The 288,358-nt window shown below is 37.0% G+C and overlaps 4 protein-coding genes across 15 annotated transcripts; 1 reads left to right on the forward strand and 3 right to left on the reverse strand.

Moving 5' to 3' along the window:
- Window positions 1–254: 254 nt before the first annotated feature.
- On the reverse strand, window positions 255–29,797 carry PEX13 (peroxisomal biogenesis factor 13). The gene is made up of 4 exons (XM_081263926.1): window positions 29,573–29,797; window positions 10,517–11,211; window positions 4,441–4,566; window positions 255–2,414 (listed from the first exon to the last, which is right to left on the reverse strand). The coding sequence occupies exons 1-4, from the start codon at window positions 29,662–29,664 to the stop codon at window positions 2,116–2,118; spliced, it is 1,212 nt and encodes a 403-aa protein (XP_081120052.1). The 5' UTR covers window positions 29,665–29,797; the 3' UTR covers window positions 255–2,115.
- Window positions 29,798–30,049: 252 nt separating this feature from the next.
- Window positions 30,050–112,845, forward strand: PUS10 (pseudouridine synthase 10). Of its 10 annotated transcripts, XM_081263917.1 has the most exons (18): window positions 30,050–30,188; window positions 33,718–33,855; window positions 36,555–36,815; window positions 38,266–38,352; window positions 67,161–67,195; window positions 69,819–69,930; window positions 72,192–72,253; window positions 72,560–72,605; window positions 74,189–74,253; window positions 75,712–75,797; window positions 77,088–77,213; window positions 87,858–87,914; window positions 88,792–88,868; window positions 88,962–89,017; window positions 90,360–90,477; window positions 105,514–105,656; window positions 108,718–108,817; window positions 111,335–112,845. In XM_081263917.1, exons 2-18 carry the CDS (start codon window positions 33,730–33,732, stop codon window positions 111,371–111,373), a joined length of 1,596 nt encoding a protein of 531 aa, XP_081120043.1. In that variant the 5' UTR covers window positions 30,050–30,188; window positions 33,718–33,729; the 3' UTR covers window positions 111,374–112,845. The 10 variants fall into 10 exon arrangements, with proteins under 10 accessions (XP_081120043.1, XP_081120042.1, XP_081120047.1 ...); XM_081263916.1 differs by lacking the exon at window positions 38,266–38,352; XM_081263919.1 differs by lacking the exon at window positions 38,266–38,352 and having other exon boundaries at window positions 30,123–30,267.
- Window positions 112,846–118,002: 5,157 nt separating this feature from the next.
- On the reverse strand, window positions 118,003–147,923 carry REL (REL proto-oncogene, NF-kB subunit). 2 transcript variants are annotated; one of them, XM_081263915.1, is made up of 10 exons: window positions 147,488–147,923; window positions 138,752–138,894; window positions 135,390–135,538; window positions 129,978–130,069; window positions 124,477–124,617; window positions 122,302–122,406; window positions 121,982–122,194; window positions 121,158–121,226; window positions 120,962–121,030; window positions 118,003–119,422 (listed from the first exon to the last, which is right to left on the reverse strand). In XM_081263915.1, the coding sequence occupies exons 1-10, from the start codon at window positions 147,495–147,497 to the stop codon at window positions 118,644–118,646; spliced, it is 1,770 nt and encodes a 589-aa protein (XP_081120041.1). In that variant the 5' UTR covers window positions 147,498–147,923; the 3' UTR covers window positions 118,003–118,643. The 2 variants fall into 2 exon arrangements, with proteins under 2 accessions (XP_081120041.1, XP_081120040.1); XM_081263914.1 differs by having other exon boundaries at window positions 120,962–121,033.
- Window positions 147,924–235,456: 87,533 nt separating this feature from the next.
- On the reverse strand, window positions 235,457–272,989 carry PAPOLG (poly(A) polymerase gamma). 2 transcript variants are annotated; one of them, XM_081264648.1, is made up of 22 exons: window positions 272,759–272,989; window positions 269,036–269,197; window positions 267,599–267,665; window positions 263,924–264,005; window positions 262,867–262,976; window positions 262,048–262,101; window positions 259,752–259,863; window positions 257,456–257,545; window positions 253,652–253,790; window positions 252,090–252,162; window positions 251,043–251,163; window positions 250,646–250,730; window positions 250,177–250,230; window positions 248,067–248,186; window positions 246,900–247,009; window positions 245,053–245,174; window positions 244,633–244,808; window positions 244,008–244,096; window positions 243,709–243,929; window positions 243,148–243,213; window positions 242,764–242,820; window positions 235,457–239,520 (listed from the first exon to the last, which is right to left on the reverse strand). In XM_081264648.1, exons 1-22 carry the CDS (start codon window positions 272,773–272,775, stop codon window positions 239,422–239,424), a joined length of 2,226 nt encoding a protein of 741 aa, XP_081120774.1. In that variant the 5' UTR covers window positions 272,776–272,989; the 3' UTR covers window positions 235,457–239,421. The 2 variants fall into 2 exon arrangements, with proteins under 2 accessions (XP_081120774.1, XP_081120775.1); XM_081264649.1 differs by lacking the exon at window positions 243,148–243,213.
- Between the last annotated feature and the right edge of the window lie 15,369 nt (window positions 272,990–288,358).

The raw sequence follows: 288,358 nt of genomic DNA on the forward strand, positions 1-288,358 counted from the left end.
CAGCCTCCTGAACTGCTAGGATTACAGGCTTGGGCCACCGTACCCAGCTAGAGCTTATCTTTTAAAAAGTCAATCAAGCTTAATATATTTTTATTTCTCTAGTAAAAGTTCACAGTCTATAAAAATAAAGATTTAACTGCAATTTGCTCTTTTTTCCATTAAAGAAAGCATCAAATAAGGATAGCTCTCTTCAAGTTAATGTTTAATTACTACACTGACTAAATCAAATACCTAAATGTCATGAAAATTTATAGTCCTTGTTACTTTTTTCTTTCTCGAATAAATAAAATGTCATCAGATAAATTAGAAAATTGTTTCCTTACTATGACTTATGATTTATTTAACTTAAAATTTGGTTTCTATAAAGTAGCACTCTTCGAGAGTTTTAATAGAAAGAGAACTGTTAAACAAAGTTAGAAGTAAGATATCACCTGCTTTAATTTAGCATACTTAACCAAAGAAAGGTGAAATTGTTTTCTTTCATTTTGTACTATACTCCTTTCCTTATACATCTTTAATAGCTGTCACAAATATTATCTTAATGACTCAACTTTTCTAACCTAAATAACGCAACAAAACATTTATTTCTAGCATTCAATTTAGATGTCTCAAGACCAAATGTTAATAATTTGTTTTATTAAAAATGTGCTTCAAGAACAAAATTTCCATAAATTAGTCTCTAACAATTCAAAGAACCACCTTTAATTGTAAAACAAATGAAAAACAATAATATGAGAAACTTTTACCTTTTTAATTTGAGGGCTAATATGTATATATTAGAAAAATAGGTATAAGATAATAAATTTTACTACATGTACTTATTTTTTTCTGCACAGGGTAAAGATTTCCATTTTAAATAATATGTTTGTTACCACACTGTCATTTCAAAAAAGGGCTACCTAAGAAGCTGTTAGCAAAGTTGTATTCTGGGTATATATAGTTTAATCTGAACTATTCTTGAGTTACTTGTTTGAAAAACACAAATCTATAAGAAAGATAAAAATACTAAATCACAATTTTTATAAAAATTGTTCTTGACAATATTTATAAATGTATTCTTGCATACCTATATTCCTGATAGTATTAATCTGTAGTATGATCACAGCAAGTGTATGAATTTTCCAATTTTATGGGGAAATATTCAGTATACTAAAACTTGTTTAAGATCATTATTAAGCATAAAACAAACAAATAGTACTATTACATTCTAAATGGCAAATGAATATTTTATTTATAATTTCAGGAGTAAAAACTAAATCTAAAAGAAATGCATAGTCAATATGACACATTTTCAGTGTTAATGAACATCCAGAATATGAAATTTCTGCACTAGGTATAATCAGAGACTATATGAAAAGATTAAAAATCATTACTATTAGAACTGATCATATCATTAAGTACAAACTCAAAAGACTTGAGTCTTTGTTGGAGAAAAATGTAAATCTTTCATATATTCTGATCTATCTAGAATGAAAACTAGTTGTATTGCAAAGATAAGAATTATACTCTATCATAGAACCATTTCCTTCATTAAGCTTCTAATGACCTTTTCAAGTTGAATTTTTATAAATATAAGAAAAGATAACATCAACTGTGGGTAAAAACATACTACTACATAAAGTAAACCTAACACTGGATAAAACACAGATCAGAAAATTTTTATTATTCAGTTTACTAAGAGTATAAACCATTAGCCTTTTTGTCTGTTTTCATATTTGTTATCACCCAATTTCTAAAGATTTCAATTAATCTAGAACTTTTAAAAGCACTAATGATCCCTTATGTTGTAAACCATGCATTCTATAATTCATCAGTCTTATTTTTCAAATAAATTTAGGATTTAAATATGATGAAAATGACAAGTTTTCCATAATCTTAAAAGCCCACCTCATGGTCCAATAAATTGTAAAGTATAACCAGGTCACTCGACCAACTAGTGTAAAATACATAGAACTTTAATAATTCCCATTTAGAACTTTAATAATTTCTAGCAGCAAAACACCTGGAATAGATAATAACAAATATTTTCCTTCAATTGTAGACTAATTTTTTGTAAGAAATAATTTTAAAAAGAATTCCAAAGTATTGTTCAACTGCACTCAAATATGAAAGATATCAAAGATCTTGTTTATCTCCACTTTTCCCTGTGGAATCAGGTGCACTCGGAACCTTATTAGCTTCAACAAAAACAGATTCAAAGGCAGCTTCCTGTTCATCCAAAGAATCGGCAGCCGTGGCTCCTTTAATTAGTGTTGGGTTGGTAAAAGATTGTTGCTGCTTAGAAATTTTACTTGATTCCACCGTTTTTCTACCTCTTCTTTTACCAAGAATTTTGACATAATTCGCAGGTATAAGTCCTGTTGTTTGACCATCAAGACTAGCCAGAAGCCAACCACGCACTTTGGGTTGTTGTTCTGATGGAAAAAAGACAATTTTATAATTATACTTTGGATATCCAACAATATTAATGGTAAATATTAAGTAAAATCTATATTGCAATTTTATAAATAACATCTGAACAAACATTACATGAATGTATATTCAAAATCAAATGCTGAGTAGGCTTAACAGTTCAGGATTTTTTTTTTCTTCCCCAAACAGGGTCTCACTATGTTACCTAGGCTGGCCTCAAACTTCAGGCTCAAGCAATCCTCTTGCCTTAGGTTTCCAACTGGGCCTACAGGCACACATCACTATGCCTCACTTTAAATCCATTCCTATATTTTGTATTTTTTTGTTTTCTACTATTTCTTTTTGACTTGAAGAATAAAACAGTAAAAGTTAACCTCAGCAGGTCCACTTATAGTGTAAACAGATTCAGTTCTCTCAAAAATCTAAAAACATCAGTGTCTTTTTTATTAAATTTGAATCTAAGGAATATCTAATTCTTTTACTCATTTGGGTAAATTAGGGGCAAGATTAGAAAGTAAATGTATACTTTCTCTCTTTTAAAGAGATAGGATAGCACTATGTTGGCCAGGCTGGTCCTAAACTTCTAGTCTCAAGTGACCAAGTGACCCTCCTGCTTCAGTCTCCTGAGTAGCTAGTAATTCAGGGACATGCCAACAACACTGGTTTTTAAAGACATACAATTTTATGCAGTCAGTTTTCCGTATGTAACTTTTGGCCCAAATATAAACTCATTCCATGTGATTGTGATAACTAATCCTGAAGATAGTGAAAATTAATTTTAAAGATGGGAAAAATTTGAACATTGAAGGTATTTTTTTTTCCCATGTAAAGAGTGACTTAGTTTTAGTAAGTGGCAAAGAAAGTTTCCCTTAATATATACTCCCATGGAAAAGTTAGCCAGAGTGGTTAAAAGCATAGGCTCTGAAGTCCGACAAACTCAGACTCATAGTTCAGCTCTACCAAATTTTAGCTTTCTGTACTGGACAATTAACTCATTCTATGTTTCCTCACTTGTAAAATAGGGTTAGGATAACAAAAGGTGACTTTCTGTAATAATCGTGAAGTCCCCACAAACACATTTTTTTTTGAAAAAAAATTTTTAGTTGTAGTTGTACCCAATACCTTTATTTATTAATTTTTATGTTGTACTGAGGATCGAACACAGTGCCTCATATGTGCTAGGCGAGCGCTCTACTGCTGAGCCACAACCCCAGCCCCAAACACACACATTTTTAAGAAATAAATTCACGAAAATCCTGGTTGTTCTTCCTGAAGAAAAGTGAAGGAAAAGATCATTTTGTCTGAAGTCATTAAAACTATTAGTGACCTGGTCCAAAAATAAATCTGAGATATGTATGAATTTCTTGCTGAGGTTCTCAAATACTTTATAATGATAATTCTTAGGATACTCATGATAGTTTCTTTTTCCTTTTTTTGTGGTACTGGGGATTGATCCCAATGTCTTATACATTCTATGCAAGCACTCTACCACTAAACTAGAACCCCGCTCTTTTTATTAAAAAGTTTTGAGACAGGGTCTTGATAAGTTGTGCTGGTTGGCCTTGAATTTGTGATCCTTTGGCTTAGCCTCCCGAGTGGCTGAGATTGTAGGCATGCACCACCATGCCCAACTCATGATGGAGTTTCTGAATTAAACACTGTTCAAATAATGAAAGCCAAAGGACAGACAGAGACCTTTAAAAGATATTAAATAATTCCTTTGACTTACTGGATTTGCTACATTTAGTCCTTAATTCATGCTGTTGTGTGGGGATTAAAAGAATTTGTAATTCAAGTGTTTTGAGTTTATAAAAAAACATGTCAATGAAATATTATTGGAACAGAGTGGTGGGGCATTTCTCCTGACTTCTTCAGATTTGGAAGGTGAAAAAATGATACAAAAGAGAAATTCCAGTAGCTACCTCAAAATTAACTAACATGAACAAGATCCTTTGTTGCTGTTTCTAATACTATATTTATAAATACTAAAAATTCAGATGTGATTCCAATTCATTCATGATTTGTTACCTTTGAGAGCTAAGTTTAGCATATCACCAGCACGGAAAGAAATTTCTTCTTCGGATACAGCAGCAAAATCATATTCTGCTCTAGCAACTACATGGTCATCCTCACCATTTGCCCAGTTGATGTTGTCTATAAGCCAAATTAAGAATTTAAGTTAGTAAAACATGCAAAAGGAAAATGTAGATCTTTTACTGTCTATGGCTTTAATTGCATAAATATAAATTGCATAAATTCATTTACCAAGAAAAAAGTCTTTCATTCCCAAATAAATTTTATAGTGAATGCTATGTTAAGTAAACAGTGTATTCACTAGGCTATTTCTTATGAACTTTATCCTTTTTGTTAAGCTGAAAATTCTAGCCCCCTTGCTTTAAGCATTTTAGATTTTGCAGGCCAAAAGGAAATACAGAATGTTATGATGAAATCCAAAATTGTAATAATGAGTTTTCTTTCTTTTTGGAAGGGGGTAATATAATTCTACTACTAAGACAGATGGAATATTTTGGGGTGAGGGTAGTATTCTGCTTCATTTGGACTAGACTGCAATATTCATTTGTTAATGCTAAATTAAATTTTAGGCATTTCATCTTTGTCAGTGTCTTTTCACATAATAGGTACTGCCAAATCCTGAAACCAATTCATTCATGAGCATGTGGTTTTAATTAAACATATGTATTATTTGGGAGATTAATAGTCTAGAATATAATTCTGTCAAATTCTTCCCTTAATTTTGCCTTTTACCAAGTCATTACATTGCAGATTAATCACTTTTGAATAAAGACTAAGTGCAAGCTCCTCAATTACAGAGTTAAATGGATTCCTAAATATGGAATTTTTCTTTGCATTGGAAGTCTAAAAGTTACTTCTGGCATTATAGTTTGAGTTTGGAAAATCTATCTGCTGCAAATTTGTGTGGGAACTGAGATATCACTTCTTATTTTAATTTCTGACAGTCTGGGAGATGTATAAAGCAGTGACATTATTTGTAATTCAAATAATGTGAGCACTGTCAAAATAACTTTACTCCAGTGTAAGTTTTTACACACAGGTACTATTCTACTTTATGGTTTATGTTTAATTCATTAAGAATATTATAAGTTAATAGCAAAAGTTTATTGTTAAAGCCATTTATGTTTAATAATGGTGACTGAGGATGGGTTTGTTTAGGAAAATTTCAACCTTGGCCTCAATTAAAAAAATAAGTAAATAAAACAACCCCTGTTAAGCCCCTGAACTGCTGTATAGTAGGTAAAGTCAGAATCTTCAGTTTCTCCATATGAAAAATTTACATAACTAATAACAGTTATATCATAAAAGTAAATAAATTTTAACTTGATACTATTTATTCAATAATACCTGATAAGTTCAAATATTTTCTGCAATATCCCTGCTGTAAATTTTGTCCAACTAATTTGCTTTCTGCTCCACCTATATTTTCACACCATCAGGTGCAATACATCTTAGTAGATTCCACCTCAGTTGAATTAGTGTTTCAATTCAACTATTTTTGCCTGTAGTTACACCACATAATATTCACTGAGGCTAAGTCACTTCAAATTCATCCATATTCCTCAAAACAAACAAACAAACAAGAAAAATAACAAAAAACTCAGCACTATCAGCATCTATCCGGTCATTACAAGTTAAGGAAAAACATTCAAATAACTTGCACTTTCTTGTTTTCTAAGTGCTGGGGATTAGACCCAGGGCCTTGTACATGCTAAGCACATACTCTTACTACTGAGCTATAGCCTCAGTCCTTCATTTGCTTTAAGTTGGCTATGCTGTTCCAAATGCTATTAACTCTTCAAGAAGTTGTTCCTACTGAAAGCTAGTAAGTCTTTAACGTTAACTTTTTCTGGACATATTTCTTGGCAGTTGCAATCACCATCAGTAAACAGCTTTCCCTGATTGGCTAACAAATGAACTTTTCAGAAAGTTATTTTAATTGCAGCCTCATTTTCCTTTTCCTTTTTTGTGGGGGAGGGTAAGGAAATTTGCTATGATAACAGATTTCTATTTGTAAAGTTCCTACTGTTTCTGAGTGTTGATTTTGTGAATAGTGCTCAGTCTGGTAATGATGTACATTATATTTATTTTAAAAAGCTAGAGTGTCACTGCATAATAAATAGCGCTTTACCATCTAATTCAATAACAAAATAATCCATATATACATATGACATCAAAATCTACTTTTCTTATGTGTCAAGTAAGCACTTGTGAAAAAATTTTGTGTTGTAACAATACATGTGGCACTCTACATGCTATCAAGTTGTAACTAATTAGGAAGATCTGTAATATACAGAAAAGAATATGAAGCAATGAGAGTATCACAGATGGTCTCTGTGAAAACTACTCAACTCTGCTCATATAACTAGAAAATAACTAGATCAAAAAGTAAATACAAATGAATAAAAAGAATGTTAAGTTAACAAATCTAACACAAAAAGCAGCCATAACAATATATACAATGAGTATGGCTGTCAACGATAAAACTTTACTCAATATGTGCTAAGATTTGAATTTCAAATCATTGTCAAATCAGAAATTTTTCGATTTAAAAATATTTCTTTAAATTTCTTCCAATTATTGAAAAAATATAAAAAAATTCTTAACTTATGTGCTACACAAAAACAGGAGCAGGCAAGATTTGGCCCATAGGCCATAATTTGCAGACCCCTCTTCTAAGTAGGGAAAGTCACAGGACCCAAGTTTCCTCCATTTCATTTACAAAAATCTCTTTGTATCATGACCCATTTCCCCTTCTTTTGCCCCTGCTTTTTACCTATTTCCTTAGATCTAGATCATATTCTCTTCTACCTCCTATAAAAGGCTTTTTCATCCTCTGTCTCTTCCTGATCTCTAATCACTGCTTCTCTACTGACTTCTTTTACCCTAAAAACATACTTCAGATCTAACTTTAAATTCCTAAAAGACAAAACAAAAAGCTGAAAATAACTACATTGACAAACTATTCTTCTTCTCTTCTATTCACTGTTCATCTTTCCTTTTAAAATTTGAGTTTATTTATTTATTTATTTTGGGTACTGGGGATTGAACTCAGGGGCACTCATCCACTGAGCCACATCTCTAGTCCTATTTTGTATTTTAGAGACAGGGTCTTACTGAATTGCTTAGTGCCTCACTTTTGCTGAGTCTGGCTTTGAATTTATGATCCTCCTGTTTCAGCCTCCTGAGCCATCGGGATTACAGGTTTGGACCATCATGCCTGCTGAGTTTATTTGCCCCTTCTGCCCTTCAAAAGTTTCCATCTTGGGCCTAGCATGTTTGAGGCACTGAGTTCGATTCTCAGCATTGCATATAAATAAAATAAAGGTCCACTGACAACTAAAGAAAAAACCCTATCTATCTATACATATATATAAAATTTTAAAAAAGTTTCCATTTTTTACACTCTACCAAAACTACCTGCTGGAGCTTGATGTCCTCCAACTACCAAATCTAATGATCTTTTTTCAGTTCTCATTCTTATTATAGCACTTGATATCATTTATGATCTTTCTTCCTGATCTTAAAACTTCCTCCTTCCACTTTTGGTTTTATAATGCAGCAATAACATGGTTCTAATTTTGTTCTTGGTGATTTCCATCTTACCCTCAGTAATGGTTTAGGTATGAGGTGTCTCCCAAAAGCTCATATGTGAGAAAATGCAAAAGGATTAAAAGGTGAAATGTTTGGGTTATAAGAGCCTTAACTTAATCAATTCATTAATCCACTGATAAGGATTAACTGGGTGGTAACTGCAGGCGGGCAAGGGTATGGCTAGAGGAAGTAGGTCATTGGGGGCATGGCTTTAGAGTTTATGTTTTGTCCTGGTGAGGAAAGCTGTTTCCTGGTAACATATCCTGAGCTGCTTTTCTCCACCACACTCTTCTGCCATGATGTGTTGTCTCTTCTTTGGCCCAGAGCTATGGAGCTGACCATCTATGGACATGGGCACCAAATAAACTTTTCCTCCTCTAAAATTGTTCTTGTCAGGTATCTTGGTCACAATAGCAAAAAAGCTCACTAAAACATCCTCTCTTCTTTCCTATTTCTTTACCATTGTAATATAACCCACTTACTATTTCTTCTATCATTTCTTTTTTTTCAAATATTTATTTTTTAGTTGTACACAAAGATATTGTATCTTTATTTTTTAATTTATTTTTATGTGGTACTGAGGATGGAACCCAGGACCTCACATGTACTAGGTGAGCGCTCTACCACTGAGCCACAACTCCAGCCCCTTCTTCTATTACTTCTATGTACATGACTCATATATCTTATTTTTTACTTCTTTCCTAAGATCCTATCCTGCCTTTTAAACTGCTCTCTGAAACTTTCTCAAGTTCCACTTAAATGTTCCATTGACACATCAAACTCATTAAGTCCAACCCCTGTATTCTTCCCCCCTTGCCTCTTCTGACTCTCATTTTGTTGCCACTATGCTGACCTTACTGTTCACCTGATGCGCCAGGCACACTGTCACTTAAATACCTTTGCAATTTTGCTGCTCACTATGCCTCAAACACTTTTCTCTCAAATAGCTGTAGGACTTATTCCCTCGCCTCCTTCAGGGAACCCTCTTCTGACTATATGTAGCAATGTAACCCCTCTTCTTCCTCCTGATACTCCCCAATATTCTTGCCTGCTTTATAATTATTTTTTCCTATAGCACTTATACCTTCCAGTTTACTATAAATTTTATTTGTTTACTGTCTCCTATCATTAGATTGCCACAAGGGCAGGATTTTTCAAAAATTCATCTTTTATTTTTTAGTGGCACTGGGATTGAATCCAGAGCCTTGAAAATGCCAGGCAAGTGCTCTTCCACTAAACCACATCCCCAGCCCTTCTTTTATTTTGAGACAGGCCTTTACTATAAGTTGCTCAGTTTAGACTTCAACCAACAAAATAAAACAAAAAACAAAGAAACAAAAAACTACCAATAAACCCCAAATGAAGTAAGATCTTCCACTTTTAAGCTTCAACATAATTTCTCAACCTTATTTCTTAGCATCCTTCTATTCAAGGATGAATAGGACAGCTAATATACGACAGCTGCATAACAAATCTCTTATTTTCTGCCTATGTGCCTTTTACAAGCTGTTCCATCAGCTTGACAGTATTTTAACACCACCTATTTTGTGTGTGTGTGGTAATGGGGATTGAATCCAGGGCCTCATGCAAGCTAGGCATGCACTCTCTCACTGAGCTATATCTGCTGACCCCTATTCCCCCTTTCCTTACTAACGGATGAAATGTTATCTATCTTTCAAAAACCTAAGGCAAATGCCATTTCTTCCTAGATAGTAGGGCCAAAAATATTAGCTTCACTTTTCTAGCACTTTGTAACAGTTCATAGAACATGGACTTAATAGTCAAGCAGCTTGGGTTTTGTTTCTGGTTCTGCCTTATTAAAGATGTGACCTTGGACAGGTGATTTCTCTGAACCTCAGTTTTGCCACTTGTAAAATGAGAATAAGTCTTACTTTTGGATTTTTGAAATAATGAGATTATAATACAGAAAATACCTAACACAGTATGCTGCATATAAAAAGAGGCTCGAGAAACTTTGTTTCTCCTTAACTGTCCTAATCCCTACTACACTTTGTCTCATTATAATTACCTGTATATGTATCTTTTTTAAAAAAATTTTTAGTTGTATTTGAACACAATATCTCTATTTTATTTATTTATGTGGTACCGAGGATCGAACCCAGGGCCTGTTACGTGCGAGGCGAGCTCTACCACTGAGCCACAACCCCAGTTACTGTATATGTATCTTAATCACTTCCCTCCCAAAAAGTTTTAGAAAAATAGGGATTATGCCCTATGCATCTTTTGTATCCTCCACAGTACCAAGTTCAGTTCCTTGTAAATAGTATTTAGGAAATGTATGTTAAACTGAACTAATACTAAATCAGCAAATTTGTCTTTGTGACATTCCTTTTCTAATTTTGAAGTTCTTAATGGAAAATAACTAGATCAAAAAGTAAATACAAATGAATAAAAAGAATGTTAATTTAACAAATCTAAATTATATGGTTGTCTGAATCTGTTCCCTTATTCTTACCTGTTACTTCATCACTGTGGGTAGATAAAAGTTTCCAGATGAGATAAGGACCTCCGAGGATAACAGCAAAAAACAAAAATATTGGCCAAGATTTTGCTGAGTTAGCTGCTTGGTCCTCCGCACCAAGACAAGCCACAGTTCCTTCACTTTCTGCCCACAGGTCCTCATTCTCAGAGCTTCTTCTTAAACCCATCATCCACTGTAACCGTCTATAAAGATATCTTATAGTCCTAACTAATGCAAAAGCTGAAAAAACCTTTGTAAAGTGTATTTTTAATCGGGAGAAGTGATTTGCTACATCCAATACAGCCCTAAAACTGTTATAGACAGCTGAAAAAGTAGCATCCATCATCATACTGACAGAGGCAAAGGCATGTACAATACTTTCAATGGACTGAAATGCACCTCTGCTGCTTTCTTCAGCTTGCTGAACAAATCTACTGGGTGGAAGATCATCTACACGGAGGCGGTTATAGCCCAACCCATTATATCCATAACTATAAGGACTATAGCTTCCATAAAATGAATTTCCATAGGTGCCATATCCAGAAGAAAATGAACTGTATGCAGGTCTGAAAGTGTTCACACTGCTGCTTCCTGTCTGCTGTGATGGCCTTGGAAGAATAGGTGGGGGCACTCTGGTAAGTGTTGGTTGTCCAGGTCTTGTCAATAAAGCAGGACCCAAGTCAGCAGATCTAAAACCAAAAATTATTGAAAACAGTTACTTAAGCACACAATAAATTAGATTCAAAGTAACTATTAAACATATTCTATATATTTGTTTAATAAGCAGTGTTATGACAGATTCTACGTGAGGATGTTTTAGGGAGTAGTTACCCTTTATCTGTGATTTTGCTGTCTATAGTTTCAGTTATCAGCAGTCAATGGTGATCAGTATAGTACAATATTTTGAGAAACAAAGAAAGAGACCACATTCACATAAACTATATTGTTAAAATTCCTCTTCTAATTATTATTTATTGTTAAGCCCTTACTGTCCTTAATTTATAAATTTAACTTTATCATAGGTATGTATAGGATTTGGTACTATTTGTGGCTATAGGTTGTCGATTGATAGTCTTGGAATGTAAAGTAGGGGGACAAATTTAAGGATTAGTCTCTAATAGCCAGATGCTAAGAATCTCATTGCCAAAACAAATTTAAAAGAGGCTGACCAAACTTTATTTTCCTGTTCAGTTATTCTGACATTATTATCTTCAATCTGTGCCTTCTTAAGACTCTTACCCATTTCTTAAGATTAGTTACAAGCAAATATTTGTCCATCCTTGCACCAAAATGATACTATCTTAACTATTATAGTTTAATAATAGGTTTTAAAAAATATTTATTTTTTAGTTGTAGTTGGACACAATATCTTTATTATTTTTATGTGGTGCTGAGGATCGAACTCAGGTCCTCGCACGAGTGCTCTCCCGCTGAGCCATAATCCCAGCTCTTAATAATAGGTTTTAATATCCAATAAAAGAATGTCTCCCACATTGTTCATCTCCAGAATTGTTTTGGCCATCTGAGTCTTTGCACTTCCATATAAATTTTACAACCAGAGCTTCAAGTTCTACATCCCTCCCACCAAAGCCTATTGAGATGCTGTTTGAGATTATATGGAATCAACAGGTTAATCTGAGATGAATTCAACATCTTTATAATATTAAATGTTTCAACCACAAATATAATGAAAACTATATTACTGAAGTCTTTTAAAGATATTTCTCAATGTTTTAAAAATAACTTTAAGTCTCAATAATATTTTAGTGTTTGCTATGTAAAAGTTTTTAAAGATTTGTTTCTAAATATTTGCTTTTTTGATGCTGTTATAAATGGTATCTTTCTAAAATCATTTAGTTGCTGTTATATAGAAAAATGAATTTTCAAATATATGGTCCTTGTATCTAGCACCTTTGTTTTGGATCCTTTTATATTTTCTAGAATATCTGAAGTCACATCACATATGAATAATGATAGATTTATAATTTCCTTATTATATATAAATGTGTCTGCCTATCTATCTATCTATCTATCTATCTATTTATTTTTGTACTGGGGGCTGCCTGGCTTAGTGCATGACAGGCAAGTCTTTACCACAGAGCTACATGTACATCTCTAGGCTACTTTATTTTATTTTGAGACAGGGGCTTGGCTAGGTTACTCAGGTTGGCCTCAAACTTGCAATTTTCCTGTTTTAGCCTCCCAAGTAGCTTGGAGTTTAGGCATGCACCACTGTACCTGGCTTTCAATTTTACAGGTTTGACTTACATCCTTGTTTCATTCTGACTTCAAAGGGAGAGTTTTCAATGTTACCATAAATTATGATGTCTGCTGTAGTTTTTTTAAAAAGAAATTTAGTAGTTTTCTATTGCTATTTGTTTTTTTTACTATGAATGAACACTATTTTTTTTGCCATTATGCATGTACTCTTTTTTGTATTACAATTCTTAATACACATATATACCACAAATTTTCATATCTCTGTTTGTTTATAAGGTATGTTGGTCTCAAATTCAAATCTTCATACATGTATTTTGTATAAGGATGACCATAGTCATCTTGAGAGATGCTGGGAAATCATTTAACGATTTAATGAGATGATTTCCCAGCATCTCTCAAGATGACTATGTGATGTTTAGCTTTTATTCTCCTAACATGGTATATTACATTACTATACAAATGTAAAAGGCACCCTATGTTCCTGAAGTAAAACCAAATGGGCCACACTGTATTGCTGGACTTTGTTTGGACCTGGACAGACACAGAGGCTCGTTCCATAGTTTGGCTATTGTGAACTGTGTTGCTATACACTTGGATACACATGTATTGCTATAGTTTACTAATTCTTTAGAATAGTAGCTAGCAGGATTTTCTCCCATTTTGTAAGTTCTCTCTTCACATTCTTGTTTCCTTTGCTGTGCAGAAACTTTTAAATTTTATGCCAATCCACTTCATAACTCTTAAAATTATTTCCTCAGCTTTAGCGGTCTAAGAAAGTCATTGCCTGCCCTTATGTTAGGGTGTTGACACTATGTTTTCTCCAGCAGCTGCATGGTTATGGCCTAATTCTGAGGTCCCTGGTCCACTTTGAGTTAATAACTATTGTGCAGGGTGAGAGATAAGAATCAAGTCTCATTCTTCTACATAGGGATAACCAGTTTTCCTAGTGTTATTTGTTTAAAAGGCCTTTGGCACCTTTGTGAAAGATCAAATGCCTGTAGATATGTGCATTTGTCTATGTCTTTTATTCTGAACCAGTGTCTGTTTTTATGCCAGTGCCATGCAGTTTTTTTTTAGTATAGCTCTGTAGTGAAATTTGAAATCAGATATTGTGATGCTTCCAGCATTGTTTTATTGGCTGAGAACTGCTTTGGCTAGGATTCTTTTATTCTTCCAAATAAATGTTAGGACTTTTTCCAAGTTCTGTGAAGACTATCATTGGCATTTTGATGGAGACTGCATTTAATCTGTTTATTGTTTTTAGTAATGTGTCCATTTTAGCAATATTAATTCTGCCTGTTCATGAACAGAGGAAGACTTTCCATCTTCTTGTGTTGTCTTCAATTTCTTTCTTCAATGTTCTATAGTTTTCATTATAGAGATGTTTCACTTCGTTAAATTTATTTCTGGGTATTTTATTTATTTTTTGAGGCTACTGTAAATGGAATTATTTTCCTGATTTCTTTCTCAGCAGATTCCTTATTATTTAGGGAGGGTAACAAGTTTTGTATGTTAATTTTGTAATCTGCCACTTTGCTGATTTAACTCTAGCAGTCTTCTGATGGAACTTTTTAGTTCCTTTAAGTAGAGATTCATCTGCAAATAGTGATAATTTGACTTCCTCCTTTCCCATTTTTATTTGTTTCTTAAAATTTGCTTCTTTTGTCTAATTTGCTCTGGCTAGTATTTCTTATACTATATTGAATAGGAGTGGTGAGAGTGGACATCCTTATCTTGTTCCAAATTTTAAAGGAAATTCTTTCAGTTTTTTTCCCATTTAGTATTATATTCAATGTAGGTATGTTGTATCTAGCCTTTATGATGTTGAAATAAGTTACTTTCATCCCTAGTTTCTGATTTTTTAAATCATGAATGGGAATTGAATTTTGTCAAAGGCTTTCTCTGTACCATTAAGATGATGGTGATTCTATTTTTATGGTGAATTACATTTATTGATTTTTATATGTTAAACCATTCTTGCATCCTTGGGATAAAACTAACATGATTATGATGTACAATCATATTATTTGTTGAATACGATTTGCTAATTAATATTTATTAAGAATTCTTGCATCTAAGTTCATGAGGGATATTGTCGGTAGTTTTCTTTTATGTGTCCTTATATAGTTTGGTATAAGGGTAATACTGGAAGTATTCCATCCCTTTCTAGTTCATGGAATAATTCAAGAAAAATTGGAATTAATTCTTAGTTAAAATCTGTACAATTATACTGAGAATTCATCTGGTCCTGGGCTCTTGTATTTTGGCAGCTAATTATTACTATTTCTATCTCACTGCTAGTTATTGGTCTGTTTAGGCTTTCAATGTCCTCTTGATTCAATTTTGGCAAGGTTATACACGTCTAGAAATGTATCCATTTCTTGTAGGCTTTCCAATTAACTGGAGTGTAAGTTTTCAAACTAGTTCCTAATGATCCTCTGGATTTCTGTATGTCTGTGGTGATTTCTCCTTTTTCATTTCTAATTTTATTAATTTTGGTCTTTTTTCTTTTTGGCCAAGGGCTTATTAATTTTATTTATCTTTCCAAAGAACCAACTCTTTGTTTCACTGTTCCTTTGCATACTTTTTTTTTGATTCTATATATTTTTTATTTTCTTTACATTTTTTTTATTGGTTGTTCACAACATTACAAAGCTCTTGACATATCATATTTCATACATTAGATTGAAGTGGGTTATGAACCCCCAATTTTACCCCAAATGCAGATTGCAGAATCACGTCGGTTACACATCCACAATTTTACATAATGCCCTATTAGTAATTGTTGTATTCTGCTACCTTTCCTATCTCCTACTATCCCCCCTCCCCTTCCCTCCCATCTTCTCTCTCTACCCCATCTACTGTAATTCATTTCTCTCCTTGTTTATTTTCCCATTCCCCTCACAACCTCTTATATGTAATTTTGTATAGCAATGAGGGTCTCCCTTCATTTCCATGCAATTTCCTTTTTCTCTCTCTTTCCCTCCCATCTCATGTCTCTGTTTAAAGTTAATCTTTTCTTCCTGCTCTTCCTCCCTACTCTGTTCATAGTTGCTCTCATTATATCAAAGAAGACATTTGGTATTTGTTTTTTAGGGATTGGCTAGCTTCACTAAGCATAATCTGCTCTAGTGCCATCCATTTCCCTGCAAATTCCATGATTTTGTCATTTTTAAGTGCTGCGTAATATTCCATGGTGTATAAATGCCACATTTTTTTTTATCCATTCATCTATTGAAGGGCATCTGGGTTGGTTCCACAGTCTAGCAATTGTGAATTGTGCTGCTATGAACATCGATGTGGCAGTATCCCTGTAGCATGCTCTTTTAAGGTCTTCAGGGAATAGTCCGAGAAGGGCAATAGCAGGGTCAAATGGTGGTTCCATTCCCAGCTTTCCCAGGAATCTCCAAACTGCTTTCCAAATTGGCCGCACCAATTTGCAGTCCCACCAGCAATGTACAAGTGTACCCTTTTCCCCACATCCTCGCCAGCACTTGTTGTTGTTTGACTTCATAGTGGCTGCCAATCTTACTGGAATGAGATGGTATCTTAGGGTGGTTTTGATTTGCATTTCTCTGACTGCTAGAGATGGTGAGCATTTTTTCATGTACTTGTTGACTGATTGTATATCCTCCTCTGAGAAGTGTCTGTTCAGGTCCTTGGCCCATTTGTTGATTGGGTTATTTGTTATCTTATTGTCTAATTTTTTGAGTTCTTTGTATACTCTGGATATTAGGGCTCTATCTGAAGTGTGAGGAGTAAAAATTTGTTCCCAGGATGTAGGCTCCCTATTTACCTCTCTTATTGTTTCTCTTGCTGAGAAAAAACTTTTTAGTTTAAGTAAGTCCCATTTGTTGATTCTTGTTATTAACTCTTGTGCTATGGGTGTCCTATTAAGGAATTTGGAGCCCGACCCCACAATATGTAGATCGGAGCCAACTTTTTCTTCTATCAGACGCAAAGTCTCTGATTTGATATCAAGCTCCTTGATCCATTTTGAGTTAACTTTTGTGCATGGCGAGAGAAAGGGATTCAGTTTCATTTTGTTGCATATGGATTTCCAGTTTTCCCAACACCATTTGTTGAAGATGCTATCCTTCCTCCATTGCATGCTTTTAGCCCCTTTATCAAATATAAGATAGTTGTAACTTTGTGGATTAGTCTCTGTGTCCTCTATTCTATACCATTGGTCCACCCGCCTGTATTGGTACCAGTACCATGCTGTTTTTGTCACTACTGCTCTGTAATATAGTTTGAAATCTGGTATCGCTATACCGCCTGATTCACACTTCCTGCTTAGAACTGCTTTTGCTATTCTGGGTCTTTTATTTTTCCATATGAATTTCATGATTGCTTTATCTATTTCTACAAGAAATGCCGCTGGGATTTTGATTGGCATTGCATTAAACCTATAGAGAACTTTTGGTAATATCGCCATTTTGATAATGTTAGTTCTGCCTATCCATGAACAGGGTATATTTTTCCATCTTCTAAGATCTTCTTCTACTTCTCTCTTTAGGGTTCTGTAGTTTTCATTGTATAAATCTTTCACCTCTTTTGTTAGGTTGATTCCCAAGTATTTTATTTTTTTTGAGGATATTGTGAATGGAGTGTTTTTCCTCATTTCCGTTTCAGAAGTTTTGTCGCTGATATACAGAAATGCCTTTGATTTATGCGTGTTGATTTTATATCCTGCCACTTTGCTGAATTCATTTATTAGTTCTAGTAGTTTCTTTGTAGATCCTTTTGGGTCTTCTAGGTATAGAATCATGTCGTCCGCAAATAGTGATAATTTAAGTTTTTTTTTTCCTATTTTTATGCCTTTAATTTCTTTTGTCTGTCTAATTGCTCTGGCCAGTGTTTCGAGAACTATATTGAATAGAAGTGGTGATAGAGGGCATCCCTGTCTTGTTCTAGATTTTAGAGGGAATGCCTTCAACTTTTGTCCATTCAGAATGATGCTAGCCTGAGGCTTAGCATAGATAGCTTTTACAATGTCAAGGTAAGTTCCTGTTATCCCTAGTTTTTTTAATGTTTTGAACATAAAGGGATGCTGTACTTTGTTGAATGCTTTCTCTGCGTCTATCGAGATGATCATATGGTTCTTATCTTTAAGTCTATTGATGTGGTGAATAACATTTATTGATTTCCGTATATTGAACCATCCTTGCATCCCAGGGATGAATCCTACTTGATCATGGTGCACAATTTTTTTGATGTGTTTTTGTATTAGATTTGCCAGAATTTTATTGAGGAAATTTTTGCATCTAGGTTCATTAGAGATATTGGTCTGTAGTTTTCTTTCTTTGAGGTGTATTTGTCTGGTTTCGGAATGAGGGTGATGTTGGCCTCATAGAATGAATTTGGAAGAGCTCCTTCTTTTTCTATTTTCTGAAATAACTTGAAAAGTATTGGTATTAATTCTTCTTTAAAGGTTTTGTAAAACTCCGCTGTATACCCATCCGGTCCTGGGCTTTTCTTGGTTGGTAGTCTTTTGATTGCATACTTTTTTTTAATCCTCTATTTCATTGATTCATTCTCTGACCTTAGATATTTCCTTCCTTTAACTGGTTTTGCAATTGGTTTGTGCTTGTTTTTCAATGACCTTAAGATTTGTCATTAGGTTGTTTATTTGACATATTTCTAATTTTCTCATATATGCACTCATAGCTATAAATTTTCCTCTCAGAAGTGCCTTCATGAGTGCCAGGGATTCTGGTATGTTTTACCACTATTCTTCTTTGATGTGAAGAATTTATAATCTCTTCCCTGATTTCTTCTATCACCCATTCATCATTCATCCAAAAGGATACTGTTCAATCTCTGTTTTCAAGATTTCTGCACGTTTTTTCCTGGTATTTATTTCTAATTTCATTGCATTATGATCAGATAAGATGCAAGGGATTATAACATTTTAAAAATATTTTCTAAAACTTGCTTTGTGGCCTAAAATATGATCTATTTTGGAGAAAGTTCCACGAGCAGCTGAGAAGAAAGTATTTTCAGCTGTTATTAGATGAAATATTCTATAGATGTCTATTAAGTCAATTTGATTCACAGTAATTTTTAGGTCTTAATATCTAACTCTGTACTGAATAATATGTCTGCATGTTCTATTTATTGGTGAAAGGTGTGTTGAAATTACACAGTATTACTGCCCTGGGGGTCTATCTGGGTCTTTAATTCAAGTAGTGTCTTTTTTATGTGATTAGGTCCACCAACATTTGGGACATAAAGACTACTGTTATATCTTGTTGAATTGTTCTCTTTCTCAGTAGAGAGTAATCTTTTTTGTCTGTTCTGATTAATTTTGGCTTGAAGTCCAATATCCTATAATTTTCTTTTGTTGTAATGTTTTTGTACAATTTGGGTATTAGGGTTATACTGGCTTCTTAAAAAAAAAAAAGAGTTGGGTGCTGGTGTGTGGCTCAGTGGTAGAGTGCTTGCCTAGCACATGAGAGGCACTGGGTTCAAACCTCAGCACCAAATTAAAAAAATGAAATAAAGATATTGTGTCCACCTACAACTAAAAAATAAATATTAAAAAATAAAAAAGTTGGGGAGTTAAATATTTCCTTTTTTAATATTGCAGAAAAGTTTGTAAACTTCATCAGTGAAGTCTTCTAGATTTACAATTTTCTTTGTGGGAAAGATTTAAATCATGAATTCAATTCTTTTAGTACCATGCCATTCAAACTGTAGTCTGTAGACCAGTTTTAAGTTTGTGAACCAGTTGTGTGAATCTATAATGAGAAAAATATGGAAAATAAGATTGTTTAAATAATTTAACAGTACTTTTTTTGGGTGTGTGTCATAAAAGTAATGATTGGCAATCCATACACTGTGAGAAAAACTGCTTTAGTAGTTATAAAAATACTTTTATTTTTTCTAAATTATACCTTCACTAATACCCCAAATCTCTTTCCTTCCTTTCTATGTTTCCATTCTTTTGTCTCTTTGTGCTTCATTCTAGATATTCTCTTTCCAACTATACTCTAGTCCATTATTACTTCCAGGGTCAATCTTCAATAAGATAAAGAGTTTACAACAAAATGTAAATCAACAAATCCTTTTTTCATAGATAGTTTTGCTATTAAGAAAATGCTAGTTGAACTAAATAGAGGGCTTAATGTTAAAGCTACATTCTGAAACAAGTTTCATATCTTATTGTGAACTGCTAGTATGTCCTTTGGGAAACAGCAGCAAGTCCACAGACTCTCAGTAGCACAGAACACATATGAAGCAGCAGTAGCAGTGTTCGATGTTACTAATTTTCTCTATAGTAGTATCTAATCTGTTGTCAAACCCAGTAAGTTTAATTTTGAATTTTAATTTTGTTTATATTTTTTTGTTCTAGAATATCCTTTTCTGTTTAATAACTTCTAATTCTCTCCTAAGATCCTTTCTTTTCATTGTCTTTAATATATTAAACATATTTACTTTAAAGTCTGTATAGTAATCCCATTATTTAGAATCATTATTGCTAGGAGCCACAAGCAAATAATATGATGCATGGCACTTTCGGTGAATCTGGTTTTTCTTTCCATTTATGTAATCTAATATCTTTGTGTGTGAGGCTCTATTTTGCTTGTCTGTCAGATGTATGTGAAGTATTATGGCAATGATTTTAGGTTCTGGATGATGTTCTCTTCCTCCAAATGTGTTTCATTCTAAATATTGTATATTATCTGATTAGGATATAATAGACACTGACAAAAATTATGGTGGGTTTTCTCATTAGTAATACTTAATGCACAGATCACATAGACGATTGATATAGATTTTTTTCTCACATAGTCTTGTACTGTTTCATAATTTTCAATAAATATCTTATTTAAAAATAATAGGAAATTAAATTTAAACATTCAATAAGGAAAAAAAAAAGCTTTTCTCTTGCTTTTTCCTGGCTTTAATGTTCTTTTTATAGCATCATAAGTGCATTTAGTATTCATGGTACATTCTTGTTTTCTCTTATAACCAGCACAATAACACTAAGCAGGTTTATGACTTAGAAGAACAAATGATATGTTTTCAATGCCGAGTGTTCAAAGTCTTCTCCACTCAACTTCTTATTTAAGAATTTTAAAGAATACATACACACATTTTCTATGTAGTTCTATGATTTTGCCATATTTATTTCTCTCTCATTCTTGTCTTAAACAAATTCTGGAATCATTTGAAATTCGAGACTTGATACATTTCCCAATACCTCAACAAACATTTCCTAATAAAGAAAGACATTTTATACAAAATCATACTATTACCATTCTGTCATTGAAAATTAACCATAGTTTTATATCACACATATTAACAATAATTTTATGTCATCTATTATCCATTTACAGTCAAAATTTATCCATTTCTTCCAAATGTCTTTATTTATAATAAAGAGCTTTGAGATTAAATTCACTTATCATAAAATTCTAAAGCATAAAGTCCAATGGTTTTTAGTTGCACACCACTGTGAATATACTATCATATTTACTTCTGGAACATTTTCATTACATTAAAAAGAAATTCTGTGTTCATTAGCAGTCATTCCCCATTTCCTACCCCATCTCCTATCTTTGGTAATGACTAATCTACTGTCTGTCTATATTAACTTGTCTATTCTGGTTATTTCATATATAGTTGATTCTTGTTATTTAAGGTACTGACATCTATAAAGTTTGTCAGAATTAGTCAATATCAAATCACTACTTCTAGGAGAAACAAAAGTTTGGGGTTACAGAAAATTTCAGGTCACATTTTTATCAACCAATCAAAACATTCTGTTTAAAGGCATCTTAATGTATATTGTCAACTCATTAAGAACTCATAACCAATACCTGTAAACTCATGCCTGAATGAAGCTTTCTTAACACATGTAATTTCTTCATTAGCATATCACAGTATTCTTGTGCTTTGAACACTAAACAGCACTTTGCTTCTGGGGCACTTTAAACAATGAAATCACCATAAAAAATAAGAAAAACCCATACTAAACAGACTGTGAAATGGACACCTGTTTACACCATGAGGGTTGAAATAAGAACTGGAAAGATTCTTTGTTTCACTTCATTTGAGTGATAACTCCGGTCTTTTTCTGCTCTAAGCATGTTGACAAATGATTGTCAGAGTGTTGAGAGTATTAATGTGGGCTTTACAAATAAATTTCACTGATTAGGACAAGTTGCAAATATGGGATCTACAAATAATGAGGATCTATGGTAAATGGACTCACGTATCATGTAGTATTTTGTGAATGGCTTTTTTCACTTACCATGTTCCCAAGCTTCAATCACATTAAAGCCTATATCAGTTTCAAGTTGAGTATCCCTTACCAGAGGAGTTTGGAATATTTGCTACATGTAATGAGATTTCTTGGGGATGGGATTAAGGTCTGAACATGAAATTCACTTATGTTTCATATGCACTTTATACACCTTTCAAATGCACCTGCATTTTGACTGTGACCAATCATATGAGGAAGTGTGGAATTTTCTACTTGTGGCATCATGTCTGCACTCAAAAAGTTGGATTTTGCATTATTTTCAACTATAGATTTGGGATATTCAATCTGTACCTCATTATTTTTTATTTCCAAATTATATTCAATATGTACCTCATTATTCTTTATTTCCAAATTATAATTATCCATGAGTTAATGGACATTTGTACTGTCATGAATAATGACACTCTGTTCATTTATATATGAGATTTGTATGGACACATGTTCTCATACCACTTGGGTACATATACTTAGGAGTAAATTTCTGGGTCTTACAGTAAACACTGTGTTTAATCTTTGGAAGATCTGCCAGATTATGTTCCCAAGAAACTGCACTGTTTTATAGTATATGATGGTTCCATCTATCCTTGCCAAAACTTTTTATTATTATTATTTTTATTATTACTGCCATTCTAGTGGGTGAGAAATGGTATCTCACTGTGGTTTTGATTGCATTTCTCTGATAGCTAATGGTGCTGAGCACTTTTTCAGGGTTTATTGACTATTTTATTTTTTATTTATCAAGAAGGAGTCTCACCATGTTGCCAAGGCTAGCCTCAAACTCAAGATCCTCCCATCTTAACCTCCCAAGCAGTTGGGATTACAGGCATACACCACTGTGCTCAGCTGTTTACTGGCCATTTAAAAATCTTACTTGGAAAAATAATATCGAATAGTATCTACTCAGACACTTTGCCCAATTTTTCCCCCAATTTTAAATTAACCTTTTTATTTTTTATATTTGGTACTGAGGATTGAACCCAGGGGTGCTTACCCACTTGAGTACACCTCCAGCCCTTTTTATTTTGAGACAGGGTCTCACTAAGTTGTTTAGGGTCTACTAAATTGCTGAGGCTGGCTTTGGTCTTGAGATCCTCTTGCCTCAGCCTCCCAAGCCGCAGGTAACTGCCAGTGCACCTGGCCTAAATCAGCCTTTTTATTTTTGCCTTATTATTTTATTATTGAACTGCAAGAATTGAAATGTCTCTTACTATTTTTATGAACAAAAATTCAGTTAAAGTTTATGCACTGTATTTGGTTTTATCTTCTCATTCTCTTGTAAACTAGAATTTTTTTTTAGAATGTCCCTAACTTTTTTGAAGTCTACCCAGTTTTTTTCCTAGGATGTCCTACCATTCTAGATTTGTGTTTCCTCAAAAATGTTAACATGTACCTCTATCCTCTATAATTTCTATTAGACTAAGGTTGTACCCAAGGGTTTGATTACAACCAAGTTCAAAATTTTTGGCAAGAATAATTCATGGGTGACGTTTACTTCATATTATACCATATTAGGAGGCACATAATGCCAAATTGCCTCTTTATTTGTGAGACTAAGTTTGATTGTCTGCTTAAGGTGATAACTATCACCTTTTCCCATGAAAATACATTTTTTCCTTTTCTAATTAGTAAATTTGGTTCCACACAAATATCCTATTCCCCAACAACTGTTCATCTGATGGTTTAGCATCCACTCATGATTTTTGCCTAAGTAAATAATATATGTGTAACTCCAAAATGGTAATTTTCTAGTCCAGGCTAATGTATTAACAGCCTTGAATGATACTGTAAACAAACTAATAGAACTCTTAACTTTTTTTTCTTTTACTGAATCCAACATTTAAAAAATGGAGCAAAACTTAAAATAGATCAGTGGTCGCCAAACAGTATATTCAGACTTTAATTAACAGTTTTGCTCCAAACTAGAAGCCATAATAAAGAAAATAGAAAAACAGACATATCTAGATTTAATACAAGATAAATGTATCTATGAAACAGAAACACAACAGAAATGCATATAGGAAAAAGGATAAAGCAACAGTCCTACTCAGTTCTGGGTCTGGAATCAGTGACAGAATTCCAGTTACTAGGAAATAATAATAAAGAAAAACACTCCACTCAAATGGAACTAGTTTACTGTCTGAGGCTTGGGAGATAAGACATGTCACCTTCATTTCTAAAAAGAGGTCATAAAATTTGCTGCCAACCGTTTAAAATTTTTACAAAGTTATGGACCTAGGAAAGAGTGACTCTGATACATCCTCAAGTGAGAATATGAAACATGTTAACTACTATTAACTCTTAATCTAATCCACTGTTTTCAAACCTGAGATTTTTATGGGGGTGGGTGCTAATGGAACAGTTAGATGGAACAAGACATTTAGACAAGAGAGGGAAATGTGAAGAAAGAGAAAAAACAGAACTCTAAAATTCTACTCAAAATGAACTTATCAAAAATGCTACAGACATGAAGAGATTAAAAAAATCAAGAAATCAGGCCAACAAAAATCAACAATAATAAAAATTCATTCAAGGAAAAACTAAACGTTCAGCAAAGATTCTAGATATGTTTAAAAATATCACAGAGATAAACACTGCAAGCAATATCATCTGTGAAAAAACTCATATGAATTAAAAGCATCTTAATATTAGAAATATTAAAACATGATGCCCACAGCAACAGCAGCTATCTTGCAACTACGAAACAAGAAAATAGTTGCTATAGAAACAAAATTGTAAGGAATAGAGTAGAATTATAGAATTTGGGAATTTCACTTGAAGTAATGGTAGTCTAGGTAATTAGACTAACCCTACAACTGAAAAAAAAAAAAAAAGTAAAAAGCTAGGAAAAAGATAGAAAAATGTGTGTGTAAAGTGTTAGTGAACAGGCACTGAGGAGTTTTACAGTCAAGATCCACAAGGAAAAAAACAGAAAGAACAATATTTTGAGATGTTTCTCCAGGGACCAAGGCTAATTCAGGAAGATGGCTGATAGGATGAGAAACTGGGCAGTGTTAGATAGAATTCCTGGGTTAAGAGGATAAACTAGAGTTTAGAACTCTTAAAGAGGAGGGCTACAGTACTCTCACACTTCAGACTGGGACCTTAAAGGGCTATATGCTAGGAGTAAGGGTGAAAAAGCTAACAGAAAATAAACTAGCCTTGGTAAGAAAACCAATTTCAAATCAGCTCAATCCTAATTGGATTAAATTAAACCTAGATTGCTAGTGACTAGCCATTTTGGTCAAAAACAAAAATCTCTGAAGGAAGATACTATTACTAGTCCTCAAATGACTTAAAACCATCTATATGTGACATCCATCTCCCATTAAAAAATAATTGGGCCTACATTATGATAAAATTATGGTTTTTTTTAGAAGAGCAATATCAGATAATACAAAGAGCTCTATAGGGGATCTAGAAAATGGAGTTATTAGAGACTTTAAACAACTGTTTAATTAAAAAAATTGACAATATTGGGATTTTTCAGCATAGAAACCATAAAGCCAGATCAAATGGATCTAAAACTAAACACTATATATACATACACACACACAACACTCCTCAAAACCAAACCTAACTCAAACAAAAAACCCCTCTGAAACATGAACTCAGTGACTAGCTTAATAGCCTACAAGGTATATAAAGAAATACAGGGTATATATATGTAATTTGATTTAAAGGAGTAAAGAGAGAATAGACAGAAGCAATATTTGAAGGGACAATGGATGAAACTTTTCTCAAATTAATGAAAAATATCAAAGTCAGATTTAAGCATCCCTACGAATATCACTCAGAATAATACAAAGAAAAACCATACCGAAACCCAATAAAGTATAATTGAAAACCCAAAACAGAAAATCTTGAAAGCTGCTGGGGGTGGGGTGGGGGAGCTGGGTTCTTTTTAAAGAAGCAAGAAAAAGCAGACAGAAAAGAAGGAAGCCAGGAAAAGTTCAGTTCCCTTGGTGACAATGTTGAGACAGCAGATCTCTATGCTTCTTGCTAACCAAACAGTAAGTGTCTTTAATTGTTCAAAGCACAGTAAGATATTGTTACTTTTAGCAGAAACTATTTCTGATATAAGTGTCTAATGGGAGAATAAATGGGGGAAAAACTGTGCCCAAACAATATTTAAAGATATAACTTATGAGAATTTTCCTGAATTAAAGAAAAACATGAATAAGATTAAACACTGTAGAGAAGGAAAAAATATGTCTATATATTATTACCCAATACAGCACAATAATGTCAGAGTGAGCATATAAAATCTTAAAAGCTACAAAGGAGAAGATAATCTATCTATTAAAAAAAATGACAAATTAGGAATACATTTCTCAGGCTGTAAAATTCTGAAATGAAACCATAGTAGTACAAAGAAAGAATATTTCAATTTCACCTAGAAACATATATACAAAAGTCTTAAAATAACAGAATTCAGGATTGCATATAAAACAACAACTAATCAGAATTCATCCAAAAATGGAAGATAATTCAGTTTTAGAAAGTTAGTACAGTAAGCAATATTTTTATATTTTAAAAATGCATATAATCTTAACAGATACAGAAAACCATTCATAAAATTTAATACTCTTCATAATAAAAATCTGAGTGGGGCTGGAGTAATGGCTCAGCGGTAGAGCGCTCGCCTCGCATGTGCAAGGCCCTGGGTTTGATCCTCAGCACCACATAAAAATAAATAAGTTATTGTGTACAAACTACAAAAAAATAAATATTAAAAAAAATCTGAGTAAGGTAGTGAGAATTTTGACAGGGATCTATCAAAAGCAAAATGTAACCATTCCAATGGAAGTCAGTACCAATACAACAATGCTGGCTAACTCTTGGTTTAGCTGTAAATACCAGAATCATTTATATGGAATGAGACAATTTCAACCAAACCATTAAAACGAATTAAAGAGTTTTGACATTATTCATATTTATACTGAAAAAATATCAAGCTGGGCTTGGTGGTGCATGCCTGTAATCCCTGTGACTTGAGAGGTTGAGGCAGGAGTACTGCAAGCAGTTCAAGGCCAGCCTCAGCAACTTAGCAAGACCCTGTGTATATATTTATAAAATAAAAAATAAAAAGAAAAAGGGCTGGGGATGTAGCTTAGTGTAAAGTGCCCCTGGGTTCAATCCCCAATACCAAAAAAAAAAAAAGGAAAAAAAATTTAGTATTCTGACACACCAGTTAATAACCAAATGGAAAGTATGAAAGAAAAGATCACATTACAACAGCAATATATATATACACACATATAAAATCTAGGAATAAAATATAAGAGAAAGGGCATCATGGAGATCTTTATGACAATTAATGAAGGCAAAAAAAAAAGAACAAAATTCTCACCAACTGTACCTTACACACACAATAAAGGAGAGACTTATTTGATGTATAAATTCAAGAAAACTTCCAGTAAGTCTTTTCATGAAGATTAAGTGTAATTAAGGCAATTTTGAAGAACAGCAATGTGTGGAGCCTCTTGACATAAATACATATCAAAACTAGTTAGCTGCAGCAGGGCACACAGCTACTTGGAAGTCTGAGGAAGGAGAATGACTTAAGACCAGGAGCCTGGTGTGTATGTGCGTGTATGAAGCTCTAATTAGGACAGTGTAGTGCTAGCAAAAGAACAAATAGATCACTAGAACAAGTAAGATAGTTTCCCCCAAAGAACTACACAGTTAAGAAAACCTGGTATGAGACAGATGGCATTATAAACTAAGATGAAATATATCCAGTAAATAATGCTGGGGTGATTAGTTATGCACATAGGAAAAAAAAAAAAACCAGATTTCGTACTTTACACTGATTTCTGTACATCAAAGCCAGTTCTAGGTGGATTAAAAATCAGAATGTGAAAATCAGAATGTTTCAAAGAAAATATAGAGAAAAGTTTCCTAATCTAGGTAGAAGTGGTTTATCTATGACAAAACCACAAACAATATGACATTTTGGGCTATATTAAAATTAAAAATCTGTACAAAAGTAAGCACAAATATAAAGACAAGCCACAGACTGAAAGATTAGCAAAACACAATGATGTACTCACAAACTGATAAACAAAGACAACATAAAAAATAAAATGAAAAAATATTTTCATTAAAAAATATTTTAAAAAATATTACTGCTTAGTATGTTTTTAAGCTTTAGATGATAATATGTACACATATATATGAAGTAAAATGAACCTAAGTACTAAAGTTTAAAAACATTTTCCGATACACTAAACAAAATAGAGACAATAGTTACTATTGAAAAGAAGAATGGCATAGTTTATCTTTTATTTTTAAAAAATCTGGTAGGGCTGGGGTTGTGGCTGCGTGAAGCACCTCATAAAATAAACAAATAAAATAAAGGTATTGTGTCCATCTACAACTAAAAAAGTATTTTAAAAAATCTGGCAAATATTAACACTTCTCAAGGCTGGGTGGTGAATACACAAGCATTACCTTACACCTGACCAGTCTGTGTTTTTTAAAACATTTCATATTAAAGAAAAAGGGGAAATCATTAATTTTATATCAACAGAACCTTAACATGCAAAAATGAAACCTGTATCTTCCAACAAGCAGTCTAAATGAGAAAAAAGAATCACTCATTAAAAAGATGGCAAAAGTGTTGACCTTACTTAACAGAAATAATTAAAGCGATTACTTGTTATGCATCTATCATTAAGTAGTTATTGTATTCAAGCACTTCAGCGTGTAAATAAAAGATTACAAGATTTCAGAACACAGAATAAATACATTCCAATACATTAGGGATTTGTATGAGTTAGGACAACCTACAAGAGTATACAGGAATCACGCCACTCGAATTAAGATGTCCATTTATCCAGCAGAAAAAAAAATATGATCGTGAAACTTCTAATTCTGTATGTTTCAACCTTTTAAAAGTTGCAGACCGATTTGGTGTTGACTACAAACAAAACAAAAACCTATAGGCCCTAGAAAAATACCTTTCTGTACAGAAAGGCCACTCCCAGACCATCCCACAGATTTAGAATTCCTGCTTTAGAGTCTGTCTCCAAATCTCAGTTCGAAACATTAGCTGAGTTATGCTGGAAAAGAACGCCAAGTTGGATTCCAGTTGCGTAAAAGTGACCTTTTGGGCTTTCACCAAGTTCTCCTGAGGTTGTAAATAGCTTTTCACTAATGACTTTTGCTCTCTATCGATGCGGGGGCTGCGCAAACGCCGCTCTCAACTGCTACAGTACCAAAGTCTGACGCTTTAAAGGGGGTCAAGCAGTATTGCCCCCGTCCTGCAAAAACAAAAAGGCAGGAAGCCGCCCCCTTTTCTTACAAGCTACGGCACCCAGCGAGACGCCGAAGAGCTCTAGGGAAAACGTTGCCGTCGGATAGGAAACAGCTGTCAGACCTCGAAACCCTCTCCGGAGGCGCCCCGGTCCTAACTCTACCCCTCCACCCTCCCAAAGTAGGAGGCCGGGAGAAGGCGGGGGGAGGTATCTCCCCCTAATAACGGCCTCAACTGCCGCCAGCCCAATCCTCGCTCCGGCCCACCAAGCTCGATCCCGAAAGAGTCCCACACTCACTGGAAAGTGGGGCCGGGTCCCGGTCCCGGCCCAGCTCCTGGAATTCGGCGGGTCTCCCAGGGTTTCGGGGGAGGGGGAGGCTGAGACGCCATCTCTCCGCCTCCGCTCAGCTCCCGCTCCGCACCGGGACAGTGCAGGCCCTGATACACCAGCACCTCGAGCGTCAGGCATTATAGGCAGAAAGCCGAACTCTCCGCCCCGCCCACTCCTGCAAGTCAGAGCAGGCTCGTGGTACTTCGCCAGGTGCGACTAGAGGGCAGGCGGATACCACTAATTCATGGGAAGAAACGCCATCTTCTTGTTTACCCTAGAAAGAGTTTCTGTTCTAAAATTGAGGAGTAAGTGTTCATCGATATTTCTGGTAGCGGCTACACTGTTCTAGATGCAAAGTCCCACGAAAGCTTCTCTGGGACTGGACCTCTCCCGCAGGACGTGAAGTCCCACGCACTTTTGCAGTAGTGAGGGAGGCAGGGTGTGAGGCTGTAAGCCAGCAGTGTTGCAGATTTCCCTATAAACAAACGGGGGAGAAGTTCACTCATTCCTCTCCAGAGAGGCCTGGTACTTTCGTTCTAAAGCTCTGGTTTCCTCGGGGAACAGAATTGCTAAAGCGCAATAGGTGCGTTGTCTTTAGTCTTCCCGGTTCCCTCTGAGGGCCGGAAGGGGTTAAATATTAGGCTCCGGGATCTTGGGAGAAGGTAAGGCGGGGAGGTCTGAGGTGAGGGGCTGCGGACCCGGTGCTAGAGAGGTGTCCCTAGATAGGGCTCGTTTCCCTACCGCTGGAGTGGCTTTATTGGGAAGGGTGAATGCGAAGTTTCTTGGACCTGAGCGAAGAGGGTAAGGGCTTACTTGGCCAAAACAGACTCCAGGACCGTGGGGGTGAAATTTCCAGTATCCCAAGTTAGAGTCCATAGCTGAGTTTGTCTGCTGCTCACTGAAGTCTTCAGCACCTCCTCCCCTAGAAATCCGCATCCCCACACCACCGAGGAGTGACATTCGTGTGTATGGAAACTAATTTTAAAAGAGCTCGCGGTGTAAGACAGGTCTGATCATTTTAGTAGGTTTTCTCATATCCTGTTCCTTCCCTCCTGTTCGGTAAAAGGTTTTTGTAATCGTCCAAGAGATGAGAAGAAAGTCATTCCTCTTTATTAAATTAGAGACTGGTCTGGTTATGGTTGGCTGGTGGAGAAGGGATTCTGACACGTGGGAGGCGGTTCTGTTACAACTTGTTCCAGAGGGGGTTCCCCCCTTCCCTTTCCCTGTAAAACAAATAGGTAAACAAAAAGCAAGAATCCTAACAACTGCAACTAATACTGGAGAACTTTCAGCGTGAGACGCTTTCTTCCGGGCTTGTTTTCAAAGATAATCTAATACAGCACAACTGATTTCTTGTGAAATCCTATCATTTCATTATATTAAGAAGAAATAACCAAATTTAAGGCATATTTCCTTCTTTTAATGGGCTCCAGAAGTCGCTAGATATTGCTAGATGAGAATGGTGTTAAGAGGTTTGTAAATCATAGCTTAATTATTAACATATACTCGAGTTTTTTTCTTGAGCGTTTTTAGACTTCAAATTATTCAGGACAGGAGGTTTTGTAATTCTAAACAGGTTTGGGAACTTCTAGAGCCAGGTGATCGTAATGTGTCATTTGCTGACAGCATGATACCTTTATTCTAAGTGAACTTATTGGAGAAATAACATTCAGTCTTTAAGCCAAGAGGAGAGAGAAAAAATCTGAATGTAGCTATGTGAGTGCCCAAGAAAAGCTTCAGTAGGACGTGTCTTTATAAAGCACCTATTGAAGAAAGTGTATTTGTTTCTCTTTTTGAATTTATGATTTTAATGGAAAAGAGGAGAAAAAAAATAATGGGTTAGACAGAAACAGTTTCTCTGTGAGGGTAGCCGAGGGATGCACTTTAAATGTTTATATTCAGGCCCTCACAGAATCCCAGTCCCTTCTTAGCATCAAACAGACTCAGTGGGCTGGGGTAAGGAATTCTGATCCTTGTAAAGAATATTGATTTAACTACACAGTTTCTTTTTTTTAAATTTGATTTTTATTTTTAGGTGGATACAATATCTTTATTTTATTTGTTTTTATGTGGTGCTGAGGATTGAACCCAGTGCCTCCAACCCAGTGCCTCATACATGCCAGGCCAGTACTCTACCATTTGAGCCACAACCCCAACCCCCACAGTTTCATTTTTTTTAAGAGGCTGTTCTCCCCACATTTGAAGTACTTTCTTGAAAGTACCCTGGAGCTCAGATTTACTTAGGTAACCCTGAATAAGTATTTACCAGTCCTGATGTCTGAAAGTTTTCAATCATGTGTCCAGACAAGCTTGTCTTCTTCCTGATAACTCACATATTCATGAGTTAGAACCTATGCAGAAGCAATCTGTTTTTTGTAATGTGGCTGCTGAACTGCTTTTTATAGTGAAGAGAGCTTCAGAATTATATAACTGTTTCCCTTGTTATTTTATGTTAAGAATCAACTTCTCTTGATTAGTAGCCACAAACATTTAGAAACTTGTAAGTAAGTAGTGAGTTTTAAACGGTTGTAAAGCACACTAATTATAAGTCTTGTATCTCCATAGTATGCTGTTGGTAAGTACTTCATTCTCCTACATATTTTTATCAAGTTTATTTGACCTACAAAATTATACAAATCGAAAGGTACTGTGGTCTTATCTAAATGACCATAATTATACCATTTCACATTGCCATAAATTCATTATATCATAAAATATCACTAGTTCATGGGCTGGGAATATAGCGCAATGGTAGAGCACTTGCATGGTATGTACAAAGCCCTGCGTTCAATCCCCAATACTGTATGTGGATTGAATCCAGGGGTGCTTTACTACTGAGCTGCAATCTAGGTTCTTTTTTATTATTATTATTATTTTGAGACAGTCTTGCTAAATTGCTGAGGCTGGCTTCAAACTTGGGATCTTCCTACCTCAGCCTCCCAAATCCCTGAGATTACAGGTGTGTGTGACCATGCCCTGCTAACTAGTTCATAATTTTAAAAGTGATATAGTCTGATTCACTAATCATATTTATTTTTACAAACATACAGTGATTAGGTAATTTTGAATTTTTGGTACCCTGCCTTCCTTGCAACAAGAGGTTTATATTGGATTTTTTCCCCATTCTTTATGTAGTTTATGAGTTTATTCAGGTTGCAAAAATTGGCAACAGTTTAGGCAAATAATTACTTTCAAATATTTTTTGAGATTTATTTTTGTTGGAGGTTTTACTCATGGATGAAAGGAGGAATTTGTTTTCATTTTGCTGACCACTAGTTGACATTTAGCTGTTATAGCATCAAAATAAAGTTGATGTTTTTGGACATCCTGATCAATTTGTCTTAATACTTGATTGCTAAACTATCATTAAGGCTAGCCAAATATATATACAATGTAGACTGATCTGAATTTTTTCATAGCAAACTCATTTTTAATTTAAAAGTTTAATGAATTAGCTACTTTGTTCTCAAATAGTACTGAGTGGTACATGCCTGTAATCCCAGCGACTCAGGAGGCTGAGGCAAGAGGATCTAAAGTCAGAGGCTAGCCTTGGTAACTTGGTGATACCTTGTCTCAAAATAAAAAGAGTGGTGGTGGTGGGGCATGTAGCTCAGTGGTAGAGTGCTTGCCTAGCATGCACCAGGACCTGAGTTCAATCCCTAGAACCAGTAAAAAAAAAAAAAAAAAAAAAGGAAACAGTTATTCTTAGTTTTTTTTGATTGACTTGCTTATAATGACACACTTTATCATAATCCAGAATGCTAACCCAAATTTTTTGACAATTAGAAACATATTTTATCCTTTTTTTTTTTTTTTTTGCATGGGGTCTTGCTATATTTCCCAGGCTGGCCTTGAGGCCTTGAACTCACAAACTCAACGGATCCTCCTTTTTCAGCCTTTACAGTAGCTGGGACTAGGCAAGAGCCATCACATTGGGCTTCTTGCCATCTTACAAATTTCCTTCAAGTTAGTATTTTAGAATTTACATATAATGAAAAGGGAGAGCATAAAACACATAAAAAATAGTTTTAATTTCTAAGGGTGATAGCATACTTGTCTGTGACAGTAAAATACTGAAACTGCTCATTATTTTTTCTTTTCTTTCTTTCCAGTTATAATTCAGCATGTTTCCACTGACTGAGGAAAATAAGCATGTGGCTCAGTTGTTGTTCAGTACTGGCACCTGTCCAAGATGTATCTTCAGATTCTGTGGCGTGGATTTTCATGCACCATACAAACATTCGTATGAGGTATTTCCATTTTTTTTAAGATAAGAAAGATTTTCTGTATTTTAAAAGGAATGCTAATACCTTTGAGGGAAAGTATCCATAATTCTTCATTAAATAAAAATTTTCTAATAAAATAACGACTGATAATTATAATTTTGGACTTGTCATTACCTTAAAAATTAGTCTAGGATTTTTTTCTTAAGCAATTATAGGAATTTTTGTTCCCTAGGAATTGCTTCTTGAGTGATTATTTAACATTTAATGTAGAGGGATCTTTGTGGAGGAATACTCTGGTACACTGAGTGTTTATGTACACCTTTCCTAAAAGTTATCTCAATATAATATCACAAAATATTGCTTCTCACCAGGTATTAGTAAGATGTGACATGAAAGGATTGTAGTTCAGACTTCTCTTAAGTGGAAGCATTTTTTTTTTACCTTTTATCTATATTTCCAGTCATATTTCTAAATAGCTGAAATCTTATATTGCCTAACAAAGGGGATGCGTTTGAGAGATGTGACCTTAGGTGATTTTGTGCTTGTACAAATATTTAGAGTATGCTCTTACAAACTAAGGTGGCTATGATATCACTAGGCAACACAGTCTTCAGGGACAATCATTTGTATATGCAATCCTTTGTTGATGGAAACATTGTATGGTGTATGACTGTATTTGAACACTGTAGAAGTAAATGCTTGTTGTCATCATTATTCTATTAATTACAACAAAAGTAATGTGTAGAGATCTTTGACATTTATGGTAATAAGCAGAACTTTGTCATTTAATGGGATACTTTCACATAAAATATGTTTGTGAAATATGTTTGACGAATATATTTTGACATTCTTTTCAGAGATAGTAACAGTATGTGTGTAAATATACACACACACTCATATACATACATCCTCAGTTTCTTAAAATTTAAAAACCTGTCCAGCGATTAACAATCACCTCCATTTTTCTTCTATAATTTGTTGTTCCTATTATTTTAGAAAATATAATGCTCATTATTCACTTAGCATTACTATATATCAAGTTCTTACGTAATCCCAGTAATAACTTATTAGGTAAGTACATACTATGATTGTCTCTATTTTCAGATGAAGAAACTGAGGCACAGAGAGGTTAAACAACCTGTCCAAAGTTACACAGCTATTAAGTGAGCAAGCTAGGATTTGAACAGTCTGTCAGAGTCCAAAAGCCTAGGATTTGGAACTAGAAGAAATGGATTTGAATCCCAGTTCCACTGCTTTCCAGCTTCACTTTACTCTTCTGTAAATGGGAATGATGATAACATCTACCTCACAGGATATTAAGGGACAATATCTAATAAAGTATGTGAAAAAACTTTGAAAACTGAAAGTGGCACATATTCTGTGATGATCAATATATATATACATATATTCATTTATATACAAGGTGACTGGTTTTGGGTAACCTTCTGTCTACATTTTTTTCAGACACATTATATATGTCATAAGATTCACAATGTATATTATATGAAGATACTAAGTGTTGCCAACTTTTGCTCATATCATTTTATGTAAATAAATATACAAAACATTTAAAAACTATTTTTAAGTGTTTTTAAATTTTGATTTGTTACATTCATAGGTATATAGGCCTGTGTACATATACATGTACTGTGTTATGCTGACATTACAGATAGTAAGTAATAAACATTTTTGTGGGTCATAATATACTTATGTGTGCTGTATATATGAGTATTTCCATGTTGAAATAGAATAACTAATGTTGCAATGAAATTAATTAATTTGAAAGATTTTTCCCTTTAGAGTCAGTAGTGTAATCTGAATGAATTTCAGAAAGATATTTCTTCAACAACTAAATAATAAAACCTAATGAAGAAATAGTAAACATTCTCTGACTATTTACATGAGTAGACTATCTGAAGTATGAGAATATTTTAAAAGGAATGCTAGTTTTTACATTCTAATACACGAAATTAAGCAGACCAGAATATAGAGAGGGTTTCTTTCAATTAATATTTACATATGGTTTGAAATTATGGTGCCTAATTTCAGCACTGCCAGCATCTCTGTCCTTTGTTAGTAAATTGTCTCAAAATTGTTCTTTTTTTTTAATTAATAGACTTCTATGTCTAAATGATCAAATTTCATATTAAACAAATATTGTACTTTTCATGTTTGTGAGATTATGGAAGATGGAAACTCACTTTGTATTTTCTTCTTTTTATTTGAAGATGAAATGTTGGGATTCAAACCTAGGGCCTTCTACATGCTGAGGAGGTACTCTACCACTCAGCTACATCCCCAGCTCTGTTTGTATTTTTATATAATATTAATAATTAGAATTCAAGTTTGTTTTTACTGTGAATACTCTTACAAGAAAGAACTACTGACCAAATTAGTAAATTTGTTAATGGAGCCTTTTTGCCTAAGATTTAGGGTTTTAGGTTAACTCATATATGGGACTCTTGATATTTACCCATATAAATATATAAATTATATATAAGTTTCTCTTAAATTCCCTAGAAAGCCAATGCTGGTTAATAAAATGAGTGCTCTAGAATTGATGTAAATCAACAGTGTACAATCTATGTACACTGCTATAATTTGATCTATATAACTTGATCTGCTATAATTTTTACTTACATTTTCTTGCTTCATCTTATCCAGAACTCCTTAAGGACATCATAAAAGGGTCATTCCTTTATTTTATTTTATTTACTTTCCAGGAGTTGCTTAATAATATACAGAAATTTCTGAAAGCTGAAAAAGATGAATTAATTTTGGAAGTTCCAAACCCACCTCTCAAGAAAATTCGGCTTCAAGAACTGGAAGATGGGATTGATAATCTGAGTCAAAATGGGGAGAGCAAGATCTCTGTTATTGAAGATGGGAGCATTGCTTCCCCAAACTCAAATTTAAATGTAAATGTATGCAATGTTTGCCTAGGAATTCTTCAAGAATTCTGTGAGAAAGAGTTCATTAAAAAGGTAAATAATTTGTTTCTTATTATAGGGATAATTATGTAGATTTTCAATTTTAAGGCTTAGAATTCTTTTTTTTTTTTTTTTTTTTGTAGTTGGACACAATATCTTTATTTTATTTATTGTTATGTGGTGCTGAGGATTGAACCCAGTGCCTCGCATGTGCTAGGCGAGTGCTCTACCACTGAGCCACAACCCCAGCCCCTAAGCTTAGAATTCTTGTATGGAAAGGAATGGTGCTATTCATTTTAACTTGTTTCACATGAATGAACCAGTAAAATATTTAAAAAAAAATTTTTTTTGAAGAGCTACTATACTTGCTGGTGTAGGCCTGTAATCCCTTGTCTTTTGGGAGGCTGAGGCAGGAGAATTGCAAGTTCAACGCTAGCCTCAGCAACTTAGCCAAGCCCTAAGCTACTTAGTGAGACCCTATCTCAAAATAATAAAAAGAGCTGAGGATGTAGCTCAGTGGGTAAGCATCCTGGGTTCAATCCCTGGTATTAAAATAGAAAAAGAAAAGCCTGCTATTCTGACATTCCTTTGTATCAACATATTTGAAAATTAATGGAATTTATATCCTTATTTTTCAGTCATTAGTGATATTCAATTGAAGAAAAATATAGCATTTTGTTTTCCATTGCTTTTAACATCGTTCAGGAGTTGGAGAAAAGTTCTTTCTTAGTCATAGCTAACATTACCTAGAAAAAACAAGTGTTACAGCCTTGAAAATGATTAATTACTGGATGTGGGGTTACCTTTTGTTTCTTTCTTTTTTTTTAAAGAGAGAGAGAGAGAGAGAGAGGGAGAGAGAGAGATAATTTTTTTTTAAATATTTATTTTTTAGTTTTCGGCTGACACAACATCTTTGTATGTGGTGCTGAGGATCGAACCCGGGCCGCACGCATGCCAGGCGAGCGTGCTACCCCTTGAGCCACATCCCCAGCCCTGCCTTTTGTTTCTTGCTGTCAAGAGCACTATAGTTGGCTTTATTTCATTTGAAAATATTTTAAAATTATGAGATGACCTAACAGAAAACTATTTTGACATTCATCGGATTGTTCTGCAGGTGTCACTCCTGGCTGTTTTGGTACTTTATGACACTTATCTTCAGGGTGATAGCAAATATTTAATTTCAGAAGGTTTATAAGAGTTCCCCACTCTGTGTGTGTGTGTGTGAGAGAGAGAGAGAGAAAGAGAGAGAAAGAGAGAGAGAGAGAGAGAGAGAGAGAGAGAGAGAGAGAGAGAGAGATGTATGTTTTCTTTTGTGGTGCTAAGCATTTAACCAGGCCCTGGTGCATGCTAGGCAAGGTCCTCTACCACTCAGCCTAAATCCCCAGCCCCAAAGTGTGAGTTTTGAAGTTTTGCAGTGTCTTTTCCTGGACTAGAAATTCATGTTATGAAGTTCAAAATTTTTAGCCATTCTTGGGAATTTACGTAAATGTAATACTTTTTTTAGGTGTGTCAAAAGGTTGAGGCCTCTGGGTTTGAATTCACAAACTTGGTATTTTCAGTCTCCTTCCCACCACAGCTCTCTGTAAGAGAGGTAAGTTCTTTTTCATGCATAAAACTACACGTAAAATGCATGCTAGGAATTTCTTAAAATAGGAATGTGAAAATATTCCTTACCCTATTATGTTTAACAAATTTTGTGTACTTCTTGAATGATTAAAAGATTTTATACTTGTTGAGTAGGTAAATAAAAAAGAATTTATTGATTTAATTTAGTTTATTAATGCCAAGACTGCCTTTTTTTTTTTTTAAAGCTGAGGATGGAACCCAGGGCCTTATACATGCTAAGCACATGCTCTATCACAGAGCTACACCCACAGCCCCTGTGCTTTATATTTTTAAAGATCCTTATTTAATAATAAATAGTTATTGAGCATTAAGTTTGTGTGAGGCAAAATAGAGAAAGACATTTGACCCTGGACTCCATTCTTTAAGGTAGATATATGAATGTTATAATATTCTTAGGGTAAGGGTCATTTCAATTATGATGAATTTTCTTATTCTCTGGAGTCTAAAAATATAAAAAGGTAGCACCTCATATAATCATTGATAAAAAGGAGAAAAATAGCTTCATATATAAACTTTTTTCTTTGTTAGCAAAAAACCTGTCTTTGTTAATACTATTAAATATTGTGTAAAGATTTCTGTAATGAGTTTCTAAACATACCCATTTATATTTTTGAAGTGTCTTTCCCTAAGAATCCCAAAGTGTCACCAAAATATTACATCTTATACTATATCACTTTCTTTGAGCATGTTTGTTAGTCACAAAAAGGCCAAAGATTAAATTAAGACTTATTTAGGATGGATAGAATGATAAGAGCTGGGAAGTGAGAAAGAAGAGAATAATTTTAAGTAGTATATCTTGATGACAAGATAACTTAGCAAATGGAAGAACAAAGGGGTTGATGACCATTTCCTGAGGTTTATAAACAGAATTATTTTCTTGCCAGTCGTTAAAGTATTTCTCAGTGATAGATAACTCAAGTCCAATTTTGGTAGAGAGAAACAGACTCCCAAAAGCAAAGTGACTCACAAAAGTTGCAGTGTTTGCATAACAAAAATAGGAATATGAAGTATATTTTCCATATGTGGTTATGTATTTTAGTACAAAATATAAACTTCTTAAGGTTTATATTTCTACATTAAAATCATGGTTATCCATTTATCATTTGAACAATATTAATTTAATATTTATCAAATACTTGTGAGGTATTTATATTTCATATTAAAAATAGAAGATGATGCTGGGCTGGGGTTGTGGCTCAGCAGTAGAGTGCTTGCTTAGGGCATGAGTCGCCCTGGGTTCAATCCTCAGCACCATATTAAAATAAAGGTATTGTGTCCAACTACAATTAAAAAATAAATATTAAAAAAAAATAGAAGATGCTCTCCTTAAAAAACAGAATTATTCTGCTTACTTTTTGTAACTGATTTTAGCCAATAAACTGTTTAGCAGTTTCTCCATTTATTGGAGAATTAATATGTTTCTATAACTTTGTGTGAAGTGTTTTCATTTCTGTTACTAGGTAACATTTTATCTATTCGTTTAAGAATAACCATTATTTCGAAGTATAAGGCTTTAAATGCAGTGTACTCTTTTGTGTCTCATATTTCTTCAGAAAATTGTGTTTCATGGTTCATTTTGAATTTTCTTTTATTATTATATGTTGTTACTGGATTTTTTTGGTTGTATCAGGGATTAAACTCAGGGGCACTCAACCCCTGAGCTATATCCCTGGCCCTATTTTGTATTTTATTTAGAGACAGGGTCTCACTGGCTTTGAACTCTCGATCCTCCTGCCTTAGCCTCCTGAGCCGCTGGAATTATGGGCATGCACCACCTGGCCTGGCTGTTATTTTCTTTTCTTGCCATCTTTTATACTTCTTTGGAGTTCAGATATGCTGTGCAAGCCAGACTTAAAATAAATTACTCTTTAAAATATATATATATATATATATATATATATATATATATATATATATATATATATATTTTGAGTACTGGGAATTGAACTCAGGTGCACTCAGCCACTGAACCCCATCCCAGCCCTATTTTGTATTTTTATTTAGAGACAGGATCTCACTGAGCTGCTAAGCACCTTGCTTTTACTGAGACTGGCTTTGAACTTTCCATCTTCCTGTCCCAGTCTCCCGAGCTCCTGGCTTTTTAAACTATTTTTTACATATCCCAATTTAATTATTCATGTCCTCAGAATAGTCTTGCATTTTGAATATAAATTCTGTGACTTCTTTAGTGCTTTATTCTATATTATGGCTTGAGCTTAGATCTTTTAAATATTTTAACTTAGAACTTGCTTGTCTATATAGAATAAACATGTCAATATACATGAAATTGATTGGTGCGGTTATCTCATCATTCAGTGTGGAATATACAATTGAGTCAATTTAAAGATTTGATTTTTTCCATTTCTAAGAACTAAATTATGATCACTGATATATTGATTTGAAAGCAAATATTTTATCAATATGGTGGTATTTATTTTATTTCTGCTTACAGAAGGACCAAGGAAAGGAGTGACCTCAAGTAAAATATTTTTTTAAATTTTTTTTTAAAGAGAGTGAGAGAGAGTGAGAGAGAATTTTTTAATATTTATTTATTTTTTTTAGTTTTTGGTGGACGTAACATCTTTGTTTGTATGTGGTGCTGAGGATTGAACCTGGGCCGCACACATGCCAGGCGAGCGCGCCACCGCTTGAGCCACATCCCCAGCCCCAAGTAAAATATTTTTAAAATATAAAACTCTTAACAATCCTATTTCTGATTATAAGCCATAGTTTTTATTTATCTTCATTTAAACATTAATTTAAAAGTTTAAGGAAAAAGACAGCAGTTAGTGTAATTATCATTATTTTTTCACTGAGTTTGGAAGAATATGGAAGGAGATTTAGAGTACATCTCCTCAAAGTGTTTTCTCAGGAATAAGCGATGTGGTCAGGACAGCTTTAAACTGAAAACTGCTTAAGAGGAGAAAAATAAGCAAATTATTTGATGAAACACTATAAGACAGCAAGTAAGCCATGGTAAGCAAAATAAACAGAGGCAGTATTTAGAGGTCACAGAATACAACAGTGTGGAAAGTATCCGGACCTCATGCTTAGTGTCTCCAAAGTTTATAATGGCACACAAAATTTAAATGATAAAGTTGAAATTATAATGGAGAAAAGCAGATATCTCATGACTGTCATGGTAACTTTCTGGGTTTGAGCTAACCTTTTGAATGTGACAGTGGAAGGATAAGTCTTTATAAGGCCCATATTTGTGAGAAGGAAAGCTGTAATATATGATATGGCAAGAAGTTATATACCTACGTTAAGATGTATGATGAGAGTGAAATGTTGCTGAACATTATCAAATGGAGATTAAAAGGAGAGAGAAACAAGGATGAGTAGAGGAGTGGATTTCCTTAAAGTCCCTCTTTCCGCAATGTGCAAACCTGTAATCCTAGTGGTTCAGGAGGCTGAGGGAGGAGGATTGAGAGTTCAAAGCCAGCCTCAGCAAAAGCAAAGCATTTAACAACTTGGTGAGACCCTGTCTCTAAAGAAAATACAAAATAGGGCTAGAGATGTGGCTCAGTTGTTGAGTGCCATTGAGATCAATTCCCAGCACCCCTTCCCCCAATAAGTTCTCTCTTTCCTTGTTGGGATAGAATTGAGAAGGAAATAATTTTTATCTATAAGGAATTATACAGAAACTATTCTGTAGAGATATGTTAAGTTTTTTGAACTCCAAAATCCTATGTAGAAAAAAATGTATAATTTTTTTTTTGTTACCTTGTGTACTCATGGTTGATTTCCCTAAACTTCTATACCATAGCACAACACAAAAATTACTATAGAATGAATGTCACAGACTTATGCTAATATTAGGCTAAATTCACATTTGTGGGAAAAGAGCATTCCATTAAGTCCTTAAATGCTTTAGAGACTTAATTCTTACTAGTTAAATCCAGTAGAGGGCAATATTGTACTATCAGTTTGGTTTATTGGCCTTTCATGGGTAGCCTGTGGGAAATATTTTGCTCAGACTAATGACTTTAAATGGATGTACTGTCTCTTAGATGTTGCTTATATGAAACACCCTGCTTCTCAGTATGCAATATGATATGGTTGGAGTTTTAGTTGTCAAATCCAAACTTTTCTTCTTTCATTTATTATAATTTTATATATCCATGTTTTGCACTAAGTACTACAAATTATACAAAGCCCTAGAAAAGTAGCTAAGAATATAAATAGTATCATTTCTGTTGTAACCTTTTTTAAAAAAATATTTATTTTTTAGAAGTAGTTGGACACAATACCTTTATTTTATTTATTTTTATGTGATGCTGAGGATCGAACCCAGGGCCTTGCACGTGTAGACGAGTGCTCTACTGCTGAGCCACAACCCCAACCCTTGTGGTAATATTTTTTACTTAAGAAATTATCTTTAAAATTTCTGACGAATGAGTACTCAAAAAACTTGGATTAAGTCTGTAGGTTCTTAACCAGTTTGGGATCATTGATCTCATTTAGAATCTGAATAAAGTGATGAATTTGCTTGTCCTAAGAATACACATATTCAAAATTTTGCATGTACTTAGAGATCTCTTGAATTTACAGCCATTAATTTTAGATTTTTTTTCTTAATTGAATACTCCAGTAAAATTTGTCCTGTTATAAATTGATGGACTTATTTTTTCTAAAGGACTTTTTTCTGTTTTTATTCCATTGATCAGAATTTGACTAGAAATAGAGCAACACATTTGAGTTTATGTTTTATGAGGACTGAGCTACCTGTCTTCATTCATTAACCCAACGCTTTGATTGGGTATGTGTGTTTTTTCTCCATATCCTTGGATTCTCAATTTTTATTTTGCTAGACAGGCACCCTTCTTAAGTCTTGTGGCTCTCACTTGCCATTTAAGACCAATCCACATTCTTTTCATTGTATAAGCCTTTTCTGAGCTAGTTAACTAAGGAGTTTTCAGAATTTATACCCCTATGTTTGGTTGGATTATTTGTCTAGAACTTACTTTAATTTTTATATGGCCCATTTATCCATGCAAAGTATTTTTCCAAGATTGTTGAATGAAGCACCGAAAAACATGCATAATTATAGAAATTACTAACTCTGCTCCTGTAAGGATCTTTCAATAGATTCTACATAAGTAAGTCCAGTGTGGATAGTAATCTTGGTATGTTTTAAGCACACAAGCTGCAACTTTTAAAACGCTTCACAGGACATGAGTGTGTCCATGCAGCAATCCAAGCCTTTCTTCTTTATGAAAAGTAGTAACTCCAGGAGCTTGCCTGGTGACTGTATCAGTGCATGAAAGTCTGCATTATTAGAACCAGGAAATCACAGATCTTTAGGAGACCCTGGTGATCATGTAGAAGATGGCTCCCTACCTTTTTTATGGCACTTATTTAAAAAATGATGATATCCACATGGTTATGACTTCTTGGAGCCCTAGTTAGGCCACCACTTTGAGTGTAAAGCCATCCATACCTAGCAAGAATGCCTGAGGGAGAGTCTGGAAATTCCTAACTTTTATGTTTAACTTGACCCCTTTTTAATTTCTGAAAGTTTAATGGGTCCCTGGTACCTGTGGATTGAAAAGATACACGTGGGTAAATGTTTTTAATCCTCATGTAGAGGAACCACTTTGTCTAATCATTTCATTCATCTCCTGTTGAAGACCAGGAAACCAAAGTTCATAGATGCTATGGGATTTGCCCAGTGTGTCACATTTATTGGAATTTAGGTATGCCTTCCTGCTCCTTTTTTTTTTTTTTAAACTGTACCATCTCTCCATCTGTATTTTGTTTATGTAACTACCTTGGCTTCATGGGCATTATCTTTCCTACTCCATGGATTCTTTTTAAAAATTATTTATTTAAAAATGTATTGCTGGGGCTGGGGATGTGGCTCAAGCGGTAGCGCGCTCGCCTGGCATGCTTTGGCCCGGGTTCGATCCTCAGCACCACATACAAACAAAGATGTTGTGTCCGCTGATAACTAAAAAATAAATAATAAAATTTAAAAAATGTATTGCTGCGTTATAATTATATATAATAGTGGAATTTATTGTGATATATTCGTACCAGTGTATGGCATAATTTGATCCTTTTAATTTCCCAGAACCTCCCTTTTTCCTTTCTTTCTTCCTCCTCTCCCTGGTCCCCTTTCTCTGTGTACATCCCTTCTGTTTTCATGAGATTCTTTTTTTTCTCCCTCTAGCTTCAACATGTGAGAGAAAACATATGACCCTTAACTTTCCGATTCTGTCTTCCTCTCATGTTGTATCCATTTTCCTGCTAATGACATATTTTTTTTTATAATTCAATAAAACTCCATTGTGTATATATGCCACATTCTCTTTATCTATTTATCTGTTGATGGGCACCTTGGCTGGTTCCATAATTTGTGAATTGCACTGCTGTAAACATAGGTACGTATGTATAGCTATTGTATACTGACTTTAATTCTTTTGGATAAATATTAAGGAGTGGTATCTCCATGCTGATTTCCATAATGGTTATACTAATTTAAAATCATACCATCAGTGTATGAGTTCCTTTTTCCTTGCCAGTGTTTGTTACTATTTATTTTCTTGATGATTGCCATTCTAACTAGAATAAGAAGAAATCTTAGCATAGTTTTTTTGTTTTGCATTTCCATCATTGCTAAAGATATTGAACTCTTTTTTTTCATGTGTCTGTTGACCAATAGAAATATTTGTTTAGATGCTCATTTGTTGATTGGGTTATTTGTTTTATTTTGTGTTAAGTTTTTAAAATATATTTTGGATATTAATCCTGATGGAAGAATAGCTGGCAAAGATTTTCACCCATTCTGAATCTATGTTCTCTGTTCAGGCTCTTAATTGTTTCCATTGCCAAGTAGAAGCTTTTTAATTTGATGTTATCCCATTTATTAATTCTTGGCATTATTTCCTGAGCTTTAGGAATTCTACAGAGGAAGTTTAACAATAATTTTGCATATCTTTGTACATGATAGGTCCTTGCATTCTCTAATGTCTTTTTCAATTTGTTCTATAATTTTCATTGTAGGGGTCTTTTACCTTCTTGGTTATATTTATTCCTCAGTATTTTATTTATTTTTGAAACTATGTGAATGGAGTTGTTTTCCTGCCTTTTTGTGGATTAATTATTTATGAATAGAAAAATGCACTTATTTTTATATCCTGTTATTTTCTGAATTTGCTTATTAGCTCCAGCAGTCTTCTGGTGGAGTTTTTTGGATCTTTTAAGTTTTGGAGTTTTGGATCATAGTATCTGCAAACAGTGATAATTTTACTTCTTTTTTCCTATTTGTATCCCTTTTGTGTCCTTCTGTTGCCTAATTGCTCTAGATAAAAATTTAAGTACTGAATAGGGGTAGTGAGAGTGGATATCTTTGTCTTATTCCTGATTATAGAGGAAATGCTTTAGATTTTCCCCCATTCAATATGATGTTTGCCATGGGTTTGTCATATATAGGCTTTATGATTGATGATTAGGTAGGCTCCTTCTATCCCTAGTTTCTTCATTGTATATAACATGAATGGATGCTGAATTTTGTTGAAGACTTTTTCTGCATCTTTTGAGATGATCATATAATTTTTGTCCTTGATTCTATTTATATGGTGAATTACATTTATTGATTTGTGTATGTTGAATCACCCTTGCATGTCTGGAATGAAACCAACTTGATCATGATATATAGTCTTAATGTATTATTGAATATGATTTGCTAATATTTTATAAAAGATCTTTACATTTATGTTCATCAAGGATATTGGTCTGTAGTTTTCTTTCCTTGATGTGTCCTTATCTGATTTTGGTATCAGGATGATGTTAACATTATAGAATGAATTAGAAGTATTCTACCTCTTTTTCTTTTGTGAAATAATTTGAGGAGCATTGGGATTAATTCTTCTTTAAAGATCTAGTAGAATTCAGCTCAGAATTCATCTGGTCCTGGGCTTTTCTTTGTTTTTAAGGGTTTTCAATCTCATTGTTATTCGTCTGTTTAGACCTCTTGGTTGAATTTTTTTTAAAATATATTTTTAGTTGTTGATAACCCTTTATTTTATTTATTCATATGTGGTGCTGAGAATTGAACCCAGTGCCTCACACATGTCAGGCAAGTGTGTTACCACTGAGCCACAGCCCCAGTCCACCTCTTGGTTGAATTTTGGTAGGTCATTTGTGTCCATAAATTTACTCATTTCTTCAAGATTTTCTAATTTATTGGAATATAAGTTTTCAAAGGAATTCCTAGTGAACCTCTGGATTTCAGTGAAATCTGTGGTGATATCTCCTTTTTCATCTCTAATTTTATTAATTTAGGTCTTCCCTCTCTTTTGGTTAGTTTGGTTAAGCGATTCTCAGTGTAACTCTTTGTTATATTGATCCTCTATCTATCTATCTATCTATTTAATTCTTTATTTATTTCATTTTGGTTCTTAATTATTTCCTTCCTTCTATTTATTTTGGAATTGGTTTACTCGTGTTTTTCTAGGGTCTTGAGCTGCATGATTAGGTTGCTTATTTGGTCTCTTTCTGATATTTTTTTTGGGGGGGGCAGTGGAATTCTGAGGATTGAATGCAGGGGCATTCAACTGCTGATCCACATCCCTGGTTCTGTTTTATATTTTATTTAGAGATTGGGTATCACTGAGTTGCTTAGTGTCTCACCATTGCTGAACTCAAAATCCTCCTGCCTCAGCCTCTCGAGCCACTGGGATCTTTCTGATTTTTAATGTAGCAATTCACAGCTATAAACTTTCTTCTTCATAGTGTCTCAGAGATTCTGATATGTTGTATCTCTATTCTTATTTGCTCCTAAAAATTTTTAAATTTCTACCTTGATTTCTTCTGTGGCTCATTCATCATTCAAAAGTGCATTGTTCAGTGTCCATGTATTTACATAGGTTTTCTCGCTGTTGATTTCTAGTTTCAGTCCGTTATGAGATAAGATGCAAGGAATTACATAAAAAAATTTTATATTTGCTAAGATTTGCTTTGTGGTCTAACATATAGTCTATTTTGGAGAAAGTTTCATGAGCAGTTGAGAAGAAAGTGTATATTCCATAGATGATTTATAGTGTTTTTTAGGTCTGAAGAATCTTTGCTGATGTCATATCTCAATGACCTATCTATTGATGACAAAGGTGTGTTGAGAAATGTTTGGTTTATGTAATAAGCACATCAACATATTTTCATGTTGGATTATTCCCTTCCTTTTTCTCCTTATAGCTTTTGTTCAGCAATTAATGGGAGATAACTGGTAGTATGGCAGTCTCTGCAACTACAGCAAGAGCACTCAGAGCAGGTACTGGCAGAAGGAAGAGGACAGTTTTTATTTTTTAAAAAATTATATATATTTCTGTATGTGGCAAATGAAAGAGCCATATTGTTTTCATTAAATCATAATTTACAAGCTACACATAAATACCTGTTGAAATATGGGGTCTGGTTGAAACTCTTGATTCTTTTTTTCTGGTGTAAATCTCAGTTTAATCTCTGAAGTGATTGTTAATGTTTTACTGAGAGTAACCAAGAAAATGTGAGGGGAACTAGTTTGAGTGGGGAAAAATAAAATGATTTTTATTTAAATGTGGTCATGAAGCATACAAAAGGAAATGGAACAATGAAATAGATGCAGAACTGTCAGCAAGGATAGCCCTTTTATTCTTGCATAGAGAATCGTAAAGTTAAATGGCTTATATTTAGAATTAAGTTCATATCCAGGAGCTAAACTTTCTGTGAAAACTAGGATATTATGATGTGTATTGATTATCTCATATTCATTTGGTATATAGTCATTAGAAATTGATATTAGAAGTCATGAGTCAGTGTTTGGGTGAGACTTTCTTATTTCTGAAAGCATCACAGAAACCATTTGTCTACCAAAGAAATAGGCATGTACAATTAAGCTCTAGGGAGGAAATCAGTAACCAGGTATGAATGCTGAATTGGTTCCAAAAGAGTTTTCTTAATGCAGATATATATACAGGAAACTTCTGTTGAATAAATTGTATTTATGATTTAACCCAGATAATTTTGCAAGTAAGATGCACCATATACATTTTCTTTTAATAAGAAGAGCTTTTAATAACTCTCACTATGAATGTTCAAATAAACAATATTCCATTAGCTGACAAACATTTCTTTTTGGTGAGTTTGTGAGTTTTAATAACTTTCACTATGAATGTTCAAATAAACAATATTCCATTAGCTGACAAACATTTCTTTTTGGTGAGTTTGTGATTCAATCTATCTCTTGGTTAGTTTGTTGGACATTTAGGTAAAGTATTTTTGTTTAATCCTTCATTTTTCTTACATTTTAGTTAACTTTCTTAAAAAAGAAAACAGATAATATAATGTGAATCCTTGAAGTTGGAATCTATCCTAGAATAGAAATACTTTCATTTTCTTTTAAATAAGTTTTAATTTTTATACTCATTAACAGAAAACTTCTTCCTTCTCATAGGTAATTGTTATCTTTACTTCTAAGACTAGAATTTAGATGGGCCTGATTTGAACTTTATATAAAAATGGAACCATCCTTTCAACAGGAAAGCCATAGGCATTCTTATAAGTTGCATCCTGGTACACATGTACTTGAGTTTACCTAGCTTTTATGCTTAAGAGTAGAATTGCTGAGTCCTAAGGAATATAATTCTTCAACTTCATTTGATTATGCCAAAGTGTTTTCCAGTGATTGGACCAGTTTATATTCCCATTGGCTATGTATGAGAGTTGTAGCTATTTGACATCATCACTGACTCTTAATATTGACAGTCTTAAAATTATCTCATTGTATTTTAACTTCATAAGTCACAATTTATCAACTGTATCATTTCAAGGTTTGTATTGAGTTTTGATGAACACTTAATGCCCAAATAACCATTACTGTGATCAAGATATAGAATATTTAGAAAAGGAACTATTAGGATCTGGAGAGGGCACCAGGGGGAAGTGTGGAGGGGAAGGGTAGAAGGAGGAGGAACATGGTATATGTGATATATATCATGATTTATTTAGCTTGATATATGCATGTGTGGAAATGCTGCAGTGAAACCTATTAATTTATACAATTTGGGGGGTGGGTTTGAACTCAAGGGTGCTTAACCACTGGGCCTTTTTATTTTTGAGATAGGGTCTTGCTGAGTTGCTTAGAGCCTCCCTAAGTTGCTGAGGCTGACCTTGAATTTATAATCCTCCTGCTTTGGGTTCCTTAGTTGCTGGAATTACAGGTGTGCACTACCACTCCCTGCAATTTGTATAATTAATATGTGTGACGAGTTTAATTTAAAAATAATAGAAAATTTTATTACCTTCAAACATTTATTGTGCCTCCCACAGTTTTCCCACTCCTAGACTAGCAGACTGCTAATCTGATATCAGTTATTATAGATTAGTGTGTGTTTTTATGGAAGATTGGGGCTGGGGATGTGGCTCAAGCAAACAAATTTGGTTGATCTCATATAATATATTTAGCAAATCTGGAATCTGTTTTGTTGTTCTGATTGTTGTTTTATGGTTCTAGGCTGTTAACTTGCCTGGGTTTGATCTGTAATCTTGTTTCTTAGATGGCATGAAGCAGCTGATATTTCAGTTACTTTTTAATGGTCTGACTTTATGGAAGTCTCCTTTATCCCCATGAAATTTAAGATCATATGGTCTGTGCACAATGCCTTTTGATTCCCCAGTCTTTATATCATTTATTTCTTTCTCTTGCCTTATTGCAATTACTAAGATCTCCAGTACAATATTGAGTAGAATTGTACATAATGAGCATTCTTTTACATTGTTTGTGTTTAATTTCATCTCACCCCACCCATCATTAGCTTAGAAATTATGCATTTAAATTTTTTTCCTTTAGTAATTACCCTTGATTTAATGTCTGATTAAATTGGTACATTTACCTTTCCCAGAGAATGAAGGCATCCCAGCATATTTACACTCTATTTATGCCTTCTTTATTTATATGCCATTGTGTGTATTTTAATTTTATATATGTTTAAATTCAATATGACATTATTATTATTTATGCTGACAGTATTCTATACATTCAGTCAGTATTCATTTATATTTACCCATATATTTATCCAGCATATCATCCTTCATTTTAGCTGTCATCTGGGATTATTTTCTTCTATGTGATAAATATATTTTCTCCCTCCCTCCCTTCCTCCTTCCCTCCCTCCCTCCCTCTCTCCCTTCCTTCCTTCCTTCCTTCCTTTCCCTGCTGACAGGATATTCTCTCAGTTATCATTTGTGAAAAATCTCTTAATTTCATTTTTATTCTTTTTGTGTGTGTATGTGTGTGTGGTAGTGGGGATTGAACCCAGGGTTGGTCTACCAGTGAGCTACATCCCACTGCACTACATTCCACTGCTTAATTGTTTTTATTTTTTATAAGTATGTTTATTTGTAGATAGACAACATAATACCTCTATTTTATTTATTTTTATAAACACTTGCCTAGCATATGTGAGGCACCGAGTTTGATCAAACTCGGTGCCTCACATATGCTAGGCAAGTGTTCTACCACTGAGCTACAACCCCAGCCCTTATTGTTTCTATTTTAAGACAGGGTCTTGGGCCGGGGATGTGGCTCAAGCGGTAGCGCGCTCGCCTAGCATGCGTGCGACCCGGGTTCGATCCTCAGCACCACATACCAACAAAGATGTTGTGTCTGCCGAGAAGTAAAAAATAAATATTAAAAATTCTCTCTCTCTCTCTCTCTCTCTCTCTCTCTCTCTCTCTCCTCTCTCACTCTCTCTTTAAAAAAAAAAAAAAAAGACAGGGTCTTGCTAAGTTGCCCAGGTTGACCTCAAATTTTTAATCCTCCTGCTTCAGCTACCTCAGTTGCTGAGATATAAGTGTGAATCACTCAGCTTCATCTTTATTCTTAAAGAATATTTTCATTAGATAATAATGATCTAATTTGATACTTTTTTTCAGCACTTAATTTTATTTTATTTTTTGGTTGTTGAGAAATTGGTGTTTGTCTCCTTTGAAGATAAGCTGCCCTTTTTCTCTTGCTATATTTGAGATCTCTTTGTTTTTATTTTCGAGCAACTTCATCCTGAGGTAACTAAGTATGTTTTCTTTATATTTATACTGCTTGAATTCATAAGATTTCTCAACTCTGCTTCAATTTCCCCAGTTTTAGAAAATTTTCACTTATTGCATCTTCATGTTTCTCATCTATTCTGTCTTTTCTTACCTCCTGAGATTTTAATTACACATCTTAGGCCTTCCACTGAATCTACTATGATTCTTCCTTTTCTTTCCTTCCTCTCCCCTCATATGTCATCCTTTTGATACTATGCATCGTGCTGTGTATTATCTTTAACCTATCTTCCAGTTCATTGATTATCTTTTCAGCTGTATATAATATGCTATTAATCCTAAGTACTGAGTTGTGATTTTTGTGTGTGCATTATAATTATATATAATGGTGGGAATCTGTTTTTACATATTATATATGTACACAATACAAGAATATACTTTGGCCAGTATCATTCCCTGTCTACTGTGTTTTTAATCACAATTGTTTTGTTTTGTTTTTGGTACTGGGGATTGAACCCAGAGGACTTTACCACTGAGCTACATTCCTCAACCCTTTTTTTTTTTTTTTTTTTTGAGACAGGGTCTTGCTGAGTTGCTTAGGGCCTCACAAAGTTGCTGAGGCTGGCCTCGAACTTGTGATCCTTCTGCCTCAGCCTCCTGAGTTATTGGGGTTATAGGTGTGCGCTACCACACCTGGCTGCAGTTGTTTAGTTTTTTCATTTGTTTGATTTATGCAGTTTCCATTAATAGTTCTCTGCCAAAGAGTTCAATATTCTGTTATTTTTCCTGTATATATTTAGCATTGCTTAAATTTTAAAGTTTGTTGCCGCAGTCTGGTTGGGCACAAATAACTGAGCCGCCACACGAAGCACTTGTAGGTTCAAACAGCAACTCTTTATTCCTGAACTCTCACCGGCACTCCACACATGCTCCCTGGGAACACTCTCACCCTCCACTGGGCTCCACGCACTCTCTCGGAACCCCATGAGAACTCAACTCAACAAGAACTCCAAAGTAGTGGGCACCTGAGGCAGCAGGAGCCACCCTATTGCCGGACAGCAAAGGTCTATATACAACTGAATACACAGCATAACTTAACTATCATCATCTCAATGGCTCACCTCTCAACCACTCCCTCTGGCAAAATGCCAGGTGCCACCTGACTTGGCTATGGCTCTCAACAGTTTGTACCAAATAACTTCATTCTCTAGATTACCTGTGAATTTGTTTCTATTGCTTATTTAAAAATTACCTCTTATCTCCTTATTTACCTTATTTTTAAAAATGGTGGGACACTGAGCATGAAAATAATCTTTTGGAGCCTAGATTAAAGTTCTCCTCCAGAGAAGTTTTTTTTATTTTCTTCTAGGTTATGGCTAGGGGCATTAGCAATTCTGAATCTCATTAATCTAATCTAATTACAGAGATTGCAGTGATTTGAAACTGATCTTCAGCATTTTTTTTTTAAGAGAGAGAGAGAGAGAGAGAGTTTTAATATTTATTTTTTACTTTTTCGGCGGACACAACATCTTTGTCTGTATGTGGTGCTGAGGATCGAACCCGGGCCGCACGCATGCCAGGTGAGCACGCTACCACTTGAGCCACATCCCCAGCCCCGATCTTCAGCATTTTTAATGGCTGTTATATTTCCTATTTACCCTTACTTCTAGATTATAATCCTTGGGGTTTAAGTGAAAGTGTAGGGTTTATCAGGATTGCCCCCTTTTGTTAGTAGACTCTCTTAATTTTTGATCATCTAGAAGTGCTCAGTTACCTTCTCTTGATTGACAAGTGCTCCTTGGGGAAAGGCTGCTCAAAATGCCTGGTTCATCTCTGGTATCCTTCTTAGGGATTTTGGCCTTGTTATTCTTCGCTGCCTTAATTTTCTGGTGCCTTTTTTCCCCAGTACCGGGGATTGAACTCAGGGCACTCAACCACATCTCCAGCTCTATTTTGTATTTTATGTAGAGACAAGATCTCACTGAGTTACTTAGTGCCTCGCTTTCGCTGAGCCTGCCTTTGAACTTGTGATCTTCTGCCTCAACCTCCGTGCTGCTGGGATTATAGTTGTGCCACCACACCTGGCTCAAGCAGACTTAATTGTCTAAATTTTCTCATTGTCCTAAACCGGAAGATTGGCCTACTAGTAACAGAATTTCTTTGTTTTCCAACATTTTTGTCGAGCTTTTCATATATAACATTTAATTAATTTAATTAATTTCCAAGATCTTTTTCTGTTTTCCCATTTTAGATATGTGTGTTTTAGAGAAATAGGATTGTATTCTGGTTTGATATACATATTTTGTTTATCTGTCTGAGAAATTTGTATATGTTGCTGTGATTGAAATTTTTTCTTGTTTCTAGTGTTTTTTTAAATATTTTTTAGTTGTCGATGAACCTTTATTTTATTTATTTGTATATGGTGCTGAGAATTCAACTCAGTGCCTCACGCTGTAAGGGTCCGGCGAAGCGTCGGAGAAGGAGAGACCACACGAAACTAGCTTCATGCAATGGCAAGGGGGATTTATTAGGGATCCGTTCCAGCGCGCTGGGGCTCTGTGCTCACTCAAGAAGGGAGAGCAGCCCAGAGCCCAGAGCAGAGGTCAAGCAGAGCTTAAGTACACTTTTTGGAGAGGGCGGTGGGCTTTGCATACATCAGAACAAATCATCATGAGGCGCGGGAAAATTGAACAACAATTCTGATACATGATTAGTCCATTCATTGGCGGGAACAGTTTGGGCAGGAGTGATTGGTCACTTCTAAGTGGGGTACACATTCAAACTGATTGGTTCTGGGGCCTATATGCTTATGTGCCATGCTACCTGGAACCCTTAGCTATTAAACAACCAGGGAATCAATAGAGATATTTACTGGGCAGTTCCCGCATTGTCCTAACAACTTTACAGAGATTACAGGTTCCAGGGATAGCAGGGGAATTGTAACAATAGACTTTTTCAATTGTAACAATTGTCTTTTACTTTTTAGCCCAGGCCTTGTAATCTAGAAGCTTTACAATGCCCTAGTCTTTTACACTTTAACTCAGACTTTTGCAGCTTAGAAATTTTACCTTTACAACGCATGCTAGGCAAGTGTGCTACCTCCAAGCCACAATCCCAGCCCCTTGTCTCAAGTTTCTTAAAGTTGCTTTTTTTTTTTTTTTTTTTTTAGTTTATTTGTTATGCTTCTTCTGTGTTGGAGGCTTTCCTCAGTTGCCTGCTCATCCCTGGTTGACTGGTCAGATAAGAATATAAAATAAGATACAATTGGGTAAATAAGGATAATTGACTGTGAATTTTACTGAACAGTGAGTAATCTTTCTTCCATATCATTATTTTTAGGTCTTTCCTCTTGAGCAGGTGACATTCCTCATAGAAGATGCAATCATCTTGCATCCAGAGATCTGCCCAGGGTATAGAAACTGGGTATAGAGAGGGATTGTGGATATATGTCATCATCTTTGTGTCTCTGTTTACTCAGTTAACTATTACATGACTCTTAATCAAAAGACCCTCACTTTGCCATCTCCAGAAAAATAAAGCTATGGTCTTTCATTAGGGTAAAGAGAGGCTTTCGGAATGGGCTGTATCTCAGTGTTAGAGCTCTTGCCTAACTTGCTTAGAGTCCTAGATTCAATCCCTAGTACTGAGGGGGGAGGGGGGAAGGACTTTCCCTTAACTATATGGAGTAGGATAGGTGATCTGAAGATCTGCCTTTTTTGAAAACAGATTTTCAGTCACTCTTACTTATTATCCCCCCCACCCGCTTTCCAGAATTCCTTGGCATTATGTATTGCTTAAACTTTTGCTGATTGTGAAGTATGTTTCCCTGCTGTCAATTTAGAATTTTGATTTTTAGAGTTCTGCTAAGCCCTTTACCATTTTTCATCTGCTATTCAGTTTTCAAATTGTTGTTCTTTCCTACACTTTCCCTGTTCCCATCATCCCCTTGGATTTTAGGCACTTCTAAAAAATCTCTTCACTCATGCTTTAGAGGATTAGCAAAAATGCACACTTGAGTTTGATTATCTCTCTTCACCAAGAGGTCCAAATATATTTGTTTACTTCTAGTACATAATATTTTGCATTTGTCTCGTTTTAATATTTATTTATAATTACATTATTTTTATTTACTTAATTAAAACAAATTACAAAGTCTTGTTTCTTTTATTTGTGAGGTTAGAAATATTTTCTTGCACTATATCAGCCCTACTAGAAATCTATCAACCTTGTTTTTTTTTTTAATAGTTGATAGACCTTTACTTTATTTATTTATTTATTTATTTATTTATTTATTTATTTATTTATATGTGGTGCTGAGAATTGAACCCAGTGCCTCACACATGCTAGGCAGGTGCTCTACCACTGAGCCACAACCCCAGCCTTCAACCTAGGTTTTAAACTCATAAACACTCAATTTGGTGCTGTTTTCTTTTTTCAGTTTATTTTCAATTGACACATAATTGTACATATTTATCAGGCAGAATGTAATGTTTTGATTACATGTATACATGTGTAATGAGCAAATCAGTGTAGTTAGCATATATATCACCTCAAACTTTTATCATTTTTTTCTGGTAAAAATATTTTAAATCCTCCTAGCTGTTTTGAAATATATATTACTGTTACCTGTATTCATCCTTTTGTGCAATAGAATGTTAAAATTTATTCTTCCTAACTATAACTTAGTACCCACTGACCACTCTTTCCATCTTCTCTTCCCTCTATCTTCCTCAACTCTGGCAAGCACTATTCTATTCTCTATTTACAGGAGATGACTCTAGTTTTTATATTAGAAATTAATTATTTTAGCAATATGAAGAGAAAATGTGAAAAATTTATTTAGAGTTTGTATTCTTTTGGGGAGTTGATGGAATTTACACCAGTCATGACCCTTAGAATATTTACAACTTTTAAGGTTATGTAATGGAGGAGTGCTGGATGGAAGAGAAAGATACAAAAATATTTTACTACTAATTATTTAATTTAATCACTTTTGACATCCTATGAGTCTAGGCCTTTTGAAATTTTTGTTTAGTTATTTTACCTTACATTTTTTTGAGCCCAAAAAAGGGTCACTTTTCCACTTTTATATCATATTGTACAGAATTAGTAGTGATGTATGAATAGCTCATCATATTTCCATTCTCCAGAAATGTACTTAAAATTTCCACACACCAGAGTTCTGTCTTTAGACCTTGCCTTTAAACAGGTCTTCACCAAATTATTCTTAGGAATCTGTGGGGTTTTTTCTTTCTTTCTTTTTCTTCTTCCTTCTCTCTCTCACTTTCTCTCATTTTCTTTCTCTTCCCTTCCTCCCTTCCCTTCCTTTTTTTCCCTTCAAAATATTACATCAAGGTTTCCAATTAAGATATGGGTAGATGTTAACTAGACCAAATTTAAGGTTCATGGCCCCTACGTTTCTACCTTTCTTAATGTCTTACTGTATTTTGTTGTTGAGGGTGTGGTTAGACTTGCTTTTGTCATTTGCCTTTATGTCTTGTGCACCTGCTAACAAGCATTCATAGCTAGAAACTAGCCCACTGCAGATGCTGTTCCATTCTCAGACTCATGTCAAAATTTAATAAATATCATCTTCCCTAAAGTTTTAGACTAAAACTAGAACTGAAGGTTTGGTTAGGGACAAACCTTAAGGAAATCCCCTTGTTAAAATTTAATGTGCTTCAAGAAGCAGCTTGATTTAATTTTGAATTATTAGTCAGGAGACCTGTATTATAAAAACAATTAACATATTTTTCTATCTGAAGATGTGTTTATTTCACCTTGATTCTTTTTTTTTTAAATTTTATGACAGCAAAATGCATTACAATTCTTATTACACATACAGAGCACACTTAGTATTATCTTCTCTAACTCCATCCATTAACCTGAAAATGCCATGATTTTATTCTCTTTTATTGCTGAGTAATATTCCATTTTGTGTGTGTACACACACACACACACACACATATATGCCACGTTTTTTTAATCCATTCACCTATTGAAGGGCACCTAGGTGGGTTCCATAGTTTAGCTATTGTGAATTGTGCTGCTGTTAACATTGATGTGGCTATGTTCCTGTAACAATTAACATTTTTGTAGACAGTTTCATTTATAACCTTCAATCATACAAGAATCCTCATCCTCCCTGTTTTATAGAAGAGGAAGCAAGTACCAAGAGGGCAATTAATATGCCCCAAATCACTTGCTGCTAAAGTAGAAAACAGAACTTGAGCTTGGTTATTTTCTGTTTGGGAATCACATGCTTTTCCAAGATAGTTTATGACTTCCTGGTTCTGATATTATTTAGGCAAGTTCCTGGAAAGAAAGGCACACTAAACCTTAACAGACTAGAAAATTTATCATTTATATTGGAAAGATTTTGTTTGAAGTTTTTAGTACATTGCCTTATTAAATTTGGAAAGACTAAAATATCAGTAGTTTGACATAACCTATTCTCACATTATAATAAAATTCACTAATTTGGAGGACTTTCTTTAAAAATAAGATCAAGATATAGTGGGAGTGGTATGCATTTTAGTGTAGAAAACATTCATTCTATCATCACACTACCTCTAAAGTTGGCTATTACAGCCGGGTGTGTGGTGCACACCTGTAATACCAGCACTCGGGAGGCTGAGACAGGATCACAAGTTCAGAGCTAGCCTCAGCAACTTGGTGAGGCCCTAATCAACTTAGTGAGACCCTGTCTCAAAATAAAAAATAAAAAGGGCTGGGGAAGTGGCTTAGTGGTAAAGTGCCCCTGGGTTCAATCCATAGTATCCCCCCCCCCAAAAAAAAAGAAAAACCCCAAACACAAAAAACAACAACAAAGAAAATAAAACCCCAAACAACAAAGTAAGCTACTGCAGTTATGGGAAATGAAGTTTATATTCAAATAATTGGTAACCGTTATCTTTGAGTTGAAATAAAATGTATGCTATTTTTAATTTCCATCTGCTTTTTTGCCTTCAAATACATGCAGTAATTTTAAACTAGGTCAACATATTCTTCTTTCAAATTGTAGCTTGAAAGAATCCTTAGGGATATATTTTAATGAATAGTTAAAACCAAATTTGTAATTAGCATATTAATTATGTAGTCTTTTTAAATGTACTTGAGAGTCCTTTAAAACTGTTTTCGTATATCTTTAAAACATTGCCCCTAAAAGTCTGGTTTGTGTGATTATTCTATCTATGAAGGAAACATTTGCTCAAGAAAGATAAATTTCTTTGAAAGGGTTTTTGGGGTAGGAGATAAAAAAAGGAGGTTGAATTTGATCAGTGCACACTAATGCATATATGGAAATATCACATTGAACTCCATTAATATGTATTAATAATAAAAAGTAAAGGTAAGGTCCCTCAATTCTTACTTGAAACATTACATATTCTGAATTAATGGATTTTCATTTGGTTTCCTTGATGCAAATAAAAGCACAAATAACATTTTTATTGCAAAATTCTGGTTTCTCCTGCAACAGGTGTTCTAATCCTCTGGCATATTTCTAAAGGATTGTAGACACAATCTAGAGTTAATATCCTAGTTGTGGCTCCATCCAAACAAGGCACTGAAGAATAAAGAGGAAGAGAAAAAAACCAAGAAATATTTTTAGCACAAGTTCCCCATAGAAATATTAGATCTCAAAAAGCCTACATTTTTTTCTAAAATAAAAATTTATTCTCAGTTCAAAGATGGAAACTATACTATTTCTCTTTCTCTTTCTCTCTCTCTCATTCTCTCTCATTGATATGAGTCAAGTAATAGTGAAGCAAGTTTCCTAGAAATACAGTATATTTGGCTGTACACAGTGGCTCACACCTATAATCCCAGCAGCTCAGGAGGCTGAGGCAGGAGGATTTTGAAGTTCCAGGCCAGCCTCAGCTACTTAACAAGGCCCTCAGCAACTTAGTGAGACCCTGTCTCAAAATATAAAAAAGAATTGGGGGTGTATCTCAGTGGTAAAGTGCCCTGCAGTTCAATCCCCAGTACCAAAAAAAGAATTATAATGTGTTTTAAAATAAAATAAATCCCAGGGGTTTGGGAGGCTGAAGTATGAGGATAACAAGTTCAAAGCCAGCCTCAGCAACTTAGACTCTACACAACTTAGCAAGACCCTGTCTCAGAAATAAAATATGAAAAGGGCTGGGGATGTGGCTCAGTTGTTGAGTGCCCTTGGGTTCAATCCCTAACACCAAAATAAATAAATAAATGGATAAATAAATAAAATTTAATTTTAAAAATTCTAATATCATACAAGCAAATATACTATATAACACTTAAACATTTTATAATCTAGTGTTATTTTTAATTTCTGGTTTAGTAAATTGATAATTTGACATGCAATTCATTTTAGGAAACTTACTGCTATACAAAAGATAACAGATGATTGGTAATGAGTTCATAAAATAATTATTAAATTTCTGGAAAAGATTAACAAGATTACATTAAATTTTTTCTTTTTTAGATTATAAAAGTAGTACATACTGATTGAACCAAAACCAAATAACTTAAAAGTGTAACATAAAGTTAAAACTAGTTTCTTTCTCTACCTTTTTCTTACGTCTCATTTTCTTGAGTAACATTTTACTGTATCTTGTTCTAGGCCTTTTGGTGGTATACAACTAAACAGATACATAACGTGTACTGCACATGGTTTGGGTTTTGATGGGTCATACATGTTCTAAAAACTTTTTTTCTAGAAACAACATGTGATGGACACTCTTCAATGTTTGAACTTAACAGAACTCACATGATAGTTAAATCATGTTTTCTTAATTCATGTAACCAATTGATGAGTAGTTATATCGCCTTCAGTTTTTATTACAAGTGAAATTTGCAATGAACATTTTTGTATATAGAGCTAATATATCTATATTTTTGTTCAATAAATTCTTATAATTGGAAATGCAGAATTTAATGGAATATGCATTTCAATTTGTGATAGATGTTCACAAATTGCCCTCCCAAAAGGTGGTACAAGTTTAAAACAGTGTATTGCAACCCCATACTTTTGCCAAAGAGGGAATTATCATACTCTTTTTTTTTTAAAGAGAGAGAGAGAGAGAGAGAGAGAATTTTTTAATATTTATTTATTTTGGTTTTTGGCGGACACAACATCTTTGTTGGTACGTGGTGCTGAGGATCGAACCCGGGCCGCACGCATGCCAGGCGAGCGCGCTACCGTTTGAGCCACATCCCCATCCCCGAATTATCATACTCTTAAATATTCTAATCTATCTGCAAAAGTTATCTTATTTTAATTTGCATTTGTTTGATTTTTGGGTGAAGTTTTATATCTTTGTTTAATAATGATTAGATTTTTATCAATTTTATCTTTTCATCTGACTTTTAAAAATTAATTAGCAAGAGCTCTTTGGACATAATGGTTATTAATCTTTTGTGTTATTTCTTCTAGTCTGTCACTCGTTGTTTACCTTTGTTTATGGTCATTCAACAAATATAGTTTCTAATTTTTATGGAGCTTTTCATTTAGAAATAAATTTCTCCATGTTTCTTCCATTCTTTGTTTAGGTCTCAATTTTTGTATATTTATTTCTGTGTGTAGGTATATGTTTTCAATTTTTTAATTTCCTGTAGGAAAGCAATATGAATGTGTGTGTGCTTACTATTTATCTTATAACTGACTAGTCTCTGTTATTAAGGTTAGCCAATTTTCTGGATATACAGTTACCTTATTTGTAAGTAGTGATAATTTGGTCTTTTCTATTATTTTATATTTTATATGCATCACACACATATATTCTGAGTATATTGTTAAGTTCTTTTTAATAGATATCTTTTTACTGTTTAAGGAAATTTGCTTGGATTCCTAGTTTTGTGTGTATGTGTGTATTTTAAATCAGAAATGGACATTTGTAATCATTTTCTCTTTTGAACTATTTTGTAGTCAAGTAAATTAATAATTTTCCATGTGTTGAACTTTTGTTGTTTTCCTGAAATAAATCCGTTTCAGTCTCATTTTAATTAAATTTAAAATTTGACTTGTTAATATTTTACTTAGGATATTCATTACATATACATGTTTGGTTTGAGTATTGAATTATGCAATTAGATCATGTAAACTTATGGAATGGATTGTGAGATTTACCATCTTTATGTACTCAGAAAAATTTAACAACAAAGATGTTTCTTAAAGTTTTGTTGTATTTTCAAATTTTATTGTTTTTATTTTGTGAATATGTTAAATATTGATAGCTGTAACTAGTGTAAATAAAAGGTATTTGGGGTCCTGAAAAAATTTTTAATTAATATTTTTAAAAATTTGTTCTTTTTTAGATATACATGATAATAGAATGTATTTTGACATATTATACACTCATGGAATATAACTCCCCATTCTTATATCAAAAGTTTTAAAGAACATAACAGTTCCTTTACTAAACTATTGAAGAACTACTGATCTAGATATAACAATTTAATTTATTTGAAGGTTCATGTATTCATCTTCTAAAAAGTTCTTCAAACTTTTTAATATAGAATATTCTACTGACCATGATTTATATGCATTTGCATATATACCTACATATGTGATTGCATTTTGTTTTTACATATTTATTGTAATGTACATATTATGTTTGTGTTTATGAGCATAACTGCAACTTGTATGGAAACATTGGCCTATAAACTTGGTTCTTGGGATCATTCTTGTGGCTGATTTTTATCGGTAGGCCTAGTGCTTTGCATGTGTGAGTTAGTGGACTTCTGATGATAAACCTGAATGAAAGTCATAGAGTTCTGTATCCCTAGGCATGAAGAATCGGGGTTTCTCCAAGGAAGTTGTTGTTATAGGCCAGCCTCATTCTATGATTGTTGCACTGGATTTCTTGAAATCTATATTGTGCCCCAGGCAGCAATTCAGAGGCACTCCTAGGCTGAGACATTGTACAAAGGTCTAGATACTATGAATGTTCAGTGAAGGTACTGGTTTTTTAAAATCAGACTTAAGGGGGAAATATAGATGTTAATTGAGAAATTTTTGCTTCACTGTTGGATTAGCTCTAGAGCTACCTGAAATTCGGTTGGTAGGTTATTACTCATTATCCTGTGACACTGAAAGTCAAGACTGAAGCATGTCTGTTTTGTTTCATCTATCCTGGAGCCTTAGCTTCTCTGATAACTGGAATAACAGACATGCCACCGTGCCCACTTTGCCACAACGTACTACTTCTTGCTTGAATCACTGCTTTACTTTATCAAGTGTCTTCATTCCTTAGTTTCCATCCTCCTCCTCAAATTCTCAACCAGAGTGAACATTCCTGAAGACAAAATAGGTTTGTGCCACTCCATTGATTAAAATCCTAAGCACCATAATGCCTTAAGTATAAAATCTAAACTTCTTAATATGGGTTTGATGTTTCTATAATCTGCATTCCTGCTTCTTTCTTTGCATTATCCAGCCACACATCCTTAGCTTTTTTTTTAATTAATTTTTTTTTGAGAGAGAGAGAAAGAGAATTTTAATATTTATTTTTAGTTTTTGGCAGACACAATATCTTTATTTGTATGTGGCGCTGAAGATTGAACCCAGGCCACATGCATGGCAGGCAAGCACGCTACCGCTTGAGCCACATCCCCAGCCCCATCCTTAGCTTTTTGCAGTCAGAACCTTCCTAGCATTCTCTGACCTTTGCATTTTAGGAATTTTTTATTTGGAATATATTTTCCCCAGTTAATTCTGAGCAATTGATCCTTCAAAGCTCAGAATAAGTGTCATTTCTTTTCCCTACAAGACTAAAAACTAAGATTCCTTTCCATGTTCCCTCAACTGTATCCCTGTCATAGCTCCCACTACTTTATATTTTAATTATTTTCATGGATGTTATTAATTACTAATATTATTAGTGCTTATTATAAATTTTCCCTCTTAGTTCATGGGTTTGCTCATGGTCTGAGACTGGCCTTTCATCTCTTTATTCTCAGTAAAGATTTCACCACATAGGAGGTACCCCCCAAATATTTAAATATTGAATCCCTTCATCTTATGGTTGAGAAACCGAGGCCTACAGAGATAAGCCGCCTTGCAAGAGATTATATATAAAAGGGCAGAATTTACCTTTTGATCAAGTGTTGATTTCCCTTTATCAGGAATTACTGACTCAGATGTGTTTATAAGGTTCAAATAGGTAATAAAAATGTGAAAAGTGAACTCTTCTTATCCTCTTCATTTTTTCTGGAACACATGACTCTCCTACAATATTTTACCATGTATAAAAAAATGTTTTGGTATAAGTAATTCTTTATTTTCCTCTTAAACTACCACATAAGAAAAACAATAGTATGAAAATGGCTCTATTGTGTCTTGATGAATTTTAGAAGATTCAAGGATCAAATATACTTTTCTCTGTGCTACCACAGGACTTTATATATACATAAATGTGGCTTTGCTTTGTGGTATGGTGCTGGGTATTGAACTTAGGGCTTCCTACATATTAGGCAGATATTCTACAGTAGTAGAGCTACATCCCCAGCCCAGATATCGCACTTCGTATGGCATGGTTTCTGTCTTTGGGTTCATGCCCTTGTGTGATACTCAAAACATTCTGACGGTTCCAGTTACATCTCTAATCATTGAACCTCTTCCCTCAATTTTGCACACATATTCATATATTAAACTTCAACTTTACTGAATTATATTTCCCCAACATGCCTTTTTTAATGCTTCCCCATCTGTCCTTCCTTCCCGCCAACTGTGCTTAAATCAACCTCAATCCCTGGTCTCACTGTCATCCATTCTGTTTGGTGCTAGATAAACCTCAGCACAGAACTCTAAATTCAAGTGCCATTCCTGGGCATAGAATGTTGCATGTACACACACACATGTGTGTGTTTTACTAGAGCACACACAAGCACTTTAGCAGATAGTCATTCAACTGCTCCATTTAGGACTTACCTAGAATTCTTGCATAAAGTTGGATTCCAGGATTAAATTGTGTAGTTCCTGAATTTTCAGGCAGTGACATACTGCCTCTGGTATCAATTTGATTAAACTTGATAACTTTAATGCCATTTGGTTCTATTGGGGAGAAAGAAAGAATTTAATTGCTTACTCTAGAGAATGGATTTTTTCCCCACTGACTAAGGAATAGAACATTTATTAAGATTATCTTTGTGACCTGAAAGGGAGAAATGTACTTCTTTTTCCTTAAAAGAAGCACGTCCAGGGCATTTTTAGCATGTGGTAAAAATTGAATAATTGGGCAATACTGACTTCTTTGGGATTCAGCCTTCTAGCCCCTGCTGTGTGATTAGTTCTGTCCAACCTGCTGGCATGCTTGAGCAGGGAGCCTGCAGAGGATTAGGAAGGAAAAACCCTTTAGCAAGTCTCAGGTACTAAAGACGTTTGATTTAATTTCACATTACACATGGTTATATGGTTTCCCTTGGCAACCTCCAGTTCTGCCCTACTTTATAATCAGAGGATGGCAGGATACATTGCACACTTGTCATCACCTGGAAAGGGAGTGTAGAGAACAAAATTTGTCTCAAAAGAAGAGACAAAAAGGTTACTAAAAAGAACAGAGGAATCTGATATACCTTCAGAAAGAAACAGATGGTTCTCTGTAGATTTCATTGATGAGAGAGATTCTAGAACTATCTATAGCAGTTTGGGGATATGAAGGAATGAGACCTAATTCTATAAATATTTTAAGGGGTAAAAGAGTTATATTTACAAATTAGAGATGAGTTTTCATTTTAACAACAATAATAGTTACCATTTAATAAGTACATGATAGGAATCTTTGGTAACTTCCATACATGATTTCATTGAATTCTCACAATATTCCTGCCAAGAAATTATTAATATCCCTGAATAGATGAAGAAATAATTGTTTATTGATCTCTTAAAGTATGAGGCTGGAGGAAGTGTGAGACAACATGATTTCAGTTTTGGAGACCACTTATTTTTTTCTATCATCTTAAAAATCTTAAAATCCTATCAGTCCTTCCTTCCTTTCTTTCTTCCTTCCTTCCTTCCCCCCCTTCCTCTCCCCCCTCTTTTTGCCAGGGCTTGAACCTAGGGATGCTTAACCATTGAGCCATATCCCCACCTCTTTTTAAAAATCTTGTATTTAGAGACAGGGTCTTACTAAGTTACTTAGGGTCTTGCTAAATTACTGAGGCTAGCTTTGAACTTTTGATCCTCCTGCCTTAATCTCATGAGCCACTGCGATTACAGGTGTGCACTACCATGCCTGGTTCACAATCCTATCAATCTTAATAGCATTTACTATAAAGCAGTATATTAACTGATGTCTACTAATGATAACATTCAGCCCCTTCAGAAAAGTTTAAATTTTAATAATCTTAGTCCAACTCTATAATTTTACATATTAGGAAATTGAATTCCAGAAATTAAGTGGAGCGTAAAACTAGGTTTTCTAATTTCTAGTAATCTATGAGTTGTATATGCCCATACACTTTGAAATAGGGGTTCAATAAATGGAAGGAAATAAGGGGTCTTGTAGTACTTTAAATGGTATTAGGCTGAGGTAGCATGCAGAGTAAAAACAATAAATCAGGCATTGGGAAGAGTTCTTACTTAGCTGGTGATTAGTTCATTCTCCTTGACTCAAGTCTGAACGTATTAATATACCTCATATTTTCAATGATCACAGGTCTTTCGAAGTGTCTGGTGTTCTTCCAGTCATTTGAGGGAAGACCTGTTTATTGAAAAGGAGAGGGGCTGTACATATGTATCTGTGTGTGTGTGTGTGTGTGTGTGTGTGTGTGTGTGTATTGCCATGTCCTGAAGTAAATGTGAATGCTAATGACTGGCCATTTTTGTGACCTGTGAAAGCAGAGACTATGGTATTAATATTATTGATTTGTTCACAAGATGCCATACACTGTGGGCAGGCCATGTCATTACCTTTTACTGAAGTGAAAGCTGTGGGAATCTAATGGAAAAACGGAAATCTCAGTGGCACATATTTACTAGGCAAAGCATTTTAAATGAATTTTATTTACTCCTTATAACTTCAGTGGTTATAAATGTTATCTTCATTTTTAACAGTTTTTTTTATTAATCCTTCCTAGAACATTCACCTAACACTTTATTATGAGAATTTTTAAATGTATAGAAAAGTTTAAAGAATTGTTAACAAACATCCCAAGGCCAATTGGATTCTACAATTGTTACTTTTATATATATATATTTGCCTTATTATATATCTGGCCATCCATTTATCTACTCATAAATCCATCTTAGTTTTTGTTGTATTTCTTAGTGAGTTGCAGACGTTACTACATTTAACTCCTGAACATATAAGTGTGAATATCATGAAGTAGATAGAGTTAAAAATGTTTTCCTTAACTGAATAAACAAAAACAAAAAAACTGGAACCTTCAGTTCTGTGTTTTGGGAACTATGTATTCAGTCCCTTTGAGCTTTCTCCCATGGAATAATAAGGTATTTTAAGAAAAAATGTAATCTACACATGTTAAAAATCACTCATACTTCATTAATGAAAAATAGAAACATGTAAAAGGAGGGAGTACCCCTGAATTCATAGGCCACAGCAGCTCAGCACTGCAAAGAAATCTTACCCCATTTCTGATTTTAAACAAGACTGAGGTCACTGCAAAATTTTTAAACTCAACTCCTCTCCTAACAAGGGAAGTTAGATTAGCAAATTAGTTAAGCACTTCAGTAATGATATTGGAACTTAATTTCACTGAACTTTTCCCCTTTTCTCTTCTTTCTGGGTGTGACTAAATTGCCTACAGCATGCTGCATGGTTGCTGGTAAAACAGGAAATGGGGTAAGTAATTTAGGTAGGGAGTTTTTAACCACCATTTAAATACAAGCTATCTAATTCTTAAATACTTTTACTGCTACTGCCCCTCTCTCTCTCTCTCTCTTTCTCTCTCTCTCTCTTTAAGAGTGGGAAATTGGCACAAAGAAGCAATTTTTTATTTTATCAACCTTATTTAGTTAGTTTACTTGCATAGCCTATTAGTAATCTATTAAAGTAGGTTTATTTTTGTATGTGTATATTAATGTGAATGTATATACATAAATACATATTTTATATGTATTAGGCACTTATGTAATTTGAGAAATTAAAATAATAACTTTTATGTTGGTCTTAGAAAATAAATTATAAAACTAGGACATAAAAAATAAATTGTAAAATTCTAGCTAAGCCAGAATGAATTTATACACTGCTAACTCATAGAAAACATAAATGTACAGCCTTTTTAAAAAAAGTTTTTGTAGTTGTAGATAGACACAGTGTCTTTATTTATTTTTATACGGTGCTGAGGAACGAACCCAGTGCCTCACACGTGCAAGGTAGGCACTCCACCACTGAGCCCCAGCCCTGTACAGTCTTTTTTTGAAATTCTTAGAGATCAAATGTATTGGAGTTTTAGAATTTTTGGATATTAGGGAGGAAATTCGGTGCTAAATATAATATATAATACACTCCTTTCTTGGGGTGGTACTATATAATCAAACATTAATATTTCTTCAATAAACAAGAATATTCACACTAAGCTTGGTAAGCAAAGTAAATAGTCTTGTGTTTTAATTGGAATGTGATTGCCAACTGAGTGGGTTTGTTTGTGTTTTTTAATGATATTGGGGATTGAACCCAGAGCCTCATACATTCTAGGCTAGGGCTCTACCACTGAGCTACATAGTTAGTCCCTTTTAAGTTTTAAAATTTGAGACAATTTTCTCCACTGGACTAAGATGCTCTAAATATATTTCAAAGTATTGTGAAGGATTTAAAAAACAATTTTCTTAAATATGTAATGAATAATGTTTTAACTCATTTTTAGGATTGACTTAAATTACTGCAACCCTTTGCACTTTAAATAATTAGAATCTAAATAATTTTTAAATAGTTTCCATTCTTGTGTTTTTGTTACATATTTTATCCTTTAAATTGTATTCTTAAAAATGTATCCACACACATTAATTATACACTTTCAGCTGTGATGTTAGTTTATGTATATATCATTAAACTGTTGATACAGTATCAAGATAGTCTTTTAAATGCCTGAATGTTTTTGATATTCAAAGAATTAGAAGCAGTTTGTGAAGCTTCATATTTGAATAAATCCTTGAATGTAGAGGAGTAATTTGATTATTTGTCATAGGGCTTATCTGGGTATTTAAACCATAATCCCAAAGCATATTAAAACATTTCTGTAACCAGTTAGAATCTCTGCTAGATACAGAATGAGTAGATAGATTATTTTTTAATTTGTATTTTTAGAGAACAGTGGTGTCTTTATATTCTTCCCCCACCCTGATAAATTCAGTTTAACAATTAGCTAAATTAAATTACTTTTGTTTTCTACCTGCAGTTAGTAATGTCTTTTATTCTTACAGAATTAAAATACAATGGATATTGCAATGGATATAAATCTAATTTTTATCACTGAAAATTAGACATTAAAAGGGATGATTCACAAGTTCCTCTGAACATCTCTTTTGTTAAAAACAGCCCTGTAAATAGCCAGGCTGTTTTGAAGTTTTACTTATTTGAATTATATGGACTTGTTAGTTTGTTTGTACTGTCCCTGTTTTCAACAGAGTAGAGCAGTTTTAGTAATACCACACCATGTTTTTCTTTCCTCTTACCTCAGTTTCTTTCTATCACAATTTTAGACTAAATCTAGATCTCATAATAGGGACTTTCTAAAATCTGTGTATTGGTTCATGAGTCAATTTGGGGGGAATGTGAAGTTTTTTTTCAGACAAGAATCTGGAAGTACATTGATGAGCATTTCAGAATATTAATACTTCAGGATTTAATATTTTCAGTAGCAAAGAAAAATAGGAGAGATTTTACATTGATTTCCCAAAATTAAGTCCCATTTTTAGCAAGACAGAAGATGCAAGTGTTTTTGTTTTTGTTTTTGTTTTAGTACTGAGGATTGAACACAGGGTACTTTATCACTAAGTCATATCCACAGTCCCCTTTTTAAATTTTGAGACAGAGTATCGCTAAGTCACTTAGGGCCTCACTAAATTGCTGAGGCTGGCCTAGAACTCGGAATCCTTCTGCCTCAACTTCCCAAGTCTCTGGGATCACAAGTGTTAACCTCCATGCCTTGCTAGATGCAAGTATTTTTAAACAGGGATATGAGCAGTAAACAATCATCTCTTTTCTACCTTTCCAGAATGTATAAATCCTAGAATCTGGCAATTCCATCCCAGAAAAACAGATTCGTGTACTTTTGTCAATAAAGCTTTAAAAATTGCTTCCTTTATTTCACTAGAATATAGTTGCATGAGGTAAGGAATTTTTGTTCACTTTATTCTCTGCTTTCTATATAATGTGTAATATAGTAAGTATAATTATATAAATACTTGCCTTTAACAGAAAAAGTGAAGTTTTTGATGTCAGTGAATTATTTTTTATTTCTCAGAAAACAGAGTCTGTCACTGGGAAGAAATGATATAGTTCAGCTAAAAGAAGCCTACAAATGGATAACATACCCCCTGTTTTCAGAGGAACTGGGTGTTCCCATTGATGGAAAGGTATCGGGGTCATCAGCATTGTTAATTTCATTCTGTGGTTTTATTAGTTTTACTTTATTCTGTGGCAGGGTTTGGACTAGCCAGAGGAATTTTCTGCTTAAATAATTCAGTAAAGGATTTCCAAGCTTTTAAAAATGTTGATTTCTAACAGTCATACATTGAAGATAAAGCCTCTTTTGTTTTTATTCCCTAAAAGAGTTCTTTGTGATCCAAGACACTTATAACAAGTAATATGTACCTTAATTGACCTTAAAAGGTTAGAAATGAATCTTTTCCTCTGATGTATTCATAGTTTCATGGGAGGGGGGCAGATTTACTGATATTAAGCAATATATAAATAACTGACAAGACTGAGTCAACTCTAGACTATTTAATTTTGGTTAATCTGTGGCTAATATTGTCTCCAAATATACAGGCAGTACTGATTCAACTATAGTGAGCTTGGGCTCAATCCATCCCACTTTGTTGGCATTCAGTTCCTTCTGTTTATTTTGAGACAGAGGCTGCTTTTGAATTGAGAGCCCTTTGTCACCTTTCTCATAATTTCAGAGAAGACTGCCTCAATCTCTGGAATATTGAATTTCAGAGAAGAGCCCAATAGGTTGCTGGATGTGAAAACAGAACATATTCCTAGCTCATCTTAAATTAGATTTTAATAGTATGGCTTTATTGCATCATCATTTTGCTTGAAGGAAATTCCTGGAATATCAGATACACCCCTATTCAGATAAAATCACAAAACCATCTTACAAAGCTAGTTTTTTTAAAAAAAAAAATCCTAAATTATATACTGTTTATGCTTCTATTAGTTAGAACACATATGACTGTCCTTTAAACTGAATACTGAGAGAACAGAAAATAAAACCATAAATAGTATGAAGAGGAAATGAGATAAAGAGAAGTCATGAATGCAAAATATTTTTACCTCAAATTTCAGTTTGGGAGCACAAATACTTTTACATGTTGAATCAGTGAAAACGGAAAATAGAAAACAAAAGATGTAATAATGTTTTAATAGAGTCAGACTGAGTGAAGTTTTCTTTAATAGAAAACGTGGTTCATTTTAATTTTATTTTGCAAATTTGGATAAGGAGCAAAAAAAGCTCTTTCATTTTGTAATTCTAGAGTAACTAATAGGCTTATTAGCAATCCAGTGAACTTAGTACATATAGAAATCAGTAAATACACAGAACTAAATAAAAAACAAATTGTAACTCAGTAAAAAAGACAAATTGTAACAAAGTATAACATTTATATCTTTTTTAATGTGAAATTTTATATATTCTCTGTGGAGATAAAAGTATATAGAATATGAAATTGTGCTGTTTTATGTACAAGATGTGCATGTAAAAGAATATAGCATTTTTTAAATTTTAGAATAATTTTCTATAACTTAAATGTCTGACACTTAAAATTCAAAAATGTTTATGAAAAAAGATTAAATAAAGCAATTTTCCAAAAGCATGTTTAATATTTTAAAATGTACATATATATGTTTATATTCACAAATATGTCTAGAAACATATTAAATTGTTAATAGTTCTATTTCTGTGGATTGGAAGTGAAAAACCATCCTGTATTTGATTATTTTATAATTTGTAGGTGTTACTTTTGTAACAATACAAAAAAATTAAGATTTATCTATCTCAAATCCATTAGAAATTTGAGCACTTAAAATATGCTTCATACAAGGGCTGGGGATATAGCTCCGTTGGTAGAGTGCTTGTCTTGCATGCACAAGGCCTTGGGTTCAGTCCCCAGCACCACACACACACACACACACACATATATATGTATACTTCATACAGAATTTTTAAAGATGCAAATAAAATGTGTTTTGCCTTATTAATAATTCTAATCATAGTATTGACAGAATAAGTTGTTTCTTTTAGTTATTCTTTCTGGTTCCCTGAATTCTGATTGAATTCCGATTCATCTTTGTACCTAATTTGTATATTTGTCTAAAAAATTACACAAATTTGTTTTGATTTTACTTTAAAACTTTCTTGGTAGTATCTCTAGTGACTGAGGTTTACAAGGTAAAAAAAAAAAAAAAGAAAGAAAAACAACAAAAATACAATCTTAAAGTTTCCTTTACAGCTGCCCTGTGAACAAGCTGATTTGAGAGTAGTAGTAATATTTCTAGTTTTCCTTGTCACTTTTTTGAGCCAATCTTTGAGAGTTGATTTCTATATCCAGTCATAAGTTGTAAGATGTTAGTTTCCTTTTGCTCATTTTAAAACTGTCTTTATAATTTTTAGAGCTTGTTTGAAGTGAGTGTGGTCTTTGCTCACCCAGAAACAGTTGGGGATTGCCACTTCCTGTAAGTTGCCATGTAAACGACAGTGTCAAATTTTGAAAATTGTTAATGCTTTTGGTTTTCATTGAAATAGTAATGTTTCTCTTTCTAATTAACATTTCAGAACTTGTCATATTTTAGTACATTAAAAGTGTGCCTTCTAACTTAAGGTTTCTAGGTAAACCAGGGTAGCTCATGTAAGAGATTAATTTTATTTACTTCTGATATCTTGAGTTTAGCAATCATGTTGTGTAAAATATATTTAATTGACTTATATCTACCCCCAAATAAACTAATTAACTTTTTATATTCACTTGAATTTTATTTCAGAGGTAAAATTTTCCCAGACTGTTTCAAGCCAGCCAAAAATAAGCAGGTAAGGATTCTTTTGAGCTGAATATGAAGGTAACAATAAAATGAAAATGCACTGGAAATGTGGCAACTCTCTTATGCCAAAATTAATCTTTAAATATTTTCATTTGCTACATTTAGTTTTTTCAATTCTTAGCACCTTTGCCTTCATCTGTGAAGTCATTGCACATACATATCCATATTTGTGCCTGTGTCTGGGTTGTTCCACTGGTTCCTTAAATTTAGAACCAGTATTTCAATGATATTATTATTAACCATTTGGGGAAATACAGCTTTCAGTTTTTAATCCACCAAATTGCACCATCAGGGAAAATCCATGGCAAGTATCAGCAGTGTCCCAAACTTTTGTCTAATACATACTTTCCAGAAATTAGTTTAAAAAAAATCTAATCCAAGCTAAGTTATTTTATTTATTAGGATAGTCATAAATTAATACAGATTGAGTGTACCTTATTCAACAATGCTTAGTTCATAAATGTTTCAGATTTGGAAATTGTTTGAATTTCAGAATATTTGTGTATACTTTACTGGTTAGGCATCCCTAACCTGGAATTTAGATTTTCAGATTAGAGATACTCAACCTTTGTAGATATTTCAGGCCACATTCGCAAAAAGGATATTTTATTCAGAGTCTCCTTTGTTGTCTAATGTTAGCTGATTTTCATGTCAGTGAACAAATTAGTTATCATATTCTTTTAGTTCATATTATGCCAGAATAAGATAGCATGACATGCTGTTGGGGCAATCTTTCACGCTCCCATTACTTAGCTGGTATTTTATAGTTAAGCATTCCTACAATTTTACTAACATCCATTTTGTTCTGTAGTTGTTAAAAAGAATATGTTTATTTTCAAAGATATCTGGGTCTTTCTGCTTGATTTGACTACTAATTGGCTTATTTAGAACTGGGGGAAGAAGTTAATAACTTTTGTCAAATACTGTGTATGGAAATAATTAGAAATGCAGTCTAAGTCTAAAGCATTGTCTCCTTATTTTTCTTTTTTTAGGGGGAAACAATCTAAACTTTTTTTTTTTTTTTTTTAGTTGTAGATGGCCAGAATACCTTTGTCTATTTTTATGTAGTGCTAAGGATCAAACCCTATGCCTCACACATGGTAGGCAAGTGCTCTACCACTGAGCCACAACTCCAGTCCCTCATTACTTTTCTTATATCATGGCACACCTGGAGCTTTACCATGTTGATTCAATACCTTGAGATTAACAAATGGAATTGAGGTTTGGGGGGAAAAATCAATCACATTTCCTACAATGTTGTCATTTTTATATTTGAAGAATGCCATATTTTGAGAGAAGTGAGATAGTGCCATCAAAAACACATGTTTTGTTGGTCTGCCTTGTAGAGCAGAAATAGATCAAATTGAAGAGAAAGAGTAGAGGTATACCAGTTTCAGAACTGACATTATGACTGCTTAAGTTTTACTTATTTTCTTGAAAATAGTAAGTATTTTCCCCTTTATGTATGTAAAATGACATAATTTCTCCAACTGTGTTCTGTGTTTCAGCTCTGATTTTTTTTTTTTGTCTAGGTAATAAAATGTCTTTTAATTTTCCTTTTACCCTGTATAGTCGGTATTCACTAGAATGGCAGTTATGAAAGCTTTGAATAAGATAAAAGAAGAGGATTTCCGCAAGTAAGTAGAAGTATCATGGAATTTTAGAATAAAGGGAATGTTAGAGATAATTCAGATTATCTCCAAGACAAGACTGGATGTATTTCAGGGACCAGGACTGCATTTTAGTCATCCTTATATTCCCAGTTCCTGATATAGTAACTGGCATGTAGTGGTGTTCAGTAAATGTTTGTTAAGCTAATATTTAAATTATGAGTCAAGTCTAACTTCTTTATATTTTAGAAGAGGATATTGAGATCCGAAGAGGAATTGACTTGCTTATGTTTTCAACTGGGTAACAGAGGGTGGACCTCAGGCCCAGTGCCATTTCTATTACTTAACTAATCCTATATGTCCTAGCTTGGCCCATCTCCAGAGGAGGGAGAAGACTGGGGAATTTTCTTACTTGTAATGGGAATAGCACTGGCTAGGAAGTCAGGAAACTTGATTTTAATCAAGTCCACTCTGTTTCCCCAGTTGAAATCTTAGGCAAGTCAACCAGCTCTTTGGAAATCAGTGCCTTCTTCTAAAATATAAATTGTTAAAATATGCTAAAATACAATAAACCTTACATTATAATTTTCAGTATATTTATAAATAAAATATTATTGTGGTTATTCTTCCAGAAGATACTTGAATAAATTTCAAGCAATGATATTATAAGGAGGGTTTTATATCTCTGACAGAGTCTCAGAATGGAAAATATTTTTATTAAATTTTAGAGAGTAAATTTTACTTTATACACAGGAAATTTCCAAACCATGCATTTGGGGTTAAATCTATATCTAGTTATTTACAGGTAGTTTCCAGTTTTGAACTTGCAAATTTCTAGACGATGGATAGAGAATAAAGCTATATGTTGTTTTTTCCTGTCTGTCCTCAGTAGGTTTAAAGTTTCTTAGCTAAGAGGACTGTGTCAACCACATCCCCCGCCCCCCCACATAATCTAATTCCCAAGGTCGTATTTGGAATGAGAAGAAAGCAAAAGGAAAAGTGGTCAAGTGCCCTCCCCGACAGTTGGGACTTATTTCCCACAGGTGGGATGCACTTCGTAAGTGGGACCACTTACTGCATATTAGCTTTACCCAAATAACTGAGTATCATGTAGGTAAGCCAGCAGCAAGTGACAGGGAGAGCAAAATGATTGAAGAGCCTGGAGAGGCTTCCACTTCATAGATATGGATTCCCCCACCCCCAAATCTCAAGGCTGTGAAATTCATTTGGGAAAATGAGACCTCCTGAGCATAAAAGGTAGCATCAGAGCTCTCATAAACTTAGTGCCACTCTCATAAATTAAAAGTGTTACTCCAGAGGCCTAAAATAACTTTATTGTTTCAAAACTAAAAGTTAGGGAGAGGTGTATAGTCCTTGAGAACCTCAGGTTCTGTTTGTGTCTCAGACAATGCTGATTCATCTTAGTTTTGTAATTCAATATCATGTCTGGAAAATAGTAGCTGTAAAATTTGTTTTGTTTTACAGGCAGTTTCCTTGTCCTCCAAACTCACCAAAGGCTGTTTGCACTGTTCTTGAAATTGAATGTGCTCATGGTGCTGTTTTTGTGGCTGGTAAAATATTTTGTCTAGAATATATGTATACCGTCAACCTACTGTTGTCCTTTCTGAACAACTCAGTTGACTCCTTTTCTGTTTTATTTTTATTGTTGTTATGATGTTCTGGTTAGTTTACTCTTTTGATATGTAACACTAATACCCAATCTTTTTTTTAGAGTCTGTAGGCTGTCCTAAAGATCCTTAGGGAATATAGTTTAAAAAAATCCTTAGGAGAGCTGTTATTTCAAATGTTATGCCAAATGGAAGTGACAACTTTCCAGGTTTTAGTAGTTTACATCATAGGTGGGTAGAAATATAGACAGATGTGAAGACCCAAAGTGATCAAAGACTATAGCACTGAAGATATTTTATAACATGGAAAGCAAACTTGAAAAAATGATATTATTATGTCGAAATGACCAAACACTTGGCTTTCACCTGAAAAAATAATTGTTATATTGACTTTCCCGAGTGGTTAGATAGCAGTTTTAACTGCTTCAATGATTCACACCTATATTCCCACATACTCAGGAGGCTAAGGCAGGAGGATCACAAATTCAAGGCCTATCTGCGCAACTTAGTGAGATCCTGTCTCAAAATAAAAAATAGAAAGGACTGCAGATGTAGCTCAGTGTTAGAGTACCCCTGGGTTACATCTCCAGTACCGTGAAAAAAGGAAGAAAGAAAGAGAGAAAAAGAGAAAGTCAGTCAGTTATAGCTCCTTCATAGTAATAGGTGAAATGAAATTGCTCTTAGCCTGCCCTAGGGCAGTAAAATCTACCGGCTTAGTATAGCTTTATTCATAAAACAGTGAGTCATAGTCTGTTGGGGTGTTTTGTTTTTTGTTTTAACTTAGAAAAACTTCAAAATTTCCTATATTTGAGTTCTTTGGAATATGTTGTCACCAGTGACTATTACTTTGAAAGTATTATTAATCACATATAAAAGCAATAATTTTTATTTTATTAATGATCCTTGGTATGTACCATAATATTATATAACTTGTTCAATCAGCCAGTCATATTATAAAATATATTGAGCATTCCTTTCAAACTTACTTAATACACCATTCATATCATGTCTTTAGCCATCTATTCGATTGTTACTTTAAATATTTTTAATTATCTTCATTTCTGTGTGCTGGCTCCCCAATACATGGAAAACAAGTGAATTAGTTAAAGGCTAGGCCTTGTTCTGCATCATAGTACCTAGAATATTGGCACTCAGTAAGTAGTTGTTGCTTCTCTTTATCCTATTGTGTTCATCACACTGTTCCATTGAGGCTACCTGATATTTCTTTGGCAGGGAGATACAATAAATATTCCAGGAATCTACCACAAACTCCTTGGATAATTGATGGAGAAAGGAAGCTAGAATCTTCAGTGGAAGAATTAATTTCAGATCATCTGCTGACAGTATTCAAAGCAGAGAGTAAGTGTTATGATATTATTATTTTAAACACATTGTTATTTATGAATAGATTTCTTGGGAGCGGCGGGAAAGATTTCTAAATTTTATTTATCATTACCGGGTCTGGTCCTCTTGGCTCTGCGCTTCCCATGAACAGGGATTGTTATGTCCAGGGCTCTTCCTTCTCAAAATCACTGCTCCCTTCTGGGAAACTCAAAACAGATGAAACTACTTTTCAATGAATGCAGTTAAGCCCTGGCCTCAGCATACCTTAGCCTTAGCTTCTTTTGGGGAATATGAGGAAATTAAAACACAGCTTCCACATCCAGTGCTTGTTCAGGAGTTGTCACTGGCAAATATCTGGCTTCTATATTAACCTATAAAGTATGTTGGGATGAAGTTGAGGCCTTGGGAAAATAGATCAACAGTAGCCATTTTACAAGGACTTCATGGCAGTGTGTTGTTTTAATTTCTTAAATATTAATGTACCCAGAGTGTGTGGAATGAGTCAGATCCTGTTATGCTTATGTTATCCTTGTCTCAACAAGTCTGTCAGGTCAAAGGCAGCATGAAGTCCTGTGATTTCACCCTGGGGTTAGATAAGAGAACAAGGAGTAAGATTTCAATCACAGGAAATCATGTTACATGTCAGGAAAAACTGCAGGCAATGAGTTATGTCACTTTTTAGAATGTAACTTTTTCGAATGGGGCTCCTAGCCAGAGTAGAAGACCTTTTTATCAGGAACCAGCTAGATATCTGTTTTTCTCTCTGAAAAATCTTAAGAAGAGTGTGCTTTGAGAAGGAAGGCAGATGATCTAGATAAGGTACAGTTGTCCCTTCTAGCTCTAATTTGTTAAGAAGAAAATGAAGCATTTAAAACCATATCCTTCTTATAATTTGTTGCCTGTCAGGTTGGTTGGGCACCTTCCTTTTTTTTAAGGCTCTTTAAGAATTTTTTTACTGAATGGAGAAGAAAGTATCCCAGCAATCTAATATTTTCCAAAATCTTAGGAGTAAAAAACTCTGGGCTATTGCCATAAGCTTTTACTTATTAATTTAATATTTACAACTGGTTATCTCATAAGATTTACAAAGTAATGAAAAAGTGAAAATAAAGCTTAGCATTAAATGTCTTCAACACTTTTGAGAGCTACCTCATTCCCTTTCTGTAAAAAAGATTTAAGAAATATTCAGTTCTACTTACTTAGGTCCCAAGGAAACCTCTGTCATCCTTAGGGCTGTTGGAGAGCTCTGAAACAGCTGTGCTTTCCCCCCTCAGTTTTTATGAAGGTGATTTGTTGTCATTTTCTATTTGAAGGAGGAACTATTACCCCCAGACTGAAAATAAAGCGAATTGTGTGTTCAGAGTGTTGAAGAACTTTATTAAGAGCCATATGAGAAAAAGCAGACCTCTGGACCTCTGTGCTGATGGCTCCTTGTTAGGCGATAAAACCTTGTTGTTTGAAATCCCTGATTAATAGCATCAGTTTTCTAAATTAATCAATTTCTAAGCTATATTACCTGTTATTTCTGATTAATGGTTCATATCTGAAAAGATGATTCTAATTGTTGTAACCCTAAGTTTTACAGTTCTATGAATTAAACTGGTATTACATGGGGCACCCTAGCTATTCACATGATAGTTCTTACTCCTAGGTGGGATATACAAACTTGTTCCTTCACTTCCAACTGGCATGTGCCGTTATCTGCTTGCTAATTCCTAGGTAATGAGTAATAAATTTTGACATGCTCTTAAATTCAGAGTCTAAGAAGTTTTCCCCAGTACTATACTTATTACTTTACTTATTGAATAAATATTTGTCATGTCAGCTCCCTGCTGAAAACTGGTCAGTGATGAGCTTTAAGATAAAGCTTAGTTTCAAACTATTTAACTTAATGTTCCAAGGCCTTCATTAGCTGGCTTCTGCTTATCTTTCAGTCTTGTCTGTCTGTCCCTGGTTATGAAGGCCATTACAGATTAGTTGAACTATTTATAGCTCCTGATCATTTTTGCTGTTGATTTTTTTTTTAACATTCTTTCCTTTGAGCAGAAGACAAAACCCACAGAATTAGGGGGATAAAGCAAGGTATAATGTGAGTTTAGAAAGCTCAACTAAGTTTTAGTATGTATTTTTTAATACTTAAGGCAGTGGCTCCCTTTCCTTTTTTGTTAGCTATTATTTCTGATTGTACACTAATAAAGTTTCAGGGTTTATCTGTACAAGTTTCTCCCAGTCTTAGAGTCCAACAGTATTTTCTTAGTTCTCAATTTTGAAACATTTTCAAAAAACTATAATATATATACTTCTCCTTTGTTCTGGATTTAATGCTTCTCTGGCCTCCTCAAGAGCCTAGCTTTCTACACATCCTTTCTTCTTGATCAGTTGGAGTTTGTGGGAAGTTTTATGGGATGACATATGAATCTATAATTTCCGTTCTGAGTTAGCAGTAACTGTTGGACTTATCTCTGAGTCCTGTTCATTCTTTCCACCACTGCTAGTCTTGAGTTCTGATTCAGTAGCTGTGTACCCCTTGATTCCCTGACATGTATACAGAATCCTACTCCCTGTCTACTTTCTTCACCTGGAAAAGAACCGGACCTCATGCCTCTTAAGGATGCCCACTTGGCCTGACCTCAGGTGTTAGCAAACCGCAGGTCACCTAGACTTCTGAGCCTTGCAAGCAGCTTGAATTGTAGACCTGCCTGTGATATCTAGACCTTATCCAAATAGCTGCAGGTTGAACGTACAGCTTTGGGTCCTGTGGGTCAGGAGAAATCCATATTACCAGGTGCTACATGGCACATACAACAGCCAAGAGCCTGTTTCCAAAAAGGTGTTGGCCTTGGCTGGCTAAAGGAATTTTTTAAAGGGAAGGGAAGAAAAAAATCTTACTTTCTGTATAGCTAAACATCCCAGAAAGGAGGGCTAATCTTCATTGTTATTTTCATGGGACTTTTTAAACTTCTGGCTTCTGTTTTTTTTTTTTTTTTGTCTTCTTTTTAAAAGACAGGGTATCCTTATGTTGCCTAGATTCAAGAGATCCTCCTGCCTCTACTTCGTGAAAGCTGGGCTTATAGAAGATTACCATTAGCTTTCCTTTTTCTAAAATTTGCATGAAAACTTTGCATATAAAATCTTTCCTGAGAGAAAATGCTTATCAAAATGATATAGTCCTGCATATCTTGTCCCTCTCCTGTTCTCAGGAGGCCCAGGTTGCTTGCCATTCAAGTGCTGGAAGATTCTTAGGGAGAATACCAAGTACCCTGAAAGCTAGTGAATGGACCCTCAAGAGAAAGAAGCCCGCAAAGTAGTCCTTTGCTTAAAAGGAAAAGTGAGAACTATGCAATGATAGATGAGTAGATATGCAAATAATACCAAAAAGCAAGGAAACAAACCATCCCAAACAGCCCATAATGCTTTAGCAACTGACTCCATTGATTCTGCAGTGGAGGAAATGTTAGTGAAGGAAGTCAGAAAAATTCATAGTTAAAATGTTATATGAGCTAAAATAAAGTATATAAGGTGTGAAGTCAGAGGGAAAATACAGGTAGTGAATGATCATTTCAGTAAAGAGGTTAAGATTCTGAAAAAGAACCAAATGGAAATCCTGGAAATGAAAGAATAAATAAACCAAATTAAAAATTCTATGGAAATTATCACAAATTGATTAGAACACTTTGAAGATAGATTTCCAGGCCTTGAAGACAAAGTATATGATTTGAAAATAAAGTCAACCATAAAGAAAAGATATTACTAGACCATGAAAATATTCAGGAAATCTGGGATAACATTAAAAGACCAAATTTAAGATTCGTTGAGGGCTGGGGTTGTGGCTCAGTGGTAGAGCACTCGCCTTGCATGTGTAAAGCCCTAGATTTGATCCTCAACACCACATAAAAATAAATAAATTAATTAAATGAAGGTATCATGTTGATCTACAACTACAACAATATTATTAAAAAATTCATTGGGGTAGGTAAAGCTCTGAAATATAAGTTAAAGAAATATACAATCTTTTCAATGAAATAATATCAGAAAAATTTCCAAACCTTAAGAATGAGATGGAAATTCAAATACAAGAGGCATATAGGACTCCAAATATACAAAATTACAATAGATCCATTTTAACAATTTTAAGGCACATTATAATGAAAATGCCTAACACAGAAAATAAGGTTAGAATTTTAAAGCTGCAAGAGAAAAATGACTGGTCATATTTACAGATAACCCAACTCAGAGGATTTCAAGTGATTTCTCAACCAAGACACTAAAAGTGAGGAGGGCTTGGGATAATATATACCAAGATCTGAAAGAAAATGGATACCAACCAAGAATACTAAACCTAGAAAAACTAAGCTTCAGAATTGAAAATGAAATAAAGACCTTCCATGATAAACAGAAGCTAAAAGAATTTAGAGCTAGAATGCCTACACTATAAAACATACTTGATAAAATATTTCATGAAGAAGAAATGAAAAATAAAAATGAAAATCAGAATAGGGAGGAATTACACTAGAAGAGTAGTCAATTAAAGTGAATAAAATGCAATTTAAATGTAAGAAATAAAATGGCAGGAAAAAAATAATCTCAATAATAACATTGAATATAAATGGTCTGAACTTTTCAGTTAAAAGACATAGGCTGGCAGGTTAAAAAACAAGACCCAACAATATGCTTTCTAAGAGACTCACCTCATAGGCATAGACATTCACAGACTGAAGGTAAAAGGATGGGAAAAAACATACCATGGGACTTTTAAACAAGCAATGTTAACTAGTCTTATATCAGATAAAGTAGATTTCAAGCCAAGATTAATCTGAAGAGACAAAGATTACTTCATAATGCATAAGGGATAAATAATACATCAACAAGATATAATGATTGTAAATATTTATACCCCAAACAATGGAGTATCTATGTACATCACAAAAACTCTTCTTCATATGAAGACTCAAACAGACCATAATACAGTAACACTGTGTGACTTTAACACACCTCTCTCACAACTGGATAGATCATCGAATTAAAAACTAAGTAAATACTCTACAGAACTAAAAAATACAATTAATAATATGGACCTAACAGAAAGATATAGAATATTTAATACATCAACAACTGAATTCACTTTCTTCTCAGCAGTACATGGAACATTTTCTACAACAGATCATATTTTAAGTTACAAAGCAAATCTTAGCAAATACAAAAATATAGAGATAATACCTTATATTCTATCAGATCATAATGGAATGAAATTAGAAATCAACAATAGGTTACAAAACAGAAACTACTGTAACACTTGGAGGTTAGATAATACACTTTTGAATGATGAATGGATAGCAGAAAAAAAATCACACACACAAAAATTCTTAGAGGTAAATAAGGTGATTCAACATATCAAAATCTCTAGGACAGTATGAAGGCAGTTCTAAAAGGAAAATTCATAGCATTGAACTCATACATTACAAGAATAGAAAGATATCAAATAAATAATCTAATATTACATCTGAAAGCCTTAGAAAAAGAAGAATAAACCAACACCCAAGTAAGTAGAAGAGGGGGAAGTAATTAAAATCAGAGCTAAAATTAATGAAATTGAGATTTTAAAAGTACAAGAGATCAATGAAACAGTTGGTTTTTTTGAAAGTTTAAAGTTGATAAACCCTTAGCCAAACTAACCAAAACAGAGGGAAAAACTCAAATTATCAAAATCCAAGATGAAAAAGGAAATATTACCACAGATGCTACTGAAATCCAGAGGATCACCAGAAACTATTTTGAAAATTTATACTCTAACAAGCTAGAAAATCTTGAGGATACTGACAAATTCCTAGAGACATATGACCTACCCAAATTGAACCATGAGGACATAGAAAACTTAAACAGATCAATTTCATGTAATGAAATTGAAGCAGTTATCAAAAGCCTTCCAACAGGGCTGGGGATGTGGCTCAAGCGGTAGCGCGCTGGCCTGGCACGCGTGTGGCCCAGGTTCGATCCTCAGCACCATATACAAACAAAGATGTTGTATCCGCTGAAAACTAAAAAATAAATATTAAAAATTTTCTCTCTCTCTCTCTCTCTCTCTTAAAAAAAAAAAAAAAAAAAAAAGCCTTCCAACAAAGAAAAGCCCAGGACCAAATGGATTCTCAGCCCAAGTTCTACTAGACCATTAAGAAGAATTAATACCAGGGCTGGGGATGTGGCTCAAGTAATAGTGTGCTCACCTGGCATGTGCGGGGCGCTGGGTTAGATCTTCAACACCACATAAAAAATAAAAAATAAAGATATTGTGTGTCCACCTAAAACTAAAAAATAAATATTTTTTAAAAAAGAATACCAATCCTCCTCAAATTATTCCATGAAATAGAAAAGGAGGGAACACTGCCAAACTTATTTTACGAAGCCAGTATTACTCTGTTACCAAAAGAGACAAGAACATGTCAAGGAAAGAAAACTTCAGACCAATATCCTTGATAAATATAGATGTAAAAATTCTTAATAAAATATTGGAAAACCACCTACAAAAACACACTAAAGAGATAGTGTACTATGATCAAGTGGGTTTCAAGTACAGATGTAATTCACCACATAAATAGGCTTAAGGACAAGAATCATATTATTATCTCAATAGATGTAAAAAGAAAAAAGCATTTGACCAAGTATAGCGCCCATTTATGTTTAAAACACTGTAAAAACTAGGGGTAGAAGGAACTTACTTCAACATTGTGAAGGCTGTATATGACAAACCTAAAGCAACGTTACTCTAGGAAAAAATTGAAAGTATTTCCTCTAAAAACAGGAACAAGACAAGGATGCCCACTTTCAACATAGTCCTTGAAACTATATACAGAGCAATCAGGTAAGAAAAGGGGATTAAAGGGATTCAAATAGTTTTCTCCTTTTCAGAAGAGCTCAAGTTATCTGTGTTTACTGTTTACATGATCCTATGCTTAGAAGACCCATAAAACTCTACCAGAAGACTTCTAGAGCTAATAAATTAATTCAGCAATATAGCAAGAATAACATTCAATAATAAATCATGTTGCTACACTCCAATGATGAATCTTCTCAAAATAAATTAGGAAAACAATCCCATTCACAGTAGTCTTTAAAAAACAAACAAATAAATCTGGGAATCAATCTAACAGAAGAGGTGAAGGACCTCTACAATGAAAACTATAGAACACTAAAGAAAGAAATTGAAGAAGACCTTAGAAGATGGAAAGACCTCCCATGTTCTTGGATAGACAGAATGAATATTGTCAAAATGACCATACTACCACCAAAAGCACTATACAGATTCAATGCAATTCTTATGTTCACAGATCTAGAAAAAGCAGTTATGAAATTTATTTGGAAAAATGAGACTCACAATAGCCAAAGCAATCCTTAGTAAGAAAAGTCAAGCAGGCGGGATCACAATATTGGACCTCAAATGATACTACAGAGCTATCGTAACAAAAACAGCATAGTACTGGCACCAAAAAAGGCATGAAGATCAATGAAATAGAAGACATAGAGACAAACCCACATACATTACAGTTATCTGATACCTGACAAAAGTGCCAAGATCATATGTGGGAGAAAAGATAGCCATTTAAACAAATGGTGCTGGGAATATTGATTATCCATATGTAGAAGAATGAAACTAGACCCTTATCACTCACCCTGCACAGAAGTCAGCTCAAAGTGGATCAGAGACTTAAGAGTTAGACCAGAAAACTTGCAACTGCTAGAAGAAAATGTAGGCCCAACAATCCAGCATGTCAGCTCAGGAACTGACATCTTTAACAAAACTCCTAAAATATAAGAAGTAAAATTAAAAATCAATAAGTGAGATGGCATCAAATTAAAAAGCTTCTTCACAGCAAAGAAAACAAGCATGAAGAGAGGGCCTACAGAAATGTAAAAAATGTTTGCCACCTGTTCCTCAGAGCATTAATATCCAGGATATACCCCCCCAATAAAAACCAAAACCCCTCAAAACATAACACAAAAAAACAGCCCGATCAATAAATGGAAAAGGAACTAAAGAGAAACGTCTCAAAAGAAGAAATACAGTGGTCAACAGATGTATGAATAAATGTTCAACATTTCTAGCAATTAGAAAAATGCAAATTAAAACTATACTAGGGGCTGTGGTTGTGGCCCAGTGGTAGAGTGCTTGTTCAGCACATGTGAGGCACTGGGTTCGATCCTCTGCACCACATAAAAATAAATAAGTAATATAAAGGCATAAAAAATACAATAGCATTTTTTAAAGATTTTTTTTGAAGATTAACACAATATATTTATTTATTTATCTGCCTATTTACTTATCTATCTTGCCTCATGTGTGTGAGGCAGGTGCTCTACCACTGAGCTATAACCCCAGCCCCAATAACATTTAAAAAATATTGTTTAAAAACTATACTGAGATTTCATCTCACTCTAGTTAGAATGGCAATTATCAAGAATACAAGTAACAATAAATGTTGGTGAGGATGTGGGAGAAAAGTACACTCATACATTGTTGGTGAGACTGCAAATTAATGCAATCACTCTGGAAAGCAGTATGGAGATTCCTCAGAAAACTAGGAATGGAACCAATGTATGACCTGACCCAGCTATCCTACTCCTCAGTATATATTAAGAACTTAAAATCAGCATACTATAGTGATGTAGCCACATCAGTGTTTATAGCAGCACAATTCACAATAGCCAAGCTAGGGAGCCAATTTGGTACCCATCAACAGATGAATAGATAAATTGTGGTATACATACACAATTGAGTATTACTCAGCCATAAAGAAGAATGACTTTATGACATTTACTGGTAAATGGATGGAACTGGAAACTATCATGCTAAGTGAAATAAGCCAGTCCCCAGAAATCAAAGGTATAATGTTTTCTCTGATATGTGGAAGGTAATCCAAATTAAGGTGGGGAGGATAAAAGAAAAAGAGAAGAAAGGTCGATGGAGTAAACAAAGTGGAATGAAGGGGAAGGGAGGAAGGATAGGATAGGGAAAGACAGTAGAATGAATCTGACCTGAATTTCCTATGTACATATATGAATACACCACAGTGAACTTACCATCATGTGTATCTACATACAATAAATTAAAAAATATATATAAAGAGCAGAAAGATCAGTAGAGTAGAGGGAATGGAGCAGGAGAAGGAAAGGAGAACTACTAAGTACTGAATTAGAACAAATTATATTTCGTGCTTTTATAATTATGTCAAAATGAATCTTATGTATAGCTAAAAAGAACCAATAAATAAATAAATAAAGGGATACAGTTCTTCTTCCCCTCCTACTTTCCCTATCTACTCTTCTTAGAAGTCTTGTTCTTCCTCATCTTGTGCTCCCCAAAGTGACTGGAATATTGAGGAATAAATTCAAATTCTCATAACATGTAGTAGAATTGTGCTCTTAGTGTAATAATGTTCCTGTGCATATCCTATCCCATGCTTACTTTTGCATATTATAGTACATATCCCTCCACCAATAGTAACTAGGACTGTGTTTATCTCTCTGCATCAAGCACAGGGCCTTGCACATTGTAGGCACTCTAAAGGTATTTGTTTACTAAATGAATAAAGTTCTCCTAGCCTTCAACCTCTATGTTCAGAGACCTTAAACTTCACCACTTTTTTGACTAAACATCCCAACCTTTCCTAGTCCTTGGTCAAAGATGACTGGTCCTTTCTGTCCCCCTAAGTACAAGTCTGAGTTCCTCTGGCCATGTCTTTGGTGATGGAGTTATTGTTGGGTGGTTAAGAAATGGGTGCCAGATTACCTGTTTCATACTTAACCCTGCCAATGGATCTGCAATTCTTAGAATGATAGGACCTTAAGCATCATGTCTCTGTCTCACCTTCCTCATAAGTAAAATGATGATAATGACAGTGTTAACATGTACAAAGCATTTAGAATAATGCCTTCTCAATGGTAGTATTTGCTACCGTGCTGGTAGCAAATTGGTAGCAACTTATTAAATAATTTATCAGTTCTCTATCTTAAAAAAAAAAAAGCACCATTTCCCCATCCAGTATTTATGGCTTTTAGTCTACAATGATCTACTTAATCGAAGAATGTATGCTAGTTTTATCATGGTTTCAGCCTAGGTTTCATTATAAAATGAATTTTTTAAAGAGTTAAACCTCCCCTTGCCACCTCTTAGAGTTTAATTCTTAAATAAATGTATTTATTTTAAGGAAAGTAAAAAAAGATGATAGAAGTTTTACCATAAGCTGGTCACCAGGAAGGTGGAGGGGCTTCCTTCAAATAGTGCTCTGTGTTTGGCTTTCCCATGGGTTTTTGACCTAGCTCTGCAATTTAATTGTGTGACTTTGGGAAATTGCCTGAATTTTTAAAGCTTGGTGTTCTTTTTATTTATTTACTGCTTACTTCATAAAGTTATAAAGATTAAATATAATAATGTGTGCATGATTTTTACCCCGGTGCCTGGCATTTAATAATGATATTAAATGTGCTCAATAAGTGTTGCTTGTTATTATCATTACTATTTTCAACAGAGATTGGGGTTAGAGATGGGATGATAACTATCTAGTACCACTGTTCAGGAGCTTAAATTGGGTTTCTACTAGAGGCTCGAAATGAATGTCTCAGGGTTTTTATGTCTCTGATATTTTTTTCTTGATATGCTTTCCAAAGGTTTTAATTTCTCATCCTCTGGAAGAGAAGATGTAGATGTGAGAACATTAGGAAATGGTAAGATTGCATCAGCATCACCTGATTAAAAGTAACTTCCCTATGGTCAGCCTTCCCAAACAGCAGGCTTTCCATAGTCACTTAGTCAGAACCAAAGTAGGCAGAACCCAGAGCTTCTCCAAGGGGGGAAGCCTTGTGGATTATGGAGCAGCCTTTGTAAGTTATATTATATATGTCTTTACAGGAATCATTTCTTCAGAGCCCATCCTTATTTCATATCTGTAGGTTGTAAGGGACTTTTATGTGCATTAAAAAGAAGGTACCTGATTTTTTCTCCCCTAAATTTGATTATTAGTTATTCCATATATAAATGCTTCAGAATCACCAGTAGTTTTCAAAATGATCATCTTCATTTAAAAAATAATTCTGCTATCTTAGACTTTCCTCTTTTTTTTTTCATTTTATCTTGTTGAATTACAAGAAAAATGATGAGTATTAATCCCAAATTTTGATCTGTAGTCCTTTTCTCTCATGGAATCATAGCTTTTGTATTTCCCTAGTGGATTAGGCTGGGAGAGTGAATTTCAGCTTGGTATACTTGAGCATTCCTGCATGTGAAAACATTATGCTAGAGTAACCAATTTAATTAGTGGTTGTTTGAATTTTATTTTGTGATTAACACAGCCTTATTTGTGGACCTTTGGGAAAGCAGTCATTTTCACATAATGCCTCTGCTGGAGTTTAGCAGCCCTCACCCCCTCAAAAGCCCCTTGCTTCTTTTCACACATTCTTTCCCTCCCCCAGATATAGTCATGTCACTAAACTTTCAGTCCTCTAGTGCTCAACCTGTTTTTCACACCTCCTAACCCTTTTGCATTAGCCCAAATGTTAACTCCATCAACACGTTTCTGTTTCATGACGGGGTGTGTGCTGCCAGGAAGGCCCTTTGCAATTGAGCTGGTGAATCCTCATAGAGTACATTTCACTTCACAAGAAATTAAGGAACTTCAGCAGGTAAACCACTTCATGACATGGAAATCGTCATGTTTCTGTAACTCTGTAACTGAACTAGAGTTGCTCATTGTTTTTCTTTTTCTGCTACTATAGAAAATTAATAAGTCATCTAACAAAATCCAAGTACGTGACTTGCAGCTTGTCTCAAGGTAAGGGTAGGCTTACTGGAGATGATTTCAAAAGGGAAGTTTTTGTCGTGAATTATATGTCTGAAAAAGGAATTATATCCAGAATATATAATGTACTCTAATTTAAAATGGAGAAATGGTTAAGTAGACTTTTCTCCAAGAAGAATATACGAATAGTCAATGAAAAATTTAAAAATGCTCAATATCATTAGTCATTAGGGAAATGCAAATCAAAACCACAATGAAATCCTACTTTACACTCACTAGATTGACTATTTAAAAAAACAAAACAAAAACCAAAACAACAACAACAAAAAACAAGTGTTGACAAGAATATAGAAAAACTATAGCCTACATTGCTGGTGGAATTGTAAGTGTGCCCACTTTGGAAAATAGTTTTGACAGTTTCTCAAAAGATTAAACAGTTACCATATGACCCAGCAATTCTACTACTAGATATCATATATGCAAGATATCATATGTACATCCACACAATGTACATGAATGTTCACAGTAGCATTTTTTAAAAAGCATATAAATAGAAATTACCCAAATATCTGTGGATAAACTGTGTGACACACTATATTCCTCTTAGCCTTATCCATGGAGGGTATGTCCAAGACCCCCAGGGAATGTCTGAAATTGGATAGTTTCAGAACTCTACATATACTTTTTTCCTATACAGATATACCTTTAATAAAATTTAATTTCTACATTAGGCACAATAGAGATTAACAATAACAACTAATAATAAAATGGACAATTATAACTTTATAGTGTAATATGTTATTTAAAATGTGAATTGTTTATTTCTGGGATTTTTCCATTTATTATTTTCAGCCCAAAATTTACCTGAAACTGTGAAAAAGGTAAATCATAGATAAGGGGGGACTACTGTATGTCATATAATGGAATATTATTAAGTAGTAAAAAGGATTGAAAGACTGACACGTGCTGAAACATAGCTGCCTTGATAGCACTATAAAGTGAAAGAAGGTAGTCACCAAACACCGCATATTGTAGGATTTCATTTTATATGAAAGGTTCAGAATAGGAAACTCTATATGAGACAGAAAATCAATTAATAGTTTTCTAGGGCTGAGATGGAGGAAGAATAGGAAGTGCCTGCTAATGGGTATGTGATTTCTTTTGGGGGATGATGATTGCATTGTAGAATTAGCAGGTGGTGGTAGCCACACAACTCTGTAAAGATATTAAAAATCATTGAATTTGTACAATTAATCTAAGGGAATTTTACAGAAATTCTATCTTAATAAAGCTATTTTTAAAAAGAGGAATTTAGGGCAAGGCTTGTGTGTACAATATATATTCAGGCAAACTTTCTTTTATTGTTTTTGTTCAGAGAGGCAATAGGACATATGAAAGAAGGTGAAGAAGAAAAGACTAAGACCTATAGTGCCTTAATATGGACAAATAAAGTAATACAGAAGAAAGACATCGAATTCCTGAATGATATAAAGGTAGTTTAAGTATTCTGTTCTTTTTTTTTCTACTGTCTATATACTGTCTGTTGTCTTCTAATTTATAACCAGAAAGTCATAGAGCATGGGCTTTTGGGTCTGTGAGACCTGGATTCAAATCCTGGCTTTGAATCCACTTACTATCTAAATGACTTGGCACTTCATCTAACCTGTTGGATAGACATTATTTTTTTTTTCAGCAGAATTGCTATCTATTTTATTTTATTGGTTGTTCACAACATTACAAAGCTCTTGACATATCATATTTCATACATTAGATTGAAGTGGGTTATGAACCCCCAATTTTACCCCAAATGCTGATTGCAGAATCACGTCGGTTACACATCCACAATTTTACATAATGCCCTATTAGTAATTGTTGTATTCTGCTACCTTTCCTATCCCCTACTATCCCCCCTCCCCTCCCCTCCCATCTTCTCTCTCTACCCCATCTACTGTAATTCATTTCTCTCCTTGTTTATTTTCCCATTCCCCTCACAACCTCTTATATGTAATTTTGTATAGCAATGAGGGTCTCCCTTCATTTCCATGCAATTTCCCTTTTCTCTCCCTTTCCCTCCCATCTCATGTCTCTGTTTAATGTTACTCTTTTCTTCCTGCTCTTCCTCCCTGCTCTGTTCATAGTTGCTCTCATTATATCAAAGAAGACATTTGGTATTTGTTTTTTAGGGATTGGCTAGCTTCACTAAGCATAATCTGCTCTAGTGCCATCCATTTCCCTGCAAATTCCATGATTTTGTCATTTTTAAGTGCTGCGTAATATTCCATGGTGTATAAATGCCACATTTTTTTTATCCATTCATCTATTGAAGGGCATCTGGGTTGGTTCCACAGTCTAGCTATTGTGAATTGTGCTGCTATGAACATCGATATGGCAGTATCCCTGTAGCATGCTCTTTTAAGGTCTTCAGGGAATAGTCCGAGAAGGGCAATAGCAGGGTCAAATGGTGGTTCCATTCCCAGCTTTCCCAGGAATCTCCAAACTGCTTTCCAAATTGGCCGCACCAATTTGCAGTCCCACCAGCAATGTACAAGTGTACCCTTTTCTCCACATCCTCGCCAGCATTTGTTGTTGTTTGACTTCATAGTGGCTGCCAATCTTACTGGAGTGAGATGGTATCTTAGGGTGGTTTTGATTTGCATTTCTCTGACTGCTAGAGATGGAGAGCATTTTTTCATGTACTTGTTGATTGATTGTATATCCTCTTCTGAGAAGTGTCTGTTCAGGTCCTTGGCCCATTTGTTGATTGGGTTATTTGTTATCTTATTGTCTAATTTTTTGAGTTCTTTGTATACTCTGGATATTAGGGCTCTATCTGAAGTGTGAGGAGTAAAAATTTGTTCCCAGGATGTAGGCTCCCTATTTACCTCTCTTATTGTTTCTCTTGCTGAGAAAAAACTTTTAAGTTTAATTAAGTCCCATTTGTTGATTCTTGTTATTAACTCTTGTGCTATGGGTGTCCTATTAAGGAATTTGGAGCCCGACCCCACAATCTGTAGATCGGAGCCAACTTTTTCTTCTATCAGACGCAGAGTTTCTGATTTGATATCAAGCTCCTTGATCCATTTTGAGTTAACTTTTGTGCATGGCGAGAGAAAGGGATTCAGTTTCATTTTGTTGCATATGGATTTCCAGTTTTCCCAACACCATTTGTTGAAGATGCTATCCTTCCTCCATTGCATGCTTCTAGCCCCTTTATCAAATATAAGATAGTTGTAACTTTGTGGATTAGTCTCTGTGTCCTTTATTCTATACCATTGGTCCACCCGCCTGTTTTGGTACCAGTACCATGCTGTTTTTGTCACTATTGCTCTGTAATATAGTTTGAAATCTGGTATTGCTATACCGCCTGATTCACACTTCCTGCTTAGAATTGCTTTTGCTATTCTGGGTCTTTTATTTTTCCATATGAATTTCATGATTGCTTTATCTGTTTCTACAAGAAATGCCGTTGTGATTTTGATTGGCATTGCATTAAATCTATAGAGAACTTTTGGTAATATCGCCATTTTGATGATGTTAGTTCTGCCTATCCATGAACAGGGTATATTTTTCCATCTTCTAAGATCTTCTTCTACTTCTCTCTTTAGGGTTCTGTAGTTTTCATTGTATAAATTGCTAGCGATTAAGAGCCCTGCTCAGAAGACAGATCTCTTAGGTGAAACCCTGATCTGCATTTCTTAGTGTGATTTTGGGCAAGTTACCTAAGCTAATGCTTCAATTTCTTCATCTGTAAAATTAGTTAAATAATTAAATGAATTTAATCATATAAAACTCAGAATTGTACCTAGCATGTAGAAAATGCTCAATAATGCCATTATTTGTATTTGATTACATGAAATAAAAATATCTAGCAGAACTAATAATTAAGATTAAGTACATGAGGACTGGGGATATAGCTATATGTGAAGCACATACATTTTGACACAAAACTTCAAGGGCATGTCACTAATAGAGGGTCTCCCTGTTCTTTTTTATGTTTCTTTCCACCTTCTCCCATCTCTTCCTGTGAAGATAATAGGCTTTCAAATGCAAGGAATGAGCACAGATGGACTCAAAGAAGTATATAGTACCAGGTGCAGTTGCACACTCCTGTAATCCCAGCAACTCAGGCAGCTGAAGTAGGAGGACTGTAAATTCCAGGCCAGCCTGGGAAATTCTGAGACCCTGTCTCAAAATAAAAAATAAAATTGACTAGTGATGTAGCCCAGTGGTAAAGCACCTGTGGGTTCAATCCCCAGTATCCGCACCCCCCCCCAAAAAAAATCAGGACATTGTTTAAATGGGCAGTAGTTTGTAACAATATACATGACCTGCTAAAGGAGACTGGTTTAATACTATGGCTTTTTTGTATAATGGACTATTACTCTATTACTCTCCAGATATAAAAAATTATGTGGTAGATATTTATTAGCATAGGACAATGTTCCTGATAAGTGTTAAGGGGAAAAAAGGTATAAGATAATATGGTACATTGTGATTTGGGCACACACAAATGTGTGTGTTTGTCTATATATGACTACACAGGAAATAAATTATATGGTAAAAGATACCATAAACAGGATTTAAACTTAATCATGAAAAAAAAATAGAAGGAAAGAGCAGCTAAAGAAAAGAGCAACTCCAAATACCAAGAATCATTTGGAAAGATGTTCTGTCTCCAGGATGAAGTCACAGTAGGACATCACTTTATTCTCATTAAACTAATAGTATGAAACAGTAGGTTGAGGAGAAGAATATTGTATATATTGTTAGTGAAAATGTAAAGTATTCAACCTTTTTGGAAAGCAACATGGAAATGACTGTAAAAACTAAAAATACACTGGTTTTCTACCCAGCACATCTTCTAGTGACAATCTTTTATAGAAATGAAACTCCAGCACATGAAGATATGTGCATGAAGAGGTTTACTGATTTTTTTCAGAGTGGTAAAATCAGCAATAATAAAACTGAAAGTGGTGGGATAAATTGGAATATTATGTAGCCATTAAAGAACAAAACCAACATGTTTCCATTTAATTTAAGTTAATGTGTGTATACATGCCTAAAAATGTTGGGAAAAAAGATAAAAGTACATCTGAATCTATGACTTGTAGAAGCACCCATGACATTATGAAAAAATAAAAGTGAAATGCAGAGTAGTGTTTGTAGTGTGAGTGGTTTTATTGAAAACATGTATCATTTACTTACTGAGAGAAGCTTATCCATAAAACGAGAGGATAGGCTTCTGGAATCACCTATAATGGCCACTCAAATTCTCAGGTTCTATAATTCTGTATCTAAGTCCCTTTGGCTTTTGGTCTTGCTACCTAGGGTCTTTAGGTTAGTAGTTAATATAGACAGATATTTTATTTTTAAGATTGCCAAACAGATTTCTAAACTTTTTTTGGGGGGGGGTACTGGGGGATTGAACCCAGTGGTGGTGTGTTTTTTAAACCACTGAGCCATATTCCCAGCCATTTTTCTTTTTTGAGGCAGGGTCTCACTAAGTTGCTTAGACTGGCTTTAAATTTGTAATACAGCCAGCCGTGGTGGCACACGCCTATAATCCCAGCGGCTCAGGAGGCTAAGGCAGGAGGATTGCAAGTTCAGAGCCAGCCTCAGCAAAAGTAAGATGCTAAGCAACTCAATGAGACCTTGTCTCTAAATAAAATAGGGCTGGAGATGTGGCTTAATGGTCAAGTGCCCTTGTTCAATCCCCAGTACTCAAAAACAAAACAAACAAACAAACAAACAAAAAACCTTACTAATACTCCTGCCTCAGCCTTCCAAGTCACTGGGATTATAGGTGTGCACCATCATGCTCAGTGCTAAATTTTTGTATTCCTTCACATGTATACAAGTCATTCAGAATGCTGTGGGAAAAATAAATTGATTTAAAAAGATAGATTCAGGGCTGGCATGCACAAGACCCTGGGGATTCATACTGTGGGGCAATGTAGCTAAATCAGAAATAATGTTGATAGTGATTTTATAGGTTCAGATTAAGTGGTGAAAGATTTTATTTTAATCGTCTATCACCCAAGTAGACTGATGTGACTAGTAACATTGTTGTGATTTTCACATATTCCTATTGGCATAAAAATAATAAGCACTAAGTGCTTCCTCATTCTGAGAAAAGTCACATCAGATTTACTACTTTTCCCTTCTTTTTATTTTGAGTTATTTATTTAAATTTTTTTTTTAAGTGCCGGGAATCAAACCCAGGGCTTGCTAGGCAAGTGCTCTAGCTATATTCAATGCACCGAGCTACATCCCCTGCCTGTGTCCCTTCCTCCCTTTTATTTATTTATTTTAATATTTTCTTGTAGTTGGACACAATACCTTCATTATTTATTTATTTATTTATTTTATGTGGTGCTGAGGATTGAACCTAGCGCCTGGCAAGTGTTCAGCAAGTGCTCTACTGCTGAGCCACAACTCCAGCCCTGTGTCCCCTTTCTAAAGGGCAACTTATACGAAAAAAAGTGCGTGTTTCTGAAAATTCAGTAGCATGGGAGAATGGTGTGCAACATTAGAATAAGTGAAGTGTTTTCCTTTTGTCAACTGAAAACAGACCCAAAGAGACACTTGAGCATGTGTTAACATGAATGTTATGTTGGAAGAGTGGTGGGTCTACCAGCTCTGTTGGTTGTTTTGATTGTCTGGCTCATGGCCAAAGTACTGGGAGTGACTGGAAAGTTAAAGGAAGTAGAGAAGAAGAGCACTCATTAGATAGTTGCTGATTTAAAGGCTAGATGTTTCTGTACTCTGAAGCAGAGGCTCTATCTTTATAGACTTGTTAACATTTCAGCCTTATCCTTTACTTGTTTCGTCTTTTGACTAGAGAAAAGTCAAACTTTATGGAAATATTTCATCAGAACAAAAATCTTAAAAGCAAAGAATTATAGAATCTTAAAATGCACAGTGTTAGGAGGGACCATTGACTCACTGCTCTGATAGAAGCGCTCACACCCTTTAAATGTGGTCTTTGTCAGAACTTGCTTGCTTTTTCTTGGTAGAAAACTTGATAGAGAGGAGGCCAGACAGGAACCTTTCTTTTTTTAGCAGGGCTTCAGGCCCACACTAATCATGTAAATTTGGAGCAGTTGTTCCAACAAGATAACTCAGAGAATGTTTTTCTGAACCTACATTTTCATTTATTCCAATATCTACTTTTTTTGAGTGGGGTGGTTCTGAGGATTAAACTCAAGGGGACTCAACCACTGAGCCACATCCCCATCCCTATTTTGTATTTTATTTAGAGACAGGTCTTACTGAGTTTCTTAGTGCTTCACCATTGCTGAGGCTGGCTTTGAACTCCTGTCTCAGCCTCCCAAGCCACTGGGATTATAGGCATGTGCCACCATGCCTGGCTCAAATATCTGCTTTTAAAACTTGGAATTAGTTGGGGGAAGGGGGGCTTCAAGATGGCAGGCTAGAGGGAGTCTGCATTCTTTGTCACTCTGTGACCTGGAGTTCAAGTGGTGGGAATACTATTTCTCTGCAAGTGATTAGAGGACCCCCAACAGCTGCTCCTGCAAGGAATCACAGCTGCTGTGCTGTGCAGGTCTCTAGGCCTCAGTGTCAGCGCAGTACTCCCAGTCACTTGTCCACGCAGGACCTGTGGCTGCTGTGCCCAAGCAGGACCACTGGCATCAGCATCCCTGCGAATCCCAGCTACTGCTCCCACACAGGACACCCGGCTGCTACCCAGATGCAGGACCTCTAGCTGCTACTCCCATGTGGATCTTCGTCTATCAACGTGGGGCTCCCATAGTCGCCTCTATCTTGGGACACTGCAGCCACTACCATAGTACCCTATATGCAGTAGCCTCCACCTGGGGACACTGCACAGGGTCTGGAGACAGGCGCCAACCACAACACTGCATGCCACAGAACTGCATTTCTGAACAGCTGCCCAATGCTACCACCCAGTACTACCCAACTCGACACCCCATCACTGAAAGCAGCCGCCTCCATCTTGGGACACCTTTGTTGCCATTTTAGTTGGGGCTACTCCCAGTTTGGAACACCTGCTAGGGCTTAAAAGCAATATCAAGGTATCTGTAGTCGCCAGTTTCCCTCTCCCTGGCAGCCACTATCCCGGCACAGTGTTTGCGGATATGCAGCTGGTCCTGAACTGCCTGATACAAAACGGCTCTCTGCAGCCAGTGTGCAGTCCCCAGAGAACAGCCCACAAGACCTCTGGAGAGAGAGGTTCCTGATTGGGAAGTACAAAGGGAGCGGGTGAGTGAGATACAGTTTAGAGACTAAATTAGAGACCAGGAATTGTGAGGTCTACAGATGATATAAGGAGGTAATACTGGATGCCCACATCACACGAGTGGGCCCCAAAGGAGATCCTTGGGGTGCAGTCTCCCATCGGGTTAGGCAAGTGCAATACCCCACCTCCAGGAACTCCGCTCCCAAGACCATCCCACCCTAATAAACTTCACCATCCTGAGGGTGGAGATACCAGCAAACAACAGACAACCCCAGCTATTGGATGAGAAGGGAAGCAGGAAAGATACTGATCTCCAACAAAATCAATCCTTGTATCTTCCTTTGAGATTTTTTTCCTCTTTTTTTTTTAATAGTATTGTTTTAGTTTGTTTTTGAGAGAGAATATCTTTTTTTTTTTTTTTTTTTTTTTTTTTTTTTTTTTTTTTTTGTAGATGGACACAACACAATGCCTTTATTTTTATGTGGTGCTGAGAATTGAACCCAGGTCGCACCTATGCTAGGCGAGCGCTCTACTGCTGAGCCACAATCCCAGCCTCTCTTTCCTTGCTTTCTCTTCTCCTGTCCTCACATCCCCAACACTTGTGAAACCAAGTACTTTTCATGAATTAGGCTACTGAGGACTGGGATGTCTGAATAGTATATTACATTTGTGTTGTATATTCTTTTATCTCCTATTTTTACATTTTTATTTTTCTTAATATTTGTTTTTTGCACTCTCTCTATTGTCTTCCCACTTACTTGTCTCCCTAAAATCACTTTCTCTTCTGCTATTAACCATCTTTAGATACCTCTTTCACACTTTTCTAAGATCTAATAACTATATGCTCACCTCCTACCCCTTTAACATGTCATCCTACACCTCACTCCCAGTTCTCTGTTTGCCCACCATCAGAAACTGTAGATCCTTTTGCAAACCTACTGTTTATATTGTAGGTAATAATTGAACTCACCATTTCTGTATATTATGACAAAACCACAAACGTCTTAATAGCAGCTATTTGGTTTAAGGTTGTGTATTGTTTGTTTTGGGATCTGTTGATATTGTTCTCCCCCTTAAAGGAGAAGTATTGTAAACCTGCAGGGTCACCACTATAAGCCTATAGTGTAAAAATTAAAGCCTCAGATCTGCAGTGCTAGAAGGGAAGACACATGAGCAACATGAAAAAGCAAGGAAGAAAGAATCAGGATACTACATTATTAGAATCTGTGGCCAGAACAACAGAAGAAATTACAGAGAAGTAGTTCAGGATGTACATAATTAAAATGTTCTATGAATTAAAGAATGATATAAGAAAGCAAATACAAGCAACAAAAGATCATTTTGATAAAGAGCTACGTAAGCAAATAAGGAAGCAAAAGATTATTACTTCCAATAAGGAGGTAGAGGTTCTGAAAAAAAAAAAAAACAATAAATCTTTGAAATGAAAGAAACAGTAAACCAATTAAAAACTCAATAGAAACAACCACCACCAGATTAGAAGACAGAACCTCAGACAATGAAGACAAAATATATAATTTTGAAAAGAATGTTGACCACACAGTGAAGAAACCATGAGCAGAACATTCAAAAATTATGGGATAACATAAAAAGATCAAATTTAAGAATTATTGGGATAGAGGAAGGCAAAGAGTTAAAAACCAAAGGAATGAACAATCTGTTTAATGAAACAATATCAGAAAAATTTTCCATACATGAAGAATGAATTGGAAAATCAAATACAGGAGGCTTACAGGACACCAAATGTACAAAATCACAACAGATTCACACCAAGGCACATTACAATGAAAATGCCTAGCATACAGAATAAGTAGAGAAATTTTAAAAGCCACAGGAGAAAGGGATCAGATTACATACAGGGAGAAACCAATTAGAATATCTGCAGATTTTTCAACTCAGACCCTGAAAACCAGAAGATCTACAACAATATACCAAGCTCTGAAAGAAAATGGATACCAACCAAGAATCTTATATCCAGCAAAATTAAGCTTTAGATTGGATGAGGAAGTAAAAACCTTCCATGATAAACAAAAGTTAAAATAATTTACAACTAAAAAGCCTGCACTAGAGAACATCCTTGGCAAAATATTCCATGATGAGAAAATAAAAAACAATAATGAAAATCAGCAAAGGAAAGTATTACACTGAAGGAAAAAACAGTCAAAGGAGAAACCAAGTCAAGTTAAATACCAAAAATAAACAAATATGACCGGGAATACAAATTATTTCTCAATAATAACCTTGGATGGTAATGGCTTAAACTCACCAATCAAAAGACATAGACTGACAGATTGGATTTAAAAAAAAAAAAAGACCCAACAGTATGCTGCCTTCAAGAGACTCATCTTATAGGAAAAGACATCCACAGACTGAAGGTGAAAGGTTGGGAAAAAACAGAAGTAGTTCAGGATGTACATAATTAAAATGTTCTATGAATTAAAGAATGATATAAGAAAGCAAATACAAGTCCACTCACATGGACTGTGAAAACAAGTATGGGGTTTCCATCCTCATATCACTTACAATAGACTTCAAGCCAAAGTTAATCAAAAGGGATAAGGACATTTCATACTGCTTAAGGAACCATATATCAACAAGACTTAACAATTATAAATATATATGCTCCAAATAATGGAGCATCTGTGTTCATCAAACAAACTCTTCTCAAGTTTAAGAGTCAAATATAACACAATAATTCTGGGTGACTTTAATACACCTCTTTCACCACTGGATAGATCTTCCAAACAAAAGCTGAACAAAGTAATTATAGAACTCAATAACTATCAATAACTTAGACTTAACAGACATATATAGAATATTTCATCCAACGAGTGAATACACTTCTCGGCAGCACATGGATCGTTCTCTAAAATATACCATATACTATGCCACAAAGCAACTCTTAGCAAATATAGAAAAGTAGAGATACTACCCTACATTCTGTCAGATCATAATGGAATGAAATTAGAAATCAACGATAAAGTAAGAAATAAAATCCACTCCAAAACCTGGACACTAAATATGCTACTGAATGAACAATGGGTTGCAGAAGACGTTAAGAAGGAGATTAAAGAATTTTTAGAGGTGAATGAGAACACAGATACAACGTATCGAAATATCTGGGACACTATGTAAGCAGTTCTAAGAGGAAAGTTCATTGCCTAGAGTTCATTCCTTAGAAGAAGAAAAAAGTCAACAAATAAATGACTTAACATTACATCTCAAAGCCCTAGAAAAAGAAAAACAAATCAATACCAAAAGCAGCAGAAGACAGGAAATAATTAAAATCAGAGCTGAAATCAATGAAATTGAAACAAAAATCATTGAAAAAATTGACAAAACAAAAAGTTGATTCTTTGAAAAAATAAGCAAAATTGATAAACCGTTAGCCATGCTTAACGAAGAGAAGGAGAGAGAAAACTTAATTACTAACATCCATGATGAAAAAGGAAATATCACGATGGATACTAAAGAAATACAGAAGATAATTAGAAATTATTTTGAAAATTTATACTCCAGTAAAATAGAAAACATCAAAAGCATTGAAAAATTTCTAGAGTCATATGATTTGCCAAACTGAATCAGGATGATATACACAAGTTAAACAGATCAATTTCAAGCAATGAAATAGGAAGATTCCATCAGAAGCCTAAGCTCAGGACCAAGATAGATGGATATACAGCTGAGTTCTATAGACCTTCAAAGAAGAACTAATACCAATATTCCTCAAATTGTTTCATGAAATATAAAAAAGGAACACTTTCAAACTCATTCTATGAGGCCAATATCACCCTGATTCCAAAACCAGACAAAGACATATCAAAGCAAGAAAACTTCAGACCAATATCTCTAATGATCATAGATGCAAAAACTCTCAATAAAATTCTGGCAAATTGAATACAGAAACACAAAAAAGATAGTGCACCATGAACAAGTGGGGTTCATCCCAAGGATGCAAGGTTGGATCAATATATGGAAATCAATAAATGTAATTCATCACATCAATAGACTTAAAGATAAGAATCATATGATCATCTCTATAGGTGCAGAAAAGGCATTCAACAAAATACAGCACCCCTTCATGTTTAAAACATTAGAAAAACTAGCGATAACAGGAACATACCTCAACATTGTAAAAGCTGTTGGTGCTAAGCCCCAATATCAATCTAAATGGAGAAAAATTGAAAGTATTTCCTCTAAAAACTGGAACAAGACAGGGATGCCATCTTTCACCACTTCTATTAACCTAGTTCTTGAAACTCTAGCCAGAGCAATTAGATGAAAGAAATTAAAGGGTTACAGATAGGAAAAGAAGAACTCAAACTATCACTATGTGCGGATGACATGATTCTATTCATAGAGGATCAAAAAAAATCCACCAGAAAACTTCTAGAACTAATAAATGTATTTAGCAAAGTAGCAGGATATAAAATCAACACCCATAAATCAAAGGCATTGCTGTACATCAGTGACAAATCCTCTGAAAGAGAAATTAGGAAAACTACCCCCATTTATAATAGCCTCAAAAAAAAAAAAAGGAAGAAATACTTGGGAATCAACTTAATGAGACAGGTGAAAGACCTCTACAATGAAAACTATAGAATGCTAAAGAAAGAAATTAAAGAAGACCTTAGAAAATGGAAAGATCACCCTTGTTCTTGGATTGGCAGAATTAATATTGTCAAAATGATCACACTACCAAAAACACTATACAAATTTAATGCAATTCCAATCAAAATCCTAATGACATTCCTCATAGAAATAGAAAAAGCATCATGAAATTCATCTGGAAAAATAAGAGACCCAGAATAGCCAAAGCAATCCTTAGTAAGAAGAGTGAAGCAGATAGCATCGCTATACCATACCTTAAACTATACTACAGAGCAAAAGTAACAAAATCAGCTTGGTATTGGCACCAAAATAGACTTGTAGACTGATGGTACAGGATAGAGGACACTAGAGACAAATCCACATAAATACAGTTATCTCATATTAGACAAAGACACCAAAAACATATATTGGGGAAAAAAAAAAAAGATAGCCTCTTCAACAAATGTATCTGGGAAAACTGGAAATCCATATGCATCAAAATGAAATTAAGCCCCGATCTCTCGCCATGCACAAAACCCAAAGTGGATCAAGGACCTAGGAATTAAATCAGAGACTCTGTTCCTAATAGAAGAAAAAGTGGGCCCAAATCTCCATCTTGTCAGATTAGGCCCCTTAATAAGACTTCTATAGCTTCCTTAATAAGACTTCCTTAATAAGACTCCTATAGCTCAAGAAGTAAAATCAAGAATCAATAAATGGGATGGATTCAAACTAAAAAGCTTCTTCTCAGCAAAAGAAACAATCAGTGAGGTAAATAGAGAGCCTACAGAATGGGAGCAAATTTTTACCACACTCACATCAGAGCACTAATCTCTAGGATATATAAAGAACTCAAAAATCTTTTTAAAAATATTTATTTCTTTTAGTTGTACACAATGCCTTTATTTTTATTTATTTATTTTTATGTGGTGCTAAGAATCGAACCCAGGGCCTCGCATGCACCAGGCGAGCGTTCTACCCCTGAGCCACAACCCCAGCCCCAGAACTCAAAAATCTTAACACCAAAAAACCCCCAAATAACCCAATCAGTAAATTGGCCAAGGAACTAAACAGACAGTCCTTAGAAGATGATATACAATACACTTATTGAATAACAAAGGCAAGGATTTGGGGGGAAAAGGCACACTCATACATTGTTGGTGGGACTGCAAATTGGTGCAACCAATCTGGAAAGTGGTGTGGAGATTACTTGGAATGGAACCACCATTTGAACCAGCTATCCCATTCCTCAGTTTATATCCAAAGGACTTAAAAACAGCATACTGTGGTGATGCAGCCACATCAATATTTATAGCAGCACAGTTCACAGTAGCTAATTGTAGAACCAACCTAGATGTGCTTCAATAGATGAATGGATAAAGAAACTGTAGTATATGTACACAATGAAATATTACTCAGCTTTTTCTATTTCTATGAAATTAAAAGAGAATAAAATCAGGCATTTGCAGGTAAATGGATGGAATTGGGGAATATCATGCTAAGTGAAGTAAGCCAATCCCAAAAACCCATAGGCAGAATGTTTTCTCTGATATGTGGATAGATGCTGATCCAGAATGGTGGGGAGGAGGCATGGGAAGAATGGAGGAACTTTAAATAGAGCAAAGGGGAGAAAGGGGAAGGGAGGTGGCAGGGAGTAGGAAAAATAGTGAAATGAGATAGGCACCATTACACTAAGTATATGTATGAAGACACAAATGGTATGACTCTACTTTGTGTACAACATATATTGGAAAAAAGATAAAAACAGAGACATGAAAAATTGTGCTTTTGAAATGCATTCTGGTGTCATGTATAATAAATTAAAATAATAAATAAATTTTTAAAACTTGGAATTAGTTGACCTTTTATGGTATTAACATCTGCATCTTAATTTGTATGTTTACATAAAGGAAAGTCTCTAATTTGAACTAATTATGAGAAAAGTAAACCTACGTCTCTAAAAAGTCTGAATTGTTAATAGACATAAATATGGAACTGGGGATGTGGCTCAAGCGGTAGCGTGCTCGCCTGGCATGCGTGCGGCCCGGGTTCGATCCTCAGCACCACATACAAACAAAGATGTTGTGTCCGCTGAGAACTAAAAAATAAATATTAAAAATTCTCTCTCTCTCTCTCTCTCTCTCTCTCTCTCTCTCTCTTTAAAAAAATAGACATAAATATTGTTTTTCTCAAGGTGGGCTAATAAATATTAAGGGACTTGTTCTGTTGTACATATTTATTTGTAATTACTATATTGAAATGTCACACTAAATGATAACTCTTACAAATTATAGCCTTCTGTGTAACAAACCAACAAAACAGAAAACCCTGAAAATTTGTATATGGTTCTCCCTAAAGAATGCACATTGCCCATACACACAGGTGCATTGATTTGCAGCCTTCTACAACCAACCATTTTATACCCCAACCTGAAATCCTCACTTGCTTGATTAGGTTAGAAAACAATTGTAAAAATAAAATTAAGAGAAGGGGAGGGGAGGGGAGGGGAAAGAAAGAGTAAGTAACAACAACAAAAAAAAAGAAGAAAGAAAAAGAAAACTATTGTAACAACATTGCCCTATTGATACTGCCACATCGATGTTCATAGCAGCACAATTCACAATAGCTAGACTGTGGAACCAACCCAGATGCCCTTCAATAGATGAATGGATAAAAAAAATGTGGCATCTATACACAATGGAGTACTATGCAGCAATAAAAAATGACAAAATCATAGAATTTGCAGGGAAATGGATGGCACTAGAGCAGATTATGCTTAGTGAAGCTAGCCAATCCCTAAAAAACAAATACCAAATGTCTTCTTTGATATAATGAGAGCAACTATGAACAGAGCAGGGAGGAAGAGCAGGAAGAAAAGATTAACATTAAACAGAGACATGAGATGGGAGGGAAAGGGAGAGAAAAGGGAAATTGCATGGAGGAGGGAGACCCTCATTGCTATACAAAATTACATATAAGAGGTTGTGAGGGGAATGGGAAAATAAACAAGGAGAGAAATGAATTACAGTAGATGGGGTAGAGAGAGAAGATGGGAGGGGAGGGAGGATAGTAGAGGATAGGAAAGGTAGCAGAATACAACAGTTACTAATAGGGCATTATGTAAAATTGTGGATGTGTAACCGACGTGATTCTGCAATCTGCATTTGGGGTAAAATTGGGGGTTCATAACCCACTTGAATCTAATGTATGAAATATGATATGTCAAGAGCTTTGTAATGTTGTGAACAACCAATAAAGAAAAGAAAAGAAAAAAAACATTGCCCTATAGAAGAGCCCTACTGAAGTAAAAGGCAGGATAAAACTCCAGGGTCCTATCAGTTTGTTAAATTTCAGAGCAGAAGAGACCTGGAGGATCATTTACTTCCAAACCCCACTTTTTTTGTTTTGTTGTGATGCTGGGGATCGAACCCAGGGCCTCACACATGCTAGGCTAGTGCTCTACCAGTCCCCAAGTCTTTTTTATGGTGAGGGTTGTTGGGCCCAAAAATGAGTAATTATGAACTAGGATATGAGACATGCTGCATATGTCCCAAAAGGGACATAATTTTTTCCAGTTTTGATTACCTCTTACTCTTGACAATGATAGATGGAATCCTCCAAAGAAACAACTGTGGTGAGCTGTGGGTAACAAAGGAATTGCTAGGACAGGCTTCACTGTGATTGTGTTGTCTTCCTTTAGGACCTAAAGATTGAACAGAAAACCCCTCTACGGGTCCTTCACCGAAGACCCTTGGCTTTGAGAACTCGTGTCATCCACTCTATGGAGACACACTATGTGGATGAACATCATTTCCGCCTTTATCTGAAGACTCAAGCTGGAACGTATCCTTTCACCTGGGTATTGCAATAATCTAGCCAAAACCCCATGAGAGTTTATGCTGCCCTAGAAAATAGGTTTAGCTTGGTCTGGGAGGCATTAGGGAAAGTATTACATTGGGAAGAAATTCATTATTTTTTTGTTTGAGGGGTTTTTCCCCCATTAAATTTGTTTCTCAAGAGGATATTTTAAACTATGAGGTAGCAGTCCAATGTTAGTTTTATATTTCAGTTAATTACAGTGTATTACATAGTGGTTAGCACATGGTAAATACTTGGAAAATACTTTTGATTGATTCATTTGCTGTCTGTACATATTTTTCAAGTAATGAATTCATGACCATTTTGGGGTCTTTTTAGCATTTCAAGCATTTGTCCCAGATGATTAAACATAGTGGTAGTGCAACTTTACTTTTTTTTTTTTTTTTTTTTTAAGAGACAGAATCTCACTATGTTTCCCAGGCATGTCTTGAACTCCTGGACTCAAGCAATCCTTCTGCCTTAGACTCCCTTCAAAGTACTCGGACAACAGGCATGTGCCATCATGCCAGGTGACACTTCACATATTGATCTTTATTTGGGTGCTGGCCCAGAACAACAGAAATATTCTTTTTCTGCATGTCTTGTGAAAAAACAAAAACAAAGCATTTCAGATTACATGTCATTTATTCGAGCCACATAAACTTTGTTGACAGGAATGCTGTGCTGGCACTTAGCACCATTTTCAGACTCCTAAAAGTTTGACTGTTATAAATAGTAAAGGTTGAAATTCAGTTTAAATTTCCATAGTTCAGGGCTGGTCATTTTTTTTTATAACTTAATCTGACTTATGTGTTTTTGTATCAGAACTGAGGTGCTGATTCACATGTATCAGGGAGCTCCTGTGGTCCTAGCCTCGTGATCCAATAGCATGAAGTGATAAAACGCCTTTTAACTGGTATAAAAGTAATAACATGTATATAACAAATATATCGAATAGCACTTTGACTACATTGCTGCTTTAACTACTCTGCTTCTCTTTTCCTACCAACCTCCTCACCTCTGCTCCAGGAGTGATCTGGATTTACTTGGCCAAATCAGGGATAGGTTATCTATTCCAAATATCTTATAAAGTTTACAGTTTGGATGTAGGGTTGATTTATGTAGATGCAGTGGGTAGATCTTTGTATCTTTGTTGTTTGGAGGACATTTCCCTATTGTGGATGGAATTTCAAAGAAATCACAGGTGTTTACATTTTATTTATGTTTTGATTCTGGGTATTGAACCCAGAGCTTCTCACACAGTTAGCACACACTTATTTCATCACTGAGTTTTGCCTCTGACCACATATTAAAAAAAAAAAAAAAATCTTACTACCTAATTCTGGCTTTAGTTTTTGGGTACCAAGGAGAAATGCAATGTCTTGGAGAAACTAATGTCTTATCCTATTAAAACATTTTTAGAACCAGCCACATACGTGTATTTAAGGCATTGCCAAGAAAGACTAGCAAAGCTTTAGATACCATATGGCTATCCATGTACTAAATTTATTTTGTGTATACTCTGTGTATATATATTGTTCAGTATACTGAGCTGGTTTGTTTGCTTTAAATGTCGTTCTTCTGGCTGTGAATATAATCTCTCTCAGTCTTTTAACTGGTTATTTTGGGGCTTTTTGGTCATCTCCTTATTTCTATCAGAAATAGCATTTTTTGAAGAAAGTGAAAGAAAATGGCAATTGTTGAGTTTAGCAAAAATGGCCATCACTAGATAATTACAAGTCTTATGTTTGAGTCAACACTCAAGTGAAGGAAGAGTGAATAAGCTTTGAGAAAATGAGGACATAATATCAGCATGTTATAGTATTGATTTATTTATCTTCCAAGAATAAATGTGTTTTTCCTGTTCAAATTCTATTAAATGGTTTGCCCTAAATACTGCTTTCTATAACTCAGCATGATGCTGGGTTTTTACTGAACACTGATATAAACTTGTATCTTTCAAAGATAAATATTTTCAAGGCTACTGTAGAGTCCTGTGTGAGGAATGTTAATGTAATCTTACCAAGATCAAATTCCAGAATTTTGTCATTGCCTTTCAAATTTAAAGACTTATGAAGGAAAAATACAAAGTCATTTCTAAAACAAAAACAAAAACAAAACTTAATCTTTTGCTAATAACCATATTAGCAGACAACTAGGCCTTCCATAATTCTCATGAAGGATCTTTATCAAGATTAGGTGGGGCTGGGGATGTGGCTCAAGCGGTAGCGTGCTCGCCTGGCATGCGTGCGGCCCAGGTTCGATCCTCAGCACCACATACCAACAAAGATGTTGTGTCCGCCGAGAACTAAAAAATAAATATTAAAAAAAAAATTCTCTCTCTCTCACTCTCCTCTAAAAAAAAAAAAAAAAGATTAGGTATTTTCACTGTCTCTTCTATCATATTGCCATAACTGGATCATGTTACAAGAAAATCCATCATTGAGGTCATTTTATGTGTGATTCTGTGGAACCTACTGTCTGGGCAGGTGCCAGTTGCCATTATTGAAAAATGGGACCAGGAAGGTCGGAGTCAAAATTTTGGCAAAGAAAAAAAATTTTTTTTAAAGAGAAAGAGGGAGAAAGAGAGATAATTTTTTTAATATTTATTTTTTAGTTTTCGGTGGACACAACATCTTTATTTTATTTTTATGTAGTGCTGAGGATCGAATCCAGCAACCTGCGCATGCCAGGCGAGCACACTACTGCTTGAGCCACATCCCCAGCCCCGAAAAATATTTTTTAAAAAGCATTGAATTATAATTAATTTTAAAAATCCATTCTCAAACCTTGGCAATTTGAGATGAGCTATAAAGAAAAAAAAAAAGTCATGACTTCTGCTAAGTTTGTTATAAACACAGGTCTCAGGTACTTATGTTGGCTGCTAGGCCAGTAATCAACTGTCCTAAGACACACATCTAAAGTTAGAGCCAGGACTGACCTCTCCTTTGTAACATTTCTACTTTTATTATTTCCTTTTTGCCTGTGAAATCTTACCAGTTGATATTGCATGGCTATCCTCATTTTTTCCTTAAACAGACTCCAGCTACATTAAAGAGTTTGTACATGGAGACTTTGGGAGAACCAGGCCAAACATTGGCTCTCTGATGAATGTGACTGCTGACATTCTTGAGCTGGATGTGGAGGTAAACCGTTTTATTGTGGAACATTTGCACATTTGCAAATCGAATTCAGCCAAAGTTATGCCTTTTGGCATTAAACCAAATAGCACTTCTCACATTCATAATTATTTGAAAGTGGCAAAACCTCACAGTAGAGAAGGGACTATCTTCTGAATTTTTATAAATATGAGGCCTTATATATGATCCTTGTGATATATAGTTAATTTACTAACTGTGCTTTACATTTGGCATGAGATTAAACTCTTAAACGAGAGAATAAAATTATAAGTGACCTTCAAATGTCCTTAGGGACTCAGGGTTTATTTCCTATACCAGTTTCATTTATTAAGACTTTAAGGCAGAGTGTTTGGAAACTATATTTAGGACAGGGATAGAAAATGGGATGAGCCAATGGTTACTAACAAAAACAATTCTCTGGGCTGGGGATGTGGCTCAAGTGGTAGCGCACTCGCCTGGCATGCGTGCGGCCTGGGTTCGATCCTCAGCACCACATACCAACAAAGATGTTGTGTCCGCCGATAACTAAAAAATAAAATATTAAAAAAAATTCTCTCTCTCTCTCTCCCCCCCCCTTAAAAAAAACAACACAATTCTCTAAGGGATTCTTGTGAAGTGGTTCTATAAGGGACACCTATGAGGTGATTCTCTACTCTTATAGTAATTGAAACAAGGTTAAATTCTAAAATAATTACAAGAATGGATTTTTCAGGAAATTTTTCACAAACGTTTTCTTTTTCATTTGAGCATCAATAGAACTTGAGCCACAAGTTGTGCTCCTTGATGAAAATTTAATTAGAATTAGTGTCCCTCTTTATTTCCCACCATACCCCATCTACCCCAGCCCCCAAATCCTAGGAAGTGGTTAGAATTTTGCATTTGAGAATAAAATCAAAATTATTATTTTTTAAAGTGGGTATATTGCCTGGCATGGTAATCAAATGATCATCATTACCTTACAGCAATTGCCTGGCATGGTAATCAAATGATCATCATTACCTTACAGCAATCCTCTCAAGTGCTCTCAAATTAAATTCTATAGATCTCCTACACACCAGCCAGAGACACCCTTCAAGATTGCAGGGAGCCTCTTTAAAGGGGCTGTCATTTTAAGAAAGACAACATTTGTTAAAGAAAATTCCAACTGTTCTTAGAACAGCTGAAGAGTGTCAAGAGCCATAGCTCCAGGTTTCTTAGCCCTGAGTGCCTATTGGAATCACCCATGAAGCTTTTTCAACACTACAGCATTCCTACCCTTCTCTGTCCTCAACACACACAATTGTGATCAGTGATCTTTAATTTTCAGTTTGAAAAACTATGGCTATATTCTGAAGCACTATCAAAATGTCTTTTTGAGATTTGGAAAAACACAATAGTTATTTGGGCTTTTCTAATAATTTTTTAGAATCTGGAATATGAAGTGACTCAAAAATTAATGAAAAAATTTTCAGTAAATCACTTCAGATTTTAAGCTTTGTCAATAAAGAAACATGGTTATAATGGATTTTTAAAAAGCCTTTTTTAAAAATAGGTCCTCTAGGGTAATTAAGATGTATTTTGTACTTCTGGAATGTGATTGTTTATGTGGAGACAAAATATTTTGCTTACCATAATGCCAGAGTTGGTGTTCTAGAAGAGCAAAGTGAAGGCAAGCTGATAGAGATGAATTGGATTTTGAAAGAAATAAGTTCTGGTGAAGTAAAACAAAAAGATCCTTAATTTTTTCCTAGTTCCAGGTGATCTTTCTTATTTATTTATTTCACATCTAGTTGCTAAATTACAAACAAGGCTATAGGTTTATAGACAAGTACTTGAGTGCAGTACAATGACCTAAGTAGTGATTGCCAGCAAATATGATGGTAGTCCCATAGATAGTATCACTTAGTGACATCATAGCTGTATTAGTCTGAGTAAATATACTCTATGATATTTGCATGATGACAAAATCACCTAATGATGCATTTCTTATTTAGAATGTGGCCCCACAGTTCAGCTACACGTGATTCTATTAAATGTAAGTTGGCAGAATATGATCAGAAGAATAAAAGTTGCTGAGACTTTTTGAGGGAAAACTAGTGTAACCACCTGGATTTGAATTTGTTTGCTACTTTACTCATAAACTTTTAAAAAAATATTTATTTTTTAGTTGTAGTTGGGCACAATATGTTTATTTTATTTATTTACTTTTATGTGGTGCTGAGGATCAAACCCAGGGCCTTGCATGTGCTAGGCGAGTGCTCTATCGCTGAGCCACAACCCCAGCCCACTCATAAACATTTTTAAATTTAAATTTTTTGTCTTATGCATCAAAAGGTACAATTATAAACCAGCCAAGTAACCAAATACTGCTATTCAGTTAATTCAGAAGCAGACGTTGGACCCAAGAATCCCCAGAGTAGACTTTGGTATTCAATTGCTTTTTCCTTCAAGTGTTATTTCTTCTCTATTATATTAAAACTATTACTGGCAAATGCTTATCAGAAAAGTAGTATCTGTAGTAATAACTTGTTTTCTCTCTTTTAGTCTGTAGACGTTGACTGGCCACCTGCTCTGGATGACTAGCTTTCAGATTTGGAGATAAAGAGTAGGGTTTTCTTGGCATGATGTGGACATCTATGCAACATACCCTGTAAAAATGGCTGTTTACCCACCATAACGGTGTCTTGGAAACCATTTGGATCATGTTGATCTATTTTTAAATTTGTTATAACATCTCAGGATCTGTGTGTATATTTTGTGTTCAGTTGTTCTAAGAATGTCTTATGACTTTTCTCATTCTCTCTCTCACTCTCCCCAGTGAAACTATGAACAGTGAAACCATTCTTCTTCCTAATTCTTTCATTCAGAGAGGTGCACAAACAGGTAAAACTGTTAATTCAAGAAGCTGTAATTTCTTTCAGCAAGATTTCTTCTGCAGGAGACATGTCACCTTTAAAATCATGTTCTAAATTTTTAAATTACCTGAACAAAAGTTCTACTGGATTTATGCAGCATAGTATCCTATAATATTCTAAGATATCAATGCAAATATGACATCATTAATATTTTTCCTGGGAGGCCTCAAGCAAGCTATTATCAATGGAAGTACTTTTGGGTGTAATTTGTGACAAATCATAATGACCTCAAATTACTATTTTGACAATCTAAAATTGTTAGTACATGTCCCCTGTGGGAGGAAAGTGAAACTTTAGGAATTGAGGCATACCATGGTAAGAGACTTTCACAGACCTTTTAAATAAAGAGAAACAAGTGCCTTTAATAACTACAATCCCAGGGTTAACAATTTGAAAAATTGAGATTACTAAAGGTAAACTGATACTATTTCACAGTTCTTCAATATATTATCCAATTTCAAACATTTTAATAAGGTAGATAGGATATTGACTCTAATTTTTTAATTATGGAAACCAAAGAATAAAAGTTAAATAAATGACTTATCTAAAATTTTTACTTTGATATCCAACACTAGAACTGAAGTATCTTAGTCCCTAGGGTCTTTCATAATTAAACCCTGTTAATCTATCACCTATTTTATGAAGGAGACATCTGAGAGTACCAATTAAATTCATGTAACCATAAGAACTGACTTTTGGAATTTAGGTACCAAATCAAGAAACTTACCAAAAAATGGCCCAAGTATATATCATATAGTCCCATATAATCATCATTTGTTAATAAGTTAATCATTAGACATGATACAGAGGAAAAATATTAAACCACCTAAAGAAAATGGATGGCTCATTAATAGTTTCAGAAAGGAAGCTCATTAAAATTTCAGATTTAAGTGTAATTTCCATCACCTGATTCAACAATTTGAGCTTGACTTGGACAGTATGACTTTTTCTTATCTCTATACTAAACAGTTCATTGATACCAAGATTCACTTTAGATATCAGGAAAATGGTTTTGACATGAAAAAGTAAGACTACCACTTTGAAACCATGTATTTACTCATATGTGAATAATAGTAAAAAATTGTTTCACTATTCTCAATGCCAAAAAAATGAGAAAAGGATCACAGAAATAAACTTTGATTAAAAAAAAAAGCATTTGTGTGGATGTTTCTCAGTTTCTGGGGAAATTTGGCTTCAAAAAGATTTAAATTTAGGGAAAAGTCTTTTGCTAGTTACTTTTGGTTCAGTTTTGAATCCAGTGGATTGGCAATTTGGAAGAATCAAGAGCCTTCTTAACGAATTTAAATTAGAAGGTTTCGTTTCTTAAATTTGCAAAATTTCAAGCAGAATAAACATTAGCTGTAAATACTTACTCCATGTGTTCATATAATTTTGAGGCAAGTTGTTAAAAATTAATGTAGGTCTGTTAAGGCAGAACTGGGTACGTGAAGTAATGAGAATATTATAGTTTCCATCTTGGCCTATATAAAATATTTTAAAATTAGTTATGATTTCATTCTTTAAATGTTATTTAAATTAGAAATCTTTTAAATAACATTTAAAGGGGGCTTTGTTCTTCTTGATATCTCTTTCCCATATATAGTTTGTGATTTATTTTAGGAAAACCATCAACTCTTAATACCTGGAAGAGTCAAGAAAAAATAGAATTCGTAAAATGAAAAATTTTCAAGTAAGATAACTGGTTACATTTGCAAGTTAAGTGAAGTAAATTCAGAAACTAAATTTCCACCTCATAAAAGAAAAAATTTTACTTTAGCAGATCTTTTCTTTTGTTGCTTTATTCTTTGATTTTTAAGTACACATGTGAGATTTAATGTCTGAATTTTTAAAAATGGTGCTACCCATTTTATTTATGAAACTTACAGGAAAGTAGCAAGAACAGAACACAGGGCCTTCTTTCCTGAATCATTAAACCAGTTACACCTCTCAAACTCAAATATATTAATATATAATTCCTAGAAAGACATACTTAACCACAATACAAATACCCAAATCAGGAAGTCAACACTGCTGATTGCTATTGTCTAATCCAAAGACCCCATTCAAGTGCCACTATTTGTCACACCAGTATTTAAAATTTTTTTAAAATTATTTTAATTAGGTATATATGACAGCAGATTACATTTTGATTCATTATACCCAGTTGCAGCACAACTTTTCATTTCTCTGGTTGTAAATGATGTAGCATCACACCATATGTGCAGTAGTAAATATACCTAGGGTAGTGATGTGCAGTAATAAGTTTACCTAGGGTAGTGATGTCCATCTCATTCCACCATCTTTTCTGCTCCCATGCCCCCTCTTCCCATGCCCTCCCCGGACCCCTCCTGTTACGGATCACCATCCACTTATCAGAACATTTGGCCTTTGGTTTTGGGGGATTGGCTTATACTTACTTAGCATGATATTCTCAAACTCCATCCATTTACCTGCAAATGCCATGATTTTATTCTCTTTTAATGCTGAGTAATATTCCATTATGTATGTATACCACAGTTTCTTTATCCATTCATCTATTGAAGGGCATCTAGGTTGGTTCCACAGTGTAGCTATTGTGAATTGAGCTGCTATAAATGTTGACTGCATTACTATCACACTGGTATTTTTCAAGTGATCATACTGTCTCTTAATGTCTCTACCAATCTGAAAGTTCCTTGACATTCATTATTTAAACAGTTTTGAAGACTTCAGGCCAGTTATTTTGTGGACTGTGTTATTTTGAATTTACCTCTTAAGATTCACACTATGTTTTTTGATAAGAAATCACAGAAGAGATATGTTGTTCTTATATTATCTAAGGTGTCAAACAGTTTTTATATATCCAGTTACTCATGGCTGGGCTTTGATCAATTGATTATGGTATTGTTCACCAAACTTTCACTTTTATACTTACATTTTTCCCTTTGTAATTAAGTATCTTATGAAGAGATCATCAAATTTTCACTCATTAGTTTTAGCATCCATTGAAGATTTTCAATTGAATCAATAATTACCACACTGATTGCCAAATACTGATTTTCAAATTCCATCATTACTTGTACTATACATTTATTGGTTGGCATTCCCTTTCATTTATTTCTCTCACTGTGGGAACTTGTTGCTACCTTTTTTCTTTTTCTTTCTTTCTTTTTTTTTTTTTTTTTAATGCTGGTGATTGGACTCAGAGCCTCACACATGCTAAGCAGGCACTCAAACAGATATACACTACCGTGTTCATTGCAGCATTTACAACAGCCAGTAAAAGGAATCCAGTATACCTCAATGAATAAAGAAAATGTGATACATCTACACAATGGAAGAGCATTCAGCCACAGAAAAGGTAGAAATCCTATCATTCATAACAACATGGATGAACCTGGAGGACACTTAGATTAGATGGAATGTGTCAGGCACAGAAAAGGAAATAACACATGATCTCACATGTGGGATCTGAAAAAGGTAAAACTCAGAGGATGGAAGTGGTTACTTGGGCTTAGGAGCAGCGGGGTTTGGAGAGATTTTGGTAAAAGGATAAAAATTTCAAGTCAATGTTTTTAAAAAAGTTTTTAAAAAGCTGTCCCAGAGACTTTGATCGAGACTCAGTTCCTCCCCTACCTCTGATCCTCTTATTTTCCCTCCTTCCTGGCCCCCACTCATGAGAACAGAGAAAGCAGCCATCTGCAAGCCAGGAAGACAGCTCTCTTAGTATTCTACCAAATTCTAATTTCAAAGAATAGTTACAAATGCAAGAATATCTAGCTAGACCATTTCATAAAAATGCCAAAAGTTTCCAAGCAACCAGATTACCTTTCCCTGTACAGAAAATGCTATAAATACTAAGAAAATATGATATTTTTAAAGTCAAATGACAAAAAATTTTAGCAAGGGTTTTAGAATTTTTTCCATTTTATTATGAAGAAAAAAATCAGTGTATACAAAGTTATTACAAAGATAAACATTCTGTACAATCAAAAGCATTTTAACAATTGAAAACAATTGCATCAATAGCATATTCAAAGGAACTCGATTAAATATGAGTGTAAGAGAGAAGAAATATGTGCTTTTGTGATTGGGTAAATGGTAATGCCATTAAGAAAAGCAGAGAATGCAAGAGGAGACACCAGTTTATAAGGGCATTCAGGCAGTTATCGAAAGCTGAAGCTGTGGGCACTAAGACGACTACACAGAGGAAAAACCAGCACCATCTGAAGACTAGGGATGGGGCTCTAAGGAAAAAACAGACCTCAGAGAGAAATCCTGTCCACCACAGAAATGCCAGAGGAGTATCCATAGCAGGAATGGTCAATAGGTAAGTTGTAAAAAGGATATGCAGAGTAATGACTGATAAAAAGACATTAGATTTGACAAGGGGTTTAGTCTCTGGTCACATTTCCCAGAATATCACAGAAAATAGTAGGAGCTAAAGACAAACTGATACACAAGGAAAGACTGAAGTGAGGAAATGGAAAGGCAAACACTTTTGAAATCAAGAGGGAAGGAATATCGGGGTGGTAGGAAAGGTTTTTGCTATTTTGTTTTTTGGGGTCTTTATTTTTAGGCTGGAGAAGACACCTGCCATGTTTATACAAAGAAAAGAACTAAATGGTGATGTGAGGATACAGGAAATGGGATGGGAAGTAGAGAGGAAGAGGGATCCAGTGTAACAAATGGAGATTAGATAAGAAGAGTACCTTCTCCACAAAACTAAGGTCAAAGTACAAACACAATTAGTAGAAGAAACTTGTAGCCAAATGCATTTTAAATTACAAATTCTATGATCAGTAAAAAGCACCTGAAAAATGAAAAATTGGAATACTCTAAACACAGATGTGGCAGGCAGTACCCTAATTCAGTTTATAATGGAAAAAGCTGCAAAACAACTCAATGCTTATTTGGTTAAAACTCACTGAACTAACAGTCAAGTATTTAAAATGATCCGTGCTAATTAATACACTAAAATACTGTACATTAAGATACTGTATTTTGGGCTGGGGATGTGGCTCAAGCGGTAGCGCGCCCGCCTGGTATGCGTGCGGCCCGGGTTCGATCCTCAGCACCACATACAAAGATGTTGTGTCCGCCAAAAACTAAAAAATAAATACTAAAATTCTCTCTCTCAAAAAAAAAAAAAAAAAAAGATACTGTATTTTTTTAAAAAAAATCACCACTTAACAATCACCATCTGGAGATACCCTGGGTTCGTATTCTGAACAGAAAAGAAATTTTACTTCTACTATTATGTGCTTATGATTTTTGAATTTATATCATATGACAAATATTTTCTTTTAAAATCAAAACTTGAGAAATATTAATTGTATTTATGGGTTTCTAATCTTTTTATTTTGCTTTCTGGACTATTCTGACTCGAATCTCATCTTGCTCTTCTGGCAATTTTCCAGTAATAGTCAACTGAGAATTTTATTTATATGTCATTCACACATACCCTATTTTGATGGAATTAATTTATGTAAATTTAAGGTTTGGTTGTACTTTGTACAAGTGAAATGATACCCACTTTCCAGATGGGAATATGTTCAATATTTAGGGTAGGTCCTAGCTATAAGATAAACTAGATCTTTAATACATTAATTACTTAGCATCATGGTAATTCCATCACAACTGAGATTAATGGCCAAATTCTGTCACCATTTTGCCATTGGAATTATTTTGCTTTTAAGCAATTTGGAATATCATTATTAACACTGGACTTCAGTGATTCTAATAAAAACCCAATGTAACATCAAACAAGATGTAAAAACTATAAAAATCTAGTAATTAAAAAAGCTATTTCAAAAAACAAAAGTTCTAATAATACACTAAATGTTCAATAAATATTACTGAGTGCTTAATGTGAGGCAGAGTGTTCTACAAACTGGAGATTCAACAGTAAACAAAATACAAAAATTTCTCTCCTCCTGGAGCTTATGTACTAGTAAAGAAAACAAACAGTAAACAAGTGCTCAGTAGTTAGACAGTGACAATGAGAGAACATTTAAGGCAGAGTAATACCAAGTACAAAGTATATCAGGCAGGAATGTACCTGGTACTCTGAGGAGGAGAATTAAGGTCAGAGTGCTTGGAGCTGCATGAAGAGGGGGAAATGGTAATACATGGGTTAGGAAAGGGTGCATAAGTCTGCTAATTTTCAGTACTAGGACCCCTTCTCTGAGATGGGAAACCACTGGATGGTTTTGAGCAGACAAATATGATTTGACTTGTTTTAAAAATAATTACTCTGGATACTTTATGTACAACAGGCTACAGGGGAACAAGGATGTAAGGAAGGTTTGGGAGGCTACAGCTTTAATCCAGGCAAGCAATGAGGACAGCTAGAAATAGGGTGCTAACAGTAGAAGATAAGGATGATTCCAAGGTTTTGGCCTGAGCAACCAGAAGCATGGCATTGCCATTTACTGAGTTGGGGAAGACTGAAGGAGAAGCAAGTCTGGGAGGTAAAATCAAGAACTCAGGTTTGGATATGTTGAGTTTGAGTTTTAATTAATTTATAGATAAAGCTGTTAAACAGGCAGTTATTGAGATCCCAGGGAATAAAGATACCTAAGGAAAAAAGCAAGGTCCAAAGAAACTTCTTCCTCTTGAAAGTATGGGTGTAGAACTAAAATTGAAAGTCACTTTAAAGATATGGATGTAAATGTTATAAAAGGTAGAAACCCTCCCATACCTTGAAAGCTTACTTCAACTGCCTTCTCCAATTTAACATTTTAAAGAAGTTTTTATGTACATATAAATTTAAGAAATGCCAAGAAGTCTCAGAAAACCCCATAGGGGTCACTTTGACCCATGGGCATCAAAAATAATCAAGAATATATTTTTCCAATGACATAGTCATTACAGGTTTTACCTTATATTTGCTTGAAAGCAAATATTAGTTAATTCTTTTAAGAATACATTAAAAATGTCATAAAAGAAATATAAACTTAAAAAAAATCATATGCAAAGGAGTCACTCAATTGTTCATTTTGCATTGTGCCAATGCTTGAATACTGACTACTTTGAACAAAATTATGATTGTTCGGATTAGTACCATTTGATGGTCCTGATTGATTTATCAGGTTGTTATCTGCACAACTGAAGTCGGATCGCTCAAATGCATTTGATTGTGAAACAAAAACAGTACTAGAACTGGTGCCTGCTGACATACTGGAAGAAGACATCTGATGGAGCTGTCTCAAGTCTCTTGGATCTAACACTGAATTACATGAGGGGTTTTCAAGATTCATGCTCACAAGTCTTGGATTATCAGTCTCCCCCATGCTATCACTGCTGGTTGTCATCATATTCACAGGGCAATTTGGCAGCATGTTGGCATCAGAAATACCATATAAGTCAGCTGGTGATATGGATGATGTTTCCATTCTGCCTATGTCATCAGTACTGTTATAAATGCAAGCATTAGAAGCATTTAAATCACCAACAGACATGTCCAGGAATGATGAGATACCTTGAGAATTAGCAGAAAGTGTCCTTGTTGAAAAACTACTCAGTGGATTTGTATTGACTGAACGTGAGGTAGGATGGGCCATTGATGACCAACTTGAAGGAGGCTGAGGCACCATTGAAGGTATGGCTGAAGCATTATGTGACAATCCACTGGAGATGGATACAGATGAGGAATAGTAGGATTCTCCTTGACTAGAAACTCCTGAAGATCTGGACATTTCTGACAAAACTGTACCATGAGAAAACAAGTTTGATTCTGTGGGGGGAAAATGTATTTAACAAAATTAAAATGAACAAAGTTATAAAAATCATTATTCCAAAAATTAAAATTTAAAAAACACATTCTTAAAGAGAAATTTCAAGAGAACTGATTTAACATTTTAAATAAAATGTTTTTCAAAGCACTAAAATTATTATACAAGTCCAAAACTGAATTCTATAATATGTAACTTTAACAAATGGATTTAAGATGAATTTTAAAGTTATTTTGGGATATATAATTTCAGTCCAGTTTTTGAGGCCTTATACTTGTATTTTTTTAAAGTGAAAGATAAATATTGGAATTTCAATTAACAGGAATTAAACAGCCAAATCATTTCATACTCTCACTTTTAGGAGAAAATGGAGGGACAGAGAAAGCATTCATTAGGGATGGTTGAAAACTATATATAACTTGTAAGATACATTAAGGTGTGACCCTAAAGTATTACAAAATCCCCAGTCAGAAAAAAATTCTGTATTTACTTATGTATTATATAAATGCTGTATATGCTAAACCAGGAAAGGTGCTAATATAAGTATACTATGTATACAACCAGAAATATGAAAAATTGAGCTCTGTATATATAATAAGAATTGTGATACATTCCGCTGTTATATATAAATAAAAATAAATAAATTTTTTTTAAAAAGATGCAAGAGAAGGAGCTGGGGTTGTGGCTCAGCAGTAGAGTGCTCACCTAGCACGTGCAAGGCACTGGATTTGATCCTCAGCACCATATAAAAATAAATAAATAAAATAAAGGTATTGTGTCCAACTACAACTAAAAAATATTTAAAAAAAGATAAGAGAAATTCTAATTAACCATTGGCTGAATTATATAAACCAAGGAGTTGTCAAATTTTTTTCTCTAAAGGGCCAGATAGCATTTTATTTTATGCTTTGTGAGCTATATAACCTCTGCTAAAAATCATCCAATTTCTGTGGTAGTTTAAAAAAAAAAATAGAAAAGGCAACTGCGGCTGGAGATGTTATCTCAGTGATAGATCACTTGCCTGGCATACGTGAGGCCCTGGGTTTGATGTTTAGTACTGGCAGGGTGGAGAATGGGAGGTAGCCAGAGATGATAAGTCATCAACTGAGCATGGCTATGTTCCAATAAAACTTTATTTATAAGAAAGGTGACTAGCCTGATCTAAACCATTTCTTCCATGACACACTATAATTAGGAAAATTACTACTGTACAAACAAAATATAGTTTTTCAAACATAATCAGTTTCCAACACAATCTACAGAAGCAGAACTAAATTATCCAATGTTGAAATCTTGAAAAAATTTATAGGAGAGGAAAATATCAAAGAAAGGCTTATTCTTTTTTTTTTTTAATTTATTTTTTAGTTCTTGGCGGACACAATATCTTTGTTTGTATGTGGTGCTGAGGATCGAACCCAGGCCGCACGCATGCCAGGCGAGCGTGCTACCACTTGAGCCACATCCCCAGCCCAGAAAGGCTTATTCTTAAAAATGGAATTCCACTACATTGTGCAAGGAATACTCCACAGGGGATAAAATACCTTTTTTGATGAATCTTCCTTCTTCGATTGACTCTACCGGACCAGATCTTGGTCTCTCAGGAAAATTCACTGCTATGATAAAGTTTTTCCATTATTAAATGCAATTTGAAAAATAATTTATCAATTAAAACTTGAAAAACTGAATAAAGCAAATAACAAGATCTATTTAAGTATGAATCATACAAAATATTCTTACCACAATCCTGCCACAGTTTCTGGAACAGTAGAGTTGTTTTTTGTTTCTTTGATTTATTGCCATAAGTATCTGATTAAAAAGAAACCAGGAAAGTAGGTGAATCATCAAGGAATTATATTTCCTCTCCTTTAATAAACAAAAAGCTTTAAATAGACGTACATTTTACATCTGTTACATCTAGATATACATCTGGATTTAATAAGTACATTATACTACCTGTAAGTCAATATCAACTAACGAAAGGTCTGATAAGGATCAAAATAGCAAACACTTTCTAAGTGGTGAATTTTCCATCTATAAAAAGGGCATACTAAGAACAAAAATAGATACTCCAAAATCAAAAATAATTTGTTTGTCTTGGTACTGGGGCTTCAACCCATGGGCTCTTTACCACTGAGCTACATCCCAAGTCCTTTTTTTTGTTTGTGTGTGTGTACAGGGGATTGAAATCAGGGGCACTTTACCACTGAGCCATATCCCCAGCAATTTTTCTTATATCTTGAGAGACAGGGTCTCACTAAGTTACTTAAATTGTTGAGGCTGGGTTCAAACTTGCCTCAGCCTCCCCAGTCACTGGGATTGTAGGTGGGGACCACCATGCCTGGCTAAAACAGAAATGTTGATAAATAGTTTAGATGATCTGAAATTATTTCAGATTAATCAAACCTTCCTAAGAAAGAGATGCAAAGAGCATAAGGAAAAAATGAAATCGTTCAGAAAACATATATAAATTATGAATATATATAATGACTAAATGTATCTTACCATGTAGCAGGATCAACATTAAGACATATATAAAGCAATACCACACCAAAGTATCATACCTTTTTCATCTGGCAGATACCTAAAATCCATAGATTCACTAACTTCCTGGTCAGAGGGTCTCCGCAGCTGCATTTTTACTGTTACTGGTTCTGTTATAGCTTTACAATATGGAGGAGTCTTGAAAACAATGGCTACTTGACGGTGTACATCAGCTTGTGAAAAGTTACCCTTTGCTTCCCAATCATTCAACACAAAACGAACTTCTATGTCATCTAATTAATAAGAAACCAAATGAATAACAACAATGAAAAAACAAAGTAAAATTTATCTATTAATTTAAAATACATTCTGAATTCAATGAAACAAAATAAGTAAATACCTTTCTGAACTTTGTCACAAAGTAGAAATATTTCATCTCCTCCCCTGACACTTCCACAGTTCTTGTTTACACGACAAATCCTTAATTCTGCAGTATTTGGGGCACCTAAATATAAAGGATTTTTTAAAAATGTGTCTCTACCTTAATATTACATATTATTCTGTTGTAATGGGATGGATTTGAGGGAAATCATTTACAAAATAGATAAAAGTTTGTATGTACAGATAGACGACAATAAATACATTAACCATTCACACCTGTCCCTTTCTTTTTTTAAAAATTTTTATTATTGGTTGTTCAAAACATTACATAGTTCTTGACATATCAAATTTCACACATTTGATTCAAGTGGGTTATGAACTCCCATTTTTATCCCGTATACAGATTGCAGAGTCACATCGGTTACACACACACTGTTTTACACATTGCCATACTAGTGTATGTTGTATTCTGCTGCCTTTCCTATCCTCTACCATCCCCCCTCCCCTCCCCTCCCCACCCATCTTCTCTCTCTACCCCATCTACTGTAATTCATTTCTCCCCCTTGTTTTTTTCCCCTTTCCCCTCACTTCCTCTTGTATGTAATTTTGTATAACAATGAGGGTCTCCTTCCATTTCCCTGCAATTACCCTTCTCTCTCCCTTTCCCTCCCACCTCTTGTCCCTGTTTAATGTTAATCTTCTCATGCTCTTCCTCCCTACTCTGTTCTTAGTTGCTCTCCTTATATCAAAGAAGACATTTGGCATTTGTTTTTTAGGGATTGGCTAGCTTCACTTAGCATAATCTGCTCTAATGCCATCCATTTCCCTGCAAATTCCATGACTTTGTCATTTTTTTAGTGCAGAGTAATACTCCATTGTGTATAAATGCCACGTTTTTTTTATCCATTCATCTACTGAAGGGCATCTAGGTTGGTTCCACAGTCTAGCTATTGTGAATTGTGTTTCTTTTTAGCTGCTTTAAATAATCTGGTTTAGAGCCAAATGACTCATTTCTAGGCAATGACATTTTCTCTAAATAAATCTCCCTGCTTCTAAATTCTGATTCTTCCAATATATCCTACATACTGTTACCAGATTAATTTTTTTTTTCTGGTACTGGGCATTGAACCCATAGGTGCTTTACCACTGAGCTATATCCCTAGTCCCCTTTATTTTTTATCTTGAGACAGAGTCTTGCTGAATGCTGAGAGTCTTGTTAAGTTGCTAAGATTATAGGTGTGTGCCACTGTGCCAGCTAGATTAATCTTAAATCTCATCCATGTCCTTAGGGCAATACAATTTCCATGTTTTCTTTTATGTGGACAATATGACTAAATAGTTCTTGCTGACATTCACTGCTCTGTATGAGAAGGATACTATTATCTACGTTTACAGCCCTAGGTTTCACTAACCTACAAGCAAAACAGGTATAATAAGACACCATTGGTAAATAAATATTTTGTGTGTGCGTGCAGCTAAAATATTTGACGGCAGCATCACAGTCTTTTCAAATGATAAATTTCTGTATCTTTTGTTCTAGCATCTGTCAACATTCTATTTCTGAAAATTTACACCAGAGTAATATTTATACAAGATATTCACATATAAGGATACTTATCACAATTAAATTTGTTAGGGCAAAAGGAAAACTATGAGAAGGAAAGAAAAACCCAAATGTCCCATGAAAGGATAATGATTTAATAAAATTACAATATAGGGGGCTAGGGCTGTAGCTCAGTGGTAGAGCACACGCCTCGCACATGTGAGGTTCGATCCTCAGCACCACATAAAAATAATAAAGATAAAAAAATTACAATATAGGCATGTCATGAAATATGCAGTTATTGAAAGAATAATGTAACCAAGAGGAAAAGAGGTTCAAGATAAATTACTAAGAAATTAAGTTTTTAGAAAGATCAGTGATGATATTTTTAAACTATATTGTGTATATGACTGATGATGATATATTTGTTGGTATAAAGAAAAAACTGGTAAAATATGTGTTTGAGGACAGTGATTATCTTTGGAGGATAAAATTGCAGGAGATTTACTCTTTGTGTATTTTATAGTATTTGAATTTTTCTTATGATGAATATACTGTTTTCCCAAATACCAAAACATTTTTAATAATTAAACTAGTCTTTAAAAAAAAAAACAAGCTAAGACTACAAATACAAGGAAATAAAGCACTTACGGTTGTCATAAATTGGGTTAGAGACAACAGGAGGAAGAGCAGTTGTCAAATTACCAAGTTCATCAGGGAGGAAAACTTGAAAACACAGTCTCACCACATTGAGATCACAATCTTCAATATCAAGCAGCTGTTGCTCAGGGACTGAACAAGTATAAACATATTTTTTAAAATGCAGAATAGTCACACAGAGCTAAAATCCCCCACCCATTATATCCAATAAGCTTGAATAGCAACCAAATCTGTACTAACAAAAACAGAATGTACCCAATCTCAAGAATTCCTTTTATTATTATCAAGTAGTCACTATCTAACAGTATTTGATAAATTATAGCCTTTTTAGGAAGTAACTATTCTAGTAAGCTGACACTTAGAATAGAACCCCAAAATGAAATTAATAACAATTTGATTTTTTTTAAATGGATGCAAGTTATACATAACAGAGAAGAGATATTCATTCAACAAATCTGTATTTGGTTTAGTTTAAGTTATCTTCTAAATCTTCCAGGAATTATTCCCCCAGTTTTACAGATGAGAGCTGATTTTAAAGAGACAAAATTATTTGTGCAAAGTTTTACAGCTAGGAAGTGGTAGGGTGGGAATCTGAACCCAGGCCATTGACTCCAGAGCTTATGCTTTTAAAAATTAAACTCTACTAGAAAATTTTACTTACAGTCCACATGAAAATGACATACACACAGTAATATCTACTAAAATTGAGATCTACATTTTAGGGATGAAGTGCCAAGAAGATACCAAATGATATAAAATAGCTAGTTTCTATAAAATACTTCATTTGTAAATTAAGTTTGCTCAAAAACAAAAAACCCTATAGTAGGAAAATTTTGCAGTTCTGAAAAAAATAAAATAAAAACTCATGACAAAATAAAATGTAAGAACAGTTTTTTATATTGATGTTTGAAAAGAAACCCAGTTCCAACAAAAAAATATTACTGCATTTTCAAAGAATACCATAAGCTATAACAAATCATAAATAATTCAGCTATATTTTTAAATGCTAACGTATATATTAAATTTTACAAATTTTATATTTTAACACTTATTTTATAAAATATTAAAATGTAAAATACTAAGTTTGAAAAAACAGTTAACCAAATTCCTTAGTACTATAGGCAATAACTAATAAAAACAGTTTTATACTGTTTTAATTTATTTGTACTCATACAGTCTCAGTAATTATCACAACATTTAAATTTGTCTCAATATCATCATTCTCAAGCTAGAGTCTTATAGGTTCTAACATTTGAGTCTATAAGAACACAGTTGTATAATAAAAAGTCAAAATGCTGTGATGCCAACACATGTATTATAGTAGCACACTTTTCTGGCATCTTAATTAAGGAGGCAATAAGAGGTTTCCTTCTTCAAAACCAAGTTTTATAGCATTGTAAAATTGGAGTTCAAGATCTCACTGTCTCTCAGTTTCAAAGATGAGTAATCAACACACACACACACACACACACACACACACACACATAATGAGTAGCTAGGTGCTCCTGACAAGTTTAAAAACAAATCTATACGAATGGATAAATAAACTATGGCATAACCATGCAATGCAGTGATGCTCAGCAATAAAAAGGAACCAACTATGGATTTTTGCCTCAACTTGGATATATTTCAAAAACACCATGCTGAGCAAGAAGAACCAGACAAGAAAGAGCATAGACTACATGGTTCAATTTGCATGAAACTGTAGAAATAAAAGTAGAGAAATAAAATCTCTTTCTTACTGTGAATCACAAAGAAGAAAACATTGAACTAAATGTGCTTTTAAAATGCAGATTCCCAGGACCCACACCAGACCCAGAAATGTGGTCTTGAATCTACATTTTATTTTTTAAAATTTATTTATTTATTCTAATTTGTTATACATGACAGCAGAATGAATTTTAATTCATAGTATACATTTACAGCACAATTTTTCATGTCTCACACAAAGTAGAGTCATACCATTTGTGTCTTCATACATGTACCTAGGGTAATGATGTCCATCTCATTCCACCATCTTTCCTACCCCCATGCCACCTGCTTTCTGCTCCTTCCCCTTTGCCCTGCTCCCTCTCCTTTGCCCTATCTATAAAGTTCCTCCATTCCTCCTATGCTCCCCGCTACCCCCATTATGGATCAGCATCTACATATTAGAGAAAATATTTGGCCTTTGGTTTTTTGGAACTAGCTTACTTCACTTAGCATGATATTCTCCAACTCCATCCATTTACCTGCAAATGCCATGATTTTATTCTCTTTTAATGCTGAGTAATATTCCATTGTGTACATATACCACAGTTTCTTTATCCATTCATCCACTGAAGGGCATCTAGGTTGGTTCCACATTGTGGAATTGTGCTGCTATTGTGAATTGTGCTGCTATAAACATTGATGTGGCTGTGTCACTGTAGTATGCTGTTTTTAAGTCCTTTGTGTATAAACTGAGGAGTGGGATAGCTGGGTCAAATGATGATTCCATGGAATCTGTATTTTAAACAAGTACTATGGGATTCCTGTGAATATTCAAGTTGAAAACCACTGCAGAAGTGGCACTGAAGGATGATTAGCAGAGTTCTGAAATGATCATAGTGATTTTAGGAGGATCTTTTGGATGTTTAGAGGGATATCAGGGATAAAAGTGAGAATGCAAGTTCAGAGGCTGTCAACAACTGTCAAGATTAAAAACGATGTAAGCTTACATTCCTACAATGTCAGTGAAAAGACTGGAGACACTGGACTGAGATGGTCAAAGTGAGTAAACAAATAGTTTTTCTGGAATTGTTAAGGGTTCATGAAGAGAAGCAGTTGACGAGAAGATAGAAAAGATGTCAGAGCTTTATGTAGGTGACTTTGAATGCAGGGGCCATTTAATTTTTAAACTATATAAGAAGCCATTATAAGATTTATATCATAGTATTATTCTAAAGACCTGTGATTTGATTGGGGGAAAACTGCTACAATTCAAATTATGAAATGATGAGTTCCTAAACAAGGGAAGTGGCAAAAGGGCTGGAGGAAAGAATGGATGTTAAAACAAAAAGTAGCTGGGGCTATAGCTTAGAAGTAGAGCACTTGCCCATCATGTGCAATGCCCTGGGTTAGATCCCTAGCACCACACAAACAAAAAACAATCTAAACAACAGAAAACATTTGTTGATTGGGTTATTTGTTATCTTATTGTCTAATTTTTTGAGTTCTTTGTATACTCTGGATATTAGGGCTCTATCTGAAGTGTGAGGAGTAAAAATTTGTTCCCAGGATGTAGGCTCCCTATTTACCTCTCTTATTGTTTCTCTTGCTGAGAAAAAACTTTTAAGTTTAATTAAGTCCCATTTGTTGATTCTTGTTATTAACTCTTGTGCGATGGGTGTCCTATTAAGGAATTTGGAGCCCGACCCCACAATCTGTAGATCGGAGCCAACTTTTTCTTCTATCAGACGCAGAGTCTCTGATTTGATATCAAGCTCCTTGATCTGCATTTGGGGTAAAATTGGGGGTTCATAACCCACTTCAATCTAATGTATGAAATATGATATGTCAAGAGCTTTGTAATGTTGTGAACAACCAATAAAAAAAAAAGAAAAAAAAACACACAAAAAAAACAACAACAGAAAACATAAATACTGTGAAAGACCAACTGCAGGATTATTCCTTTTCCAAATCTTGTTAGACCATAAATCTTGGAGCCAGGCTACCTATATTCAAATTTTGCCTTTACCACTATTTATTTATATGACCTGGAGCAAATTAGTTTTTCTATGCATCCATTTTCTTGTTTACACAAAGGAGAGATGAATAACACCTACCTCATAGGTTGTCACAAGAATTAGATGAAGTAAAATATGTAAAGCACTTACTATATAACAGGAATTACCTTAAGCATTATCAAATGTTGTTAATATAATGCCTGGTTCTGGACTGTCAACAAACAAACGAAAACCTTCCACAGAAGTAGCAGATAAATTTCTGCATGATTTGGGACAGTTATATGACCGAAGCTTTAGTTTTCTCTTCCATAAAGCAGTGTTGCTTTAATGATTCAATAAAACAGTGTACATAAAGCTCATGACATTTATTCCCTGACATACAAAAAGGCCTTAATACATGACAGCTATTAACAATCTCCCTGTTTTATACTGCATCTAGACTTGAATGGCCTCTTTAATTTAAAAATCTGTTTTTTTAATTTGACATTGAATTGAAGCTTTAAGTGAGCATACTCTTGACCCATAAATTTACCAGTTCTGAAAATTTTATGCTAAGGAAATATTCACACAAGAGCTCAAAGTGCCTATTTGATGGAGTTTCTAAGTGAAATGAAAATAACCTAGAAGTTCATTACAATTACTAGGTAAACAAATTAAGTCCATTCAAACAAAAGAATAATCTGTTAAAAAAAATAGATCTGTAAGTACTGACAAGATGTTTAAGATATAATCTTGTGTAGAAAAAACTAAAGCAGTAGAATATGAAGCACAGAATGACTCCCTTTACATAAAAATGTACATCTGTTTATGCCTATACATGTATAAAGGAAATTCTAAAAAAAAATATACAACAAACTTAATAGTAGCCTTCTCTGGCAAGTGAGACAAAAGGAGAGGTAGGGGGATTTTGCTTTCACCTTTATACTAAATAGTATGAAAATTTAAGACCTAGAAAAAAAGAAATGCACAGGCTGGGGTGTGGCTCAGTGGTAGAGCGCTTGCCTATCATGTGCGAGGCATTGAGTTTGATCCATGGCACACATAAAAATAAATAAATAAAATAAAGGTATTGTGTCCATGTACAACTAAAAAAAATATTAAAAACAAACAACAACAAAAGAGATGCACATCCTATGGTCCATAAAAATAGTACTTGTCTGTAAGCACATTCCTTAAATTATCATTATTTCCTTTAAATTATTTTTACACATTCAGGAAAAACAAACCAACAATATAGGTATGTCTTAAATATGACAAATATATCTATTTATCATAAATTGTATTGTCATTCAATTCCTGACATGCCTATTTAAGTAGCTGCAGAACATGTTAGAAGGAAGAATACCATTATCATAGAAACCAATATCTAGTTCAAAACCCATTTACCCATTCAAACAATATAGAGTGCTAAAAAGTACCAGGAGCCACAACAGGATAATGCTATAAGTATAAATGCTTAATAAATTCTATCTAAATAAAATCCACCGAATAGTAAATATGTAGGGATATAAACAAATATACTATGAAAATGTCTTGTGGGATTTTCCCATTTATGTACTACTACTTCTACGCTTGGGAAAAAGTTTTGCTGTGGTCTATGCCTATGAATTAAATGCACTCCAATACCTTATAACCCTACTTATACCTCCAATACCTTACCTACTAACATTCACAATGTATATTGTCTGTTGGAAGAGTGGCATAAGGAAGGCCACATTTAAAGAGAACCAGTTTTCTTACAGAAAAAAAATGACATTCTCCACTGATAATTGAAATGATACTTACCATTGAAAGGATTGATTCCTGAACTTATTCTTGAAATAATGGCTTCCTTTACTTCTTTTTTCTTAACACATCGGATACCCAAATTTTGAAAACTAGGAGGAAAAGAATAAACTTTCAAAACTGCATTCTAGTTAACAAATAAACAAAAAAAAAAAAACTATAGAAACCAAGCATATATCCCACACTGAGGAGACATTATTTTGTTGGCTGGAGATATTAAAGCATGAATTGTATTTCTAATTGCTATGATAAAAATGGGAGAATTTTTTTTTTAAAGAGAGAGTAAGAGATGGGAAGAGAGAGAGAGAGAGAATTTTTAATATTTATTTTTTAGTTATCAGCAGACACAACATCTTTGTTTTGTATGTGGTGCTGAGGATCGAACCCGGGCCGCACGCATGCAGGTGAGCGCGCTACCGCTTGAGCCATATCCCCAGCCGCAAAATGGGAGAATTTTGAAAAGTGGTGTTATATTTCTAAAAGAACTGCTACAAGAAAAATGTACATATAGAATTATAGCATTTTTATATGTTATAATTATACCTTACCAATATGCCTATGTCAAATTTACCAAAGTAGACACAGATTAACGGGAAAGGAACACCAAAAAGCAAAATGTCGCCTCCCAAATTCATGATCAAATCAGTAAAATCTATGTATTTGATCATATAAAGGAAAAGGTATAAAAAGATGCCCACAGCCTCAAGTCCACAGGTGTGTTTGTTTTAGATGTAGGAATGTTGTCTACATTTAAAATCAAGTAACTGCATATAAACATTGGAAATTCTGAATTCTCTTTAATATTTTAGAGGTTTGGTAATGTAAGTTGGCACAGAAACAACTGGTAGGGGCTGAGCATCGGGGACCCCACTGATGCAGAACTCTACAGTTTGCTGTAATGCCTACTAGTCCTCTTAAACACAATCAGCTCCATTCGTTTATGCTGGCTGCGCAGCCCTGCCAGAGATCTGATTTTTGACTTCCACAGCCAATAGCAGTAGAATATGTTTTGTGCCATATTACATGATGTTACTGTAAGAAAGTATTGAAAAAAAAGTATTAAAATGTATTTTATTAGAAAGAGGTTTAATACTAACAACAATATTTAACAAAAGTTTCAAAATGTCATTTATGGAAAACTTCTCAATAGCTACAAATATTACTAATTTGCATATGTGTAGTACAGATGATGGTCAGGGGAACTCCCCCACCACCACTCAGTCATACTTGTTCCCGCATGGAAAAACCATGACATCATTAAAGTTGGGTGGGTGTGAATAAGGAAGCAAAACTCAATTATAGTAACACTACCATTTGTTCAAACTTCATATGACACTTGCAACCAGAGGCTGCCTTGTTTTTCTCTCTCCCCATGCTTCTACTGTCTCATGTTCATGCTCTGCACATTCAGACTTCTGATTGTTAAAATCTAAAATATCTTTGGCATTTTCTTCCTCTACTTCCAATACTAAAACATAAGTCATGAATTCTCAATCCTTTCTTAAAATTCTATAATTATAATCCTCTTCCTCAAAAGTAGTCCTTTACTGTGAAATATTTTTTGTTTGATTCTTAATTTTTCATTGACAAAAGATCTTTAAGAATTCTTCATACTTTTATACTACATGATTTTGTTTCATCTGAATAATGATTGCTAAGAATATTAGAAGTAATGAGGATTTTTGAAATTCTGAAGGTTGAGGGTGTAGCTCAGTGGTAGAGCACTTTCTACATTTGTGTAAGGCCCTGAGTCTGATCCCCAGCATGGCAAAAGAATAAGAAAAGGAAATTTCTGATACACAGAAACCAAAGATTACAAAAATTATATGAATCAATTATTAATTTGTTCATTCACATTCAACAAGTTTTGAAGTTCCCACTATCCCTTAAAAATTCTGGAAAGTAATGAGGACACACAATCCTCCCTTCATGGAGTTTATAGTTGCATACAAGAGTTGGCAAACTATAACTCCTGACCATATCCAGCATACTGCCTGGTTTTGTAAATTAAGTTTATAACAGAACAGTCGTACTCATGAATTTCAAGCCGAAACAGCAGAGTTCAGTAATTGCAACACAGACCCTAGAGCCTGCAAAGCCTAAAATCTTTACTATCTAGCTTTTTACAGAAAAAGTCTGCTAACCTCTACTCTGGATAATTTGATAGCTATTAAATAATCACACAAAAAAATGCTAAACTGAAATCATGACAAGGAGATATACATGATTTATGGAAGCCTACGATGGGAGAGTCAACCAATTCAGGGTGGACACAGGCCCCCTGTAAGGAAGTGATTCTTAATATGAATAGAACTGAACTAAGGGAAGAGAAGAGGAAAGAGACTTCCATGCAATGGCCCCTACAGAAGAACCTTGTGAGCAGAGGAAACTAAAGGAAGGCTTTTGTGATGAAAGCGTAGAGATCAGGCAGAGGAAGCACAATCCAACAGAAGGCTAGAACAAGTGGACCATGGGGGCTGGTAGGCCACAGAAGGAATGTTGTCCCTATTCCAAGAGCCACAGAAAGCCATTAAAATGTCTTAAGCAGGGAAATATTCAATTTGTATTTTAAAAGATATCTCTGGCTAAAGTGAAGGAAAACTAAGGGGAGGAGATCAAAAAAAGAGTTGATGCAAGGCCACCAGGGTTAAGGCTATCCCAACAACCACAATTTAAAACTGTTGAGGTAGTATGGTTTTCATGGGAGTTCACTAGGTGACATGGATAGATTCAAGAGCTATTTAGGAGGTATCTTAATGATTCACACACGTGTGAGGGGTCTATGTTTGGGGATTTTATAGAAACCACTAAGACAAGGTACAGTGAAAGGAGAACAATTTTGAGGGAAAAGAGCGGTGATCATGGTTAAGATCATGGTTTGTGGCATATTCTATTAGGGGGTCTTTTTGAGACATTTAAAAGAACATTAAGAGCAATCAGACTAAATACCATTCCCTAGTGAAAAGAACTAGGGATCCTTGGAAAAAAATGATGATACAAGGTCTGAATCAAGAAAAGTTCAAGTCTTGAACACATTGTTGTATCAGAAAGTGAAGAAGTGTATGAAGAAACATGGGGACATATTGAAAGGATATAGGAGACAGTATGAAAGGTTTGTTTTGATCAAATCTGGGTCAATTTGAAAATCAAAATAATGCCACTAATGGTCTATAATACCATGATTATAAGAATATAAGTTGACAGTGACACTTTTTAAATGGGGAAGGGAAAGAAGGAAAGATCCTTTCCTTACAATAGAATGCCAATTAATATCACCAAGAATAGAAAAAACTGAGATCACATGTGTCCTAAAGGGATCACCTCTGTAGATTTCTTGCCCAGTGTTTCATGAAACATGTTATGTTTCTCATGTTAAATATAATCCTAAATATAATGAGTAATCCTTAATGGGATCCTGGATTGGGGATAAAGACCGGGCAACCACAAAGGTCATTACTGGGATAAATGAAGTAATCCAAAAATTTAACTGCTACAATAAGAAAGAAGGAATGGCCAGAAAAGAAGGAAGTAAAATACATTTGTTCTCATAGAAATTAAGAAAAGAGAATATTTCCAGACAGGAGAGGTCAGGTTCAAAATGCTATTGGGAAGTCAAATAATACAGACAGGATTTATTTCTTGCGAAGTGTATATTACCAAACATTTTGTGTTTTGTGTTGTTATTATTAATAAGAGGATGCATTTTCTGAATAGTTATTATCAATATATAAGGAAACTGACTAATATTTCTGTTGTCATTAGTTTCATTTTTCCCCAAGAGCAATACATGCTCATTATAAAAATGAACAAGTTAGGAAAAAAGAAACCTCACAATTCTACCCATCCAAAAACAACCACTATTAATACCTTAGCATGTATATGTATAAACTTTTTAAACAAAAATAAGATTATTCTTCATATCTTGTTTTAAAACATATCTTGTTTTAAAATCTATTTTATTTATCTAGCTTATTATGAATCTCTTTATTTATCAACAGACATATCTGCAATGTTAGTTTTATGACTATTCAGAAGTACACTAAGTGAATGTACCACTTTATTTAACTTGTATCCTTTCTTATTTATAACTTTTTGCCATTACAAAGTTACAGTAAACATCATTAAATGTCTGAAAATGCTTAATAGTTTCCTGGGAATAAATTCCTAGAAGTAGAATTGCTGGCTCAAGGTGCTTTCATAGTTTTTAGGCTTTTGCTATGTAGCTATTAAATTGCCTGTCAGAAAGCTTTTTTTTTAAAAAAAAAAAAAAAAAAAGAGTGAGAGAGGAGAGAGAGAGAGAGAACTTTTTAATATTCATTTTCCAGTTCTCGGCGGACACAACATCTTTGTTGGTATGTGGTGCTGAGGATGGAACCCGGGCCGCACGCATGCCAGGCGAGCGCGCTACCGCCTGAGCCACATCCCCAGCCCCTGCCACTTTCTTAATAAATTCTTGTGGGGAGCCATTCTCACACGTGACTGGGCGACTCCTGGTTTGGGTCTGAGGCGTTCTGGCTGTGTCGGATCCGGCCCTCTCCTGATGAGAGAACCCGTCCATGTGGGGGTGTGACTGACCACTGACCCCGGGGGCCCAATCACTGACCCTGACCTTGGAATGCGGCCCCCCTCAACCTTCATTGGATGGAATTCTCCCCTGAATTTCTTGTTCCCCAATAAAAGGCTACTCCCTGGCGTGCTCGCTCTCTCTCTCTCCTGCTAGCCCTGAGTAATCCTTGCTGCCCTTCCGGGCGGTTAGAGCTGGGAACCAGAGAGGGGAGCCGACTCGGACCTGGCAATAGAAAAAAGGTAACTGAGTCTGTGTGTTTTATTTCGATCTCTGCTAGCTAACTTTTATGCCAAGAACCTCATTAATGAAACCATTGCGCTGGCCGCACGGTGGAAATTCTAGTTTTCCAACTTATTTTCTCATATGTGGCATTTTTAAAAAAGTTAACTACATGAAAAAATAGAATAAAAATTTCAGGAACTGTTCAAACTGAGAAAGAAAATCACAACATAAAGTTTGTTTTTACCTTTACTGATAAAAATAAGTATTCATGCTAACCATCATTGATGTGCTGTGTGTTCTAATGAAGAATGAAAATGTAGTTTTAACACAAATAGTAAAAAAATTTAAGTATACACATAGTAAATAGTATGACAAATTAATTTATTCTGCTAAAAAGTAACAGATGATCATGGACAGGAAATAGAACATTCTATACTTATCCTATTCCTAAAGATGTTTTTGATTATCGGCTGGGGCTGTAGCTCAGTGGCAGAGAGCTTGCCTAGCATGCATAGGTACTAGGTTTGATCCTGCCACTCTGTTTTAAAATAAAGGCATTCTGTCCATCTACAATTACAAAAATATATACATTAAAAAAAAGACGTTTGTGACTATGTACTTACAATAAAGGCCTGCGTTCTTGACCAAATTCTGCTTCATAGTAGCCATCTCTGCAGTCTTTTCCAACTAAATCATGAGGATGAGGTTTATAGGGGTCATTTTTTGTAACTAATGTAATTCTTACTTTTCCTTTTCCATAGTAGTTCATAATCTGGAAAAAGGGGGGATTAAATATATGATTCATAAATATATTTTATTAAGAACTGATTTACTAAATTGACAGTTCAATTTATATAATGTAATTAGCTCTAAATAAATAAAGTTCAACTGACCAGAAACTGCAGTAGAGATGAAACTTTCCAGAGAATACCAGTAGGAAAGAACTTACCTCTCAGCTGCTGGACATATTATTTTCTGCCCTAATTTCAACTGATCATATCATCTGATTATTTATTTCTTTTTAAAACAAGTAATATTATACTTTAATTTTTATCACAGAGCATGAGGAAGAACTGTTAGAACACTAAATCCTTTATCTTAGATGTACTATCATACCATAAATATCCCTTGAAAATATATAGTTAAACCACACTCAAAATAATAGCACATAAATATAATTTTACTTAACATGCAAGATTTAATTTTACAAAATAACTGTTAATCACTTATATAAAATAATATAAACAAATCTCAAGTGTTCCCTGTGTAATAATCAGTAAATCAAGCTGAGTTTAATAAGATAAAATCTCACTCAAATCTGGAACATTCCCAGTACAAAGGAGAGTAAGCATGGGAGAGGCAGGAGGACACTATGAGATGGAGAGAAACTAATGTTTACTTTCAAAGCTAGCAAATTTGCACGAATGAGCAGGGAATAAAAAAAACCAGCATACCCTAAAGGAGCAAGGTAGTTAAGTAGACTCAGTGGCGTACCAGGTAGAGGGCACTAAAATCCATAAATCTGAATTTAAACATAATTTAAACAGTAACCATGAAGTGTATGTTGCCTTTCTGGGTGGAAGAGAGGTAACCACTCAAGACTCTAGGACAGGCTTACAGTAGATAGAACTCAAGCTGGAAAGTGTTTAGGACCTTCTGGAATGGTAAGGATACAGATCATAGAAATATTTTAGAGACATAATGAATAAGTAGAATTATGGAGAAGAAAAAATTGACTTAAAGGATTGGAAAATAAAATTTTTAAAATTTACTTATTATGTTTTACCTTTAACATTTAAATAAAAGGATTTGGATAAACCAAATCCATACTGTACCAAAAATGTGACTTAAAATTAGAAAGTTGCTACAGTTAGATGGGAGCAAGAAGCTCCGGTATAATATTGCACAGTATAGTGATTAGATATAACAATAACGTACTATATATTTTAAAAGCTAGAAAAGGGCTAGGGATACAGCTCAGCAGTTAGTAGAGTGCTTGCCTTGCATGCACAAGGCCCTGGGTTCAATCATCAGCACATACCAAGAAAAAAAAAGCTAGAAGAAAGGAGTTTGAATATTTCACCATATAGACATGGTAAATGTTTGAGGAGATAAGTATTATTTAAAGTTTATATAGTGCATACATATATCAAACATTACATGGTATGCTATTCATATATATAATTTTTATGTTTTTATGTATTAGTTAAATAAATGAAAATAGGAATTTGGAATTCAATACAAAATGTTGGCATTACCTTATTCTATAATTTAACAATTCTCTTTAAATTCAACAGAATAAACTCTGTAAGTAGTGCAGTTATAAAATAGTGAATTAAGCTGGGCACAGTGGTGCATGCCTGATATCCTAGCAGCTCAGGAGGCTGAGGCAGAAGAATTGTGAATTCAAAGCCAGACTCCGCAAAAGCTAGGCGCTAAGCTACGCAGTGAAACCTTGTCTCTAAATAGAATACAAAATAGGGCTGGGGATGTGGCTCAGTGGTTGAGTGCCCCTGAGTTCAATCCTTGGTACCCCCCTCCCCAAAAATAGTGAATAAAGATCTGTTGATAAAAAATTAAATACCACTTTTCAAAATTCACTTTGCTATTAGCTTTTTTTTGTTTTGTTTTTTGAGATGAGATCCTGCTATTTTGCTCAGACTGGTCTTGAACTTCAGGATTCAAGTGATCCTCCTGTCTCAGTATCCCAAGTAGCTGAGACTACAGCATGTGCTACTATGCCCAGCTTGCTATTAAGCTTTTAAATTAGCATTTAAAGGATAAAAAATTAAAAGGTAAGTGAAATATAATTTACAAAAATAAACTGGTACAGGGGCTGGGGTTGTGGCTCAGTGGTAGAACGCTTGCCTAGCACATGTGAGGCACTGAGTTCGATCCTTGACACCACATAAAAATAAAGCCGAGTTGAAATAGAAAAGTCTCTAAAACAGATGGAAGATGTCTTGAAAGCACTGCAAACGAAGCTGTGGGAGGTTGAATCAAAATTGTCCTTTATGAGCTGCAAAAGCTGAACTCTGTTCCATGTTCCATGTTTCTTATTCTTTCCCACCCATTATGTCTTAAATGAGAAGAACTGTAGAATCATTTCTGCAGCTGTATTTTATGGCAAAGAGGTGATTGTTTCCCACATTAGAATTTTTAAGCTATTTTATGATACTTGCTGGAATTGGAATTTAGGAATTTGTATTCTGATAAGAAACTGGGCTGAGTTTTCAGAATTATTTTCTTCTCTGTGTCAAATTCATTATTATTGATTTTCTATTTTTTAAAGAACGATTTTGCTTTTAATACTTTGGACAGTATTAAATAGTGAATGATAAAAATCTTTTTAAAAATTAAATAAATAAATAAATGTGTACATCTGCAACTAAAAAATAAAAATAAACTGGTATATTTATCAAAGTCATTGTCAATTAAAAACTACTTTTGAAACTTATGCTAATATGAAAAAAGCCATTTTTTAAAAATTATACTATTTTAAATGATGCCAATGATGCAGAGTATCAGATGCAGGCAATAAAGATAAGGAAAAAGGAAAAAAAAATGTTCTTCTCCTTTTTGATAAGCCCTAGACTAAGACATTACAGGAAGAATTCTGATTCAGTTCTCAAATTCATGGTTCATCTACACAGTAATTTTCCTCACCTCTACATGAACATAATACTTTTTCCTCATTAAATGCTTTGTGTTCCATGAAAGGGATCATAATCCAAAAGCTGCCAATGTACACTTAGCACTGTGATTCTCTCTACATAGATTAATATACAAATAATTTTAATTATCTACATCAGGGAAGACTGTATTATAATTAAGAAATGTCCCTACCATCTAATACAGATTAGTTTAAAAGGGAATAAAGGAAAAAGACTATGGAGGTAATTAAAGAAAATGAGCCTTTAATATAACTGCAATAGCTAAAATATCAATCAACCAAAAGTGAGAAAGACACAGAAGGATCTATTACCTGGATAGATGGGAATGTTCGATTGTTCTCAGTGCTGTGCTCTCCTGGAATGCTGCCAGCTGACCGCCCTTCACATTTGTACCTAAAACGCATTCCCCTCTGCCTGGGTTGTTCGATTATCTTTATGTATGGGTTATACCCACCTGAAAATTTTAAAAGGGAAGGGTTCAGTGAGATTACAATAGGATTATAATAGATTTCTAACAATTTGGGTTTTTTTTTTTTTAAACAGCAGACTAAAACAAAGATTCTCCCTCCCAACATTAAAAGGTTGTAATGTAATTATCCAAGATTGATTGGAAGACACATCTTTTGTTCCCATTCAAATTGAGCTCATATGTAGTATTAACACAAGTCATACATCAACTGATTAATTAATGCTTTATTGCTTAATATCCACAGCTAATGCTAATATCAAGTTCTAAAATAACCACTTCATAAATATTCATTTTCCACATGAGATCAAGCAGAAGGGTTTTCCCCAAGATGCCCCAGAATGATGAAGAAGATAGTATTCAGCAGTACATTATACTCCCCAAGAGAGTACACATATTTAACTGTTTGGCTTAACACTGGATTCTTGGAAGTAGGTGAAAAGATCATTCCCTAAAAATGAAAATAATTTAAATTCTTGCAAAAGCATAAGTTTGGAATGTTAAAGGACTTGTACATTGTATACTAAAACAAGCCCCAGAAGAGACTTCAGGCTCAAAAGAATTTTCAAGCAGTCCCATCTAAACTTTTTCTACAATATAAGACACTATGGAGGAAAAGAAACCGCAACTATTTGTTTTATATAGCAATATTATTCAAAATTGCATCTGTAGGATAAGCTACTGATACACATACTTAATGAATGACTCTTAAAATAATTATGCTGAGTGAACAAAGCCAGACCAAAAGAGCACATATGGTATAAGTCCATTTAGAGCTAACTCTAGACTAAGTAAACTATAATGAAAGAAAGCAGATCACTAGTTGCCTAAAATGGGGTAAAGTTTAGGGGATGATGGACATGTTAATTATTTTCATTGTGGTGATGATTTAGGTTGTACACATAGGTCAAAACTTACCAAATTGTGTACTTTAAGAATGTGTAATTTGTTATACATTAATTATACATTAATAAGGCTGTTTAAAACATATGTATCTTTATCCTTTCTTATTATCCAAATCATGGAAATAAAAGTTCAATAAAGATACTCAATTGTGCTTAAAAGGGGTAATTAACAATGTGTTTTCATTTCAGGGGTATGAAGACATCTTCCATTCAAAAAAGAAAAAAAAAAGACTCTCCCCCAATCCATGTAGTGATTTCTAAATTCCCACAATTATAAATCCATTTCAATGAGGTTATCCTGTTAGAATGCAAGCAATTTCAGAAAAGATAAAACAGTGGGTCTTATTAGGTAAGTATAAGAAGAGGCCTTTTGAATCCCACCTAGCCATTTTTTAACAGTAAGTCCCTGGAAATGTTATTAAAATCTCTTAGTCTCCTCTGTAAAATGGGAATGATAATCATAACAGCACTACCTCATAGTGTTGTTGTGAGGATCAGACATCACATGTGTTAAAGTTCTTACTGTTATACATATGACATGGTGAAAAGAGGAGGAAAGAAAAAAGGTAAGCATTCTAGGGAGAAGGAAGAAGAGAGTGTCCATAGAAGAGTTTATTTAGGTATCACCAATGGAAGTAGAGTATGCTTCTACTCTTAGAGAACCAAAACTCAGAGCACACAAAGTAATACAGATTTCATTTTATGTGTTATGAGGAATCATTATTTTTATGCAGGGAAATCACAAGATCAGAATAGCATTCGAGAATAAGAACTCTAGTGGCACTGGACAGATTGAAAGTAAAAAGCAAGGTGATCAATTTAGAGTCCATTAAAATACAACAGTTCCCCCCTTATCCATGGGGGATATGTTCCAAGACCCCCCAGTGGGTTCCTGAAACTTTATAGACAGTGCTGAACTTTATATATACCATGTTTGTCCTATACATACACACCTATATATGCTAAAGTTTAATTTATAAATTAAGCACAATAAGAGATTAACAATAATAAAAAAATAGAACAATATATTCTAACAATAGTTATTGAAAACTTATTACTTATTTCTGGAAATTTCCACTTATTATTTTTGGACTATGGCTGACCACAAGTAACTGAATTATCAAAACCAAAACTGTGGATAAGTGGAGTCTACTGTCATGTGGGCAATGATGAGCATGTGTCTAAAATAAGGCAGTGATAATAGGAATCCAGGTTCATTTAAAAGGTAAAACTGCCAGTATTTGGTGCCTAGGCATTAGGCATCAGAAGAAAAATTAAAAGAAGTATTGATGATACCACATTTCTACTTTGGGTCACTGAATAAGTTATTACTGTTATCTTCAATTTTATTCAGCTTAAATCAGACTTCTTGTATTGAAGCTACTACCTATTTGTTTATTCAAAACACAAAGGGCCAGGAAAAACTAACTCAATCAAGTTCATAACTCTTTTTTCAATTTTACTGAAAAACCACAAGGCATGCATACAAATGAGTATTTCACAATTTATGTCGTCGTATATTTCAAAATCACATTACAATTTTGAATATTTCCTATCTTTATACATTCTTGTAGGTATATCTAAAAGAAGTACATTTCCCTCTCAATAGTTAAAATCAACAGTATTTTTCAGTGACATCTTAAATAATTTATGTGGTTGAACTAAAGGTCAAATAAATCCCTGCACACTACTTTAAGGTGTCTTGGTGGGAAACTGATACAGAATTACATCATTTATAGTAAGCTGTTAACTTCTTTGGAGGAGGAGGAGTATAAATAAAAATTCTAGGCTCATTGTGAGCAAAGTGAGCAGTAATTTATTGACGTTTTAAAAAACTATCTAGTGTGTTAATGAAGTAAGTCTATAGACAAAAGAACAGAAAAGCAATTGTTGAAAAGATTAAATAGAATACTTTTAAAAAGTTTTTTAAAATGCTGAAAAATGACATCAATATTAGTTATCATATAATATTGTGTACTGAAAAGTTCTTGAAGTTTACTTTTTCTATTACGGAAGTTCTTAATTGGTAAAAAGTTTCACTAACAACCAAGTAACCAAATTTTTTGTAACAGTCTATACCTCCCCAGCTGAAAATAATTTCCTCTTCCTGTAAATAAAAATAGTACTTTTGTTTATAATAATTATTCCAAATAACTTTAATTCAGGGAGGATTCATTTTATTTGTTCTTGAAATAAAGCTACCTGCTTTATTTCTTTTAGATACTTGAAGGTAGAAACTACATTACTCATAAGTGCCTTATATACAAATATTAAGTAAATATCTATTGGGTGAATGATTTAAAATCTGAAGATATTTTGTTTGTGCAAGTTACTCAAACATGAAAAGACTATATTAATGATTAATAGATCTTCTTCATTAGATTCTGCTATGATGAAAAAAGCAGTGCTTTGTAGGTACTAGAATTGCCATACCTTCCTACTTCCTCACACCCATTCATATGCTGATTTCTTTATCTGTGGCTGTGATTTTTAAAACTTCCTAGCTATAAATAATTTATATTATATATCAGTACAATGCCAAGTTATTTCCTTCCTCGGGACGGTTTTGCAAATGCCACTCTTCCCACAGATAAAAAGTGCTGAAATGTAGTCACATATGGAGTAGAAGAAGGTAAAATATAAATCAGGGAATTGTAGGGAAAAATGAGTACTCTTAACTAAGATTACTGAATGTCACTACAGTTTTGAAAAGCACTGAAATGTCTTCAAAATGAGTTCTAAACAATTTGATTACTGTATTTTTCTTTAACCAATACTGCGTAAAACTAGGATTGTCCCTATGTTTTGAACAGTGTTGTAAAATGCTAATGCAGACCAGAACATCTGAAATATAGCCCAAATTTTTGCAATGTATATTTATGATTTATTTGCACTAAGGAAAAAAAGAGTGCTATATAAAAATCACACAATAAAGTATTAGTTTTTTATTAAAAAAAGAAATTACATTGAAGTAAAAGATAAAAATAGATTACCAATTGTCAGAAATACACACATTCACTAAAATCTTTTTTTTTTTTTTTTTTTTAGTGGTATTGGGGATTGAATCTAGGGCCTTGCACATGCAAGGCAAGAGCTCTACCACCAAGCTACATAACCAGTTCCATATTCATTAAAATCTTATTGCTATGGGGCTGGGGATGTGGCTCAAGCGGTAGCGCGCTCGCCTGGCATGCGTGCGGCCCAGGTTCGATCCTCAGCACCACATACCAACAAAGATGTTGTGTCCGCCCAAAACTAAAAAATAAATATTAATAAATAAATAAATAAATAAAAATTTAAAAAAAATATTATTGCTAGCATTAGGAATCAGTATTAAGTATACAGTGAAAAATATTAATTACATTTAATATAATTTTAAAGCACTTTGTATATATTTGATCCTAACTTTAATCTTCATAAAGAAAGAACTTATCCTATTTTACGGGTGATAAAACTATAAAATTCAAAATTATATAAAGTAATGAGAAAAAAAATTATGAATGACATTAGCTACAGTGACAGCTCAGATTCCAGGATACCAAACTTAAGCAACAACAAACATAAAAAGCAGCTAAGGGTAAAATTACAATAACTGATTCAGCACATTTAAAAAAAATACCTGCAATCTAAAATAAATATATTCTAGTTTAATAAAATAATTCATCTTGGTATAAGTAGTTTAATAAAATAATTCATCTTGGTATAAGCAAGTATAAGAGTCAATAAAATCTTTAGAACAAAGTTGTACTGGAGATGTACATCAGAAACACCTAAGTAGCTTTTCCAAAACATAGGACATGCCTTGACCCCATCTCAGAGCCCAACAGGAAGAACTCTTCAAGGGTAAAGCTGTTTCTGAAAGAGCCTTTCAAGCCAGTTTAACACATTCCTAATTCAAGAACCACAGCCCTAAAATTTGAAGAAGTAGAAACAATGATGCATATATCTGAAGCAGCAATCCCAAATTCAGGTCTGCTTCCTGGATAAATAAGGCAGAGCAATTCTGACTAGTTGTAACTCCTTTTCTCTCCTGATCAAAACAGATTATTCAAAATGCAAGCAAGAGAAAAAGACAAAGGGATAGCCTTCAACTGCTCTAATTTGTTTTAAAAATAAACCATTTACAAAATAAATATTTTAACATACTTCTTGCAGTACAATACACAAATATTTGATATGCCAATGTGTCAAAACACCACAATTAAGAAAGCTGACTAGAGTGCCTCTCTCATAGAGCTCCTGGATGACATTTTGCCTGGCACCCAAAGGAGCAAAAGGGGCTAAGAATACATACTTTTCCAAATATCACCTCTACTCATGGTGGAAAAAAAGAGAATAGGATCTATTCTTTTTTCCTCCAACAAGATCTATCAAAGTTTACTTCAATACAACAGATTGACTTTGAATTGGCCTTAAGAATCCAGGTAATGGAATTTTCAAATGAGTAGTCAACTGATGTATGCACCACAAGGTAAAAAGGATATTATAGATTTTGGCAATAGAGATTCCACTGCTATAGAGGTGGGAGAAAAACTTTTGACCTACCGGGTGAAAAAGTAGAGAAATGTTTAAAATCTGTCCCAGATTATACAGGTATTTAAATAAAAAAAAAAAAATACATGGCAGGGCCAAATCATCTGTTAAGATTTCTAGACTTAAAAATACAGGAGGGCGAGTTAAATATGAATTTCAAGTAAACAAATAATTTTTTTAGTGTAAATCTATCCTATATAATATTTGGGTCATGTGCCTACAAACGCAATCATGTACAGAGAACACAAATGGGAGGGAATTGGAACAAAAGAAATTTGAGTGACTTGTTATATTAAAGAACAATAGGACATACCCCTAGATGTTGCTACTTATGATTCATTTCATTCACTCATTCTCCTTATGTTTATTATATATCACTTCAATTTTTATACCACTGTTATCTCTTTTTCATGTGTTACAGTTCTTAAAGAACATTCATGTTTGTGTGCAATCTTTTACTTAAAAAAGTCATTTGCTTTAGCTATCCATTCCTAACTTCCAGTTCTATTATTAAAGAGTAAGTTGCCATATACTTACATCCATTTTTTTTCTCCTTACTCAAGAGAAAAATAATTCTCTTGAAATTCATACTACAAAGAGGTGGTTAAGTATTATGGTTCACAAAAACAATTTTTTGTGTACTTCCTATTCTGTTACATAGCAGAGTCATACTACAGAAAAATGTGCATAAAAAGAAATTATCTAAATTTTAAGTCAACTTAACCAAAGAGAGTACGAATTATTAGTAAACATAGTCACATACCACACGAGAACATTTTGCTTTTTTTACTGAAAAGTTTCCAATTTAGACATAAAATACTTATATTAAATAGAATAGAATTATAAATATACAAAGGTAATGTCTACTTAACTATGCAGCTTTGATAGGTTTGGGAACACATTTTTTTCACTTTGCCTATTCTAATTAATTGTGTCAAGAAATTAGAATCAGGAGTATTGTTTAAAGGGGGGGAGGCAATGAAAAACAATGACCAAGTTATGAAACCCTAAATAACTAATCTGTCAATTTATATTACAACATTTAGAATCATTATATAAAGTACCAGCTACTCATAGCATTTATATAATTTTTATAATTTATATAATTTTGATGATGATTATGCTCTTATGTTACTTTTACATTATAGGGATCATCTCTTCAACTACACATACCTATTTACATATAACATCCGGTGAGAAATGAAGAAATAGTCTTAAATGCTTGGTAATCAATAAAAATACTTTTTGAGGTTTTTAATACTATCTTACTACAAACAGAATCTAAAGTAAATAATAAACTCATTAAGCAAATTTTTTCCTGTCACTCTTTCAGCTAAATTAGTTCCAAACCAGAATGGGAATTTATAATTTAATGAATCTTTTTCTCTCTTTAAGGTCTTTACAACTGATTAAAAAAAAAGTATAACCTGACTTCTTTAAACATTTTTTTGTTTTTTTTTTACCTAGTAGTTGCAAATAACTGAATTACAATTTAAATAACTTGTTGTATTTTAAATAGTTCCATTTAATGCAACTTTTTAGAAAAGACCAAAAAAGATAACCACCCTACAACTTCCAAACCTTTGAACTTTCAGTTTCTTTACACTTCCCTTTCAATATAGAGACTCAGTCCTCATAACAAAAATATACTGTCATTAAACAAGTTTAAGTTGCATCACATTTTAAAATCAGGTAGGTCATACAATACTCTATGTAGAAACGATTTTTTTTTCTATTTTAGAAAAGTTTTAAGTATTACATATATGAAAGATCAGTCTGGTCAAATAGCCAACAGTGGACCTTTTTTACTTAAAATGCTCACCATTCATTAGTTCTTTCATACACCATCTCTTCCTGATAACCAATAAACTAAACATTTGATGTCATCCTTGTACTTTTAATCTAAACATCTATTGAATTGATATTTTCAAGATTCTCTGAAAGTCTGGGGTCATTTAAGTGAGTAAAGGGAAAGTTGAAATATTTTAAACTACACTTGTCTTCTCACACGAAAACCACAGACAAACTGAAATCAAATGTCATGTGAAACACCCCAATTTCCTTTTCAGCGTACAGCAGTAGCTATGGTATTGTTCTGCTCAACCCTTTAAAGAGGTTCTTTTTGCTTTCTACTTCCTCTTCTCTACCAGACATCAGCTTTCTACCGAGGGTCACTACAGGAGGCAGTAGGAAGCATGCGGGTCAAGAACAAACAAGACCCTCTTCATTCAGCCTCCTACTACAGCCTTAAGGTGTCATTTTAGGCTTCCGGCTTTTGCTTGCGCTGCACCCGATGCTGGGGCAGTGCAACTGCAACACCCCACCCTCACCCCGCCAAAATCCCGGTAATGATCCAACCTAGTCTACTTGACTTACCCGCTTTGAGTTACAGGCAGCCCTACATCATGGCTATCTATACAACTCTTCCTCCCTTTCCCTGCAAGCTGTTTAACTTGTTTCCCTGCGAAGCAACAAATCCAACCATTTATAGACGAAAAGAAATATTTAGGGGATACCGTTGTTTTCATGCCTAGCCATTATTTTAAAGCACAAATAGTTTCAAAATCCTTTCCCCGTTGCTGCTAACAAGAGGGGGACTTGGAACTCGACGTCTCTACTCGGTAAGTTAGAAAAGTCTGCGCTTGAGTTCCCAGTAAAAGTCATCCACTTTGTTTCCACTTAATACCTGTTAAAATAACACTAAGAAACTTACGGCAGCGCCACATTTTACACAACTGTCAGCACAAGAACTTGGAACTTGATGAAATTAATCTAAACAGGGAGAGAGTTCGCCCGAGGTCTGAAGCTTCCTCATTCTCGTCCAAAAATACAAAACCACCATTTCTATGCAACTCAACCTTTTAATACGAGAACTCTTCGTCCTCCCTTATTTAATTACTTCCCTAATCCCCAAATCAAGTTGTTGGGAATTTCTAAAGTTCCGGCTATTACAAGAGCATCAGATTACACAGCGCGGCTTTGATTTCGCACGCAAACCTTCAAGCAGGTAACTTTTTCTGACAATTTGCCAGATGAGGCGATTTCAAAGCCAGAATGTGCCATCAAAACAGATCCCGAATCCCAGAGCAGCACCACCCCGCAGAAGAGCTCCTTCCCCGTCCGGCCGCGATGGGCGCACTCACCGGAGGCCATGGCTCCGCTCTCCGCGCAGTCGGGCCGGCAGCTCCAAACGTCGGGGCCGGAGGCCGTCAGCCAGGCAGCCGCCAGTCAAGTCAGGAGGCCGCGGGACCTTTGCCGTCGGGACCCCAGTCCCCCTGACCACCCCCGGGCCTCCTCCTCTTTCCCGCCCTCCCCTGGGCTTGCGGCTCACACCTTCCCACCCCCTGAATTCTCGCGCTCAGGGTCACCACTGTCGCCCGTCCAGCCAGCGGGAGACAGGAGCAGGGGGCGGAGCGGGACAACAGCCGAGCGCCTGCCCGGCCAAGAGGCTGGCAGCCCGGAGGGAGGGGAATTTCCCGCGGCTGACGTAGGGCTCCCCACCGCCTTTCCCGGGGGCGGGGGGCGGAGCGTTCTCGAGGCTGGCGCGCGCGCACCCGCACAGAGCAGCCCGCTCCCCGCCCCGGCCCCGCCCCCGCGCGCTCCCCGCCCCCGCGCGTGGGCCCCTAGAATTGTTGCGGGATTGGGTCCCGGTGCAGATGCTGGAGCGCGGGGTCTGCGGGAGTGCGGGGACGATAAAGAGCTCCGGCAGCTCGGAGGTGACGGCTCTGAGCGTGAGAAGACCGCCGGCTCCCGAGAAATCCCCCTCCTCCGGGTTGTCCTTCGGAGTGTGGCTTAAAGTTCAGGAGCTGGTGGGAGGGTGAGGTGACGTCGAGAGGGTCGGTCGCCCGGGAGCACCTGGAGGCGGGCCGGGCGGCCTCCTGGCTCGGGGGGTGGGGTGTGGAGAACGGCCCGGGGTTTTCGATAGGTGGTTCCCCCTCTTCCCGATTTCGCACATGCAAATCTCCACCCCCGCGCCGGGGCGCGTTGGAGCGCGGGCGTCGCGGCGTGCCCTCGAGGGGAAGTGCGGAAGCGGCCGTCGGCGAGGTTCATTTGTAATTCGTGTATTTGCATAGGGGACCCCCGCAGTCTGATTTTCCTTCTTTATATCTACATTTTGAGGGCTTGGTTAACTACGTATTTTATGTACTAAAACCTTTTAAACTCAAAAGGTCTGCACTGCACAGTGAGTGGACACTGTATCTTGAGATTTGACAGATACCCATGAGGAAGGGGGTGCTGAAAGAAGCATTTAGTGCATTAAAGGATCCATTATAACTTTATTTCTTTCATTTGCTAATAAACACCTGTTTCCTTGTCTAATATGTGTTGATATCTTCATTTTGTAAACGAGTTAATAAGGATTTGGAGAAATTAAGTACTTCAGAATGCTGGTTAAAGGGAAAACGGTTTAAACCCAAAGTTATCTGATTCCAAGTCTCCACGCCTTTTCTCTGGTCCCCGTGGTGCCAAAAATAACTATTTGGAGAGGAAAGGAATGGGGAATATTAACCTGCTTTATGAGTGGCCCAAACCGGTGGACTCCCTGGAAGAAATCATTAAAAATAAAACCTTGCCATTCCCCAAATAGCTCTCCACAAAAATGTACAATGTACAGAAAAGGTAACAGTTCTATAATTGGGTAATTAAATCATATTGTGATGCACATCATAGTTGATCCACTAAAGAGATGGCAAAGACCAAAAAAAAAAGAAAACCTCAATCAATAATAATCCATTAAAATAATGTTGATTGTCTTTATCCAAAATAAATAAAATAGGAAGTTACATCTTGGAGCCAAGAGCCAAGGCTTAAAACTACTAGAGATTTTTTTAGGGTTTAGACTGGGAAAAAATGTTTATTATTCTATAGCTGATAGCTGGACGTTGCAGTTTATATAGAGGAGAATGGCACATGTTATTTTTCCTTGAGGGCTTATAGTCTTTGATGTGTTTCTTCAACAAATATCTACTTTGCCAGATGCCCTTCTAGGTTGTGGACTATACACTAGATTAACATGATAAAAAAATGGCCTTCCTGTAGCTGTGTCCTACATGAAAGACAAAGTATATTAGCAAATAAGACCAATTTAAATACTATTATTAAAATATTTTGTTACTTTATTACTATAAAGAAAATAAGGAGGTGGGGGTAAGAAGTCAGGAAGAGAGATGCACTTAAGAGGTGACACTTGAGCTGAGATCCAAGCAGTAAGAAAGAGGCCTCTACAGGAAGATGCAGGCAAAGAACATGCCAATGGAGGGAAACAACAAGCACCACTCTTTCTGAGGGACTGGAAGAAGGCAGTAGGGCTACAGTATTCTGAATGAAATGGAAAAGTGAAGAAGGGGCCAGATCATGAAGGGCCTTATAGGGCATGGTACACAGGACTGAATTTTACTCCAGTTGCACATTGGAACCCTGTCAGAAATTTTTAAGTGAGTAATTGATGTATGGGTACCATATGTTTATTCTGGTTGATGTGTTAAACTGTTAGTATGTGCTCACTAAGGGCAGGAGTAAAGACAGAGCAGCTAGGAAGCTGCTGACATAGAGAAGTAAAGGTTTGGACTAGTGTTTTCGTGAAGAGATGATAAAAGGAGGTCAGATACAGTGAGATTTTGGTGAGAGAACTTTCAGATGAAATTGAAAAAGATGAGTATAAAACATGACCTTGAATTTGGCAAAATGGAAGTCATTAGTGACCTTGATAAGAACCACATGAGTATAAGGGAGAGGATGAAAGCTGAATTGGAGCAGGTTGAGAGAAAAAAAATGGATGGAAATGATGAGTATAAACAACTTTTTCAAGAGTGTTAAAGGAAACAGAGAAATGGGGCAGAAGCTGGAGGAGGATGTGGATTTGTATTATGCTAAGGGCTGTCACTAAGAACCTCAATCGCAACAGGTTAACATAAATTCACAGTCCAGTGTGAACTAGATGGTTTTCTTCCAGGAGTGACTCAGGGACCCCAGCATCTTTCAAGCTGCCTTGCAAAAGGAAAGAGTAGATCACTAATAAGAGATTTGTATGAACCAGGCCTAAAGGTGGAATACATTCCTCTGAACACAGACTGTTTTTCACAGGACCTCCAAAGGGGGGCTGAGAAATATAATTTGAGAAATGTGATTTAGCTGTGCAACCAAGAAAAAGACAAAAAATGGATATAATTGAACACTAGCAATTTCTTGCATAAAATTTTTATTTTTTAGAGGGGTGATAGTAAGGCATATCTAACATATCTAACTCTGTGGTGAAGGAGAAATTGATGATGGAGAGAAGGGAGTAAGTATACAAGTGAAGAGGGAGAAAGGTAGGACTTCAGAGCAGAGACAGTGGGGTTGGTCATAGACTGGAATAGGGATATTTCAGTAATAATAAGAAGGAAGGCAGAGTGGATGGAGCAAGCCTGGTGGATTTGATGCTATAAATGAGGTGATCAGTTGTCATTTTGTTTTTCTTTAGTGAAGTAAAGTCCACCTGAGAGTAGATGATGAAGAGGGAATAGAAGTTTTGAGGAAGAGGAAAAACTGAAGACAAGGTCTGAGAGTAGAACTTTAGAAGGTTTATCCAACTATACTGATTGCCTATATGAAATTTGTGACCTACACATAATGTTGACTAGTAAACAGTATTTCTGATATGGTTTTAGCCAAGGGATATCAATGGGCCATACTATCCTTAAAAAGAAGATAATCTAATAAAATTTAAGTATGAGAGTGTTCAGGAAAGATTCATAATATCTGTTAAGCCTCCTGGATGAGCCCATCTATTCACATTATTTTATCAATGATTGCAGGATCATATTTAGCTTGGATCTTTCACAGGACTTCAGACTTATATGTCTAGTTGTCTTTTAGCCACCTCTAGTGGGACATCCCAAGCATCCCATACTTAACCTACATAACATCTTCTCTCCCACATATAATATTCTTCTCAATATCTCTGTACCACTATATATCCAGACACAGGCTAGAAACTTGGGATCCATCTTTGACTCTCTTTCTCACAGTCCCCACAACATCCAATCACCATATCCTGTTGATCTTGCCAATCAAATAAGTACCCATTCTACCACTGAGCTACACCCCAGCTCTCTTCTTCATTTGACTGCCACTGCCCTTGGTTAACTCTTCATTATAATTCATCTAAATTACTGGAATGGGCTCCTAACTATTGTGCCTATCTACAGTTTTGTCCCCTTTAAAAATCATTAAGACTTATTGCTTCTAGAGTCATCTTTATGAATGCTTAACAGGCCATACCACTCTTATGCCTTAAAACCATCAATTGCGCCCAGTTCACTTGCACATGAACTACAAACTACTCCCCAAAATCTGGCCACTGCCTTTCCTCAACCTCCTCTTGCACTCCACAGTTTGCACTTTACCCCTTGCTGAACTGCTTCAGAGCTCCTCGTACCTATAAAAGCAGGTCTTTTCTTGTCTCTCTGCCTTTTCCTAGAATGCTCCTTCCCAGAGACATGCCATGCTTGTGTATCAAAATATTTAATATTATTAAATTGTCAGTTCTTCCCAAACTGATCTGTTGATCTAATGAATTCCAATTGAAATCACAGTGTATTATTGATGAAATATAAAGGAGTGATTATTAAGTATATATAAAAATGCAAATGTTCTCAAATAGCCCTGGAAATATTGAAGAATAAAGCCAAGAATCTACACTACCAGACATCCAAATATGTTATAAAACTACAGAAATTGAGATTGTGTGGTATTGGTACAAAGTTATACAAATAGAATGATGGGCTGAGTTAGAGATTGCAGAAATAGGCCCACACACATATAGTCACTTGTTTACAACAGTCTCCACTGCAATAAGGGGGTGGGGGAAGAAGATGTCTATTTTAAAGAACTATTTCTGGAAAAAAATTGATATCTATATGGAAAATAATGAAATCTGACCCCAACTTCACACCATATAAATCTAAATGTGAACGTAAACTAATAAAACTTATAGAAGAAAACTTACCTTGGGATAGGCAAAGAGTTCTTGAACATTATGCAAAAAAAAAAAGAAAGAAAGAAAAATTGTACTTAATTAGGTAAAAATGCCCCTAAGATAATGAAAAGGCAAGTCACATAGTGGGAGAAAAATACAATACATATATCTGATAAAGAACTTTATGAAGCATCCATGTGGTACTCTGCTCAGATCTCTTCTAGAGAGGACCTGCCTCAGCTTTCAAGGCAAAGCCACACAGTTCTTTATAGCACATCTGAGACACAAGGACTCACTATCTCCAGCCCGCACAGGACTTCTCTATGTGCAAGGTTTGTGTCAGAACTCCCCACTGGACTGGCTAAGATTGTCTCAGAGATGCACTCTAGTCTGATGCTCTTTCTACTCAATTCTCCTTTTCCCCCAACTTTCTTGTCATGGGTATCCGACCTGCATCTTAACAGTTTCCCTGCCTATTCTTTCTTTCTTTAACTTTTATCTTTCATAGGTGTTACCCCATAAAGTTCTTACACTGTTAACTTCATCTGCTTCCCAGAGGACCCAACTGGTACACTCATATCCAGAATATATAAAGAATGTCTATAGATCAATAAGAAAAATGTGGACAATCCAGTTTTTTAAAACAGGCAAAAGACAAACTGGTACTTTTCAAGGGGGACTAGCCAAATAATAAGCATTTAAAAAAGCATTTCAGCATTACTAGTTATCAGGGAAATGTATATAAAAACCACAATGAGATATTGCTACTATTCCATCAGGAGTTGGCTAAACTCAAAAGGACAATATAGAGTGTTGGTAAGGATGTAGAAAAACTGGAATTCTTAAATTTGTTTGTGGTTGTATAATTTGGACCAACAATCTGGGAAAATTGGCACAACTTACTAAAACTGAAATACACACCTATGACCCAGCATACTACTTTTGGTTATTTGTTTAATATAAATAATTGCTTTTATCTGCCAAAATATGAACAAGACTACTTAAGACATCTTTATTCATATTGTCCCTAAATTGGAAACATCTAAATATTCATCAACAATAGAATGGCTAAATTCCTACAATGGATTTCTCCCCAATAACAATATATTATTGCCACACATGTATCTTTGTACAGGTAAAGTGAAAAAACTATACAAAAGAGTACATACTGCATGAGTTCACTTATATCAATTCAAAACCAGATATAATTTATTCTGTAAGATAGATCAGAATATTGAGTATCTGTTGTTCAATAGACCAGCCTCTTGAGTTGCTGGAAATGTTCTTTATATATCTTGATCTGGGTGATAAGTTACAAAGACTATCATTGACCAAAATGGTCAGGCTCCTCTAAGGTCTCTTCTCAGCCATGCCTCAGCTTTGGCCTATAACAACTGCAGATTCTGAGCACAAATGATTTCACTGTGCCCATCCCACTAAGAGACACATACAACACTGCACCCATTCCACAAAGAGACACAAATAATGCTGGAATAGTTTCTCACAGCTCAATACCACATCTCTAGGACAATGACTTAGGGCCTCTTAAGTCACTTCCCAGGAAAGCCCAAGGCTACCAGAAGAAAGTAGTTTGTTCCTGCCAACATCTAAAGACAGGACCCAGTACCCCCCCATCCCCCCCACCCCAGTCTATATAGGAGGGGAGGACCCTACAAACCCAGTTGGCTCAGTCACATCGACCAACTCCTCTAACCACATTTGTAAATTTCTACTCTCCTGACTGCTTGTTCCCCCTCCCTACTCCCTCAGTCTCCATTTAAAACGCCTAGTCACCTCTGCATAAATCAAAGTTGAGCTCAGCTTTCACTGGGCTCTTTCCTATAGTTGTTACTGAGTAGTCTGTCTTTACTATTTTAACTAGTGTCTGGCTTTGTTTTTGACATGGTTTACATATATTTAAGACTTAATTGAGCTCTACTAGTACAAAGACTTGTGAACTTTAAGATAATGTTTTAAAAGTTTGGAAAGATCTTTAAGACTAGGGCCACTCCCTTTGAGGTGCAGCTCCCTACCTACATTTTTTCCATCTCCTAAAAGCACACTTCTTCGCTAGGTTCATTCTTACTCAATTTACAGGAAGCCTTAATAGATTGCCCTGACTAGGTAGACTGCTCCTTCTCTGTGCAAAATAATAGTCAGCAAATTGTCTATCATCTTGCTTAACACACTGCATTGTGCTAGCTGGTCTTGTGCCTCACTCACCTACTAAATTAAACTACTTAAGTCCTTGAAAGCAGGGGAACTCTTGTTCCCAGTGGCTGGGATGCTCAATATTGGTTGAAAGATTTAACCTGACAAGAGATCAATACCTTTGTTCTTTAGGGCTGGTTAGTTTATTAATGTCCCACCATGTCTGATCTTCAGTGTCTGGTATACTGTATACCTTGCATTTGAATGGCTCTTCTGAGCTTTGAGGGGGATTATCATGTTTAATTTTATTCTGAAACTTTGTTGTAACATCTATTCGGTTTAATGACAGGCATGTCTTCTTTCAATAACAAAAGTCTCTTGGGGCAATTTTACTTTTTCTCTCTTACTCTCAATTTCTCATATTTTTTTGGGAATATAGACCCAGGAAGCATCAATTTGCTAGTCCAGGTTTTTAATTTTATGAAGGATTGTGACTTCTTTATTGCTGCATTACTAAAAAAAAAAAAAAAAAAGAAAAAGAAAAGATGAGAAATTTATTTGTTTAAATTTTCCTCAGTATCAAAAGCAGTAGTTTAGAGCTCTTGCCTAGTACCTGTGAGGCACTGGGTTCAATTCTCAGCACCACATAAAAATAAATAAATAAAGGTATTGTGTATCTACAAGTAAAAAGTAATAATAATAACAATTTAAAAAGCAGTGGTTCTCTACCTTATTAGTTCTGTACCCCTGTAAAGGTAAAATTTCTAAGCTGATTCTAAGCTGCAAAGCCTGAGTTAAAGTGTAAGAGACCGGGCATTGTAAAGTTTCCAAGCTGCAGGGCCTGAGTTAAAAAGTGAAGGACCAGGTATTGTTAAAATCCTCTGTTAGGACAATACCCGAACTGCCCAGTAAATATTTCCACTGACTCCCTGGTTATATAATGACCTGGGACTCTGTGTAGTTTGTCACATAGTCCTTTAGGCCCTAAAACCAATCAGTTTGAATGTGTACCCTGCTTAGGAGTGACCAATCACCCCTGCCCAGCCTGTTCCCGCCAATGAATGTACTAATCATGTCTCAGAGTTGTTGTTCAATTTTCTCGCGCCTCATGATGATTTGTTCTGATGTATGCAAAGCCCCCGCCCTCCCCAAAAAGTGTACTTAAGCTCTGCTTGACCTCTGCTCTGGGCTCTGGGCTGCTCTCCTTTCTTGAGTGGGCACGGAGCCCCAGCATGCTGGTTCAATAAAATCCCTCCTGCTTATTGCATGAAGCTGGTCTCTTGTGGTCTCTTTCTCTGACGCTTCGCCGGACCCTTACACCCCCTGTTTTGTAACATGTGTATAACATTATTTACTAGCCTAAAGTGAAATTCACAAATGTAACCTAACTTACATATATATGTGTGTGTGTGTGTGTGTGTATATATATATATATATATATATATATATATATGTATATATATATATATGTTTATATATATATTCTAATAAATACAAATGATACTCTAATAGCAATATCAAGAAGAAATAAAGCTGGGCGTGGTAGTGCATGCCTGTAATCCTAGCAGCTTGGGAGGCTGAGGCAAGAAGATCAAGGAGTTCAAAGCCAGCCTCAGCAACTTAGTGAGGCCCTATGCAATTTAGTGAGAGCCTGTCTCAAAAAATAAAAAGGGCTAGAGATGTGGCTCAGTGATTGAATGCCCCTGGGTTTAATTCCTGGTAAGAAGAAGAAGAAGAAGAAGAAGAAGAAGAAGAAGAGGAGGAGGAGGAGGAGGAGGAGGAGGAGGAGGAGGAGGAGGAGATAAAAAGAAAACAATTTATAAAAGACAACATTGCCTTCAATATGTAAATGCTTGGGCATGACTACATTAAAAGACATAATGAAGTTGTCAGATGTTTACATCCACATATAGAATAACTGTAATGTATTTGCAGGCTGATACTATTGTGTTGTATTGGTGACCTGTCAGTTGTGATTTTTTCTTACTTAATTTTTTTTTTTGGAAAAAATTTCTTCCCTTACTTAATACAGTATTTGCATTCCTGATAAATTCAGTCTATATTAAGCCCATACACAAAAATATATTATGTTTATGTATAAAAGAAAGTTGTGTTATTCCAGGCTTGTATTATTATAAAAGGCTTTCTACCTAGATGAATGGAAATAGTGCAACGGGAAAATCATGAGAATGGGGCAGTTTTTGACTCTGCTGAATTATCTCTTGCAGGACATCTAGTATCCCTCACCATCCCAGCTGTAAATGCTAGAGGTGCCCCCAAATTATTGTGCCAGCCAATGTGGTCACAGATTTCCAAAATAATCTGGTTTTGAAACAGTTGTTCTTAAGTTTGGGTGATAATTTGGGAATGCAGATTTCTTGGCCTCTCTTTCAGGAATTCTGAATTAGATGTAGGGGTCTGGCTTAGAATCTACATTTACAGAATGGATATGAGGTGTTCCCCCAAACCTCCTGTTACTGCAGGAATAATCAAAAGTAAAATGATTAGATTATGAGAACTGTAACCTAATCATTCCATCCTAGTTTGAATAGACTGAGTGGTAACTGTAGACAGATGGACATGGCTGTAGGAGGTGGGTCACTGGGGCATGCCATAGAAGAGTGTATCTTCCCTGGGGCCTCTGTCCCACCCTCCTCTCTCTCTACTTCTATGCTGCTACCAGCTGATCAAATTCCTTCTGGCATGCAGTTCCCCCATGATGTGCTGCCTCACCTTGGGTCCAGAGCAATGGAGTCAGCAGTCGATGGACTGAGACCTCTGAAACTGTGAGCCCCACATAAACTGTTCCTCCTCTAAGTTGTTGTTGTCAGCTATTTTGGTCACAGTGAAACAAAAGTTGACTAAAACACTACATTTTTTTTCTTTGACTACTCTAGGAGTTCTATCCTTCAGAATTCACCTTGACAAGCTTTGCTCTAGACTATAGCCATGACTCTCAATTTACCATACTAAATAATCTCAACAGAGACCAATTTACTTCTAAGAAGTTTTATATTTAGAGCTATTTGTTTAGTATATTTATGTTTTAAGCCCGTAAAAATTATAGCAGCAGTATTGCAGTACATTTTATTGCTGTCACTTTTGGACAAGGGCAAAAAAATTCTATTAGTAGTTGAGAATTGTAATGATACTATTGAGTAAATTTTTGCCACTCTAATAACTACACAACACAGAAGAAAAATTTAAAACATAAGTGGAAATTGGGATAATGAAGAGTAAAAGACGAGGGTCAGAAAATATAGTGAATTGGGCTGGGGATGTGGCTCAAGCGGTAGCGCGCTCGCCTGGTCTGTGTGCGGCCTGGGTTCAATCCTCAGCACCACATACAAAGATGTTGTGTCCGCCGATAATTAAAAAAAATAAATAAATATTAAAAAATCTCTCTCTCTCTCTCTCTAAAAAAAAAGAAAGAAAGAAAGAAAGAAAATATAGTGAATAATGAGTTTAGGGAAAGTAGTTGAAGGTGACAGGGAGCCCCAGGTTAATCATAGCCTATCAATGAGTCCAAATGGACAGCAGAGCAGAGAGGAAATGGTACCCTTCCTGATATCCCGACCAGATGACATCTACCTTTCACTACCGGTTGAGAACCAAGCACAGCTTTGATATCTGATCAGAGGCTCGTTGTGTGTGTGTGTTTGTGTCTGTGTGTGCGCACGTGTGCATGCACACAGAATATGTAGTTTATCCACTGAGCCTGTTGTGCAAGTTGTTTCTGAATAAATAGTCAGGCACAGTAAGAGAGTCTTGAATAATATTCAATGGAGGTTGTAGAAAAAAAAGTCTGTTGAATTATCCCTGTGGCCCATAACTAAGGGCTTTACAAATACACAGAGCTGGCTTTCAATCTCAGCTCAGCTGAGATTATTACCTGTGGGACATTACTGTAGGAAAGTCACCTGCCCTCTCCAGGTATAAACTTGGAGTAATAATAATAATACTTACTTCACAAGCTTGTGATCACAAGAATGAGACCGCAAATGCAAAGTGCCCAATACATGAAAAGCACTAAAAAATATTAGTAGTGTTTTCTTTTTCTGTTTTATTATAAACATTTTCAAACATTCAACCAAATTGAAAGAATTTTGCTGGGAATATCTGTGTATCTACCAACTACATTCTACCATTAATATTTTGTCACACTTACCTTATCACCCACTTAGTCATTTTTCCAACTCTCTGTCCACCAAATTCACCTCTCTGATTTTAAAAAATATATTTAAAAGTTAGTTGGAGACACTGGGACACTGTCTCCTAAATATTTCAGCATGTATAGATAGTTATTCTTACATTTCACTAATAATTCATTCTTTTCATCAGATTTATTGTGTCTCTGCCTCAAAGCATTATAGATAAACACTGCCACATTACCTCTCTTTCATGCATTCTTCATCTGGGTTAACTTTGTTACTCAGTTTTATGCAGATATTTTACATCAATTTAAACCACAAGTTTCTTATATGAAAAAAAAGGCTTTATCAGAATTACACTCTGGTAACAATTGGAGTACTATAAGTATTACCAACTGGCTGTTGTGTTCCCTCCACCACTCAGGACAAATAACTGCAGTAGCCAAACTCAATCATCACTACTGGATTTGTGCCATTTACCACCCCTATTCCTGCTGTCCTGTTTACTTACTTGCTACATGAATATTGTTTGAGGTCTCTGAAATTTACTTCCATGAATTTAAGAGATGTAAAGGATAGAAGTAAGAGAAGGAAGGTGGATACCTCATAAAGAATGGGAATTCAGGGCTGGGGTTGTGGCTCCGAATAGAGTGCCTCGCATATGTGAGGCACTGGGTTCAATCCTCAGCACCACATAAAAATAAATAACTAAATAAAATAAAGTAAAAAAATAAACGAATGGGAATTCAGGTCTTTCTATACTTTTGGAACCATTTCCACTTTCTTGAACACACAGAAATAGCCTTTGAAAATGTCTGCAATGCTAGCTGAAGGAGGTAATACTTTATGATGGATGCCATTTGTTTAAGTGGACAGAAGGAGAGGAAAGAGAGAAATAAAAAATGATTGTTTCACGCAGCCACATCAATGTTTATATCAGCTCAATTCACAATAGCTAAACTATGGAACCAGCCTAGGTGCCCTTCAACAGATGAATGGATAAAGAAACTGTGATTATATATATATTAGAATGTTACTTGGCCTTATAGAAGAACAAAAGTATGGAATTTGTCAGTAAATGGATGGAAATGGAGAATATTATGCTAAGCAAAATAAACTAATCCCAAAGAACCTAAGACAGAATGTTTTCTCTGTTATTCAGAAGCTAATTCACAATAAGGGTGGTGGGAGAATAGTGATATTTTGGATTAAACAGAGGGGAGTAAAGGGAGAGGAGGGGGTATGGGGGTAAGAATGATAGTAGAATGAATTGAACATTATTACCCTATGTGCATATATGATTATATAACCTGTGTAACTCTACATCATGTACAACCAGACAAATGAGGAATTATACTCCAGTGTCAAAATGTATTCTACCATCATGTATAACTATTACAACAACTTAAAAAATGAGTGCTGGAGAGACAAGGGCAATCAAAGTGGAGGGCATATGACAGGTCCAGCTCACTTCTCTTCTTTTCTTTTATTAATTGTAGCCTGACAGATGGTTGCTCAACTGCACTCTGTCTCCAAGTCCCTGATCCATATTCAACTCTACTGTTGAGGACAATACCCTAGAGCTTATGGCTGTAAAACAAGATGGAAGCAACCTGAGTGACTGCACAGATTGGCCTGGAATGCAGATGATTAAGAAATGAATGACTGTCTTTTTTAAAGTCATTGCATTTGTTATAGCAGCTAATATTAATTAACTAATGTGGATATTCATAAGACATAAAGGAAAATAATTTGGTAGTAGGGGGTCAGAACACCAGGTGGAGTATTTTGGTTTATCTCATAGTCAATGGAGAAAAACATGGCAAGTTCTTAAACTAGGGAGAGTTGTAGTGGGGGCTGTTCAAGGAAAATGAGACCAGAACCACTCAAAATTTCCACTAAGAGGTTTTTGCAGTGAAACAAATGTGAGCCTCAAATAGACCAGGATATGGAGTCTGAAAATGAAGTAAAAATAAAGTGAAAGGAATACATTCAAGAAACATCACAGAGATATTGCAGGCCTTGATGACCAATTGGATTTAGGAGAACCAGGAATCAAAGACAAGTTCCACGTTTCTAAACTGAAATGCTCTGATACAGAAGGAATTCCTGTCAAGAAAATGGAACTCTATAGACTAACTTCAAAAATTCATAAATAATTTGCAATATGGCCCCAAAGGCAGATCCTGTCAACAATTTTGTCTTTTCACCCTACCATCCAATGCGAGTGTGCATGCCGCCATTTTTAAAGCAAACTAGGGGGAAGGGATAGTCCCTAAAATAAGAAGAGCTCTAAAGAAACCTGCCCCACTCACCCATTTTATGAGGAACTGAAACGTAGGGTAAGTGAACTCCCAGAGAAATGAAATCTTAGTACATGAGAGCTTCAAAATGAAGTCATAGAATATTCATTCTTAAACAGCTTCTCTCTTTTATGTTTATGATCGGCAGGCCCTATAGAATTATATCCTAGTTTTGCATATACAGCACTTCTTGGAAGTATGACACAAGCATGAGATCCAATAATTACTTGTTCAGATTTAGAATTAGCATTTTCAGAAGTGGTAACAAAGTCAAGCATGAGATCCAATAATTACTTGTTCAGATTTAGAATTAGCATTTTCAGAAGTGGTAACAAAGTCATTATTACCTAAAGTCATATGATGTCTCTAATATGTGTCAAAAGAAAATAGCTGAAGGTTTAGGTTGGAAAGAACTCTGTAAATGACATTCTCACTTCACACTTGCGGACACAAGCACTGAAGATTTTAGGCGCTTTGCCCATGTCTATGCAGATAGTTACTGAGTGGAACTTGAAACCAGACTTCCAGATTCTTGGATCTGTTTCCACTATTTCACAATTGCCTTTCAAAATATGACCTATAACAAAAAGCAATATAAAATTATTTGTTAGCTAACTAGCAGTAGTAATCTTTTCTTTCCACATTTTTATTGGTGCATTATAGTTGATGGGATTTATTGTTACATATTTGTACAAGCACACAATATAACAATATAACAATATAATTTGGCCAATATCACTCCCCAGCATTTCCCCTCTCTCCTTGTCTCCTACCCCTTCATCCCTTCTACTGATCTCCCTTTGATTTTTAGGAGATCTACCCACACATTTGTTTTCCTTTTTCCTCTGTAGCTTCGCACATTAGAGAAAACATAAGACCTTAACCTTCTTTCTGAGTTTGACTTATTTCACTTAACACAATGGTCTCTGGTTCTATCCATTTTCCTGCAAATGCTAAAATTTCATTTTTATTTATAGCTGAATAAAATTCCACATGTATATATACCGCATTTTCTTTATCCATTCATTTGTTGATGGACACCCAGGCTGGTTCCATAGTTTGGCTATTGTGAATTGAGCTGTAATAGAGGCTCATGTTGGATGGTAGGGTGAAAAGATAAAATTGCTGACAGGATCTGCCTTTGGGGCCACACTGCAAATTATTTATGAATTTTTGAGATTAGTCTATATAGTTCCATTCTTTTTAATATTTATTTTTTAGTATTTGGCGGACACAACATCTTTGTTTGTATGTGGTGCTGAGGATCGAACCCGGACCGCACGCATGCCAGGTGAGCGCGCCACCGCTTGAGCCACATCTCCAGCCCCTATAGTTCCATTTTCTTGACAGGAATTCCTTCTGTATCATCTCAATATGGGTATGCATGTATCACTGTAGTAAGATGACTTTAATTCTTCTGGGTAAATACTGAGAAGTGGTATAGCTGGGTCATATGGTGGTTCCATGCCTACTCTTTTGAGGAGCCTCCAAACTGATTTCCATAGTCGTATAGTCCCACCAACAGTGTAAAAGTGTTTCTATTTCTTTACCTCCTCTCCAGCATTTATTATTATTTACATTCTTGATGATTGCCATTCTGACTGGTGTGAGGTAAAATATCAGTGTAGTTTTGATTTGCATTTCCCTAATTACTAATTATGTAGAACATTTTTTTCACATATTTGTTGGCCATTTATGTTTCTTCTTTTGAGAAGTATCTGTTTAGATCATTTATTAATTGAGCTATTTGATTTTTTTCATGTAAAGTTTTTTGTGCTCTTTATATATTCTGGATATTAATCCTTTGTCAGAAGATAGTCATTGTAATCTTACTTATAAAAAAGAGAACATATGAGGCTTGGTGTCATTGAAAAGGACTATATATTTTAAGGCTCTCATGGTCTTTTCCCCAAAATTCTCAACACCTCTGTAGGAACAGTAAAATTCAAAGTTTTTATCTCTCCACGTATCTGGTACTAGTGATCGAACCAGGGACACTCTACCAATGAGCTACATCTCCAGCCATTTTAAAAAATTTTGTTTTTATTTTGAGATAGAGTCTCGCTCAATTGCCCAGGCTGGCCTTGAACTTGTGATCCTTCTGCCGCAGCCTCCTGAATAGCTGGGATTACAGGTGTGTGCCACCAGGCTTGGCTTTAAAACTTTGCTTTTTAAAGGAAATACATTGGGTGTATCTTATCCACTCTTAATTCCTTAGAGTGATTATAGTGCCCTGGTATAGTAGGTGTCTAATGAAATATAAATTATTACACATTGAATCGCACCATTATTGATCTGAATGATAATGTGTCAGCATTATTTTCCACTAAGGAAAAACAAAGAATTTAAAAGAAGCATGGGCCGGAATGTAGCTCAGTGCGAGAGCACTTGCCTAGCATGTGGGAGACTCTGAGTTAGATCCCTAACCTGCAAAAAATAAAATAAAACAGAAAATAAGAGACATAGGCTTAACTCCTGCCCAAAGTCGTGACTATTCCTGCAGAGGGTGAAATAGCAATTATACAAAGGTGAGAACTGAAATCATGGATTAAATATCATGAAAGTGACTTGGGCCAACTAGTTACCAACTTCTTTAATATTGCTTAGAATAATTATTTTTTTGCTGATATTGTTATTTATTTTAAATTTAAATCCTAAAAATACACATGTAAAAGTCACCTATATTTTTACCTAATACAGATATCATCTACACGCATGCCTAAGTGTGGGTGTATCTGTTCCCTTCCAGAACTTTTTTCATCTGTAGGCTTTGATTTATTTCTTCTGTTCTTTCTTGATCCTGGTAAAATATTAAAGCAGAGAAAGCAAGTCAAATGAGTCAACTAAAGTGACCTCACCCCTACTCCCGTGCCAAAAATATCAAACAGTAATGATTTAGAGTATATCCTCATGTAACTTATTGCCTATTTTACTTAGCTCTAGTCATGAATACATGTTTATATAAAATTTGATAGACCCCCTTTTTTTATCTATGTGTTATCTTGTATTTTTGCAATGTTGCCACATGGATTTCATACTAAGCTCTCTAAGGAAGAAAGTTGCTGGGCGAATGGATATGTGAGGAAACTGGGAATTCTTTCAAGGTTTGTGGGTCCTAATCAGGTTAAAGATTTTGTGTGACCATGAAGTAGAAAAATTGGAAAAATAAGAAACAGTGAGCAGAAGGTTGGATTTTCTGTTATTGCATAAAAAGGAAAGGCTTATATTTAGATATCGAACAACTAAAATTGAGGACAAGCATAACTTTCATCCAAGAATAATATTCAAAGCAAACTATCAAAAACTCTGAGCTTCAGAATATATTAAACCTAATTTTGGATATTCCAGGCAAAACATTTTCATTTTCACAGTAAACATATGCACATTTATTTTTAAGTTAGTGCTGTGTTTAAAGTGATAGTATAAATGATAAAATTATACTTACATATTATAAGGTATATTTTGAATACATTTTTTGGAACCAGGGATTGAACCCAGGGTCACTTAACCACTGAGTCACATCACCAGCCCTTTTTATTTTTATTTTGAGACAGGGTCTCTCTAAGTCCCATCTGTCTCTTGAATGCTTCTTGCACCAGAACTCTTTGACATTTTGTAACCACAAATCACTATTGTCCATATAATTAACTCATGTTAGACGAAGGAGAGCAGTAATAGTGATACTTCAGTCCTTTTTTCCAGGATCTGACCCTAAGGAGAACATCCTGATAATCCATTAAAGAAAGTTCACCCTCTCAACAGCGTGGAATTGGGAGAAGAGCAAGACTAGAGACAGGATGACTAGTAGGGAAAATAATTGCAATAATGAAGGGGAGAGAAGATATAATTACTTACATTTAGAGGGTTGCGTTGAGGAATAGGTACTTGGGGAAATACGTAAAGAGAACTTCTGGATTTCTTCTTTGGGCAGTTGTATTTGACTGTGGTGACATTCTGTGATGTAGGAATTCCAGAATTGAGGGATTTCTCCCTTTACATTGGAGTAAATTTAAGTATTACAAGATATCTTATTATTCTTTCTCTTTTTTACGGAAGCTTGATTTTGTTTGAGTAATTTTTCCTGCTATAAATGCCATATGTCATTTATGTCTCTAAGTCAATCATGCTAACTCCATTCTTGAGCTAGAAGTTGGCTTGGGAATGGACAAATGAGACAGTTCTGACCAATGTAACATGAAGTGAAATTTACTGTAGAGCTTCTGGAATAGGTTTTTTTTTTCTATGATTTGAATATGTCCCCCAAGCTTCATGTATTGGAAACCTAATTTTAATAATGTTAAGATAATGTTAAGAGGTGGGGTCTTTAAAGGGTGATTAAGCATGGGGGTGGAACTCTTCGTGGATGGGACTAAAGCACTTTCAAAAGGCTTAAAGTTGCCCTTTTAGCTTCTGCCATATGAAAATGGAACAAGATGACCCTCACCAGATGCCAGCTGGCATCTATAACCAGGAGAAAATTAATTTCTGTTTAGATATTTAAACCTTGTCTCAGATAGTTTATTCTAATAGCACAGAGGAAGATAGTTTTTTTTTCACTCATAAAAAGAGACAACCAATAATTCATTGGACTTTGTTGTGTCTGCATGTGACAAGTAAACTGTAGACACAATTTGAAGATCATGTGATGACCTTAGAGCTGATGACCTCAGAGCAGAAAGATCTAGAAGGAATCTGAGTTTTTTGATGGGCAAAGTTAGCTGCTGAGCTGGGACCATTTCACCTGAGATTTCTTGTTTTATGGTAATAAATGTTTCTATATGATTCAATCCAGGTGAGGTTCCTGTTATATGTATACCAAAACAACTTAAGAGATACAGAACAGGACTATCCCTAAAATTCCTATCCAGACCTATATCCACTTGGAAATAAGACCTTGGGGACTGGATTTTCAGTGGTCCAACCAATGACCCAGAGCAGTTTACCATGAGAAGGTGAACTGATTGAGATCTGAACTCTTGGAAAATGGTGTCCACTATTGTAAGGGTCCGGTGAACGTCGGAGGAAGAGACCACCAAGAGACCGGCTCATGCAACAGCAAAAGGGGTTTATTGAGGATCCAATCCAGCGCGCTGGGGCTCCAGGCTCACTCAAGAAGGGAGAGTGGCCAAGAGCCCCGAGCAGGGGTTGAGCAGTGCTTAAGTACACTTTTTTAGGGAGGGCAGGGACTTTACATACATCACAGTCTCCTTTAACAAATCACCATACACCGCGGGAAAATCAAACAACAATTCTCAAACATGATTACACATTCATTGGCGGGAACAGGTCGGGCGGGGTGATAGGTCTTTACTAAGGAGGGGATACATTCAAACTGATTGGTTTGGGCCCTGAATGCCTATGTGCCAAACTGCACAGGGTCCAGGTTATTTAACAACTAAATGGTCAGTACCGGGCATTGTCTTAACTGCCTCAGGAATTTCAGGTTCTGTGTGCAGTTCAGAAACTTTACAATACCTAGTCCTTTACATTTTAACTCAGGCTTTGCAGCTTAGAAACTTTACCCTTTCACTATGTGTTATTATAAACTGGCCATTTAATTCTATCAATATTAAGGCATAGAATTTCTTTTTCTTTTCTTTTTTCTTTTTTTGGTACTTGGGATTGAACTCAGGGGTACTCAACCACTGAGCTGCATCCCTCACACTATTTTGTATTTTATTTAGAGATAGGGTATCACTGAGTTCTTAGTGCCTCACTTTTGCTGAGGCTGTCTTTGAACTTGCAATCCTTCTGTCTCAGCCTCCCAAGCCACTGGGATTATAGGCGTGCTAAGCCATAAAATCTTAATAGTCACTTCCTGTATTATATTTAACTGTTACTTCATGCCTGTTGTTGCTCAAGACAACTGGTAGACCTAAGACATAGTGCTTAGGTCATGATGGAAGTTTACAACTTTGACAAAGCCCCTTGACAGAGTACAGGAAATAACAGTCAACCAAACAGGAAGTAGGCAGAGCAGCCAGAAATATTTGAGCCTATTGCAAAAAATTGTCTAGCTACAGAACATATAATACTAAACAATATTCCGAACTGAAATCTTCCATTTGTAAACATTTAATGGGGATCATGAGAGAGAGAAAAAACAAAGGAAGTAAATAATATTTCTCACTGGAGTAATTATTAAACAAACCAAAGAATACCATCTGCACAGGTAGTGACAGTTTTAAAACATTTCTGAAGATTCCTTGACTGTTCTCCCATGATTAGATGAATTCTGTGGCTCCTCTCTTTGAACTTAGGACAAACTATAGTGACTGATCATGGTAGAAGTGATGCTATGCGATTTTTCGAGGCCAGGTTATAAAAGGTGGTACAGATTCTCCCTTGTTGTCTAGACCCTGCTTTAGAGCCTTGAGCCACTGTGTAAGAAGCATTACTACCCTGAGACCCCAATGCTGTGAGGAAGCATAACTAACCCATGTAGACCTGGGAAAAGGGAGTTGCCTAGTCATCCCATGCTTTCCCAGTGCTTCTCTTCCATTTCCTGCCACTGGCTGACTGCAACTGCGTAAGAGATCATAAGCCAGAAACATCCACAACAGCTCTTCCTGCATTCTTGACCCACAGAAATTACAAGAGATCATTAAAGGACTGTTGCTTTTTATCCAGTATGCTTTGGGGTGTTTTGTTATGCAGCAATGGCTAACTGGAACAAATAGATGAGGTGATTTAAATGCTGTGATTCTTTATTAGGTAGAGTAAGAAACTAAGGGCCCATTAGAAGCCATTATACCTAATTACTATGACAAAGAAAGGTGAATTGATGGTTCCAGTCAGAGGAGCCATTGACAATAATAAAAGCAAATAATTAGTCGGTGAGTCCAAGTATGGTTTTTAAAACATCTTGATCCTGAAAGAGTATGTTAGTTAAAATTAAATGTTCAAATGTGATGTCTTATTTCTCGGAGGTAATTTGTATGAATAATTGTTTTTTTAACCACTGCTTCTTCCTATTTTATCTGACCAACAAACTACAACAGATATTTGGGCTGATCCCTGACATGTCATATCTCAAAATTCAAAAAGCCCCAAACTGGGAGGTTTAAGACTTATATGAACTGGGGACCAGTTTGTTGGCCTTAGGATATTAAATATTCATTTAACATTTTTGAAAGGGAAACATAGCCAGTCAGGCCATATCTGTGGGCTAAATTTTTAGGATGGAAAAGATGGATGTCAGAGAAGTTAAAGGCTCCTAAGGCTTGCACTTATCATATTAATTCTTTCTATTCTGTTTTAAAGTGTTGAAAAAAATATTAAAAAATTTCAAGATCAACAAAACAAAATGCAAAATAGTAACATGGATAATGCATATGAAATGTTCAGAGTAGGAAAAATTAACAAAGACAGAAAGCAGATTAGAGGTGTCCTAGGACTGAAGGTTACATAGGGATTGGTACTGATGAGTAACATGAGTATAGGATTTCTTTAAGGGAATGCTGAAAATCCTCTAAAATTGATTGTAGTAATGGTTGCAAAACCAAGTAGATGGGTTGAGCATCCCTAATAAGAAGATCCAAAATCCAAAACGGTCCAAATTCTGAAACTTTTGAGCATTGGGTTGTTGCCACAGGTGAAAATTTCACACCTGGCCTCATGTCAAAACAGAGGGACAGTAAAAATATTTGATAAAATTACCTTCAGGCAATGTATAGAATACACACATAAAACAATGAATTTTCACATTTAGACTTTGGTCCCATCCCCAAGATATCATTATGAATATGCAAACATTCCCAATATAAAAAAATACAAAGTTCAAAACACTTCTGATCTCAAGAATTTCCGATAAGAAATACTCAACCTGTATTAAGAACCAATGCATGGTAAGTGTGGTGGCATATGCTTGTAACCCGAGCTACTGGTAGGTCAAGACAGGAAAATCCAAGTTCCAGGACAGCCTGGGCAACTTAGTGAGACCCTGTCTCAAAATAAAAAAAATTAAAAGGACTGGTGGTAGAGTGGAAGAATGTGTGTGTTTGATCCCCAGTACCATAAAAACAAAACAAAAACCATTGCATCATACTCTAAAGGGGTAAATCATGTGAAATGTAAACACTGTATCATACAATTTGCTTAATAAAGCTGTTAAAAAAGAAATAACATGGGGAAAAAGTGGAAGTAAGATGAAAACAGATAAAACTTAAGCCTCTTTATCATAATTAAGATGTTTTCACCAATACTTAGAAATTCCCTTGTAAAAAAGAGAATGTGATGCTGAGATTCTTCTAAAGCAGACTTCAGCAAACTTTTCCTATAATAGGTCAGATAGACAAAATTTTAGGCTTTGTTGATTAAAAGTCAGAATTGCATTCATTATATAGGTATAGGTATTCATATACCAAGAAAGAATAAATTTTTGCACGCTGCTAATTAATGGAATTAAAAATACCCCATAATAATTGAGTACCATTTTTTTTTTTTTTACAATACAGGTCTTCCCATGAGAAGAATGGAATTCTTTTTTTAGGAGATAACATTTTGCTTAATTGAAATTCAAAGTTAGTATTCCCTATCATTAAATTGATTGTAAATGTCCTTCTTAAAAAAAAATTCTTAGCTCATGGGTCATATAAAACAAATAGCAGGCTGTATTTGGCCTATGGATCATAGTTGGCCAACCTCTAAAAGGAATAAATTCTTGAAGGTTGATGTATTGGTTTCCATGGGGCTTCTGTAACAAAGTACCTCAAGCTGGGTGACTTAAAACAAAGCAGTGCTTTATATTATAGAGTCATGTTCACATTGGAAGAAGCCACACTGGGCTGGGCCCTGAGCAAGAAAAGACAGAGTGAAGAGGCTGGACTGGAGCTGTGGGGCCTGAAGGATCACTTTGGGCAGATGGAACCAAATGTTCAATGTTCTGAGATGGAGCAGATCAAAGCATTTTCAAGGAACACAGAGAAGGTCAATATATTTGGAATGCCATGTGTGCCAACAGTTTAGTTCTGTTTTTGGTGGTGTTGGGATTGAATCCAGGGCCTTGTGCATGCTAGGCAAGCACTCTACCAACTGAGCTATATCCCCAGCCCCCTACAGTTTAGTTCTTGATAAGGTAGAAAGGACAAGCTGGGGTCAGATCTTGTAGGACCTTTTAAACCATGGTGAGATTGGGAATTTGTCCTAAGAATACCAGGACCCCTAATTGCTTCTATGCAGAATATCATGATTTGATTTGATTTCAAAACATAAAAAGTCTTGGATGCTAAGTAACAAATTATTTAGAGAGCAGGGCAAAAGTGAGGTGAAGCCATATGTCTTGAAGCTATAACAATTATCCAGGCAAGAGTTGAAGGTGACTGGTACAAGGTTTAGCCATGCTAATGGAGAGAAGTAAGTAGATTAATGATCTCTTCTTCTTAGACAAGATCTACAGTATTGGAAAATTCGTGAATATAAGAGTGAAGAAGACAGTGTTAAGAATGGCTTTCAGGTTTCTGCCATCAGTACCTGGGTGGAGAGTGGACCATGGAACAAAATATGGAACACTGGAATAGCCCCAGGTTTGGCAGTAGAAAGAGGAAGATTATGAGTTTGGTATGAGTATGTTCAATCTGAGCAACTAGCGAAACGTCAAGAGGGCTGTCTAAAACTGGAGATATAAATCTAAGGGTGGTTATTGTGTTTCGAAGGGACCAGTGAATAAATCTCCTTACCTTCTGAGTTCAGAGGCAATTGAAAAATAAATACTGACCTTAAGGGATCAAAATCTCAACTTCTTTATTGTGTAAACTGGATGTGTGGAATATGGCTTTGATCTGTAGACAAAGTTGAGCTTTTCAATTTTTTTTCCCTGAATTTCACTCATTAGCCCCCAAATTTCAGACCTCCCTGCTTATTTCAGAACGGAGTTCATGGTGTAGGAGGGAGAACTGGGTGTTGCTCCAGAGGACACTGGTCCAGAGAAGGAGGGAAAGGTACCCAAGCTGTCAGTGAGTCACCCCTGTCAGAAGGATGGTGGATTCTAGCAGGAAACAGGTGCAGTTAAAGCTGTAATTGATGAGAGGTTAGCACAGGGATGATTTGCAGAGGTGTGGGCAAGGTCAAAGCTACCAACAAGGGATGTAAATGCATCCAGGAACTAGGTACTGGGAGGTTCCAGTAGGAACAAAGGGAGGTAGCTGTTACCAGAACTGTGGATGAAGCGGAGGCAGTGCCTGACAGTGAGGAGGCAGAGGAAAGAATCCAGGGCCCAAACTGTGGCCCTCACTAGTCTGGTGAAGGTGGGCTGTACGGCAGGGCAGGGGATAAATTTCCTACCTACTCATTTTTTCCATTTCTGAACTCCCTCCCATTGACGAAACCCATCAGAAGCCAGAGGACTGTATCAACCAAGGAATGCATTGGCAGCACTCATCCGAGGGTACAAGGGTGGAAAAATGGGCCACCAGAAAATAACCAAGATGGGCAGGGGTTGGAGGAGAGGGCAAGAGGTGTGGTTCTGCTGTCTTGGCAGTGAGCATCTTTGAGGTAAGGATGCTGCCTTGCTCCTACCTTTATGAAGATCACCTCCACCTCACATCAACTCTTCCTTTGAGTTCATCCTTCAACTACTACTGGGTAGATTAGCCTTTGCTCCAAGATGACTCTGAAATAGTAACCAAACAATTCTTTAATTAAATGATCAGTGTTTGCAGCGCCCTGGAATGGAAACTCAGTACTATTCTATTTCATAAGCTCACATTTTCTCAACTGTATTATTCAACTGGCTCATCAGAAGATATGCAATGGGATAAGATGATATAGAAATGTATGACGATATGATGTTTGATAATGATACGATGCCCATAAAACTGAAATGTCACAAATAACCTTTCATTAGAGTGTTCCATTGTTTCTAACACATAGATTTTTGAAATTGGGATTCATATTCCAGTCTCCTCAGCCAAGCTGCAGTTCTGACAGAATTGTCATTGTCCATGCATGTGCATAAAAACTGGCACAATGGATATCAGCAACATGGAAGAAAGCCCTACAGGCAGAGAACACTGTTATAAAATGCTTTGTCACCAGTGCTCTGGGTGATGCAAAGGATGACACTATTTGAGATTCATACAGTTCATTCTGAATTAAAAAGTGAGTTTGTCATAGACACAGAAAATAAGTTAGTGGTTGCAGGCGCTGGGGGAGTAGGAGCAGTGGAAGGGGGAGTGGCAGCTACTGGGTACTGGGTTTCTTTGGGGGGGGGGGTGATAGAAATGTCCTGAGATAGGTAGCAGTGATGGTTGTTTAACTTTATACACTAAAAACCATTGAATTTTTTGCTTTAAAAGGGCAAATTTTATGGTAGGTGAATAATATCTCAATTTTTAAAAAAGAGATTAAGAACATAAAGGGAAGCTATTTGTGATTTAAAGGGACCAGTGAATAAATCTCCTTCCCTTCTGAGTTCAGTGCTACCTGAGAAAGAACTATTGATAGAGAACTCTACTATTTTTGCAACTTATCTGCCTCTAAAACGATTTCAAAATAAAAAATTTAACAAATGGGGCTGGTGTTGTGGCTCAGCGGTAGAGTGCTTGCCTCGCACGTGTGAGGCACTGGGTTTGATCTCAGCACCACATAAAAATAAATAAACAAAATAAAGGTATTAAAAAAACACATTGAAAAATTAAATACTTTTGGGGAATACCATCCAAACTTGAGGTTTTGTGTAGAAAAATCTGTATTCAGAGTAGTTATAGACTTGTGTGAGCTCTCTCTTAATGAGGAAAAATGATATTCAATAAAAAAAATTTCCAATTTTGAAAGCAAAGATGATTCGGAATGTTTGAATTTTTAATATAAAGAGCTTCTAAGAATATTTTAGGTTGTTTTTCTTATATTTTCCTTTTTATGGTTGTAGAAGATCAACATGTGATTGAAAATCTGTTGCTACTAAGTCTAAAAAATCTTGTTGACTAAGTATAAAATAAACATTTTAGGTGGCAAGGAAAATCGCCTTGTCAAAGTTTAGTTAGCTTTTATTCCCCTTATGGGTACTATGTTAGATGTTGTGAAATACAGTATTACCTATCCAATGAGGAATTCTTCCCAAACCAAAAAGTCCCTGACTTTTATACGGTAAAGACCACAGACATTCTAGTACACCATTATCTCCTGCACAAACTCCCATCCTAATTAATCACAATCTAGGGTCTTCACTCAGTGCCTGGGAAAAGTGAGGTTCTTTCAGTGATTGCAGCCAAAGTCTCCTGTGTATTCCACTTTTAGAGCCCAAAGGGTTAACAGGACGTGGATAATTATCCCAGCACCAGCCTCACGCCCAAGAAACTTAAAAAGCTTAAGCAAATCTGCTGCTCCTCACAGCAGTTAAACCAGTTGTGTCAGTCCTGATTCTAGACTGTGAGCTGCAGAAGCCACTGAGTTAAGCAAAGAAGGAATTTATGCATAGCCCACTAGGTAAGAGGGAAATTACAGGGAAGACTGGAACCCCTGGCTTTGAGTGGTGTGACCTATAAATTAGGCTGGAGAAGACACTGCTGTTGGGACCTGAGCTGTGGACTCACCATCATGAAAGGTTCTCCTTGGGCCTTATCTGCCCATCACTGACTCCTCACTCACAGTGGGTGCATCTCACTGGCTGAGCCTTGGTCACATAGCTGCCTCATGATCACATGGCTGCAAGGGAAGTTGGGAAAATGAGTGACATTTTTTTGCTTCCATAAAAGGAGGCAATCTGCCTCACAAAAGACTCTTTTTTAAAAATATTTATTCTTGGGGCTGGGGATGTGGCTCAAGCGGTAGCGGCTCGCCTGGCGTGCGTGCGGCCAGGGTTCGATCCTCAGCACCACATACCAACAAAGATGTTGTGTCCGCCGAGAACTAGAAAATAAATATTAAAAATTCTCCCTCTCTCTCTCTCTCTCCCCTCTCTCACTCTCTCTAAAAAAAAATATATATATTTATTCCTCAGTTTTCGGTGGACACAACATCTTTATTTTATTTTTATGTGGTGCTGAGGATGGAACCCAGCACCCTGCGCATGCCAGGCGAGCGTGCTACTGCTTGAGCCACATCCTCAGCCCACACAAAGACCCTTAAGGAGTGGGCAGAAGGTTAGTTGGTGTACAGACAAAAATCACATGAATATCCAATTTACCAATCAAAATAAAGTCCTCAAAATCTCAGAAGTTACATATTGTGCTGGCACCAGCTAATGACCCTAGCAGAAGCCCCGCAGTATCTGAAGGAAGGAGGGGAGATGGAAGGAAGGAAGGAAGGAAGGAAGGAAGGAAGGAAGGAAGGAAGGAAGGAAGGGAGGGAGGGAGGGAGGGAGGGAGGGAGGGAGGGAGGGAGGGAGGGGGCTGAGGATGTGGCTCAAGCGGTAGCGCACTCGCCTGGCCTGCGTGCGGCCCGGGTTCGATCCTCAGCACCACATACCAACAAAGATGTTGTGTCTGCCGATAAATGAAAAAATAAATATTAAAAAAAAAAAGAAAACATCTTATAGATATCATCTGTGTTGGTTTTCCACAGTTCTTGACCTATGAACTTTATACTGTGTTGGAAGAAGTCTTTCATTAAGAGGTTAATTATTGCCTAAGTTTACCATATCATACCTGGAAATTGAAATCCTCCTATTCTCTTGCAAAAGTGAGAAATTTTCAATGGTGTTCCAGATCTTACTGAATACTCCCTGCTTTTCTATTCTGTATATTTAAAATCATTTAATTTCCATTTCTTAGTCTGTTTTCTATTACTATATAACTGAATAGCACAGACTGTATAATTTATAAAGAGAAATTTATATCTTACAGTTCTTCAGCTGGCAAATCCCAAAGTTGAGGGGCTGCTTTTGATAAGGGCCTTCTTGCTGGTGGGGAACACTCGGCAGAGTCGCAAGGTGGCACAGGGAATTACATGGTGAGACAGAACAAGCTTGCCAGAGGAGCTCACCTTTATAACAAAACCATTCCAGTAATAACTCATCCATCCATTAATCCATGAATGGGTTAATTCATTCATGAGGGCAGAATCCTCATGACCCAATTATCCCCTAAATGTCCCATCTCTCAAGTACCAGTAACATATAACTTTGGGGGTTAAGTTTTCAACACCTGAAAATTGCGGGGACATAGTCAAAACCATAGCACCCTATATCCCTGTCAAGTCAAGGACACATCCCCACCTCCTCTTGTGAACCACCATTGCAGTTGGTATGCTGGTAAATTGGCTCTCTTTAGTCATGATTTGTACCATTTGCCAATTCCCATGGTGGAAGATTTTAAGCTGCCAAAGTTGTGACTTGTAAAAATCTCTGAACATTTATTGCCTCTTTTGGGTCTCTGCAAACATCATATTTTGCCTAGAATTTCTTAGGCTGGTGACATCTGTCTCCTGAAGCAGTTGTCTCAGTTCTTTAATCTGGAGAATGAATAATGTTCCATTAGGGAAGAGTCCTCTGGTTTGTTCATGGCTGTATTCCCAGTGCCTAGAACACTATCTGGCACATGGAAGACCCCCGAGTACCTCTTTGTCTTGGTGGTGGTTCTAAGGCTCTTCCCTGGAGCCTGGTGAGGACCAACACCTTTTTCATGTGCCCATCCACGGGGCAATGCCTTTCTCTGCTTGGCATTAAAGTTTTCCTTAATGTCCTGTGTTTATCAGAGAAGTGGAACCTGCTTCTGATCATCTATTTGCCCCTGTTGTTCCACTTCTCTATTCTGGAAACTCAACCAAGTTTCTAACATTTTACCTTACTTCTTTTTTATTTTTAGGCACTGGGAATTGAACTCAGGTGCACTCAGCCACTGTGCCACATTCCCCAGCCCTATTTTGTATTTTATTTAGAGGTAGGGTCCCACTGAGTTGCTTAGGGCCTCACTTTTGCTGAGGCTGGCTTTGAACTCACGATTCTTCTGCCTCAGCCTCCTGAGCTACTGGGATTACAGGCGAGTGCCACTGTGCCTGGCTTACCTTGCTTCTTGAGTTTATCATTTCCTTCTTCATCACATGTCAATCCACACTGTTAATTGTAACTAGTAGTGTTTTTCTTTTTTATTTCCCTTTCTAGCCAAGATGATTGCTTTTCTGATAAACACCTTAGAATCTATCTTGTGGGGTTCACCACAGTGAACACTATGAAATAAAATTTTGAGCCTGACAAAACACATGGCTGATGAAAGAAATTTTATACTCCTTTTTCTTTTCTGCATGATGTTGTTGTATTGGGCTAATATTGAACCAGGCCTGGATTCTATCACTGTCCTGCCTGGTCACCTGTAGCCCATTTCAAAGCTTTGCCTTCCCTGAAAAATCCCCCTCCACAAGTTCGCCAGGTATGTTTCCTCAAGGCATCTCCCACGCCTGTGTTCTGACCTGTAATCATGGAGCCATCTAGAAACTCACTGGTAATACTAGAATTGTTCTATGCTCATCTTTCCAGACATCCTGCCTCAAATTAGGTCGAGATTGTGTGACTACCTGGTATAACTGTCATGGTCTTTAAAGGGTGATTCCCCCAATTAAACCTCTTGTCTGACCTTTTAAGAGGGCACTTCTCAAGAGCTTCCTGGAAATACACTCCTTGGTTGCATGGGGAGAGGGTATGTAGATTACTCCGGTCTGTTCTCTGAAATTCCTCCTCCCTCTATTAGAGCCCTTTGAACTTCACTCAGCCTTTCTGATCTAGTAATAACGACAACAAATGAGTTTCTAGTATCTTCTTTGAGAGTGGTCAGCTCCAAGCCTATCTCCCTTCTCTTCTGCCTAGTCCCTTCACATGGGCCTAGCTTGACCTCCAGGATCAAAAGCTTTCTCCTGGAGCTAGAGGTATAGCTCAGTGGTAGAGAACTTTCCTAGTATGTATGAGACCTTGGGTTTGATCCCAACCACTGAAAGAAGCACAACAAAACAACAGCCATAACAGCAAAACCTTCCTCCCAAGGAAACCCTTCTCTCCCCACAGCAGTGGTGGTAAGGCCCACTGCTAGCCAACCAGAACAGACACTGGCTGCAAACAACCAGCACGTGTCTCTGGCCGAACCCAAGTTTCCCTTGCTGTCCTCCCTTCCCCCATTACCAATCCCAACCCAGCTCCTTTATTTATCTTTCTATCTTTATTTGCTCTTATTCTATCTTCAAGTTCAAAGTTTCTAAACCAATCCAGCTCCTCTTGATTCCTAGAGACAGCACATTCCTGGCACAGGCCTTTTCTTATCCTTCTTAGTCTTTAATTTTACTAATAGTTTCATTGTGTCCCAAAAGGTGACCTGCCACCTATAAAAATAAAGGTCTCTGGCTTGGGATATAGCTCAGTTGGTAGAGTGCTTGCTTAGCATGCACAAGGCTCTGGGTTTAATTCCCAGTACCACAAAAGGGGGGAGAGGGTCCCTATTCCTCTTTCTGTTCACTGATAAAAATCTACCACTGGGCTGGGGATGTGGCTCAAGTGGTAGCGCGCTCGCCTGGCATGCGTGCGGCCCGGGTTCGATCCTCAGCACCACATACAAACAAAGATGTTGTGTCTGCTGAAAACTAACTAACTAAATAAATAAATATTAAAAAATCTCTCTCTCTCTCTCTAAAAAGAAAAAAAGAAATCTACCACCCTCTGTGACTGAGCCTCCAAATCAAGAGTCTCCGATCAAAACCTTTGCCTGATTTGAGTAACAAATCTAGGAGAGGACTTGCATATATGTGGTAGAGATTGAGCATGACTCAAGGACTCTGTAAGTAAGTCATATGGAGTCAGGGGTTGATTCCACCATGGGTCTCTCCTTGGCCCTAAAACAGTTCATCATGGCATAAAGAAGAGAATTTGAGGCAGTTGACTTAATGCACGTAAGGCTAGAACCTCACGTGCTAGTATACTCTTACCCAGTTTTCTCAAACGGTCCTCAAACCAACAGCATCAGCATCACCTGGTGACTTGTTAGAAATTCAAATTCATAGGCTTTAACCCAGACCTACTGACTTAGAAGTAGGAGCCCAGGATATTTTAATAGGCTCACTAGGTGATTATAATACATGTTAGGATTTGAAAAACCACCATTCTAACCCACATGAAGTGTAGTTTCCTTTGACCTTTTCCTGCCTGAGAAACATGGTGGGAACAGTAAAAAAAAATGATCCCAACCACAAATACTTAAAGAACTTGTTCACAGAAATTCTGTTTTTAAGGGTGTCACCATATTGGGTGTACCTGCTTAGATTTATCAGTTGCAAAAGTCTGTATGGCCTGAGTACACTGAGGTTGCAAAGGCTTGGGTTTGCCACGCTCCTGTGACATCAGTCTTATTAAAATGTTCTATGCTAATGGAAAACAGTATGGAGATTCCTCAGAAAATTTGGAATGGAATCACCATTAGACCCAATTATCCCATTCCTGGGTTTATACTTAAAGGACTTAAAAACAGCATACTACAGTGATGCAGGCACATCAATGTTTATAGCAGCTTGATTCACAATAGCTAAACTATGGAACCAACCTAGATGCCATTCAACATATGAATGGATGAAGAAAACTTGGTACATATAAACAATAGAATATTACTCAGGCTTAAAGAAAAATGAAATTATGGCATTTGCGTGTAAATGGATGGAGCTGGGGAATATCATGCTAAGTGAACTAAGCCAAACCTAAAAAACCAAAGGCTGAATGTTTTCTCTGATAAGTGGATACTAATCCATAATGGGGGTGGGCTGGGGAAGAATGAAGGAACTTTGGATTGTGCAGAGGGGAGTGAAGGGAGAGTAGGGGGTGTGGAATTGGGAAGGATGGTGGAATGAGATGGACATTATTACCCTATATATGTATGTATATTACCCTATATATGTATGTATATATGTATGTATATATGTATGTATGTATAACATGTATGATGACACTACTGGTGTGACTCTACACCATGTTCAGCTAGAGGAAGAAGTGCTCCATTTGTATACAATGGGTCAAAATGCATTCTACTATTGTGTATAACTAATTAGAACAAATTTAAAAAGAAAAGAAAAAATGCTCTATGCTAAAGAAGTTGACACCTGGAAGTCCTGTGCTTATTAAAGTGCAGGGACCTCCTGCCCCAGCTGTACCTGAAACATATTTTTCTTGGCAGATCTTGAGTCCCTAAGCCCTGTCCTTGTGCCTGTTTTGTGGGCCATGGGTGGATATATATATATATATATATATATATATATGATGTTGTTGGACACAATACCTACCTTTATTTTATTTATTTATGTTTATGTGGTGCTGAGGATCAAACCAGAACCTTGCACGTGCTAGGTGAGTGCTCTACTGCTGAGCCACAACCCCAGGGGTTTTTGAGGGTGGTGGTAGAGATACAAACCATCTACCCTCCACTAAGTTTAAACAAAATGAGAAATATAGGGATTGAAATATCAACTTCATTGCTGATAAAGTGAAATTGGAAAGGAGCTGGGAGTCTGCAGCCACCCCTAGATTTTTAAATACCTCCCTCTCTGAATTGAATCTCCCAAGCCCAGTTGAAGGCCCCCTCAACAGAGGCAGGGTCTGGTATGGTCCACACGTGTGGGCCAGTTTGGCTCCCTAGAGCTGTGCAGCCTCCCCCAATGTCCCCCATCAGGCTCATTTACTTGGTCTTTGGAGAAGAGTGGTAAGCCAGGAAAGGAGAGATGACCAGGGCAGGTGCTCTAGAACCATTCTCTCCTGGAATAGATGCAAGGATGGAAGAATCCATTTTCCCTGGCTATGTGGAGAGTATTTGAGGTCAATGGAAAAATCCAGAATAAGAAAGAGGAAAGTCAGGACTGAGATTTGAGGAAAGCTCGCATTAAACTTGGTTTCAAGGAGGAAGTCCTAGCCAAAGAAACTGAGAAGAGAGGCAAGAGAGTGGGAGGAAGGATCCAGGAGTATCTAGTGTCACAGAGGCCAGGGGAACACCATTTGAAGGAGAGAGTGATCAGCAGGGTCAGGGTTTCTTCTGTGGGCACACCATACTAGGAACAAAAACCATTCCTAGGGTGTAGCCATCTGGAACCACTGGTGATCTCATTGAAGAGTGGGAAGGGGAACTGAGCTTTAGGGTAGTCGATGGAAGTCCATGTGGTGTCCTGGAAGATGGTTTTTAAAGAATGAGGGAGTTAATGCTTATTTGGAAACTGATGGGGAAGGAAAGCAGACTTTGTTTGGAAAGGTTCAAGGGGGCAAGTGTCCCAGGACCTGTGCTGTAGGCCAGGTGCCTTGGATGAATACCTGTCTGAAATACCTTTCTCTCATCTGCACAAAGATGCAGTGTGAACTCACAACAGCCCTGAATGGGAAAGATTTGGCACACAAAATAGGGGATAAATGAGAGTAGATCACAGTTATCTGCAAAACCGAGGGCTCCTGGCTCCGAGTTCAGAGAAAGCTTCCAAGGCTATTAAGGGCAGAAGCAATGTCAGTGCTTTTTCACTTTAAAAATTTCCGTGTATTCCTGTATTTTTTGACAGGCCCTAATTATTTGAGCACCAACTGACTAAGTATTTAAGTCCTAACCTGGTAAAAATGGCCAGAATCCAATGGTCTTAACCCTCCCTTAGTGACAATCCATTAGCTCCCTAAGAACTCGTCCTTTAGATTGGTGGTGAGGTGACTTCAATGGCAACAGCAGCCCTGACTCAGGATGGAAGAGTGTCTCCCTGGACCAATTAGTGGTCTCTTTCCCCTCACTATTCTCAGAGCCCGTCTTCTCTAAGAGCTGGTCTTCAGGCAGTTTTTATAACCATGGATTGAATTCTTACTTATAATATCCCACCTGTTAAAATAACTTCCAACTACGAGATCATAGAAATATCACCACTAGAAAATTTTTAATGATAAACTTCCCCCTGCTGACACCACCCTCTTCCAAGTTCCTAAATCATTTATTGTAAGCTCACATGTCTGGAAAACCAAAATAAATGAACCAGGAAGAAATTGTTGGGCAATTTTTCTAAGTATCTCATAGATCCCTTAGTATTTGTTTTCTTGAGGTTATTTGTTTTCTTGCAATATTAATCAAATTTTAAAAAAATAAAGTCTTATATTACTTCCAAAGCACATTTTACATTAGGATTTAAATTTGTTACTGAAGGAAAAAAAACCAGGATTGATGCTAAAAATTTATTTTAAATTGACCTTAGGATAATTTAGCTATGTAAATTATTTTTTTAAACACATACACACACAGCCTTACCAAACAGCCAGAACCCAGATAGCTACAGGAGTCAATTACTTCAACATAGAGTTAGTATAATTCTCCCCATTTTCTGGTGTTTAAAGGTAACTGAAATTACAAATATAATGATTTATTATCAGGAAATGATTAAAAGATAACTGCAATATCAAGGAGAAGATATGAAAATCAAAATTACAATGCATGTGGTGGCCAGAAACTTAAGACTGTTGTCTGAGAAAAAAAAATTGTATGGACGTATTATTCCATCAACCACATAATATTTATGCCAAACTCTATTATTATTATAGTTTTTTGGGGTACTGGAGAGTGAACTCACTCAACCACTGAACAACATCCCCAGCCCTATTTTGTATTTTATTTAGAGACAGGGTCTCACTGAGTTGCTTAGCGCCTCGCCTTTGCTGAGGCTGGCTTTGAACTCATGATCTTCCTGCCTTAGCCTCCTGAGCCACTGGGATTATAGGCATGTGTCACTGCGCCAGGCCCAAACTCTATTTTTAGCAGATAAAATATGATGATAGAATGAAATAAGCTTCAAGACAATATAACAAAATGTGGCAGAAACTTACATATAGAATAAAATAATTTCTAATGAGATTTTGGCCCTTTCTTTGTATGGGATCCAAAGGAAGTGACAGAGTGATCTTTGCAAAAGTCTATTCTAAGGTTAATAGGGAGGGCCTTTTTGAAGTTTAAAAGTGGTTCTAGTCTTCCTGTGAGGCCTAGGATAGAGCCAGCCAGTATATCCTATACTGAATATAGTAAACATATGACCACTTTAAAGAAAAATAATAGGTGTTGGGTGCAGAGCAGGCTGAACTGTGTTGTCTGCAGGGCAGGCTGAACAGATGTTGGCTGCAAGATAGCCCACACACTCAAACCCCCGTCTATCTGGTCCTTTATCACCTGTTTGTGTCAAGTCCCGCTCAAGGCTGAGCACTCAACCCCACTTGGGCCAACAAGGCAGCTTGCAGACCCAGAGGCCCCATTAGATTTGGGCTATAAAAACTCCCTCCTGCCAGTCCCCTCTCTCTCTTGCTCTTTCTCTCTTGCTCTCTCTCTCTTGCTCTCTTTATCTTTCTTGCGCGCGCTCTCTCTCTCTCTCTTGTTCTTGATCTCTCCCTGTTCATCTCTTCTCTTCTCTCTCTCTCTCTCTCTCTCTCTCTCTCTCCTTCCTTCCTTCTTTTCTCTTTGTTGTACTGCTGCAATAAAGATCTTTTGGTCACTCCGAGTGTTGTGGTCACTTTCCTTTCAATAGGTCTATGCACAGGAGTGGTCGCTTGGTTCAGACAGGGCTACTCTATCTAGAAGTGAAGGGAGGGCAATCATAATGGCTCCTGTTGGGAAAAGTATAAATGGCAGCCGTACCCCAGAGAAAAAACCCCAACATGGCGCCTAAGGACTTCTCCTTCCTAACTTCTTCTTCTCTGCAGTGGCGCGAAAAGTTCCCGCCCTTGTGAACTCTCCCGCCGGCGCCAATTTCAAATCTCGCTGGCGGGGAACCTTAGCCCCAATGAGAACTAATGCCTGGGCGCGGGAGCTGATATCTGGAAGAACTTGCCAATAGACGGGTGGCCTGCCATTTATCTAAGCCCTACCATCTCCCCTTTAGTTCCATATAAGCACACAGCTTTTTGCAATAAAATTGGAATTCTCCCCGCGAAGTGTCTTTGCGTGGGGAATTCTTTCAGCTCCTAGGTATATATATAATAATATGTTACAATTGTTGCCCATGGAGATGGGGAGGGGGGTGAGATGGGGGAATGGAAATGGAAGAAAGTAAATACATAAATAAAACAAGAGTGGCCTTTTACCACTCAAAGATATAATAATGATGACAAAATATACCATAAACTGGTAAGTAGGAATTAATTGTTCAATTGAAAATATAGCATCATACCTGTGTAATAAAACATGTAAGGAAGCTTGGCATAGTGGTGCATGCCTGTAATCCTAGCTACTCAGAAGGCTGAGATAGGAGGATTGCAAGTTCTAAGACCAGCCTGGGCAACTTAGTGAGATTCTGTTTAAAAATTAAATTTAAAAAGTTTGGGAATGTAGCTCAGTGGTAGAGTGTCTGCCTAGCATATGCAAGGCCCTGGGTTCAATCCCCAGCACTGGGGGCAGTGGGAAATATCTAGATAGATATGTGCAGACACACACACACACACACACACACACACACACACAGAGAGAGAGAGAGAGAGAGAGAGAGAGAGAGAGAGAGAGAGAGATTAACTATCTAGCTATCAAGTAGGGTTATTTTCAGTACCTTTTCACTTTCACTCACCTCCTTTCCCAATCCTGTTTTCCTAACTTTCCTTTCACCCACTCTTGTGTATCTCCTTAGGGACTTTTTGCTGTGAGCCCCTTCCCCCAGGGTCATGATCCTATGCTGTCCACACACTTCTTCCTTCTCCCCTTCTGATACCTCTCTGCCCTCTGTTTCATGCCCTAGAACTGGCAAGCTCTGCCCCTAAGCCCAGCCCAGAGGTAACTTTGCCTGAGCCTTGAACTTCAGAGGTCTCTGTTCTTGCCATGCCTTTCTCCATGTAGTGAGGGGTCTTCAGGGCCAAGGAATGTGCCCCCCTCCTCATCTTGAGCTTATACTATTCTTTATAACTATATTCTGGGAACCTGAGACCCAAATAGCTCCAGTGCTCCTTATAGGAGTGTTCACCATGTCAGTCCTCTTAAGGGCAGACTCTGTTCCTGGTGTGTACACCTGGAAGTCCAGGGTGGTAAAGAGGCAGCTGTACATTTTGGAGGTGTTGACTGGGTGTCCACATACATGTGCAGGAGGCCCCTACGGTGTGTATGGATCAGGGGGAACCAAGGTTAGAGGAGAAGGGAGGCTGGATGTAGGCAGGAAATGGCTCTCCAGGTGCTACCACTTCTAGCAAAGAAGCCTAAGGAATTTGAGAATTCTCAATTTGAACCCAGACTTCCAGGTGGTTGTCATGGGAGGAGAATGTATTTTATAAGTTTGTTGGCTTGATTATAAATTTAAATATTCAGACACATATTTTGTAGGCCACCATCTGAACCTTCACCTTGGCAAGTGGAAGTAACTATTTTGGATTAGACTTTTTACCTTCCACAAGGACATCTGGGGCTTTGGTGGGTGATTTCCAGGGAGTACAGCACTTTAACCCATGGAAGAGCAGTCTTGATTGGAGCATAGCAAATATTGGGCTGGTGAGTGGTGACACAGAGTCTTTGGTGACCTTCAAACCACCAGATGAGTGGTGGTCATCTGCCTTGCCAGTTGGTCTTGGCCAGAGAACTCATTGGTCATTCCATTGTCACTACTGCATATAAATGAAGAAAAGAAACTGTCCCTTCACTATCAGACACTGTGGTACTCAGTACTCCCTCCACCTTCTCCCACTTTTGATGGGAAACATGGTATTTACACTAGCTGGAAATAGCGTATTCTTTCTTGAGACATGTTATTGGCTGATGGAAATTTTTGGTGGGGATGCTATGATACAACCTAAAATAAGCGACCAGGTAGAAGGATTTTTTAATACGAGAAATTACGAATCTGGGAGGGACCAGAGAACAGAGACAGGTGGAAAAACTGCTTCAGAACCTAACTGAGGCAGGAAAGACCCAGGGCAAGTCCGGTTCCTGAGGATAACTGTTCTAAGGAACTCTTGACCTTCATTTGTCTTTTCTTCTCTTTCCCCTTTCCTTACCCTTTCTCCCAGGTTTCTATTTGCCATCCTCTTCTGTGTTCTCATGAAGATGCGTTAAGGATTAGGAAGGGATTACTGGACCCAGGCATGGCTGGTCTTTGTTAAATGGAACTTTCAGAAATGAAGGGGAAAACCAGAACTATTTCCCCCTTCAGATAAATTGTGTTTATCTCAGTCCAAAGAGCTCTTGGGGATTTTCCCCAGGATTTCTTTTCTCCAAGGATGTTTGTTTTGTTTTTAATTTGTGAGGAAAGACTAATTCATTCAATAAACCAACATTTCCTGAACTTGTATTATAAGCAAGTACTGCTTCGGGTGCTGGGGAAAATGGAATCAACTGCAATGAAAAAGCCTTGCTTTCATGCCCTGTTCATTTCACTAGGGAAACAGCAATAAACAAGATAAATAACAACAACAATTGTGTGTACAGAAGTGTGTGTGTTTGTGTGTGTGTGAATTTAGGTGGTGAAAAGTGCTAAAGAGAAAATAAAGGTACAGTAAAGAGTGGTGGTGGGGGGGCTGGGGATGTGGCTCAAGCGGTAGCGCGTTTGCCTGGCATGCGTGCAGCCCGGGTTCGATCCTCAGCACCACATACAAACAAAGATGTTGTGTCCGCCGAAAACTAAAAAATAAATATTAAAATTCTCTCTCTCTCTCTCTCTCTCTCTCTCTCCCTCACTCTCTCTAAAAAAATAAAATAAAATAAAGAGTGGTCAGGGAAGGCCACTCTGTCATCAGAGAAGATGGAATTTTTTTTAAAAATGTATTTTTTGGTTGTAGTTGGACACAATACATTTATTTTATTTATTTATTTTTATGAAGTGCTGAAGATTGAACCCGGGGCCTTGCACGTAATAGGTGAGCAATCTACTGCTGAGTCTCAACCCCAATGCCTCCCCCCACAACCCCTCTCCCCGCCCCAAGATGGCATTTAAATAAAGAATGGGGAGAAGAAGGGGTTTGGATACTAGGGAGTAGCATTCTCAGCACAAAAGACTACAAATGAAAAGCCCAGAGGCAGGAGCATGCCTGACAAACTTAGGGATCAATACATAGGCCAATGTGACTAAATCAAGAACAGGATGAACATGGGAAGAGTTGAAGAAGGTGAGGACAAAAGAATGTAGGTGGGTGGGTGTGGAACTGAAGCCAGATTTAAAATTAGGTTGTCAGTGTAATTAGGTAAATCGGGTCTAATATCGAGTGAAATCTAAAATGGAGGCCATGTTGAGAATGAATTTCTGGAAAAGTTGAGCAACTCTTGAAATGTTAATGAAGTCCCAAGAAAAGCTCTAGGACCAAAGTCCATCCCAGAGAAGTGTTAATGAAGTCCTTCCTGCCCAGATTACTTCTTTGGCCCACCTGTGTCCCACCCCTCGGGCCTTCCAACCTACATTCCATCACTGAAAGAACTATAAAAAGGGGAAACAACCGTACTTCCACGGATTCCACCTCTTGGGTCCCCTTCTTCCTCCGGGAGAAGTCTTTTCTGCTGTCCTTTAATAAACTTCTAATTTCTGCTCTGACCTGTGCTTCTCTGGTGTTATACTTCAACAATGGGGAAGCAAGGACTCGTCATCGGTCAACAGTGGTAACAGAACCATGGAGGTCTTTTGTTAGGACTTGGATTCATTTTGGGCAGATGGGAAGCAACTGTAGGATTTCAGCAGAGGAATGACAGGATCTGATTTGCATTTTAATAGAATCACTCTGGCTGCTGTGTTGAGAATAAACTGTGAAGGACAAGGGCAAGACCAGTTGGGAAAATATTGCAGTAATCCTGGGAAGCCAAAAAAATATGTAAAACCAGGGTAGTAGTGATTGAGACGGTGAGGAGTGGTGAGATTCTGGACATATTTGGAAACAGAGTAGAAAAAGATGTGCTAATGAATTGGTTGCAGATTATGAGAAAAAGAAAGAAGTCAAATAGAACATCAAGGTTTTTCACCTGGGGCTGGGGATGTGGCTCAAGCGGTAGCGCGCTCGTCTGGCATGCGTGCGGCCCGGGTTCGATCCTCAGCACCACATACCAACAAAGATGTTGTGTCCGCTGAGAACTAAAAATAAATAAATAAATAAATATTAAAAATTCTCTCTCTCTCTCTCTCTCTCTCTCTCTCTCTCTCTCTCTCTCTCTCTCTCTCTCTTCTCACTCTCTCTTAAAAAAAAAAAAAAAAAGGTTTTTCACCTGAGCAACCAGAAAAAGGGTGTCGCTATGAACTGAAAAGGAAGAGTTCAGGGGTCCAGGTTTGGGGAAAGATTAGGAATCCAGTGATGGCAGTTTACATTCTAAATCCCTGGTAGACATCCCAGTGGAAAGGCCACGAGTCTTCAGATGAATGCGTTGGGAACTCAGAGGAGAGGTCAGGGCTGGAGATAAATCTCAGGAAGTCTTCAATGAGCAGACAGTATTTAAAGGGTAGAGATGATATTTTTGAAGAAATGATAGTAGATGGAAAAGAGAGGTCCAAGGCTGAGTCCTGGAGTAGTCTAGTGTTTATGGTTGGGGAGCAGGAGAACATTAAAAAAGACCAGAGGGCCAGGCAGTGAGATAGGAGGAGAATAAGGACACTGTGGAGTCCTGGAAGCCAGGCCAGGAAGACAAATCAAAGAGAGGGTTACCATGTCCAGTGCTGATAGATAGAGCAAGGAAGAGGAGGGCTGAAACTTAACTGTCATCTTCAGCAAAGTCAAAGTCATTGTTGACCACGTAAAGAGGTGTGCTAGTGAAGTGGTAAGGGTGCAATCTCAATAGAAAGGCTGGAGAATGAAAAAAAGAGGACAAATGCAAGAATTTGAAACAATTCTTTGAAGGCCATTGACTGTAAAGTAGAAGAGAGAAATTGTGGTCCAACTGGAAGAGGAAGAAGGATTGAAAGAGGTTTTTTTTTTTTTTTTTTTTTTTTTAATATAGGAGAAATAAATGCCTTTGTCAATTAATAGAAAAAGTCCAGTAGGGAGGCGGGGAAAGAAGATGCAGGGCTAATGGGTGGCATCCTCTGGTAATACTAAGAGTTTAAGAGTGTCTACATTGTATTGAGTATCTGCTGAATATTAAGTTTGTTTTTTCAGATAATACTCATTTCTTAGAATATAAGATATAGATTATCATTTCCATTTTACTGGTGAGGAAATTGAGCTATGTGTCCAAGTTTATCCAGCAAGTTTAAGGAACAAGAAAAAGGTGGGAATCTGAACCCAGCTTGAGTCATACTGCTTCTGGGAGTGTCTACCACTTTTTTGGTTGTGGAGTTTGCAGATACCATGAAGGGGCACATTTACTGTCTTACATCCTTGCCTAAAAGAAGGGTCTGTGCACTTGTCATAACCATTACCAGAGATGTTGGTAGAAGGAAAAGACTGAATCATTTTTCTTTCTCTTTTCTCTTAAGCCTTGGGACATGAAATCTCAAACAACAGAGAAGGTGCCTTGACATCTGGTTTCCCCCAAATCTCTATATATTGGACATCTAATGATTAAGGTTGTGTGTTTGAATAAGCAAAGAATGGGAATCAAGAATCATGGGTTTTAATTCTGACTGCTGCTATATGGCTCTGTTATTCCTGTGAAGTCAATTAACTTAAGAGTCCTCATTAGCAAATGGTAAATAAAAATATCTTCCCTGTTTGCTTCTTGAATGGTTGTGAAAACATCACACTGTATGCCCCATCTATCCAGAACTCCAGCTACAAGTGAGAATTTGCACCATTTTCAAAGTGTATGACATATCGTGGCACTGGTGGTTCTCAACATTAGAATGCCTTAGGGAGCTTTTTGCAAATACTGCTCTCCTGTGAGGTTGTGGAACAACTAGAGTTTACCAATGTTGCTTCAGAAAGCAGTTGGCAGCATCTATTAAAGTTGAACCAACATCTACCCTGAAATTCAGTAATTCTACTCCTAGATTTCATACTCAAGAGGAATGTATGCTCATGTGCACCAAAAGACATCACAAAAAATGTTTGTGTCATTTGTAATTACTCAACTGGAAATAACTCAAATGTCCATTAACAGAATAGAGAAATAGGAGCTGGGAAGTTGCTCAGTGGTGGAGGGTATGCTTGGCATGCTTCCCTGGACTCAATCATCAGCACCACAAAATAAAACAATAAATAAATAAATTGTGATATATCCATGTAATGAACAATATTGAAAATTTGCAAACTATGGCTACAATGCTGGAGATTCAGCCAACATAGCTGAATCTCACTAATACCATATTCAGTGACAGAAACCTGACATAAAAGATTTTCATCAAAACACAAGATATCAAATCAGGAAAATCATAAACCCTAGGGTACTAGAACCCAGAACACAGATTACCTGTGGAGAAGAAGGAATGGGTAGACATAGAGAAGTCAAAAGAAGGTTTCTTGGTTGCTGGCATTTTGTGTGTGTGTGTGTGTGTGTGTGTGTGTGTGTGTGTGTGTGTGTGTGTAAGGAAAATGGAGTCGGTCAGGTTCCCTTACCCATGATGTCTGGGAAGCAATGACTAAGATGTTTTTTGTAGGTCAGGAATAGCAGTGCATACACACTCTCACGTAACCTGTGATATGTGCATGAGGCAGGCTTTCTTTCAATTTAGAATACGAATTGACTGGGACTGAATAAAGACATGTTGGATCTCCCTATGGCCCCACATATTTTCTTCAGGTTGCCCAAATTTTGAGTCAACCTGCCTGGGATAGAGATTGCAGAACAGTTGGCATATGGGGCAGGATTCACAGCAGCCTGGTATGGTATGGAGGAGTTGCCAATCATGAGTATATACTATAAGATTGCGAGCCTCCCAGGCACCTCCCCAGCAATGGGCAGGGGTTGGTGGTACCCCCATGAATTTGGAAAAGGTGTTGTGCCAAGTGGGAGAAGGTTTAGAAAAACATAGTGCAGTGTTGGGGTCATAGCTCAGTGGTACAGAGCTTGCATAGCATGTGTGAGGCACTGGGTTCGATACTCAGCACCACATAAAATAAGAAAGAAATAAAGTAAAGGTATTGTGTCCATCTACAACCAAAAATATTTTTTAAAAAAAGAAAAGAAAAGAAAAAAGAAAAGAAAAGAAAAGTGTGGTACCTGTGTGGCTCCTGGGGCTGTGGGTGGGTGTTTCTTACAGCCCCTAGAGCAGAAACTGATGCTGCTTTATGAGAGACTGCTAAGGTGAGGGAGTTGCAAGATAAGGAAGAGGCCTTGGAACGTTACTAGAGGAGGATCTCTGTACCCTGAAAGCACCCGTGTCTCACTGTAGTGCTGATGGAGTCAGAAGAGGAGGAGGAAGGGAATCGACACCTGCAAGCCCAACAAATGGTCCTTCAGAAAATGCAACGACAGCAGCGACAGCAGCCGTTGGCTCTCGCAGGGCAGCTGGTAGGGCTGGCCCAGGACTGGAGTTCACCATGTTCCACTAGTTCAAGTAGAGTTGGTGGACTTGGGAAAGCGATTTAGACAGAGGCCAGGAGAACCCCTGGTCACTTTGTTGTTATGCCTGGGAGATTTAGGGGTGGATAACATTATGTGTAGTGCTTTAAAAATGGTGAGATTAGCATCCCTTCTTACAGCAGAGATTGCAAAACAGTCAATGCCATGGAGGAATTTAAAGGGGCCAACAGACCCCAGGGCTGCCAAGAGCTCTCAGGCGCCAAGAGACCCCATGTGCTACATGTTATTGACCCTGCACAACCTTGTGAATTAGATGTGCATGTAACCCAAGAAGGGTTTTGGCTGAGGCCTTTGGCAGCGGCATAAAGCGGCTGCAGAGGTTTCTGATCACAGTCCTAGAAGGGTGCAAAAGCCCTCAATATCCAATAGAGAAGCAGTTTGCAGCTGTGTATGCAACTCTAATGGCCTAGGAGGCCACTGAAGGCACCGCTGAAATCTTGGTGTGCATCAATCATCCTGTGGTGGTATGGGTGCAGGATTAGGCAATTGCCCTAAGAACAGGTACCTGCCCTAGCAAAGTCGGGGGTGTATTTGGAACAAGGGAGTGCTTTGTCCATTAGTCCCTTGTCCAAAGCTGGGATGGGACAGAGCAGCTATGTAAATAAGGAACCAATGGACAAAGAGTTATGTACCATGAGGATGGTAGTGCTACATGAGCCAGAGCCCTTGACCATCTGCATGGACAACTGGGCTGTCTTTAAGGGATTAACCTTGTGAATTACCACATGGTAGGTAGATAAGTGGAATGGTAGGGCATTGGCCTCTGTGGGGTCAAGCCATGTGGCAAGAACTTTGGGCCATAAGCCATGGAAAAGATGTTACTATAGGGCATGTTACTGGCCATGCCCCGCTGACCAGAGAATGATGAAGCAGATGCTTTGGTTAGGGTGCAATAGCTGGAACAGGTGTCTCCTACCATCCTGGTGGCTTGGTAGACACCATGCAGATGTGATAACTATGTGGATTATAGTCAAAACAGTGGGGTCTGCCTTCAATGTGGCATGTTCTGGTGGGTGCCTGCCATGCATGTGTGATTTGCACTCCAGAGTGTCTTCATCCTCACTGCCTTGGAGCCACAGATGGTCAGGTGATGTGTGGATGCCTCCCCTTGACAGATGGCAGGTCAGCTACCTCAGCCCTTTACAGAGGTCAGAGGGGGCCATGTTCACCTTGACAGTGTTTTGATACGGCCAGGGCCTGTTGTTTGCCTGGCCCAATGGCCAACAAATCAACATATGACAAATTGTGACCTGACAAGGTTGATGTCCTTGTACAGTCAGGCCCATCACAATAGAGAGTGATCAAGGCACGCATTCCACAGGTCAGGATGTGCAGTGATGAGCAACTCCATGACAGGTTCAATGGAAACTGCACGTCCCATATCACCCACAGGCTGCAGGCATGATAGAGAGAGTGGCCTGCTTAAGCAAGGACTTAGGACTTCGTCAGCCCAACTTCGATGAAGGGGCGGGCACCGCATCTGAGGACAGTCGTGTGAGCTCTGAATGAGTGTCCCCAATGAGGGGGACCAGCTCCTGTGGAGACTTTGCTGCACTGCACAGCAGTCCCAATACAACAAAGGACATTATACTTAAGCCTGGGCAGCAGGAATTATACTTAATTCCCAGGCAGCCCACTCTCACTGGATTCAATCAGTGAAGCCAGATTTAAAGTTAGGTAGTCAGTGTAGTTAGGTAAATCGGGTCTAATACCGAGTGAAATCTAAAATGGAGGCCATGCTGAGAATGACTCAGGGAAAACAGGACAACTCATGGAATGTTAATGAAGTCCTGAAAAGGCTCTAGGCCAAAGTCCATACCAAAGAAGTGATAATGAAGTCCTTCCTGACCAGATTACTTCTTTGGCCCACCTGTGTCCCACCCCTCGGGCTTTCCAACCTACATTCCATCACCAAAACTATAAAAAGGGGAGACAACCGCACTTCCTCGGATTCCACCTCTTGGGTCCCCTTCTTCCTCTGAGAGAAGTCTTTTCTGCTGTCCTTTAATAAACTTCTAATTTCTACTCTGACCTTGCCTCAGCGTGCTTCTCTGGTATTATTCTTCAACATTGAGGAAGCAAGGACTCGTCACCGGCCAACAGCGGTAACATCAGGAGAAGCTGTAGCTTGAACATGGCTCTGGACAATAAAGTACACCCCCAATGGGTGATTCTATTAGTCCATGGGGGAGAAGTTTGGAATGCAATCTCCTTGTGACACCATGGGTAACCTGCGAATGGCCCCCCTGGGTACACATTTCCTGGCCAGGTCCTACAGATGGGACACAGATCTTCAAGGGCACTTTTGTAATTTCCTTTTAACAAATTTTGAGTTCCCTGGTGCGGTACACACAGAGCCTGATGAGAGACAGGCCCAAACTGAATGAGTGTGGTACCACTGCTCAGGGAAACCACCTCAGGCAGTAACTGCTTTCCCTGAGATTCAAACCTGGCACGCATCTCCCAGATGGATGGGACTTGCCTTTGTTAGACCTGTAACTGCCTCGTCTTTTTGCCCCTATGTGTGTGGGGGCCAATGTGCTGGTCAGCTGGTCAATACATATGCCACTGTTGCCGATCCATGTGCATGTTGGGTATGCACTCAGCTGTGGCTGAGTGTTGCAAACAGCCTGCATGGTGAATTGATCCAGCAACAATCTCTAACTGGACTTGGTTGCAAACATGAAACATGGTTGACCCTCAATGAAACCATAATGTAAGCCAGGTGCTGCAAACCCTACCCCTTGAAACTCAGTAAGTAGAGTGTTTAACAGGAGGCCCCTACAAGAATGACAGGCGACCCTGACTGCCTCATGGAGGTGGGCCTTGCTTATCTTGAGTGGGGGGCAGCTTGTGTATTAGTGATTTGCTGTTGTTCCACCTATTGTTGTTACAAAAGTGCCCTTGAAGATCTGTGTCCCATCTGTAGGGCCTGGCCAGAAAATGTGTACCCAGGGGGGCCATTCGCAGGTTACCCATGGTGTCACAAGGAGATCTTGTTGTTGTGGATTATGGGTGCAGGGCTGTGCCCTCCTCACCAAAGGACCTTTGCAGAAGACATCTGTCACGTAGATTGTACAGGGAGGAAGCCTGAAGGGGTGAAACATAAGGAAAATGGAGTTGGTCAGGTTCCCTTACCTGGATACCTGGGAATCAGTGACTGAGATGTTTTCTGTAGGTCAGGAATAGTAGTGTATCTTATGTAGCCTGTGGTATGCTTGGCACACTACTGTCTTTGTTTCAGGTTAGCGTATAAACTGACCTGGACTTTCTGTGAAAAACCAGCCTCTACCTCAGAGCAAAGCCTGTCCAAGGAAGGGACATGACCTTTGTCCTTGAAAAGACCCACAGAGCACTCCTAGGCACATTCCCACCCTGCTAAGTGGTTTTTCTACAAATAACAGGAGAGATCTGCTGCACCAGGTGTCCCTGACTCAGTCAGGCTAGGTGGGGATCCATAGCAACCCCCTAGCAGCCACCAATCAGCATGAGACAGGGAAATACCTGGGATGCCAGATGACCCTCCCAGTAGTTCATGGTGGTTGATAACCTGTTGGGAAACCATGTAGTTCAGCACGAACACCCCTCTTGGCTTAAACCAATCAGTTCAAATGAATCCCCCTCTTGTAGTAACCAATCACCCCTACCCAACTTGTTCCCGCCAGTGAATGTGCTAATCATGTTTTAGAGGTGTTATTTGATTTTCCCCGCGGTGTGTGATGATTTGCTAAGAGAGGCTATGATGTATGTGGGGGTCCCTGCCTTCTCCAGAGAATGTGTAAAACTGCTGCAAACCCTGGGCTTGGGGCCTCTCAGTGTCACCAGTTGCTGTGTGTGCGTGAGGAGGACCGAGCTAGCTCGCAATAAACACCTCTTTGCTGTTTACATCGATCTTGGTCTCTGGTGGTCTTTTAGGGGTCCCGAATTCGAGCATAACATCTGCTGTGTGAATTGACCATCCATTGAATTAAGCATATTGGAGCTCTCTACGGCCCCATGTATTTTCTTCAGGTTGCCCAAAACTCGAGTCAAATTTGCCTGAGATAGAGCTGTTGCAGAGCAGGTGTGAATGTGTTTACCTCAATGATAGTTATACAAATATTTTAAAAATATGCATTTTGTGATAATTCACTGGGATATGCACATGATTTATGCACTTTTTAAGGTTATGTATTTCACTTCAATTAAAAATAAAAATGCTGCCTAGATTCCAGTCCAGATCAATCCCTGGGACAGGGCTCCTGGTCTGGGCATTGTCAGGAGGGCAGCTGGGACTGAGAATACTGCCCTCTCCCTGTGGGTACCTTTCCCTCCAGGAGGCGGGCTCTAGGGCTGTGTGGACTGGACGGACACTGCTGAATGTGCCTCAGAGTGCTGGGGGAGCAGGGCTGTATTTTGGAGAGAAGAGAAGAAGGCTCAAGGATCCTGTGGCCAATGCCCAGGGGCAGGGATGACCCAGGTATTCACACTTTTGAGTGTGAGGACAGGTTTCTTTCCTGGGAACACCAATCAAAGACTTTTCACTGGAGTTCCCAGCCTGTAAGGACTGTCTGTAACAACTTCTTTTTAAGGAGCAATTCCTGAGATTAATTTCAAGCTCACTAATCAAAATGGTTACAGCAGCGTTTAGTAATTTTTATTTGCCTTGCCCTGTGTGAATGTTTTCTTTGTGTGTTTTACCATAGTGGCCTAATTGTTGCGTTTGGTATTGGGGATTGAACACCCTGAGCCACATCCCCAGCCCTTTTTAATTTTCATTTTGAGACAGGGTCTCACGAAGTTGCTCAGGGCCTTGAGAAATTGCTGAGAGTGGCCTCGAACTTGCCATCCTCCTGCCTCAGGCTCTAGAGTCGCTGGGATTACTGTTGTGTGCCACCATGCCTGGCAGTTGTTGTTATTTTAATTCTTTACTGTCTTCCTTTTAACATATGACTCTTTAGTCCACACACTGCACAACTACATCCCATGGCTGTGCCCTCATCTGATAGGTAGTGTGGGCTGGTTTTCTAACTTTTGTTTCTCATGTGAGAGATGAGCAAATTCTGAGTACATGCCACTCTTAAACTTTGCTTAACCCACTTGGGAAAAGGGGTATAAACACCAAGAACCTTTTGTATTTCTCAATCACTGTTCTGATTTCATAAACAGAAAACACTTATGGGCCAAGCTATGTAGCTTGATAGAGATACTATACTTTCTTTTTTCTTTTTTTTTTTTAAGAACAGGGGACACTGGGCTGGGGATGTGGCTCAAGTGGTAGCGCGCTCGCCTGGCATGCGTGCGGCCCGGGTTCGATCCCCAGCACCACATACAAAAAAAAAACAAAGATGTTGTGTCCGCCAATAACTAAAAAATAAATATTAAAATTCTCTCTCTCTCTCTCCCTCTCTCACTCTCTCTTTAAAAAAAAAAAATTTAAAAAAAAAAAGAACAGGGGACACTTGTAGAAGAATTTTTTTTTTTTTTAGAGAGAGAGAGAGAGAATTTTTTAATTTTTATTTTTTAGTTTTCGGCGGACACAACATCTTTGTTTGTATTGTAAGGGTCCGGCGAAACGTCGGAGAAGGAAAGACCACACGAGACTAGCTTCATGCAATGGCAAGGGGGATTTTTATTAGGGATCCGTTCCAACGCGTTGGGACTGTGTGCTCACTCAAGAAGGGAGAGCAGCCCAGAGCCCAGAGCAGAGGTCAAGTAGAGCTTAAGTACACTTTTTGGGGAGGGCGGGGGCTTTGCATACATCAGAACAAATCATCATGAGGCGCGGGAAAATTGAACAACAATTCTGATACATGATTAGTCCATTCATTGGCAGGAACAGTTTGGGCAGGGGTGATTGGTCACTTCTAAGTGGGGTACACATTCAAACTGATTGGTTCTGGGGCCTGGATACCTACGTGCCATGCTACCTGGAACCCTTAGCTATTAAACAACCAGGGAATCAATGGAGATATTTACTGAGCAGCTCCCGCATTGTCCTAACAACTTTACAGACATTACAGGTTCCGGGGATAGCAGGGGGATTGTTTACTTTTTAGCCCAGGCCTTGCAATCTAGAAGCTTTACAATGCCCTAGTCTTTTACACTTTAACTCAGACTTTTGCAGCTTAGAATCAGCTTAGAAATTTTACCCTTATAGTATGTGGTGCTGAGGATTGAACCCGGGCTGCACGCATGCCAGGCGAGCGCGCTACCACTTGAGCCAGATCCCCAGCCCGAGATACTATACTTTCAACACTTCAGAGACTTGACCCAAATAATGCCTCTAGAATTTAACCTCAATAGTATTTTAACAGGACTATAGCCTCTTTAAGTTGATTTTAATAGGTCTAGTTTTCTAAAAGCTATTTTAGTTACATAATATTTAATATTATCAAAAGAACGCCTTAGTCGTTCTATTTTATTTATTTATTTATTTATTTTTGCTCAAAGCAAAGTTTATTGTATAAGTCAGGCATGGTGGTATGTGCCTATAATCCTAAGAACTCAGGAGGCTGATGCAGCAGGAGGATCAATCACAAGTTGGAGATGAGTCTGGGCAATTTAGCGAGAACCTGTCTCAAAGTGAAAAATAAAAAGGACCTGGGATATGGCTCAGTGGTTGAGTGCCTCTGGGTTCAATTCCTGGTAATACATAAACAAATAAAGTGGTAAAGAACCCCTAAGTTCAATCCTCTGTTATGCTCGAATTCAGGACCCCCAAAAGACCACCAGAGACCAAGATCGATGTAAACAGCAAAGAGGTGTTTATTGCGAGCTAGCTCGGTCCTCCGCACTCACAGCAACTGGTGATGCTAAGAGGTCCCGAGCTCAGGGTTTGCAGCAGTTTTTTTTTTCTTTGTTTAAATTTTTATTTATTTATTTTTTATTGGTTGTTCAAAACATTACAAAGCTCTTGACATACCATATTTCATACATTTGATTCAAGTGGGTTATGAACTCCCATTTTTACCCCGTATACAGATTGCAGAATCACATCGGTTACACATCCATGTTTTTACATATTGCCATACTAGTGTCTGTTGTATTCTGCTGCCTTTCCTATCCTCCCATCTTCTCTCTCTACCCCATCTACTGTAATTCATTTCTCTCCCTTGTTTTTTTCTCTTTCCCCTCACATCTTCTTATATGTAATTTTGTATAACAATGAGGGTCTCCTTCCATTTCCATGTAATTTCCCTTTTCTCTCCTTTCCCTCCCACCTCATGTCTCTGTTTAATGTTAGTCTTTTCCTCCTGCTCTTCCTCCCTGCTCTGTTCTTAGTTGCTCTCATTATATCAAAGAAGACATTTGGCATTTGTTTTTTAGGGATTGGCTAGCTTCACTTAGCATAATCTGCTCTAGTGCCATCCATTTCCCTGCAAATTCCATGATTTTGTCATTTTTTAGTGCTGCGTAATATTCCATGGTGTATAAATGCCATATATTTTTTTATCCATTCATCTATTGAAGGGCATCTGGGTTGGTTCCACAGTCTAGCTATTGTGAATTGTGCTGCTATGAACATCAATGTGGCAGTATCCCTGTAGTACGCTCTTTTAAGGTCTTCAGGGAATAGTCCGAGAAGAGCAATAGCTGGGTCAAATGGTGGTTCCATTCCCAGCTTTCCCAGGAATCTCCATACTGCTTTCCAAATTGGCCGCACCAATTTGCAGTCCCACCAGCAATGTACAAGTGTACCCTTTTCCCCACATCCTCGCCAGCACTTGTTGTTGTCTGACTTCAGAATGGCTGCCAATCTTACTGGAGTGAGATGGTATCTTAGGGTGGTTTTGATTTGCATTTCTCTGACTTGCAGCAGTTTTATACATTCTTTGGAGAAGGCAGGGTCCCCCACCTACATCATAGCATCTCTTAGCAAATCATCACACACCGCGGGAGAATCAAATAACAACTCTAAAACATGATTAGTATATCAAGTGGCGGGAAAGAATCTGGAAAGAATTATTGGTTAGTTCAAGGGGTTGACGCACTTAAAATTGATTGGTTTAAATCGTGAGGATGTCGAAAGGGGGGTACGTGCCAAACTGGAGGGCTTCTAGTTTAGATACTGGTCACCCCACCTAGGTGGGGGCCATCTGGAATTTCAGATATGTGGTTATCTTGGCCTATCTTAGGTGATCACCATCTGCGGCTTTTCCGAGAACTGTTTCCACAGAGCTTTTCTGTAGTATTTTCCTGACTTTAGGACAACAGTAGGTCAGAGGTTAAGTTTAAGAGCAAAATGAGGTCCCAAGCAGAATGAGGACCTCAACATAATAAAAAAAAAAATTTATTGTATACTTGAATATTGTATAAATATTTTTCTAGGTGCCAAAGATGTTCTTCATATAACTATTATAATTTCTGAAAGGAAATATGTATACATATGTATCTACTGTACTGGAAAAAAGTTGTTTTGTGGTTATTATTGCATTATTAATGCTTTCAGTTTTTTTTTCCTCCACGGGGTGGGGGAGTGGGAAGGTAATACAAAGTAAAAAATATGAAACACAGGCTTCCTTCTCTACATTGCAGTTAAGAGCTTAATGGCAAAGCAACTACCACCAGGGGCCAGAGATGTCTGCATGAGTGGGAATTCATTAGAAATGCAAATTCTCAGGCCACCCCTGATGCTGGCTTAGACATTCTAGGGGTGGGCCCATTGATTTGCTTTAACCAGACTTCCACGTGATTCTGATTCATACTGACATTTGAAAAACACTACCATAAAGAATAGCAGGAAATTAATTTGGAGAGATCCAATCTGGGAATAGGTGTTTTGTATTGTTAAAAAAAAAATCTTTCCCCCAGATTCATCTTGCCCCAAATCAAACATACTAGGATTTCTCAACCCAATCTGGTGAGCTTTTAAAAATGCCTGTGCCTGTGTGTCTCCCCTGACCATATTAATCACACCCGTTATGGATAGGTCTCAGGCATCCAGGTGCTTCTGATATGCACCAGGGCTGATAAATTCTGTTCTATATTCAGGTACTTTTTGCGGTTGAGACAGATAAAGTTAACACCTGCCCTCACATTCTTTCAGATGTTTCCTACAGGCTCTGTGAAGCAGAACTCTGGCCTCTGGCGACTACTTGTCCAGATCTAAAGGTGTTTCCTGCAAGACAATTTGGCCTTGCATGCAGGTACCTCTGTAGACCACAGCAGCGCACCAAAAATGTGACACTCCCTCATGGCACGCACACAGGGCTGGCTCCTTAGCTACACTTCAAACACAAACTCTGCTGCCCAGGCCAGATGTCACATAAGATAATGTGTGTTAAATTTGCAGTTCAGGGCATGGAGAAAGTATCAAAAATGTCAGCTATGGAATTGAGGCTGTAGCTCAGTGGCAGAGCACTTGCCTAGCACGTGTGAGGCACTGGGTTCAATCCTTAGCACTGCAGAGAAATAAACAAAATAAAAGCATGCTCTTCATTTACAACTATATATATTTTTTAAGTTAGCTATGCTTATCTTCATTATCTAATGCATATGGATCTCTTTTTATTTAAGTTCACAAAATACTTCCTCAGAAGACGCCTCTTGGTGATTTTGTCATGAATTTCCTGCTCCCCACCCTGCAACTTTCATGCAAAGACCATGGGGGACCACTTATATATATTCTTGAGGGATGTTCTGCTGAGAGCCACAGCTAAGTAGGAATGACGCATGGCAATTTCCTTATCAGCCTACCCCATGTTGCTTAGAGGAAGGACTCTCCATTGTGGAAATGGGCTTGCCTTGGACCCAGGTCATTTGCAGTGACATTGCATGAAAGGTGACCTTGCTCAAGGACCAGGGCGGATCCGGGTTTAGGGTTTAGGGCGGATTGGGGTTTAGGGTGCTCCTTGGGTTTAGGGCGATTCCAGGTTTAAGGTGGACCCAGGGGAATAGGGCATATCCTGCTGCCTCAGGCACCCGCCCACTCCTTGAGTTCCCGTTGAGTTCTCGTGGGATTCAGAGAGTATTTTGGGATGCAGAGCCCAGTGGAAGTGTGCATTTTCCCCCAGAATGTGCATGTAGAGTGCCGCTGACAGTTCGAGAATAAAGAGTTGCTGTTTGAATCTACAAGGTGTGAGTGGCTCGTGATTTGGGGCCTAGCCAGACTGCAGCAATGTTCTAAGCCAGTGGTTCTTAAAATGTGGTTGGTGGGCAGGGTAGGGTGGTTGGCAGCAAGAGTGTCACCTGGGATCTTCTTAGATGTGAACTCTTGAGCCCCAACTATATGAAGCAGGACTCTATGAAGAACTCCAGAGGCGCAGCCCAATCATCCATGATATCACAAGGCCTCCTCATGAGTCAGATGCATGCTCTGGTTAGAGAACCAGTGCTCGCAGTCTTAGTCTCTCAAGCTTGTGAACAATGCAGAAGCTCAGCGCCCCCCCCCCTCCCCACCAGCTAAATTAGTCTCCAGGTCATATAAGTGCACATCAGAGTTCAAAAAGCATGGCTTTAAAGTCTTGGTAATGATCAATCAGAGCACCTGAAAGTGCATTATTAGATGGTGGCATCTCAGCTTCTCACAGCAATGCCACCACAGATGATAATTTCAGTGTAAGAAACAGACACATGAAAGACCTTTCTGTACCTGTGGAAAATAATTTTAACTATTGGGAGCTATTTGGGAGGCTGAGACAGGAGGATCACAATTTTGATGCCAGCCTGCACAGCTTAGTAAGATCCTGTCTCAAAATTAAAAATAAAAAGGGCTGGGGTAGAGCAGAAGTACATTGCTTCTTTGCTCTACCACTGCCAGCCCTCTGTGCATGCTATGAGGGAGTGTCACATTTTTGGTGCACTGCTGTGGTCTACAGAGGTACCTGCATACAGGCCCAAATTGTCTTGCAGGAAAGCACAGCGGTAGAGCAAAGAAGCCATCGTACTGCTGTTCATCATCCCTTTGGAGAAAGATATACCCTGAGAATTTTGTTAGAGTTTAAAGCAAACGCATGTGTCTGATTTTTTGTTCTTAGGGAAAGTGAAGTTTCCAAACTCATTACACCTAAGTTGCTGGGACACTTAGATTTTAGCTCAATTCTAAAAAATATTCCTGGTTTAGGTTCTGTCCTATAGCTCTCCCTTCTTCTATGTGTTTTCTTAAAATTTGTTCTAATTAGTTATACATGACAGTAGAATTCACTTTGACCCATCATACATAAATGGAGTATAATTTCTCATTCTTCTGGTTATACATGATGTAAAATCATGCCAGTCATGTAGTCATATACATACCTAGGGTAATAATGTCTGACTCATTCTGTTATTCTTCTTACCTCCATACCCTCTCCCCTCCCTTCACTCCCCTCTACCTAATCCAAAGTCACCCTATTCTTCCCTAGTTCCCACCCCTCTCCTCCTTATTGTGAATTAATGTCAGAGAAAACATTCAGCCTTTGGTTGATTGGGATTGGCTTATTTTGCTTAGCATGATCTTCTCATTCTTGTTTTAACCATCTATTGTAGCTGCATTTTTGAAATTATAAGTAGTCTCAACTACTGTGGGAGAATATAAGGGATTGCAGGAAAGGAAAGCTATCTTTTCACCCATTTCTATGTTCATGGTAGACACCTAAACAGCAAAAGACAGATGAATGAGATTGCACAGATTCATTTAATGTAAGTTTTACCAGACACAGAAGCCTTTATAAGGAAATGAACACCTGAGTAAACAGTTAAATTTTATGCCAGGCTTGATGAAGAATGGACAGTCCTAGAGAAATGTAATTGGATAAAGGGAAGATAATCCAGTAGTTATAGACTGAGGAAGTTTGTTCAAATTTTTCCCTGTGTCTCCAGAGACGAGGATGCTCCACTCCTCTGGATGTAGGGAGGATACCCCACAGATGAGGATCTTATGGCCTGTCTGATTCTGCCGTTTCCCCAAATTCTTTCCATTTAAATTATTCAATATGCCAATATGCCATGTGTCAGGGTACAATGTCCTGAACCCCATGAGAGCTACTGAGAAGTAAGTACACGTCTATGACTCAGAATATCTCTGCACATATAAAGCATAGCAATCCCAAGGGCCCCCATTTGAATGCCCTATGCTCCCTAAAGGTTTCCTAGTGGTTCCCCTAACAGCCGTGGTTCATAGGACCTCAGATGACACTGCTTGTGATCTGTCATTCCATATCACACTTGGCTCTGTTCTTAGTGAGTTAATGTTTGTGAAGTGTGCAGAATAGTGTAGGAACATGGTACACACTCGAATTATTATAATTATCATCATCATGGTTTATATGTAAGTGATGTCATTCCTCCTCTAAGCCTTTTGGGGATGTGGAAAGGACCTCATTGGCTGTTGGCTGGCCTCGGGGGCCTTGTTTCTGTCTGCCCACAACAGGACCTGCCATATAACATCAATGAGAGTTAATATCAGAGTGCTCTGGAAAAGAAAGTATGACTTATGGCCATTAATGGAACCACTGGGTCTCAACTGATCCTATCCTAAAAGAGAAGCTATTGTACCCATAAGGGTGACATATCCCTTAGCCTCAGTCCAGAAGGCATCAGAAAAAAAAAAAAAAGGAAGTGAAGGATAAATGTCACCAAAGTTCTCAGTGAAACTGAGTTCAGAAGAAACTCTGACCAAAACCAAAATGGAACCAACTGAAAATGTTAATGGTCATTTTTAGTAAGTCACAAGAATTTGAAGAAAGGCTATTTTAATAGATAGAACAATTTCATTTTCCATATAGCCTGGGAAATTAAGATGAGATGGTTTCTTTTACATAGTCTCAGAAAGTGGTATGGTTTCATCTAAAAGACTTGTGAGAAAAAGAAAGAGGGACAGTATCTCAAGCAGTTGTTGACAAGAGAAACTCACATTGAGCTGGCTATTGATTTGTGGGGTTATCCAACATGGTATTCTTGGAGGGTAAGCTTAGGTAAGGGAAGAAAACCGAGCAAAGAATCAGGTTCACATGAGGCGCAGAAAATAGGATTAAGGGGAAACTACTGAAGCCCGAGGGTTACTCTTAGACTCTAAGCCCCAGCCTCTTTCAAATTCTTAATAGGGACACTGGCAATTTTGTGCTTATAATTTTGTGTTTATAATTTTGTATTAGTGTTCATAAAAGGGCTTCCCAAGTTGCCTAAGTTTCCATAAAGCTGGAGCCGTTCTTGATGACATGGTGTCCACCTGGGAAACTCCTGCTTTCAGATTTCCCTTTTCTGCAGTCCTTTGGCTCTGCTTTGCCAGAAGGGCTGATGTAACAACTTCGGGATTTGAGAATGAGGAAGGTCTTTGCTGAGCTGCTGGGAGGAGAGATCATCACAGCCGAGTTCAACAAAATGATAAAATGTGGAGACTAGTATGATTTTGTCAAGGCTTATCATGGTCCTTCTAGGGTAGTGATTTTCAACTAAGGGCAATTTTACCCTCAGAGGACATTTGGTAATATCAAGAGATTTTTTTTTTGTGTGTGTGTGTGTGTGTATGTGTGTGTGTGTGTACCAGGGATTGAACCCAAGGGGCACTTAATCATTGAACCATATCCCCAGCCCTTTTTATTTATTTTTTATTTAGAGACAGAATCTAACTAAGTTGCTTAGAGCCTTGCTAAGTTGCTGAGACTAGCCTTGGACTTGTGATCCTCCTGCCTCAGCCTCCCAAGCTGCTGGGTTTACAGGTGTGTGCCACCACACCTGGCCAAGAGACATTTTTGATAGTCACAACTAGATGAAGGCAATAAGGGCTGCTGCTGGCATCTGGTAGGTAGAGGTCAGGGGTGTAGCTAAACCCTCCACACTCCACAGGACAGATCCTTACAGGAAAAAATTATAAGGCCTCCAATGTCTAAGCGCTGATGCTGGGAAAGCCTGTTCTAGCTCACTCTTTTGCTGTATGTCAACTGACAACTCAGGCTTTCAGATGAAATATCAGCAAACAGCATAAGATGACTGCTCAAAGGAATTGCAGTTGGGTCTTCCTTACAAACCATTGTTTGTCATGTATCTGGCTCTTCCTTGATTAGTGACACCCTCTCCCCCACCCCACCCTACACACTGCAAGGCTGGAAGGGCCACAGCTCTAACTAAAACAAAAATGAAAACCAGACTGGCACTGATTGGTGAGAAACAGGGAATCTTAGAATCTCAGACCCTGGAGTGTTGTTTGGTGGAGCCCACCCACCCACAAACCAGCTTCTCTAAAACTAAAGCAATCAGCCATCTCCCTCGACTGTGTGAATGCCCATGCAATGTCGGTGGAAATGGGGGTCCCACTTCCAGACTGCTAGGATCCCCGCTCCAGGCTGCTGAGTCCTACTAAGGTCTTAGAGTTACCAATGCACTACCCCAAATTCCTGTCCTCTGACCTTAGTGGGTCCTTTTCTACCTTGTGGCCTTTCTGCTAGGCACCTCCTGATTATCTCAGTCATAATCCCATGGTGGCTCACTTTCCCCAAGCCTTTAAAATTCTTTTATTTTTATTTTTTGTAGTTGTGGATGGACAGCATGCCTTTATTTTATTTATTTATTTTTATGTGGTGCTGAGGATCCAACCCAGTGCCTCCCATGTGCTAGGTAAGCAAGTTCTCTACCACAGAGTACCACCCAGCCCCCACCCCCAAGCTTTTAAATCATTCTCTCCCTATTTCTCTTGCCTCCTGCTTTCCTGAGTCGTCGTCGTCATCATCATCATCATCATCATCATCATCGCTATTATCATTTATGCAGCAGCCACAAGCCCTACGTTGGTACCATAAATATGTGTCACCTGCAAGAGGAGTACCAATAACAGTGTTTTGCAGATGATGAAACCTGAGCTTAAACAAGGCAGCTCAAACTTTCTGTAAGTCACAGCATGGGCATTTTGTCCCAGGATTGCCTATGTCCAGTAGGAGCTTGCTACACGTCTCTCCTCTCCCTGGAAATCTCTTTTGTCCTGGAGGAAGAGAAGTTTCTTTCCACCTAAAGCTGATTTCTCCATCTTGACCTTATTTTCCTCCTGTCTCCTGCCGCACTCACTGCAAGAACACCTCCCTCCTACCACCACCACCATATATCTCAGCCTGTCTTCCCCATTGGCTCCTTCCTATGAATGTATTCCCTCCATCCTGCTTTGCCAACACTCTTCTGTCTCATCTGCTACTTTCCTTTCACTGCTAACTTGCCCAAAGAGTGTCTCTGCTTGGTTACCTCTTCCATTCTCTCCTTCACCCTTGGTCTGCCTAGTCATCTACTCCATGAACGTGGTCTGGTCTTCCACCCTAACTGTGCTGTTGAGTGGGATTTGTCTGTGTGCCCTTGGGTACCCCCTGCTCCCTCTGGATAGATACCATGTCTACCTCCCCCTGTGCCTGGGACAGTGTCCTGAAGAGTATGAGTAATGGTGTTGATCCACATTCAGAATAAGGCAAAAACCAGACAAACACCTCCCAGCAGGCCAGGGAGATGGCTGAACCAGGGCTCCCAGGGAAATTCCTTTGGGTTGGAGCTCTCTTTAGCAGAATGACGACACACTATTGGCATATTTAGAGCAGTGAATACCAAATGGAAATACCCTATTTCACCAGGGACTGAGATACGAAGTCACTGGCTTCATATCTAAATGTCATTTTACCTCTTCACTGTAACCAAAGCTCTGAGAAACAGAAACACATGACTACATGCTAGGGGATTCAATTCCTGTTTTTCCTTCCTGTTTGTCCTCTGCTAAAATTAAAAAAGAAATACTAAAAAGAAACTTCCTGCTACAGTACTATTACATCTGTGGTGATAAAGCTAAATGAAACAAGTAGTCTTTGAGCTGTTGACATTAAACGCCATCAATTCTTAAAAGACAAGTAAATAACACCTGAACCCTAAATCTATGTTTGAAGGCAAAAAAAAAAAAAAATCCCTTCTGTGGGTAATTCTGTTCTCATACCCTCTGTGCTGAAATGGCTGTAAGTTTCTACAAGTTGGAACCAATAAGCTTATGCCTAACTTGCATCCTTCTATATATTCACTGATTCATTCCTTAATTAAACAATATTTATCAAAATGTGTGCTTGGTCCTTGGACAAGATAGACACGGTGCCTGTGTAGTGGCATCCCCTCCTCCACAAAAACATCTTAACTGGGCTTCTCCAGAAATCTTCACCATGGCTGATTTTAGGACTCTTAGCAAAAGAGTCTCTACAAAAGAGTTCAATGTAGTTAAACTTCCTATTTTTGTGTTGCCCTATTTTACTTGCCAATAGCCTGGAAGAAATTGGCACCCCAGGTGCTAGACACCCCCTTACTTGTTGTTCACAAATATATATCCAGCATAGTAGTTTGTAGAAATGTGTAAACAAGGCCTCTGGTTGAGCTGGAGCGTCACAGAGATGTCTACATTTCTAAGATAAGAGAAGTTACCAACTGGGCTCCATGGTAACAGCTGGCAGGGGGAGGAAAGAAAGGGGAGAAGAAGCTCTCCCTTTCTCAGGTGTTCTCCTTGAAGGGTCAACTTGTCCAGAACAGTGAAAGAAAAAGCTGCTTTTATGTGAACTTCTGCAGACTGTGAACTTCTGAGCCCCTCCCCTTACATGCTGGGTATAAAATTCTGAAACTCCCTGAACTCGGGGTTCAGGGGATCGATTGATTACAGCAAAAGCTGTGCCCTCTGAACATGACTGCAGCCAAATAAAACTGTTTCCTGCTATCTTCAGTGCCTTGCCTCATTTGTCCCTACAAAACCTGTCCTCCGGATGTATGGTCTAATCTGGCACCTGAAACTCAACATGATAGGAGCTGGATAAAAGAAATGTAGGGTGTGGTAGAAATATTTATATAGACCCTTACCCCAGACTTGGGGGGAGATGTCAGTCAAGGACTGAAAAAAATATCACCTAAAAGTAAAACCTGGCATGTGGGTGAAGAAGGGAGGATCAGGCTGGGGGAGGGGTCATCCAGGAGAAAACCACATTTTAGATACAGAGATAGGAGAGATTTTTAAAGCACTTACAAGCTCATTCTCACTGGATCAGAAAATAGAAGAGGAGAAGACTGGAGAAAGATTTCCATCATAGGGAATATTTTAAGTGCACAAAGTGGGTGCCATTATTGTTGTTGATGATCTTTTTTTTAAGAGAGAGTGAGAGAGAGAATTTTAATATTTATTTTTTAGTTCTCCGAGGACACAACATCTTTGTTGGTATGTGGTGCTGAGGATCCAACCGGGCCGCACGCATGCCAGGCGAGCGCGCTACCGCTTGAGCCACATCCCCAGCCCCAGATGATTGTTGTTTTGCAGTACTGGAGATTGAGCCCAGTGCCCTGGGTATGCTAGGAAAGTGCTCTACTACTGAGCTATCTCCTCAGCCTCTAGTGGGTGCCTTTATTAGCCCCATTTTTCGGAGGTGGGAGCTGGGCACTGAGAACTTCACACCCATGTAACCGAATCCATCTCCACCCAGCGTCAATGCCTGACGCAATACTGCCCCCCATCCTGCCTTTGAGATAATTTTCAAATCTCTGTCCCAACAATCAAGTTGGGAGGACCCAGGAGAAAAGAACAGATTGAGGCTCTGATTTAATGTTTAGTGGGACATCTAAACGGGATTGCCAACCTAAGGAGGCCTCTCCTCCTCCACCTCTTGCCCTCCATAAGTCCATTTAAGTAGGGGAGCAGGAGCAACAGTTTTGATTGCCCTAACTGGCAGGGTGGGATGGAGGGAGACATTCTGGGTTAGGGGCCCAGTCCATGCCCCTCCCAAGTGGGACAAGTAAGAGACCACCTAGTCATATACTACGAGGTACTTTTTTCCTTGCCTAGAAGGCTTGTTATGAATCATCAGGCTCTTAATTTTCTATCAGAAGTGGCTTAGGCTCTCAAAAGTCATCTATTGGAAGGTTTTTTCCCCCCTTCCAATTACTAATGACATCAATGAAAATGACTCTAGTTGACTCAAGGAGTCAGAAATTTATTCAGAGCAGCTGAGTTTTGTTTCATTCAGAGACTGATTTAGAGCAAATAGCAACTTCATATCCCTTAAGGGGGGGAGATAAAAAGACTTTAATGCCATCAACTTTGCAAGTGAAGACTTTAAATTGGTCAGGTGTGCAGACAGTTCACCCAAGCATGGAACACGGTGTTACGATTTCTCAAGACTATAAAATCTCTCACGGATGATTACTCACCAGCTCGATCACACCTGGAGCTGATGAGCCACGTGGAACATCTGTTTACAACTAATTCTTCCTAGAATAAAAATATTTCAGTTTGAGAAGTACTGGATGTCACCTTTCTCAAATCCAATGCTTATTTTTTCTATTTCATTACAGTTAGCCAGAATAATATATTAACTGCTGAGACTGGCTAGAGTTAAAATGCTTGTCTCCAAGACTTTCTGTGGTGAATCAGATGAGGACAGAGAGAGTTAATTTCCATGTTTATATACAACATTGGTGGAATTAATTGTTTAGAGATTACACACACACACACAAAAAAAAAAAAAAAAAAACTGGATATAGTAAGTTCTCCCTACCTGTGTGTTCCATATCCATGAATTCAACCCACTGCAGCAAAAAATATTTGGAAATATTTGGAAAATATTTGCAAAAATATCTGGAAAAATTGCATCTATATTCACCGTGTACACATGTATTTTCTTGTCATCATTCCCTAAACAATATAGTACAGCAAGTACAGAAATAGCATTTATATTGTATTAAGTATTGCAAGTAATCTAGAGATGATTGAAAATATAGTCATTTCTCAGTATCTGCAGAGTATTGGTTCTGGGAGTCCCTTGAGTACCAAAAATCCAAGGTTGTGTGTGTTTTACATCCTTGTTTGTACTGGTTCCTATGAAACTCAGAGTTGTACAAAAATTGGATATGGTTTATCAGTTAGCTCGCTCTGCCCCAACTATTCCCCATCTCTCCAACAAAAAATGGACAATACTTTTATCGTCCTTTCCATACTATTTAAAACTTCTTCTTCCACCTAGCCAGACTTGATTCCTCTCAAGAAAGTGGACAGAAAGCTTACAACTCCCACTTGTTGAATTTTTATATAGATAGTTAGTTGATTCATTACCTTGAAAATTCAGGAATGTCATTTATGTGATGACTAAACTTTTCTCATTGGGACATAGGCTGTCCCTGCCCTTTAGGCACATATTGTGGTCAGAAACAAAGCAGATAGCAATGAGATTTTATCCTTGTTTGTTTTTCTGTTGCCATTGGGTCTCCATATCACAGGGACCAGAGAATACTTGATGTGGTGCTTTTGGTTTGGGGGTCATTGAGAGAATGATTAAGTAAAGGGTGAAAAGAAGGGAGAGAGGTGAACACTGAAGAAACCCAACCCTGACAACCAGTAGCTTCATGAGCTGGGTCAAGGAGCAGGCATGGTGATTCTTATGCCATAAACATTTATTCATGCACACAACTAGAGCCTGTTAAGAGCCACACAATGGGAAGACACAAGGTCCAACCTTGAGAGTTTTCATTTAGAACTTACTCAAGAGTAGGTCCATCAAAAGTACCAAAAAGAACTGAGAAAAGTCACACTCTTACATTGCTAGTGGGACTGCAAATTGGTACAACCAATCTGGAAAGCAATATGGAGATTCCTTAGAAAACTTGGAATGGAACCATCATTTGACCCAGCTATCCTACTCCCATACCCAAAGGACTTAAAAACAGCATACTACAATGATATAGCCACATCAATGTTTATAGCAGCTCAATTCACAATAGCTAAATTGTAGAATCAACGTAGATATCCTTCAATAGATGAATAGATAAAAAAAACTGTGGTATATATGTACAATGGAATATTACTCAGCATTAAAAGAGAATAAAATCATGGCATTTGCAGGTAAATGAATGGAGTTGGAGAATATCATGCTAAGTGAAGTAAGCCAATCCCCCCAAAATCAAGGCTAAATGTTTTCTCTGATAAGTGGATGATGATCCATAAGGGGCAAGGGAAATATGGGAAGAATGGAGGAACTTTGGATAGAACAAAGGGGAGGGAGAGGAAGGGCAGGGACATGGAGGTAGGAAAGATGGTGGAATAGATGGACATCAATACCCTAGATACATGTATGAAGACACAAATGGTGTGACTCTACTTTGTATAAAACCAGAGATATGAAAAATTGTGCTCTATATATGTACTATGAACTGAAATGCATTCTGTTGTCATGTATAACAGATTAAAACAAATTAATTAATTAATTTTAAAAAGAAACAAATGAAAAAAAAAAAGGCAAAAAACCCCACTGAGGTTTATCTATAATCAGCAGGTTGCTTTCTCTTCTCACAAGGCACAATGGAGGGAGTTACTTTCCACATTCCTCTAGATTGAATTTGCCTATGCAGTATCCATTGAGGTTTGGTTTCAGGACCTTCTCAGATACCAAAATCTGGATGCTGAAGTCCTTTACATAAATGGCACAGAAGTTACAGAGAGTATGCACATCCTCTCATAATCCTAATACAATGTAAATACTATGTAAATCTTTGTAATGTTTAAGGAATGACTAGAGAAAGTCTGTATGTGTTCGCTATAGACCAAATATTTCCTCCAATATTTTGCACTCGTGGTGGTTGGATCCATCCATGGATCCATGTGGCTACGGAGGGTTGACTATATTAGTAAAACTGAAAGAGGCAGACTTGATGAATAAAAGAAAAGAGGGGATTTATTGGAAGGCTCATATGATAGAGAGAAGGTTCAATAACCCAGTCACAGGAAGGACAGGGTACTGGGGATGAGGAACCAGGGAATTCCACCTGCCCCTTCAGTGCTCCCCATTCTGCAATCTGTCTGACTAACTCTGTTCCTTCTCTCCCTGCAAAGAGAGTCTCTCCCCTTGGTGGTAGTACGCAAGCCTTGCATCTCCTAGATTCTATTCCTCTCCTTCTCTGTCTCCTTGGCAGGCTCAACCTTGTCCATGCCTGGCCATCAAGTGTGAAAGCTCCTGCTGCTCCATCTTAGGCCCTTCTCCTCCCTCCCTCAGGGTTCTCACTCATGCCTACAGCTTCAATCATTGCTTCTACTTTGAGGTTTCCCAAATTTATTCTCCAACAGGGACATTTCTCCAAGTTCTAGGCCTATGTATCCAAAAGCCTACCTGGTATCTATTTTGGGGTATTTCCCATTTATTGGTACCCAAACCCCCATGTTGTGAGAAGTGGCAAAGAGCTCAGCTGAAGAGATTACATTTCCCAGCTTCCCTTGCAGCCATGGATGGACTTGAGAGGTAAGCAATGGTAATTAAGGTGAGCTTCTGGGGAAAGTCCTTTACAAAATGGCGGACTCAGCTGAACATTTTTCATCTTTGTCGTTGTGCCTCCTTGCATCTGCCTGGGATGTGGACGTGATAACTAGTACTATGATGATCATCTTGAGACTATGAGGATAACTTGAAGGTGGAAACTACCACTAAAATGGCTGAGAATGGTAGAAGGAGCCATTTTACCTTCAGGATGAAGATGACATTTTACTATTTCTAGACAACTCTTAGGTGAGAAATTATAAACTTCTATCTCATTGAAACCATTCATACGTGGAACTAGAGACCAAATATAATTCCTAACAGACATTCCTACACCTCCATCCATGTCTTGCGCCAGCCCACTCGACCCTCCTCCCTTTATCCAGTCACATTTCTCCTCTTTCTCCCAATACTTACCCTGCCCTCTCCTGCCACTTGGTCTTCTCCTGTGCCATTCCCAATGCCTAGATCTCAGCTCAGTCATTGCTTCCTTGGGGAAGCCCTCCTTGACCTACGTCACTAGGCTAATTCCCCCATTGTGGGTTCTCAAAGCATTCCCTAGTCTCTCTTGTGTTGCACCTGTTCTTATTGTCATTTTACATTTATTTGCATTGTCTTTTGGCTCACATCTGTCCTCACTGGATTTTTTTTTTTTTTTTAGTTCTCGGCGGACACAACATCTTTGTTGGTATATGGTGCTGAGGCTCGAACCCGGGTCGCACGCATACCAGGCGAGCGCGCTACCACTTGAGCCACATCCCCAGCCCAAACATACGTCACTGAATTTTAAGCTTCGTGAAAGCAGTGACTGTGTTCTTTCTTTCTCTTACCATTGCATCCCATATACGCAAGCCCAGTGTTATAATAAGTGCTCACCTCCAAAAGAAAAATGTTGAACATGTTAATGCACCAGAAAGGAGTTATTAAGGCTTCTCTGGTTCATGTTTTTAAATCCTGAGGAAATCTTCTGACTGTCTATCTAGAGTCAAGTTTTCATCTCAGGACTGTGGTCAAGGACCAGGTCTATAGGAATATGGCAGCTTCCATTTCAAACCACATTTTTGGAATAGGGAAAGGAACCATTCCAAAAGAAGAGAAGGGAGGTAGGTATAACAACAAGTGTCTACCTTTGTGAGGGCATCTGTGATGACTATTGTAGCCTGATTTTACCTAGAGGGAAAGATTGGGGAAGGAGAGTCCATAATACAATTAAGTTCAGGTCCTGCATGCTCTAGAAAAGAATCTGGTCCCCCAAATCCTATATATAAATAGAGGATGACTTTATTAAATTCCCTTGAGATCAATTATGCATTCATTATCAGTATATAATGAAAACAAAACAAAACTTGTTTAATCTGATTTTATGGCTTCCATTCAATTCAGCAAACAAAACAGAATAAAATAAAATATCTTTACTTAGCCCTTGCCCTCTCACTTCTTCCTGCCCTCGTTGTGTTCCCTCCATCCTGGCCTCCTCTTTCTCAGAGAAAGCCTGAGCTCAGTCCTGCTTAAGAGACTTTGCACTGCTATTTGCTTCTGCCTGAAACTCTCTGCCCCTAGATCTTGGCGAGGCTGGCTCCTAAGGTGGAGGAGCCAGCAGAACTGCCGCGAACACTTCTCCAGTTTGTGCTCTGTAAAGAAGCCTCACTGAAACGTTGGTAAAGGCTGAGATTCTGCCCCAGTGCTGTCTTCTGAACCATGTGCCCTGAGGAAGAAGTGCATTTTTTTTCCCACTAAAGATAGCATCCTTGGCGCTATTTCATTATATATCTTATCTAGTTAATATGCACCATGTAAAGCTACTGGAGGTTCATAGCTAGAGGGCCTTCTCATCAGAGCTAGGAAATTTTCTCCTCCACTGAATGATAACCTGTGGCTAAACTGGTACTCAAACCATGAATTTTGAAACTTGGGGCAGAGGTCAACCAGTTGTCCCGTCTGCCTAAAGTAGAAGAGGCAGAGCTTCATGGATGATACTGATAGTTGGTCCTGGGCTCTTGCCTGTCCTGGTGCTCTTTTGGTTTAGTCACTTCTTCACATTGAGCACTTTGTTATCTGGGAAGGATATCCTGGATTTTCATCATGTGCTAGAGAGGGATTACTGCCCTGCCCATAGGGGGTTTATAATCACACCGGCATTAAATCATCACACTCTGATGAAGGTCACTGTGATGGGTGGGGGTTTGAGAGCACATGATGGGGGGACCTGACCTAAGAAGGGTGGAAGTGGCTCCAGCTGAGAATGGCAGGATGGGTAGGAGAGAAGCAGTCAAAGAAAGGATGAGACCTGGTGTGGAAGGTGACCTGATCTAAAGAATAGAACCTGGTCCCTGGGGCCTGGACTTAGCTCTGAATGCAGGTTGCCAAGTGTGTTTCAAACAAAGCTAGTTGGTCTGTAAGAAAATTGTGATATTAATTAGTGTTGGCAAGGATGTGGGGGAAATGTTCAGTCATACATTGCCATGGGACTGCAAATTGGTGCAACCACTTTGGAAAGCAGTATGGAGATTCCTCAAATGTTTGCTAAACATTTCCTGTTTAACAAATGGTGGGGTGGAACCACCATTTGACCCAGCTATCCCACTCCTAGTATATACCCAAAGGACTTAAAATCAGCATACTATAGTGATGGGGCCACATCAATGTTCATAGCAGCTCAATTCACAGTAACCAAGTTATGGAACCAGCCTAGGTACCCTTCAACAATGAATGGATAAAGAAAATGTGGTACATATACACAATGGACTATTACTCAGCCATAAAGAAGAATGAAATTATGACATTTGCCAATAAATGGATGGAACTGGAGACTATCGTGTTGAGTGAAATAAGCCAATCACCCCCAAAACAAAGGCTGAATGTTCTCTCTGATATGGGGATACTGACTCACAATAGGTGGGGGCAGGGAGGGAGGAGTGGAGGTTCACCAGATTGGACAGAGGGGAATGGGGGAAGGAATAGGGGATAGGAATAGGAAAGACAGTAAAATGAATCAGAGACATAACTTTCCTATGTTCATATATGATGAATACACGATCAGTGTAACTCCGCATCATGTACAACCACAAGAATGGGAAGTTATACTCCATGTATGTATGATATGTCAAAATACATTTTACTGTTATGTATAACTAAAAAGAACAAATTAAAAAAGAAAATGGTTTTATTTATCAATGAGGTAGCATTTGCAGACCTTTCTGGCAAGTTATCTTTCAGGGTCCAAGTAGAGCGTGATGAGTACTTTCCTTTCCTCTGGTGAAAGCTGGTTGAGAACATCTCTCCCAACTTCACATTCAATAATTATGCTGAGGAATCAGCCAACACTACAAATCAGGAGTTTCCAGCACAGGCTTGTTACCATCTAGAGGTGCTGGATTCGTTGTCTCTGTTTAGCAAAGAATTGAAGAACAAGACAGAGATAGCAAGCCTCGGGTTTATTGCAAAAGTGACAGAGATAGACTTGTTCAAAATGAAGGGACCCAGAAGAACTGGGACTCCAGTGGGGGAATCTTCTCCTTCTCCTTCTCCTTCTCCTTCTCCTTCTTCTTCTTCTTCTTCTTTTTAATTGGGGATTGAACTCAGGGGCACTCAACCACTGAGCCACATCCCCAGCCCTAGTTTTTTGCATTTTATTTAGAGACAGGGTCTCACTGAGTTGCTCAGTGCCTTGCTCTTGCTGAAGCTGGCTTTGAACTCACAATCCTCTTGCCTCAGCCTCCAGAGCTGCTGGGATTATAGGCCTGTGCCATTATGCCTGGCTGGCTTATTCTTTTTATGATGTCTGAATTTCCTCCTCTCCTTATCTCCTCCGCTGCCCACGTTCTCCTCACTATTATTGATTGATGCCTCCTCTGTCCATGCATCTGTTTTAGTTTTCATATTGAATTCCCTGCTTAGGGTTTGTCTGATTGGGTCTCCCCACTTGTGTCCATGAGCACGTCCATTAAGTAGGAAGTTGACCTCATTAGAAGACCCTCTCCATGCTCCTTTGTTCTGGCCCACCCTCAACCTCCTCACTCTCCACCTTCCCTGGCTGCTTAAGCCCTTCTATATCTCCCTTAGGCTCAACATGTATTAGCATGCTACTGGGCATGGGCCACCTCTCCCAGTCCCAGAGAAGATACCCAATTCATTGGAGCATTGCAAGTTTTCTCAAAAAGATTAGACTTAAGACAAAGTGATCTGATGACTTTTGGAACTTGACTGGGACAGCTGTTACCAACCCACCTAGGATCTATCATGATTTTTGTCAGAACCTCTTGAATGCTCTTGATGGAGGGGGACCATGGCGGTCAGACTTGGTTAGTCAATACCGCCATTTGGTTTTCTTCTTGGTCAGATATTGTTACCAGGTCCTAAGACAAAGAATAAAGGCACCCAAAACTTTATCCCTCCCCCATGAGGACTAGCAACATAGGACAGGGACTAAATAAATGTATAATTGCCATCTCTTGCTTTCTACTACCCTGGTGCTTCAGGGAGGACCTGATTCAGATGAGGTGTCCCTTGACAGAAAGGACTGCCCATCATCCTCGTGGTCTTCACAGTCTCAGGTCCAGTGCCTGGCACACAGACAACCTCTCACTGCTAAAGATGCTGCTTTTGAATGAATGCACTCTGTGAAAGAGAACCCAGGAAGTCTACTCAGTAGATCTCAGCCCAGGTCTTTTTGTCTTTGTAACTTGTCTTTCTGGCAACTTCTGTTTATCCTGGTAAACTCAGCTCAGGGGATTCCTGGAAAGCCTTTCCTAGTACCCCTGAAACTGGAGGAATTGACACTCTGTCTCCATCTTTGACCTCCCAGTTTGTTCTACCCACCCCGTCCACTGTGAATGTCTACATCTCCTTCAGTCCTCTAGCCTCGGCCCCCACTACAGGTTTGGCACAATATAGGTGCTTCATTAAAGACCTAATGTGTGAATGTGAGCTGAAGCTGGTATAAAGAGAAACTCAGAGTTTCAGAAAGACTGGCAAAAGCCACCCTTCACCAGCTCTTTCTGCGTGTGAGTCATATGAAGGGCAGCATAGAATGTGACCCCAAAATATGCCCAAGGATTTTATGGCGTAAGGATTATTTTGAGCCGAAGACAACTGAGAAGGAGCAGATGCAAAAAAAAAGCTGTCCGAGTCCCACTATTTGCCTAGTTACAGGACACAAATTTGGGAAGGAGCTCTTCCCCTCTCTCCTAGGAAGCACAGAAGTTAATCACCAGAGACAACTAGACCCTGGTCAGCCCAGGAGGACACTGGAGGGAGTCAAAACCAAGCCTCACTCTCCAACCCTCACATTCCTCAGGGCCCCAAGTATTTTACTTTCCACACTTTGCTGCTCCAAGAGTTCAAAGTCCTTTTCATTTCTCTTGTCACTTCTTTTGTTAAGACCCCATGTGGACCCAGGTTGTAACCACCCCCTTGAGTTACCCAGGGTGACTGCTTCCCTGTGAAGTCAGGATGCTCAGGTCAATAGACTTCTGTTTGTTTTCCTCTTGTTGATCTGTCATTCCAATTTATAGAACTTAGGAGGGTAGAGGGGAAAGATTTTCTTTCTTTCCTAGACATTGTCCAAGATCATTAATTACCTTTTCTCTTTTAATCTTTATAACTACCCTGCAAGTTAAGTTCTGCTATTCCCATTATATGGAGGAGAAACTGGTTATCAGAGTTGTTATGTAACTTACCCAACGTCACATAGCACATCCAAGGAGGAGCTCATATTTGGATCCTGTGATTCTCTGACACCACTACATGGTCAGCACAGGGAAAAATCATGTGTGCTTGATTGGGTGGGTTGGAGTCAGAACACTCAGTTTCAGCAATTAAAAAGCCAATAGTCTAAAGACCCTTTTCTTCTCCTGTTTCTTGCTTCTGACATCACAACTTTTATTCCTAGGGGCTTGTTGCTTGGATTTAAGCTTGTAGTACACTGGGGTCTAAGTCCGTTGTGTTCCTCACAGATTTTGCAACATCTGTTTGGTTCACTTCAAATATTTTAGGTTTATGTAATGGCAATGCAGACCAGGAAGCTAATGGGGAAGTGAATAGATTCTGTTGAAACTCCCTCTCTTGGCCCATGTGTTTTTAGATGGAGTTTCAGGATAACTTCATTGGAATTGCCTGTGAATTTGGATAAGATTCAGGGTCCTGGCCCCACATCACAAATACATTTCTGTATGGCACTCTGAAATCAGCTGGAGTTTTTAAAAAGGAGTCGTCAAGGACCTGTTTACATTTTTAAGGTATAATTTATATAGTGAGCACATAGATTTTAAGTGTAGAGTGTACAGAATTCTTACATAAGCTCATGTTTTAACATGATTATACAACCACGTAACAACCACTCACATCAAGATGGAGAAGAAAAATTTCCCTCTAAGTTTTCTTTGAGGTATGTACTATTCTGACTCTTACCATGAACTAGTTCTGCTTGTTCTTGAACTTCGTAGACATGGAATCACTGATATATATGACTTATATCTGTTTTATTTCACTCAGATTATGTTTTTGCCATTTATCTCTGTTGTTATGGGTGGCAGTAGCTATTTCCTTTTTGTTGAGGGTAATATTAATTTTTTGAATATGTCCCCATTTATTTATCTACGCTCTTGCTGATCATTTAGGATGTTTCTGGCTTGGGGCTATTAGGAATAAAGTTGCTATGAAAACTGTAACATTCTTATAACATTCTTTCATTAGTCATATGGATTTGTTTCTCTTGGATAATTACCTAGGAAGAAAATAGCTCCAGGCTCAAGGTTCTAATGTAAGAGGTGAGTGGGATTGACATATAACCTTGAGCAAGAATCAGTGTTGGGGGCAAAGTGTCAGGAATCACCACCCCGAAGGGAGAAGAGTGAAGCTCATATATTCTCAGTGGGTGATATTGCATCAAAGGGGTGAAAATAATTTCCTTAGTGTGTGTGTGTGTGTAAAACTTAGATACCACAGATGTGCTGATATCCAGATAATGTTGACATATAGTGATGCCATGCAGAAAGGGGTGTGAAAAACCAGCCTCTACCTCAGAGCAAAGCCTGTCCAAGGAAGGGACATGACCTTTGTCCTTGCACTCCTAGGCACATTCCCACCCTGCTAAGTGGTTTATCTACAAATAACAGGAGAGATCTGCTGCACCAGGTGTCCCTGACTCAGTCAGGCTAGGTGGGGATCCATAGCAACCCCCTAGCAGCCACCAATCAGCATGAGACAGGGAAATACCTGGGATGCCAGATGACCCTCCCAGTAGTTCATGGTGGTGGATAACCTGTTGGGAAACCATGTAGTTCAGCACGAACACCCCTCTTGGCTTAAATCAATCAGTTCAAATGAATCCCCCTCTTGTAGTAACCAATCACCCCTACCCAACTTGTTCCCGCCAGTGAATGTGCTAATCATGTTTTAGAGGTGTTATTTGATTTTCCCGCGGTGTGTGATGATTTGCTAAGAGATGCTATGATGTATATTGGGGGTCCCTGCCTTCTCCAGAGAATGTGTAAAACTGCTGCAAACCCTGGGCTTGGGGCCTCTCAGTGTCACCAGTTGCTGTGTGTGCGTGAGGAGGACCGAGCTAGCTCGCAATAAACACCTCTTTGCTGTTTACATTGATCTTGGTCTCTGGTGGTCTTTTAGGGGTCCCGGATTCGAGCATAACAGGTGATTAGGAAAATCATTTCAAATAAGACTCCTTAGGGGCAGATAATGAAAAAAAAAAAAAAAAGAAAGAAAAGAAATATATATAATTAAATCTGGTCTTTTCCAATCTCCAAAATCTAACCTAAAGGAATGATCTTGCTTTCTGGTCAAGGAGGGTGTATTAGTCTGTTTTTCAATAGTATAACAGAATGCCCAAGACTGGATATTTTGTAAATAATTTAGCTCACAGTTTGGGAGACTAAAAACATGATACTGGCCCTAGCAACCCTCCTGCCTCTGCCAGCTGCATCATTGCATGGCAGATGGCATCATGGCAGGACAAGAAGCCAGAGAGCACTTCACAGGTCAGGCTCACTCTTTTATAACAACCCTCTCATGAAAACTAGCCAGAGTCCCAAGAAAATTACATCGATCCCTTCCAAGAGCTGTGTCCTCAGTGACCTAATTACCTCCTACCAGGTCCCATCTCTTATAGGTCCCACCATCTCTTAACACCGCCACACTGAACCCATGAACTCACGGGGGTGGGGGTGGGGGCTCAAACCATGCCCAAACCACGGCAGAGGGGAAATCAGGAAGAATAAGAGCAACAGTACCCAGAGATGCCCAGGGAAGCCCAAGTGGTTAGATTCCTGTGTGCGTGGGTGGGTAGGGCAGGGGCTCCCAGGTGTAAGGCACAGAACACCCTGAAAGGGCAGGGAAATAACCAGAGTCTACAGAGACCTGGCTCTGGTCAGCAGGGGACCAGCTGGCCTAGGAGAGAAGTGCCTTTCATCGGCGCTTCTGCCGAGGTAGGAAGTGATGAGCGTCTCCGCTGGCCCTGCTGGGCGTCACTGCAGATCAAATCTCGCCTGGAGGAAGCTCAGGAACCACAAGACAGCCACCGACTCAGGGCTTCCTGGGCACCTCGCGCCCATTGTTCTTCAGCTCCTGTGCGTTGTTTCCGCCCCAGCAGGCCTTCCCTGGTGACAAATGGAAAGAAAGTAAAAACTCTGGAAAGAATGAATGAACCAAAGAGAGAGCAGAGACCACGAAACAGAGCCAGGGGAGACGCACAGCCCTGGACCCCGGGCAGGAAGAAGAGGGGCTTTGAGAGAAGCCCCTGTGGTGCTCTTAACCCATGCTCTCTGCAACACCCACTCCTTGTGGGCCTCTCCTCACTCCTGAGGGGGAGATGGCCGGGTGGCAGAAGGGCCACGGGGCAGGGGACCCCATGCGACCCAGGCACTGCCTTTAGCCCTGGATTGCACACACGGGCAGGGTGTTACCCTGCAAAACTACTTCTCTTCAGGGTAAAGTCTCATACCTGTTCTTTAGCCTTCTGTGCCTTAGCCTTCTCATCTGCAGAATGGCCGTGATAATAATGGTATCTGCCTCCTAGTATTGTTATGAGAATTAAATTAGTAAATATATGTCAAAGGCTCAGAATGGAGCTTGGCACACGGTCTCCCTACATGAGCATCCTCTTTTATTATTACAAATGACAAACGACACCTGCTGTCCAACTGTCCCCAAGCAAGGGAGGGTACCACCTTCTAATTTCTTACTCAACTGAAAGAATGACAGGCAAGTGTGATCTTAATAGTCTTGCCTGTTCCTCTCTAGACTTCAAGTAGGGATACTGCTGCCCCCTTGGGGCTGTCATTTCTTGATTTGCTCATTTCCCTCTTCTCAGTCCTCCCCCACCCCAACCCTTCCCCGTGCTCCCGAAAGGGGAGTGGAGATAACCACTGTCCTGGGTGTGGGGTGGGGTGTGTAGTGCAGAGGAAATTTTGATTGAGGCTCTGATGACTCACCAGCTGCTGTGCGTCTGACTCAGCAGGGTGAGGTCATAGCATAGACAGACAGCCCATGGCGGGTCTCTTGGACAAGAAACAGAGCTGGTTTCAGGAGGGAACGATCCTGGGGCATGGGGGTGATTGTGGTCCCTGCATGCCCCATTCTCTTCCTTCCCAGGTTATTCTGTGAGGAGACACGATGAGCGGTGGGTGGTCCATGATCTAATTGTCCGTGTGGATTTCCAGAGGCCTGGCTTGTTTCTTCTCTGTCCTGTTTCCCAGAGATCCATTGACCTCCCTGGAAGGCCCTGGAAGAAGTTGCTCCGACAGTCGCAGGCTGAGCTCTCCAGGGAGCACACGCCCTGGCTGAGCAGGCTCCATGGCGTCTGTCTTTCTGTTCTGTTCAGGGCACGGGGCGTACCACGGCGAGTCAGAGAGGTTAAACCCCTGCCCCTGAAGCTGGCACTCCATGAGTGGTGCTGGGGATTGGAGAAGAAATAAATAACCCGTGGTGATTGGTGCCACCTAGTAATAGACCTATACATTTATGATTTGATGGGATGCCATCACAACCAAGGCTTCTGCCAGTGTCACAAGGAGCTCTGGAGTCAGGATGACCCTTGGAAATGGGAGCACAGGAATGGCTTCCACGACCTCTGCAAGGATCTTTGGAAGCAGGTGGCCCTGGAATGGGGCACTGGCCTGGGGAGAGGCAGCTCTCAGCCTAGGACAAGTCCTGGAGCCAGGGCAGTGTGAGCTCCAGCTGCCACCGTGCCCAGCAGCTGAGGCCATGAGCGTCCCCAACCTGCAGGGAAGATCTGGGCCAGGTCCCTCAGCACCCAAGTCACCGACCCGAGGCTTTGGACCTTTTGTATGTTTACCTCCTGTTTATCTTTCTCATCCTCTAAGATCTGAAAGCATGGTAATAAACGGCATGGTTTGGAAGCCTGACAGACATGTGATCAAATCCTATTTCTGCCATTCATTTGACAATATTTATAGAGTATATTTTGGGTTCTATTTGAGACATGGAGGGAGCAACAGAGAATAAGTGAACAAACCTCTGTCTCTGGAGCTGATAGTTCATGAGAGGCCAGGGGCTACTGAAATTAGAAAAGAAACATATCACACACCGTGATTCGTGCTACCTAACAATAGGCCTATATACTTATTATACTTTTTCAAATTAAGTAGGGTGTGTGGGGAAGAAGAAGGGGAGGGTGGGGGTGGTGTTTGGGGTGGAGGTCCGGGAAAGCTTTCCTCAGAAGATGGCACATTTAAGCCAAAACACAAAGGAGATGGTGTGGCCACTCAGAGATCTGGGGAAAGTGGGTTTGGGGAGAGAGCCCAGGCCCTAGTGGAGAATGTGGGGCGGGTGTTTGGGGCTCTCAGGGAGGCAGAGGACAGGTGCAAAGAAGGGGGTTTTAGGAGCAGAAGATACAGTCAGAGAGGTTTATGTGAAATATCCAGAATAGACAAATCTGTAGAGACAGAAAGTAGGTTGCTTTGGGCTGGGTGAGTGGGTGGAGTTGGGGACTACTGACTTTGGAATACATGTTTTTTTTTTTTTTTTTTTCCTGTAATGATGACAATGTGCTACAATTTACTGAGATTGTGGCTGCAAAGCTCTGGGAATATGTTAAGAACTACACAATATACATTCTAAATGGGTGAGCTGTGTGATAGGTGAACGATGTCCACTATTTAGAAGTCAGAGCAGTGGCTGAGGGGGACTGGGTTGTGCAGGGCCTGTGAGCCATCGTGAGGATTAATGCTTTTATTCTGAGCTGGGACATTACTGGATGGTTTTAAATACAAGAGTGAAATGACTGGATTTCTATTTGCAAAGAATCTTGGCTGCCATGTCAAGAACAGACTGAAGGGGGCAGGAGAGGAAGCGGTCCGCAGAGTAAGGAGCTCATTGCAACAACAGGTGAGAGGTATGGGTGGCCCTCCCCGGGTGCTGGAATTACAGAAGTAAGAGATTAAATTTAGACACCCCTTGATGGTGGAGCTGGTAGGAAGTGCCGAGTGTGAGTGTGGAAGAGAGGGATCAAAGTTTAGTCCTAATTGGTAGAATGGAGTCTCCATTTACCAGGATGGAGACTATGGTGGGAATAACAGGCTTTGGGTTGGAATCAGTTTACTGTTGCTATGTGAAGTCTGAGGGGTCTGTTAAAGACCCTTCAAAGGCAGGTGGGGTTATCTCTAGAGTTCAGTAAAGGCACCGTCTGGGCTGGAGATGAAATATAGGAGTCATCAGCATATTCATGGAATCTAGTCTTGAGACTGGATGAGACCTTGGGAGGAATACAGACACACATCATGGCCAAGTAGACACTTACAGGCTTAGTCTTCCAAGCTCAGGAAGATCTACCTTGCATGGTTACTGTGGGGGTTGACCCATGCAGAATGGACAAAGTGCTCAGAGGATAGCTCTCACCCACTAATTTTTTTGTTTGTTTGTGTGTGGTCCTAAGTATTGAACCCAGGGCCTGTGCATGCGAGGTGAGCACTTCACCAACTGAGCTATATCCCCAGCCCCCCACTGAATTTTCTTTATTTGTTCTAATTTTTTTTAAAGAGAGAGTGAGAGAGGAGGGGGAGAGAGAGAGAGAGAGAGAGAGAGAGAGAGAGAGAGAGAATTTTTTTTTTAATATTTATTTTTTAGTTCTCGGCGGACACAACGTCTTTGTTGGTATGTGGTGCTTAGGATCGAACCCGGGCCGCACGCATGCCAGGCGAGCGCGCTACCCGCTTGAGCCACATCCCCAGCCCCTATTTGTTCTAATTAGTTATACATGACAGTAGAATGCATTTTGACACATCATACATAAATGGAATACAACTTCTCATTCTTCTAGCTGTACATGATGTAGAATCACACCAGTCATGTAATCATATATGCATATAGGGTAATAATGTCCAATCAATTCTACTGTCTTTCTACTCCTATGCTCCCTCCCCTCCCTTCACTCCCTCTATCTAACCCAAAGTACCTCTATTCTTCCCTAGCTCCCACTCCCTTATTGGGAATTAGCATCCACATATCAGAGAAAATATTTGGCCTTTGTTTTTTGGGGTTTTGCTTATTTCACTTAGCATGATGTTATTCAGCTCCATCCATTTATCAGCAAATGCCATAATTTCATTCTTCTCTAAAGCTGAGTAATATTTTATTGTGTATATATACCACATTGTTTTTATCCATTCATGTGTTGAAGGGCGTCTAGGTTGGTTCCATAGTTTGGCTTTTGTGAATCGAGCTGTTATAAACATCAATGTGACTGATTCTAAGTCCTTTGGGTATAAACCAAGGAGTAGGATAGCTGGGTCTAATGGTGGTTCCATTCCAAGTTTTCTGAGAAGTCTCCATATTGTTATCCATAATTGTTGCACTAATTTGCAGTCCCACCAGCAATGTATGATTGTACCTTTTTCCCCCACAGCCTTGCCAACATTTATTATTGCTTCTATTTTTGATAATTTCCATTCTGACTAGAGTGAGATGAAATCTTAAAGTAGTTTTAATTTGTACTTCCCACTGAATTTTTGTTTTGGAATTCTTCATGTACTTGTCTGGTCACCTAACTTTGGATCTTAGCCTTATTATTTCACTACTTTAGCTGGTTCGGCCCTGGGCACTGACAGCAAATCAACCACTCTGTTGGAAACATCAGCTCTCTAAAATGCTGGCCTAGGCTTTCTACCCTCCAAGGATGTACCTTCTAGTGAATAAAACATAGGACCCTGTTTTCTTAATGATAACGTATGGTAAATACGAGACTGTAACAGGTGCCAACCCAGCTTTGGAATGGACAGATAGTTATTCAGTCAGGAGACATTTGTGAGGACTCTCCAAGGAAGCAGACCATGAGCTCAAGCTTGAGAACTGAAAAGTGTATTGGGGAAAGATGGAGGGGCAGACAGGAGTGAAGGTGGAAGGGAGGGCAACCAGGCAGATGTGACGAGAAGACAACCAAAGGAATCCTTTGTGACTGAAGCATGTTTATGGTGATGGGAAGACGGAGCTCAGACTGGAGGGATTGGTGAAGAGAATTGCTGTAGTTGAGACCTGAATGCCCTCCAAAGGCCCACGTGTTAAAGGCTTGGTCCCTGGGGTATTGGTAGTGGGAAATGGTGGAATTTTGGAGAGGCGGGACCTAGTGAAAGGGCCTGAGGTCATTGAGCATGCCCATCAAGGGGACTGTAGGATGCTGGTCCCCAGCTCACTTCCGCTTACTGGGCATGAGGTGAGTGACTCTGCTCTGTCACGCACTCTTATCACGACATGCTGCCTTGCTAGAGGACCAAAGCAACAGGACCAAGGATCATGCTTTGGAATCCCCCAAACTGTAAGCCCAAATAAGTCTCTTCTCTTTAACTCTGCTGGGAAGATTTCAGGTGTTTCATTATCGTGACGGGAAGCTGACTAACACGGGCACCCCATTTTAACATCCTGTACCCATGGGCACACCCCAACCTGTCTGGTCACCCAGGGCTGCTCCTTTTTGGTTGGTTCCTCTCACTCTTGAGTCCATCACATCAACCCATCAGCTTTACTGAGCCTGCTGTTACCTGCCCATCCATCCATGACCTAACCTCCTCTTGTTTCCCTCCCGTGATTTCCTTAACTGCACTCCCTCGCTTGCCAGGATCCTCAACCAATTTGCATCTTTGGCTTTCTAACCTATCATCTTTAAACTCCTAATCCTGAATCATTTCAATAGTCTCTCTTTCTTTAATTTCAGGATGTTGAGGTAGTTGGACAAAAATCCCTCAACTGCCTATTTCAGTGGTTTCAAATTTTTATGTTACCAGTTTCAGTTGGGCCCTTAAAAGTTGTCCTCGGTCTTAATTGGGTCCATCCTTTGATACGTCGTTAGTTGCCTTTATTTCCCATCTTCCCTTGTGGCCATATTAAATGTTCGTTCCTCTTCTCAACTTGTTCTCAGCACAGAAAGTAGCAGGCTTTTGGACTTGTGCAACCTCAAATGTTTGCCTTTCCTGCATGCAAATTTGTCTACTTATTGTCTATTGCTGTGTAATGAATTTCCCCTCCAAATTTGTGGCTCAACACAACAAACATTCATTATCTTCCTACCACAGGCCTGGCCACCCTCTTGGTGTGGTTTAATTGGGTGCCTCTCCTTTAGCATCTCTCACAAGTTGCAATCAAGCTACTTGCTGAAGCTGCAGTCATCTTTTCTAAGATCACTCATGTGGGCCTTTACCTGAGGCTGCTTTAGAACATGGCAGCTAACTTTCCCCAGGGTGAGTGAGCCAAAAGAGAACAAGTGCCCAGGCTAGAAACCGCAGTCTTTTTATAACCTAATAACGGAAGTGACATACTTATATAGTATTCTGTTTGTGAGAAGTGAGTCAATAAGTCTTGTCTTCCACTTAATGGGACTAACACAAGGGCAGGAATACCAGGAAGCAGGGATCATTGGGGCCATTTGGAAACTGCTTACCACAACTTCTCTCCTCGTTTCCCCATTCCTCCTCCTCTTTAGGGCTAGTTTCTCAACATGTGCAAATGTTCCCATCTTTTGGCTCTAGCTCTATAAAATACCCACCATCATTTCATTGGTTCTTTCTTCAACCTTAAAACATGTCCAGAAGTCTCCCAAGTTAAAAACAAACCTTCCCTCCACCTTGATCTGTGACCTCTGGTCTCCCATTCTCCCTCCTGTTACTCTTCTTCAAAAATGTGACCTTTATTCCCTACATTCACTTCCACCTCCACAGAACAGCTCTGCTAAGGTCATCAGTGACCTCCTAAATGCCAGGTCATGTGACTGCTTCTCCATCTTTCTCTAAGGTGACCTCTGTTGCATTTTTTCTTTCATACTGAGGATCAACCCAGAGCCCTACACTTGCTAGTCCAGCACTCTACCATTGGATGCTGCACCCCCAGCCCTCTCCACAGCATGTAGCACTAACTCCTCTTCAGCTCTCCTGTTCTGCTGACTTCAGCTTCTGAGCCCCCCATGTCTTCACTTACCCCTAAATCTGAGATTACTCAGGTTTTGCCCTCACTCCTTAGCTTCACTCCCTCTGATTTTCTGCCTTCACTACTCTCAACACTTCTACGTTCTATAACCGTGTAGCACTGAATCTTATTCTTCAATCTTTGATGTGAAGGAAATAACGTATTTTTTGGCCTATTTTAAATCAACTTCAACCAGACATTGAGCCCCTATTCTACTGACCTGGCAGGAAAATGATCGTAGTAATAGTTAACCCCCTCCCTGTCCCATCCAGGTGTGTGTCAAGGTCAGCTTCTCCTGCAGGCCCTGCTAGGCAAAGTCTTTGGTTCTCATTAATAACTGCTGGATGTTCCCTGCTCTGTTTGTATGGTTCCATCAGTCCAATGGCCTTGTGCTTTACAGCAAAGGAATTTGGGGCAAGGTGAATATTCCTGGCCCTGGGGTCTAGCCTTCCTAACTATGCCAATCAACTGCCCTCTTTGAGGACTTGTCGCCTCCCCAGTGAGATGATATAGAGCAGGACACAGATCCCAGTCCTCAAGAACCTGCTGCTATTTCCTCTCTCCCAGGGCTAGGGGCAAATCTCTCTTTTCTTGCAGCTTTCATAGCCCCTACCCAGGGACTATGTCTAGTGTCTGTGTTTCCATCCTGCAGAAACATCTGGGGAAAGGAAGAGCCACAGGCCTCCTCACCTTCTGGAAATACAGATAAACCATAAATTACTTTTGTTGGTGAATTTCAAGATACATTTACACTCTCTTCTCTCATGTGAATTCATAGGAACTGCCAGACAGACATTAAAACATTTTTTTTTTTCTGGTTGTAAAGAGTTTTATTTTTCCTTGTATATTCTAGCACTTTAGAGTCATAGTTCATTCAAACATTTACTTTATTACCAGTACAACTGATTGGAGACTGTGGCGCTTTGGGTCTGCTCTAAGCAGTCTTGCTTTGTAGACCATCTCATGCAACAAGACCACTGAGTCTGTGGCTAAAAAAGGATTTAGGATCTAATGAGACCCCTGGGCCTGCACATGCTCAGTTCCTTCTCCCCAGGGACCAATCAGATAACCGGCCCTCTGTGCTAGGGTACTGCGTGGTGGAGACGTGGGAATGTCCCTCCTGCCTGAGAACCCATCTCTTGGGGCTGGGAACCCCAACAACCCCTAACAACCATCAGTAAAGATACTGCCTCACTGTGAAACCTGGACTTCCAACAAAGGCTTTCCCGGCTCCAGATCACCACTGGCCAGGTTCCACTGTCCCTCACCCAGTGGAGTGGGCTTGAGGCTGTTCTGATTCAACACCACTGAATCTGAAGTCAGGACCCTCTTCTTCCAAACTCCCCTGGTGTTCTCAGAGACGATGAAGGATGGTAGTTTACCTTCCAACCCAAGGAAGGTATACTCTGCCCTCCACTTTGTCCCTAATCCATTTTGTCAGCAGATGCCATCTTTCTACTTCCTAAAACTCTGCACGTGTTCCTTCAGGCTGCCTCAGTTTCCTCTCTCAGGAGCCTTCTCACCACCTCCCTGCCCCTAGGGATCCTTCTAAGGTCTATGGGAAGCAGGACTTGGCCTCATTTTCATCCTCTTTCACCTTTCTCCAAAGTGCATTCAGACTCCACACAGATCTACTATAATAATCCAGTGTCTCCATACTTTGAATGAATGTTTTCTCTGTACTGCTTTCTGTTCTTCCATCTCCCCTAAATTCCTAACAGTCCTACAATATTCAGTTCCACGGTTATTAATTATACCCAGCACCATTCCTGACCAAGGTAGAATTAAGGGGTCCCTCTGCTGTGCTCTCAATGGTGCAGCATAACCTCAATGTTTGCTAGCCAATTTCCTACCAGTCCAAGAGTCTTTCAGAGTTGGGAGTGTTTGATTCCTGTCTGGGTTATGGTTCCCAGCTCAATACCTGATGGATGTTAGGGACTTGATAAACATCTATGGCTACCGCATACTGCTGGCCCCAACAATAGAGCCTTGTCAAACCATCTTATCCTTCCTTCACTTCTTCCCTCCTTCTCCCCCTCCCCTCACCTGGTGACTTTGATGCAGCTCATTGGTTGCAGAGCTCATAGGGAATTTGATGGTGCTTTCCCTCTGGGTTGCTCAGTTGGAAGGCAGGCAAAACAGGCGGTCTCTGCAGGCTGTGAGTGGGCCTTGCTGGGGAGTGATGCTTCATGCAACCTCAGGGCCTCCTGCAAATCAGACGTGATCGCCTTCACTTCCTGTGCTTACGGAGATTAGATACTGCCTAATCAAGGTCATTTTTTTTTCTCTTTTCTTAATATTTGAAAGTACCAGTTGCCATCCAAGTGGGTGGCTTTCAGAAATCCCCTCTTTTTTGGTGTTTGACTTCTTGTGAGTTTCAAGAAACCAATCTATTTGGAAAGAACCTGCACTTAGAAGTTCTTTGAACTGCTATGAAGCTTAGCAGGAAGTGACTTGGGACGGGTTAGCTAGTCTTGCCCAGGAGAGGTGGGAGGAGTGAGGTACAGGTGCATCTTGTGTGGGTGTGGCTTTAGATTATTCCTGTGGTCCTCTTCCCTTGTGTGACATTTTATAGATCTACTTGACTATGAAATCAGTATGTCTGTTTACACTGTCGGGTGTCTGTCACACCCTGGTGGGGCATCTGTTAGGCCAAGGCATCTGTGAGTCCTGGGCTGGCAAAGACAGACTTGATTAAACTTTCTGATTTTGGCTTCACCTGTTGTAATCTTTGAGTGGACAGAAGAACAGTTCAGTGAAATTTTATAAGAATTTAATAATTCCGCCCCCTCCTGGCCCTGGCTTCTTGGGCTGCAGTAGCCTCTTCTGGAATGTTCCCCTCTCGGCATCCCAACTCACTACCCTCTCAGTGCTTGCCGAAGTGCCCAGAGTAGAACAAGATCTGAGGACCTCTGTTGGTTATAGCTCTGTCATCTCCATACTCCCATCCCCTAGCACTGAAAAATAGTGAGCTCTGATCAAAGTAAGTCGAAGTGGGATCCTGGCAATTCCCAAATTCCAGCTCGAAATTCTCTCTAAACTCCAGGGTGGTACATCCCCCTGCCTCCTCAACAGCTCCATTTACACATCTAGTGGACATCCCAGAGTTAACCTGTCTTCTACATGCTGCTTCTCACCCATGTCTCTGGATGGGAAACCAGCATAGCCCTCTACCTTACTGTAGCTTTCTGCTCATATATCACCTGTCAAAGGGATCTTTCTTTAAAGAGCTCTTTCTTTAAAACCTCGGATAGCTTAGGGATCCTGCCCACCTCCTGACCTTTCCCATTTCTCTCTATCCCCTCGTTCTTTATTTTTTCTGATACTTCTATCTACTTAAAATCGTACACGTTTATTGTCTGTCTCCCCTCCTTAATGAGGCTTTCTTCCCTGACTCTTGTGGGGTATTTTTTTTAGGAGAAGGGTTGTCCATTGTGGGTCATTGCCATGCATAGAGTATGACATATAGTATTTCATGTAACATATAATTCCTCAGCAATTTATTGATCACCTCTCTTTCAATCCATCTAGAAACTCTTTGATGTAGGTTCTGTTATTATAATCACCATTTTTTTTAAGAGAAAACAGGCACAGAAGTAAGTAACTTCTATGAATCCTCTTGGTCAACAAGTGAGGACAGGAAAATAGAAATCTGACACACAGTAAGTACTCAGTATTTATTAAATGAGCTCGTTTAACAAAGTCTTAATCATAATTCTAAACTTAAATTATTTCTGGAACTTAATCTTATACATGATTATAAAATTAAATTTTCTCTGCTTTTGGCACCGTGGTATATGCCTGTAATCCCAGCTACTCTGAAAGCCAAGGCAGGAGGAGTCCAAGTTGGAGGCCTGCCTGGAGACCCTGTCTCAAAATAAACAATTTAAAAAGGGTTAAGAATATAGCTAAATGGTAGGGGGTCATTAGGTTTAATTCCCAGTACCAAGTAAACAGACTTCATCCAACCCCAACCTTGTCCTAATAATCCTAGTCTTTGTTTCTCACACAGAATGACAGCCCACATTCCAACTGATGTAGGAAGGCCTTGACATGTTCATCCCATTGGAAGAGGATACTGAACGTAGATGTGTTTTGCTTAAAAATTTGCAAAACATTTGGAAAATGTCCACTATACATATGAATGAGGGGAGAAGATGTGAGTGTATGGTACTTTAGATTCCCACCTTCCTCTTAACATCCCACTTCTTTCATCTACCTAGTCTACAGATCACAAACCTAGGAACCATTCTTCACTCTGCCTTCTATCCCTCTTTATAAAATTAATTTACTGCACAGGTAATTTTGCTTCCAAATGGTCCATTCATTCCTTTTCAGTTTTTGTAGCATCTGCCCAATGTTAGGCACCTTTGTTACCCCAACTCATAGAAACCTCCTCCCCAGTTTCTTCTCCATCCTAGCCTATGAACTCCATAGTACTAGAGTGACTTAGTTTTCTTTTTTTCCTTTTTTGGTCCTGGAGATTGAACCCAAGGCCTTGCACATATTCTACCATTGAGCTACATCCCAAGTAAGAAGTGACTTGTTTTTTGTTTTTGTTTTTTTTTTTTTTTTTTTGGTAGTACGGGAAACTAAACCCAAGGGTACTCTACCATGGAGCTTCATCCCAGTTCTTTTTTATTTTAAGATGGTCTTGCTAAGTTGCCCAGGCTGCCTTGAACTTGTGATGCACTTTTTCTTTATCCCCACCCCAGGCTTTTTGTGCTATAAATCCAGTTTGGCTCTTAAAAAAAAAGGAATTTAATAATTCCTACACATATCTCCAAATAAAACAACTGTTCTGAGAATTTAGTTTTGAGAAGGACTTGGAGGCAGGGCAAGGGTCATGTATCTCCACACCATTGCCTGGGAGGTGGGGAATCTATTATTTCAGTCTGTCTGGGGAGACAGACATTGGCTTTCTTCCCTGACTCTTGTGGTGTATTTTTTTAGGAGAAGGTTTGTCCATTGTGGGTCATCGCCATGCATAGAGCATGACATATAGTAATTTCATGTAACCTATAATTCCTCAGCAATTTATTAAACTGCAGTATGTGCTGAGAAATTTTGGATCACCTCTCTTTCAATCCATCTAGCAACTCTTTGATGTAGGTTCTGTTATTATAATCACCATTTTTTTTTTAAGAAGAGAAAACAGGCACAGAAGTAAGTAACTTCTATGAGTCCTCTTGGTCAACAAGTGAGTGGCAAGTTGGAATACAGCCAGGAAGTCTGACTGCACTTCCTTGTGCTTCTCCTGTGAAATAAGTATCAATAGTCCCACTTTACAGATGAGTTACCTAGAACTCAAAGAGGCTGAGCAACTTGCTCAGAGTCCCACAGGAAGTAGCTCTCTAGGTCTAGCTGCTTCAAAGCATCATTCTCCTACCCCATGCTGGTTAGATAGTGGATAGACTAGTTTCAAAGTAAAACGTTCTACACATTTTATTTTTTTAAATGGTCATCTCCTTCCTACCTCTTCCTCATTTTTTATTTCTTTTCTCTAGAGGCAGCCATCTTCAACATTTTAAGACTTTCCTTCTCCTAGTTACATATTTCTAAATAACGTCCTTATGTGCTTATACTATACTAGATTTGTCAGTTTTAGATATTTTCTACTTATTACTATTGAAGATGAGGATTTTACCCTCTTAGGCCCTGTCTTCCTCACTCTCACATCCTTTTCAATAGAAATTTTTTGGCTAGTTCAGTATTCTCTACCTACATTAGTAAGACTATGTGAATTCACAGCTGAGCCATGTAATGTACTGTTGTCCCTTATCTTTTTTTTATTTGGGTTTTGGAGTTCTCTAAAATGAAAATGTGACATTTAAGAAATTTACTTGATTTTTCTCAAGCTCTGTGACAGCAGTGTTATCTTCTCACTGTGCATAAACATATCAGGTATTTATTTTATTTTTTCTTGGTGATATTCCTTCTGGATCTCTTTCTTTCTGGTCTGATGGCTAAGGAATCCTAAGAGATTACCTGTTTCCTCTATTTGGAGTCCTGCTGGTCTTTGGGGATATTTTCATGACAGCTACCTAAAGGTTTAAAGGGCAAATGTTTTAAGATGGGAGAAAATAAGCATAGAGTGTTTAAGCATCAGTTAAATTTCCATAGATCTAAGTGACAGAACCAGGATAGAACGAAGCTCTCTGCAGTGCCCCCTTCATCTTGGAACAAATGACCATCGTTGCAACTGGCCAGCATACCCTGGAAAGTCCATACCTCATGGGATGATATGGGGTGGTGGAGATTTGGTGGATATCTCTAAGTCCTTTCCTAACTGAGAGATATGGTTAAACACTTGGACTTTGAATCATACTTCCGGAATCTGCCACTTAATGGTTATGCAATTTGGAGCTGGTTATGTAATCTCCCTAAGCCTCAATTTCCTCATTTGTAAAATACGAATAATAGTGCTACCTCTTAGGGTCATCATAAAGATTAAGTTCCATGATGTTTTAAAGGGCACATTAGAAAATGCTCAGTGAATGTGAAACACTTTTATACTTATGGCTTAGAACTTCCCTTGTATCTAGTATCCTTGCATTTTTTGGCCATATTGAGCCTTAAGAGAGCTGTGTACAATAGAATTCTCTGCATGAGTGATTTCTGCCTCTCAATTGAATAAATATTGGTTAATAAGCTATCCCTGTCATTCTTCTGTTTAATCCCAGGCCCCTTTCTGAAAATTGATGCCATCTGTTGGCCAGCTGAAGTCAACTGACCAATATTAAATTCTATCCAAAGGTCCCAATTTGTGCTTTTTGCTGTGTTTTGACTTTTACATTCTTGCTGTATTGATTGATGCAAAAGTGTTATGTTTTTTGGGTCAGAATCTTTTCTTGGGAAAAGGGAATATTTGTACTTGATCTACTTCTTTCTCATCTTTCATCCTACTATCCTTTCCTGAACTATTTGCTAAGAATATTTGCATTACAGAACAGAGAAAAGAAAGATGATGCAGGTTTGAGAAGAACTTTGAGGAAGAGAGCTTTTAATGCAGTGTAATTCAAAGTGTAAGTAACAACTCAAGACTGATTGTGAAATCACAACTGCCATCTAAAATATTGAAACAAAATAAAATACCTGTGTCACACATAGTAAGGAGACATTGTTTTTGTGAACTTCTTTTAACTGTATGTGTGCATATATATAATACATCTTTCTATACACATATTCAAGTATGTATATATGTACTAACTTAACAATATAAGATGCACTTCTTATGCAGGATTACTGTTGAAAAGTTTGGAAAGGGTATCTTTAGGATCTTCACTAAGTTTTGTTTGCCTTCTTGAACCTTAGTTTATTGGTCTCTCTTTAAGATAATCAATCCTATTTGAATTATAAACAAAAGAAAATAAAACAAATCAAAGACCCCAAGGAAACAAGGACTCATGTTTCCCTCTGCAACATTTTCTGGGCACTCACTACATAAGAAATCTTGGATGAATGTCACTACTTTGAAACCTATAGGTTTCTCAGGGGAAACAAACAGATAAACTGAAAGTTATGCAAATTAAAATAATTTAAATGTTAAAAAGGTACAGGTAACGTGTTGTGAAGATAGAGTCACTCCAGCCAGGGTACCATGGGAAGCTCTATGCAGCTCAGAAAAGTAAAATATGTCAGCAAAGATTGGCAAGAAAGGACTTGGCAGTGTGTCTTTTTTAAAGACTCTTCCGTAAAAGAGTTTGGTTGGATCATAAAGTTTGATAGTTTCAAGAATATGAGCTTTAAAAGCAATATAATCTATTTTGTTCTTAATTCTGTAACACATTTGAATCCACAAAGTAACCCGTTTTGTTAATTTACTTTAAAACATTTCAGCAGTGTGACAATTCTATTTGTATAAGTCGTATCCTAGGAATAGGAAGTGGCTTCAATCAGAAAATCAGTCCAGGGATGATTGACCAGAAATTTAATTGGGAAACCCTCACTTCACAAGTGACTACTAGAAGTCCTGTTGTCTGTACTTCAGTCAATACAGGAGATTGTAGCTTAATAAGTATCCAGTGTGTTCCCACTGGTGACATATGTGGCTTGCTAGTAACCTTGAAGCTCAAATTTGTGAATCCAGTACCAGGATGTAGACTAGCTGTGACTAGCCACTGTGTTCTTACAAGAATGTACCCTGTAACCTATGCTTGTCTATATAGTATTTAAGGTTTGATTGCTACACACACCTCTGTTCAGTCGTTAGCACAGAGGACTCTGGTTGCCTGATGCTGACCACAAGAATGACAGAATTTTGCCTCCATTATTTGATACAGATGGCTCAAGTGACCTTTTCATGAAAGTGTGGTCAGAGCACCCCAAAGGGCAGAAAGCTGAAACTTCTTTGAATTCAGAGCAGATTGTACAAACTGTTACTGCTAAATGTTTAATAGGTGATTCTGTGTGAGGCAAATTGATTCTGAGCTTTGCTTTTGTATTAAGTGGGAAAGGATAACACTATCTACCAAAAAGAGTCTGAGTGAAAATGACCAAATTGGCTATCAATTTGAAAAATAAGGAAAGACTTCTGGCACTTTTGAGTTGCTCCCAAATAACATTACTCAACCACCACCTATTTATCAAAGCAAGTTTATTTGATTACTTATTCCAGACAAATAAGTCTCATATGTACAACTAAGAAATAAAACAATCCAAATAAAGGCAGGAAAAATTAATATGAACCACACAAACATCTAGAAAGGAACAGCAGCTGCATTCATTTTATAGAATACTGTGAAATGATGTAGCACCATTTACATCAAAGACAGCCTAAGTACTTTCAGTCTGTTAAAATGCAGTAATAGCTTAAAATTATAACAAACTTAATACATTTATGTTTAACTGATTTTAAATATAAAATTATATCAGAAAAATTATTTCAAAAAATTAGGGAATTTGGGAAGGACATGACGTTGTACAATTCTTCAGAAAACCTCAAAGGAAATAATTTGTTATTATTGAGACTGGTTTTCTTCCATCTGTGCACTATTTGTTATTAGCATCACAACCAATTTAGATTCTAAGCTTTGGATGATTTGTTAGGCAGTTGTTTATTTAAACACAAACACTTTATACAAAAATATTTATTTTTAACTAAAACACTTCTATTTATTGGTCTGTTCAGTGTGTTCTGGCCTGAATGACAAACATGGAGGAGAAAGTGAAAAATTTAATGTTACTGAACGCAAAGGATTAGGACCTTTGATGATTATTTCTATTTTATATCACTTATAATGATCATTCTAAGCTATTTTACTCAGATGGATCTTAGGTTAAATTTGTTGGAACTAAAGTTTGACCCTGTTAGTGGATTTAACATGAAGACATATGATAATCTGATGTTGGTATATTTTTATAATGTTGGTATGTTTCATCTGAAGTATATAAAGAACTTTAGAAATAGTGTTCCAGATCCTCTACCAATACTTTACTAGTTAAGAGCCACAGTACATTTTCAGAAATACACCACAGCAAAATCAAATGGAGGAAATTTGAAATATTCTAGGATTGTTCATTCCTAGTGGTTCCTACCTCCTTTCCCTTTTTCGGGTCATGAATCACTTTGAGCAACTTATGAAAGTTATGACCCCTCATCCCCCTAAAATATATAAACAAAAACATCTCGTATATAAAGGGTTCATGATCCCCAAGTTAGGAATTCTCATTTCACAATTGTGGGATAATAGTGGAAAATAACTTCAGCCTATTTTCTTTAATTGCTACTATAGTATAAAATAAACACTTAAACACCATCTTAAGATAAAGTTCTTCTTATTTTAAGCACCAATAAACTTGGAAAATTCATTCTTTTGCCCCAATTTTACAGTTTTGAGCCAGTTACTATCTCTAAGTCCCTAAGGTTTAAACATCATCTATTTTCCTTTGATATACACTATTCTCCAAAGTTAGTCACTGAAAAATGAATATATTAAAATCTAATACTGTGTGAAAATGAATATGTGTCTATATACTGAAGAACAGGTTATGGGACTTTATGAAATGTATTTCTAGGTATAGTTCCACTTGAAAATGAATACATGTAGTGCCTCTGAACGTAACATACAATCCTAGACCACACTGTCTCCTTTTACTTCCTTGGAACCAATACAATGGAAGCTCCTACTATGGTCACAAAATGTACTGAGTCCTTCCTGCTTGTCAGGATGAGGAACACACTTCTGAGTAAACCCACCATCTCAAAAGCATCTTATCAACCTCCATGACTGAACAAGCTGAAGAATACTATTCTTGAGGATTCTAATTTGTACCATTGACCATGGCTTAACATCATGCAGAATGGATCTTTACTCTAAGAGAAATGACTATATTATGGTAGGGGGTCAGATTTGTTGTTTCTTGTTAAAGAAAAACTCCACTGGCCACTCCAAAGAATATGTTTCTATAACAGGGTAAACATGGAGATATAAGGAATTCTTTTTTTTTTTTTTTTTTTTTTTTTTTGTGGTGCTGGGCCTTGTGCATGTGAGGCAAGCACTCTACCAACTGAACTATATCCCCAGCCCTATAAGGAATTCCTAAAGAGATGTTAAAGACTGATTTATAAAAGCAGGGGAGAGGAAATACAGAAACACAGAGACACTTCAAGTATATAAAATTTAATTAAGTCCCTTACCAAAGAATTTTCAAAGTTTGAAGTCAAGTGACAGTTTTTCAATTCTTTCATAATCATTCAATTTTGTCCAAATAAGAGTATTTGTAAAACAAATCCAAAATACGTGAATACAGGAAAAGGGTCAGCTAAGAGAATGACTTTGCCATGGAAACTACAACTTGGTTATGGGATTTCATTCTTATCTTTTGCTGATAGGGAAAAAGTTAATAATGGAACAATTATTTTTCCTTCTAGAAGTTTGCCACATTTTTCTTTGTACAAGCTAAACACTAGAATTTGTATTTCAGAGACCTAGGGGATGGGAAACAGGAGTGGGAGATGGAAGATACTGCTCTCTGACAATCTGAATTCAAGGATTTAAACTCAACGGTAAAGGGGCTTGCAAGAGAAAATGGACTGCTATTTCTCCACTGACTAGATGGCATCCCATGAGTCCTATAAAATATACAACCAGGTATTTCTTCACTATTCAATGTACCATTCTGTTTTTCCTACTGGCCCACTAAATGTGGTATGAAAGCTGAAGAACTGTAACATATACTGGCATTCCTGGCTGTGCAATCTATACATTTTCATTTTAAATATAATAATTCAAGCATAATTCATATTTAAAAAATTAGACTAAAGAGAGACAGTAAAGGTTTTAAAGGTTTCTCTTTGAAAAGATGGTATCTTACAGTACATACAAAAATACTCTGAAAATACATACGACTTCATTTACAAAACACTGAATCAACATATTACAAGAATTACATGGTTATGGATTTTAATAAACTGAGCATGCATTCATGAAACTTAAAAAATATTAATAAGTGCATTGAAAAAAGCAGTGTAAAAAAAGACAACTAATATAGTTAAATAAAAATTACAAAGGTCCTGAGCCAATTAATGGTTGTTAACAATGTCATTCAAAAATGCCTTTAGAGTTCAATAAAATCCACTGCTTATTTCTGCATGCCTAGTCCGTGAAGAAATTTTGAAGTTGTGGGGTAAATTATGGTCAGGAATTATCATGCCGAGTTAATTTTACACTTCAAAAATACAAGTTTGCCGTATGTAAAGGTATCTTGTTGATGGTGAAATGAGTTGATCCTCAGTAAAAAATACCGGTCAACTAACAAGAATGGCATGAGATAGTAGGATATGTAACAATTTCACCATTCATATACTGACTTTCAGTATCCTGGATTTATTTTGATTTTTAATAAAGATGCATTTCAAAGGCCTCCATGGGAGGCAAAATATAGAGAATTTATGGTGCCCAACTCTTATGTAATCACTGGACTAATCCTCCCTGGTAACTATGCAACATTAGGACAGAAAGGCACAAAAAGAAAAAAACAAAAAAAAGTTTAAATATTCCATGTGCCATCTAGAAAAAAATAATTTAAACCAACAGAACAGACAATACATCTACACAAATGAAGGAAGCAGAAAAGATATCTCACATTCATTCATCTCAGGTTTCAGAAACTGGCTCTGATACTAAAATAAATGCATTAACATTTGAAAAATTACAAGACAAAATTTTTTTTCAACTTTTTCAGTTCTATACAATGATTACAACATAAGACTTAAAAAAAAGAAAAAAAGAAAAAAGAAAAAAGAAAGTGTTTAGCACTTGTTTTCAGTGTCCAAGTGGCCAAGAACTGGTTCCCATAACAAGAGAAACAAACATCAAAAGTTAAGGCAGTAAAACCTCCAAATGCGAAGCCATAATACTGTAGATGACAATTTGATAGCAGGTGATCCTCAGAGGAGTGTATGTAGCAATCAGTGAGAGAATGCTACAGCATCTGCAGGTCAGTGTGAGAGTTCAAAAACCACTTCAAGGTCGTTAGGCTGATGACTGTAACTTTCACCTATTTTACGTATAACAGCCACTTCTATTTTGAAAAGAGTGGCTATATCTATGCCACTATATGATTACATGCTCACTTAAGTGAGGAGGCACTGCTTTTACCGATTAAGGGTCAGTCGAATGGAATTTTTGATGACACGGATGTTATTTGCTGGAACTGGGGATGATGAATCTGGTAGTTCTTTACTTGGTAGTCTCTATTAGAAAGATACAGAAACAAAAAAGGAAAAGCAAATGTTTACATATATATATATATATATATAAATATAAAGCATTATATATGTGATATCTGTATATATAGAGAGCTATATATAAAATAAAGCATCCAACTGTTTCTCTCCAAATTCCTTAAGCTCCTAATTACTCAGGTATGTGTTGAATATTTCCTTCCGGTATTGTTTGTTCATTTCCTTTCTTGCTTTTGGAAGTTTTTTTTTTAAAAAATACAGAACTGAAAAGTGGAGGAACAAGGGAAAGGGGAAGAATTGGCATGAGGGTAAGAAGGTATAGGAGAAGAGGGCTGTGTTAAATCAATTGCTACTTCTGGATTGAGAAATACTACAGAGATGCTAAGCACTGCTACAAATAAATAAAATAAAGGTACTGTGTCCATCCATCTATGACTAAATGTTTTAAAAACAAACAAACAAAAAAGAAATGCATAAAGAACCTAGTCCCTGAAGTCAGGCAATGATACTAGAAACAGGAAGTACACTGTAACTAAACAGGAAACTCTTGGGGTGTGAAATGAAAAATGAGGGTTATGGAAGAAAATCTGATATTTGAGTTATATCCTTCAACTAGTTTCTGTAATACATTCATGAATCTCCCAATCATGAGATACATAATTTTTCCGGAAAACTGAAGTTTTTAACCTAGGCAGGTAACTGATGACAGTGAAATTCAGGGACATCTGTGTGAGGTATTCTGAGGATGCTAAAGAATTATTATATAATGAAGAACCTAAGGAATTGAGAAGCAAAGAAAGACTTCTAAAAATATAGACCTGTGTGATGCAAACAGTATGATAGGGGCTGGGGTTGTAGCTCAGTGATAGAGCACTTGCCTAGCCTATGTGAAGCACTGGGTTTGAGTCACAGCACCACATAAAATAAATAAAATAAAGGTATTGTATCCATCTACAACTAAAATATATATATATACTGTATACTATATATATATATATATATATATATATTGTATAAACCAGTATCCTGGTTTTATTTTGATTTTTAATAAAGATTCATTTCGAAGGCCTCCATAGGAGGCAAAATATAGAGAATTTATGGTGCCCAACTCTTATGTAATCACTGGTAACTATGCAACATTAGGACAGAAAGCCACAAAAAGAAAATAACAAAAAAAAAAGTTTATATATATATATATATATATATATAAAGTTTTATATATATAAAAAGAAAAGAAATAGTATAATAAAGTTTCTTGTCAAGAAATTCTCTGTGGTACATTGGCTAAATAAATTTCTCTATTTTCACTTCCATCAAAAAATTATGGCTGGGTGTGGTGGCGCATGCCTGTAATCCTAGCAGCTTGGGAGGCTGAGACAGGAAAATCAGTTCAAAGCCAGCCTTGCCAACAGCGAGGTGCTAATAAGCAACTCAGTGAGACTGTCTCTAAATACAAAATAGAGCCAGGGATGTGACTCAGTTGAGTATCTCTGGTACAAAAAAAAAAAAAAAAGAAAGAAAAGAAAAATTTTGGACATAGATAAAAGTACAGGATAGATCAATGAAGACTCAGGCATTATTAAAATTACCACATTCGTCTGGTTTACCCACTTACCTTTATACTCGAAATATTTAAGAACTCTGAACACATTATTTCATTCTTTAATACTTTAAAAATCCACCTCAAAATTTTTTTCTTCCATTATCATACTTAATATAATTATACACCTATAACTTTGTCTTGTGTTGCCAAATCATACAACTAATGGCCTGTGAGGATACTCCTTTGCTTTCTAATGGCTAATATGTCCTGAGATACCTCACAAGTGACAAGCTGACTGTAATGAGCACTTTATCATTTAATGAGAGGGGTAAAGATAAACTATTTTGTTCACTGTAATTTCTCAGACAAGGGCTTTCTGTGATTTATACAAGGTTTTTTTTTTTTTTTTTTAGAGAGAGAGAGAGAGAATTTTAGTATTTATTTTTCAATTTTCGGCGGACACAACATCTTTGTTGGTATGTGGTGCGCTGAGGATCGAACCCGGGCCGCACGCATGCCAGGCCAGCGCGCTACCGCTTGAGCCACATCCCCAGCCCACAAGGTTTTTTTGATCACCCTTTATTAGCTTATCATGCTTAACTACATATTATTTGTCTCAAAGGTAACTCTTAAAAGATTAAACTTTGAATTAAGATTTAGGGGCTCTTGGGGCTGCCTCACATCTGTGAGGCACTGGGTTTGATCTTTAACACCACATTAAGAAAAAAAATAAAATAAAGGTATTGTGTCCATCCACACCTAAAAAAACAAACAAAAAAGATTTAGGGACTCTTTAGTTCATGCTCTATATAAAGGTACTTACTATGTATACTGCTATATTTGTTTCCTTCAAAATATTAATATGTATAGTTTCTAATTATCAAACCTAAATTTTAACATTAAGCAGTGGTACAAAATAAAAGCTATACTCTTCTTAGGTGTTGGTAATTCCTAGGATGACCACCCTTTTTTATTTTGGTGGTGCTGGGTATTGAACCAGGGCCTTACACATGCTAGGCAAGTGCTCTACCACTGAGCTACATCCCCTTCCTATATCTTTAAAGATAAATAAGAAACAAAGGATGAACAAAACCTTAACATTAGTATCATGAAATCTTCTTAAATTACTCCCTCTTTTCTTGATTTCTGAGTTATGTACAGTCAGTCAGAACTATATACTTTGTATGTTATTTCTATCTTTAACCCTAACTAGACTACTGGTCTTTGAGAATAGGGGAAAATCTTACCATTTTCCAGTGTTGATTTTTTTTTTTTTTTTTTTTTTTTTTAGCACCAGGGATTGAACCCAGGGGCATTTAACCACTGGGCTATATCCCCAGCCCCTGGTTTTACACTTTATTTTGAGATAGGGCCTCAGTTACTGAGGCTGGTCTTGAACTTGTGATTCTTCTGCCTCAGCCTCCTGAGCCACTGGGATTGTAGGATTGTAGCCATGAGAGGCAAAATATAGAGAATTTATGGTGCCCAACTCTTATGTAATCACTGGACTAATCCTTACCAAGCTGGGCTTCTCCAATGCTAAGCTCTTAATAAGCTTTTTGTATGTGTAGATTATCTATGAATTTTTATTTATGTATTGTACCTGTTGAGCCTCTCCAATGCTAAGCTCTTAATAAACTTTTTGTATGTGTAGATTATCTATGAATTTTTACTTATGTATTGTACTTGTGAATAAGACTATCTATTACCTTTTTGCGTGATGTATCAATAGTTGGAATAGGCATAGATTCTCCTCCAATGGCATCCTAAAAACAGAAGAATTATATACAAGTGAAAACTTTGCCATGTACAATTACTTATTCCTACTTAAAATAAAACTTAAGATAAAACTTAAGAGGCTGTGTTATAGCTCAGTGGTTGAGCGCTTGCCTAGCATGCGTGAAGCACTGGGTTAGCACCATATAAAAGTAAAATAAAGGTATTATGTCCATCTACAACTTAAAAAATTCCCAAAAAATTTTTAAATAAAACAACTAAAGCCTGACAAATCTAGTCTGACCTACTCATATAATTTTTTTCCTGATACACTGCTCTTTAAAAGTAAACATTCTGAAGCATATTAATATGTTTACCATTGATTTTCTTTTTCTCTCTTCAGCAGAATGGGAATCCTTAAATGCTGATTCAAGTCGAATAAACTAAAATATAAACATTAAAAATGAGTTGCTAATACATACCTGCAAAAACCATACAAATCCATATAAATAGAAAATAATTAATAATGAGGCTCATCAAAAACTACCACAAACATGGGGTGGTGAGGGAAGGGAATTTAAATTAGACTGAATTCAACTGCCACCCTTCATTTCTATAGCTTTTTGGTTAAATCAATAAAGACTCTAACAAGTAAATAAAGCTTTACCACCACCTACTGGAAGCAGAGAATATCAACAGAACACAAGAAATAATCTAATTACCAATAATGACTTGTAGAAGTCAAGGATAAATTTAGATACATTAGTAATTTGAACTTAGGATGATCAAGTAATATTGTTCCTTTAGGGTCTGAAATATTCTTTTCAAACTTTCAATTCCTAATTGAAAACTAATATTGCTATGGAGAATTGTGGATTTCTTTAGTATTATCCTTACTTTAATAACATACTAAAACACCACTCAAGTTGTAACTTTACCTTCTCTATGTCTTTCAACCTTTTAGAAGTCCCATCTACAGATGGGGAATGGGATCTTTTGGGTGTAACATTCTTAGATATATTTGACATTCCATTTAGATGTGGTTGTCCCTGGGCAGGGTTGTGGGGTGTTGTGATTCTAGGAATGACATTTCGCCCAACCACAGTAGGAATAGTGCACACAGCTGGGGATGATACAGTTTTCACTGTAGAGTCAACCTCTGAAAAAGAGAAAAACAACTTTAATAATTAAATACCTATGTAGTAGAATCATTCGAAATATAGTTTTAGACACCTACTTGCACCGATGACTGGAATAGATAATCCTTGAGCTGGTGGAACACTCAGTGGCTTTTCCACAATTACAGCAGCAGGTTCAGCATTATTCCTAATAAAAATGTTAAATTATCATCATTACATTATTTAAATATTGCTTATTTTCCAAACTCTAATTTTAACAGAATTCCTTCAAGTATTCCTACTTTAAAATTTCAATGAAGAAAAAGGCAAAGGGCTCAGTGAGAATTAACAGAAAAATCTAAGCGAAAAATCTGTATATTCTGGTGTACTTACTGATTCCCACATGTTTCTAAGCCTATATACCATATCTCACAGCACTACCACAAATTGTAGAGTATTTCTAAACAAGAAACTGACCAGCAGCTATAAAAATCTAAATCTTTTTAATAATTTTAAAAGATATTGGGCTGGGGATGTGGCTCAAGCGGTAACACGCTCGCAGGGCATGTACGGGGTGCTGGGTTCAATCCTCAGCACCACATAAAAAATAAATAAAATAAAAATGTTGTGTCCACCGAAAACTAAAAAATAAATATAAAAAAAAGATATTTAGCAAAGTTATTGAAAAATTCGTAATGTCCTCAAAAAACCAGAAGACTAAAAGGACAATTTTGATATACAGACCTTTCTGCTTCTCCTGCAGGAGGACTTTCAGGTTTGGAAGATTTGTTTGTAGACACTGGGGAATTAAAAGGCGTTCCATTATCAGTGTCTCTAGAACTATCCAGACAACTACTGTCCAGAGATGATCTTTTGGATTGAAGTCCACCTGAACATCGATTGACATCAGACAGACTTTGCTGAAACAGAGGAAAATTATTAGGATTTCAAAAAACAAATGAGAATATAAGACTGGTTTCAATTTTGAAGGGTATAAAAGCAAATCATCTTTTATAATTCCTGAAGGTAAGGATTTTAGTCCTTGATTGTCTATACCAGTTTCCTCTTCTCTTAATCAGTATGGGAGACATTAAAATTCAAATTTGATTTCATGATCATTTATTTGAGTGGAGCCATACTGGAGAATTAAGATTATAGACTCACCTTTTTCTTCTTTTGAAGAATCTCCGCTGGAAGGTAGTGATGAAGTTGTTTTTTCTTTACATGAGTTGCTTCAATTTTCATTCCTTCCTTTAGCATATTTATATTGTTTGCCTGTCTGTAAACTGTAACAATGTTAACCATGTTAAGTGGAAACTTCCTTCTGAAGTTTGAGCTGTTTTTTTCTCCCCAATGCATATATCTTCAATATTTTCCCAACACAAACACACAGATGCAGACACCTCTTACAGATTAAATATTTCTAGAATATTTGCATTGTGCTACAATCCTAACCAAGAATTGACTAGTTCCATATGTCTATCTTCTCAGACTTTCTCATAATCAAACGTCATTAACAAAATAAACAGAAAAAAGACTTTTTCCAAATATTGTTTTTTGCTATTTTCCCAAAAGTCAATCTTTCTGCATAATTCCTTGCCCACAGTCTAAACTAATTCTTATGCCAGTATCCAAGATGCAATTCAAGTTCCCCCTCTACCATAGGCTTATTTTATTATTGTAACCCACATTAATCACAAAACATCAGACTTCAGAAACTATCTACAAATACATCCGTATTGTACAAGTGGGGAAATTAGGCTCAAAAGCCCTGAAGACTTGGACAAGACCAGAATACATACTACTCAGATTCCCATTCTACTGCTATTCACACCTTTTAAGATAATGAGATATATTAATGATCATACAAATTACTTAATGTATTTTAACTGTGAATGGCCAATTAAATTATAAACCCAGTGAAGAGAGGGCTGGGAGGCTTGTTTTGCACAGCAACTACTGTAAAATGTAGTAAATTATATAATCTCCTGGGTCTTTAAGTTTCCATATCTGGAAAGGAGCATTTTATAAATCTATAATAAACAGAGCATCCCAACCTTCTCCTTTTTGAATTTGACCCTCAATTAGAATGGAATAATTTATATCTGTTTTCATCCCAGTGGCTATTTCATTTCTAACTGCTTATAAAGTAGTTATTAGAGAGCTTATTCATAATCATAATTCATAATTTGTAGATTTTCTGGTTCCATCCCCAGAGAGTGTGACTTGGTGGTTCTAGGTGAAGTATGCAAATCTACATTATCATATAAATGAAAAGGCTAGTTCAAAAGAATTCAGAAGACCAGGTAAGTCAAGAATAATAACAGCATGTATACTATTTCAGATTCAACAACTCAAGTTTATAACAAATATATTAAGATATTCAAAGAGGTGTAGTTGGGGGATAGATATGAAAGACATTATTTTCACTGATCCTGAAACACATTCAGCAAGTTTGATATTTTTTCTAAAAAAACACAGAAATCAAGTCATCTTTATGACTGTGGTTACGAACCCTGGCTGTGCACACAAAGAACCACCAGTAAAAATTAGCTTGCTTTCTTTTTGTTGTAAAACAGATAACAAATGTACATGGTCCAAAACTCAAAGGATTTATGAGTACTCAGAGATTTATCACTGTCCCCCTAGACATACTGGTTCTCCTACCTAGAAGCAACAACCTTTGACATCTGCTGCTGCTGCTTTTCTTTTTCTCAAATAAATATCTTTTCAAATGGATTTGTAAGCAAAAATACACATTTTTTTATTTATGCAAATGGTAGTACACTATATATATTTTTCTGCAACCCCCTCCCCTCCTTAATGTCTTGAAAATTGCTTCATTATTTTTTCCCCTTCTTAAATAACAGTGCAGATTTCTATAATATGTATATACTATTTAATTTAACCAACTGTGGAACTTAAAAAATTACAGGCAGCAGATCCTAGACAGATGATAATGAGTCACAGCCAAGGTTGAGAATCACAGCTCTACAATGACAAAGTCTTACCTGTATCAGTGAATGACTGTATATCATATGTCAAGTCTATGTTAACACTTTCTGCATTTTCTACTCTCCGAAAAATTATCCCGAGAAACCACATTGATATGTAATTGTTGCTATAAAGTAAAATTTAAGAATTTCCATTAGTTTTTAAAACAATTTTACAGAAGCTATTTGGAATTAAAACTTCATCTCTATGTGTCTATGTCATAAAGAACGATTTCAGTGAGTTGGCCAAGTTCTTAAAACTGACATCCATAACACTGGTGAAGTTATCCTGTGTTGTTCTGAAATAATTAAGTCACTTTGAAAATGAAGATGCTCCAAATATATATATATATATATATATATATATATATATATATATATATATATATATTTTTTTTTTTTAAAGAAAGAGAGAGGGCTGGGGATGTGGCTCAAAAGGTAGCGTGCTCGCCTGGCATGCGTGCAGCCCAGGTTCGATCCTCAGCACCACATACAAACAAAGAAGTTGTGTCCGCCGAAAACTAAAAAATAAAAAATATTAAAAAATTGTCTTTCTCTCTCACTCTCTCTTTAAAAGAGAGAGAAAGAGAGAGAGAGAGAGAATTTTTTAAAATATTTATTTATTTTTTTTAGTTTTCGGCGAACATAACATCTTTGTATGTGGTGCTGAGGATTGAATCCAGGCTGCACGCATGCCAGGCGAGCGCGCTACCGCTTGAGCCATATCCCCATCCCGCTCCAAATATTTTGATGGGAGTATTTACAGACGTCTATATGGGCTATCAAAATATTATTAATTATATTAATATTAAATATAAACCCAGTGAAGAGAAGAATAGGAGGCTTGTTTTGCATAAAATATTATGTACTTATTTTTAATCCATGGTCACTACATTCAGTCATATGTCTCACTTTCCCATCAATACCTGTTATATGACAATCTTAGAACTGATCTGAATGCATATGCAAAATGACATTAAGAAATGTAATACAGGGGCTGGGGTTGTGGCTCAGTGGTAGAGCGCTTGCCTTGCATGCATGAGGTACTGGGTTTGATCCTCAGCACCACATAAAAACAAATAAAATTAAGATGTTGTGTTCATCTACAACTAAAAAAAATATTTAAAAAAAAAAGAAATGTAATATTAAGAAACAATTCACTTAAAAAAAATAAAGTTAACTTACTCTTTATGATGTTCTTTATTTCCTGGGAATGACTGGGGATTCACATGGGCAAGAGTAATAAATTCATTCCGTTCCAAGTTTCCAACAAGAACACGGATTTTAGATTCTACTAATCCAACCCTAAAATAAGTAAGAATTTTCTTATGTCCATGTCAAATTTGGAAACTATACTTAAGTAAATCAAATAGCATATTAGCTATGGAGCCTTACATGTTCATTTAAAAACTTTAGTTCAACATAGTACGGCCTCTTTAAGCTACCATTCAGATGAATGACACATTTAACGAGTTCCTGTATATTCTATCTTTTAAAGTTTGTTTTCTTTTAAACAAAAAGAATTATCAATATAATGCATTTCTGAATCTAAAATACCCCATCTTGGTTAAGACTATAAAATAGTCCTAATCTGAGCATGAACAAAAACTCTTGATTAAGTTGGTCCTTAATTTTTGTTTCCACTTTCAATCTTATGTCTAAACTCAAATGCCAAGATATGTTTAAATAATGTGAACAAACATGCTAATTCAGATCCATAATTTATAAATAAATATGCTCTGATTTTTCACAAAATTAATACTAGACCTTGCATTTTAAAAAGAAGTCACTAAATTCAAATCAAATATTAGAAAAATACACAAAATTTCATCAGATTTCTGCAACTTCATTTTCTATCTCACTTAATAAATATGATGAGGGGGCTGAAGTTGTAGCTCAGTGGTAGAGTGCTTGCCTAGCAAGCCAGCATGGGTGAGGCACTAGGTTTGATCCTTGGCACCACATAAAAGTAAATAAGTAACCAACCAAACAAATAAATGTATTTTGTCTATCTACAACTAAAAAAAATTTTTAAAGAAATGTGACTAGCTCCAGCAAAATATTAACTTATTAGTGACTTTATAAATTAGAACAAGTATAAGAACATTAAAAAAATTTTTTTCAAACATCTTCAACAAAACCTTGCACATTATAATTGTGTATGCCTCAACAGTAGATGCACAAAAATCTGCTTTGGTCTAGTATCTGAGAGGCTGGCAAACCTTTTCTGTGAAGGGCTGGACAAAATATATTTTAGGCTTTTTGGGCCATACAGTCTCTTTTGCAACTATTCCACTTTGCTATCAAGTATGCAAAGAGCCATAGACATAAGTTTCACATAAGTGAGTGAACAAGCATTTTCTATCTCCAGTGAAACTTAAGGAATAGGTGGCAGACTGACTTTGGCACAGGCTATAATTTCCTGACCTTTGATCTAGAAAAATACTTTGAAAATGACCCAAAGATGCTCCAAATATTTTCAGGGTCTCTTTTAATTACCAATGAAATAAAACTCTTGAAGCAACATTAAGATAGTACTATGTTTTGCTTTTCTAGAAGTCAGACATGAGGAAAGTACAACCATCTCTGGTGGCCCAACAGTTCTGCCCAATGGAGTCAAGAATGTGAATATACTAGAACATCTCTTCTCTCTTGACAGAAACTTACATTCTGAGACCTTCCATGCCACCATCTCTTAAATTTTAAATTAATGTTATCTTTTCCTTTGAGTTTGGATGGAGGAAATCATGATGCAAAGACTCATCCAAACCACCTAAAAACTTTTATTCAAATCTGACTCTGAGAAACAACAAAGAGCATAATCTGTATATATATTCTTATTTCATATCACTCCCAATTCTGAAACATTAACTTAGTGGCAGTTCTTAATCACTGGTGCTCTATGGATTATACACACCAGCCACCAATAAGATATAATAACTATGAAAATCCTAGTCACTTGGGGATCTAGAGCAGGAATATTGCCAAGTTCTAGGCCAACCTCAGCAACTTAGCAAGATTTTCTCTCAAAAAAAAAAAAAAAAAAAAAAAAAAAAAGCCAGGGATGTAGCTCAGTGGTAGAGTGTCCTGGGTTTGATCCCTAGTACTGGGGGAATTGGGGGGTGGGTAATGAGTGGAATTGGGGCAGGGGTAGTGAGTAGAGTTGAGGGGTGGAAGAAAAAGAAGGGAGAGATTAATAATTTTGGAAATCAAAGTATTTCATAATTGGTAAAGCACCATAAAAATATATTATTTTCACCACACAGTAGGTAGAGAAGTTGAATATAAGTCTTACCACTCTAGATGGTTTTCTTCTGTTGATGCACTGGCAGTTAATACTATATAATGTCTATGAAGAATTTTTCAGCAACAATCAGAAAAACAAGACAGAAACATTATTAGGGTCTGCTTTTCCATTATTACCTTTTTATTCTCTTTCCCAATGAATAGAAGAGCAATATCAGCACAGTGTATAAAAATTAAAGTATGCTCTGATTTTCATAAAATTAATTATAGGCCCTATAATTTTAAAAAAATTCACATAAAAAAATCACTAATACTGGATTAGTTACTACTGGAATAAAGGAATTCTATTAACACAGAGGACTTTAATTAACTTATTTTCTACTTTGCTTAAGAAATCTAAAAAACAGCTATCATCTACCAAATATTAACATACCATATATTAACTTTAATAAATTTAAAATCATTCTTCGTGATTGCATAAACGCACACACACACACAAAATGCAAAATTTCAAATACCTATACTTTTGAAAGAAATTTGGTGGTTCAAGTAATTTGGACCAATCTGATTTTCCTTGAAGAATTTCATCTGTAACTGCAAGACCTAAAGAGAGGGAGGGAGGGAAGGAAGAAGAAAGAGAGAGTCTGATTTCTTGTATCACTCCACTCCCCCAAAATTCTTTTGTTACAAAATGTAAATATATTATTTCTCAGAACACAAAAATTAAGTTAAACCATAACTGGACTAGCTCAATTTTTGGTCTTAATATTATCATATACTTTGGAAAATATTTGAAAGAAGTTTTAGAAAGAGTGTTACATAATTCTAATTGCCAATCCATAGCTGCAATAGAGAACAAAACTGTCAACCAGCCTTGTGGGAATATGTAAAGGGCAATAGGGCCAACATGTTTACCTTGTTTAAATTCTTCTACCATTACTGTCCGAGTTGATGTGGACACATTATACGTAGAATTCTGTTGTGGGTAGGCAGGGGTGATTATGGGCATGAGATGATACCTATCTGATGGATTTACCTGTGAAATTAGAAGCAGAATAATTGATCTATTCTCCTATTTCAGTTGTCCTCACTTCATTTCCCCAAAAGTCTGAAGAATATGAAATATAAATTTAATACTAAGTTTCCCCCAATTCTAAGAAGCACATTTCCCCTCCCCAACTACAATTTTTTTCTGAAATTAGATGTGTCTAATAATCAAAGTCAAAGGACCCTTTTGCAGTTTATTTTTCTTCAGAAAAACTGTTAAATCAATGGTGTTCCTTACAAATAACAGTCATTTAGAACCAAGGAAATTAGAGTATCATAATCATAAAAAGCATTATCTGGTCCAATGGTTTTCAATGCACCCACTCAATCGATGACTTCTCCTTAGTTATAAGATGAAGGAGCACTCAAGCTAAAAGCAAATTAAAATGCAAGGTACACAAAAATTATGCTATCTTGGAAAAAGGAATATGGTTTAAATTGTACTGCAAGGTAAGTTTTCTAATATACCTGGGTACTTTATTTTTAGTAACTAATTACTTGTGAGACAGTTTTTCACCATGGATTATGATATTGTGGTTGATATACACACTTATCTAGTTTTTTAAAATACTTTTTAGTTGTAGTTGCACACAATGCCTTTATTTATTTATTTATATTAGTTTATTCATTTTTAATGTGGTACTGAGGATAGAACCCAGTGCCTTGCACATGCTAGATGAGTGCTGTACTGTTGAGCCCCAGCCCTAGCCCCACTCATCTAGTCTTACTTAGGCAATTTTTAATGAAATAACATTTGGATCAGCATTAGAGATTCAAATCATCCATGCCAAAAAACACAGCGAAGGGAATGAAAGGAGCACAGCTATACAGAAGGGAGAATTATCTTTAGACTATAATTTAGAGAAATGTCCTTTTCCTAAAAGGTTTAATGAAATTCCACAATAACTCACATACCCGAGGATCCCAGACGGGTAAATTCAAATTGCTTTCTTCTGGTTGCTTCAATAGCACAGGATTTGGCCATTCCCTAACACGAATGAAGCAAATTAACTTACATAGACTCTCATTTCAGATACTATATGAAATATTAAGAACTAAAATCATTAGAATGTTCCAACCTTTATACGGCAGATATTTTGGGTAACTTTGAAAGAAGGGAAGGAAGGCAGGAAGGAAGAAAGAGGGGAGGGGATAGGGAGGTTAGGGAGGAGAGGGAAAGGAAAGGAAAAGAAAAAAGAAAAGAAAGAGGTAAGGGAAAAATATACAAAGGAAAACTATTTTGAAGCAGTGTTTTTTAAATGGGCAAACAGTTACTTATTAGTTATAACTAATTGATACCTGAATCTTAACTAATTGGTACCTGAATCTTTTCATTTCTTCTCATTTGCTTTCATAGATTTAAATTTGGTAATTTAATAACAGCAATAACTAACATTTACTGAAAATACTACCAATATGGTAGCTATGATTATTATCTCCATTGTACAGATGAGAAGAGTTTACCACTTCTGCGCAGTTGATAATGTGCAGAGTGAAATGTATTGTAACCATTCTTGCAAGCTAAAAATCCACATTTACAATTATTGTGCCATAGTGTATTCATTCACAAAAAAAGAAATGAGTTGGGTAGGATAGTATATGCCTGTAATCCCAGCTACTCTGGAGGCTGAGGTAGGAGAATCCTAAGTGTAAGGCCAGCCTGGGAAATTTGCTATGACCCAGTATCAGAAAAAAACAAAGGGGGATAGAGATATAGTTCAGTGGTAAAGTGCTTGGCTAGCATGCTTGAGTCCTTGAGTGGAATCCCCCCCCCTTTCCAGACCCCCCCTCCACACACACACACACACACACACACACACACAGAGAGAGAGAGAGAGAGAGGTGAAATCCAGTCATTTGGGACAAAATGGATGGAAATGGAGGTCATTATGTTAAGTGAAATAAGCCAGGCACAGAAAGACAAACACTGCATCATCTCATTCATATGCAGAATTTAAAAAATACTGATTTCACATAAGTTGATATAGAAGTTAAAAGCAGATTAGTGGTTACCAGAGGTTGGAAGAGTAGGTCAGATAGAGGGATGGGGAAATGTTGGTCAATGGGTACTAAGTTACAGTTTGTAAAATAAGTACATTCTAGTGAACACATACTATAGATAATGCTACCAAAAAGAGTTTGAACATTTTCAATGAAAAAAAAAAGTCTGAATAGATATGTTTACCCTATTTGAATAGTATGCAATGTATGCATGTATCATAACAATATATTAAGGTATTCTATAAATGTGTACAATTTTTGTTTCAATTTTAAAAGTTAAAAAAAAAAATGCTTTCTGGTCTGGATGTCCCACTATTGCCTCCCACCAATTTGATGTTTTTAAACTTTTAATTTAAGGAATGTAAAACAAAAAAAAAAAATCTATGTACAGGTCTTAAATTTCCAAATAAAATTACATATAGGCAGAAGTTAGTAAACATCAAAATACATATACATACACACATATGAATACTTACCACTTGGAAAAAACTAAAAAAAACTTATGAACTAAAGTAGAAGCCGCAGCATTTGGATACAATTGGCAAGTCCTTGCAACTAGCATTGCCCAGGAGACACCACCAAGAAATCCCAGCATGTTGGAATAAATACCACGTCCTAGAAAATTAATTACATTTGTTAATTATTGTTTAGATCTACTATCCTTTACATTCAATAGTATAACTTCATCCTTAAGACTTGTTTAGAATGTTTTCCCTTATTGACACATTAAAACTGACAAGCAACACTTCATGCTAGGCTCACAGTCAACCATAAATTGCTCCTCTTACTACGTCTATTTTGCCTTCCAATACAGACACCTCAGTACCCTGCCTTAGTTCCAATTCTACAGCTGGGCTCTATTGAAATTTCTCATCATTTAATATTTGTGATTTAGAGAAAAACGTAATCAGTAAAGGCATCTGGAGGATCTATAAATGGGGAAGAATGAACATTTCATAAATAATCATACTCATGGGTAGTATTTGAAAATCAAGTGTAAAATTGGCAATTAACTTCAGTATCTCACAGAATCTGGTACCACTCCATAAAGTATAATACACCATTGATATACTCATCTATTATAAAATTGTTTCTTACAGCAATCTATAAAACATTATTACCTTGTTTTACACCTAAGATGCTCTCAATTATATAACATTATTTTATGTCCCACTAAGGAACAGGTGGAAAAAATTCAACTATACAATGCCAATTTTGGACATGTTCAATGTAAAAAATATGCATCTAAGAATTGACAAAATATGATATTTAATCTGTAAGGAAAAACAAATTGTTGTTACTTAGGAGGCTGAGGCGGAGGATAGCAAGTTAAAGGCCAATCTGGGCAACTTAGCAAAGACTCTGCCTCAACATAAAATAAAAAAGGCTGGGGATATAGTTTAGTGGTAAAGTACTTATCTAGCATGTACATGGCCATGGGCTCAATAAAACACACACACAGCAAATTTTTCACCTTATTCTTTCACTGCAAAATGTACTTGAATCTGAGGACAAAGTGCATTGTTCAATATCGTAGCCACAAGCCACATGTGGCCATTTCTTTTTTCTTTTTGGTGAATAGTTTTACTGATATAAATTCACGTACCATAAGACTCATCCATTTAAAACAATTCAATGGTTTTTGGTATACTCAAGAGTTTTGCAATCACCACTATAGTCACTTCTAAACATTTGCATCACCCCAAAGAGAAACTTCTAACAGTGACACTTTGACACTTCCCCCTCAATTCTCCCAGAGGTGGGTAGCCATTAATACACTTTTATGTTTCTCCAGAAATACCTATGAAGGTCATTTCATATAAATGGAATCATACACTATATGGTCTTTTATGACTAGCTTCTTTCACCTAACAAAACAGTTTCAAGCTTCATGTATGTGGCATCATGTATCAATACTGCATTTCTTTTTACTGCTAAATACTATTTTAGTGTAGATATATCACCTTTTGTTTATTCATTCGTCAATTTATGAACATACGATTTCCACTTTTTGGCTATTATCAATAATTGTGCTAGAGACATTTTCATACAAGAATTAGTATGTATGTTTTCACTTCCTTTGGGAACTATTTAGCTTTAAATTCACTGAAATGAAATACAAATTTAAAATTCAGTTCTCCAGTTGCACATTTCAAGAGCTCTATAGTCATAAGGTTACTGTATTTGACAACACAGATAAGAAAACATTTCTGTAATCGCACAAAATTTTGTTGGAGTGTTGTTTTAAACTATGTAAAATATGGAGCCAGAAGTGTAAAAATCTTTTAAACGTGCAGTCATGAGCTGCATAACAACATTTCAGTCAATGACAGACCATATATGATGGTGTTCCCTTAAGACTACAATGGAGACAATAAACTTCCAGCTCCTCATGAATACATAGCTGAAGAAAAGGCAAGAAAAAAGGAAACTGCAGAAAAAAAAGAACCACCACCATCACCAAGAAAATTCACATTGAAGGGTATAGCAGAAGCTAATGCAAACCTTAACATGCTCTCTAAAAAGTCTGAAAACAAGGAATATGGATATAGTTCAGTGGTACGGAGGTTGTTTGGCATGTATGAGGCTTTGGGATCAATCCCCACTACTGAACAAAACGAAACAAAATAAAACAAAAAAAACTGAAAACAGGGACCTCCAACACAGAAAGGATTTTCATTAAGAGAAAGGAATATTCATGGCGCATTATCTGCTTATAAGCAAATCAATGATGAAAACATGAAACAAATCAAGCATATGGACATATTTCTGAAAAGAGTAATATACTTCCCCAAGAAAAGCTTGAGGCAGGTCCTGAGAAAGGTATTCCAGAAAAAGGCACTGTTATTACAGGTAATGACAGCTCATGCATACTGGCTGTGAGGCCCAATAGAAAAAGATGTGAAGATGGAAGACAGTAATAATAATGATCGTAATCCTATGTAGGCCTATGTCTTAATTACTTAAAAAAGTATTAAAGCAAAATTTAAAAGTATATATTTTAAATTTTAAAAAGCTTATATAATAAGGATATAAAGAAAAAATATTTTTGGCTAGGTGTGATGGCATACACCCATCATCCTCAGTGACTTGGGAGGCTGAGGCAGGAGGATCATAAGTTTGGGGCAACCTCAACAACACTTTCTTAAAAAAGGTCTGGGTCTGGGGATGTGGTTCAGTGATAAAGAACCCCTGGGTACAATTCCCAGTACCCCCTCAAATTCTTTTTCTTTGTAAAGCTGTACAATATGTTTTTGTTTTGTTTTCTTTTAAGTGATAGGATCTTGCTATATTGCCCAGGATGTCCTTGAACTTCTGAGCTCAAGCCATCCTCCTGCATTAATCGCCCAAGTACTACTGCGGTCTGTTTTTTAAGCTAAATGATATTACAAGAGTCCAAAAGTTTTTTTTAAAAAAAAGGAAAGTTTGTAAAGTAAAAAAGTCACAGTAAACTAAGATTAATTTATAACTAAAGAAAGAAAAAAACTTGTTTATAAATTTAGTGTAGCTTAAGCATACAATGTTTATAGTCTACAGTAGTGTACAGTAATGACTGAGGTTTTTAATTTTTTTAAAATACTTTTTAAAAAAAGAACTTAACCTTTATTTTATTTATTGTTGTTTTTTATGTGGTGTTTAGGATAGAACCCAGGGCCTCACCAGTGCTAGGCAAGTGCTCTACCACTGAGCCACAACTCCCAGCCCCTATGACCAAGGTTTTTACATTCACTCACTGCTTGTTCACTGACCCACCCATATCTTTAGATATACAAATACTTACGTTGTGTCACAACTTCCTAGAGTATTCAGTACAATAACATGCTACATAGGTTTGCAACCAAGGAGCAACAATTGTATCACATAGCCTAGGTGTATAGTAGGTTTTATCATCTAGGTTTATGTAAGTACATTCTCTGATTTCCACACAATAAAATCATCTAACAATGCATTTCACAGAATGTATCACCATTGTTAAGAGACATGTAACTGAAGTTACAAATAATATGGAATGAGGACTATGTAAAGGACCTTTCAAGTTCTGAGCGCCTGGCTGAAATCCAAGATGGAAGGTTAAGGGGCTTTTAGTTTTAACCCAAGGAAGGTGGAAGGAGAGTCACATATTACATCATTATAATTGAAAAACAAATAGCTGTTTCTAAGTCTACTAGCCCCAATCCTTAATAGTTATCAATAGGCTTAGAATTTCCATATGTGCTTCTATCACTGGCAACAGAAAACTGGAATTTTATAATGTAAACATAAAAGACTTGGATACTTACGTTTTGCCCATAATTTGACCGCTCTTAGGGTGAGTCTAAAAGTTTCTTTATTTGGCACTAAATGCAAAATTTCATCAGTAACTCTACATCCTGAAAAAGACAAAACATTCATTTTCCACTATGCAACAAAACTGAATTAAAATACCCTCCTAACCTCCAGATTCCCAAATGTTAAAAATGAAAGATATATGTCAGGGTTTATTTTTTATATGTATTTGAAATTTAGCATTCACATATAAGTACTCTGCTTTTGAAGAATTAAAAGTGTATGGGCAATGAAATCCAGTCTTAAAGTAGATGTGGTTCTAAGTATCTTTTTAGTTTTTTTCTTCATTTGACTTTGTTAAATGCATGTAAGTTGTAAAACTGTTCTTGCTTCAACACAAACCTTATTCACAAATAATGTGATTTACTGTTACATTCTGTAAGTATAGCAAATTAAGCAAGATACTTAAAACCAATGGTTCTCAAAGTACAGACTTTGGACCCTCTAGAATACGTGAGGTTAAAACCATTTTTATAATAGTACCAAAGATTTCTTTGTCCCACTTACTGTATTAACATTTGCACTGTTGGTACAAAAGCATCCCTGTTAATACTTTAGCAAGTAATCAAGGCAATGGCAACAAAGTATACTAGAATATAATACATGGTTTACTAACACACACAGTTAAATAAAGGAAAAATGAGTATGATAGTTTGCGCTGTAGGCTGAACTACTTGTTTTGTTTTTTTTTCAAGGAACATCAATTTTACTTGAAAGTATGATTGACAGATAAACTATGGTTATTCACAGTTACTAAAAATTGACCTAAGTAAGCTCCTTACTTCAAGGAATACAAATGACACAATTTATTGCCAATAATAAAATGCAAACTTTGTTAAATTAGAACATTGGATAACGTTTATCTGCTACTGTGATCCTGGCAGACTTCTAACAAAATTGGTGGTGATAATAATGAATGCAATCTAGAAAATATTTTATACTGAAATGTGTTAACATTTGGAAGATACAAATAACTCTGAATCAGTATTTTCCAAATGACCAAGGCATGATATAGTATAAAACCACACATGAGAAAAAGATCCATAAGATCCATTCAAAGGATAAAACAGCAAATTTTCATGTGAGAGTACAAAATTTCATTGATGTGATTTTAGATTCTATATTGTAATTAACCTTTTAGAAATTACCACCTTTATTCATCAATAAAAAAGTAACAAACTACAAACATGAACAAAACTCACAAACATTATACTAAGTGGAAGAAGCCAGACACAAAGACCACATATTACATAATTCAATTATATGAAATATGAGGAGAGGCAAACTATAGAGACAGAAAGAAGATTAGTGGTTGCCTGAGATGAGGGGCAGGGGCTGGAAGGGAAAATGACTGCAAATGGGTATGAGGGATCTTTTGAGAATGATGAAATGTTCTAAAATTAGATCATGGTGTACAACTCTGTTAACACACTAAAACACAGAACTGTACACTTGAAAAGGATAAATTTTATGGTATATAATTATATTTCAAAAAGCTGTTGAAAAGAAAAAAAAACTGTCACTGGTCAAGTTTTGGTGTACTATCAAATAAGAATAATTGCAATTATCTGAAAAGGTTATTAAAACATTCCCCCTTCTCAACTTTATAGTGAAAGGCAAGATTTTCTTCTTATATTTTAACAAAAACAAAATATTTTAAGAAGTTGACTATAGAAGCAGATAGAATAATTTAGCTGACTTTTGTTAAGTCAAAGAGTAAAGAGATTTGAAAAATTTAAGTCATTCTTTATACATAAAATTTATTTACATTAACTTATAATGGATTTATTACTGTTATTTCTAAATGAACTAATAATTTTTTTAAATTTTGATTTTATTTCTAATATGGTAAATACTGACTTATATAATTCAAAAAAACAAAAACACTTTGTAGTTTTCAATAAATCTTAAGATTTAATGGTCCTGAGACCAATAAGTTTGTGAACTATAACTAAAAACATAAACAACCTTTCAAATTAAATTTGTGGTTTACAGGATGGTCATGGTATCTATATATTATCTACACAAAGAAAATTACAGCATCTTTGTATGTGTGTATATACTGGGGATTGAGCCCAGGGTCTTTCACATGCTAAGCATGTGCTTTACCACTGAGCTACACCCCCATCCAACTTAACTTATAAATAACAGAGTTAGTCCAATCCCTAAAAAGGCCATTAATATTTCTACAAAAAGAGCTCTACTTGTCTGTTTTCAAGTAGTATCTGAGATTTCTTTTTAGAAGCTTACCATTCAAGCTGCGAATACACCTTATATCAAGGCTTCTCAGGCGAGAGTCGTCTCTTAGATCTAAATTATCTGATATGGTTTGTATTGCCAGTCTTGCAAAGACTAGATCAATCTTTGGAAAGAGGCAAAAAAAAGAAAAAAATATTACTTTTTCTTCTTCCAGCTCATCCTCCCCCATCCCACATCAAAATGTAAAAAGTTCTAATTATTAATTGTTAAATTCTATCAAAACCTCAAGGATGTATGCAGGTAATCTCACGTGAGTGAAGTTTTACAATAATTAAAATTTCTGGTTTTGGCAAATATTGTGACTTTTAACATATATGCCAAGTGTTTAAAAAAAAAATCTTTTGAGTGGATTTCTAAATAAAGATGGAAGATCCAACACACATTTACATTCACTCCTTCTTGAAACCCAACTAAAATATCAGATAAATTTTGTTTGGTTAATTTGAATTTAAAGGCATAATCCACTAGGACAAAGAGAAAGAGACAGCAAGAACTATGAAAGCTAGAAAGCAGATGAACAAGAGATAACAGTTCCAGCAGACCTAGCAAAACAGATAGAAAATACATTCAGGAACTAAGGACAGACATAAGCACATCATAAATAAAAAGGAACATTTTAGAAAATAAAATTATTTCTAGAAATTAAAAATAGGACGGTACAAATGAAAAAAAGCAAGTTTGAAAGATTAACCCCCCCCCCCCAAAAAAAAAACAGAACAAAATTAAAATGATTTGATTAAAGCAGGCTGTTCTGGAGACCCAAAATAAAAATTTGGCGGGGGGGGGGGGGGGAGTGGGGTGGGGTGGGGTAAGGGTGGGGGATGGAAAGCGGACAAAGGCAGGAAATACCATAGAATTCAATAAAGTTCCAAAAACTAAAGGATGAAATTTCCAAATTGAAAGAGAATGACTGACTGCCTAGAACACTGGCTGAAATGACACTAGCCCAAGTACGTCACCATGAATTTTACAACTATGGAAACAAAAGCAAAAAACCCCCAAACTTCCAAAAGATAAACTTGGCATATACAAAGAATAAGGAATCAAAATGGCAATACATGTTTCAATGCAGTATGAAAGCTAGAAGACAATAAAGAAAGGCCTTCAAAATTCTGAGAAAAATCATCTCCTACCTAGAATGCTATAACCAACCAAATTATCAATTTAGTATAAGAATGGAATGAATGTTTTTTTTTAGTTTTTTTTTTTTTTCAGTTTTCGGTGGACACAACATCTTTATTTTATTTTTATGTGGTGCTGAGGATCGAATCCAGCGCCCTGCGCATGCCAGGTGAGCGCGCTACAGCTTGAGCCACATCCCCAGCCCATGAATGCATTTTTTAAACATGCAAGATATTGAACAATATACTTTTTCAGTAAGTTAGTGGATGAGCTCCATTAAAAACGAGAGTAAACAGAAAGAAGAAAATTCTAGAGAGAAGCAAAAGGAAATTACAAGATATTGGCAAAGGAAGATGCCAGGATGACAGCTGTACACTATTCACAAAAAAACAATCAGCTTAGATTGGAACAGGTGAAAAGACTCAAGTTTCTGGGCTGGGGATGTGGCTCAAGTGGTAGCGCGCTCGCCTGGCATGCGTGCGGCCCGAAAAAATTCTCTCTCTCTCTCTCCTCTCTCACTCTCTCTTTAAAAAAAAAAAAAAAAAAAGACTCAAGTTTTTTTCCAAGATGACAAAACCCCAAACAATTATTTACATCTAAGAAAATAAAATATCACACAGCAAAGAATGGTAATCTAGGATGTTTAGTGCTCAGCTCTGAATATGCTTGTAAGATCATAATAATGTAAACACAGAATACTGCTCCAACTAAAATTACAATAATACAATTATTTTAAATTATGAGAAAAAGAAAGATATATCTAAAAACCATGGGGGTAGAGAGGGAGGTTTGTTCATTTTTCATGGTGAGAAGCCAATAGAAATAAGAAAGAGGAAGGTGAGGGGTTATTTAGATTACTATTTAATTCTTTTAAGATACGTGCCTACATTAGATGAGGCACATGCCTCTAATACTAGCTACTTGGGAAGCTGAGGTAGGAGGATCATAAGTTTGAGGTCAGCCTATACAACTTAATGAGATTCCGTCTCAAAATAAAAAATAAAAGGGATAGGGATGAAGCTCAATAATATAGCACCCCCGGGTATCATTCTCCTGCACTGAGGGATTATAAAACAAAACAAACAAAATCTTTTTTTTTTTCCCAACAAAAAATCTTATTGGTTAATCAGTTCATTTATCAAGTCAGAAGAATATAAACACTTACTTCAATACCATCAAATTCAAATTTTATAACAGGTACAAAAGCGTCTTCTACAGCCTACAAAAGAGGAAAACAATTATAACACACAGGTTAATCTTCTCTCTATACTTCCTAAGTGCCAGTAACGTAAATCTCTTTGTTTCCAATTTGTATTTTAACTTAACAGAAAAAATAAAAAATGTTCTTCATCTTATATTCAGGTTAAGGACTTCTACTTTGTGACCTGTGTTACTTAAGATAAACAAAATGTCTATGACAATAAATATTAAATTTATTATCCTCCTAAAAATATTTGTGGGAAACTGGAAAGCAGAAATGTTGTCATTTGGATACTTACTGTTTCTTGGGTCTAAAGTGAAAACTGATTATTTAGAAACAGCACTAGTGTTAGAAATTTTAAAATAATCAAAATTCTTGACCAATAAAAAATTATATTTGTAGGAATAAGGCCAGTAATTGCAAATTATTGCTATTAAAATTTTATAACTTATCTCACCAATCCATAAAAAAATCTTATAAAAATGTTGTCACCATATCTTTAAAATAAAGATAAAATATAAAAATAAATAAATAAATAAATAAATAAATAAAAATAAAATATAAAATATAGGCTCAGAGAGAGTAGGTAACAACTAAGGTCTAAGAGTTAAAAGTGGTATTCCAGTTGAAAACCCAGGTTTGTATAATTTTAAAGCCTGTGTTCTTACTCTTTATGTGTTAGTTTAACAAAACAGCAACTTCTTATGAGGCATTTCAATAATCCTAAGACCTAGGATAACTAGGTTACTAATTTCAAAATATCAAATGTGAAAAGATACTTACTCTTAAATTTCTAATGCCATCTTGATGTTTCAATTTTTCAAAAAAAGACTGAAAAAAATCAGATCTTTCTACATGTCTTGGAGCTACACAAAGTGCATCGATGTCAGCTCCTACAAATCAAAGTATTTCTTATGAAGAAAAGCATACTATGCATTTTCATTAAAGTTCATGCAAACATATGTACAGAACAAAGTATGGAAGGTGTGTATAAGAAAAATGTTAGTTGAAAAGATGTGGAGAAAAAGGTACACTCTTACAGTGCTGGTGGGACTGCAAATTGGTGCAACCAATCTGGAAAGCGGTATGGAGATTTCTTGGAAAATTGGGAATGGAACCACCATTTGACCCAGCTATCCCTCTCCTCAGCCTATACCCAAAGGATTTAAAAACAGCATACTACAGGGACACAGCCACACCAATGTTTATAGCAGCACAATTCACAATAGCTGAACTGTGGAACCAACCTAAATGCCTATCAGTAGATGAATGGATAAAAAAAAAAATGCGGCACATATACACAATGGAATATTACTCAGCAATAAAAGAGAATAAAATCATGGTATTTGCAGGTAAATGGATGGAGTTAGAGAAGATAATGCTAAGTGAAGTTAGCCAATCCCAAAAAACCAAATGCCAAATGTTTTCTGTGATATAAGGAGGCTGATTCATAGTAGGATAGGGAGCGGGAGCATGGGAGGAATAGAGGAACACTAGATAGGGCAGAGGAGTTGAAGGGGAAAGGAGGGAACATGGGATTATTAATGATGGTGGAATGTGATGATCATTATTATCCAAAGTACAGGTATGAAGACACGAATTGGTGTGAATATACTATGTATACAACTAGAGATATGAAAAATTGTGCTCTATATGTGTAATAAGAATTATAATGCATTCCACTATTTATTTATATATATATTTATATGTATAAATATATAAATAAATAAAGATCAGTTCTGAGTAGTGACAGTGGGAATTTTTTGCTTTTATATTTTCTATGAACAAATAAGCATTTACTCAAAGTTCTTATCACTAGAATATAACCAAAACCAGTTACCTTTGGTGTGTACTCCAAGCCTATAGGATCCAAATGTGAAAATTTTACCACCAACCGTAGCCACAACAGAAGGTGGGAGATTCTAAAATAAAATCACACAAAAGACATTCAATAGTTCAAGTTATTTTGTACAAAAAGCGTCTTTACATTCTACTGTCATGTATAGCTTAAAAGAACAAATAAAAAAAATTTTTTTGAGTGTCTAAATGCTTACTACATTTTATTCAGCATATGTTACACAGTACATTTGACAGCCTTGGTAAAATGGGATTTGTTAAAGCACTTCAGGGGTCTTTTGGTTTTGACATGAAACAAAGAGGGTATTCCCAGAGGGAGGACAAAACATTCATGTCTACTACACATGCCCCACATCTCTACATCTCTCTCTTAAATATAAACTTTTTTTCATCACTTGACTCTACCTGACTTTTCCAAATCCCTGTCTTTTGGCTTGATCACTTTTAACAGTCACCAGGGAACTCTTAACTACAAATTAATGAGCTTTCAGCTATTTACAACATGATATTCTCAGCCTATCCCATTTCCCCTTAAAGTATGTTTAATTTCTTGACTCTATTTCTGCAAACTTTCTCAGGAAAGTGAGGTCATTCTTAATATGATATCTTCATGAGAGCTAATCTAATAACTTCAATTAATATTTCTATGATTGTACCATAATTAAAAAGCTACTTTGGGGCTGGGGTTTTGGCTCAGCGGTAGAGCACTCGCCTAGCACGTGTGAGGTCCTGGGTTCGATTTTCAGTACCACATAAAAATAAATAAATAAAATAAAGGTATTGTGTCCAACTACAATAAAAAAAAAAAAGCAAGCTACTTCTTATTATCCATACTGCCTAAACTAATCATTATTATTCTTTTTGGCTAATTCTTAGTTCATATCTCTTAAATTTGTTGCTACCATTCTAATCAACTACTCTTCCCCTAACTTCAGGCTATTTAATAGTTATCCTAAGCTATATAATCTTGCCCTTAGTCTTTCTTTTCTCTTATTCTATGTTGTACAAAATTCACTGACTTGTGTTCCTAAATTATTCCATTACATACTACTTCTGCTCAAAACTTTACAGTGCAATCTTCCTGGACTACTGAGGTAAAGATTCTTGGGCCTGAAGATCTTTACACTGTGCTCTTATGGAACTTCCTTTCTGATGTTACTCCATAACCCAATCTCCTTTCCACTGCATTTGCCATTGCACTTGCCTCAAATGCATGCCTCTTTGAGTATCTTTAATACTTTTTTCACAATTCATTTCAAGTTCTACCTCTTCCGTAAAGACTTCCCTGACTATTCTTATTCAGGTAACAAGCTCTTTTTCCTCTGTGCTCCTCCACTATTAAAATCTTTATACTACACTTATTGACCCATAAATGTCTCCTCTCCAACCATATTTAAATCCTCAAAGGTGAGAACTGTATCTATTACTTCTCTGTATTTTCCTATAATACCTAGTACAAATTACATCTGTTCATTAACCTGAATAGAACTATCTGTATAGAAGAATATGCTTGTTACTTCTTCTGTTTAATGAATATTAATGTTTCAAGAGTATCACAATTTTATAGCTAGAAAGGAGTTGGTAAATTTATTAATAATTAACATGAATCAAAAGTTAAGCCAAACATTGAAAAATCTTTTAGTTTACCTTTCTACTTTGAAATTTAAAAACCTTGCATGATTTGTGAGAAAGCAATACACTGAATCATAAGTAAAATATTTTTTTATATACCTTTATTTTATTTATTTTTATGTGGTGCTAAGGATCAAACCACACATGCTGGGTGAGTGCTCTACTGCTGAGCCACAACACCAGTCCGGTAAAATGTTTTAAAACATAATCATTTAGCTGAAATAATCAGAATTGGTGTTCTAGACCATTTAGAGTTTCTAACACAAACCCTTCAGTTATTTTCCAAACTAAAACATGCATAAACCAAAGAATTACAATTGACATAGCAGATGACCTTATCTACTCAGTGAAAAATGTCAAAACTTCCTTTCTGATTACTAGTAACAAGGATTACACATGCTCAGAATCTGACATATCACTCCACTGTTGATAACCTTGCTGAGAGCTTAGAAATGAGCCAGATAGCCTTTTGGCAGCAAGAGTAAATAGTAAATAGCATAAAGACTGTTAAACTCAATGACTAAAGTCTTAGGAGAATCCTAACCTTACTTGAGTCATTGAATCAAATCTACATATTTATCATAGGTATAGAAATAAGTAATAAAAGTTGTAAAAGAAATAATTGTAGGATATGTTTATCTAAACCCATGCAGACTAAGGGGCATAAAGGAACTTTATAGATACCAGTTGGCAGACATGAACTTTCAACTACTACTATGGGAAGAGATGGAATTATTATTTAAAAAACAAACCAAGTTTATAATACAATAGTTTGAGTTACCTGATGAAGGACAAGTGGTCTGAATGTGAGCAGACCACTTGTCCTCCAAAGATTTATATGTTAAAGGACTGGTCTCTAGGGTGACAGTATTGGGAGGTGGTGTGGACTTTTAAGAGGTAAGGCGGTAATTCGTAACTAAGTACAAAAGGAACTGTGAAACTCCACTGGTTCTATTTCCTGGGTGGGGATGTGCTACTGGTTCTGACATAAACTCTTACTACTGCCATTCACTATCCTCATCAAAGGTCCAAAGCAAAAGGGTCGCCTAATTTTGGACTCAAACTTCCAAAATTGCAAACTAACTAAATGTTTTTTTTTCATAGTCTGTCTTAACAATTTTTTTAGTGATGAAATGCTACCTGCTAACTAAAATAGTTAACTCCCAGTTGAACATGCCCCATTTAATTGTAATCCAGCCATTAAAATAATATTCACAGGGGCTGGGGATGTGGCTCAAGCGGTAGCGCGCTCGCCTGGCATGCGTGCGGCCCGGGTTCGATCCTAAGCACCACATACCAACAAAGATGTTGTGTCTGCCAAGAACTAAAAAATAAATATTAAAAATTCTCTCTCTCACTCTCTCTCCTCTCTCACTCTCTCTTTAAAAAAAAATAATATTCACAGTGATTATGAGACAATAATGAAAATTCAATTATATTCAAAATATTCTAAAAAAGAAAAATATATAATTCAGAGGAAAAACAGTTAAGCTACTTGCATAATTATAAATTTGTGTTTACAAATTCCTATGTCTTAGAGGCCAAGCAGGTATGCAAATAAGGAACTCCCACATGAGAAATACAGAATTTGATGAATGGCACATGCCTTGTCAGAAATAACAGGGAATAGTGGGAGCAGGAAGTACTGAGTACTAGAGGGCAGGAACCCAGTCCCATTCAAGCCTTTCTGCTGAGTACAAAAGCAGGCCCAGTGTTGCTAGATCTGATGTTTCATAATAAGTCTGAAATCTAGTTTTTTAAATAAAATCTCCTCATATTTAAATTTTGGCCTACTACATATGGATCCAAAAAAAAAATTTATGTGAACTTGCAGCTATAATTTGCCACCTCTGGGGTAAAACCTCACCTACTTAGAAATTAAATTATCTAGACTAATTTATCCCCTGTATACCACAGAGCTAAGTTATAATGTGTTTCAGATAATTCTCAACTTTTGCATCTTACTACTAGGACAAAAGACCAGGACATAATGAAACAAAGAATTCCATGTAGTATAGAATCTTACCTTACTCTCACTGACATCAGATATCCATTCTTTTACTAAATTATTCAATTTACCAAGAACAACCAACCTATAATAAAAAGTAACATTAAAACTTTAAAAAAATATTAAAGAAATAAACATATAGACAGTATCTCTGTGTTGGTGTTTGAGTAAAAGCACATTATATATATGCTAATACTATCACATCTGTTGATATACAGCACATTTTTGGCATTCTTAGATCCCTAAGAGTGTCAAAGAGATGATAAATGTGATGATAGTATTTTGGTCTCTGGACTATTTTCAAAATTGAAAAAAATCTAGTAAAAATCACAAAGTTATCTTCTGTGAGTTGCAGAGGCCAACAGAATTGTCAATTTTCTTTGCTTTATTGTGTAATAATTAGATAAACTCAATGTAGTACTAGAGGCTAGCATTTGCTCACTGCCAGTAATAAGTCTTTGAGTAATTAAAATGGGCAAATTAATTATTGGCTAATTTTTGTGAAGTATATTATTTAATAAGAGCAGTTTGGTATTATTAAAACAAATTTGCAGTCAATGCCACAAATAAATCAACATTAAAAAATAAAAGAAGGTTTGGGATATAAAAGATAACATGAGAAAATGAATTTGCTTTTCCTCCATCCTTCAAGGTGCTGAGACTGAAAACCTTGGCATTGTCTTTCTCATATTCCACAGTCATTAAATAACCTTACCTTAACAATGTATCCCAAATTCTACTATTTATCACCTCCGCTGCCATCCTCTGGTTCCAAGTACCATAATTTCCTCCTGGGGTTATTATAATGGCCTTTTAAATAATCTCTCTGCTTCTGCCCTTGCACCCCTATTCCCAATATAGCAGCCAGAGTGACTGTATTAAAACATTAGTCAGATCATGTTAATCTTCTCCTCAAAGCCCTAATAGCTTTACGTTTCATTCAGAATAAACCAAAACCTTGAAAATGCATTACAAGGTCCAAAGTCCAAGTCCCTTCCCACCTCACTTTCTTAAAGCTAAAATTTCCCTGCTTACTTGCTCTGCTTCAGATACTCAGCAGATTTGAACTTACTATGTACTACTCAAACCTACCAGGTACACTCTCACCTCAGGCTTTCTATCCAGAATGTTTTTCCCTCTACTATCCACCTTCTCACCCATATTCACATTTTCCTCTAAATGTCATTTTCTCAATGAGGCCTTCTCTGAAAACCTCTACTTCCAGCTTTATCTTTCTCAGTAGCACTTATGTGTAATACTGTATTTATCTTACTTATTTGACTGTTAGTCTCTTCTAAACTTCACCTAAAATGTAAGCTGTAGGATGGGCCAAAAATTTTCTTTTTGTCATTTCTGTATCTCTAGGTAGGGATATAGTGGGCATTCAATATATGTTTTTGGAATTAATGATTGAATAAGATACAATAAAATATTTTACAGTTTTCAATGACATACCTGTGGTTCAGTTCTTCCTCATCTTCAAATACTCCAAATGGCTTCATGGCATCAATTAATTTCTGTGTATAAATATGATCAATTTCTTTAGGACATGCCAAACTAATTGGAGAGGTAATTCCATAATGCTTTTGTTGACGCTGGCTGTCCAGCATGGTGTTTCTATTGAAGAAAAAGGAAACAGTAGAAAAAATTTAAAGTATCATATCATACTGATACATTCACCCTCTCAATCCACTCATGTTAACTGAGCTACCTTAGAAATTAATTTAGTACTAACAGTTTGGGCAGGCACTTTTTTTAAAGGAAAAATGGGGACTTTTCAAGCCAAAAGCAGCATGTGTTGGCATAACACCACTTTCTTTGAATGCAAAAATACCTAAATGAGATCTGTGCCAAGGCTACCTCCATTACACCCAGCAGACTTAAAATCAAGTACCATCTACTTTCTAGAATCTTTGAAATGCAAATGCTTGAAAGAAAGAACTTTCTTGGTAAAAACCATTGGGCTTTCCTCCTAAGAAAGAAACAAAAACATACCATCAGAAAGTCCTTGTGAAATAATCTGGCTTTTAAATGAAATCACAATTAGATTTCTCCTTGGGAAATTCAACACCCTTTGTTTGAATCAGAGTTTATAATCCTAACATTTGTTACTCTTAACTCTTAATTTTTGATTGGCACTAAAAATATTTCACACTGAATAATTACCCAATTCTTTACACTAAATGTCAAACCTTTTTTACTGGATACAAGTGATCTTCCAAAGACCCTAGCCATCAGGAAATTACATTCTTGAATAAGGTACAATAGATTTCTGAGATTTGGGGTTTACATGGACCAATGACTTCAAAATAAATTTTGGACCCAATAAGGTTATAACATCTTATTTTGCTGTGAAAATAAAGTAAAAGCACACACACACACTAACCAACTAACCTTACCATCCATCTTCACCATGCTTTCACTAAGGGACATCAATACCAAGTAATAGTAAGAATATAATCTCAAAATAAAAAGCAGTCTTTTAAGTTGAATAAAATAGTCTTATAAAAATAAGACACAGAAGAATCCTGAGAGGCATGTTAATGGGTACAAGGTTGCAGTTGAAAAGGAAAATGAACAGCACAGTAGGACAACTGTGATTGACAACAATTTATTGCACATTTCAAAATAGTGGTGAATTTGAATGTTTCCAACAAATGTGTAAGGTAAAGCATGTAATTGCCCTACTCTGATCATTATATATCATATACATGAATTGAAGTATCATACTGTACCCCATAAATATGTACAATGACTGTGTCAAAATTCTAAAATCACAGCCAGGCACACGCCTGTAAGCCCAGCAGCTAGGGAGGCTGAGGCAAGAGGATGGTGAGTTCAAAGCCAGCCATCAGCAATGGCGAGGCACTAAGCAACTCAGTGAGACCTGCCTCTAAATAAAATACAAAATAGGACTGGGGATGTGGGTCAGTGGGCACTCAAGTTCAATACCCACTACAAAAAAAAAAAAAAAAAAAAATTAAAATCACAAAAATGCAACAGTAATTATTAACTAGTCAAAACATTGGCTTATCACCACTATTATTAAATCTATAAAATAAGGCATATTCTTTAGCTACAGATTTCACAGGGAGGGAGGGAAGAATCAAATAGAAGAAACATACCAAGAAACTCCAAGAAACATACCAGTTTAATTTTCTTCAACATTGATTTTGTAAATGTTTATTAGTTACTTCAAGTCTCTTATATATATATTTATATATATTTATGTGTGTATGTGTGTGTGTGTGTATGTACACACACACACACATACACACACACACACATACACACACACATTTTTTTGGGGGCGGGGGGCAACAGGGATTGAACCCAGAAGTGCTTAACCAGTGAGCTACATTTCCAGGCCTTTTTATTTTGAAACAGAGTCTCACCAAGTTGCTTAGGGCCTTGCTAAATTGCTAAGGCTATATTTGAACTTGAGATCCTCCTGCCTCAGCCTCCTGAGTTGCTGGGATTATAGGTATGCACCACCGCACCTTGCTCAAGTTGTATTTCCTTTTAAAAATTTGGCTTTTTATCTTCAGTGAGCTACAGAGGTGTTCTGGTATTGTTTGTGTTTGCTTACATGTATATGATAGACATGGGACAGACTGATTAAATATTACCATTCAATTAATCTCAATAACCAAGAGGCAGGTCTTGAATAAGTGCTATTTTCCAGAAAAGCACCTGAGGTTCAAAGAGAGAAAAAGAGCCAGAATCTGAACTCCAAAACCTTTTTCCACCATTCTATTTTCTCTTCCATAACTACTTCTGATACTATAGTCCCAGGTCTCAATTTCTTATCTGTATTCTCAAAATGTTGGCTATTGAGATCCCTACTGATCATAAAAATCTCAATTCTAGGGTTTTGAACCTCCCTCATCTAAACAGGAAGGGGTGGGGGTTGTAATCAGCATATTGCACATTCCCTTCAATCCATCAATTTCACTTATAGGCAAAAACCATAGAGAAAATCTAGTACAAGTGGACAAGAAGACATGTAAAAGAATGCTCCCTGCCACACTGTAACATTAAAAACTTAAAATATCCTAAACAGTCACTAAGAGAAAAAGGACTAAATTTGGCCGTATCCCCACGATGGAATACAACACAGTAGTTAATGTAAATTAATTAAAATTGAAACTATTAACATGGACAGCTGAGAGGTACCATGTTGCTCTAAAGAAACAAGCTGCAGAATGACAAGTGTGACACTAAGTTATAAAGTTTAAAAATAAGTAAAACAACGACAGCTATTATAGACACAAACGTATATAAAGCATAAAAGATGCATCAACAATAAACATCCAATTCAGAACTGTGGGGATCTCTGAAGAGGAAAGTGAATGGGACCAGAGAAGGGGGAATGAGAATCCTTCAGATGTATCTGGAACGTCTGACTTCTTTTAAATAAATAAATGCAGACACACCACACACACACACACACTCACACACACACACACGTGTTATTCTTTGGGAGAAATGGGTGGTGGCACAAGCGGTGTTTCAGCTATTCTCTGCATTTTTTTATATGAATATTTAAATTATTTCCCAATAAACCGAAAGAAGCTCTAACAAAATCTTGGCAAGCAAAGAAACTGTTTCTGACTTATCAAAGTGAGAGCAGGAGATACAGACCGGTAGATATTGTGGGTAGGTGGGGAGGCCCGAGGAGGGGGCGTCAGTGGCGAAAAGGCCTCTGCCTTTATCAAACAGAAACCCCTGGGCTGGAATAGGTCATTCACTCCTGAAGACCTGAAGACAGCCACTCCGGCAGGGAGGAGGGGGAGGCAGGGGGATGGTATTTGCGCCAATGCAGACAGAAGCAGACGGGCTCAGACAGTACTGAGGACAGGAGAGTGACCGACAATTTCTCCCCACGGACACAAGCACTTCTCTCCCTCCTCATCAGTGTCTGGGGGGCGTCCTCAGAGGCGGGACCGCGGGGGTAGACAGGGACTCCTGAGTCTCCGAGTCCAGGCAGAGGTGGGTAGGTAAGCCACCGGGTATAGGGGAGGTGCCACTGCGGACTGGCTGGGAACGGGGAAGGAGATCACTGAGGCAAGGTGCGGGCAGAGTACTAGGGTCAGGGAAGGGAAACGAAGCCCCGGGGTGACCACCTCAGCTCACCTCTCCCCACCTCGCCCTCAACCGCCGCCCCCCACCACTTACGCAGACATCTCTTTCATCGCTTCCTGCGTCTCCTTCTTCAGCGAGTGTCTTTCGCTCTGGAGTCCCGTTCTTGTCGCTCCCTTCTCCCTGTATTCACTTTCCTGCAGTCACTTGCAGCTCGCTCGTTCTCTCACTTCCCCACTTACTACGGCCGAGGCATCCAAACCAGTAGTGAAAACACCACAAAACCGGCTCTATTTATGACAATACAGCGCGGACGACGCCAATATGGCGCCGCTTCCCAGACTGCCTCTCGTCCTCCGCAGCCCCGCCCCCTTGGTTCCCGGGCCCGCCCTCAACCACGCCCGCTCTGCCTTCGGGCTGCGTTGGCCCCGCCCACGGGGGCGGTGAGCGCCTTCACTCCGAACGCAGACAGGGAAAAAAGCTTTTGATCCTCTCCTTTGTCCATGGGGCTGTCAATCCAATCACACCTCTTGGAATGTAATTTGGAAATATGTTTTTCTTGTTTCTCCATTGAAAGCATGTATGTATTTTTTTCAAATATCACATGCTTGCCTAACAAATACTATTTTAACTCTTCAATTTTCCCACATCTTTAATTTAATTAAGCGTAGTCAAACGTAATCAATCCACTTGTCAAGGAGATTGTGTTGGGAGAAGGTCACACCCAGGAACGTGCGACTTTAACGCAATTATCCCAGGGGAAAGCAAGCTTGTCAATTGGAGGCTAACTGTTCACTTCACCTCTAAGTGCCACCCCCTGATTCATGACATTCTGGCATTTAGCTCAGAGAGGCTGAAAGTAATTGCTAACAGTTTGCAACAGGATAAATCCAAGGGTGAATCAAAATCTCACACTTTAAAATAATGAAGATCATGTTCTATGTGATTGTAAGGATGATGATGGGAAAATAATGACTGATTTAAAAATGTTAAATTTATTTAAAATTTCAAATACTAACCCATTACAAAGAAAGGTTGTCAAGAAGCTGCTTATTCTTGGAATATGACTCAGAGTTGCAGTTAAATAGAAGAGATTACTTATTGACTTATTCATTTATTAATTCAAAATATTTATTGAAAATCCAGTCTGCATTAGGCATTGTTTTATGCTCCAGGACTTACTGGTATGTAAAACCAGATGTATCCTTTGATCTTATCAAGCTCAGAGTTTAGTAGAAAACACTATCAGATATGAGTGATACTTTTTTTTTGTTGTAAAACTAAAGCACATATTATGTGGAGAAACTTAATTTCTGCCTACAAGAAATCATGTCCTGGGGCTGGAGTTGTAGTTCAGTGGTAGAGTGCTTGCCTAACATGGGTGAGGCACTGGGTTCCATCCTCAGCACCACATACATACATACATACATACATACATACATACATACATAAATAAATAAAAGAAGTCATGCCCTAGGGGAGGAAAACATATACACAAGTCATTAAAATACAATATGGTCTATGATACAGATGGGATCAGGGTGATAAGGGACTTATCTAAATTTGGAATGTGTCAATAGTGGATTGGATGTAGATGGTAGGAAGAAGGCAAAACCTATTCCTGGAAACACAGAGTAGGAGCTAGCATGGGTATTAATGCAAGGTAGACCCAAAATTGAGTCCTAGGTTTGCTGTTGACTGGTTTTGTGACAACAACAAAACAAACTTTTAAGTTAACCTTGAAAAAGAAAAACTTTTTCCTCATCTGTAGAATAAAAGAGAATCAAATGAGAAGAGTATGTATGACCAGTATGAATCTCAATCCAAAAATCCAGACTTGCAACAATTAGCACTTTATTTTCAAAAATTTAAGTTTTGACTCTGATCCCCTCAGTCTTCTGAGCTAGCATACAAGGCAATTTTGATCATGTTTTCCCTCTATTCTCCTTTCTTGGGATAGTACCAAGGGACTTTTAGATATAGGGCAGATTATATATGTCTGGTCCTGGGCCACTTTCCTGCACTGTGGTGCCGCGTCCGGAAAATGGACCGAGTCGGCGGGAGACGTCAGGGTTAACAAATTCACAGGACACCAAGGTTCTTCATCCAGGGAGAGTCTCTCTCTTTATTATCTCAGCTCATACTTATATATTTCTTTCAGACAGAATGGAAAGTTACTGGTAGGCGGAAGCAAGGACGGAGGGGGGCAGGTGGTCCTTGTCGACTCATACTAAGCCTTCAACCAGGAACCTTATCAGACCCAAGCAGGTCAGGACGCTCCCACATGACCATTATAGGCTGAATATGAAAACAGACACCACAAATCTTTCAAGGCCTTGGGAGCTGGCCTCTTTGGCGTGCACACAAGAAACCAGGGCCGGTACCAAGCCCCGGGGGCCAGGGGGAATCCGAGCCAGCAGTTCCCCCTCCTTTGTTTGTTGCACGCCAAAGGGAATCAAGTAGCCCCTGTCTTAGGTCGTTCACTGCCCTTACAGTGCTTACCCGTCTTTGGGGAGGCCCCATTCCCCTGTCTTAGGTTGCAGTGCAAGCGTGAAAGTTGCCCGTCTCTGGGTACTACAAGATCAGCTTGTTGTAGTCAAGGCGTTCAGTGGTATCTATTCAGCCAGTCATAATTGGGTTTTTAATTGGTTCTGGTTCGACAAGGCATAGAGTCAGAGGAGAGGAATAAAGAAGAAAAAGAAGGGGGCAAAAGGAGGAAGGCATGAAGCAGGGATCATTGTAGAAAAATCATCTTCGAATCGGTCGGAGACAAACTTCAGCAAAATCATCCTTGGTTTGTAGGCATTGATAATGGACCTGTATTGGCTTAGAAGTCAGAATGTTAATTTGATCTTTAATAAATTGTGTCACTCTCTTAACTAGGCAGGGGCCTACAGCAACTATAAGGAGGAGACCGAAAAGCGGTCCCATTACAGTGGATATCAAAGGAGTTAACCATGGGGTATTTTTAAACCATTGTTCAAACCATCCTTGTTGTGCTTCAAACTCTTTTTGTCTTTTAGCCAATCTTTCCTTGACCTTTTCCATAGTTTCACGGACTACCCCGGTATGATCTAAATAAAGGCAACACTGTTCCTTTAAAGCTACACATAGTCCTCCTTCCCTTAGGAACAATAAATCTAGTCCCCTCCTATTTTGTAACACAACTTCTGAGAGGGAGGTGAGGGACTTTTCCAAGGCGGTAATTGACTTGGCCATGGCTGTTAAATCCTCATTCATAGCCATTTGTAAATTTAGTAATTGACCTCCCTGGACACAGGCGGCTGTCCCGGTTCCTATTCCAGTTGCTATTCCGCCTATGCCCAATAGGAGGGCAATAGTCATAGTTATTGGTTCTCTGGGGAGCCGAGTATGTCCCTCAAGGTGTCCCAGGACATAGTCTGATCCATGATAAGATATCCTCGGCCATAATTGTATCAGCACACAGAAATCAGTAGTTGTATTTAGGACTGCCATGGAAACACAGGGAGTTAACCCAGTAATGCAAGCAAATTAGGACCCTTTGGGACCCCACAAATAATCAGATTGGGATTGATTTATTAGTCGGGTGATGTTGCAGAGATGGCACCTTTCCCAAGCAAACCTCTTGTCCCATGACCTCCGTGATAGTTAACTTATAGCTGGGCAGAGAATAACATTTGGGATCTGCAGTGGTATTAGAGGATAATTTAGACAGTATTGCTACCCCTTCATAATAGGGCGGCCTGGAGGTCAAGCATAGCCAGCAATCTTGGGTCCTGTTAGGATTAGTGGCATTGAGAGCGAAAAGGGCTCCTCGGACCAAATTAAGAAGACGATCTCCAGTTCCAGGGTGTATGGGCTCAGGGGTATAATCAAAGGTTTGATAGCCCATAGTTATTGTTTGACCGCTGGGGGAAGGTTTTACTGTTGGGGCTGTGGGCTGCTTGGGTCCAGATGGGGCCTTTTGGTCTCCGAGCACCTGATTAGGTCCTATTAGACTTCCAGTAGGCTGTTCTATGGTCAATTTGAGCCAAAAAAGCAGGCCAGGATTGTACTGTCCGGGGGTGTAAATACGCAGCCCCCAGAGATATCCTTGAGTCCAATCTGGTTGTTGTTTTCCATTGGAAGTAAACTGAATAGTAATATTTGATTCTCCCTCTATTGTTTGCCAGAAGTGGGCATAGTCATTCCTGGGTGAATTCTTAAGACAATACCCATTACTAAAGGTTTCACATCCCCACGAGGCACAATAATAGGCCTTAGGTCCCTGGCAGCATCTATATATTTCCCCCTCCTTTATTTTTTGTAGATAAATTTTTAAATGTTGATGGGCTCGTTCCACAATTGCTTGTCCCTGGGGGTTATAAGGAATACCTGTTTTGTGTTCAATCTCCCATTGGGTGCAGAACCGTTGAACTGTTTGGCTTATATATGCGGGTCCATTGTCTGTTTTGAGACAACGTGGACTGCCCATGCAAGAGAAAGCTTTTAAGAGATGTCCAATAACATCTTTGGCCTTTTCCCCAGTGTGTAATGTAACAAAGATATAGCCAAAGTATGTATCAATAGAAACATGTACAAAAGACAGCTTACCAAAACTAGGGAAGTGGGTAACATCAGTTTGTCAGATATCATTGGGGTGTAAGCCTCTAGGGTTAACACCCAAACTGGGAAAATGAAGAAATGGAGCACATACTGGGCATAGGGAAACAATTTGTAAAGCTTGATCACGCGAGCATCCTGTGCGGAAGCGTAAAGATTGTGCATTTAGATGGAATTTAGCATGGAGTTGTGAGGCCTCATCATACTTGGTTATGGTGTATACTAGGCCCATATTATGAGTGGCGGCATCTGCTTTAGCATTACCCTCCGCCAGAGGCCCAGGGAGCTCTGAGTGTCCTCGGATATGTCCAATGAATAAAGGATCTCGTCTAGCCCAAACAAGGAGCTGAACCGTTTGTAATTGTTCCATGATAGTAGATTGCCTGCCAATATAAGGGGCTGTTTCAATAACTGAGGCTAAATTAGCAACATAGAGACTATCAGTATACACATTAAGTGGGATGGAATTGTATAGTTTAAGGGCTATAATTAGAGCCTCAACTTCTGATCTTTGGGTAGACAGTTTAGGAACAGGGTGTCGAATTACTTGAGATCCATCAAAAACAACAGCAAACCCCCCTTTTGCTCCGTCTGTATAAACAGTCTGAGCTCCCGGGATAGGTTCCCCTTTAATAATTTTAGGAAAAATAATAGGACATTTTTTAAGGTCTACTAGAAGTTTATGTCGGGGAGAGTGATTATCAATTTGATCTTTGAAATTACAAAGGAAGAGACACCAAAGATCATGTTCTTGTTGTAATTTTAAAATCATATCCTGGGTATAAGGTTGAATGAGAATGTCAAAAGTTTTTCCAAACAGTGCATCACCCAAATATTTGGCTTTCCAGATCAGATTTATCACTAGTTCATAAAAGGGAGTTATCACCCGAGAGTTAGAAGCGGGTAGATGGACCCAATAGATGGGACCTGTTTGCCAAAACACTCCAGTAGGAGTTAATTTTGATGGCAGGATTATAAATGATAGGGGTATAGAATAATCTATCTGGGTAACCTGCATGTCTTGCAGAGCCTTCTCTATTAACCTGAGGGCCTTCAAGGCTTTTGGAGTAGGTTTTCACAGGGAGGTGGGTGAGGGGTCTCCTCTCAAAAGGTCATACAGGGGTTTAAGTTAGTAGTTCAATATACTTAATATTTAATCAACAATGTGAATTTATTTACCAAAATTAATCTTTATCTTAAACAGTAAAAATTATTAGGCAATAAGGATCTTTCTTTAAAGAAATAAACTTACATTTTAATAGGTGTTTATCATATCAAAATATGGACAAAATTTTTGCTCACATTAGTATAGTTAAATTAGGAAAATAACCTGAAATACCCTTAAATTAATTATAGTCAGTTTAGTATATATAAATCTCTTTTTTAATTGTTCTAACTTTTTACATCATCTGTTTAGATACCAATATAAAAATCTCTCTCTCCTTTTTTTTTTTTTTTTCTTTTTTTTTTTTTTTTTTTTTTTTTTTTTTTTTTTTTTTTAGGAAAATGAATATAAAGACCTTGTTTTACCCAAAGATGATTTCTTTCTTCTTATTAGGATCCATGTGTGCTTTTTCTTTGTTGAAGCACCTTTTTCTTAAAAAAAAATATACTTTGGAACAATTTCTGAAAACCTTAGAATCTATAAACAAATTATTATACTTTGATAAGAAATATCAATGAAAGTATAGTTAAAACCCTTAGATATTTTGTAGAAATAATTATAATAATTTATCATCTTATAAGTTTAAACAGTAACCTTGAGAATTAGAAACTACTTGATTGTATTTTCACTTAAAAGTAAATTTATAGTAAACACACTTATCTCAAATATCTGTAACTGAAAAGGCAGAGTATCTTGATAAATGTAAATATAAAACATAAATTATGGGTTTCCTGTTGGAGGAAAACAATTAGGCAAATATATATTAACTAATCAATTAGGCATGTGTTAATTAATTTATGGATTAACAAATATAGGTTATTTAAATATCTAAAAAATATATATTAAGAATAAGAACTTAACTTATAATTGTATTAACTTTATGTAACCACGTGGTCTTAAAATATTTGGATCCATTTTAATTTATTTTTTAATTAGGAGTGCACTCTTTTATGTGACGTCACTTGATGTAACTGAAATAAGATCCTTGAGTATACATTTTTATTTTTATAGTTAGCAATGAAAATAAGGATTTTTTGGTCATCACAGGAACTTTGCCGGCATGTTCCTGTGGTGAGCAAATGCATTCTCATAACCTCTAAAATTAAAAGTAAAATATAAAGAAGCATATTTGATATCTCTCATCAATAGAACATTATTTAGTAACACAACTATAAAGAAAAAGTCAGGTTATTTAACTTAGAACTAGCTTAAATTTAGGACTGTAACATAGAAACCTGTAGAATTAAATTTTGTCTGAAAAAGATATGTTTCGTTAGCATTTACAGGTAGGCATCTTTTAAAAATACAGGCTCTGAGCAGCTCCGGTAGAAATCTGAAACACAGCAGTACAGGTTAGTGGCTGGAAGGCGGGACCAGAAGTCCTGTCTGAGTGACTGTGGAAGAACCAATCGGTAGCCCCCAAGAGTGTGGAAGGTGGGACCAGGAAGCCGCTCTTCGGGCCAGGCACCCCATGGTTACCATGGTGATGCAAACAACATGGAGTCCGCTGCTCATTTTGGAGGCAAAAGTTCCCCAAGTTTTCCTAGCCGATTACATTTTGTTTGATTTTGTCTGCATTTTTCCCCGCCTGGCTAAGATCTTACTGCGGTAGCAGCTTGTTCTGTCTCTGTACCGCCCCATACACTCTGGCTTCCAGGCCCGGGGCGGGCCCCTGTTCCCGTTTCCCGACGATATGGGGTTTCCATCAATGTCCCATCTGGACTGGCATTTACTACCCCAGTGTCTGCCTTTACGGCAGCGGGGACAAAGTCCAGGTTTATCTCCGCCAGGATTGTTATGAAATTCCGGGCAATCTCTTTGTAGGTGACCCCTTTTGCCACATTTAAAGCATTCCCTCAGGTTAACCCCTTGATTGTTAGATTTTTGAAAACCAGTCTTAAGGGCCGCGGCCAGAACTTGACCAGTGATATGGGGCCCATCTATATCCTTGCATGCTCTAATCATATCATCAACACTTTTGGCTCGTGAGGACTTTATGGCATTTTGGCAGTAGGTATTAGCATTTTCATAAGCCAATTGCTTAATCAAAGGCATGGCCTGTTCCAGGTTTGGGAATATTTTTCCCGCTGCCTGCATTAGGCGGGCTGTAAAGTCTGAATATGGCTCAGAAGGTCCTTGAGAGATTTTTGAAATTTTAGCCTCTGTTTTGGAGACGGGTAAGGCCTTCCAGGCATGCACGGCAGCTGCGGCAATCTGAGCGTAAACGCCTGGGTTAAAATTTATCTGTTGGTCAATGGTGGCATATTGCCCAGTCCCCGTCAACATTTCTGCATTCCTCTGTGGATGACCTGCATTCTGATTAGTTTGGGCCAACTCACGGCATCTCTCATGATATTCACTTTTCCATAACAAAAAATCTCCTCCTGATAAGACAGCCCTACAGAGTTGTTGCCAATCATTAGGAGCCAACTGATTAGCTGAGAAAGACTCAAAGAGGGTTAATGTAAAGGGAGCATGAGGCCCATAATTTATAATTGCCTCCTTAAGTTGTTTGATATCTTTAAAGGCTAAAGGAAATGCACTCTGGCTGGCTGTCCATCGGCATCCAGGTTTTCAATTACTGGAAAAGTTTGGGCCGTCTTAGGCTGCCACTGAACCTCTCCCCCCCCCCCACCTTCTGGGGTTGTCCTCGTCCCAATCGGGGTTATAAGGAGGGAGCACAACAGGGATCGGGGCCGTAGGTGCCTTAAATCTTGACTTCTTCATTTGACCCTCCAGTTCCTCTATCTCCCTTTCCAGTTCCTCCTCCTGCCAGCTGTTACCATGGAGCCCAGTTAGTAACTCCCTTATCTTAGAAATGTACTCAGCACTGTGAAGCCCAGCTCAAGGCTAGAGGCCTTGTTTACATATTTTTGTGAAAAACTAGTAAGGGAGTGTCTAACTCCTGCCTGGAGTGCTGATCTTTTCAGACAGTAGCCAAATAAAACAGGGCAATATGAAAATAGGAAATTTATCCACATTGAACTTTTTTGTAGAGATTCTTTTGTTGAAAATCCTAAAATAAGCCATGGTGAATATTTTGGAGAAGGTCAGTTAAGACTTTTCTGTGGGCCTATTAGGGAGGGGGAAGATGAGAAGGCAGGGTTGAGAGCAGCTAGGGTGGATCTAAGAATGAAGAAGGAGATGTGAAAGAATAATGGGAAAGGGATAAGGACTCTGCCATTTGCTCTTCCTGGACCTGATTAAGGGCCTGTTCGCATTCAGCAAGCTGCTCCTTAATCTTCACTTTATCAGTTAAAAAAGCATCCTTAACCAGTCTCCATAAAGAGAAAGTGGCGATTTGAATACTTTCCGGACCTTGATCCCTCAACAATCTTTGTAAATCACATCTGACTTGATCCCAATCACTGTTATTAAGAAATCCCCCTGTCAGAAACCAAGGACATGCCTGGGCAATAACTTCAACGAATTCTGTTGCAATTTTTGTTTTTGTTCCTGTTCCTTGTGTGTTCAGCAGCTCTCTGAGTTCGTTGGCCAGACGAACTTTGGCTGCTGAGTTACCCATGGTAGCTACCTGTTCTTAGTTTAGATTTCAACTTTTCCCCTTCTCTTATGGAAGGCTTCTTTTTCCCCTTCTCTTTACGAAGGCTTCCCCTTCTCTTTACGAAGGCTTCCCCTTCTCTTTACGAAGGCTTTGGAAGGACCCCTTCAGGCTTCCAATCCTCCCTCTTCGTGGAGGGAGCCCTGTCCGCTTACCTCCGCTTTCCGATCTCGGTAGGAACCTCCAAATGCCGCGTCCGGAAAATGGACCGAGTCGGCGGGAGACGTCAGGGTTAACAAATTCACAGGACACCAAGGTTCTTCATCCAGGGAGAGTCTCTCTCTTTATTATCTCAGCTCATACTTATATATTTCTTTCAGACAGAATGGAAAGTTACTGGTAGGCGGAAGCAAGGACGGAGGGGGGCAGGTGGTCCTTGTCGACTCATACTAAGCCTTCAACCAGGAACCTTATCAGACCCAAGCAGGTCAGGACGCTCCCACATGACCATTATAGGCTGAATATGAAAACAGACACCACAAATCTTTCAAGGCCTTGGGAGCTGGCCTCTTTGGCGTGCACACAAGAAACCAGGGCCGGTACCAAGCCCCGGGGGCCAGGGGGAATCCGAGCCAGCACTGTGGGCTTCTGGGTCTGGAGGTTTTCTAATGCATCTGGGTCGTGTCTGGGGCTCATGGTAAGGACCTGTGATCTCAGCCCAGAGTACCACAGAGATAGCAAGTCTTCCCATCTCCTCCACAGGTTAGTGTATCTTGCCACTCTAGGAGACAGAAAGCCTCCTTTCCTCAAGTTTTCTAACCAAGATGTGGAGTTCTCTTCAGGGCTTTGCCGTGTTTCAAATACAAATGTCAGGCGGACTTGCAGGGTTTAACTCTGCTATCTAAGTAGTGTAGAGCACTTGGCACAGTAGCAGGCTCATACGAATTCAATAAATTAAATTTTCTCTCTTTTTTGGTATGGGAAATTGAAACCAGGGGTGCTTTTACCCTTGAGCTACACCCCCAGTCCCTTTTTACTTTTTAAAAATTTGAGGCAGGATCTCACTAAGTTGTTAAGATGCTCACTAAATTGCTGAGGCTGGCAATTTCAATTATGCTGTCATATATTTGTTTTTTAAATATTTCTTTTCCTTTCTATTTTTTTCTGATTCTTAACTTTATCTGAAGAGAATAATTTGTTTGCCATCGTCTGTTAGAGCAATTTGGAAGGAAGGTGAATTCTCCTTTTAATCCTATTAATTCAGTGAAATCTTAGGTGTTTCTAAGATAACTTTTAAACTATATTTAAATAATCAAAGTCAACATCAGAACAATATATTTTAATTTTCCTCTTTATATAATTTGTAGTTTGGCACTGTATAATTGCCCTCTCCCCCATGTTTATGTCTTTGATAATCTACCTAGGATTGAATTCTATTTAAATAAGGACATTTTCTCCTTTGCAGTATACATTATAGATGTATTTGTTAAGTTAAACTAAAGTTTTTCAAATTATAAAAGTAAACCATGTTCATAAAAAGAGAATAGATATGTGTCCCTCCCCCTTTCCCAGGGGAACCATTATTAACAGCTGTGTATTTATCTTTCTTTTTTTTTAAAGAGAGATAATTTTTAAATATTTATTTTTTTAGTTTTCAGTGGACACAACATCTTTATTTTATTTTTATGTGGTACTGAGGATTGAACCCAGTGGCCCCGCGCATGCCAGGCGAGCGTGCTACTGTTTGAGCCACATCCCCAGCTCTGAATTTATCTTTCTAGCACCCCAAATCATATATAAATATGTACCAGTGATTCTGATGTATTGTTTTTTAATTTTGGAAACAATGGAATCACATCATACATATTCTGCTCCTTACTTTTTTTTAAACTCAAAATTATGGGCATCTTTCCATGTTAGAAAATGTTATGGGTTGAATAGTGTTCTCTGCAATTTCTTTTTCTCTACATTTTTACTTCGGTGCATTATTGTACATAATGGTGGTATCTGTTGTTAAATATTAGTACATGGACACAAGTGTTCTCCAAAATTTCATGTGCTGAAGCCCTAACTCATGTTACCTCAGAATGTGACTGTATTTGGAGATAGTCTTTAAAGAGTAATTTAGTTAAAATGAAGTCACTAGTGTGGATCCTACAACATGATTGGTGTCCTAGTCAGAATAAATTTAGGCACAGATGAATGGAGAGGTACTATAATTTGGATCTGGAATGTTTCATATGTTAAAGGCTTTTCCCCAGTGAAGTAATGTTCAGAAGTAGGACTTTTGGGAAGTGATTGGATCATGAGGGCCTAATAAATTAATCCACTGATAACTGAATGGACTGTTGGAAGTGATGGAAACCAGGAGGAGGGACCAAGTTGAAAGATGTGGATCTCTGGGCGCATGCCTTTGGGGACTTCATCTCATCGCTGTCCCTTTCCCTTTCTCTCTTTCTCATTATTTCTTCATCCTGGCTGACAGGAGCTGAATAGCTTTCCTTAGCCACACCCTTCTCCCATGATGTTCTGTCTTGCCTCAGGCCCAAAGCAAAGCAATGGCCAACCAGAGACTGAAACCTCTGAAATCGTGAGCCAAAATAAACTTTTCCTCCTTTAAGTTGTTTTTGTCAGGTATTTTGGTCACTGTGTCAAAAAGCTGACCAATATATCTACTTTGTTCTTTTTTTTTAATAGCATTTTTTGGGGTTCTTTTTTTTTATATATCAACAGTATTCTTTGTCATAGGTAATACATAATGCATTGTCATAATAATGTGTAAGTATAGCTGAATCATGTGGTGGTTCCATTCCTAGTCTTTTGAGGAGCCTCCAAACTAATTTTGATAGCAGTTTTACTAATTTACAATCCCACCAACAGTGTAGAAGTGTTACTTTTCCTCCATATCCTCTTCAGCATTTATTTATATTATTTGTATTCCTGATGACTCTCATTCTGACTGGTGTGACATAAAATCTCCATGTAGTTTTGATTTGCATTTCCCTAATTGCTAATGATGTTGAATATTGTTTCATATGTTTCATTTGTATTTCTTCTCTGGAGAAGTGTCTAATTCATTTGCACACTTATCAGTTGGGTTATTTGAGTTTTTTAGTGTGAAGTTTTTGAGTTCTTTATGTATTTTTATGTATTCTAAATTACTTTATGTATCTGGAAAACCTTACATTAACTCAGAGAGCTTTGTCTGGCAGATTGTTGTAGCAGGTCATTACACTGGTTTATTACGAGCACTTAAGGAAAAGAATTTTGGGGGGGTTTTGTGCATGCTAGATGCTCACACTCTACCACTGAGCTACATGCCTAACCAGGACTAGCACTTTTTAAAAAATGAAGATAAGTGTGATTCATCAGATAGGATGATCCAAAAATGATCTTTGGAGCTAATGCTGGGGTTGCCTACATATTGTGCCAGCTGGGACAAAGGTCTCCCCAACTATCAGCAGCAGGGGCATTGCCAAACTTAGCATCTCACAAGATGGCTTTCTGTCCCTAGCAGATGGGGCAAAAAATTCCTAAAGATCTCCAGGTGCTAGGAAGTTGGCTTTCCCACACAAGTCCTGTAACAGCTGGTTCTTAAACTCAGTCACCCTGGCTCTAGTTTCTTTGTCCCACATTCTGATAAGACTGTTTTCTCACAATTTTGCCCTAAGAAAGTGTCAGAAGACAGCAGAAAATATCCCTTCGCCAGAACACATATAGCACCTAGCCTTAGCATCTTTCGTTTCTTTTGTTGATCCTTGACTTGTATGTTTCCCGCCTTAAAGGCTTGTTTTAGTCAGCTTGTTCACTATTATGACTAAAAGATCTGACAAGAATAATTTTAGAGGAGGAAAAGTTTATTTGGGAGCTCAAGGTTTCAGAGGTCTCGGTCCATAGACAGTATTGGATATGAAAAATAAAGGACCCCAAAATAGTGAGGCCTGGGAGGAAGAAATAGAAAAGAAAGCAATGCATTGATGGCTTTCTTCCCTCCCAAGATAAAACCTTTCCAGATGCTGGCCACAGGCAGGGAAAAAAATTGGCTCATCAAATCTAGAAGTGATAGTTTCTAGGAAATACTATCTCTTCCTAGACAACTCGTCTTCAGGTGCTGACCACCGACCCCCAACTCAAATTCCTGAGTGCCCAAACTGACATGCTCACTAAATCACTCACAACCTATATAAGCCCAGTCTCCTTCTTTGTTCAGGGGCTCATTTTCCACCAGGAAAGTGGGTCCCACTGTGTCCCTTTGTCCCTGCTTACCCTGTTCCTATGTGAAATTTCATTCCTGAATAAAAACAAACAAACAAACAAAACTGAGCTGATTGGTGAGGCTGGTGTTTGTCCTGGTCTTTTTTGGCTCACAGATAGCCAGCTCCATTCCTTGGGGCTTAAGGTAGGCTAAATATCATGGTGGAAGAGTGTGGCAAAAGGAAGCAGAAAGAGACTCCACTTGCCAGATAAAAAATGTATCAGATAAAAATATAACCAGATAAAAAAAGGTCCACCTTCAATTCTCACCTCCTTCAGCCACACCCTACCCCCCCTTCAGTTACCATTCAGTTAATCCCATCAGGGGATGGGATTTAGTTTTGATTAGTTGATTTGAACAAATAGGAGCTAGTTGAATGTTGTCAGAAATTGATTGGATCCCCAACCACATTTTTAACAGATTATCAGAAGAAATAAGACAGAAAAAAAGCTGACAGTGAAGATGCTTCAGAAGTATAGTAACATACATTGTTGGTGGGACTGTACAACCACTATGGAAATCAATATGGAGGCTTCTCAAAAGACTAGGAATGGAACCACCACACGATCCAGCTATACCATTACTCATTATTTACCCTGATGATAAATTAAATTCATCATACTGTAGTGATATGTGCATACCCATGTTTATAGCAGCACAATTCACAATAGCCAAACTATGAAACCAGCCTAGGTGTCCATCAATGAATGAATGGATAAAGAAAATGTGGTCTATGTACACAATGGAGTTTTATTGAGCCATAAAAAGAAATGAAATTATGGCATTTGCAGGAAAACGGATGGAACTAGAATCCATCATGTTCAGTGAAATAAGTCAAAATCATAAGGTTATCATAAAGTTAAGGGTCTTATGGTTTCTTTCATATGCAGCATCTAGAAAGGAAAAAGGAAAACAAAAATTGGGGTGGATTTCCAAAAAATCAAAGGGAAGGTCAGTAGAGGAAAGGGACCAAGGGGTGAGAGATAGGGAGGGAGAGGGAAATGCTGGGGAATGATACTGGCAAAATTATGTTGTTAAATTGTGTGCATGTAAAAATATGTAACAACAAATCCCATCAATATGTACAACTATAATGTGCCAATGAAAATGTAAAAAAAAAAATACAAATTTAAATGGAAAAAAAAAGTGTAGTAACATGTTGCTATAAAATTGTGGGGGAGGAGCAGATGGGATGAGGGAGGTGGAGTTATAGCTGAAGCCCTAATGTGGTAGAAGGAAAAGGACCCTACTCTTTGAGGTTTTATGCTTGCATGACTAATTCTGCCTTGTTCAGACCTCAGCCTGCAACTGAGGGTGTCAGAGAGGGAGGAGCACCCAAGTGTTTCGGTTTCTGAGAAGCTTCTCAACCCACCTTCTTTTAACACCCTGCAACAGGGTGGCTTGGACCACTCAGTGTCTAGCATTTCCTATTTACACCATCATTTGTTGTCTCCTCACAGAGGAAAGAGTACCTTCTGTGATTTGGTTTTATTTTGCTACTTAGTTAATTTAACCTTGAATTTAGTAGAAATTGCTGTTTCTAATTTGAAATTTCTGTTGCTGGGGAAGATACAGTTGGCTCTCCACATCCACGGACTCAACCAACTTCAGATCAATCAAAAATATCCAAAATAAAACTGTGTACTGAACATATATGTACAGATATTCCCTCATCATTATTTCCTAAACTGTGTACATAGTATTCACATTGTATTATGTATTATAAGTAATCTAGAGATGATTTGAAGTATATGAGAAGATTACATAAGCTATGTGCAGATACTACACCATTTTGTAGAAGGGATTTGAGTATATGTGAGGTTTGGCATCTGTGGGGTGGGAGGTGGGGATCCTGGAACCAATCTCCCAAGGATACCAAGGGATGACTGTGTTTAATATGCACAATTTGTTACTTTAAAAAATATATATTAATTTGGTGCAAAAGAGGGGCAATCCAAGTTCCTATTCATTTTTCCTACATTTAGAACAAATATGTGAAACCTCTGACATGCTTTGAACAATTTACAAGCCCATTGATTTAAAGAGTTTGATTTTGAGAACATTTCCAATTTCAAGTCTATGGATTTTCATGGTATGTGCTTGTAGGATGAGGCTCCCTGGATTCTCATAGTGTTTTCTTGCATTAAAACCCTGCTAGCTTCATTGGAAGAGCCTTTGCCCTGTGTGTTG

This window comes from Spermophilus citellus (genome assembly GCF_964194105.1).
Source record: "Spermophilus citellus genome assembly, chromosome: 13".
Classification (NCBI taxonomy): Eukaryota; Metazoa; Chordata; class Mammalia; order Rodentia; family Sciuridae; genus Spermophilus; species Spermophilus citellus.

Coding starts and splice junctions, on each gene's coding strand:
- REL (XM_081263914.1), bottom strand. Junction 130,070..135,389: donor CAAGAACGCAGGCCTTTATT/GTAAGTACATAG, acceptor TTTTCCTCCTAG/TTTTCAAAATTTGGGTATCC. Junction 122,195..122,301: donor TTGTGACAAAGTTCAGAAAG/GTATTTACTTAT, acceptor CTTATTAATTAG/ATGACATAGAAGTTCGTTTT.
- PUS10 (XM_081263917.1), top strand. CDS start 33,730: ATGTTTCCACTGACTGAGGAAAATAAGCATGTGGCTCAGTTGTTGTTC. Junction 74,254..75,711: donor AAAGAAGAGGATTTCCGCAA/GTAAGTAGAAGT, acceptor TTTGTTTTACAG/GCAGTTTCCTTGTCCTCCAA. Junction 87,915..88,791: donor TGTGAGAACATTAGGAAATG/GTAAGATTGCAT, acceptor GTGTGCTGCCAG/GAAGGCCCTTTGCAATTGAG.
- PEX13 (XM_081263926.1), bottom strand. CDS start 29,664: ATGGCGTCTCAGCCTCCCCCTCCCCCGAAACCCTGGGAGACCCGCCGA. Junction 11,212..29,572: donor GGACCCGGCCCCACTTTCCA/GTGAGTGTGGGA, acceptor TTTTGGTTTTAG/ATCTGCTGACTTGGGTCCTG. Junction 4,567..10,516: donor CCACAGTGATGAAGTAACAG/GTAAGAATAAGG, acceptor TTTGGCTTATAG/ACAACATCAACTGGGCAAAT.
- PAPOLG (XM_081264648.1), bottom strand. Junction 251,164..252,089: donor TACCCGTCTGGGATCCTCGG/GTATGTGAGTTA, acceptor CTAATTTCACAG/GTAAATCCATCAGATAGGTA. Junction 239,521..242,763: donor TTGATACATCACGCAAAAAG/GTAATAGATAGT, acceptor TCTTTCTAATAG/AGACTACCAAGTAAAGAACT.